At 34.2% G+C, this 287,307-nt stretch overlaps 2 protein-coding genes and 1 pseudogene across 3 annotated transcripts; 1 reads left to right on the top strand and 2 right to left on the bottom strand.

The window, feature by feature from the left end:
• Positions 1-11,410: 11,410 nt before the first annotated feature.
• On the bottom strand, positions 11,411-211,750 carry LRRIQ1 (leucine rich repeats and IQ motif containing 1). Its single transcript, XM_081131043.1, has 26 exons — positions 211,609-211,750; positions 210,343-210,454; positions 205,555-205,616; positions 204,020-204,134; positions 203,231-203,454; positions 199,020-199,094; positions 194,353-195,987; positions 188,331-188,483; positions 186,846-186,996; positions 164,131-164,324; positions 163,493-163,620; positions 158,484-158,557; positions 154,800-154,893; positions 140,047-140,226; positions 137,486-137,932; positions 130,831-131,041; positions 128,218-128,337; positions 105,572-105,661; positions 104,784-104,905; positions 104,171-104,266; positions 103,828-103,910; positions 96,089-96,190; positions 44,761-44,893; positions 42,376-42,436; positions 31,715-31,835; positions 11,411-12,443 (listed from the first exon to the last, which is right to left on the bottom strand). Exons 1-26 carry the CDS (start codon positions 211,747-211,749, stop codon positions 12,301-12,303), a joined length of 5,067 nt encoding a protein of 1,688 aa, XP_080987169.1. The 5' UTR covers position 211,750; the 3' UTR covers positions 11,411-12,300.
• Positions 39,970-41,601, bottom strand: LOC308553570 (small nuclear ribonucleoprotein Sm D2 pseudogene; annotated as a pseudogene). Its single transcript has 2 exons — positions 41,527-41,601; positions 39,970-40,292 (listed from the first exon to the last, which is right to left on the bottom strand). The product of its transcript is annotated as a small nuclear ribonucleoprotein Sm D2 pseudogene (transcript).
• Positions 211,751-220,659: 8,909 nt separating the features above from the next.
• On the top strand, positions 220,660-232,956 carry TSPAN19 (tetraspanin 19; the record flags this gene model as incomplete). Its single annotated transcript, XM_081130154.1, has 8 exons — positions 220,660-220,725; positions 220,813-220,885; positions 225,530-225,654; positions 226,787-226,861; positions 229,245-229,355; positions 230,189-230,332; positions 231,571-231,654; positions 232,888-232,956. The coding sequence occupies 8 exons, from the start codon at positions 220,660-220,662 to the stop codon at positions 232,954-232,956; spliced, it is 747 nt and encodes a 248-aa protein (XP_080986280.1).
• Between the last annotated feature and the right edge of the window lie 54,351 nt (positions 232,957-287,307).

Below are 287,307 nucleotides of genomic sequence, written 5' to 3' on the forward strand. Positions count from 1 at the left end.
AAATGAACAAAGAAAAGAAACGTTATTAATGCAATTTCATTTTTATGCAATAAAATAGATCTATGGGCAATGTCTCATTTGAGCTATATGTTTCTTTGGGTGTCTGTAACTGCTGGATCACAGCAGTTAGGCTGTTAGGTATTAACTCTAACAATTTTTAAAAGATTTCTGTGACTTGGGAGACTGGGGTCCTAATCCCAGCTCTTCTTATTAACACATCCATCTGTATAACCTAAAACAAATACAGTTCCCTATTAAGATCTCAACGTCTCTTGCTAAAATAGACTCATTGTAAGCAATGTATTGAAAAAAGACTATGTTGAGGCAAACTGCATAGGGCATAAGGGCTTCCATACAGCTTTTTTTAGCTCCAGAGATGAACACTGTGGAATCCTGTAAAACATTAAAAAATTTTTTACTTCAAGTATTATCCATTAAAGGTGGACCTCAATTCTATAATACTTAAATATGATACTGTACTTACAAAGTTTTATAAAGTATGCATTCTTAGGAGAGCTAGATAAATCTTAAAATAGAAGAAAAAGTTGAGAGGCAAATATTTTTGGAGAAAGTAGAATCATGGAATTAAACCAATGGAGACAAACATAAAGTCACAAGTTAAGGTTAAAAAAATAAATATAGGAGAGGGAAAAACAAAGCTTACAAGGGCCCATACATTAAAGATCTGAGGATATTTTGAGTCTACAGCATGACTTAGTTGCTAAAGTAGCTAAAGCAAAATTAACTTATATTACATTAACAAAAGTAAAGCAGTCACACGTCAAGAAAGAGCAGTTCCTCACTATACACTGTGTTATAGCAGAAATCAAGGGAACAGGAGTGCTCTGGAAACTACTTTCACAGAGAGGAATTAATAACTGAACTTTTCTAGTGGACAGTGGGTGAGTCAAAGAGGATTTGGAAATCATGTCATGCAAAGGATGGTTAAAAGAATTAGTGATATTTTTGGCTAAGAGAAGACATGCGGAAGAGTGATTAAACTTAGTTTAGCCCTAGTGATGAAAATAGGTTGCTTTGCTTAAGGTAGAATACCGTTGTTTTAAAGTAAAAAGCCAGCTTTCTATCCATGAAAGTTCTCTGTGACTAGAGCAGGCTGATTCTCAAAGCTGCACAGTACCAGACAAGAGATGTTACAGAGGTAAATGTGCTCTAGGAGTCTCTTCCAAACCAAAGCTTGCAAACGATGTTCATAGTGCTTACAGTGGCATTCCATCTCTGAAATTCCTTTAACACACAAAAACTGCTGTACTATTAATTTTCAAATTAGGATTAATTTTCTCCAAGTAGAAAAATAACGTTTTATCATATTTTGCCTTTATAATGATACCTGAAATTAAAGACTACACTTAGAAACCAAGTGCTTTTTATCAAGTAACCTTAGCATCATTCTGACCTGCCTATGTTTTCACTACTTAGATAACTATTTTGATTATCTATGAATGGCAAGTTTGGCTAACTGGTTACACAACTTATGAAAATGTATATGGACGCACATCTATTTAATCTATAACATCAAAAGTGTAGTAACCCGGCCGGGCGTGGCTCAGCAGTTGAGTGTCGACCTAGGATCCAGGCGATCGGGGTTCGATTCCTGGTCAGGGCACATGCCCGGGTTGCGGGCTCCATCCCTAGCGGGGGGGGTGCGGGAGGCAGCCGATCAATGACTCTCATCATTGATGTTTCTATCTCTCTCTCTCCCTCTCCCTTCCTCTCTCTGAAATCAATATTTTATTTTTTTAAAAAAAGGAAAAAAAAGTGTAGTAAAGTACAGATTAAACTCAGCCTCACAGGGTTTGAATCCAGTTTACCACCTGAAAAGTATGTGACCATTCCATGATTTAGTATCATCTTCTGTAAAATGGGGCTCTGAATAGTATCTATGTCAAAGGATGGGAGTAAATCTAAAGGGGCTTCATGTGTCTAAAGCATTCAGGGACAGTGCCTGGCCATATTATAAGCACTGTTTGTTTACTGTTATGATTTTTAAAATTCAGAATGGGAAAGGATTTCATAGAGATTATGGATATAATAAAAATAAACTAATGGTGCTATGAAATGAAAATTGACCTTAAAATAGAAAATTCAGCCCTTGCTGGTGTGGTTCAGTTGGTTGGGCACCATCCCAGGCACGGAAATTGCCAGTTCCAATTCCCGGTCAGGGCACAGGCCCGGGTTTCAAGCTCCATCCCAGGTAGGGGGGGCATGTAGGAGGCATCAGATAGATGTTCCACTCTCGCATCAATGTTTCTCTCTCTGTCCCCCTCCCTCTGTCTCTCTCTAAAAATCAATTTTAAAATAATAAAAAATAAAAAAATGAACTATTTAAGAAAGTAAAATATATCATAATTATTTAAGAGAGGAGAAAGGATCAATTGGGGAACACATCTCCATGAGGATTCTACATCCTGAGGTGTGTGTACTACTGTAAGGTAAGTGTGCCTGCCCCAAACCACTACATTGTTAGGCTGTTTGGTATTACCCCTAACAATTTTTTTTCAAATCCTCAATTGAGGATATATATATATATTTAATTATTATTGTTGTTGATTTTAGAGCAAGACAAAGGGAGAGGAAGTGAGAGAGAGAGAGAACCATCAATGTGAGAGAGAAATATTGATTGGTTGCCTCTGATATGCTCCCCAACAGGGGCAGAACCCACATCCCAGGCATGTGACCTGACTGGGAATGGAACCCATAATCTTTTGGTGTATAGGAGGATGCTCCAAACAACTGAACCACCCAGCCAGGGCTTAACCCTAACAATTTCTTAAAGATTTTTGTGACTTGGGAGACTGGGGTCCTACTCCCAGCTCCGTTATTAACACATCAATCTGTATAGCCTAAAACAAATACAGTTCCCTATTAAGGGCTCATCATCTTGTTAAAAATATTCTCATTTTAAGCAAGGTATTGATAAAAGACTATATGGAAGTTATTATTAGAAATATATATTTTATCAATTAAACAATGCAGTCTCTAGGAGGCTGCTGTGGACTGAATGTTTGGGTTCCCTCAAAATTTATATATTGATACAGTCCCAGATATGCCATTTGGAGGTGGGGTCTTTAGGAGGTAATTAGGGTGACATACCATCCGGAGGGTAGAGCCCTCATGATGATATTAATGCTCTCATAAATGGATGAAGAGACCTGATGTCTCTCTCCCTACCACCTGAGGATAAGGCAAGAAGACTGCCTTCTGTAGACCAGGAAGAGGGCCCTCACCAAGCACAGGACAGTTTGGGAAACTTGGTCTTAGAATTCAAGCTTCCAGAACTGTGAGAAATGTTTGTTGTTTAAGTCACCCAGTTTTTGGTATTTTGTTAAAGCAGCTCAAGCAGATGAAGAGAGAGCCCTTCCAATTTTTTGATTCTAATATACTCCAAGTATATTAGAAATACAATTTTTACAGCCATTGCTAGACTTAGAGTTCTCGGCAGAAAGCTCTTGAAGGCCTCATGGAACTCATTCCCGGCAAGTTGAGCAGCTAGTTCTGAAAATCACTGTAGTATCAGTATCCTTTTGAAGAAAGCACTTACAAAGAGATCTGCCAATGTGTACACTAGTAAACAGCTTCCCTCAGATTTAAGAATCATCAGCATATGTAAATCAGTTTTCAACAGACAGAGGAGCTAATGCCTCTGTCATTCAAATTTTCATCCACCTAACATTAATTTTTTAAAAAAATCAGTGTACGCATTAATCAGGGACTTTGATGTAAGTAAGTTCACTGTTATTTCATATTTGAAGTGAATCAGCATCTTCCCCTAATCATGTGTATTTTTATTTTGATATTATCCTTATAATTACTAGTAATAATGTTATCTGAGAATCCTATCACCTTTCTACTTTTAAAAACCATCATATAGCAATTTTCCACCTGGACACCACACATATAACCTAAAATCACTAGACTGGACAGGTCTCAAGGTATTATATCCAATCCTACTTCTCAATCACATTTCCCACTAATTCCTGGTCTCTTTCACCAGGCTCTCTTAGCTCTGTCCAATAATAGAGTCCCTGGATTGTTCTATTCTCTATTCCCTGGATTTGTTGCTGTTTGCCTAAAATGCTTTCCTCAATATTAACCCCTCCTTCAAGACCAGTTAAGTAGAATGTGAAAACATCCTTTCCTTGTCCATTCTCATTTTAAATTAATCCTTTCCATGCCCAAAACATTTCTTTATCCCCTTAGGACACTGTCTCTTACAGTGTTGTTTATTGGATCTAAGTTAATACCCATCCATTAAAATTAGTTTACATTTATTAAAATAATAAATTTTCATTCTCAAAAAAATAGAAAAACTTAAAAAAATCAAGTCAAGGGATGGATAGCCTTCTGTCTCCCTACAGAGAAAATAAGGCCATATATATGTATATATAATTTTTTTGAAGGGGAAGGGATGAGAAGTAGAGAATGAGAAAGAAATAAAAAACATGAGAGCCAGTCTAGCCAATTAAATGGCATCTGCTTTGGGACCTAGTAATGGAAACCTTTTGTGGGTCTATTTTGGAGTCTAAAGCATTGTCCACAGAGTTCTGGTGCTGAGATTTAGCCTGTTTTTTTAAGAAACATATCTTTTACTTGTCCATGCAAAAAAATTAACATGTTATTAGAAATATATGCCTTTGATAACGCCAAAGTGTTCTGCACACTTTCAGTGGAGGATGCTCAGTAAGCATGTATTTGGAACATGGAAGCCCACTGCCATTGCAAGGCAACTCTAGAGAATCCGTTTTAAATATCTTTTAAAAATACTTTCCATCCTTTCATGGAAATACTTCCTAAATAAGGGTTGCAGAATTGATCCAATTTTTGGTTCAATTTTGGAAGATTGGTCTGGAAGGGTTTTCTGTGTCAAGTCACCATTTATTGAGTGCTTACGCTACCCAAGGTACTGAGCCAGGGGCTTTACATATACTTTGTCACTTATCTCATAGCACCCTATGAATTATAATCTTAATTTAATGAAAAGCAAACATGCTCATAGAATTTGCTACTTGTTGAAAATGGCATATCAGTGAAGGTTAGAACACAGGACAATTAGATTACAAAATGCATGATTTTTCTCTTTCTCCCATATGCATCATATTAGAATACATACTGAGCAGAACAAAATTGCTGTGCTGATTTCTTACTTTGTTCTGTGTATTATACTGAGTTATTTAAAGCATTGGTTTTCATTTTAAAGTTAATATAAAATCCATGGTTGGACCAAATCTGAATAAGTCAGCGAGAGATGAGGGAGAGAAGCACACTTACTATGTCTTCTTATAATTTTCTGTTGATATGAACTTTGGAGAGATATCTTGATTCCAATAATGTGGGAGGAAACCTCAAATCCACATCAAAGAGCAAAACAGTAAAGTTAGTATTTATTTACTCTATTTGGAATATGCATAGTTAAATATTACTAGTAGTCACACATTTATAGGTAACAATTAGAAATCATGTTGCTTTTAGATCTTTTTCATTTTTCTCCAGGACATGTATTTTAGGGGATAGTATAACTGAAATCTTATAAGATAATGTCTTTATAATTCCACTTGATAAAAATAATGCATTGGATATAGTAGATTAAATAAAATATATTAATTTTCTCAATTTCTTTTTGCATCTGTGATGTAGCTACTAGAAAATTTAAAATTGCATATGTAGCTCATGTTATATTTGTATTGTAAAATGCTGATCTAGACCAATTCTATGAAGATCCTAAAAGAAGTCTGAAAGTGTCTGTTCACAGCCTTTGCAGGAGAAAATTATTTTTCAGAAATCCAAATGACACATTTTAAAAAAATTGCTTTATATTTACTCACCTGTTTGACACTGGTAGTTGCACTCAGGTCCACATAAGGAAAGCCCGGGCTTGAAGTGTCCTCTCACCTTTGCTCTTGCCGTGTAAAAGTGGTTACAACAACGCTCCTAAAAGCGGGGGATGCCACGGAGGCTACGTGCCGATACGGTAAAAGCAAGCCTTGAAGCAAGTGGAAAACTTTCCCTGCTGTAACGTTATCTGAATCAGTTTACTTCTCTTAAATGCTTTATAGAAAAGATCTGTCTTTTTGTAGCATTTGGCTAGTTAATTTTGAAACGCAAAGATGACAAACAAGTACCAGAGAAGCCCTCACTCTAACCTCCCAGTGCTGAGGCAAATGTTACCAATCGCTGCGCGCTCCCTGCCGCTGTATTCCTTCCTCCTTACTGAGCTCTAGAGTCCTCATGGTCCCTTTCTTTCCTGCAGGTGGCCACTCCAGCTCTACTAGAGAGGGCTCTCACCCTAAAGTGTGGGCAGGGATATAAGTTATAAGTGAAAAGCCACATAAAAAAATTTTGATTTCGCTAAAATTCTGGCTCCAAAGAACAGCAGATGATCTATGTGATATTAGAGGGAAAGGAAGAATGGGGGTCGGGCATAAAACGTGTATTGATTACATGTGTTTAGAAGTTATAAACACGTGCTTGTTACTTTCAAATGTATTGTGTTCATTTATGTAACTGTTATTGGTTTTTATGTTTTGTGCCTTAGATTAAAACTGGATTTATAATACAATAGGATGTCAAATATAATATGGCTCCCATTGGAATACCCCACTTTTGTCACAGTTCCAACCTTGCCATTTCAAAAATTAACAGGCATCCATATGTAAAACCTGATATAACATACACTACAAGGTACTATTTCTTACCACCAGTAACATATAAGATTTCAACCTGACTTTATAAGATTGCCTGTTTTTAAAACCAAATTTTAAAATATATATAAAAATTTCATTAATGCAGATTTAAATTCAATTATGCCATCTTAAAGTCTAGAACTAAACCATGATGGAGGTTATCTTTCCTTTTTATTTCATAGTATTCACTATATTTAGCAGAATAAAAGTTCTCTTTCTTATAAGAGAATTTTTGTGCCCTGTTTTCTGTGGTCATTATCTTTTATCTATTATCTTACCGGTCACTTTTGCATCAATATACCCTAAGTTACCTCATAGAATAGTGTCTAGATCAATGCTGTCCTATTGAAATGCAACATTAAATATATATGTAATTTAAATTTTTCTAGCACTCACATTTTTATTATTTTTTTAATCCTCACTTGAGGATATTTTTTTCCATTCATTTCAGAGAGAGTAGAAGGGAGGAAGGGAAGGAGAGAAGAAGGGAGGGAAACACAGAGAGAGAGGGAGAGAAACATTGATGTGAGAAACATCAATTGGCTGCATCCTGACAGGGGACTGAACTTTCAACCTTACAGTGCCTGGACCAGGAATCGAATCGGAGACCTTCTGGTCTAGCACTTACATTTAAAAAAAAAATTAATAGATGAGCCTGGCCAGGGATGGCTCAGCGGTTGAGAGTCAACCTAGGATCCAGGCGATTGGGGTTGGAGTCTCGGTCAGGGCCCATGCCCTGGTTGCGGGCTCCATCCCCAGTCGGGGGCGTGCAGGAGGCAGCTGATTAGTGACTCTCATCATTGATGTTTCTCTCTCTCCCTCTCCCTTCCTCTCTCTGAAGTCAAAAAAGATATATTTAAAATAAATAAATCAATCAATAAATGAAATTATTTTATAATACATTTTATTTAAGCCAAAACACAGGGGTTGTCAAAAGTAGGTTCGCAGCTGCGAGTATGTAAAACACAGTGTGTTCTTGTATTATTTATTTATTTATTGTATTATTTATTTGTATTATTTGTCATTATTATTATTGTTATTATTTCATATCCTTATTTATGATTTATCTTTTTGGTAATGATAGCTGGTAATTTAATTTACTTTTGCCCACCTCCAAACTATTGTTTTAACAAAATCATTATATAATTATTAGACAATTTTGCATTCTTTTGTCATACTAAATGTTTGAAATTTGCTGTTTTGTACTTCATATTTCAATTCAGACAAACTTTATTGAAAGTACCCTGTAGCTAAATGTGGCTAGAGGTCCATGTTTTGGACAGCATAGGTCAAGATTGTAGTTCTTTATCTCTGGAAAGAGACTTTTTCTGAATCTCACAGTCATCAATTACAAAAAATGCTTCATCTAGGTAAGCAAAAATACAATGGTAGATAGTGGATTTCCTTCTACACTGAAATGGACAGTAGAATTGGATCTCCTATCAGTGATTAGCTATAAACGAGCCTTAACAATCATTATTCTATAGAAAGCTTAGGGGTCTTCCTCCCCTAAGTTAAAGTACATTTACTAGATAACTCACTTTCCCCCAGGACAGGAATAAGAATCATAAACCCAGATGGTGAACGCTTTTCCAGCCTTTAAAGATACTAGAAACTGTATTTCATAGGAAATATAATAAAGAAAATATAATAATAAAAGGAGACCTTGTCCACTTATTTAATCTCTATTAAGTAAATGGCAAATGATTTTTTCTTTTAAAAAATGTTTTTTACTAAGAAACTTATTATAATTACTTTGATTATAGAATATTACCAGTTAAATATTATCAAAATAAATCCTCTATGTTTAAGTTTACTACTCTAAACTTTATATCAGTGCTACCCAGATTTTGAGAAAAATGAGAGGAAATATGAGTAAATTATGAAAGAAGAGAAAATCATGGGAATGACCAACTCAATGATTAAACAACATAATCAAGAATTATAAGAACCAAAGTTCATTATGCTGATGACGTGAGGATTTAAAATTAGACAAGATCTCTTCATTTTTCATTTACTTTTTAAAAATGTTTTTATTGATTTTTAGAGAGAGAGGAAGAGAGAGGGAGAGAGAGATAGAAACATCGATGAGAGAGAAACATAGATTGGCTGCCTCCTGCGCATCCCCTACTGGGGACCAAGCCCACCCTGGGCATGTGCCCTGACTGGGAATCAAACCTGTGACCCCTTGGCGCATGGGAGGGCACTCAAACAACTCAGCTACACTGGCCCTGCTACACAAGATCTCTTAAACACTGCTATTTATTGTTCATTTGCAAGTTTAATTTCAAAAATCTTTTACTTTCTGTCTATACCTTTTGACATAATTTTTCAGGTTAAAACGCATTCTCCTTCGTTTTCTCAAAAAACAACAAAACCCGCCTGAACACTGATTTCCAAGAATCCCAGTGTAGTCTCTCTTTTGCCTCTAAGGCAGAACAGTGTCTATAGCACTGCTTTGGTTTTTGTTATATTATTCTGCCACTTAAAAAAAAAAAAATGTGAGTGCTGTGTCTTCAACTAATTTATGAGCACAATAAGAAACTAGGGTTTGAAATAATTCCCCAGACACCTAATAAGATCTCTTATAATAAACTACGTGCGCAAAGGTCTTGTTGGCAGACTGAACCTTGGGAAGGTGATATCACCATAAATTAATATACTTAACTTGCAAATCAAGACATTCTAGAATCTCCAAACACCCAACCTGACACTTTTATCAGCCTTTTTGTGATCAGTGATTCACTTTACCATTCTTATGAGAAGTGAGTGATGATAATTGCTCGTGCTAGCGCTGGGGGAAGAGAACAGGTAGTAAGGCGACGGCTGAGTTGGGACGGGCTTGGGATTTGGACATAGGTACAGAAAACGACAAAATGTCCCCTTCAGGTTGTGTATCTAAATAGTGGCATTGCCTAAAATCCGTCACTGTCAATCTGTAATTTAGTAAACCAAGTGACGATTTAGGTTCATATTTTAAATCTTAAAGACACACATTTGCCCTAATGTCTCCCCAAGGAAACAGAAAAAAGAATATATCTTGATTTGATTTCTTTCAGGTTTTATGAAATTATTAAAATTAAAAATAAATAAATTTTGAAATTTACCTTTTCTATTTTTATAAACACAAATAAACTAGTATTAAAGTAAGTTTAAATTCTGAAAGCTTTTTTTAATGATCATTTTAAGGCTGGACACAATAAACAACATTACAAAGATTTTCCAATTTAACATAATTAGGAAATATATATATATTTCCTAATTATATATATAATTATATATATATATATGTGTGTGTGTGTATACACACACACACACACACATACCATAACCTAAAATTTAAGGAGCATCAGTGCTCATCATCTTCCTCAAATCTAATGTTCTGAGCCCTGGCCAGTGGCTCAGTTGGTTGGTCATTGTCCTGTACGACAAAAGGCTCTGGGTTCCATTTCTGGTCAGGGCACAACACTAGGTAGTGGGTTCGCTCCCTGGTTGGGGTTCTTACAAGGAGGCAACTGATCAGTGTTTCTCTTTCACATTGATGTTTCCCTCTCCCCCTTCCTCTCTTCCTCCCTCTCTAAAATCAATAAACACATCCTTGGGGGAGGAGTAAAGAATAATAATATTATGAAACAATTACATGAGTCACAGAATAAGGAAACTACAGATTAAATTATTTCGAGGCACTAAAACAGTTTAATCATGCCCTGACCAGTGTGGCTCAGTTGGAATTTGGGCACCGAAAGGTTGCTGGCTCGATCCCTGGTCAGGGCACATGCCGCGGTTGCAGGATCGATCCCAGGTAGGGGATGTGCAGGAGGCAGCTGATCTATGTTTCACTCTCACATCAATGTTTCTTCCTCCCTCTCCTTCCCTTTCTCTATAAAAATCAATTTAAAAATCTTAAAAATAAAGTTAATTATAAGCATCTCACTAGTCATACTAGCCTTTTCACTTAATTGATTTCGGTATACAAACCATAAAACCCGATCGATATCAGCTTTAATGTGGCTTTCTCCTGCACGGTTCACAATAAACTGAGATAAAATATTTTCTGTCATCACTTTATGTTGGTTTGTGGATACTATTAGTAAAAGGATGGCATAACAGCATTCTCATAAAGCAGCTACACATGAAGCTTATGTTCCAAAACTCCATTTCTAGGCCACAACATCTGAATCTAAGTTTTCTACATTGATTAACAACTCAATGCTCATTAAAATTTCTATCTCAATCAAGTTAAAAGAAATATACAGGTTTAGCCCGGCCGGGCGTGGCTCAGCGGTTGAGCGTCGACCTAGGATCCAGGCGATCAGGGTTCGATTCCCAGTCAGGGCACATGCCCGGGTTGCGGGCTAGCTGATCAACGACTCTCTCATCATTGATGTTTCTCTCCCTCTCCTCTCCTCTCTCTGAAATCAATAAAGATATATTAAAAAAAAAAAAAGAAAGAAATGTACAGGTTTGAAATACAATAGAGTTCCAAGAGTAGATGGGGGGGGCAAGAACTAAATAAATGCATCTCTAAATCTGCTTAGTCATTTTTAGTTGAAACATTTCATTAAAAAGCAGTTAAAATAAAGGGGGAAAACTAAAGTTCATTGGAACCTATTACACAGCAACACACTGGAAAGTCACTGGAGAACTTAGCTTTGTGAAAAAAACTTCAGACTCAGGAGAGTAAAAGATCCTAAGGAGCACTGAATGTAAATGAAGCATTTTGCATATTGTATTTACTATAATATCACAGAATATTAATCACACAGTAGTAAGAATTTCATAAAACTGGTCTGTCATTTTAGACAATATATTAATATTACAAAATTATAATGTTGAGCTCTGAAAATATTTTTTAAACAATAATTTAAGGCACCTTAACAAAAATTAAAATGATAAAGTACTTTTGAGTCAGTAGAACAATGTTAACGAACCAGAATTAGTACCTTACCTTTTATAAATGATAAGAGCAACATACATCTGAATAAAAAATTGCACACAAAATATCCAATTTGTTAAATTGATACATACTAAAATTTATATTTCATTTTAATTTAGACGGAAAGTTTATTTTCTTAACATAACTCTAGTCTATTTAAGATGACACAGTAAAACAAAAAATAAGGGCCATTTTTATTGCTACTATGAATTACTTTATATGTCAATTTATCTTTGAAATAGCTAATTATAATAATCTGGTAAAATAAAATTTGTTAACATTAATTATTTAGTAATTCTATAAAGTGCCAATAAAACAGAGTTTTATTCTCTTATGTGTATGGTATTACAATTTAGTATTCGTAACAAAACCATCTTTAATACATGAATCAAAAATTTTTAAACAAAAGAAGTTGAATGTGTGAATTCCATTGCGACAGTTCGAGAATTAATTTCTAGAGGCCATTCTACGTGAACATAGGAACAACAGTGCAACTGTATCTTACAAATATTAGATAACTGCACCATAAAACACAAAATTATGAAATATGGGTAACAATGCAAGTGAAATACAGTTCTCTAAAACCTTCTGTGCAATTGGGAGCGTGACCAGGCAGCCACAGAACTCTTGAGAAGGAAAGAGTAGCACATGCCGAGGCCTGAGGAATTAGTTGGACGTTTTCGCCTTCTTTTTGCCACTGCCCCATCCACCACTGAGTTGGACAGGATTGTCACGGAACGATATACGTTCTTTCTTAGAAGGTCCTGAATTCGTTATCGTTGGTGCAAGTATTCCTTTAATTGAAAAACCTAGACAGTGATAGTAAATGTATACTTTCATTTAACTTGATCCAAATAACTTATTTTAAGCAAGCAATAAATTTGTCAACAACATGCATTGTAGAAGTATGTGATCTTTGAGTTTAAAAAATGTATATTGTTTCCATTTTTGTTTGCAAAATAATATAATCAAAGTTTTGTATAAATTATACGTAGGTTAAATGAAAGGAACTGACTACAGAAGTTAACTAGCTAGAACAGTTTCCCTGTATCTACAATTCAAATATCCTGGGTATTTCAAGACTATGAGATAATATATCTTCTTAGTATTTAGATACTTGAATTTGTTTATATTTTCATAGCTTAAATTTTTATAATTGCTTGTATTTTCATAAATAATGACTGTTAAAATTCGTTTTAGAACTAGTCCAATTGAATTAAAAACTTCAGGAAAAATAATTCTTGGTGAAATGGAAAGCATATTAAATCTAGAATCTAAAAATATCCTAGTCTGGCTGCAAATGACACAGCTTTGTAATTCTGGATAGGTCATAGCCTTTCTGAGCCTTTGTTTTATAAATGAGGGGAGAAACCTGTGCATTAGAGGGTGGATGTGAGAAGTCTCTTTCTGATTGTATTGCAATGGAGGTAAGACCTGTCACAGTAGTTTTTAAACAGGTGCTATAAAATGGAAGAAATTATTATTTATATTCAACAAATCAGAATTTCCCCAGAGAAAAGTAACACAACTTGTTAGAGGTTCAAAACAAATAGTAGTTGAAATAATAGGATAGTTGATTAGAAATGCTTTACTCGGCAAGACTGCAAGACGCTGTATCAAGAATACTATTGAGGGACCGGGATCATCTGCTTTAAATCTCCTGAGGATGAAGCAAGCGCACAGGGCTGTGTCTGTGGGGAAAGGGTCTGAAAGCAGCAGCGTGGAGCATTCCACAGCTCCCCCAGGCTGGCTTCAGGCAAAGATTCAAACACCTGACACTGCATTGAGATGCTTTTGTGCTTTAAATAAATTTAGAGGAAAAACTGTCTAATTCTTTTTTTTCATTAATTCTTTTCTAACTAAAATTTTAAACATTTAAAATATATATATCCAACTAGATAGGTTAGACTGTTTGTGAAAATTGGTCTGTAATTTCAAGTTTGATGCAACATGATGTTAAATATTAATTTTAAAAGTCAATTTTATACTTAGAAGCTCTTCAAAAATAGAGTATTGCTTTTTGGTTTTTAATCTTAAAACTGATTAGGAAAACAAATACAAAGAAGTTAATGAGCCTCTATAAAGAGAATATTTTACTGTTAGTCTACCAAGAGAACATTACTGAAAGGCAGGAAAAAAATTAAAAGGTATTGCTTTAGGAATGGGTGGGGTAGGCACAGAGTGGCCAGTGCCTATGGCTACAGGCACAAGTCCGCAAAGGAGTTAGAAAAAGCCCAGCTCAGGAGTTTGGAGGCCTTCACAGCGGGCACCCCTGAAGGCAGTCTCTGCAGAGAGGAACTAGGCGTGCCAGGAGGAGTTGGCTTTCACCGAGGGCCAGATTTAGCCTGCCTTAAGCTGCTCCCTGTAAGTCAGTCAGTAGTCCTTTGTAAAGCTGTCAGACTCTTTCAGGCAACAGAAATATTACTGGAGCATAAAAGCAAGAATTTCCTAATGATAAAATAGTAACCTAAAAAACATAAGAAAGCATGCTAAAAGCTTACCCACTTTCTGTTTACTAGTTATATATTGAAAATATATTCTTTGCAAATAACAGAATGAAATGTGCACTTTGGTCTTTTCTTAAAAAAACAAAACAAAACACAGTTACAGTAAACCCTCATCTTGCCCCAGCATTAAAAATTCTTTGAGAAATAAACTATATACTGGATATCAAGTACGTATTTACAAGAACACATTATTTAGGGAGAATGCTGGGGCTGGAAGGATGGGGCAGCAGGAAGACCTGAGAAATGAAGAGCTATTGAGACACATTTAGAATTCAGATGTATTTATTTAAGAAAAAATAGAGAATAAAAAAGAATAAGTGGATTTCCACAAGTGGCTAACACAAATGTTGTGTTCCAATAGAGAAAGCTAAATCAAGTTTCATGCAAGCATTATTCAAGGTAATACATAGAAATAAGTATGTATTTTAAAATATAATTAAGATAACTTATTATTTGTTAATATTTTTGATGAAATAACCTTAATAGTATAAAGATGTATTATTTAATGCCTTTATTCTTAATATACGCCTTTTATCAAAGATGGCAATAATATATAAGAAGAGTGGTACTTTTTGGACAAAGCATTGAAATATTTATAGATAACATCATATGCTTCTAAAATAATTATTTCAAAATGAGATAAACTGAATTACATTAAAGCAGCTTTTATTTTTAGAAGAAGTCCTAATTCTTAACAGTATTTCTGCATTCTAAAGGATTTTTTATTGACTACATATTTACAGTATGGTACAAGTTTTTACTCCTAATATTGTTCTATTGTCTTTATTGTCTTTATTTTGAAGCTGTTAATGAATCTTCAAGTCTTTTTGTACTTATCCACAATGTAACCCTATATTTAAAAGGTAGCTTGTGAGTTTTTCATTGTTTAGTGTAATTCCTTCAGCAATTTAACAGTCATATTGTTGATATTAGAAAATAGCTGTATAGAAATTTTGAAGGATATTTTTAGTGGAATGAAGAAAACTAGTGTCTAAAATCACATAAACACTTATGTGAATATGTTGTGTGTGTTTTAAAAACAATATTTTAAATGTGTTAAAGGCTTTTATTTTATTGTTTGGTTATATGTAAATAAACTATTTGAGCGGCGATCAACATAGGTTATTCTCTGATTGCATTTAGTGAAATCCTTTTTTGTTAACATATAACTTCTTGAACCACCAGCTATATAGAAAATAAATTGAAGAGTAAAACAACACATCTATAAAGAAACCACATATTGGCATTCATTGCAAAGCTATTAATTCATCCTATAATTACTCTAGAAATGAAAAAAGCAATTTAATACAATCAATGTATAATCATTCTAAAATTACTTTTCCACATGAAAATACAATAGTGAGAGAATCTTGCCTCAAAAAATTGGTATTAGAGCTAGACCTATTGATGTGTTCCTGGAATAAAAAAAATATATGGCTAAAGGAACTGTGGCAGTTTTTTCTCTTTCCTGCAACATTATTGCGATAGATTTTACGTTTTTTAAATAACAGTCTGCTGTATATTTGTAGGTGATCTTGAAAATCAACCAATTGTCTCTTACATATATGCTGAAAGTACGTCTTGATAAGTACGCTTTATCTTCCTATAAGTCACTTCTTTGCCACATAATCTGTGTTCTGCTAAAGATTTGTTCTGGTCCTTTAAATTTTTTTCTGTTGTTAAGTCCTTGGTTCTTTAACAAATGTCAAGGTCTATATATGCTGTGTTTTGATAAGTAATTTAATATGTAAAATGCTTTGAATGACTCTCCTGGTATGTATAAAAAAACCTGGTTAAGCAGGTCAAAATAGAAATTTTATGATGTATAGTAATACGTCATTGGGTTTTCATTGATACACTCAACACTATGTGTCTGGATATAGAAATCATTTCAAAGTCCTTCCCATATTGTATTGCTTAACAGCAGATACAGCATAAGTAAAGCATGGAGGAAAAAAAATCAACAATTTAATGAAAGTGACCAGAACAAATTTTTAGCAGCAAAGCGTTTACATCAATTTAAGTGCTATAATTGAGTTACACTTGGCCAGTTTGAGGTTGAGGTAGGTATTGTGTTCAAATAACGGTTGTTTTTTAAGGCTATTGCTTTGTCCAACCTTGAATAATAATGATAATTTACAGTGAACTTCAGGTAGATAAAGTCTAACACTGAGGATGAAAACAGAACAGAGCAAATAACAAACAGTTTGTTTATATTATATTCAGATATCCTCAACGTAACATGGTGATTTTGCTTGTTTTAAAATTTTTTCTCAAGCTTTTTCAGTGGATAAGTTTTTTTATATAACTTATAAAAAGATTAATAAAATGTGTTTCTCAAAATCCCAATTGGACAATGACATTTACAGTTATTTTTCTTACCCAATATTTAAGAGACATATAAATAAGAAAAGTTAGGTTTGATACACTTGATAGTTAGAAAAATATCTGCAGTATTCATTGTTGCTAAAGATCACAATGCCTATTATTTCTTTTTATTTTTTATTTTATTATTTTTTAAATATATCTTTATTGATTTCAGAGAGAGGAAAGGAGAGGGAGAGAGAGAGATAGAAACATCAATGATGAGAGAGTCATTGATCGAGCCCACAACCCGGGCATGTGCCCTGACCGGGAATCGAACCCTGATCGCCTGGATCCCAGGTCGACGCTCAACCGCTGAGCCACGCCCGGCCGGGCCTATTATTTCTTTTTAAATCAACATGTGTGGCATATTAATTTGCTTTATCTAGGTGCATTTATCTTGAAAAATAATCCCTAATGATAAAAGCTAATACATATTATATATGTGGGAAATCTTATTTTGGTAGATATTATATAGATTTTTACTTTTGTATTTTACCTATTTTGTGATATTTTATAATAGCTATAATTCATCTTTGATCTACAGTCTTTGAGGCCTCCTTATAATATGCACTGTTTTACCAGGTTTTATCACTTTTAACATACTACTATGTTTATTTCTTCTTAAAGATGCCTTGTGGCTGTGTACACACAGACAAGGATGACTAGAATGTGGTGCTAAAAATACTGTCTTGTTTCTATAGATTCTGTGGTTCTTCCACTAATATGATTCAACACTGTTTTTTTCTAAGAAAAGTTTTTTTATTGATTGAGTTTCAGTTGTAAAATCTACATAGGCTCTGTGATTTTTTTTTTTTTTTTTTCAGAACTAGATTTGCCATCTGTCACATGTTACTAAAATGACCTAAAACTCTTTTCATTGGTAACTATTCAGTAAAACTCAGGTTAAGAGTTCTTTGGTTTCTCACCAAACTGGCAGATAGAGCACAGTGAGTACAGTGGCTCCTCCTTACCCAAAGGATTGCCTGAAACCAAGGACAGTGTTTAATCCTATATATACGATGTTTTTCCCGTACATCCAGGCCTTTTGACTGAAAGGAAGCACTTCATGGCTTCCCTCTGGCGTATGTGAATAGCCAGCGTCACTGCTGCTGCGCACCAGGGTCATTATTAAGTCAACTAAAGATTCCTTGAACACAAGCCCTGCGCTAACTGCAAAGGCCGAGCTGCTAACCCAGATGGCAACTAAGTTACTAAGGGGCAGGCAATATATACAACATGGATAAGCTAGAAAGAGAAGAGACAGAGTGAGATTTCATTACCACTGCTCAGAATGTGTGCAATTTAAAACTTAGGAATTGTTTATTTCTGAAATTTTCCATTTAATATTTTTGGACTGTGGTTGACCACAGTAACTGAAACCATGGAACGTGAAACCACAAATAATGGGAAACTACTGTATTTAAACTTGATTAGGGAATAAAAAGTGTAACTCAGTGAGAAGTTAGAATGAAATTTAACAATCTATAAGCTACCTAGGTATCCATTTTCTACTGAACATAGTTGGTCCTAAAAACCAGGTCCTATGTCCCTTTCCTCTTGTCAACTCAGGGAAGATCTGTTCCCAAATTCTCCAGGCATTTTTCTTAAAGTTCTCTTTTCAGTTTCATTACATTTACAAGTAAGTGTCTATAAGTATTTGTAGCTAAAGAATAATGGCATAAATGATGCTAATAATTACCTTTCATATGCATAGTTCTTTGAAACAGCCCAGTTCTTCTATAACACTATATTTTAATTGCTAATAATCTTCTTACCCCATTTTTCCCATGTTAATTTTGCCAGAGTAAAAAATGTCTAGCAAAAGCTTGTATTCTAAGTAAATCACAAAATGTTTATCACTGAGAAGTTATCTTTTGGAATTTAAACATTTAAAACCAAAATTAGATTTTCAAGATCACCTGGGGTCTCTGAAAGCCTTAATTAAAAATCTTCCTTTTATTTACACATTCATTCAACATGTATTAATTTAGTGCCTATTATATAGCAGGCACTGTTCTATTCTGCCTTTCAATAGAGCTTTCCTGTCAATTCTCTTCCATGTGCCAAAGAATAGTAGTAACTATCAGGTTGTAGTTCCTTTCCATTTGATGCTATTCTCATAATTCCATTTTTACAGCCCTCATATGGAACTTGTATAAAAAATTACTTATTTTCACATTCCCAGATAGTGAAGACTTGTGGATAGGTTTCCAAAACACTTTTCATGGAAACTTTCATTACCCCTTTTCATGCTTATTAGTTCTTAGCAGGGAGACATTTGGCAACAATAAACATGACTCGCCTGAGGAGTTATTATATTATTGCACTTCAGTTTCATTCATTTCACAAATGCATTTCACATTTGACCATACCCGTTTATTTTCACACCATGTTAGCTAGTATAAGAAATTGGTTTGAAAGCAACAATAATAACAAAAAAAGTCAGAGTAATTTATATAGAAAAGAAAATGATCATGAAGCAAGGCATAAGAACTAAAATATTACACTTAGAAACATGATGCTTTAATCTATTATCAATAGAGCATACATGGATTCTGTCCTCAAAAATGTTAAAATGTGATTTTAAAATAATAAATGTAGCTGACATATGTACAACTAGTTCTGTCACACAAATACAGTTGAAATTTGTTTTTCTCTGGATAAGGTCAAGTGCTGGTGAAACAAATTACTGTTTCAGATCCATAATATTATTCTGTGGTTACTAATAACTATTATATTTAACTGTCTGGGATTATTGTTGACTGTTTCATTAAACTGTCTCAGATTTTGGAAATAGGCAGAATCAGTCTGTTATAGGACATCAATCAACAGCTTGTGCCTACTCTGTAGTAGACTCTTAATATTTATCTATTAGATGATTCCACCATCCATGTAAATATGCTTTTGGTATAACAGCAATTAATTTTAACTAACCAGTTCTGGTTACAGGAATAATTTGAGGGCTGAAGTGTTAATGTTAATGTATTTGTTTAATTGTCAAACTTCGGAGACGAAATATCCAGACCTAACAAGCCTGTGTTTTTAAAGCGCCTGCCAAAGCACTGGAGACAAGAAAAATTGATATTATTAGAGACCAACTCTTGCTGAATTAAAATTAAAAAATAAATTCTATGTTCTTTTTTGACAGGCTACTAAACTCGACTACATCAAACAAAAAAGTTTTTGCACAGCAAGGGAAATCATCAAGAAAATGATAAGACAACCCATTATATAGGAAAACATATTTGCCAATGATATTTCTGATAATTAATATCTGAAATTTATAAAGAACTTATACAAGTCAACAACAAAAAACAAATAATCTAATTTAAAAATGGGCAAAGAACCTGAATACAGTACACACTTCTCCGAAAAAGACATACAGATAGCCAACAGACATAAAACAATGCTCAATGTCATTAATCATTCTTGAGATGCAAATTAATACCACAATGAGATATCACCTCACACCTGTCAGAATGGCTCCATCAATAAAATAAGTGGTGCTGAGGGTGTGGAAGAAAGGGAACCTTCATGCACTGTTGGTGGGAATGCAGACTGGGGCAGCCACTATGAAAAACAGTATGGAGTTTACTCAAACAATTTAAAATGGAGCTGCCTTATGACCCAGTAATTCAACTTCTGGGAATATATTGAAAAAAACCTAAAACAATGATTAGAAAGAATATATGTACCCTTATGTTCAATACAGTGTTATTTACAGTAGCCAAGATTTGGAAACAGCCCAAGTGCCCATCAGTAGATAAGTGGATATAGAAGCTGTGGCACATTTGCACCATGGAATACTCCTCGGCCACAAAAAAGAAGGAAATCTTATGCTTTGTGACAACATGGATGGACTTGGAGAACATTATGCTCAGTGAAATAAGCCAGTCAGAGAAAGACAAATACTATATGGTTTCACTTATATATGGAATCTAATGAACAAAATAAACAAACAAAATAGAAACAGACTCATAGATACAGAGAACAGCCTGACAGCTGACACAGGGGACGGGAGTTGGGGGGCGGGGTGAAGAAGGTAAAGAAATTAAGAAAAAAAACCCCAAAATTCATGGACACAGACAACATTATGGTGATTACCAGAGAGAAAGGGGGTTGGGGGGAGGTAGAAGAGGGTAAAGGGGGAATAAATAGTGATGGAAGGAGACCTGACTTGGGGTGGTGAACACACAATACAATATACAGATGATGTACCAAAGAATTGTACACCTGAAGCCTATATAAGTTTATTAACCAATATCACCCTGATAAATTCAATAAAATAAAATAATATATATAATGTAAAAAAATCAATAAAGAATAAAAGGAAAAAGAGGATAATCAAAGCCAGATTTCATTCTATATCAAGCAAAAATGTTTAACTTGGCTACAATTATTTGCAAAATCTTATCCTTACCTTATTTTAATCTGGGGAAAATCTTTAACGTCTAGAGCGAGATTGAAATTTGAATATTTTAAATGGGAAATCTGATAGTCAGTTTTTACTTCTTCTACCAGGAAATTTTGCAACAATTGGCATAGATAGTAGTATCACAGAATTATTTTCTTAGAAGATTCTGTAGGCAAAACACTTTCACTTTTAAGTATGCCAGTTAATCAAAGTATGCCAGTTTAACATCAATAAAAGTTTTCTTAAATATAATTATATTATTTTTTTTACTCTGGAATATATTAAAAGAGTATTATGTTCTATTGCCAATATTTCCTCATCACCCATTGCTCTTCAATTCTTTGTTAATGTGAATTCACTCATAACTTTCCTGAAAATTCACACTGACGCAGCAGTAAGAATTTAGAGTCCACTATGGCCCACGCCCTACCTCGGCACTTCACATTCACCATTTCTTGTTATCCTCATTACAAGTCTGCAGAATACATATCACTTTCATTTTAAAAATGGGGAAACTGAGTAAGTGCAGCTAAATCATTTTCCCAAAGCTTAAGTCATAGTAATGAAGTTGATACTTAACATTACATGACTAAGGTTTACTGTAAAAAAGACAATATCTTGTTCATATTCAAAAATAAAACATATTTCTAATATAATATTACCATAAATAAAATCAATAGGTAGCAAATGTGAGATGCATATTTCTTTGCATGTCTTGGCATGGAAAGAACTGTTCATTACCTGGAGGGAAATAAGGTCTATAAAACTAAAAATGAATAAAATGTATCATACTAGCCTCAATTCCTGCAGGGGAGGAAGCACAATGGAAAGGCATTTCTATGCCTGTATTCATTTCTATATCTACTTATATCTATGATATAGGTTGTGATTTTATAACCCCTAACACAATTTTTTAAATTTAAGAATTATTTTATCAAAAGTTTTTTTCAGACTTTCTTACCCTTACTATGCCACTGTCCATTTACCCCTCAACATCTTTGTAAACTAGGTGTTAATAAGATTTCTCAAGCTACTTGAAGAATACTCCCATATTCAAGTGATTTTGGTTGTATTACATGAACACATACTTTAATAAAATAACATTAATGAGTAGACACAATGTCCTAGAGACTACATTTTTAAAGATGGTATATGATGAAAATATATCAGAAATATATAATTATCTAGATTTTCTAAAGGCCAGCTACAAGTAAAACCAATATGCTAATTAGTAGTGGACAGTTGAAACAAAACTCAGTTTATTATTTCTATACATAATTTCAATCTATATTGAAAAATATGCAAGTAGAAACCAGATTAAACATAACTCTTAATCACCTTTGATCACTCTGTGTGACAGAAAATTAAGTTAAATGTAAACTGTTTCTAATCATTCAGTGAGGAGATCGTTGATTTGTAAACTTAATTTATGGAACATAAAGGACCAATAGGAAGTAGCAGAGTTGCCATAATGGTCAAAATGCTAGATATCTTGGAGTCTTGAAAGAGGGAAATTTCAAAGGAAATGCAGGCTAGTGGTGAAGTGGCAGAGAGTTAGAGAGCAGCAAGATGACATAAATGCAGAGGTAAATCCACCAAGAAGCATTAGTGATTAGTATTATATTTATAAATTAAAATAAAACCATGTATAACTATATTTATAACTATTATGATGTTTTACAGCTTGAAAGTCGTGTTTGTAACAATGAAAATTGTGACTTGGCAAGAATTAGGAAGTGAAATTCTGTGTGTGTGTGTGTGTGTGTGTGTGTGTGTGTGTGCGCGTGCGTGCGTGTGTATGCACCTATCTTTTCTTGGCCTGGTATTTTATGGAAAATAGTAAATTTATAATTCAAGTGAGAAACGTGGTAGTATGAAAATGCCACATAATTATGGACAATATGCAATATTTTTCACCCAATCAAGTTTCCTAACTGTAGGAGTAGAAAGAGGACAGTTGGTGACCTCAGATGCAGGTCCTTCCATCTAAAAATGAACACTGCAATTTATTAACACATCTTTGAACTGAATGGAATTTATTATTAATACTTTCAGAGAGAGAAAAATCAAACTGTTTCCCATGAGATATTGCTTATATTTTTCAAATATATTTTTTAATATTTGTAAAGAAATTTAAGCTCTACTTTAAAAAATTGGAACATACTATTTTAGGTATAATTATAAGGTACAGAGGCTAACCTGTATTTTTAAAAGTTTAGAATTTTGATGTTTAACTGAATTTGAAGTTATTTCTGCAATATAGAATAATGCCAAATATATATTAAGTGCTTAATAAATGTTCATTGAATAAAATAGCCACAGGTAACTTTATTCAGGATGGATTTAAAGTATTATTAGTCTTAGCCTCAAAAAGAGAACCCCTCTGTTTCCTTCCAGTTTGAGCCCATAAGTATAGTAGAGTTCTTTTCAAAACATACATTGCTTCAGGAGAGACTGCAGGCCTCATTCTCTAATTAATATTCTGCACGAGAATAATCAGATATAAAAATAAGGCCATCTTTCACACTGTTCTACAAATTGAAAAACTGAAATTTCTCTTAAAGAGAATAGAGTTTAACATGTTATTCCTGTGCATTTCCCATAATAGCATTTTACATTTGTACAAAACTCTATAGACTTTACTAATTACTTTTAGAATAGCCTATTTATTAAATTGCCTTGTGCCTATAGGTTTATACCTAGTTCTCCTTTTAATGTCTTTAATTGTAAACTTACAAGCAACAGTTTCTTTCTGAAAAGTAAACATCTAGCTAAAGCAGCAATTTTCAACCTTTTTCATCTCATGGCACATAAGCTAACTATTAAAATTCTGCAGCATACCAAAAAATATATATTTTTCCATCTGACAAAGAATAGGTATAATTTTTATTTATTTACACAAAGAAATAGTAATTACCTACCCTTATTGCTCCAAAGTGATTTAAAAAAAATCAGGCACCCATATTTGTATATAAGGATTTCTGGTACCAAGAATTAACCAGTAAGGTGAAAACTTATTATGCAACATGACCAATAAGATACAACTCTATTGTATGACCTATATGCTTATGGTTCAAGACAGGGCATTCACACCAGATGGCTATTGTTGTGTTGGCTGTTGTCATTTTTTTTATTAAAAATCTAAGGGGAAAGAGGTCAGTGAGCCTGATTAACTAGTCAGATATTGCATGTTTTAAGAATTCTTGCGGCACATCAGTTGAAAATCTCTGAGCTAAAGTAAGCTAAAGGTAATTTCCAAATGCTACATTATGAAATGTTACTGGGTTCTCAATAGAAAATTTATATATATACATATATATATATATACACACATATACATATAAAGATATATATGTGGAGAGAAAGAGAGAGAGAGAGACTTTAAGATATCTACTATGTATTTATAGTAGATATTCTTAAGCCAAATTATTTCAGTAGGCATGTTGGTCTTCAGAATCACTTCTAGCTTTCTAAAATTCAACTTAATTCTTTGAAATAGCTCTTATTTCTCATAGATGGTGGAATTTTCTTTACTTGGAAAACATTTAAAGGAAATATCTTTTCCTCCCATCTCAGTTGAATGAGCTTAGCTAAAGTAATTAGAGACAATTTAAATAATGCATAAAATCAGGGTTATTTAGAAGTATTCTAGTATGGAGAAAATTTTCATTTGCAAACATGAGTTTTATACTATAACACATCAGAAATAATAGCTTCTGTTGCTTTTTAATTGGGAAATCGGAACATACAAAGTTTTATTGTTCTAGTTGCAGAATATGGATATTCAAAGCTATAAGAATTCTTGGACCACCTTCATTTTTCATATTTCCTCCATTTTTCATATAAACACAAAATATATATTTATATGTTTACCTAATTTCCACCATGATATTTTCTAAATGGACAAACCAAACCTAAAATATCCCACTCCAAGCCTACAGAAACGTGTGAGAAGTGGGGTTTAAATTTAAATCTGTCCCACTCCAAATTTCTTTCCACTTTGCCATGCTGCCTTTACCTATTAAATTTACCAAGGACTTGTAAGTGACTTCACCAAGATCACAGACAAGCTGGTGAGGAGCCAAGCCAGGACTAGAAATTGATTTCCCAACCTCTTAACATGATATTCTTATCAACACCACACTGTCTTTCAGTGTGTTTTAAAATGCAATTGGCATATTAATGGTCTCTTGCCTCTGAACTTCAAAATGCCAATTTATTGAGGGCTACACTATACTTTATAAGAGTTGTTTCCTAATTGATTGTTTCCCTAGTCAATAACATTGTTTTATAGGCTAGAAGTGGCCTATAAAACAGAAGAAAGAGAAAAAGAATGCTGGAACATTTTCTTAACAATTCGAGGTCTTATGCTTCAATTTTTCTCAATTGTGAATTTTTTTTTCACTTTTTTCTCACTCAAACACATCTTCTAGCTTAAGATGCCATTACAAAAATAATACTAGGCCTTAATTTGGTTGAAGCTGTGAATCTCTTCTAAAGACAATAATAGTGAGTCCCATTTACTGCTATAAACATGTTTTTAATACATATACCTATAGTTCATCTATAGGTATGTATATATGTATATTATGTTCAGAGAGTAGTCATTTAGTGCATACTTATGTCAGTTATCAATTTATCATTACATTTTTATAGTAAAATGATTATTTTAAGCATTTCTCCCTTAAAGTGAGAAAAATGTTAAGCTTTCTTAGTATAGGGTGCTGAAGGGCTGCTGCCAGAGAAAGCGGCTTTCAGTTTCTGGCTCAGGCCGGGGAGGGGTTGGCCTTGCGGGTGTGGGGACTCCCAGATGCAGGCCCAGAACATGATCCCTCGTGCAGCCTGGACCGCATGATAACCTGTGTGCCGTCCTCTCCACGAGGAAACCAAAGCCTGCCACACCTTCGGCCCTGTCAAGGTCCGCTCTTAGTGCATGAGCGTGCTCCTGACTGCTCATCACCTGCTCCCCCTGCTGCATTTCGGAGAGTTGCCTATTGTTTGCTCCTTAACTATAAACTAGCTTTGGTCTGGCCATACCAAGGAACCTCTCTACTGTCTGGTGGCTGAATCAGACCTTCTCCAATGATGTCTGAACCTCTTCCAAGTTTGTCCTTCCTTGGGTGTTCTTATTCAGCCCTAGTGTATTATGGAGAGTTTCATTATGCATTTAAACTGCTCCTTTAGTATAAATATTTAACCTTCCCTGTGTAACCAACCTACTGTATGACATTTATCTCCTGATTGGACCCAAACTGGCAGAGCATATATTTATGTAGATTATAAATTCTCTAAAGGCTGTGTTGCTCAGCACTCTCTCCCCTGTGTATGTACTGGGCCGTCAGGGAGCACTCCACAATTATTTTTGAATGAACAAATGACAGAATTGGCTTCTTATAGGCTGGATCCATGGGAACTTACATCTCATGACTAGGTTGTTTGAAAGACTCACCAGGAAGAAAACCCTTACCATTTAGGTAAATTGTACTCTTTAATAACAATACCAGCATTTTGGATGGCCAGGTGCTTTTAGAAGCTTTGGCAGACACTATTGAATGTCTACCAGCCAATCTTCTAACTCTCTTCATCTTCTACCCTACTATGGAGCTTGAAAATGTAAGATAGTCCTTTCCTAGCTCTTATTCAGCTAAAGGGTGGCCATATTCATTCATTCATTCATTCATCCATTTATTAATTCATCAAATATATATCAAAGGGCCTACTGTATGCAAATTAGCTTTTCTAGGTACCTAGGACCAAGACATTCAACTTCAATAGTACTATAAAGGGAAATTCAAATTAAACGAAGATACCACTACACACCTATTAAAATGACCAAAATCCAGAACACTGACAACACCAAATGCAAGGGTGACGAGCAATAAGAACTCTCATTTATTGCTAGTGGAAATGAAAAATGTTACAGCTACTTTGGAAGAGAGTTTGGTGGTTTCTTACAAAACTAAAATAAGAATAAACTTTAGCCTGGCCGGACGTGCCTTAGCGGTTGAGCATCAACCTAGGATCCAGGAGATTGCAGCTCAATTCCCGGTCAGGGCACATGCCCAGGTTACGGGCTTGACCCCCAGTTGGGGGCGTGCAGGAGGCAGCTGATCAATGACTGTCTCATCATGGATGTTTCTATCTCTCTCTCCCCCTCTCCCTTTCTCTCTCCAAAATCAATAAAGATATACATTTTTTTAAAAAAAGAGTAAACTTTAATGGTCATCTTTGGAATTTACTTTTGCTTTAGTTGCCATCGTTAGTTTCTAAATCTCCATGTATTATTTAGTATTGACATCTAGTAGACTATTTCATTTTTTACTTTTGATAATCTTTTCTGGTAAGAGCTATATATAAAGTTACTTTGTAGATATATTGGAGGAATTGCGTAATGTTAGGATTAAGCCAGAATACCTTTCTTTAACTGATCTTAAGCTTTCTAAAACACTAAGGAATTTTCAGAAATCTTTGTTAGTTATGCATTATCAGTAAGAAAGTCCAATTCCTCCAGCCCTTGCTGGGTGGTTCAGTTAGTTGTAGTTTCGTCCCGTACACCAAAAAGTTTTGGGTTCGATTCCTAGTCAAAGCATATATGGGAGGCAACCGATCAATGTTTCTCTCTCTCCTTTCCTCTCTCTTTAAAAAGCAATGAAAATGTATCCTTGGGAGAGGATTAAAAACAAAAAATCCAGTTCCTCCACTTTACTTTCAAATTTACCTAAAACTAGGCTTTGTTTTTAATCCAACCTTATTTGTATTACTTCAGTTTGTGGAACCTCTGGTTCATGCAGACTGACTCTTCAATGTTCCACAAATATATACAGGGTGGGCCAAAAGTAGGTTTACAGTTACTCATATGGAAAATAATACAATAAATAATAAATAATAATACAAGAATAAAGTGTGTTTCGTGTACTCACAGCTGTAAACCTAGTTTTGCCCCATCTTATATTCACATTTTACTCTTTTCCTTTGTTTAGATGGCTTTCTTCCACTTCTTTCCTTACTTAAGTCCCAAATGTCATTGTAGGTTACAAAAAAGCTCTTCACTCACTTCAATTACATTTGCGGGTTCACTTCTTTAAGGTATCTTATTCCATATCCAGAAAAATCAATACCATATTAAAATGGCTTACATTTCATGAGAATCTAGACATGCTCAAAGAAGAAGGTGACTTGGGGCTGATTCTGCACTATGACAGAGGGACTGCAGAGCCTCATTCCTGGCTAACTTTGAACATGGAATACATCCTGGAATGTGTGGAGGTGACTAGGAGGTGACTGGAAGCCTGAATTAGGGATATAGTGAGCGGTGGCTATTCAGTAAATGGCTCTTGGATGGATGGATGGATGGATGGATGGATGGATGGATGGATGGATGGATGGATGGATGAATAAGAACTACATTTAATTATGTTCTACTCTTACTAACTAAGCTATATAATTTAGTCCATAGAGGAACAGAGGCAGTGTAGCACTGGTTTTGGAATATGAAAAGATAGCTTCAAGTTGCTCCTTTACCTTGCTAAGCTTTTTGTGCCAAAAGCACATTAAATAAACACTCTGAGTCTTATTTATATTAGCTGTCAAAGAAAAATAATCATTATAAATAAGAAAGATAATCAAAAGAAACGTATAAAGTTATAAATTGCGATAGCAATAAAATTATTATTATAATGTATCATTTATTTTAAGCATTAAATGAGAAAATTAATTGAGAACACCAAAACCGTTTTAAGGAAATCAAATATTTTTTCTAAATATTGTCTAAATGAGGAAATCTCCTGGCATATTCATTTTATAAATGGCATTTTAAAAATAAGAATGAGACCTCTTTCATCTCTTTGTAAACCACAAGGTAGATTAGAAACCCAGGTTGCAGAAGACTGCCTTGGTTTCTTGTAGGAGAGCAGTGAGCCCTAAGGGGAAAGGACAGAAAACTTGGGAAATTCACAAAGAAAAGACAACATGTATTGCTTGAGATGCTGGTTCTGCTATTATGTGACGCATAAAAAAGGAAGACAATTTTGTCTTGGAGTTGTTAAAAATGAAGCAACAGCAACATAAAACACACAACAAGAACAAACAATATAAACAACACATACTATTCTTTAAGCCCTTACTATATGCTAGGCGATACATCACATGCTTCACATATATTTTCACTCATTTCTTCTTCACTGAAACTCTATGAGATAGACATTATTATTTCCATTTTTCATGCAATAAATTCATTTTTAGAGGTTAAATAATTTACTAAAGGTTACACAACTTATATGTGATGGTGGTATTGGGATTTTAAACCTGAGTTTATCTGATTTTAAAGAATACATGTTACAAATATTATAGCAACATTAAAAGAGAAATATCTAGAAAAGTTCAAAGGCTTAAAGAGTTTTATAGCTGCAGCCCATAAACTACTCACTATATTTGGCTTGAAAAGCTAAAGAAACACTTTAGCTTTAATAAGGTGACAAGTTTTTGATACAGAAACAGGGAAGGCCAGAGGAAAAAGAGCTGTCAAAATACCAAAGCTGTAAGTGGTTGGCCCAAGGCCATGGAGGCCTAGGACCCAAAGACTTTGAAGGTTAAAAGATTTCTATAAAAAATAGGCTATGCCAAGTTTTTAATCAAACAACTATTAAGAGTAGGTTTCTTATAAGCTGAGCCCATGTGCCTAGATTCTAGAAACTTCAATATCTTACCTCAATCAATTCTTCTTTTACAGCTATATGCAGGTGCAATTATAAAGAACATTTTTATTAAGCACTTATTATGTGCCAGGTATTGTTCTAAACGCTCTACATTTTATCTTGATGACAATTTTACAAGGTAGATACTTTACATTATCATTCCCATTTTAAGGATGAGAAGATTAAGTCATGATTCAAATCCAGGCAAACTGATGTCAGAGCCTACACTCTTTACCATTATATTGTGCTGATGTTGTAATAAACTAGTAACTACAATAATTAGGTAAGTAGTATTCTGTTATCTATTAAAAACCTTTTTTTTTTCCAAAGGGGTATGTTTAAAATGACACTGAGTAAGCAGATTTAGAGATCAATAGTGTTTGCAATAATTTTACATATTGACAACTAATTGGAACTACAGTGAGAATAGCCTTATTTCAGTTTTTTGTTTGTTTGTTTGTTTGTTTTTTAGAAAATGTGTTAAGAAATGAACTCTATATAATGATCTCATATATTCTACAATCTATGGTTCTATGTCAAATAAGTGAAAGATGAAGCATATATACTTAAGGATAGTTGCTGATTTATTGAGTTATTTATGCCTTAACATTTGGATATATATAATTAAGAAAAACACTGATATTCTGTAAAGACAAGGCTTTTTTTTGTTTTTATTTTATTTGGTTTGTTTCTTTTTACCTACACTGCTCCAAAGTGATATCATATGAGTTTGCAATATATGATGCCTAAAATGGATATATTATTATTCATTATTTTGTGTGGCACAGATTGATCCCTTCTGAAATGAAATATATATTTAAAAATTGATGTTATTAATACATTATGTTGATAATGTAAAAAATTTGTATTAGGTGAATAAACCTAAAATATTTCTTTCTTAACCATCTTGACTAGAGCAACTTTTAGTGTCCATATTCTCTACTCAGGTAAGGAAGTTCAAGCACTCTAAGAACTTTAAAGCCTGATAAATATTTTTAAATTAGACATATTAATATTATTTCAAAAGCAAATTAAAATTTGTCAAAAGGAATTTGCATGTGTCAATGAATTTAAATGACTGGGATCTAATTATCAAGTACCTGTATGAAAAGTGAGAGAGAGTCATTCTGAAGTTTCATTTGCCTGAAGAGTTCCATCTGGATCATTGAATTTTTCACATTCAATCAAATATTGACTTTATATGTACACAACCATAATATCAGTGAATAATAAACCTTTTTCAAGAATAATGACACTTATAATGAAGTGTAACTTGAAGTGTTGACTTCTGAGGTTCAGTATACTTTAGGGAAATTAACAAAATATAATATCAAATAAAACATATTTTATACTAATATACCATAATATTTTAAAAGACATTTCAAAATCCTTAGGGTTTACACCGTAAGTGAAGAGTTTGAAAAAATTAGGCTCTATTATCCCAAAATACCACAAGATATAAATTTTTTTTAAGTGTTTACATTTTTTTTCAGAATTAACCATGTGCAATTCTTATGGAAACCATGATAAAGGGAATAGATGTGTGTGACAGATGAATATATGTGTGTGACAGATTTACAGATGCAAAAAGCCATCATTAATAAGTATAAACTGTCATCTGTTTAATGGAAATAATTTTTTAAAGCATGGTTTTGACAGTATAGCATTATCTAAAATCTGATATATTTTAAAAAGTTTCCTTTAAAAATTAACTTTACCTACAACATCTACTAAATCAATGACAGAAGTCCAAAATACACTACTTTGATATATAAATCCAACTTTTTACAATTAGCCTAAAAAATTCTTTTAGAACTAAATGATCAAAGAATTCAACATGATACATCAGGGGGTGGGAGAGTAGATCATTGAGTCATAGAATATAATTAAAATAGCTGTGCTGTTAATTTTAGAAATAATTTAATTTTGTTTATATCAAAAGAAGACATTTAAGGAAAGAAAAAATTCAAATACACATTTTTGGGCAGTTCTGGTTGCTGGCATTCTACCCCCTATATGTAAAAGAATGCTTGTTGGCATTAGGTTCCATCAATTCATTTGTGATTTCTAAATTAATTCTGAAGGAAACCACAACTTACTTGAAGATCCCGCTGAGTGTCTGTGTGCCTGATTTTTTTTTTCTTTCTTCACAGACAAAGCACTTCCACTGGTCATGGAAAAAAGGTCTAAATCCGTGTCTTCTCTGCTTACAAGTCTTGCCTGGGAGCAATGGGAGAGAATGTATACAATCATGAAACAAAATATGGCATTTTCTGAATGCAGCTCACATTACCCCAAATAAACAAACAGGCTCTGTCAAACAACCTTCTTCAAAATGATACCACAATCCTTTATTGCTGCCCAGGCAGAACAAATGCACTATGTCAAAGCATTTTTTGCAAATAAGAGTCGATTTTAAAATTGAGGTTTGCTATTTGCGTCTGTACAACAAAAGAAAACATTTTAGTACAGTAATTTTGATGAAAATCAATCTTAAAGGCAACTGATAATACTTTACACAGTTTAACATCGCTTATTTACCAAGAATATTATTTAATTCTTACTTGAATATTAGAACTGTCAGGTTGGATTATGTTCTGCAATATTTATATTTAACACTTATAAGTATTAGTTTTCTCAATAGAATTCCCTGAAATGTCTTTCATCCCACATTTGTATACTATAAAGTCACAAAAGATCTCTACCTTCTCATTACAACAATTATTAATATAAAAATACTATACCTTAAGTCTAATTTGGGGTAATGGTAAATATATAGAAATTTCAAAATATATTAAGAACATAAGAATTAGGTAATTTATTTCATCTAAAATTACCATTTGGACTTTTATTACTATTTTGGACTGAACCTAAGAGTTGAAAGAATCGCTTTTTGCCTATAAAATATTGTTTTACGGAATGTCTAATATCATCAAGTAAAGATTTATCAGGATTCAGGCACGAAGTGGGGGAAAATGCAGTGATGGAAAGCAAAGCAGCTTTAAAGTAGCTGGGATTTAACCCAAACCACAGGATGTTTGAAATCCTGTGAGTAAGCACTGTCTTTAGTGTTTGAAGTGAGAAAAATTTAAATAAAGCAAAATAAAGCCATAAAAGTATCACTGTGGTTAAAAAGCTGTCCCTATACAATGAGCTAGAAAAACTCATGAAACCAGCATCCAAAGATAACTCTTTCAAATTCAGACATGTGCCTTCCTCCTTTACATCCCCTTTCCCACTTCCCAGCATTACAGGCATGAACTTCTCGATGCCAGTTTGCTATTGCAGAACTCAGAATAGAAACCATTCTAGAATGTCAGTCGCTTTTTTATGTACCTGGCTAAGGAATACAGTTGTGTTGTCAAAAAACCTCAGCACAAAACTGTTCAAAATGAAATAAGGAACAATCGGCTTCCAACATACACTTGTGATTAGTATGAAAGTGTTACAAATTATTTCTGAATTTTATTAAAATTAGTACATAAGAGTATGTGTCTAATGTTACCATTAGAATAGCTTCATCAATACTAAGACTTAAAAAACTAAAACCAGTTGAGAATGGCAGGGAAATACGAAAGCAATACCACAGTTTCCATGAGACCAGTTATAAAACAGGGAGAAAAAACAACAAAAATGTTAATCACATAGGGGACCTGCCTGCTGGCTAAGGAGGCTTTAACTATAAGTCTCAGGATTTTAAAATTAGGATTTATTTGCTTCAATTGGATGACATAAGTTCACTATGCCAAAATAGAAAGTAGAAATCCACCCCACCCCCCAAATAAGACAATATCTACATGTCAAGAAAATATTTGTGACTACACGCCTTCAAAAACCTACTTATCATATGAGACATTTACATCCAAAAGAGCACTTCTTCCGAGATAGAAAACAATGTCAGTCATTAACTAAGAACATTGAAACAGGGATTCCAATTTAGAAGTGAGATTTAACAGGAATACGTGATTTCACAATGGTGCCACCCAGCAGCCTAAATGCAAACTTAGAAATGCTATCAAGGGGGCATTAGTGCATCTGACACAGCCACACATGCATTAATGTTCAGATTCTATTTTTGAAAACTTTGGTTTTCAAACTGAACATCATACTTTCCATTGCTGTTAACAAATAAACAAACCATAAATCAAATACATCTTTTCTTCTACATCATGTAAAATGGACATACATAAAAACTGAATATGACTGATCATGCTTTTTAACACTTTTTCCATGAAAATGTATATTTAATTTTAAAACACTGTAATATTAAACATTTTGTATGGTTATAACACAGTTTTAAGTTAATGTCAGATAATTTTCCATGTGCAATTCAATAGATAATTTTAAAAAGTAATTTTACAAAATTGTTTTTCGTCTTTGTTTTCTGAATAAGTCACATTTGTATCCCCATCTATAAGGTTTGTCATACTTTTTCTCCATATTTTCACAATAAAATGAGGAGTGTGAATTTTAGAACATGACTTTTAAGAATCTGGATTCTGATTCATCTCTAACCCAGGCAACTTAATTAAAAGTAGATACTCTCACTTATAAAAAACAGGGCATTCCTTTTCAATTTTTTTTCATAAACAAGATTTTATTAAATACATGTACTTTTTAATGTTGTAGTTTTAGAATGTAAGACATATTAAACAGCCCACATAAAAATAAATACCTATTTACTTATTATCCAGATACTTTTAAAAAGAGAGATAAAATATTATAAAGTTCACTTATATCTGCCTTGTAGTATGTTTACATATAATTAGTCAAAAAATTTAAAGTATTACTAGATGTGCGAATGATTTAAAACCATTTTTATCTTGGGTTGCAGAAAGCTGAGTTGTGCATACCCCTCCATCCATCATTGCACAAACCCCTGTTCTTATATAATAAGGCAGAGGCCTTGTTATATAACTTTGAGGGCATGGAAGGAACTTTAAATGTTTACAGAGCTATAATTTACATGCAATGAAATGCACAAACCTTAGACATGAATTTCAATCATGTCGAAACATTTTATTTTGAAGTAAGTGAAAACTCCCAAAGAAGTTGCAAACATTGGTGCTGAGAATTCCATACATAATCTCCAGCCAGCTTGCCCCAAAGAAATATAACCCAAGTGTGATTATTAAAACCAAGAGATTGATATAAGTGCAATACCATTACTAAACCACACATCTTATTAAGACTTAAGCAATTTTCACATGTACAATTTTTTGGTTTGTTTATACTTCTATGACATTTTATTGCACACATTAATTTATAGAACTACCACTGCAATCAGGATATAGAACTGTTCTATCTTCTCAAAAAACCTCCCTTTGGAGTTATACCCTCTCCTCAACCTAACCAATGGCAACCACTAATATGTTCTCCACCACTATAATTATGTTTTTGAGAATGTTATTTGTGTAAATGAAATCATACAGTATGTAACCTCTTGAGATTTTTTTCTTTACTCAGAATAATGCTCTTGAGATACACCAATGTCTTTGTATGTATCAAGAGCTGTTCTTGTTTGTTGCTTTTTAATGTTTTTTATTGTATTTCCATTGTATGTATGTACCACCATTTGTTTATCCTTTCACTCACTGAATGAGATTTGACTTGTTTCCAAATATTGGCTATTGCAAATAAAACTACAGACATTTATGTATAGGCTTTTGATTAAACATAAGTTCATTTTTCCAGGAAAAATGCTCAGGAGCAGAATTATTGAGTCATATGTTAACTGTATATTTACCTTTATAAGAAATGGGCAAATTTTTCTGATTGTACCACTCTCAGTAGCAATGTATGAGAGATCTAAATCCACATACTCATCAGCACTTGGTATTGTCAGTGTTTTATTTTAACCAATATAACAGCTGTATTGTAGTATCATAGAGTGGCTTTCAGGCTTTCACAATTTCCATAGTGATTAATGATGTTTAAAATCTTTTCATGTGCTATTTTCATCCAAATATTCTCTTTGGTGAAGTAACTATTCAACCTTTTTGCTCATTTTTTAGTTACATTCTTCATTTCAATTATTTGTTACAGATAACTACTGTGACAATTTTATGTGATAGCTTGGCTGGGTCACGGAGCACTTAGATATATTTAGTTGAATATTATTTCTGGTTTTGTCTGTGAGGGTGTTTCTGGATTATATTAGCATATGAATCAGCAGACTAAGTACACTAGATTGCCTTCTCTAATGGGTGGCATCATCTAATCCATTGATGGACTGCATACAACAAAAAGGTAGTAAAAGGGAGAATTCATTCTCTCTGTTTGACCAGTGGACCTGGGACATAGACTGGAACTTACACCATTGGTTCTTTTGCTTCCTAGGCCTTCTGACTCAGATCAGAACTATATCAAGAGGCTCTCTTGGTTCTCTAGCTTGCAGAGAGCAGACCATGGGACTCAGCCTCCATAATCAAATGAGCCACTTCCTTATAATAAAAAATATATAATTCCTTATAATAAATAATATATCTATAAAATACCCCCTCTATATATATACACATAGATAGATAACAACTAGATAGATATTGAAAGATAAATAGATGGATGGATAGATATAGAGAGATGATAGATATAGATGATGATAGATAGATGATAGATAGATGATAGATAGATGATAGATAGATAGATGATGATAGATAGATAGATGATAGATAGATAGATAGATAGATAGATAGATAGATAGATAGATAGATAGATAGATGATAGATAGATAGATGATAGATAGATAGATAGATAGATAGATAGATAGATAGATAGATAGATAGATAGATAGATATAGATAGATAGATGATTCTCTAGTTAGATGGATGGATAGATAAAGGGCCAACGGTGTAAGTTCCATTCTGAATCTGAGAGTCTTGAAATCTGGTACTATAAATCTTATTGTTCTTTTTCAAGATTGCTTTGGCTATCCTAGATTATGCATGTATGTATGTATGTACATATATCTATCTATCATCTATCTATCATCTCTCTATCATCTATCATCTATCAATTGGTCATCATCTATCTATCATGTATTCTATTGGATCTGTTTCTCAGGTGAATCCTAACTAAGATAATTATCAAATAATTCCTTCGTGCCTTCCAGTAATTCATCCTCAGAAGCAATTACTGAACTACTGTTTTGATTTCTTTCACCATTGGACAGCTTAGTTTTCTCTGATCTTGAACTTAATACAAATACAATCATAAAGTATGTATTTTTGTGTATCTGCTTCTTTCATTATGTTGTTTTTTATATTCACTCATGTTGCTGTGTGTATAAGGAGTTCTTTTAATTTCTGAGTAGCTAAATTATTGCAAGAATATTCCACAGTTTATCCATTCTTCTGTTGATAAATACAGGATGTCTCAAAAAATGTATACACACTTTGAATAATTATTAATTCCAATGGGTTAAGTCTGGGGGGGAAAAATCAATTGAGCTATCAGCTCAAATATGTATATACATTTTTGGGGACACCCTGTAGTTAGGTTGTTTGCATTTTTTGGCCTTTCTCAGTAGAGCTGCTATGTAATTTTCATACAGGTTTTTATGTAGACATTTGCTTCATTTCCCTTGGGTAAACATCTAGAAGTAGAATTAGTGGCTCATAGGATGGAATCATGTACAATTTTATATGAAACTGCCTATTTTTCAAAATGGTTTTTATCTTATTTCACTATATTTGTAATGTATGAGAATTCTAGTTGTTCCATATCTTTACCCACATTTGTGTTTCCTGGCTTTAAAATTTTAACCATTCTAGTGTGGTATAGTATCTCATTGCTGTTTTCATTTAAATTAATGTGCTTATTAACCATTTAAATATCTTCCTTTGTGAAGTCTCAAATATTTTTCAATTTTTTAATACATTGGGATATTTGTCTTTATATTATTGATTTTAAAAGTTTTAAAAAATATATTATGGATACAAGTCTTTTGTCAGATGTGCATATGTGGGGGAGGGATTCTTTGTACATAAAGGATTGGGGGAGAGAGGGAGAAGAAGAGGGAGAGAAATAAAGAAAAGAGGGAGAGAGAGTATATAAATTTTTCTTCCAGGATGCAGTTTGACTTTTTATTTCTTTTCATTTTCTGACTGCGTCTATCTAAATGCAAATACTTTTAAATTTGATGAAGTACAATTTTTATTTTTACTTTTTGACTTATGATTTTTATGCTCTATCTAAGAGATCTTTGTTAAACCCAGGTTTGTGAAAATATCTTACTGTTTTTTCAGAAAAGTTTGAGAATTTTAGGTTTTACATGTGGGCCCATAATTCATCTTGAATTCATTTTTAAGAATACTTTTTTCCTTTATTGATTTCAGAGAGAGGAAAGGAGAGGAAGAGATAGATAGAAACATCAATGATGATTGATGGGGATTGAGCCTGCAACCTGGGCATGTGTCCTGACTGGAAATCAAACCACGATTGCCTGGATCATAGGTTGATGTTCAACTGCTGAGCCATGCTGGCTGTGCTGTGTTTCCACATTGTTGACAGCACTTTGCATTACCCCATTTTCTAATTTTTGCCATTCTGTTGAATATAGTCATACAACTTCTTAGTTTTAATTTTTAGTCTTCTGGTCATATAACTGAACATAACTTTATATACTGTTATGCATATGGACATTATCTCTGTATATTCCTTTTTATATTGCATTTATATTTCTTTTTCATTGGGTTACCTGACTTTATATTGTTCATTAGCAGGAGTTCTTTTGTATTTAGATATTAAGCTATTGTTAGTTCTTAACACTCAAAATAGATTGTCCTGTCTACAATCTATTAATATTTCTATAAAATCTTTTAGAGGAAGAAATATTTAATTTAACACATGGTTTTTTACCACACACTTTGTATTTTTATCTTTTTAAAGAAATCTTTCTTTACTGTTAAGTTGCAAGGATATTCTTTTTATTTGATCAGTTTTACAGGTTTTTTTTTTCCATGTGAGTCTTCAAAACTTCTGAATTCCATTTGCCTATTGTAAAGGGTGTATATGCTCTCTCTATATCTCTATGCTATCTTCTTTTTTCTTAATGCTAGGTAATTGAATGCCATTTACTAAAAAATCTGACCTTTCCTACTTTTATCATATATTACATTTCAATATAGTCATAAGTCTATTCCTGAACTAACTATTCATATCCATTGGTCTATTTATCCATGCCAGTGCCAGCACCATAAAGTTTTCTTTAGCTTTATATTAACTCTTTATATCTTGTGACCAGTTGTTATTCTTTTTCAGAGTTGACCTATATAATCTTGGTTTTTTTAATTCATCAATACAAATTTAGAATGAGATTTTTCAAGTTTCTAAAACAACAGCTATAATTTTATTTGGAATTGCTCTTAATTTATAGATTTATTTGGGTAAAATGGACACATTTTACATGCTAAGTTGTTGAATGCTTAAATAGTAAATTTACTGTATAGTGTATACAATAAACAGTAAATTTACTGTATAGAGTATAGTGAATATCTTGATATCCCACTCAGATCACCTTTAACAATGGAATCAGATTCCTCCAGCTGCTAATAAAATTGAAGCCTGTGGCTCTCCACTGAATTCCTCTCTGGAAATTGTCCTTTGCTGAAAAGAGTTGGCTTGCCCAAGTAACACCTATCTTGAGGCCCTGATGCAAGAGCACAAAATCCTGGTCCACTTGTCCCAAGCTGGGACAACTCAAAAGGGCTTTCCCAATACCAGATCTCACTACCTCTGCTGTAACTCTATTGCAGTTCACCTTTTTGCTCTGCTCAATCCTGATGCTTTCATCCCTGAAAGGAGTTGTTCCTGAAAGTCTTTGCCAATAAATGTCTTGCACTCAAATATCAAAATTGCAGAATGTTTCCTGGGGAACATGAACTATAACTGTTTCTGTAGGAAATTCCTGAGGTTTTGGTGGGATAAGTTTAATCAGCAATATAACTATCTAGTATCAATAACACACCTTCTAACATATATTTTGAAACAAGCAAAATGATATATTTTCTTTGCATTTTTTTTCATTAATGTCAGTCACATAATATGCTTTGATCTTGTTTGGAAGACAGAGATTTTATCTAAACCCAGCATTTGAATGTTTTATTAGGTTTTATTTTGTGCTCACTCCTGAAAATTAGCGAAATGGATGATATTTATATTTATCCTTAATGTTAAGAAATAACTCTATTGTCTTTTGGTATGCATTGTTTCTGACATAATGTTAGCTGTCAATCTAATTATTGTTCTTTTATAGATTTTTTTTTTTTTTTTAAGAAAAACACAGGATTTTATTGTTCTCATGTCAAAGGTCAGGTCTTTGCAGAACAGGGGAGTTCTGATGTCAGGGAGAAAACCTCTACTTGCCAGCAAAGAGTGATACCCACAGGACCACAATGACCGAATCTGGTGCAGGGGCAGCTTAGAGATGTAGTGGGTCTAGTTGACTTGCTTGGATTTCTCCTTTTCTTTGACACTCTTGGGGACCTCAGTCCACATCTCCTTCACATTCTCCAGCACCATGTTGCAGTGCCTATCAAAAGCCTTCACAGGCCCAGGAGCTTATTGTTGTTGTGACAGTTGATAGGTGGTGTTCTTGACCAAATGTGTGAGCACAGAGAGTTGGCCTGTGTTAAACTCCTTCTCCTCCTGCTTCTGCAGCTCCTCTGGGGTAAGTTCACTCTTATTGAGGCAGCTCTTGGTGGTGGCTGCCTTCTTGGAACACTCTTTTCTCCTCCACTATGCTTCTGCCTCTGAAGAGAGCTGTAGATAATTTTTTAACTCACGAATTCTCTCTTTTATGGTGTCCAGTCTAGAGTTTATTTCAATAATATTTTCTTATTTCTAAAATTTATAATAGACTCATTTTCACCTGTCCTATAATTAAAATTTTATTTTGTTTTCTAATTTTCTGTCTTTTTATTATGGATGTTATTCTTATGTCTTTGAGGATCTTATAGTAAAGGCGGTTGCAGTTGTGTGTGTGTGTTTTTAATTCTGTTATAGGCTGGTCCCAGTTGTGCAATTATCTATGCCCAGTTCCTCAACACAAGTAGGGTGCTTTCATTCCCCAACACTCTGCAAGATTTCTACTCTGGACCTTCAGTTCATCCAGTATACTTTTGGCATAAGTCCTTCCTTGATTTCTTCCCTGTCTCCACTCATACACACATAAAATATGTATTTCTGTTCTACTACCATTTACCTTGCTTCTGTATTCAGTTATACCTCTTCAAGATGGAAAAAAAGCACTTTGTATACAAAAAAGTGCTATGTATTTTTCACATATATGTATGTTAATAATCTACCCAATCTGTTTCATTCATTTTTAGAAGTATAACGATTAAATGTAATATCACTTTCTTTATCCTAGCATTTCTTGGCATTTTTATATTTCCCATTCTTCCTCCAAAGTGGTCACTTAACAATATGTGAGAAAGTGCTAGTCAGTAATATGTATGGTGTTAACAGACTGAAGTACCAATTTTCCTATGATAATCTTCATGCCACTCTGCCAGAGGGGTCTCTATTAAAATGCAAGAAAATATTTGCAGAGTGATTATTCCAAATATAAATTCTATAAATATTTTAAAATACAATAATTTTAGCTATTGCCTACCCAAAATGCACTCCTCTTTCAGGAAAACTCCTTAAATGAGTTGTTCATGAGAATGATGAATATAACTGTTCTAGATAACATAATACTAGTTTCTACTAGGGACTACATTATCTTCTTGTACTAAATTCTACAATGCAGGCTAAATTATAACCAGCTTTCTTGGTGAATGTAGAATCTGAGCAAGGAGTATAGTTGATTGACATAAATGGATGGCATCATACAGTTAGGGTCAAAAGATGCATCCATTTTTACCTGCCAACGAGGCTACATGCTTTTGTCATTGGTCAGGGTACCCACTTCATTGGAAATTTCTGAAACACTGAAAATTTCTTGTTTCGTGGGCTCCATTTCTATGGACTTTACATTGGCCATTCTCTTTTTGTTTACATAGGCTTCCTTCTAATAGCATATAGTACAACTGACTTTAGCAAGGTACATACAGTTATATTACCTGGAGCCTACACTCTAGTCAGCATGTTTAGAACCTGATTGTTCCTAAAGCTCTGATAATTTACTTTATTACTTAGAGTGGGTGAATTCACAATTACTTGTTAATTTTTATCTGGTTTAATTTTCTGAGTTGTGAGGGTATTTTGCTGTTTTAAATATTCTACTTTGAATATTAAAAATTAATTTTTATTATGCAATTTCCTGTTAATTTTATTTTAAATACTATAACTTCCAATATTTTTAAATCTACCATGTACAACTGATATTTTTGAGTAATATATATATATTTTAAATATATCTTTATTGATTTCAGAGAGAGGAAAGGAAAGGAAGAGAGAGAGAGATAGAAATATCAATGATGAGTCATTGATCAGCTGCCTCCTGCATGCCCCCTACTGGGGATCGCGCCCACAACCCGGGCATGTGCCCTGACCAGGAATCGAATCTGGATCGCCTGGATCCTAAGTCAACACTCAACCGCTAAGCCACGCCCGGCTGGGCTTGAGTAATATATTTTAAAGTTATACTACAAGTGGAGATAACATTATTATTCTAGTACATGGTATTTGATATTACCCCAAACAGACACAGTTTGATATTTTCATAATTTACACTAGTATGTAGACATATTTTAAAGGGACATTTATTGAGTACTTTTGTCTACAACTTTCCTGTATCTTTATAGACATTTCTTACCACAAGCTGAACTCTTCCACCATTAAGTACATCTGGATCTAACTCAGGCAAGAAATGTTTGCTGCAGTGACAAAAACAGAAATAATATTATTACATAAATTTAGAGAAAGAATGTGAAAGAAATGCCCAATGAAAACTTTGGGAGTAATTAGCAATTAAAAAATGGGAATAATAGTTTTCTTAAATAGAGTTACATGCAAAGGTAAAAACAAATTTACATATTTCCATAGTCATTTTAAAATTCAATTTGACATAAAATTTAAATTTCTAAATAACTCTTTAATGCTATCCTTCTTTACCAAACATAAACACATACAATAAACAAAAATTTGAAACAAACAAGAATGATAGCTAATAAATTATTAAAAATATAAATACTTAATTTACATTTACCTACGTATCTCACTTGTTTTATGATTAAGGGAAAGCTTCCTATTTTTAAAATAGTTTTAGTTTATTTAATATATTATACTAATGCTCACAATCAACTCCTGTTTAAAAGCAGAACATTAACATTTGGCTTTTCAAAAACTTTCATTCTTAAAAAATAATATTTCTTAAAATGTTACTAACCATTCCTTTATATATTATATTTTAAAAGAGAAAATTCATAAACAATTGCCTATTGTATCATATATTTAAATATAAGTTATTTAGGAGTAAGGGATATTGTTAAATGTGTAAACTTATCTAAATTACATCCTGAATAATTTTTTTTTTTAATTTTTCACATTATCTTTACTAATGCTTTACAATCTCTGAACCAGACCTCTTGTATCTGGTTAATATAGTGATAAGCTGTGGGTTATATTACATTTGTTTATAGTTCTAAGGATTTCATGTTATGAATTACACTAAATTGACTAATACCAACATAAAACAAATTTAGCTTACATTAATTAAAATACTTAGTGAAATAAATAAATTCTCAAATGTTGATCTCTTTATTCCTACTTTCTCTGCTCACAATGAAATAAGACATAACAATCCAGATTTTAAAATCTTGTTTTAATTTCACGTTCACTCTTTAGTTTCTTTTCCATGTTTTAAAAGAATTACATTGATAATATTGACCACATATGAAGGTTTTAATCCATATATATTATTTAAAAATTTGATCTTTTGATATATTTTAAATTGTTGTTAAATTAAGTTTTAACTCTCACAATTGTAGGATTTTGTTTGTTTGTTACTCATTTAAATAGTTTTCACCCACAATGCCTGGAAACATTTCCAAAGTGTCTTCTACATTTAGATTCCATATTGGTTTATACATTTAATAAATCCATAAAATAGCTTATTTTTTACCTTTCTTGTGAATATATGTAGCTACAAGAAGTCTTGAAATCTTATGCCAAACATATTATCTCTGGGCTTTTATTTCCTTAAAACTTTGATTCAGTGGTTATGCACATATATGCTTTATATTACATTATTATCAGCTGAATTTTGTTCCCACAAAATTCATATGTTGAAGTCCTAACCGTCAATAACTCAGAATTTGACTGTATTTGGATGTCAGGTCTTAAAAGAGGGAATGAAGGTAAAATGAGGCCATAAGGGTGGCCCTAATCCAGTATGACTCGTGTCCTTATAAGGAGAGATGATTAGAATACAGACAACACAGATGAGGGACGATCATGTCAGGACATAATGAGAAGGTGGCCATCTGCAAGCCAGGGAGAGAGACCTCCAAAGAAACCAAATTCACTGACTCCTTGAGCTGAGATTCCTAACCTACAGAACTGTAAATAAATAAATCTTTGCTCTTTAAGCCACCCATCTGTGGTATTTTGTTATGGCAACTCTAGTAAACTAATAAAGACATTACTGTAACTAAAATTAATTGACCCTGTTTGTTGCTAAATAAAACATTTAATATCTTCAACCTTGTGAGCTCATCTCTATCCTGTGAGATAGATAAAATCCTATAATCTCACTATAAAGGAGAGGACACTGAGCATTGAGACATCACTGAAAATTAGTTACATGACTAGCAAAGTGGCAGCATCAGGGTTGAATTATAATTTGAACTGCCAAACATAAATGATAACAAAAATAATACAAAATAAAATACAACTTGCACTGAATATAATATCTATAAACAGTTAATAAATACTATTCACTTTACTTTATAAAATAGAATCATTTATGTAGTTCATCTGTTGTTATTAAGCATTATAAAAATAGAGTTCTTAAACATTTTAGAATGAAAAATAAAAAGAGTGATTAAATCTATTCTATATAAGAGGCCTTTTTATAACCTGGCATTGTGGTATATTGGCCTTAGGCTATGTCATGTTTGTTTTAGCACAGTTAACCTAGGTTTAACTTTTCAAGATGTGTTTACAATACAAAAATCTAATTTAAAGGAAATGACCTTACCCTTTTAAATTTCTGGAACTAGTTGTTTCATGAACTCCAACCTGTGTGTGAAGCCACTGATATGTATATTCTTGTCTCCTTTCTAATTTTTCACGTGCCTTGGTATCCTTGCAGATAAATTCTTCTTCCTTACCTGGGAAAGAAATATGAAAATTTTATTTGTCACTTAAAGAGATAAAATTTTGTCCAAACAGGTCAGAGTAACAATTTTATCACAATAAAGGGGGGAAAAAAGTAACACTAATTCATGAGCACTAAATCATCTGTAAGAAAAATAGTCACAAAGTACTTTTCCTCCTTGAGTTTCAAACCCACCTATTTTGAAAAACAAAGGAAATGTTTTAATGCAACTAACATTTTATAAAGGTTGTTTTGCTATTTTTATAGTTAGAAAATTCAAAGAATTATTTTTGGTGGACAGTAGAATTCTATTATAAAAAGAAGATCTATGTGTTCACTAAGATGTCTTTTCAGGCTTATTTTAAAGTCCGGCTGTTCTTGTATTAGTTTTATACATATGCAGAATTTATAAATATAATGAAGGTATTTAAAAGAGAATTTTAATTTTATATAAAACTAAACTTGGTTTTTGTAACAAAAATATAATATTTTAAGTTAGGAATACAATTTCTATTAGGATTATATGTGCTTATGCCATAATACCTATTTCAAAGAGGAAGGGGAAAACATAATAAAAATGTTTATGGAAAATATGAAGAGGAAAAATTATACTAGGTAAGAATACAAGATAACAAATATAAAAGAAAAGAAAATTGTTAAAAAAAAATAAATCAACCCTTATATATATATTTGTGTGTGTTTTTTAAATTCACAGACATTGCTGCTACATCAGTGCCATGCATTTCAGAGTTACACTGAAGACCTCATTTTGGGAAGTTTTCCTCAACTCTACAATGACACTCTATAAATCCAAAGTGGTTTGACATCAGAACTCAACCAAGATTCTAGACAACTATCCCCAAGTAAAGTTGAGAGATTTCACTGTAAGGATCCAATTCAAATGAACGATTTTAACCCTGAGGCATAGATTGGTAGATTGGCATGAGCTCAGTTAGGAACAGAACAGACATAGGATGAAGTTGGCTGAATGAACTCGAAGATACTGCAGTTCAAAGGCTGCAGGAAGTGATTCTGTTTTGGCTAAATCCTTTTAGGATCACTCCTGCTCCTGAGAAGAAAATAGTAAGATTTACTTTTTAAAGCTTTGAGTAGAAATCCTGTTTCTTACACCTGGGGTAGAAAAATAGTAGTGACCTGGATTACTTAATGAATTTCAGCCAGGCTACCCAATAAATCTTCCTTTTCAGTTTACAGGAAGCATCACTCTGCCTGCAGAAAGTGAAACCATTTACCTACTGTGCTTTCCTGCTTCTCTGGCTCTTCATTAATTTCTTATATCGTCTAGCTAAGAACAAACTTCTTCCTTTGATTCCTGCTGTCCCCTAATTACTACTGTCTAAATATGCTCCGTTACTTCAAAACACAAATTTGTGTGATTTTATTTAAATGAATTGTTAAACTTTTTAGTTATAAAAATAATATAGTCTCACTATAGACAATTTAGAAAATAAATAAAAATAAGAAATCAAAAGAAAGAGAAAAGGAAGGAAGGAAGGAAGGAAGGAAGGAAGGAAGGAAGGAAGGAAGGAAGGGAGGGAGGGAGGGAGGGAGGGAGGGAGGGAGGGAGGGAGGGAGGGAGGGAGGGAGGGAGGGAGGGAGGGAGGGAGGGAGGGAGGAAGGAAGGGTAGGAGTGAGGGAAGGAGAGAAGGAAGAAGGAAGGAAAGAAAATCCACCAAAATCCCACTATCCACAGACAACCCCTGGGTAACATTTTAAGGCATTTCCTTGTAGTTTTTTCATAGAATTGGTTTGCTTTGTTTTTTTTGCATGCATAAATCCTAGTTTTCAGTTCGTACATGTAATGTATATCTTATCCTAAACAGACTTTCAGTGGTTTTACACTATGATGTACAAATTTGTTACATGATAAATTTGTAATTATCCCATTTAATTAATTTATTTGTTCTGGTGGAATTAAAGATAACATGTTTAAAACTATGAATATTTTGAGGAACTCAATATAATCAAATAGTTTTGATTGTCAAATAGTTTTAAAAGCTTTCATCAATTTACCATATACTATATGAGGTTTCTCATTTCACTGAGCCCCTGGTCAACTTTAGGATATTACATATTTTAAAGCTGTTAATAATTTGACAAAAATATCACATAATATGATCTTAATTTACATGTCTTTCTGGCTAGTGAGACTTCACAATTTCATATGATTATTTATTAATTATAGGTCACAGAACGTAAAATGTCTTTCTGGTTTTCCCCCTACTCTGCTGAATCTTAGGATTTCTATTTTTGTTTTCAGTTTACTATTCTTGATCCTTTATCTGTTAACACTGGTGCAAATATTTACTCCTGCCCATTATTTTATTTTAGTTTCTACTCTACTTTCAAAAGGAGGATTTTTTTTTTCTTTAGGAAAACACATTTATCTATTTGCTAATTATCTCCTAAACTACAAGCCATTTCCCCTTTATAATTTATAAGTTTGTGTCTCCCAATTCAGAAAACTGTTATAAAATGAGATATAAGATTTCAGGGACAAATTCTATAATCTTCTAATACCTTGTGTTTCACACTAAAAGAAATTAGTTAACAATTTTTAAAAGAGAGAGAAAAGTCTACTCTCTGTCTCTGCTTCTTTACTTTCTACTTCCTCCTTAATTTATTGCAATCTGATTTTGTGAAATTGAAATTGTCCTTACTTAGAAGGCTTTAAATTGTCTTCTCTGACAAACACATTTATTTCTTATCTTTGTTGACCTCTTTGCTGAATTCAACTACACAGGCCATCTCCCTCGTCTGAAAGCTCTCTTCTCTGGAGAGCACTCCATGCAGGCTCCTTTGAAGATTCCTTAGGCGGTGGGGCTCCCCACGCGACGCGTATCTAAGAGCCCACAGTCCCTGCTCTATGCCTGGCGCTGTGCGGGCTTCTGAGGACAGTCGACTCCGTAGATGTAAATTATCTCCTGGGGCTGGCAGCCTGGGAGGCTAGGTATCACCAGCCTATGTGTTATTTGTGTTGGCATATCTAGCCGAACTTTAGAATCACAACTTGTTTTAACCATTATCACTCCACTAAGTCTGTTTTTCCTCCTGAATTCCCAACGCACCCAGACCAGATATTCTGGAGTCAACCTTGACTGCTCATTCCTTAAATACCAGCATCTAACTGGGAACTTGGTCAAGTTCACCTGCTGTGTGTCACACTAATATCTGGCTCCTCCTTTCGCCCCCGCTGACCGCATTTTATCCAGGCTTGCTTTTGGAGCAGGAATGAGCGGGCTTGTGTCTGATGACGTATGTGCAAAGTGCCTTTCTTCTCTATCACAATAGAAGGGGCATCCCTCCTCCTAAGGCCAATCCTCTCAGCTGTCCTCTGAATCCCAAGTATTCCATATAATTTAGGATTTATTGCCATTGGTATTTTCTTCTGTATTTCTAAACCTCTCAAAAACTGCTTTATATCTTCTCCTCCTCTCTCTTCTCATCTAATCAGATGAACTTTTGAAATAGTAGACAAAGCCCAGTCTCTGTTGACTTATTGCCATTCATGCTTCAGCCCACTCAGTGTGGCCTCCTCCCCGCACCATTCCACTGGAACTGTTCACACTGAGATCACGCATCCTGCTAAGTCTTTGGGACTGTTTGAAGTTCTTATCTTACCGGCTCCATATAATATTATATACTGTTGTCCACTCCCTTCCTAAAAGGCTTATTTCCTTTGGTTTTTTTTTCATTACACTCCCCATGTTTTTCTCTGACCTTTTGTCTAACCTCAGTCTCCTTGAAGGGCTTCTCTTTCATTGTCATCCCTTCCAATTTCAGGATTCTTCTCTGGAGTCCTTTCCCGGCTCTGTCATATTCATAGGCTATGCTCTTCCCTATATGAGGATATTCACTTAACTCCTTCAAATTGATAAGGATATGGACTTCTGAAATGTATCTATCCATAATCTCTCCACTTAGATATTCCCAGATAATTTAAACCAAGTATGTAAAAAGGCTGGAGCCATGTATTATCCCACCGTTTCCAAGTTGCTACCATGCTTCCATCATAGTCAATGCACAACTCAGAAACCAGAATGTTGTACTGAAACAGCATTCTTCCTCAGCTTCCAACTGCATATTTTACCTCCTAAATTCTTTTCAATCTGTCGGATCTCCTGTATTCCCATTGCCACTTTTAATTCAGGCTACCATCATCTCTTCCAAATTACTGTAAGTCTCTCACTGGTCTTTTTACTTCTGGTCTTGCTTCCACATATATTATCTCCATATGGCAAATGGTCTTGCTAAAGTACAAATCTAATTATGCTTCTTCATAGATTAAACTCCTGGTTCTCCACTGCATTTGGGTGTTAAAATTTTTTTCCATAGCACACAGGCCTTGCATATACCTTTAAGAAACACATGTGTTAGGTTCCTGCCTCAATCACCTAGGTCTATTATAATTACTCAAAATGATCTCATTTGCCTGTAGACCTTATGCTTGGGATTATCCACCTTACCGATGATGTTCTTGTTTCAAGTCTTCATGTCTCAGCTTAGAAGTTGCATTCTTTGGGGAAAGCCCCTGAGCTTCCAACATTGTGTTCCTTATTCAAATTGGGTAAGAGATGTCCTCCTAAGGATTCTATGGAGATCCCATGATAACATCTATTACATTATGTTTTACTTTCCTATTCAATGTGTCTGTTTCGCTTAAGAGAATATAAACTATTTAAATGGTACATAGTAGTATGATGCTCAATAAATATAAGTGAGATAAAGGAATAATTGTCATAGTTGATTAATGTTCTCTCAGTGGCCTGAGAAAGGTAGAGATGGAATTTAGAATTTTAGCATGTGTACAAACCTGTGCACTGTGAAGGATGGCATATATCTAAACATAATTAACTTATTATAATAGCAACTTCACCTCTATAAATCTGAATTACATCGGGAAAAAAATGGACAATGAAATGGGTGTTGCCTGCATGGAGGGAGGTAGGGGAACTGGGAAATTTCTGTGCAGTCTTCTGCTGTAAAAACTCCACCAACTTTCCCCCAGGGAAGGGAAGACAACTGTGTGTCCCAGCTTTCTGAGCTGAGTCTCACTCTGTAGGGGGTGGGGCAGTGGGGACCTGTCGCCTCCCTCCCCCCCCACCTTAGTTACATATGCTCCACAAACCTGTGGCCACCAGGGAGTTACGTGCTGAGAATTTGAAGAATGATGTAGATACTGGGCTATAGGGATTCTAGACTCTACTTAAAATATCCCAGATTCTCCTGCTGCAGCTTTTCTTAGTGACTTATGCTGATTCTTTTGAACCAAGAATGTCTCCTCCTACTCCGCTCTCACCTGCCAGGTTTGGGCTACAGCATGGCGATTTTGAATGGCTCTTACTGTTACATGGCGCCTCATGAAAACCTACACTAAAGCAATATTCTTGGCAAACTTTGTCATGATTGCATTGTAATAACAGGCAAGAACATCATTGCCTACTCAGAAGACCAAGAAGCATGCTGTTCGTTATGTGATTCAGATGACTGTCAGATCATCATTTTAAGGACCTTCTAAAGCATCATTCTAGAACCTAGAAATTGGGATATCTGAGTATTGCTTCAAGTAATTTCTTAAAATTGTGAGATGTTTACCTCATCTCTTTACTTTTGTGTGTACTTTTTCTAAGCTGTAGAAAGCATTTTAATGGAAATCAAACTGAAAAATTTGAATACAGGACAATGCCTACTTTTCCATATATATATTTATGTTACATGTTTCCTAAGAAATACTGATATTACTGTTTATTTGAGATAGAAACATATCTTAATTATTCATTATATCAGGAAAGCAAACAATACCCACTACTTTGACATTTCATAGAAGTTACTTTTAAGTCAGAATATTTAATTTTTTGATATTTACATAATCAGCAGAAGGTACATTTATATTTTTTAATGGTACCTAGTTTCTTGTGTGTGTGTTTTACACATTTTTCTACTACATATTAAATTTGTATGTTTCAAAAATTGTTACAGCTAGCTCGGCCGGGTGTGGCTCAGCAGTTGAGCACTGACCTAGGATCCAGGAAATGGCATTTCAATTCCCAGTCGGGGCACATGCCCGGGTTGCGGGCTTGATCCCCAGTCGGGGGCGTGCAGGAGGCAGCAGATCAATGACTCTCTCATCACTGATGTTTCTTTCTCTCCCTTCCTCTCTCTGAAATCAACAAAGATATATTAAAAATAAATGTTACATCTAGACAAATGTAAATGTTATTCTTTAGCTGGTGCAAACCTAACACCTATCATTTTTAATAAGTATTTTGTCTTTTTAAAAAGCAAAAAATGCATATTGCTTAAAATTAAGTAAATTTATTTTTAACAAAAATGTCTGAAAAAAGGAAGACATTAAAGTGCTGAGAAATTTGAAGCTGTTCACTATTTCTGTTTCTACAATTCCAAATATTTATCCTGGTATATAAATGGTTACTTCAACAAAACTGATTTTGTTTTTAATAAATATAAACCTGACATTTTTATATTTATAAATGCTTGGAATATTTGGTTTTTAATTTCAAAAAATTTAGTTACCAAAATAGAAAAAGTATTTTGATATAGTGTGTATATATGTATAATATTTTGTATACAGTTTCATAATTTTCCTATTTAAATGTTCTTCTAAAATTGTGGTGTTAGTTTTTGTTTTTATAGTAATTAAACCTTAATTGTTCTCACTTACTTTCTTAATACCCACTTAGAAAGTCATTTCATTTTTTAAAAGATAGCCTATTTAAAATGTTGTTTTCCCTAGCCATAGAAAAAACTTAGGAGAGCAATTGTTGAGTGAAATTGTTTACTCAGGCTAAATGGGAAATTAATATGTGTAGTCTGTTTCTGTTATCTGCTGAGTCTTGTTACTGAATAAATGATTTAATGGTGTTTCAAAAAACTGACAACTAAAGGTATCAAATAAAAAAATTAAAACAAAGAAAAACATCTATGCCATATAAGGCTACTTTATAAAAAGTTAACAATTTATGCAATCCTAGAAAAAAGAAGTTCAGCTTTAAAGAAGTTCACCAAAAGAAATACTTTTTAAAAGGGAAATGTTCTTTTCTTCACAAAAAGTAAAATAAGTGTTCATTAAACCCATATGCTTCAAATAAATCAGTTTTCTAAATTTTCGATATAGCATAATATCACATACAGAGGGAGATTAAGATTCAATTGTCATTTGGGGCACATAAAAAGAAGCTAATTATTTATATTTTTATACTTATGGCAACTTTCCCATGACTATTTTCTTTTCCTTTAATGGCTTTCCTTAGTAATATAATAATAAAATACTCTTAGCTTCACGGATGGAGATGAGTTCATTTCTTTACCAAAAGCTTTTGGAGGACACGGTTGTGTGCTGAGCAAAATGCTTCATGTGATGGAAATATTTTTGGTAACTTTGATAAATGGCTGATTCTATGTATCTTATGCTGGAAATACTAAAAATGTGATTTACATTATAAAGTATAAGTGGTCTGCATGTGTTTATTAAAAGAAGTTATTGCATCATACCTCACAAATAAAGCACAAATAAAATTGGAGTTTGGCATAAATGTTACACTAATAGAATTTTAAATTCATTAACATTTGTATAAATACTTGTTGATAGGCTGTTTATGGCTTCTTCCTTAACCAATCCAATGTGTTGTTGGAATGCTGACAGCACTGGCATGAAACCAATAACTCTCTAAGAGCCATTTGTGTGTGACAAGCAACATCCCTATTCTTTTAAAATATATTAAATATATATGTAATTGATCACTAAGGAAAAATGACTTCATGAATAAAGAAGAGGATTGTTTGTACAAAAGTTTAAAAACAGAAATTTTGGGAATAGAGCCAAAGCTATATGTAAGGGTGAAAGGCTTACTGCAGCACTAATCACTCCTTTACATATTTCACTGTATTTTATGGCAGAGAGAGTTAAAAAAAAAAGTACTAGAATGAAAAATACTTGCTAGTCCCTGACATTTGAATTAATTTTCAAAATTCATCTTTTGGGGGATTGGATAGTACATAGAATGTATGAATGTTTTTTTATGAAAGCAAAGAAAAATAAAAGTGAGTTACTAAATTATATCTTTTAAAATATATGGATTCTGCGACATCGTTTTCAATATTATGGAATTGCTATATTTAAGTAAATCTCTATGGAATAATAGAAATATCCTTCTACAAAGTGGATGTTAGTATACTTATTAACCAATTAAAATATGTGCCTGTATTCAACTTATGTACAATTCTACCTGATAGCATAGGTTTTGCCATTTTTATTGTTCGGCTGATCTGTATTTCCTCATTTATACCTTTATAGCCGAGTACCAAACAGCACACAAAAGGCGGTTCTTTGGTTTCTTCTGTGAGAGCTACATAACTCAAGAAAATCATAGGTTGGCAGTCATGTAGGTATCAATGGGTAATGTGTCTCCATGTTTGCTGTTAACTTGGGCTGGGACTAGGGTAAATCAAGTAGGACAAATGAAATACTTAGGTACTAAATTTAAGATGGTGAACAAAAAAAACAAAAAACAAAACACCTCAATCATCAAATAATATCTTAATGTAATATTTTAAAATAAAAGTTAAAAAATTCATGATGAAAAAATATCAAAGTTTTAAACAATGGGGTCAGAAAATGATGCACCAAAATCTATTGAAGCCTGAGATAAAAGGAAAAATCAGTAATACTGATTCTTCTCTGCTGTGGTATTAGCAGATTTACCCATTTTTAAGAAATACTAATTTAAGTGTCCATAGGATAGTGTTTTTCGAACCACCATTGTCTAAAATTACTTTCAACTGCTTCCTGTGAATCGGGCACACCACTTAATTTTCCATTAGAAGAGGCCCTGAAATTGTGATGCATGAGAAATTAATTATATAATAAATTAATTCAGTCTTTAAAGGAGAGACTTTACCTTAGTCATCCTTTTATCTGTCTAGCAAATAACTTGCACATAGTAAGTTTGCCATTTTCACTTACTCACTGTGTAATGTTTGGTAAATTATTTACCTTCTCTCTGCCTCAGTTTTTTCCTCTTAAAAAGTATATGATAATAATGTATAATGTCTAATATATATTAAAGATTTAATAACTGTAGCCATTTTACTATTTTTTATAAAATGAACTGACCTCTCTTATGCATAGTCTTATGCTATTTCACTTGCCACATACTAAGACTTCCCTGCCCCGGGGTGAAACTATCTGTAGAAGTCTCTAAATCCAGACCAAGAACAAGGTTCCAGGGAGTCACTGGCAGGAGGGGAAGGTTCCAGGATTAACCACAAAACTAAACAGTACAATATTCTGGGGTTGAGTTCAGGGAGTCCTCATTACCAGAATTCTAAATCTGTATCAGGCATTTTTAAATGTATTTTATTTCATAATATATAAGGATTTTACTGTGCCTTTAAGAAAGAAAAAATAATTTCCAAAAGATATGAGTATAAAGTCCTAATTGATTTGAAGTTATTTCAAATAATTTTTAGCAATTGCTCAGTAATAACCATGACAGAGGTTCCATTGACATGATTCTCTCTTGTTTCACTTTCTCAATTTAATTATTCTTAGAAAATATTCCTCTATCCAACTCAGACCCCCTCAGGGAGTGTTAATATAGTAGGTCATCCAAACTAGGGCCCACCTGATAGAATAATTCCTGATGATGTAAGTAGGTTGGCTTTTAAAATAATATGATCTTAGCAGCCACATAAATTCTACTGCCTCCTGTTTTTGGTTTATTTGGCTTTTGTTTTTGTTTGTATTTTCAGTTTAGAGTTAGACTTCAGGTCCCTGACCTACCTAAAACTCTTTATTCTTTGGTAAAAAAGCATCCTTAATTCTACTCATTCTTGTATTATTAACTGAAGGCCAAGTAGAGATGGATGATCTCCTTTACTAGTTTTATTTGAAAAAAAGCCAACAAGTGGTACTATATTGACACACAGTACTATAGAGGCTTGATGGAAAAATTAAACATTTTAAAAATATCATTGTAATAATTTCTTTTTATAGCTATAAAACAGAAATGCTCATGGCACATGTCAACACATTCATAATTCATTTCTCAATGCCTATAATTTTTTTGTACCTGGTAATTTCTATATTTATGAAACTTTAGAATACAGACAGAAGTACATCATATGAAATACTGAATATTAATTATTGCCTGCATTATAAAAAGCAATAAATATAAGTAAAACAAATTTTCTCTCACACTTTGAGTGACAGCATTTTAGAGAATAATAAACCTAGTACCAAAATCATTGTTTTCCTCAGGTAATAATTTAAGCAAGTATCCCCAAAGCCCGCTAAATATGTAAGAGTTTTCTAAGTGCATACTCCATTAATGCAAAATTTTAATCTTTTACTATATTATCTTTAAAAAGATAGAATTTTGTTTTATGTAGCAGAACTTCATTTGTAAATGAATCAGGGGCTCCATTAATGGATTTCATTTTTAATTGAAATGATAGGTAAAAGCATTACTGATCCATTCACACACTAGAGGAAAAAGAAGTCAAGATAAGGCATTATAGGTCTTCCTAAAAATTAAGTTAATTTTTAACTTTAAAATATTTGTATAAATATTGATTTGTAAAAGCTCTTTCATTTTTTTGTAGGAGAAATTGGGGGTGGGATTTTAAGCTTGAAGGGCCCTCAATTGGACAAGTCACCTCATTTATCAGAGACATTGTTCTGTTATCTATAAACATTAGAAAAGAAAGCAATATATAGAATGCTTCATGAATTTATGTCTCATCCTTGTACAGAGGCTATCCTATCTCCATATCCTTCTGATTTTAGAGTGGCATATGTGTTGCAAAAATGAGCACTGGAAGCTCTTTATAATTATTTTTATTTTATTGTGATATATACAATGTACACAAAATATTATATTGATCACATGATTATAGTTTCAAAATTTATAAATAAATATACTATAAATAAATAATGGCAATTACATAAAAGATAAACTATTTAAAATAATTATATAAATAAAAATATGCATAAATATTTCATGTGGACCTCTGATTATTAAAAAAATAGAGCAATGCTTACAAACCAGAAGCCTGCTCCAAAATCTCTTACTTCTCTTAGGGGTAACTGCTATGCTGAAATTTATAACCTTGACTTTTTTTTTAAAAATATGTCTTTATTGATTTCAGAGAGAGGAAGGGAGAGGAAAAGAGAGATAGAAACATCAATGATGAGAGAGTCATTGGTTGGCTGCCTCCTGCATGCTCCCGACTGGGGATCCAGCCCTCAACTGGGGCATGTGCCCTGATCAGGAATCGAACTGTGAGCTCCTGGATCCCAGGTCAATTCTCAACCACTGAGTCATGCTGGCCGGGCTATAACCTTGACATTCTTGATTACCTTTACAATTTTTACCATCTATATAGTAAACACCATAGGGTAGCTCTGTTTTCTTTTGAACTATACATAAACGGAATAATTCTGTTGGTATTCTTTTGTCTTCATTTGTTCAATATGTTTGTAAAATTCATCTATGTTCTTGTGTACAGAGCTAGTTCATTATTTTCTTTATTGCTGTACTGTATTCCACTGTATGGATGTATTAGAGTTTGTCCATTCCAATATTGTTGTGGGTTTTGGATAATCAAAACAACTCTGCCCTGATTATTCTTGTACGAGAGTTTCTATAGAGCAAATATCTAGGAGTGTAATTGAAGGATTATATGGTAGGCATATCCTCTATTCAACGGGATATCCAATTGTTTTCCAAATGGTTGTACCAAATTATATGTCAATCAGCAAAATATGAGTTCCACTGGTTATAGAGCCGCCAGCACTTACTTTTCTTAGGCTTTTACTTTTTAATTTGCAGTTTTAATTTGCATTTCTCCACTACCAAATGAGATTAAACACCTTTATATATGTTTACATGTTATGTGGATTTCTTCTTTTGTGAAATATATGTTAGTCTCTTGTTTATTTTTTCCATTAGGCTGTTTGTATTTCAATGATTTTTACAAATTATTTATATAGTTTGGATATGAGACCTTTTTGGTTATGTGTGACTACACTTCTCTATCTCCATGGGCTGGTTTATTACTCTGATAACATTTTTCATTTACAGAGATTCTTAATTTTAATGTAAATATATTTATCATCATGGTCAGTACTTTTGGCATATTTTTAAAGAAATGATTCCATATCCAAGGTTATAAATATATTCTTTCACATTATCTTCCATACATTTTATATTTTTGCCTCTTAAATTTAGGTATTTAATGTAGCCAGAATTAATTTTTTAGTATAGGTAATTTAATTGTTTAAGTAAGATTTATTAAAGTCTACCTATTCCTAACTGATTTAGAATGCAACCTCTGTTATAATATCCATTAAGCATATAGGCATGGGCCTCTATCAGTTGTCATTTTCTGTACTACTTTATCTACCCTATCATCCTACTCCATCCTTCCCCATCCCAACTCTTTTCATCCCAGCCAGTCTCATCCCATCACAGCCCATCCTACCCACGCCATACCATCCATACTACACAGTATCCACTGTCTCATTTGCTTCAGCTCTATAATAAATTGTGATGTTTGGCAAATACTCCCACTTTATTTCTCTTTGTTGAGTGTGTTTTAGCTATTTGTGGACTTTGACTTTCCAAACAAATTTTAGATTTTGCTTGTCAATGTTCATAAACAAAAACCTTTTGAGATTTAATTGAGGTTACATAGAATCCATATGTTAATTTGGGAAGAATTTAAATCTTTGATAGTCTTATGATTCATAAATTTATTTATAGCTTCCTAAAAACATTCTCAATAAACGTTTATAGTTTTCCCAATAAAGTCTTGCACATCTTTTGTCAGATGCATTCTTTGGTATATGATTAAAACAAAATACTATCACAGGCTGCAATTGCTTTTTTTCCCCCCTGGTTGCTTGCCTACACTGTTAGGTTTATGATTACAGTTATGGTCAGTTGGGTAAGTTGTGTTTTTCTAAGAATTTTTCATTTCCTCCAAATTTTCAAAGGTATGGCCATAAAGTTGTTCACAATATTCAGTTGCTACAGTTTTTAAAAAAAATTGATATAAGAGAAAGAGAGGAAATGGGGGTGGGAGTGGAGAGAGAAACATAGATTTGTTGTTCTGCTTATTTATGCATTCATTAGTTGTTTCTTGTAAGTGCCCTGACCGGGGATCAAACTGGCAACCTTGGTGTATGGGGACAATGCTCTAAACAAATGAGCTATGGGGCCAAGTCTTGCTGCAGTTAAAGTCTGTATCTTTTGTCATCTCACCATGTTATCATTTCTGATACTGAATACTTGTATTTTCTCTTTTGTTTTCATGGTCAGACTTGCCAGGCTTTCCCCCAATTTCTTTTAACAAGTCTTAGCTTTATTAACCACTGCTCTTATATTACAATATATAGTTTCTGTTATTGTTCAGTTATTTTTAAAAAAATTCATTATGATTTCTTTGACTCATGCATTTTTAGATGTTTCTTAATTTCTAATAAGATGAAGATTTTCTAGTTATCTTAGTAATATTCATTTATAGTTTATTAGCATTATATTCAGAAAGCACACTACACATGATCTGAATTCCTAAGAAATTTTTGAGAATTGATTTAAGGCTAGTATACGTTAAAGTTTTGTAAAAGTCCTGTGTGTGCTTGAGGATAATGTGCAACCTCCGGTTGTTGCGTGTTCTATATGTGTCCTTCCTGCAAATGTCATTAAATTGGTTTAGCAAACCATGTCCTCACTGACTTTTTGACTGCTTGTTCTGTAAATTACTAAGAAAGATATCTTAAAGTTCCCCCCATATAGTTTGGAATTTTAAACCTACATGGTACTTCCTTAATCTTTGTCTTATATTATTTTTTAAATTAATAGTTCATTTTTAGAGCAGCTTTAGGTTTAAAACAAAATTAGGAGAAAGGTATAGAATTTTTTTCATATACTCCCTGCCCCCACTCAACCAAGCCTCTCCTATTATCAACATATCTTCCTCCCCCCACCGAGTGGTGCATTTGTTATGGTCTGTGAACTTACATTGAGACATCGTAATCACCAAAAGTCCATGGTTTATATCAGGGTATTTTTGGTACCATACATTTTATGAGTTTGCACAAATGTGTAGTGATATGTATCCATCATTATGGTATCACACTGCATAGTTTCACTGCTCAGGAAAAATCCTCTGCCCTCTGTCTCTTCATCCCTTCCCCCTGCCCTAACCCCTAGCAATACTAATCTTTCTTGTTGTCTCCATAGGTCTACCTTTTTCACAATGTTACATACTTAGAATCATGCAGTATGTAGACTTTTCAAATTGACTTCTTTCACTTAGGAATATGCATTTATGTTTTTTCCATGTCTTTTTATGGCTCAATAGCTCATCTGTTTTTAGTGCTGAATAATATTCTATTGTCCAGATGGACTAACCTATCCATTCATCTACTGAAGGACATCTTGGTTACTTCCAAATTTTGTCAGTTATGAATAAAGCTGCTATAAACATCTGTGTGCAGGGTTTTTTGTGGACATAACTTGCCAACTTATTTAGGTAAATTACAAAGAGAGTGATTGCTGGATCATTTGGTAAGAAGAGTATGTTTAGTTTTACAAGAAACTTCAAAATTGTCTTCCAAAGTGCCTATGCCGTTTTGCATTCCCACCAGCAAGGAAGAGAGCACTGTTGCTCCACATCCTCAGCAGCATTTGGTATTGTCAGTGTTCTAGATTTAGGCCATTCTAATGGGTATATAGTGGCATCTCATCATAATTTACATTTCCTTAATAAAATAGGATGTGGAGAATCTTTTCATAGGTTTATTTGCCATCTGCGTATCTTCTTTCATAAAGTCTGTTAATGTCTTTGGCCCATTTTTAAAAATCAGTTTGTTTTTTTCTTGTTGAGGTTTAAGAGTTTATCTTGGATAGCAGTCCTTATCAGATACATGTTTTGCAGATATATTCCTCCCATTCTGTGGCTTGCCTTTTCATTCTCTTAACATCGTCTTTAACAGAACAGAAATTTTTCATTTTATTGAAGCCCAACTTATCAATTATTTATTTCATGCATTATGCCTCTGGTATTATATCTAAAAAGTCAAAGCCATACACAAAGTTATCTAAGTTTTTTCATATGCTATCTTCTAAGAGTTTTAGAGTTTTGCATTTTACGTTTAGGTCTGTGATCTAATTAGAGTTAAATTTTGTGAATGGTATAAGGTCTGTGTCTAGTTTCACTGATTTTTTTTTTTTTATGTGGATGTCCACTTGTTCTAGCACCATTTATTGAAAAGACTATCTTTGCTCAGTTGTACTGTCTTTGCTTCTTTGTCAAATATCAGGTGACCATATTTGTGAGGGTCTATTTCTGGGCTTTCAATTCTATTCAATTAATCTATTGTCTACTATTTTGCCAACATCACACTGTTTTGGTTACTGTAGCTTTACAGTAAGTGTTGAAGTTGAGTAGTGTCAGTTCTTTGTAGCATTTTAAAAATGTAAAAAAATTGTTATCTGCTAACTGGGTTATGGTTATTTAACCACTTAAATGTAGTGTAAGTACTGATAAATTTGAATATATATATATGTATATATGTATATATCACCTTGTTTTGTGCTTTCTATTTGCCTGAATAAACTATGTTCTTTTTCTTTAGTTCTTGGCTTCATTTTGGGTTGAGCACTTCTTTTCTTTCTATTGTTTTCTTTCTACTAGTGTGGAAATAATATTGTTTGCATATATTCATCTTTTTGCCCTGGAAATCAAATCATATGTAGTTAATATAATCTAAAATTAACCAATTATTCCTTTCTCCCAGGAAATAGAATATAATAATATAAAATAATAATGTATCTTTGTATTTTCATTGAGAAATATTTAATTTCACAAGACACTTATTTCTATTCATACTGTCAATTTATGTTTTATTTCATCAACATTCTTTCTTATTTTTGAATTTTTTTCATTCTTCTTTCAACCACAGATTTTCATTTAGTATTTTCGTGTGAAAAGGACTGTCCATTTAAATAAATTTCTTTAATAAGCATCTGTTAGTAGTAAACTCAGTTTTTGTTAATATAAAAATGTCTCTTCTTTTTGTTCTTATTCTGGTTAATTCCAGTTTGTCTGTAACTTGCTTTTATACAACTTTCCAATCATTGAAGGTATTCTACTCTCTTCTGCCTTCATTGTTGCTTTTAAGACATTAGCTGTCAATCTTTTCTTTTCATTATTTTCAGATTTTCTTTTTTCTCTTGTGTACAGTTTTACTCTGATGAGTCTAGCCATGGATTTCTTTTAAAATTTATATTGCTTATGATTCACTAAACTTCTGGAATTTATGGATTAATGTATTTCATTGAGTTCAGAAAATTTTTCATTCATCATCTTATTGGATATTTTCATTGCCTCATTGTATCTTGCCTATCCTCTTGGAACTCCAATTACACATAATTTAAACCTCTTCTAATTTTATATATTTTTATGTCTTAAATTTTTTCATCTCTTTGCTTTTCTGCACTGAATTTTAGATAATATTTATCCACATTTTCAAGTTCATGTTTACTTCTGCTTTGTCTAATCTTCAGTTAAAGCTACATTACAGATTTAAATTTCAATTATTTAACTTTTAGGATTTATAGTCCGTTTTCTCAAATTTGTTCTTCTCTACATAAATTTTCAAGATAGCTTTTATTCCTTAAACGTCTTATAATCAGTATCTAATAACAATATAAAGTATTTGTGTGTGTTTTTCTGATGTCTATTGTTTCTATTGGTCTGATTCATGGTGTCTTATTTTATTATAAATTAAAATGTATCTTTCTATAAATGATGTTTTCAATTCAGCCACATATGTAGAGTTGCTGCTATCAGATTAGGCATCATGTTACAAGTTTATATTTTAAAATTGCTTTTTAAATTATATTCTGAATTTATGCTGGTCTCAGGATAAGAATTTATCTATCACTCTTTATTTTCTCAAATGAAAGTTTGTATCATTTGTTAGCCCTACAATTTAAAAAATATTTTGTCAAAACTGACTCATCTATCCCAATACCACGAAAATCACTTAGCTCTTCTTTGTCCAAAAGTATTTCTGCAGTTCAAGTTTTATCAAATGTTTTCATTTTGTTTTTCTTCTACATACTCATTATAAGCACCTCTCCTAAAACCTAGGGATCATATACAACTGAAGGATTCTCAATCTATGTAGATGACATAGTAACCAAAGTTGGCTTTCAATTTATTTCACTATGTTGGAAAAATATATTATTAAAACATCACCTATCATTTTTAAAAAATATGTTTTTATTGATTTTAGAGAGAGAGGAAAGGAGAGGGAGAGAGCGAGAAACCTTGATATGCTGCTTTCTGCATGCCCCTTATTGGGGCTCCTACTGGGAATCAAACCAGTGACCTCTTGGTGAATGGGGCAATGCTCCACCAACTGAACCACACTAGCCAGGGATGCCTATCATTTTGAAAGGTACACATTAATGTAGCTTGGTTGTTGAGAGAGCACTGATATAAGAAGCAGAAAAATTGGTTACTATCACTTTAAATCTTAGTTTCATCAATTGTAAAATGGGAATACAGGTCTTGCCAATCTGGAAGACAAACTCATAAAATCATTTGAGTACTATAAATAAAAAGTACTATCACTTTCTGATTTCTGGTGAATACAAAACTTAGAAATGGCAATTTTGATTTTTGAAATCACAAGGAAAAGGTCTTTGTGATTTCAAAACTTTTTGCTATAAAATGTGATTTGATATGTTTCATGAGATAAGGTTGGCATGTGTTAATTCCCATTAATATCTGTCTTAAAATCATACCTACAGCCAGACATATCTGACCCATTATTACAGTCCTAAAGTATAAGTTAGTGTTCCTCAAAACTATTATATAGTTTATAAGCGATAATGACATACCCATGATTCCTAACAGCATTCAACAAATCAAAATGTGGGAAAAATGTACACAAGCTTAAAGAACAGTTTATAAAGCAAGATGTTTCATCATATAATACACATACTCATTATTAGTTATTCGTTTCTCTCTTAAGTTGTGAAATTAATGTTTTTCTCTGTCAAGAAGTTTGTGGGCTTGAGATATGATCCCATTTTCAGGTAGAAAGTTTGGCTGACATCCTTTACGACTCCTACATCAGTGAAAAGAGGCTTTATTATTCATACAACAGCAAGCAGCATGAACATTAGCATATTTGTATTGGTTTTCTTTGCCTCTCAGTTTCCACAAGGGTTCAGTGAAGGAGTTCAGTTAGATACTGAGCTCATGGTAGGCTTTTGTCGCAAGCTTAGGGAGGTCAAATATTTTATAATGGGCTGCAGATTAACCTGCCTTTTGTATTGATGAAAAAAGTGTTGTTATATTATACAGCAAGTAAATCTGCCCTCTGCTTCAGAAGAGACACTAGCCTTTTCTAACTTAGGCAGTTTGGTATATAAATATTTTTTAAAAGATATCTGGAATGGAAGGGTAGTTAGTGCCACCCTTCCAGGATGTTCGGAAATGCAAGAAAATTGGCTCACAACACTACTCCCAGGTCAGTTTTGAATGTGAAACCAATGACCTGCATTTCCTTTCCTTCTATTAGAATTCAGACTAAAATAGCCCGGTAGATATAGTTAATTTAACCAAAATATTATGTCCTATTTAGTGTCAGTGATTTCAAGTGTTCAATTTGTAAAAAAAATTCCCTTTATAAAGTTGTTTTTCTAATTTGAAAACCATACTAATAAAAAAATTAAGCCAAACTATTTACATTTAAGTTTAAAGTTTATAGTTATTGATTTTGTATCCAGTTACCTTGCTGAATTCATTTATCAAATCTAATAGTACTTTGATGGAGTCTTTAGGGTTTTCTGTGTCCAAGATCTGGAAACAGCCCAAGTGCCCATCAGTAGATGAGTGGATAAAAAAGCTGTGGGACATTTACCCCATGGAATACTACGCAGCTGTAAAGAAGAAGGATCTCACACCCTTTGGGACAGTATGGAAGGACCTGGAGAATATTATGCTGAGTGAAATAAGCCAGGTAGCGAAAGACAAATGTCACATGATCTCACTTATATGTGGAATCTAAAGAACTTAATAAACTGATGAACAGAATAGCTTCAATGACATGGAAGCATGGATCAGACTGACGAATGTCAGAGGGATGGAGGAGGGCGGGTGGGTGGAGGGCGAGAGAGTAACCAAAGAATTTATATGCATATAAGCACAACCCAAGGACAAGGGCAATGGTGTGGAGAAGGGTGGGGAGGGGGGTGGAGTGGGGTGAAAGGAGTCATTGAGGAGAAAAAGGGACATAAGTAATATTTCGAACAAAAATAAAAATGAAAAAAGAAAGAAAAAAAGTTTACATTTAAGTTTAAGATAACAAAAAAGAAAAAAGTCAACAAGTTCTATCTTTAGGGCAAAATATGCTGTTTTATAATTCTATTGTAGCCCAGAAACACATGAAGCTAAAAACTATTTTAGTCTTTCAGTGAGCATAGTAAGAAATATGCTTTAAATAGACACAAATATATTTATTATGCAAATGTGTGTGAAAAGCTATTCTTCTGAAAGTATTTTCTATAGGAAAAGTACAGAGTTAGAGAATACTGCATTTTTTTGCTAAGTGAAATAAGCCAGGCAGCGAAAGAAAAATATCACATGATCTTGCTTATAAGTGGAATCTAAAGAACTTAATAAACTGATGAGCAGAATAGATTCAATGACACGGAAGCATAGTTGAGACTGATGAATGTCAGAGGGAGAGAGGAGGGCGGTGGGTGGAGGGGGAGAGAGTAACCAAAGAATTTATGTGCACAACCCAAGGACATGGACAATGGTGGGGAGAGTGACTGGGGAAGGGGAAGGAAGGGGGGGGGAACGGGGCATTGGGGAGAAAAAGGGACATCTGTAATACTTTAAACAAAAATAAAAATTAAATTAAAAAAAAAAAGAGAATACTGCATTTTTTTGAGCAACTCATAGATAATTTCCTATGACTACAACATTTATTGTGCGTATTCATTCCTATAAGTTAACAAATAAACAGGTTTAGTAGAAATTTACAAATTCCTTTGAGATCAAATACAGAAAATTTTATTTCAATATTATTTCTTATTTTCCAAAACTATTCACAAGAGAAAAATAAATGCTGTCTTATTGATTAAAGCTGGTATATTAAAAACCTTTTAAAATGTCATTAATTTCCATGTTCAGAAATAGAACTTTAAGGGAAATGTTGTGGGAAAAGATGGCTCCCTGATGAAGTGGGAACACTGTGGGGTTTGGAATCAGCCAGATGTAGGTACAAATTTATACTGATCTTAAATAAGCAAAAACCTTGGTTGCATTCTTCAAAGATATGGAGATAATTATATTTTTCTTACAAGAATGTTGTGAAGATTCAATGATATATATAAAGTCTCTAAAGAGTATTCTGGTTGCTCAAAAATAGCATTTTATTTTCTTTCCTCCTGAGGCAGCCATCTCAAAATAGTAAGAATATTAGATATCAATTTTTCAGGTATAGATATTTACTAGAGCTCCCTATCATATTGGTTAATCATTAGTCTAAGGATAGGGGGTTTGTCTTTATGTATTTACTATAGCTATATTTAGAGATAAATTTAAAATGAAAATAAATTTCATAATAAAAAGAAAACTCACAATCTTTTTTTTTTTTAATGAAGAAGACTGATATTCAGGAAAGTTAAGGATTTACCCAGGATGCAACAGCTAGCTAGTGACAAATCAGAAAACTTCTCAGTCTTAAACTTGTGCCCTTTTTACTATAATGACAATACTAAACCAACCTGGGAGTTTACAGTTGTTTGAGACCACAGTTGAGTGCTTTTCTTCATGTCCATAGGGGTTAAGAGTGCCTACTCATATATTCTTTTGAGTTACAGAGGTAGAAGACAGAAACAATTTCTTAAGTCTCTACAAAAAAATGCATGGCTCAGTGGTTGAGCATCGACCTAGGATCCAGGAGACCGCAGTTCGATTCCTGGTCAGGGCACATGCCCGGGTCGTGGGTTCCATCCCCAGTCGGAGGCGTGCAGGAGGCAGCTGATCAATGACTCTGTCATCGTTGACGTTTCTCTCTCTCTCTCTGCCTCCCTCTCCCATCCTCTCTCTGAAATCAATAAAGATATATTTAAAAAAAAAAAAAGACCAGTAATTTATGTCACATGAATCCTGAGAAAATCTTGGGTTTATAACATCAGGTAACAATCTAAAATAAAGTGTGCTTTCTTTGGAATTTAATAGCTAATTGTAGAGATAATGGATACTAACAGTAGACCAGGTTCACTACTTTTTCTTCAATTAATATAATTTCATGCTTAACCCATCTATTGAGTTTGTAATATTAATTACAAATCATTTTTATGATTTTTATCAATCATATTTAATTTCTAGAATTGCTATCCAGTTTTTTCAAAGTTTTCTAATTTTGCTAGTTTCTTATATCTTACTAGTTTCATTATATTTTCAAATACATATTGATGTATGAAAATACATAATACATTATATATTTCATCAAGTTAAAGACACTTTTATTCTGCAGCTGATAAATCTACTACATTCATGATTCAACAAACTGATTTTCTAATATTTTTTTTCTATTTGTTCTCATTCTAGTGCCTTTTCCCCAAGATGTTTAGTAATTTTGTTACTGTTTTAGTTTACTTCTTTGTATATAGATATATATTAATATGCATTTTTAGAGGTGTGAATTTAACCTATCCAACTCAGGAAGAGTTTTTTACTGCTCCTGCCAGGTGCTAGAGGGCACATTCCCATTGACCCTGGAGAGATCACTCCTAAGCAATCACTTGCTACACCTCCCTGTACACAGGGTGGGACAAAAAGAGTAGGCTTACAGTTGCTTGTATGGAAAATAATACAGTAATTAATAAATAATACAAGAATTAACTATGTGTTTCGCACACTCACAACTGTTTTTTGCCTCACCCTGTATTTGTGGTTTTTAAAATAATTTTTTAACATTTATTTTTAATAAAAATTATGTTTAAGGTGTAGAACCTGATGATTTAATATACATATAAGTGGTGAAATGATCACTACAGACAAGTTAGTTGACATATAATATCCTCACATAATTATCTCGTGCGTGTGTCTGTGTGCATGTGTGTGATGAGAGCACCTGAAATCTCCTCTCAGTAAACTTCCAGCATTCAGTATCGTATTAACTACAATCATCATGCTGTACATTACACCTCTAGGCTTAGTCATCCTTATATTCATGTTTTCTTGTCATTTCTAACTTCTGAGGAATTCTCTGCCTGTGTTGCTAGGGAGGAATGAAGAGCAGAGTACTGTACTCCATAGTGATGGATACATGTCCCTACACATTTTTCCAAACCCATGAGAATAAGTGTGTACCAAAAGTGTAATGTAAACTATGACTTGGGTGATGTGTCAGTGTAAGCCACTGATTGTAACAAATGCACCACTCTGGTGAAGGATGTTTATAGCGGAGAGCCAGTGCATGTGTGAGGTATATGGGAACTCTGCTCAGTTTCGCTGTGAACCTAAATCACTTGAAAAAATAAAGTCTACTTCAAATACTTTTTTGACTCCAGTATTTTAGGTGAGCTGTATATGAATATTTATTCACTACACTGCCTGAAACTAATTAATTTCTTTAACAATGACTGTAGAAGCAGAAGCTCAACACCCCAAGGCCAACAGATAAATTTCAGTGAGAGAGTTTGTGTCTGAGATGACTGGAGGGGCTATTGGAGGTAGAGATAAGATTCTAGCAGCAGCCCTGGCCTGTGTTCTCAGCGGTTAGAGCATCAGTCTGCACACCAAATGGCCATGGGTTCAATTTCCGGTCAAGGGAACATACCTGGGTTGCAGGTTCATTCCCTGGGCATGTATGGGAGACAGCCAATCAATGTGTCCCTCTCACATCTATGTTTCTTCTCTCTCTCTCCCACTCCCCTCTCTTCCACTCTCTCTAACAACAACAAAATAAATAAATAAATAAATAAAATCAATGGAAAAAATATCCTCTAGTGAGGATTAACAACAACAAAAAAATTCTAGCTGCAATAACAGTTGCACAGTTGCCGTTTTCTAGTGAGGACTTATATGTCCAAGTGGTCCACACATTTCAGTACATTATCTCACAAGGGCTCAGAGAGGTGCGAAATAATATTGCCATTTAAAATGTAAGAATGAGGGAACCTACTGTATGGGAAAACATATTCACCATTGACACATTTGATAAGGGTTTAATTTCCAACATATTCAAATAACTCATATACCTCAACACTAGGAAGACAAACAGTCCAATTAAAAAATGGGGAAAGGACCTGAATAGACACTTCTCCAAAGAGGACATACAGATGGCCAACAGGCCACAAAAATGCTCAAAGTCACAAATTATCAGAAAGATGCAAATTAAAACCACAATGAGGTATCACTTCACACCTGTCAGAATGGCTGCCATCAACAAATCAACAAACAAGTGCTGGTGCGGGTATGGAGAAAGGGGCACCCTAAGTACACTGCTGGTGGGAATGCCGACTGGTGCAGCCACTGTGGAAAACAGCATGGAAAACCTCCTCAAAAAGTTAAAAATGGATTTTCCATTTGACTCAGCAATCCCACTTCTGCAAATATATACGAAGAAACCCGAAACACCAATTAGAAAGAATATATGCATCATTATGTTCATAGCAGAATTATTTACAATACCTAATATCTGGAAACAGCCCAAGAGCCCATCAGTAGATGAGTGAATAAAAAAGCTGTGGGACATTTACACCATGGAATAAAAAAGAAAGATCTCTTACCCTTTGGGACAGCATGGATGGATCTGGGGAGTATTATGCTAAGTGAAATAAGCCAGTCAGAGAAACACAAGTATCACATGATATCAGTCATATGTGGATTCTGAAGAACAAATTAAACTGATGAACAAAATAGATCCAGAGACATAGAAGCATGGAACAGACTGACGAATCTCAGGGGGAAGGCAGGAGTGAGGGAGTGTGTGGGGAGAGATTAATCAAAGAACTTATATGCATATATGCATAACCCATGGACACAGACCATAGTGTGGAGAAGGCCTAGGGGGAGGGGTACAGGGGGGAGGGGATCAAGGGAGTGGGGGAAGGGGGCATCTGTAATACTTTGAACAATAAAGATTTTTTTTAAAAAGAATTAATTTTGTATTTTCAATGAAAAAATTTAATTTTTTACTTAATCACTACATACATACTTTTTCTACTGTTCATGTATCTTCTTGAGGATGCTTAATAGCTTGATATCAAAACCCATGTAATTTTGTTCTTTTGCTTTTCAAGATTTCTCTTAATTCTTCAATTACTTCCTACTTTATGTTTTTGTCTTGTATATTTCCCTACCTTTATTGAAACTGTTTCTCTTCCCTTCTCCATTCTTCTCAGTACTCATATTATGGAAAGACTATGTACATCATCTCTGGCAATAGTGAAAGAAGTTTAGGTACAGTCTATATGGGCACTTCTTGGAGGGGTCATTCCATTCACAGAGTAATGCCAGGGCTGTCGGGACAGTGCTGATACTCAATGTGTACCCTCACTATTGAATCCAGCTATTTTCTTTGTCTTAGCTTCTTCTATAGGCCCCAAGCTAGCCATTCTTGGATATGACCTACTTTACTACCAGGTAGCTTACCCTGACATTCCCTGGCTAAGGGAATGTCTTTGAATTGCCTATCTTTTACTGGGATTTTTATTATTTTAACTTGATCTTTCAGTCTCACAAATTTTGTGTCTGTACTTGCTTGGATTTGAGATTCTTCGCCTTGTTCTGTCTCTATTATTTAGGGCATCAGTTTAGAAGGAGGTTTGCAGAATTGGAAGGTAATGTTGTCTTGCTGGATTTTATTTCTTCATCTATAAAATCTGGGAACCAAAGTCCTTTGCCTTACTCTTAGAGTTGAGTCATCTTCAAAGGTTGATATGTGGTAGGGGTGATACTAAAACTTTTATAGTTTTATGACATGGTACTAACCAATCAGAAAGGACCTTGACTTTGAACTGGAGCAGAGTTCTGGAGGGCCCCTACAGTGCAGGCCATTGATCCTTTAGTTACTGAATATTGTAGATATGGGAGGAGATTTCCACAGGAAGAGTAAAGCAGTCATAGTAGGTGGGGTGGTGTAGTGGGGGAGAGGCTCAGAAAGTAGCTATTTACCAACCAGAAAAGAACTGATTCCAATCATACTTGGACATGCCAGTCTTATATCAGCTCTATTTAAATGCTCTCCAAATTTTAGACCACTGTATTATTTCATACTATCTATGATGTTTTGATCTTGATGTTACTGGAAAATGACAACTGAAGGTTTTCATATAATGTGCCAACTGCCACCTGGCTGATAGCAACTTCTAAGTTTCCATCTATTATGAGATGCTGTCTGAGTGCAGAGAGGTTAACATGTAAAAAAAAAAAAAAAAAAAAGCACATCTTGAAATTAATGAAATAAGAAATAATTTAATAATATTATATTAGCACACTGTATTCTGTAATATAAATGTAATTATCCATAACAGTCGATCTTGGATCATTAAATTAGCTTACCCAAAACAAGATTTATGCTACATAATTTTTTATGGTTACTCTAATATAAATTTGATACATTTTATGTGAATTGCTTAACTTTTTTGGAGTGCTTGCTATTCTAAGAGCTGTGAACCAACAGAGTCCTGAACTTCAGCAGGGTACAAAATAAAGACATTTTAGTTGTAGCTGTTAAACATGTACATCTGCATGTAATAAGCACTAAGGACAAATCAGCCAGACCTGTGTTCAATAGGAGTGAATAGAAGGGAATTATTCTTTACTAAAGTCTAATCAGGTACACTGTTCTCACAATGTGCTTTGTGAAGCCCTAGGAGGCTTTGCAAATGCATCTCAGTGGCTGCTATGGGAAGCAGCCAGGCGATCAGATCCACTTCCTAAACCAGAGCAGATGTACTCTTAGCTGTTTTACGCATTATATTAAATTTTGGGTAATATTTCACTCAAAGAAGAAGTTTTTCTGCTAAAATATAAAGTTGGAAAATCATTCATCTGGTGGACAAAGCGTAATCTCAGCATGAAAATGTTTAAATTTAATTTCCAACCCTACCACCCATTTATAATTTGACTTCAAATAACCAAACCATGTCTAAACACATGACTGACAAACAAATGATTCCAAATGATTCTGATCCTAGCTTTCAGTTAAACTGTGAAGAAAGCTCTGCAAATTATTCTATGCGGGCTGCTGTGCATGGAACAGCCTTCATCCCCTGCTGCAATTATAAGAATTCTGGACCTATCCATGTCCATTATTTGTAGGGGTATCTATGTTCCCTCTCCTTTGGGAGGCATGTGAAAAAGGAAAATCACCATAATAATAATGATTACAATATGTCCTGGGAGTTGGGGCATGCCCTTCATATTACATTAATTTTTATTTGATTCTCATAAGTTCTGAGTGATGCTCCCTATTTTTAAGGTGAGAAAATAGAAGTTCAAAGAATTCAGTAGTTTGCCCTGTTGACAATGGTGAAGCTATGATTTGAAGCCATCGGTCTCCCTTCCCCAATCCTTTCCTCATTACACTACACCCCGCTACTTCTACAGCAACTTTCTACACCTTACACAGGGGTGCAGAGCGGGAGGGGGTGTGGAAAGCAGTGTATTCTTAGAGACAGGTAAAGGTATGCAGGTAGATAACTGCTGCATACGTAAACTTCAAAAATGCACCAGAACAACAACCCTGCTTGAAAAATAAATGAACATTTGTTTTAAAAACTAATAAATCACAGATTTCTCCTTATTTGAAAAAAGAAAATTTTTGCATATTTCCTTACTTTCAAAATGCTATTGTTAAAGTACTCAGACAGATGTATATATACAAAATAACAGTTTTATACCACTGCAGGATAGACTGCATTTTGCAGCTCAGACTAAGGGGGCTGACAAATCTGTGCAGGCAGACCAGCCCTCCTGGCTAAGAACCAGGAGTTACGCTTGTTACATAGAACTCTCAAGGGTACCCTGCAATCAGAGGTCACAATCGAGGCAACAGAAGCAATGTCACCATATCAGAGAATGGGCCAATTCAGATCTGGTCCCTGACAGTCACTGAGGTCAAGTCTTGTGGCAAATAATTGTATTAAACAGGAATATTCCCTGCACACTTTTGGAATTGTCATCTGAACAAACAAGTCCAGGTCATCTATAGGTTAAATCTGAGCTCTTCGTTCTGGATTTACAGTTTACTTTCTAGTCTTAATCCCTTATAGTTTTTAAATTTATAACTGTAATTTTCTTTTGAGCAGGTAAATGCTCAATAATTTTCTGTTTTCTGACCTTAACAACAAACCTTCATTTAAATTCATGCATTTGTCATTAATTCCATTTTATTATTTGTTCTTAAATGTAATTTTAAAGTGTTGACTATAACAATAGTGCAATTTAAACTTCTTATCTTTAATGTATAAAGTGCATTGTGCTTAAAATAACAAGAAAAAGTCTGGTATTCAAATTAAATTAATTATAAATTTTGTCAATTAATTATTATATATGTATCATTGCAAGTACCTTATATGACAACAATTAAATTCAGAACAGTAACTTTGGATATAAGATATAAAATTTACAATTAGTAATTAATATGAAACAAAAACTGTATTTATAAATAAGTAGCTTAAACATGCATTTACATCAAATAGGGAAAATAAAATATACAGGGTGTCCCCAAAAAATGTATACAAACTCATTTCTGTAGATTCTTTTAAATTTTGAAAATTAACTGTGTTAATAAACACTGACTTTATAATATTAAAATGTGTATACAATTTGGGGGGATACCCTATATATAGAGTTGCATTCAGTTTTATATGAGATACATGATATACAATAATAATTAGTTCACATTTTCCTCACAGCAATTTGGAATTTATGAATTATTACCACCACCTTTTGAGAAATCTCTGGTCACATTTGAAAATTTATTTTTAGTTTTAGTCCATGTTTTTAATATAATGGTAAATGTTTAAAACATCTTTAGTCATGGTACTGTCTTAGTATTGCTTAATTTAAATAAAAATCCTTGAGAGATTATTCTTACTATAAATTTTACTTTTTTACATACTTTCTACAAATCATGCTTGAGAACTGTACATTCTAGGGTTCTTTTTGTTCACATAAATTCTACAAAGTAAGAAAATCAAGAATTTGATGCTTGGTGTTATTTTATATTAGTTTATGTTTCACTCTTTAAAATTATTATAGTTAATATTTAAATTATAAATTCACACACAACATACACACAAGTTCATGACAGTTCTCAATGAAACAGAAAATAAACCAAATTGCAAAACTGTACGACTAAAACTTGAAATAGTTCAGCACTCAACTGAGTAAGAGTGAAACTCTCTTTTTCCATGGCTGTAAAATTAGTATACTATCAATAGAAAAGTGTGGTCCTTATGAGTAAGATGACACATCACATTCTAAAATGGAATCAAAGATAATACTTTTCTCATTATTTAATCAACCTTATAACTTTTAGTTGCTTATTTTATAATAATTCTTTAGAATATGTGAGATCGAACCTGAGAATTTATATTATTTGATAAATTATATGATCTTTGTTGAAGTGTAAATTTCAGCTTAGTTTAAACAGCTCAGACTAAGTGTCAACTTCAGAGACTTTTCTCAGTATTTACTTTTTAAAAAATCATATTTTTAAGTTTAATGCTAATATATTTTTAATTCATAAGTTATTACTTGTACAAGAAGAAAAATTAGTAAGCATATGTTAAATATTAAAACTGTTATTTTAAGGAAACATTTCTTGACCTCATTAAAATAATCAATATTTCATAACATTATATTTAATATTCAAATTATGGAAAAGAGCCAAAAACATCAAAACAGTCTATAAGTCAATTACATTTTCAGATCAGCAAGATGCACTTGTAGGAGCCTTCCTTTCCTTAATCCAATTGCCAATCGCATTTTAGGAGCTCAAGTTGGTGGTTAGAAACATCCCTGTCAGAATTTCTAAAATGTATAGGTTGTTTTGATGCTGTTATAGGTATTCCTTCATGATTTTAGCCTTTCTGTAGCTATAAATATTAATAAAGACAGAAAATTGCACTCATAGATACACACGCATATTCACATAAGCATGTACATATGTAATTAAAGTTGATTTTTAAAATTACTGTTTTCAAACTATTCTGGTGTTATTAAAACAGTATCATTTGTGATTTATTTATTTAATTATTTATTCTATGATCTGAATTACCTTAAAAGTATAGCAATGAGGAACTTTACTGCAAGTTAATCTTTTAGAGGCACCTGGTGATTATCCATCTTAATGAGCAATAAAATCAGTGATTTTGGCAGCTCTAAACATGATGAGCAAATAGAAGGTAATATATTTCATTTTGATTCTTTCATATTTAAGATACACAATTCCACTTTAAAAGAAAGAATTTTAGTCAAACTGTCATCTACTTCTTGAATCCTATGGCATTTGACTTGTTTCTAAAATTATCTGAGTTTCTCACTCGAAGACCTGGGTCATAACCTTATTTAGGGACAGGAAATAGTTATCAGGTCACTGAGTGGTCAAATGAAAAAGGATTTGAAATGCTTCAGCACTTAGGACTCTATTCATTGGAATGATTGACTGCTACGTTGTTTAAAGGTTGAACTTTCTTTACTGGTATAAGTCAGCTTATGTCTATATAAGCACAGCAATTTTAAAATATCTACAGAGTATAAACAGATTGTAATAGTGTAAGTAAACAGTCTATACATCTACAAAAAGGAAAGGTTTTTAGGATATGCAGATATTTTAATTAACAACTTATCTGAGTCCAAAGCTAATGTAACTCCCTTGGCAGTTGGTTGCAATAAAACTACGGGTAAAAGCAAAAGGAACTTAAAAGTTATTTCTCTATGCTATTTTCCTTCTAAAGTAGACTTGAAACTTGCCATGCTAACGTAGCAGCAAATTTTACTATTATACTGGATAAGTCATATAATTATTCCTGTATAATAATGATTAACCCAAGCCCATAACAGATACTTTTTCTGTTTTTATACTCACCTGATACTACTGCAGGTGAATACAACCTATCTTTGATGATAGAAATAGGAAAAACGGGGAAGTTGGGGCAGAATGAGTAAATATTTTATTTGACTTATTTAGCACTAGATCAGTTTCGCTAGAGTCCATGATCATTACTGGAAATTAAAATTATCATTTTGCACAGTTCCCAAGGCATGTAGTATCAGGAATTTTATGCAAAGAGAAGTATATGGCTGGAAAAAATATTTTAAAAACATATATAAAATGATAGAAGAGAATTAAGCAAAAATATTGTTTGAATAACACACATTCTAATGTGCTGAAGCCTAACAATAGGACGTTATGGAAACTGCACCAAATAAAGGTATTCCACATTGACATAACTTTTCTATGTGATCACTAAAACTTAAGAAGTAGATGCTTTATTCCACAAATGTTAAAGGAAGCAATCCCATTGCTGATGGACAGAAAGTTGGAAAATTAGGCACAGATTTTATTTTTAAGTTTTATTTTATAATAAGAAACTGGGCCATTAAAACTATGTAACCAAAGCTGGAGTGCATGCACTGGAAGGCCCCCGCAGTCTTTTACAACTTTTCAGAGGCCTCGGTTGTGAACTGGGTTTGCACTCTGCCAGCAGAGCAGCTCTGACCCATGGAGAGCACTCCTTCAGATCAACACTGCCTCGGGCCTTTCTGCTTTCTCCAAGCAGTCTTACATTTCAGGCATCAAGTTGAATTTCTTCTGGAGATGATTAACCCAAACCCATGACAGATTTTTTCCAAGATATCCAACCCCTTATGTTTATTTTATCCTGGCTCTTTTTTGGATGTACTGGACACAAGTAACTTACTCATTTTACATGTTAAAGAGATGGTGAAGAGCCATTAATTCCCTTAAAAAATGAGAAAATAGTTTAATGTGCCAGGCTCTGTTGTGTGAGCTCATATGAACTATATGATTTAAATTTTTAAGAAAGATGTTTCTCCTCTACTATAAAAAATTTTAAAGTATTTCATCACATTTCAAGATAGGGATCTTACCCTTTTTGGGAAATGCATTCTCGTGGTGTATTAAAAATCACAATGTTAGAAGGATCAGTTACTGTTTCCATAAGCCCAGTTTGTAGGGGGTTTCAACTAACCTAAATCTTGGCACATACAATTTTAGTTAATAGTCAAATAAAAACACATAAAAGGGTCTATTTTCCTTATATGCCAACCCCTGCCATTGTTTCTATTTCTACAACATTTTCTTCTAATCATGGGTGAGATGAGTTGTAGGAAAATAATGTAGGTGTTTTTATGTCCTTCCCTAAGTAAAATACTTTAAACTCAGAGGTAATTAGATGACATTGTTAGGGATGACTATTAGCATTTTTTGAACAAGAACATTTTTCTTTGCATTAACAGTGTAAAAGAGTATGAATTTTATAGATTATTTAGAATATATTTAAATATCTTAGGTCCTAGTTTCCAAGTGCAATGGGACTTTTATTATGAACATTCAAGTTATTTAAAAAATATTTCAAATATTGAAATACTCAAATTTACAAATTACCAACACATAGCAATAGAAAAGTTTACTTAATATATCTGAACATTTACTCTTCTAAAATTAACAAAAATACATTGAAAAATACCATAAAATTAAATTTAAAGGTTATTTCAAATATAAAGTCTGGGTTTCAATATAGTTCTGATAAAACAAGCAATTTAAGGAAAACTGTTTGAATTCCAATTTAACATTGTATGCCAAGAAGAACTCATTTCATCAGATGGAAGGTTGTATATATGCCCATGTGCAAATCCATGAGCATGGAAAGGAGCAACACATGAAACTGGAAAGCAGCTTCGAGGTACACCCACCACAAACACAATTCCATTTGAACATAAGCATGTCATTTATCAGTGGTGACTCTGAGTAATTTGCAACTTTGAGATTAGCATCAGGTGATGATAAAATGTTGACTCTAGTAAATGTTTTAACATTAATATTCAGTCTAAATATTAGTTACAATAAAATTCATTTGACTAATTTGCAAATAGTATTTAATATAATTATTTTGCTCTAAATAGGAAAATCTCATATACAACTTAAGGTCACTGGTGCAAAGAATCATAGAATTTATTTTGGAAAATTTTAAGAGATAATATTACTTTTATGTAATATTGACAAACACTAAAATTGTTAAAAATTATTAACTCTAGAATCATCTAGAATTATATAAAATCAATTCACTGCTCCAACTCAGCAATTCTGGAAGCAGTAGTTTTTTTCTATTCTTCAATAAAATTACAAAATAAATTTTATCTTCTAAAACATATCAATAGCTGAATGAAAATATTTTATCTCTAAGTGAAGGATAAAAACTAAGTTAATTTTTATAATTAGATTTATTACTGGAATGTTTAGAGATATCAGTTTCTTCTTTAATTCATGCTTCAATGGGCTACGTAGGTTCAAGACCTTATACAGAGTGAAGAAAAAAAATGACAAGAGATAGCATATACACAGGGGGTAGTGGGTTAATGCCAGAAGTGTGACTGATTGGTTGACTGACACCAATTTTAGAAACCTGGATTAAAGCTGCCTATCAAATTTTTCAAGCTAAAATCTAGAGTAGAGTGAATCATTGCCCAAAATCTGAATCTTGTCTATTCACTCAGATACATGCATTTACCTTCACCTGGAAAATCCCTTTCTGTGGGAAAATGATTGGCTGAGCAGAATAATAAATTTCCCTGAAACATATACACCATATTTCAAAATATAATGTTTCAAAATTTATCCAGTTAGTATAATCAAATTCTAGGTTGTGCAAATTTCCTTATAAATGACTATAGTTCCTGATAATAGCAACAACTAAAATGTATTGCGCTTACTATGCATTTGGTACTATTCCCAGCATTTAAAATGTATTGATTCACTTACTCAACTCTGAGACCTATATATTATTTTACCTCATTATATCAATTTTATAAATGAGGAAACAAACACAGGAAGGTTAAGTGTATGATTTAAGTCATACCCCCAGCAAGGGTGGAGTTGGGATTTAAACTTAGGTAGTCTGGCTTCATAGCTCATTATCTTAACCATTAGGTTGAGTATCTTTTTTTTTTTTTTTTTTTTTTTATAATCTTGAAAAGTTTTGTAGAAGGTAGTGAAGCCTTAGGAAAAACACAGGGGACCCCACAGTTCTATTAAATACTATAAAATCTCAGTGGAATATAGAAATCATTTAGTTTTCTGAAAAAATAAAGACCTTCTTTTGACTTTAATATATTACTCATCTCTATTTTTCCCAAAAAATGTTTTAAAAACTATGAAACCTGAAAATGAAGAAACACCGTTTATAATGATGAAGTTTTTCAAAATCCAAAACCTCACAGCTGGTTGAGCTCAAGTAGGAAATGATTAAATGAATTTCCAAGTTTGCTAAATAGATCGAAAGGTTTGAGACAGTGGGACCTAGAGCTTGAATGTGAACACTGAATGAGTTGTAAGTTTAAGTTGGGAATACGCCAATATCTGACTTTGAGTAATAGCAATTGGCAGGAAGAGTGTTTCTAAGAATCCAAAGGTATTTTTTTACAGTCAGAACTGTTTATTAATTCAACAAATACTTATTGAGTGCCTAGTATAGATGAATCTAATACTGTTGCTAGGTTCTGGGGATGGGAGGAAACAGAAATATCACTAAGATTTGATCCCTGACCTTGCAAAGATCTCCAGTCAGGGGGTGAAATAGACAAAAACATATAGTTATAGGACAGTAATAAAGAGACATGGACAAAGGTCTAGGGGAAGGTTAGTAATATTAGGAATGACTTCCAGATGAAATGAAATGTATGTGTCATGAAGGATAAGTAGAAGTCTGGAACTAGAAAGGTGAAAAAAATCACTAGAGATAAAGGAAATAGCACAAAAATATAAAGGGCAGGCCATTTTGGGTAAAGAACAAGCAGTCTGTTATGGCTGGGAACATACTGAGGTAGTTCAATGTGGTTAGGGAATATTTTGGGGTGGGGGAGAAATGGTACAATATGGCACTGGACCAGGCAGGTTGGTAACAGTTTGTAAAGGGCATTGTATGCTTAAGTCTTTGGAATTTGTACTAGAGCAAAATAAAGACATTGAGAGATTTTAAAGGGCGTTCTGTGTACAGTTACAGTTTAGAAAGACACTGCAGTACAAGTATAGATAATAGCATTTAGAAGAATGGGAGATGTATGAATATTAGAAAGAAGGCTATTACAATATTTCAAGGCAAGAGATGTTTCAGGCAATGGCTCATGTGGAAATAGTGTTTATATTCAGCGAATGAGAAAACAGAATTAAGAACAATTCTGATTTTTCTAGGTTGAGTGAATGGCTAATGATACTATTAACAGAAACATAAAAAAAAAATAACAGGTGGGCAAAGTGGAATATATATAATACACTTCATGTTAAGCTGGGTTTGAAGTGCACAGAAAAAAATAAAAGCAGGAAGGACGGAGATAGAGATTTAGTTGTCATTGCCTGTAAATATAAGTTATATAAGAGAATTAGGTGTTTTAATCTCAGTCTTTTTATCAAGCCATATGAATAGGTCTCATTTGTAATTCCATGTATTCTTTCATCTATATGCCTCTACAACTGGACTCAAGGGTCATTTTTTTAAAGACAGAGAATAGGTCTTATCCATCTTTATATCCTGAGATATAGTATAACATCTGACAAAGTAAACATCTGCTCTATGGATGATTAAGTATGTGGACTGGATAGAGAATAAGTTCAGAATGTTGATATTTAAGTAACAGCAATAGGCAGAGAAGACAACTAGAATGGAGTAGACAAGTAGAACGAGAGAGAGTGGAAATGAATATGTAAAGAGAGGCCCTGGCCAGGTAGCTCAGTTGGTTAGAGTGTTGTTTGGATACCCCAAGGTTGCAGTTCAATCTCCAGTCAGGGTACATACAAGAATTAACCAATAAATGCATAAATAAGTGAAACAGTAAACCAACCTCTCTCTCTCCCCACCCTCCATTCCTCTCTCTCTCTAAAAATTAATAAATGAAAATTTTAAAAAATATGTAAAGGGAGAAGATAAATGCTAGGGAGAGAAATCCCTGAAGAAAGGGCACATAGAATGAGGGCGGAATAAAAACCTTCTTGAGTGTAGCAATTAAGACATTAACATTGATTACTGTAATGAATGTAGCTTGAGAATGATGGAAATGCGACCAGAGTGTACACTGCATAGCTTCATAAAAGGATTGTACATGAGATTATAAATTTCAATTTATTAGTTTGTCTCTCACCAGGTTGAAGTTCTGAAGAGAGAGCTGGTTTTTGTTGTTTGTTGTTTTGTTGTTTTTTTATTGTGTCTCCAGTCTCAAGTGCAATGAAAAACCAAAGCTCGTAACGCTTTTTGAAGGGATCAAAAATGCAGAGCGAACAGAAGGTATAGAACAAAGATGCAGATTGGACTGCCCATGGAGCTTGACAAAAAAAAAGAGAGATGGATGGAGTAGTAGCTTGAAAACGGGATAGTATCATATTTTCAATGGCAGAGGTGCAGCTTGGTCATCTGTTGATATTAAGGAGTTGGTCGATATATAGTACAGTTAGAAATTTAAGAAACAAAAGACAGGGAATGACTAATCATTCAAAATATCACTAGATGAGATCCCTGGTGGTTTTAAAAACATCTCATTTCATCATTTAAAAAATTAAATTTTATTAAGGTTGTATAGGTATTGTTTCAAAACTGGAAAAGGCAATCCCCAGATTTATCCTTCCCTATACCCAATTTATACTCTTAAAGGCAACCACATTCAGCCATATTAGTCATTTTTAGTCATTTCTTCTATAATTGGCTCACATATATATTGCTGTCTTTAGTTTTGAAATGTTTAATACCTCTTGACTTCACAATATGAAAGACAAAGATTTAGCCTTTTACAACACCTCTGCCATAATCACATATACCTTCTTTTCCCATTTCCTAGACAGGCTGTAATTTTTTCATTAGATCATGACTTACCTATTTATGACTATGTAAATATTATTTACAGATGAGCCATATAGGATGCCAGAAAGGAAGGGTGAATAGCTTGATTTATGGCTTTTCTCTAGCTGCAAGGAAATAGGAGTATTTGATCCTCAGGTCAAGAAGTTGTTAGAATTTAATCTTTACTCAATCTAAGATCAAGGAGAACTGAGCTGTACCAGACCAAGCACTTATACCTTTTACCTCATTGTTGAGATTGTTTATTGAGCAATAATTAACCAATATCGATGAAGTGCAAATGAACAAGAGAATTGGAGTTTGCTACATAGCCCTAAGTGGACTGGGTTACTCTGGTCATTTACCTGAGAAGACTACATGATTAACTGATTATAGAAGCTGTTGGGATCTCCAGAGGTGATGGCTTCCTTTAACTGAGTTCATCCACACAGCCACGGCCTCATCTCTCATGCCCACATATTTCCTAAGTACAGAATGGCCAGGACACCAGATGCTGTGTCCAGGCATCACGATGTCCTCACTATACTTAGCATGCTATGCAGACTCCTCTCCTTTGCTCTTCCTTAAAGTGCAGTAAATTTAGTGCATAAGGCCTACGGTGTTTCACAAATTTAGTGTGTTGATTTGAACTCAAAACACTCAGCTGCTAATAGAAAAAATGGCACAGCAGTTACAGATTACATTTCCTTTCTTGTATAACTTTGTTTTCTCACATTTAGTTATCTTTTTACACTGTTAGTTTTCTATGTACAATCATTAGTCTCCAAATTCTATGTTAGCAAGGTACATCTACTACATGTTCATGCATTAGTATTCTATACACATATTATAGGTCACCCAAAACTCTCTTCCTAAAGAGGGTAACTCTTAACAAATACACTCCAGCACATCAAACAATCAATAAGGTTTTCTTTTCTCAGAGAGATTGCTCATGTTGTTTTCTGTCATCATGGAGTGTTTATTCTCTAAGCTTGAGTGAGCTGTCATCCTGGGATCTCCCTTCACCATCATTATAAAGATTCCATTGTCTCTTTTCCTTGCTAGAAATCATGTATTCTTTTTTCATAGTTTACCTCTTCATTTTTGTAGAGGAGGTCCTCCAATACCTTCCTGAGCAATGTTACAAAGGATATAAGTTAAGACTCAGCATGTTTTTATATTTTTAAATTTTACTAATAGTTTTCCTCTTTAAGGAATTGTAGGCTGGAAATATGTTTCCTAAGAATGTTAAGTATAGTGTCCTATTATGTTCTAGGATCTAATATTAATGTTGGAAAATTCAATAACTTTTAGATAACTGATCCATTGCAAGTGAAATGTTTTTCTTTCTGGATCACTTTTAGGCTCTTTCCATTGTCCCTGGTTTTATGACACTTTTTCAAAGATGTACCACAAAGATGGGTTATTTCCATTCATTTCACTAACATTTATTTTATTTTTTATTGATTTCAGAGAGAGGAAGGGAGAGGGAGAGAGAGAGAGAGAGAGAGAGAGAGAAACATCAATGATGAGAGTCATTGATTGCCTGCCTCCTGCACGCCTCCCACTGGGGATCAAGCCCACAACCCTTGAATGTACCCCGACTGGGAATCGAACCACGATCTCCTGTATCCTAGGTTGATGCTCAAACACTGAGCCACACCGGTCGGGCTCCCTAACATTTAATAGGCCCCCTTGATCTGGAACCTAGTATCACTTAGTTTGGGCTTTTTTTTTGAATGATTACTTTGATAATTTCCTTCAATCTATTTGTTGTTGTTCTCTTTATTTATCAAGAGTTGGACATCCTGGACTAAGTCTCTTCTCTTTGTTTCCCCTCATGTTTCCCATTTACTTTACATTTTTGCTCAAGTTTCTGGTAAATTTCTTTTGTGCTATCTTCTAACTTTATCTTCTGCCAAGTTTCATTTCTGTTATCATGTTTTTACTTTCAAAGAGATATTTTTGGTTCTCTGACCTCTCTCTCTTATTTCAGGCATGCAATCTTTTTTGATGCCTATGAGGATGTTCATGGTATTTTTGAAGACTTCTTCACCATCTGTTTCTTTCAAGTTGATTATGTTTGTTCATTTTTTCCCCTCTATCTTTCATTTTATAGGTTTCTTTTAGATGTTTAAGAATCCTCATTTGTGTGCTTACATTTTAGAGTGGCAGACAATAAAGTTAATAGGAAACTCTGCACAGGTGAGTGAGGCCTACCATCTGAGAGGTTCACCTTAAGGTGACCTACCTAAGTCCTATATTGGAAATATCTGATGTGAATATTTAGATGATGCTTCCTCTTGGGCTGACAAGAATATCCAGAAAGACACTTCTAATCTCTTTTCTGGAGATTAAAGGCATGGTGCTATGGACTGAATGTTTGTGTCTCTCTCAAATTCCCATGTTGAAACCTTAATTCCCAAAGTGATAGAATTTTGAGATGGGGGTCTTTGGGGAGTAATTAGGGATAGATTAGGTCATAAGGCTGGGCCCTCATATGGGATTAGTGGCCCTATAAGAAGAGAGTGATCTCTCTTTCTTCTTGTGCATGCACCAAGAAAAGGCCTCATGTACCCACAGCAAGAAGGTAGCCATCTCCAAGCCAGCAGTAGAGCTCTCACCAGTAACCAAATATGCTAGGATATTGAATTTGGATTTTCCAGTCTCCAGAAATGTAAAATGTATTTTCTGGGTTTTTTTAAGCCACCTAGTCTATGGTACTGTGTTATGGATGCTCAGGTTCACTACAACACATGATTATCAGCATTCTGAGAGCTGAACAGGGGAAGGGCTTGGTGCTTTAGCATTTATTGTGATTACCTATCCTTAATGTTTTTAGTTTTAGCTAGATGCCAAGATTCTCAAATAAGTCTGGTGTTCCTGAGATCAGAGACTGTTTTATCTAAAGAATTAAGTTTAAGAATTTTGCAAGGTAATCCAGACCTATTTATTTTAATAACCTCTTGACCTCACTTTCAATTCCTGAAACTTCCAGTTTGAGATAGTTTCATAATTCACCGCTGGTTTAAGCTTTTGTTTTACCGTTATTACTCATTTTTTTTTATTTTCTAGACTAAAACATTCTATTTTTGTTGCTCCTACCTAAGCCCTTAGATTATTATTTTATTTTCAAAATATCATGAGTAAAGGTCGGTGTTCCCAATTACAGCTGAGAAAACCAAGACATGGATCATACAGCTAGTATGCCTGTGTATAAAACTCAAACCTAAGTCTTCTCAATCCAAATCCATTGTTACTTTGTTATCGTATTTGGCCTTCTTTAGAACTTTATAATTTGGTCTTCAGGAACTTTATAATGTTTGGTAATAATTCTCTGAGACCTAGATAGGATTATTGGCTATCCCAGCTATATAGATAGTGTCCTACATAGCAAGTACATGGGCTCCTGATACAGGTGGGGACAGAAGTTTCTTGCAGGGGCAAGGAACAACACAGATTTAAAAAAAAAACAAACAACAAAAAACGTTCCATGCTCTTCCCCTGAACCAGTAATCTTCCCCACTTTCTCTGTGAAACTTTGACTCAGGAATCCAGGATTCCTCCTCCTTCTTTGAGTCTCTATAGAAAAGCAGTGAGTGGAGAGCTGAGTGGCAGGAGTGTCTTGCTTTAATTTTGAAGGAGAAAGTTTTGTTGGACACTTTCATGGTGGAACTGCTCTCTTAGCACTTTGAAGATATCATTACATTGTGTATTAGTCGGCTTGGGATACCATAACAAAATATTACAGAATGGGTGTTTAAACCACAGAAATGTATTTCCTCACACTTCTGAAGGTTGGAAATTCGAGATCAAGGTGCTAGCAAGTTTAATCTCTCCTGAGGACTCTTTCCTTGGCTTGTAGATGGCCAGCTTGTCCATGTGTACTCACATGGCCTTTCCTCTGAGTATGCATTTCCAGTGTGTCTTCCTCCTGTTATAAAGATAATGGTTCTATTGGATCAGGGACCCACTCATCTGACCTCATTTAACCTTAATTACCTCCTTAAAAGCCCTATCTCAAATGCAGTCATATTTAGGTTTAGGGCTTCAAGCTATTAATTTTGTAGGGGTGGGGTAGGGTTCATAATAATTGTATTTTGGCTTTCATGGTTGCCATTAAGAAGTCATGTATTATTATTGTTCCTTTGAAGATAATATGCTTTTTCCCCCTCTAGCTCTTATTAAAAATTTTCTCTTGTGTTTTGCTATGATGTGTTACAATGTCGTTTACTTGGTATATATTTTCTTTGTTATTTATAGAGTTTCTTGAATGCATAACTTGAAGTTTTACCTTACTCTTGGTAAATTCTTAAATACTAACTCTTAAAGTATTACTTCTATTCCATTCTCTTTTGTCTTTCTTTCTTGGTCTGTAATTACATATGTGTTAGACATTTTGCTATAGTTCATATGTCTCTTCTCTCATATATATATATATCTTCTCATATATATATATATATATATATATATATATATATATATATATATAATATATATATTACATTATCTTTCATTTCATGCCTCACTTTAGATATTTCTTTCAGAGCTATTTTCAACCCAGTAATTCTCTCTTCACTTTTGTAGTTCAATCCATCCATTGAGTTCTTAACTTCAGTTGTGCTTTTAAGTTATAGACTTTTCATTTGGATATTTTTATAGGTTTAATATCTTTTTGAGGCTTCCTGTGAAGATGGCAGGATAGGTGAATGAGGTACTCACATCCTTCCACAAACACTGCAAAATTACAACTAAACTAGAGAACAACCATCATTCAGAAGTAGGTGCCTGAAATCTAGCTGAACAGAAGTCCTAAAGCTAAGAATATAAACAAGAAGCCATATTGAAACTGGTAGAAGGAGTGGAGACATGGAAGGGGCTGTTCCCATGCCCACATGTGGCAGATAAAAATCGGGAGGGTTATCTCGGCTGCAGAGGCCGACCCTGAGAAGTGAGGGGTCCCAGCCCCAAACCAGGACTCCCAGCCTACGGTTCCAGTTGCCAGATGGGAGGGGCATTGTAGAGATGGAAAAAAAGGTGAAGGGATTGAGAGTTACAAATTGGTAGTTACAGAATAATCCCAGGAATGTAAAGTACAGCATAGGGAATATAGTCAATAATATTGTAATAGCTACGTATGAGTCAGATAGGCACTATAGTTATCGGGATGATCACTTCGTAAGTTATATAATGTCTAATCACTGGGTTGTACACCTGAAAACTAATATAATATTGTATGTCAACTGTAATTGAAAAATAAAAAATATATATATTTAAAGTAAAAATAATTTTAAAAGAGGTTACCAAGAATTAAAAAAAAATGTTGAAATCTTAATTTCCTCTTCTATATCCTCAAAGTTATTATGTATACTTCCTTTAAATTCTTTAATATCTGAAATCTTGTTGGATCTATTTCTATTGTCTATTGTGTTTTGTAGTGTTCAATGATGTTGTATCTCTCTTTCTAGGCCTATTTACTTTTTATTGTGTGCTAAATATTGTATAGAAAGAATTATAGAGGCAATTTGAAGATTGTATCTTTTTGAGAGACTGTTTATGTTTATTTCTTGCAAGAGGCTAATATAAAGTCTATTTCCATTTCTCTTAGATTGGTGACATTACCAAAAGCTTTCCTCAGTTTCTTCGCTCTCTGGATTTCCTTTCTGACTCAAAATTATTTGCTTACTTATTAGTTCTTCAATGTCTTCAATACTAACTCTTTTTTAAAATTTTTTAAAATTTTATTTTAAAAATAAAATAAAATTTCAGACATCTGTAGTTCTCTTCAAGAGGGCTGTTCTTAATTTCATAGGCTATATATTATGGTCCATTTCTAAAAACCCTAACAGCTTAAAAATCCATTTCCATTTTTTAACTAAACCATGTACACATTATATATTTATATCTGCATATATATATCTCCACATATACATGAAGCATATATATATAGTTATATGTCAATTATATATTATATTTATATGTAACATGAAAATCACACATACATAAGGTATATATGATATATGCATATGCACATACACTTCGAAAAAGAGTATATATAGTCTATTATGGCTGAATTTTGGGGGAAATTAGAAAATATAAATTATAAATGATGTGGATAAAGAAGAGTGTAATAGCCTACTCTCTGACTCTAGATTGTCATTCCCTGAATTCCCCTTATCCATAGATAAATATTTTTTAATTACAGTTTTATGCTTTATTAAACAAAATGCCCAAATAATATTTATTTCCTTTAAAAAATTTAAGTAACTTCAAACCTTATATTAACAAATGGTATGAGTTTGTTACAGGCCACACTTTACGATACTTAGGAAGTTTTATTTATTTTTATTTTTTTAATTTTTAAATATATCTTTATTGATTTCAGAGAGAGGAAAGGAGAGGGATAGAGAGATAAAAACATCAATGCTGAGAGTTATTGATCGAGCCCGCAACCCGGGCATGTGCCCTGACCGGGAATCGAACCCCGATAGCCTGGATGCTAAGTCAATGCTCGACTGCTGAGCCACGCCTGGCTGGGCAGGAAGTTTTAATTATAAGCATATCAGATAGACTTAGTTTCTCCCTTATTCAAATATTTAGTGAGTACCAACTACGTATTTGTCCTTATTCTAGGTGCTGAGGACATAACAATGAGTAAGAATGTAATGGTTCTCTTTTCATGAAACCTAAATTCTATTGGTGGAAACACAACCTAAAAGCATCCGTTTAAATTAGCACCTAAGACAATCACAGATAAGTGTCATGACTGTGGCAGATGCCATGACAAAGAGTGACTGGATAGAGAGAGAGGGCTATTTTAGGATTTACTGTAAGGAAAAGCCCTCTCAGGGGACTAGAAATGCAAACTAGACAGTGGGAGGAGCCCTTGTGTAAAGTGTGGAGGACAGTTTCTTGGCTGAAAGATGAAGTACCAAAGCCCCAAAGTAAGAAAGTGCTTATCATATTTAAGGAACAGAAAGGGGGTCTGGCATTTACAGTCAGGTGGGCCATGATGTGGAGTATAGTTTTGTTCTAAGTTAAGGCTATCATATTATTATTATTATTTTAATATGTTTCTATTAATTTTTAGAGAGGGTGAGATAAAAACATCTATGAGAGAGAGACATCAACATCCATTGGCTTCCTCCCACAGGCACCCGACGAGGATGGAGCCTGCAACCCAAGCATGTGCCCTGACCGGGAATTCAAGCAGTGACCTTCTCGATGCTCAGCCGCTAAGCCACACCAGCTGGGCATTTTTATTTATTGATTGATTTGAGAGAGAGTGACACACACACACACAATAAGAGAGAAACATCGATATGTTGTTCCATTTATGCATTAACTGGCTGATTTTTTTATGTTCCCTGATGGGGGATAGAACACACAACCTTGGCATATGGGGACAATTCTCTAACCAACAGAGTTATCTGGCCAGGGCCTACCAATTAAATTTAAAATAGAGAAGTTAAAATATGCCTCTTGACCTTCAGCTATCTCTAAATTGGGCTTCTAAAATACATTTCAATTTTATTTATTTATTTACTAATTTATTTTTATTTATTTATTAGTTTTTTAAACCCTCACCCTAGGGTATGTTTTTATTGATTTTTATAGAGAGAAATCTCAGTGAGAGAGAGTAACATCAGGTTGTTGCCTCCAGTATGTGCCCCAATCAGGGATTGAACCTGCATCCTAGGTATGTGCCCCGACAGGAATCGGACCCACAACCTTTTGGTGTAGGGATGACGTTCCAACCAAATAAGCCACTCAGCCAGGGTTCAGTTTTATTTATTTTTGCTACTGACTCTTTCCTCAGGTCTTTTCTCTCCATTAGTCAAGTTGACATATAAAAAAAACATAAAAATTAGACTACAAGATTTTTCTAGTTGATATTTAATTCCTAGTTCGTGCAGGCAGATTTTCACTTTCCTAAAAATAGTAAAGTTTTGGCTCCCATCTCAAAAGTTGTTGTGAGAATTTAATTTGTTATTAAAGATAAAGTACTTGGGACATGCCTAGTAGAAATGGTAAGTGACAGGGAAGAGTAAAGAGGCTAGTATGTCATATTACATTAAATTATATGGTAGATAAAAGCTTATTCAGGATACTGTGAGGACACAGTAAGTGGTGTTCCAAGGTAGAATCAGAAAAGTAGTCCTAAGGCATTAATTTCTGAAATGACAAGAATTAGCCAAGTGAAGAGATTTTCTGCAATGCGTAGGACAGCAAGTCCAATTTGTGAAAAAAGCAGCATGTTCAAAGACATCATATAAGTATGTTGCACCTCCATCTATATTTGAAGCTATTTAAGGGAAGGGTCCTTTGTGTTTTTATTTATTCATTACAAAACATTTATTAAGCATATTATACATTAGGTAGTATGCTAAGAGCCATAGACACTAAGGGGATGCACAGAGCTTAAAATTTCATAGGAAAATAGTAATTCAAAGTAGAGTGATTGTTGGAAACTGAAATACTGATGGACAGGTCACATTTTATAAATATTCATATCCATGTCTACTTTGTTTAATATTGAGGCTTGCTCAGTATAAATGACTATGAGCATCTCTTCTTAAGAGCATGCCTTCAGGTATTCTCTAGTTGTCTGCATATACCCTGTGCCATTTATTCTACCAGCTCCTAATACCTAGTCATGTTGGGACTATTAGCAAGTAACTCTACATAGCTATAAAAATATAAGACCTATTTTAAAACAATCTATATAATGTGACTGTGTTCTAAGCTGGTATCAAAAGAGAGAAAGGTGTGGAAAAAATGCTTGTAATCCTCAAGAATTTAATACAAAAATATTTGAGCATCTATGATGTATATGGACATATGACATGTGGAAGTCATAAGTTTTTTTTTCTATAAGAGGAAATATAGGAAGCATGTTACTGATGACAGCACCAGACTGATAATTTTAAAAACCTGATTTTAAAATCAAGTAAAATTGTCCCAGGGAATGGAGAAGCAAAGCTTAAACCTTCCTCTCTGAGAAGATTGTTGGGCCAGATCCAATTTTTTGCTGGCCTGTCTAGCTTCTGTCCTTGTTCAAAGTCAGAAATCTAAATTTGGCATTGGCTATAGGAATAGCAACTTTAAAAGCTTCAGCATATTAGGGCAGGAAAGTCATATAATTTATGGATAAATAAAAAGAAGAATAAATGAAGCCAAAATACAGTGTTCACTTTTGGGCTATGTGGAGAGGTTTTCATCTATCTGAAAATTAAAATAGGTGGTTGAAAATATGGTCATTCTTTGTTTACAGTCTAATAGTTAGGTACTTAATAATGTTGCGTAATCATAATAATATTAATAATAATATTAGCTTAGGTAGTAGCTATATAGGGCACAGGTCAGATCTTTATCATGTTGGCACTAACTTGTTTTTAATTTATATCAGTGCAAGTTATGAGAGAAATAAAGAACAAAATTGATTATTAGTCTCCCAAAGCTTTGCCTAATTTAACAGTCTTTATTCCTTTTTTAAATATGTTGATTATAAGTTTGAATACACTTTAGGGTTGCCTAAGAAACTTGGTTCTTCAATTCTGCATTTTGTTTGATTTGTGTTAACTTTTTTTATATATAAAGAAATTATCCCCATTTCCCTTCAGCCATTTACTCTCTGTATGACCTTGGACAAGTCACTTATCAAACTCTCGAAACCAGTTTCTTCACCTATAAAATGTTGACAGTTACATTTTTTAGAATTTCTAAGAAGATTAAATCAGAGAGTTAAGTAAAACTCTTAGTATAGTACTTAGCAAGAAATATAATAAACACTACCAAATGAATAAACACTACCAATTGCTAACAACAGAAAAAATAAAGCTATACTTTTAAAATGAGTTGCTAATGGTTAAAAGTTTTAAGCACTTACTATGTATTATACTGTGTGTTAAAAGCATTTCACAAGTAGGATCTCATGTAATTCCCCCAAAATAAATATTATTAGCCTCCAATTTTACAGATGAAAATTAATGCTAGTAGAGATTAAATAATGTCCCCAAGTTCACGCAGTCAATAAATGGTGGACTCAAGATTCAAACTGTGTTAGACTGACTTTAGAGCATACATTTACATCAGTTAAGCTATGTGTCTTCTCATATCACTGGTAGCTACAGAAGAGTATGTCAGGGCTCTAAATTGAATGTTTGAACACCCCTCTCCCCAAAAAAGGAAGTTTGGTGGGAGATCTTCAAGGTAATAAACAAGAAAGTGATAAATCAAGAATCAAATTCCAAGACAAAATCAGATATTGAAACCAAAGTAGGGATAATGGGTGAGAAAGGGTAAACTAAGACAGGACTATGACAGTAAATAAATATAAATACTGTAAATAAGCAAATAGATCATGTAAACCAATGCTGAATCTGAATCTATAAAGTCCTCAGTCTTTTAATCAAATATCACAGAAAGAAGTCATTGATATCTGATAGACTGCGCATATATGAGGTTACCCAGGGAACAGGTATTATCAAAAGTTCCTCAGCACTGATTGGGTTAAAGGTATAAATCTAGCAGCTAGACAAAAACTGTCATTTCATGAAAATGGTAAAAGATTTTGTAAAATATAGTCCATTAGAAGGGTATAATTATCTACTTGATATCATTTAAAATAATTTAGTATTTCATATTAAATATTTTATATTAAACATTTTTCAAATTTAAGCATATATTTTGCCCTAGCCCAATAAGCTATATCTACCATCTCTTCTGTCCTGCTAGTGATATACAGATAAAGTCAACAATGATAATAAAAATTTTAGTTCAATTTATAAGAGGAATCATGAAAACCCCATATTGGCAATATTAAAGTTTTAAAAAAGGATTTTAAAATACAGCTTTTAAAAGAAATCAGACAACATCATTGTAAAAGAAATGGGCATTATAGAAAGAAATAGCCAAATACTATAATTTCAGCAACACCAAAGAAATTACATGACAGTGCCAGCATGCCATTGTGCTGAGGTACTGTTCCATGTAGAATCATTCAATAGAACCCTCCAGCAAAATTTAATTCTGATCCCCCTCATTTGTGGAAGGTAAGATGCCTAACTATTAATTTTATTTGAACTTTTTAAGAAAATAAAAAGCCCTTCCAATGTTCTAAAATCCGACTCTGGTGATGGTGATGTAACTGTAAATGTATCTAAATTCACTGAATTGTGCTCCTAATGGGTACATTTTATACTGTGTAAATTTTATCTCAATAGACCTGGTTTAAAACAGTGTCCTCTACAGGGAGGCTGGTTTTAGTCAGGCTGCTAACTTGCAGGTTGACTGGCTACATATAAGAGTGTGAGTCTAGGAGCTGGGTGGGGCCAGAGCAGCAGTTAACGATAACATGGGGTTCAACCTGGCCAGCAATGATCAAATGATCTTTGCCTCACTCTTTTCCCCTTAAAAAAGTGGCAGAAATAAACATATTAATGAGGAAAAGGAAAGTTCTGCCATGTACAACTTTTTTTTTGCCAAGCCCACTCCTTAAAATAAAAACACCAAGCCTTAAAAATTATTAGTCACTAGACTATCTGGTATATACATAAAAACCATTCAGTGAAATAGTGAAATTAATGAAATGCCAAATGTACTTGAGGTAGAAAAAACACTAAACACATTTTATGTGGGAAAGAAAACAAAAATAAACATCATATCATAGAGCACATGTAGAAATGTTCCATGTTCTATATCCTTTGTCTCTTATCATTATTCGAACTATTCCTAGTATATTTTATGTCAGCACACAAATTAATAAATGTACCATATGCACACATATACTATTCTTGATAGGTACTTATCTTCACATTTCATAGGAAAAGAGAAAATGAAATAGAAATGTTATGATAGATTTCTTCTTTCTGATTCTTAAGTATATTAATTTAAAGGGCAAAAATGCCCCAATTATCCTTCTTCTTAAGCATTTCCTTCTTAGAGTAACAATGCTCCTATTTAACAGGTAATATCTGTGGAGTTGGTATTGATTTTAGCAGAATTTCCACTCTTTCATTTTATTTTTTTTTTTGTTTTGTTTTAGCATTGTTGGTTTTTTTGTTTTTATATATATAATATATATAAATTATTGTTGACAGTATTACAGATGTCCCCATTCCCCCCACCTTTGCCCTGCCCCACCCCAGGCCTTCACCACACTATTGTCTGTGTTCATGGGCTATGCATATATGCATACAGGTTCTTTGGTTAATTTCTTCCTGTTCCCCTCTGAGACCTGTCAGCCTGTTCCTTGTATCCATGCCTCTTGGACCTATTTTGTTTGTCAGTATCTAAAGGCACCTTGAAACAAATGAAAATGAACATACAACCAAAAATCTATGGGACACAGTGAATGCAATCCTCAGAGGGAAGTTCATAGCATTACAGGCCTACCTCAAGAAACAAGAAAACAAGAGAAATCTCAAATGAACTGTATAAACCTACAACTAAAAGAACTAGAACAAGAACAAGAAGAAAAGCCAGAGTTAAGTAAAAGGAAGGAAATAATAAAGATCAGAGTATAAATAAAAATTCAAGAGGAAGGAAGACTTCCAAGCTCTTTTTATGAGGCCAGCATCATCCTAATTCCAAAACCAGATAAAGACACCACTAAGAAAGAAAATTACAGGCCAATATCCCTGATGAACATAGATGCTAAAATCCTCAACAAAATATCAGTAAATTGGATGCAGCAATACATTAAAAATATATACACCATGACCAAGTGGAATTTATTCTGGAGATGCAAGGCTGGTACAATATTTGCAAATCGATAAATGTGAAAGATCACATAAATAAATTGAAAGACAAAAATCACATGATCATATCAATAGACGAAGAAAAGGCATTCAATAAAATCCAGCACCCATTTCTGATAAAAACTCTCAGCAAAGTGGGAATAGAGGGATCATACCTCAACCTAATAAAGGCCATATATGACAGACCTACAGCCAACATCATACTCAATGGGCAAAAACTAAAACCATTTCCATCAAGAACAGGAACAAGACAGGGATGTCCACTTCCACTCTTTCTATTATTTTATTTTTTAATTGTTTAAATTTGTTTTATTTTTTTTTCCTGATTATAAAAGTAAATAATATTCATTGTAGGCATTTTGGAAAAAAAGGAAAGTAGACATTATTTTTAATCTCAGCATAAATAAAATAACCATTGTTAATACCTTTTTTAATATGTTAAGCCATTTAATTTTTTTTTAATTTAAAATATTACAAATGTCCCTTTGTCCCCCCAATGACTCATTCCACCCCGTCCCACCCCCCTCCCCAGTTTCTCTCCCCACCATTGTCCGTGTCCTTGGGTTGTGCATATATGCATATAAATTCTTTGGTTACTCTCTCCCCCTCCACCCACCTGCCCTCCTCCCTCCCTCTGACATTCAACTGTCTGATTTATGCTTCCATGTCATTGAATCTATTCTGTTCATCAGTTCATTAAGTTCTTTAGATTCCACGTATAAGCGAGATCATGTGATGTTTGTCTTTCTCTGCCTGGCTTATTTCACTTAGCGTAATATTCTCCAGGTCCATCCATACTGTCCCAAAGGGTACAAGAACCTTCTTCTTTACAGCTGTGTAGTATTCCACGGTGTAAATGTCCCACAGCTTTTTTATCCACTCATCTACTGATGGGCGCTTGGGCTGTTTCCAGATCTTAGCTATTGTAAACTGCGCTGCTATGAAGATAGGGGTGCATATATTCTTTCTGATTAGTGTTTCGGGATTCTTAGGATATATTCCTAGAAGTGGGGGTGGAAAACAGTATGGAGGTTCCACTCTTTCTTTTAAAACAGTGAATGGTGAAGTTAAGATTGCAATAAGAATGAACTCTGATTAAAAGTGAAGCCTTATTTTATATTGAAAACATTTTAATTCCATTAAAATAGTAATCCATAAATATATTTTAAAATAATGTTGGTTTTGACACCTTCAATGGCCACCAAGTTTTTTAAATGTTGTACTATGGAAAGTTTTAAATATTAAATAATTAAATGGTAAAACAAATTTTATATACCATCATTTATTCATCCAACAACATCCATAACTTGCCACAGTTGCTTCACCTGTCTTTCTATGTACATATTTATTACTATACACTGTAAAGAAAATTCTAAATCCCGTGTCTTTTCCCCCTACACACTTAATATGCATATCTAGAAAAGTAGAAAATTGGTGGTTATCAATTTCTCTTTAGTGTGAGACATCACTGAACAGAAATGTAAATCAAAATGCATATATTTTTGACTATGCTATGATGATGCATGAATTTCAAGGTTTATTGAAACATATAGAAGACAAAATACTAAAAGTTCTAAATAATTCATTTTCATTCAAATATGTTTGACTCCATTTTTTCCTATTAGAAATTACAATCCAACAGTATAGGTAAAATTATGACCATTTTAATATTCAAGAGAAAGCAATGGCAATTTTTTTGTTATGTATGCTACTCTATTACATTTTATATTTCTCTTTAATAATGTAAGTCTATAACGCTTCAGAATGCTGAAATCAGAAATATAATTTGCCACTTAGATATGCAAATACTTCACGCAAAAAGTGAGTTGGACAAGCTTTAAATATAGTAAATTATTTAAAATTCCAGAATTTAATTTTGAATGTTTAGTGTACTTTGTGCATACTGGAAATAAAATACATTAGAATATCATTTCAAGATTTGATCACTTCTTTTGATATAGGCTAATATTATCTGTTATTGTAAAATTTAAATATAATTAGTTATACTAATGATATGCATTATAAGACTTTCACAAAAAAATACAGGGAATTTAAATTTATGCAAACATTGATACAAATACTAAAATACTATGCTAATTAATCAATAACAAAATTAGTATTTTAGCTCCAAGAACCACATTTTGATTTTTATTTAGTTATATTTTATACATACTTTTCATAATATGTACTTTAGTACTATTGAGGATTTAAAAAATTTGTTTTAAATACAATTTTTCATGATTATATTTTTTACCTTTCTATGTATCTGTGATTAAGCCATACCTTCAAAGTAACCATCTCTCCTGGGTTGTACCTTTGTTGGTAATTTTGTAACAGAAACTTTATTTTCATTGTTTTTGAATAATGCTAGGCGCACAGTAGCATCTAGACAAAATATCAAGACAAGACAAAAGTTCAGCTCTGGATCATTTCTTTTCTGAAATAGCTATATATATTTTATAATATTAAAACATGATACCTACTCTATAAAACTGTGAAAATGATGATGTTATTTTTTAAAGATTCATAATATGAAAAGGTAACCAGCCATTTATATTTTCTTGGTTATCTAATTAAACACATAGCCTCTACTTAATACAAAAAGCAGAAATGCTAATAATGGGAAGAGAAATTTACATTTAAAATTTCCAGTTATGGTCTCATCTTTTTATTTGGGGAGTTGCTTTGCTGTTTATTATTTTAGCTCCTTTCTTAAATCCCTAATATTTTGACTGGAATAAAGTAAAAATTTTATAAATATATAATATTATGCTATTATTACAGGAAAAAACAAATACTCTATTTTTTCTCCTCTAAACTATGAGAAGCTGGGATAGATGAGATGAAAACAAGCTAAATAATGTGATAAGGAACAGACAGAAAATGATTATTCATTAATTTTACAGATAAATTAATAGTTCATTTCTTGCCCTAATTTACTGTATTTTATGTAAGAAAGATGTAGAAATCCCATATATTTTTATAGCCAAGAGAATTCTAAATCTAGTAACTTTATAAAATAAATAGAATGATTGTAAATGTATGGCTCTATAATTTTTATTTGTAATGAATGATTCTATAGAATGTGAAATTGGAGATTTGGTCAGTTGAATTAAGACAAAAAGTTTTTGCTTGTTGATGAACTGTAAGAAAAGAAAAATATAAGTAAATAATAAAGAATAGAACAAAGAGTAGAAAATTGTGCATTAAAGTAGGTTAACTTAGTTGTATACCTGAAACTAATAAAATGTTGTATGTCAATTATACCTCAGGAAAAACAAATAATGAATTGTAGATTACCATTAAATCACAATTTAGGTCAGTGTACATTTTCTTAGTATCATCTTGCAAAAAAGAGACTTTAAGAATCTTTAATTAATACCTAGTGTAATAGAATTAAATATACTAGATGGAAAAATAAGATTTTAAATATCATAAACCCCCAAATACATATATTAATTAAATGCTAAGATAACATGTTTTTTAGAATGTAAATCAGAAAAGCAGAGTATTTGCAGAACTAATCTCAAGCATGAGCAAACTGAAGATTTCCATCAGTCCTCCAGTAATAATTGATCCTTTCTAAGCATGATTTACATGTTTCACAGAGATTATATTTCTTAATATTAGAGAAAATATTGGTCAGTATTTGGGCACATCTCATAATTATAGATGACATAAATTATTATAAGAGTTGGGTTCTTCTATATGAATTCAATATGTATTATCAAAAAGAACAATAAAGATCCTTGCATGTATACATTTATATATATTTAATAGAATAAGTATTATACAGGGTGTCTCAAAAAATATATATACACACTTTAACAGTTAATAGCTCAATTGATGTTTCTTGTTTTTGAGATTTAACCTATTGGAATTAATAATTATTCAAAGTATGTATACATTTTTGGGACACCCTATATATCATCTAAGTTACTTACAAAAAAACCCCACATATTGATATGTCAAAAGTAGCATTAGTCATTCAGGGAAGACATTACCATGTGCTTACATACTGTAATAACACCTTATAACCTGCTGATCTTTCCTCACATTCTCCTGATTTTCTTGCCTTTCTATTTGAATATGTATTTTCTGAGCAAAGACATTACAATTCCATAGACCAGGGTTAGATTCAAGCTCCAACTTACAGTAGTTATATGACTGAACAAATTACTCTTACCCTCCTCTGTCCAATAGAAAAAATACTGACTTTGAGGTACTACTGTGAGATTTAATGAGATAATGTGTGTAAAGCATCAAGACTTGTGCCTAGCCCGGCCGGGCGTGGCTCAGCGGTTGAGCGTTGGCCCGAGATCCAGGCGATCGGGGTTCCTGGTCAGGGCACATGCCTGGGTTGTGGGCTCGATCAATGACTCTCTCATCATTGATGTTTCTATCTCTCTCTCTTCCTCTCCTTTCCTCTCTCTGAAATCAATAAAGATATCTTAAAAAAAAAAAAAAAAAGACTTGTGCCTACATAAGTGTAGATGCTCCACTAACCACAGTAAGTAAACATATAATCACAACATAAATAATATTTCCAGTTTTTTTAAATTACTAAAAAATCACGATTCCTTCATACAATAAAGTGGGATATATTGAAAACAGATTGATGGATCCATAATTGATTTTATTCTATTCAACATAGCACGTAGAATAAAACCTATTAATCTTTTATACATGCTTTGGCACTCCCTTGGGCAAATAACAATCTCTCTGTGACTTGATTTCTTAATATGTAAAACATGGTTATGAAGATTACATAAGCTAACATACATAAAATATGTAACAGTTGTCTAGATTGATTTACTCAATAAAATAATTTTATTCATCAAGATCACACAGAGTGCTACATTTTCAATATCTTTTTATTTCAAAACATTCTTATTATACCATCTTAAATTGATTTAAAACTTAAATTCATTCAAATTTCAAAGGGATAATGATAAGCAAGAAACAGTAATTCTAGATGGGGAAGAAAAGTCACTGGATTTTGATAGTCCCTGGAAATACCACCGTTAACAAGACACTCTTCTTACCCTCAGAATCTACACAATCAAGTAAGAAAGCCTGGAGATGAGGACATTGTAAAGAATACAGCTTGTGACGTATTTTCCTTGCATTGTAGTCAGGTTTATACATTTAAATTGACTCCTCTGAGATCATCAATAGCAAGTCTATCCTTCTTTTATTTTTTTTTTAAGTCTTTATATCTCCCGGTATGACTTGCCCAGTGTCTGGGAAATAGGTTTAATACATCTATATATAATATTTAAAGAAACCCATAAGTAAATGAAGTTGCTGGTATGCGTGTGGCTTTGACCTTGACACTTTATGTCCATTATTTCATTTAAACAACATAATTTTACTTAGGCATTAGAATATCCTAAAATTACCTCCTCCCCTATGGGATTTTTTTTTAGTTTATGTAACTCTAATCTTAGCCCACCGGCTTATCTTATTCTTGCTAACTTTGAACTGAAAAATCGGATCATTATCCATTTTTTGTATGTGCCGAGAACAACACTGTTGTAAAATAAATTTTATGTTAAGATCTAGTGGCAAGCTATATTTCATCATCTCATAAGGAGTAATATTTACTAATTTAAATGTGTCTTCCCAAATATAAACATGCATATATACTACCCTACACACACAGTCATACACATGCAAATGTATTTAGTGACTTTTATATAATTTATTTCTGATTTGGTTAACAGTTATTTATTGAACACCTACCATATACCAGGCATGGTATTAGGTTCTGGGAATTCAGTGTGGAACAAATAGAGTCTTGGCCTCAAGGTCCTTACTATTCAAGTGGGTTTTATTATCGATTTGTTGAGAGTACAAGAAAGTAACATTTGATACAATTCTTGTACACTTTTTGGAAATCGCTGAGGTAAACAAAACGAATCATCAATAAACTTCATTTTACCATAGTTTGTCTATACTATTCCCTTTTGATCCTTCCCTCTTGGCATTCCTTAGTTGTCTTACCATTTTGCAACCTGATCTCTTTGCTACAGCCCATGAACTGAGTAATTCATATTAAAAAGTTAGCCGGTCTTGTTTCCTAGCTGGCTTAATTCTTGGTTATAAAACTAAATGTTACCAGCACAGTCTCATGCTCTTTTCTTCACTGAAATAAAGCAGTAAATATTGAACATGTACTGAACACCGTGCTAGGTGTTACAAATAGCTGCAAAATGATACTAATCTCTACCTGTGGCTCTACATTTATAACTAAATTAACTCTGCTTGCTTCAGCCTGCTCTTTCTTTTCTCTAACTATGATTATAATTCAAAAGGCATAAATATGATAAATGTGGGAAAACACTATGTCTTCAGCCTTATATTCTTAGCCCTTAAGCTTCTTACCATCTACTCTTCACCAAAATCCCTGTGCTCAGGGCACATGCTCTCTGAGGAGGGCTCCAGGTCAAAACCAGTCTCTCTTTCCCCACCTGGCTCATCTCAGTCTTGCTACCAGTTATACTCAGTGCCTTTGGGTTATGGAGCCTCATGCTTTCAATAAAGCAGCAGCTCTCACCTTGCAAATAATGTGTCTGACTGCAGTTTTAAACTCTCTAAAGCTCCCTGGGTATCTGTCAGTCTCCAATGCAGATCACCACAATGCACCGTGAAATTCCGTGCAGGAGGCAACAGCAAGAACAAAATGACAAACGCACAAAAACTCCACAAATACAAGACTAGTCATAACTGGCTCATGCTTGTGGCCATCATGAGGGAAATATCAACAATTTATGAGGAATAACAACAATCACATCCCAAACCCAATCCGAGTAAATAAATCATGGTGACTTCTCACAATTTTAGATTTTTCTCCTGCGGCTTCCAATCAATTTCTCTGCCCCTGCGCCTCCTCCTGCTGCTTCTGTTTAAAGCAGATGGGCGCATTTACCTCAATAGAAGTCATCGACACTGAGCCTCCCCCGCTGGCTGCCCACGCTGTGTGTCTCCGCACACCCTCGCTTCTTCAGTAATCAGCTTTCTCAGCGGTATTATTACTCTACCTGCAACTTTCTTTAAATAATTGACCCCATGCCTTTTGCCCTATTTTCACTCTCATCATAAATCAAATAATTGTCTCATATATCCCTTGGCTAATAAATAAATGTAAATGATACAAAAAGAAAATATTATGAAGTGTTTGCTACAGGGCAACTTGCTCTAAGGCTTTTCATGGCAGAAATTTGAATTAAACCTTCCATGCTCCCTGCATTTATACTTCATTTCCTTGAGGGTTACAGCTTTGTTGGATTTAGGATATAAATGGTTCCATTTAATTAAAAGTTTCTATTCTCTGAAGCCCACCTGCCATCCTCCCTATACCCATGAAGCTGGCTAGCCTCCACTAGTTTTAAGGAAAATGTTGCCCTCTGGTGGCTTGAAAATATCAAGTTGGTCAGTTGTCCATGTAAGAGGTATCCCCATTTATATTTGAAAATTATTAGTAAATTTTTAAGTTCCAACAGAATTTAAATATTTAAAATATTATTAGTGAGTAAAAACTTTTAATTATGGCCATTACTTTAGGCAGGTTAAAATAAATGAATAGCATATCACAAACTGATTAAATTATAAAACTGGAAAAGTACTAGAAAATGCTTTATCCTATAAGACTCTTCTTATAGTAGCATCATAACAGAAAAGAGCCCACTGATTCTTTTTCATCTTTAATCTTACTTTGAATGTTTCTGTTCTATATATCTGTTATGAAGGGGGAGTAGAGAAACGGAATGAGGAGAATTTAAGGTTATCATTGAGTTTTTTACATTTCGGAATTCATTTTTAAAAATGCCTTATATTTCATCAATCTAATAGCATTTTGATAAAACAAAAGCTTAACAGAGATACAGAACCTCACACAGTAATAAGAATGCAATTGGGTCTATTTACGGTCATGTAATTAGAGTAAAAATCCCGATAAAAATTATACAATTGCCATTTTGGATTTTTACCTAATAGGTCATGCTTAATGACCATTGACAAAATGTTAAATTTAAGATGTAGCTGTTAGCTTGGATGTCTAGTTGTACTTTTTCGTTTGTTACCCTACCATGCCCCCTTGTGACAGATAAAAAGAGGTTTAACTTCTGCCTGATAATAATTATGTCTAATTTTTGGCCTATAAAGCAATGACTTTTATGTATACACATATATTCTTTACTCAAACTTTTGTTAAAACATATTATTTGCTATGCTCATTTATTCAAAATGTACTCAACCTAAAAAACAATCACTCAATTATAAGAATTAGTAAGAAAGACCTATCTATATATATTTCCAGGGACTGATTCTAACAGAATAAATTTTCCCTTCCCTTCAGTATCAGAGGCTATGCAAACAGTATAAATATTTTTTAAAATAAAACAAATATTAAGCATAAATTAGTAATAATTATTTGTTGAACATTGGCTGAATCAGTTCTTAAGACACTTCTGATGTTTGAACTTGCCCCAGGAGTTTCAGAAACTTTAATCATTATCAAAACAGCTACTCAAACAATGTTTTGATAATACTTTTGAAGATGGGTAGAAATATACGTCAAAACAATAAAAAAGTTTATCAAATACCCAGATTTACTGTACTGGATTCTACTTCCCCAGGCCTAAGTGTCTTGCTACTGTTAAGGGTTTGGAAATACTGCTTCTCTGGGTAACCCGCACTTAATATTCAGTTCACTGAGCCCTGATGAACTTTCACAGGAGTTTACAGAATAAGAGTGTGGGAGCCACAAAGCAAGCTGACAAACAGTTATGTGCAAATAATTTTAAATGGTTTTAATTATAGATATGAAGTCACAATAACCTGCTGTTTCTTGCCCTGACACCTATAAACTACTCCACATATTAAATAATTATACTAAAATGATTAAAATTATTTACATTTTCATTAAAAATGCTTAAAAGTTAGTATTTTAAACCCAACAAACTTTTAGTACATAACAAAAAATATTAACTATCTCAAAAAGATAAAAGATAAAATTAAGATATCACTAATATAACACCAAAAAAGGAAAGTTGAACATTTGTGAATATAAAAATGAATCACCAGTACTTTATCAATGGCTAGTAAGTGTTTTGCCAGCAAATATTACTTATTCCTTGGAAATTAACAGTATTTTGGTTATTTTTATTTCTTTTTTAAAATTAAATATATATTATATGTACTTCTTAAAATTCTACTATTGCAGTAATGATCAAAAATAATAAATAGAAAAAGTAACAAAGATAAAATTAACCTTTTGAATGCTTCTTAGTATGCTTAAGTCTGTGAGTTCATGATTAAAGTTATGAGTAAATATAGTTATGTGCAAATAATTTTAAATGGTTTTAATTATAGATATAAAGTCATAATAACCTGCGATTTCTTGCCCTGACACCTATAAACTACTCCACATATTAAGTAATTATACCAAAATGATTAAAATTATCCAAAGAACAACAAATGATTTAAAGAATAGTCTGGCAAGTGGGATAGAAGAAAAGATGTCTTTGGACATTTCCCAAGTTCTGCATAATCATGAAAGATATATATCATTGTGCTCCTTTTCCAAAGTGTCAAGTTGTGAAGTGTTCATAGCTAATATTTATGGAATTGATGAATTTATATATTTTATTGACTAACCATGCAGTTTAAAAACACACAAAGGAATATCATGTGAAGTTGATGCTATTTAAAATTGACTTTACCAAAATGAATCAGATTAGTAATAGATTACAGAATAATTTTTAGTGCACAATAGATAGAAGAATCAATAGCAAAGTAAGAAACAGGGAAAAGTTAAAAATAACATTTAAGAGTATAACAAATTATTTAAGGCAAAAACACAATTTTCTTGTTTCATTTTTAGGATTACTACCTTAGAAATACTCACATCTGTGCATTTAATTTCTGTTCTTATTAAACACAATTTGGTAAAAATATTTTAAAGAAATTTCTTTCATATCAAACACATAGTTATTATTCAAAGAGCATTGATTACTCACCTAATTTTTTCTTTAATTTCTTTGATTTCATTTTCTGAGCTCTCTTCAGCATTTGCTGAGCAGTAGAAATATCCTTAAAGCCCCTAGTAAAAGATTAAATTTAATAAAGGCAAAACAAATATCCAGAACATGTTTATACATGCATATACATATAAAAATACATATCTGAATTATATTATATTAAAACAAATTTGGATTTCCACTTCAGAATCTGAAATCTAACAGACATAGTTTCTTAAAAACTAATAAAGGTATTTTGATCTTGAAAAATATCTGCCTTGGACATTTAAAAGTCTTAATTTTAAAAGTCATCTAATATTTTAGTGTAAAATAGAACACATACCATTCTTCTGAAATTTTTTCCTCTTTTTCAGATCGCAGCAAACTCTTTCTGCTGGTCTTTGATTCAGGTGTCCCGGATAAAGTTCTATTTTCTGGTCTGGCAATAGGAAAAAAACCAAGCAACTGAATCAACACAAGCATAGCAGCACTTTTTAAAACTACAAGCTATTTATGTTGTCTCAAACTTGAAAATAAAATCCATTTAAGTTATAGAAAAGCTTTATCTTGAAAAGCAATAAATGTCTGCCATTAATTTAAAATGTTTACATTTCAATTACTTGAAGCATATTTCAATCCTTTTGTAGAAAGAAATGCAGCCCTGGAATTTTTATTCTAATCCTTATCTCAACCTATATAGCAGTATTTAAAAGTCTTCTTTTTTACAACAATTACATTATTTTACTGACACAAGTTGCTTGAATGAATTTACCTTACATAGTTTTATTACATGGAAAACTCTGTAAAATAATTATATTTTAACACTAAATGTTATTCCATCTTCTAAACAAGTAAAATTGCTCCTATTTCCATTACTTTGCTAATTTTTTAAAGAATATAATATTCTTCATAAGTATGTCCACGGGTTGATCCTCTCAAAAAGTAATTCACCTTACCTGCCATTGAACTGCGTGTGTTCCGATGAAAACAAATTTTCTTTCTCATTACATAGCCATGCTTGAGCTGGATGACTTGGTAAATTAAATGAAGTATCATCATAGTTTAAGGTTCCAGAGAACTTATCAGGAAAAAAAAAAGTACATTAATAGAAAATAAATTGAAAAAGTCTAGCATTTATATTGTATTACTTTACATGCATAGAGTAAGTAGCCTCCTAAGGGAAACATAAAAATAAAAATTATAATAAAATGAAATTTATGGCATACAGATATAAATATCTTCTGTTGTAGTGATGAGGAATATCTTTTTGGTATAGTTGGCACATATGAAATGATTAATTGCAAAGTTCTTAAAAAATCTCAGGAAACAAAAACTTCAAAGATTATCAAATAAATAACAGATATTGCAGCCCATTGACCTCTGACTGAGAATCTTCAGCTGTTGCACTCTTAATGCATATTTTTATATTTTAAAAGTGCTTTCAACTAGTGATTTTAGCCTACTGCCAAATATGCAGCTGAACTGTATCATTTTTTTTTTTTTTTTTTTTTGCTACTGTGAAATAAAGTGTTGAAAGAAATCCAAAATAAAGAAAAAAAATTAGGAGCAAATGAAAGAAAAGCTACATGAATAATTACATCTGGGGATGAAGAGGAAGTCAGAGGCTTCTAAAAAGTAATTGTGTTTTTCAAGTCAATAAATTGTATTATTAATCACTGCAAAATAGCACAACCTTAAGGAATGAGCAAAGATCGAGCACTAAGAGGTTTCCATGACATGTTACCTTTGGCCAGTGCAGCTGGCTTGGTAGAAGCTGTGTTTGTGAAGGGAAGCAGGCGGAATCTAAAGCTAGCCATTCCTTCTCTAAGGCAGCCTGCACAAATAATAGCATCAATGTACACGATTTAGTTTGCATAACTGTTACAAAGAGTCTTTAAATTGTCTTATATACTACTAAAGTTAAGAAAGTATATCAGAATTTTTGTTTACTGGAAAATTTGCTACTTGTTATTGTGAGATGTTATACCTCTGCTTAATGCAATCATTCTAAAAACCGGGATAAATGTTTTTTTATCCCCAGTGGAATAAAGTGAGAACTTGAGTACTCAAGTGCTCTAAAAATAAGACGTGCAGATTGCTCAGTGTGTTTAACTGTTTGATAACTATGACTCTGAGACAACTCTACACGTAAACTGAGGGAAATAATCTATTAGTTCTTTATACTGTAAATTACAATATCTTCCATTAAACCTCACTATTGAAAATGTATAGTATTTCAACACATTACTATCAGTTTTTCTATAAACACTGTAAGATAGCTTTTACTTAATATTTTCCCAAAATTTCACAAATTTTCTGAATAGATGGAAAAATAATTTTATGGCAATATAAGAAATCCAGTTCTTGATATTGTATTATCTAATTTAAATGTTTAAATTTAAAAAAAGATACATTTAAATTTTGAAAAGATCCCATTTTACATTCCTTCACTCTTTATCTTAGAACATCCTTATTTCATTTATGTAATTTACAAATTTATTTATCTTTCTACAATGGGACTATGCTAGTTATGCTAGTTTGTATAACTTAGGACATAATTATCTAAATTTTATTTGCTTGGATGATTTAATATGATTTAGAATAAACTTCCGTGGTTCTATAATGTTTTTTGAAACTTTATGAAAAAAAGGATGATCAGAATACCAATGAACTTGTTTCTTAAAATGTTCTAAATGGATCAAACATATTTATGATTTAAAAACTAACATGATTATATTCTGGGGAGACTTAAATGCAATTTTCCATTTATACAATTACAATGTTTCTTAACTATTGCTATCCTGACTATAGGCTAGCATTGCAATGATAGACTTTTACTTATATAGCATTTAAGTCTTAGGAAACCTAATCAAATTTATATTTTTTGGTATCTATACAAATAGGACACCTCTAATTAGTTGTTAGGGACATTGTCTAACTATATATCACAGTTAGATACCAGTTATATCTGGTTTAAGAATGCTATTTGATGCAAAAGTACAAACAGGTTTCAGGATTCCGATTTTTTAATTCTTTCTTTCATATAATAAAGGGAAATCTAAATCTATCTCAGGAAAGATCAATGCCTACAGCATATCAGCTATGATCAAATTAGTATTCTTAGTCTGGTGAAAACAGAAGATGTGAAGATGTGGAAACAACATTATAAAAGGCAATGTGCCTGAGGATTCTGAGAATATGGCAGAGCCAAAAGCACCAGGAATCTGTCTCCCAACCTAGACAACAATTACAATGGAAGAATCTGTCTGATGCAACTATTTTGGAACTCTGGAGTCTAATGAAAGCTTATAAGTTCCAGGGGGGAAATTAGATGGTAAATTGAGGTTAATTTTGGTCAACTTCAGCTCTTACCACAGTAGCAGCTATCTACCTTCCACTCCCCAACCCTGAGGCAGGCAGCTGTTCATGTGTTTCTGGAGCAGCATGCACATGGCTCATAGGAGTCAGGGTAGACAATGAGGACCCTGTCCTCGAAATATTGGGGATCTGTGCTCTAATCACTGATTTTTGCTTCTGATCAGAGAGGTGCAAAGAGCGTTTGTTGTTCCACCTGCCCTATTGCTGTAAGCCCTGCCCTACTAGATAAATGATTTCCAGGGGATTTAAAGGGCTGGTGTCCTTCTCCCTGCTTCTTCATTTTTCTGATTTTCCTCTTTTGGGAGGCAGACATTAAAGACTAGGATATTCATTAAACGTTTCTAGAAGCTGAAAGCATTAATATAAAATGTTAAAGAAACGTTTGGTAATTACATAACCATAACCAAATAATGTTACCAAGACTGTAATTTATATGATTTCAAGCTAATTAATATAAAGTATATTTGGCAGTACCTAGTATGTTGAGGGGGGAAAAAAATCTCAAAATGTCAGGAGGAATTGGCCAATATTATAAATATACTACTGTTTTTAAAATGTATATTAATAGATCATGCTTAACACTGGATATTTATACAAATGCCAGTTATTGCTTAAGAAAACCTTCTGTTCAGTTTTTTTTAACTTACAACTGAGGATCTGGAAAGATTTCTGGTCACTAGAATACTGTTATCAAACATATTAAAAATGAACTTGAACTTAGATAAATTTGCAAATGTATGTTCACAATTGAGCATTTGATTAGGTATACACATACAGTGGAACCTTGGTTCTCATACTTAATTTGTCTGGAAGATTGTTAAAAGGTTGTTAGAAAATCGAATCATTTTTTCCCATTAGAAGTAATATAAATTTAATTAATCTGTTCCAGATCCCCAAATTATTCCCTCTCAGCCTTTCTCAGTTACCTGTGATCATTAGCACTTTCACATCCGTAGCAACATCAGCACTCTCGGTGGCCTCTTTATGTTTTAAAATTGTGCTAATCTTCAATTTTGCTATGCCATACTTGATAGCCAAATCAGACATGTGAATGCCTCTATCACACTTTGCAATTATTTCTTTTTCAAGCTCTATCATTCTTCTCACAACTTTCTTTTTCACTTTGCTGCTATCACTAACCTTTTTAGGACCCTTGGTGATGTACTGTACATATTTAATAATAATAAGCAGCAACAAAAGCAAAAAAAAACATGAAAATATGCACAGCACAATTTCCTGAGATTTTAATAATGTGAGGTTTAGCAGTAAACTGACCCATACTTGCAAATTCTCTCCTTTGTTTTTTGCCTGAGAGATGTGCGATTCATCATACAGGTATGTATCAGCATGAAAGGGTTGTCCGGTCAAGAACCAAAGTTTTGTCTGACAACCAAGACATTTTCCATAAATAGCTTGGTTGAGAATCAAATTATTCAAGATGGGAGATGTTTGAGAACCAAGCTTTGACTGTATTTGGCTTTTGATCAGAGAAAAAATCATTGGATTATTATTCTATAATCCAACTTTGAGAGACTAGACTATAAGGCTATCAAAAAGAGGAGGTAGCCCAGCCAGGCATGGCTCAGCAGTTGAGCATTGACCTATTATCTAGGAGATCACGGTTCAATTCCAGGTCAGGGCACATGCCCAGGTTGCGGGCTCAATCCCTGGTGGAGGACGTGCAGGGGGCAGCCAATCAATGACTCTCTCATCATTGATGTTTCTCTCTCTCTCCCTCTCCTTTCCTCTCTCTGAAATCAATAAATATCTATTTTTTTTTAAAAAAAGAGGAAGTAAACATAACACATATTTGTATATTAACATGCAAAATTTGTCATGCCATCAGTATAATCCTTTCATTTGACACATGACACTAGGATCAGACTTGTCCTAAGCAATAGGTCAGTTAGAGCTAAACAATTCCAAGAAATTATAAAAGCCATGACTTTACCTTTTTCCTACTCCCTTCATGACCCCCAACCTTGCTCCCAAAACTTCCTCTTCTTCTGCCCAAGTTGATTTTTGCTATCCCCTCCAAAATTCTAAAACTTCTGGATAACTTTTGTAGCATCTCAAAATCCTTACAGTTTGGAAACAGCTCATTCTGAATCCTAAATCTCACTTACTACACCCTCTCCTTCAGCATCAATTGAAAAGCTCATATTGTTGGAGATTACTGTTATACAGTCCATGGATGCCTTTTCACTAAAACAAATATGACACTTTCCTTTAGCCTTTTCCTTTGCCTATACTTTAGGTTTTCTTTGTTTGCTTATTTTCTCTCAATGTACTATAATATGTAGTACTCTGTAAAGTTAATCTGAGATAGAGAGCAAACATTAACTCCAGAACTGAAAGTTGCCCAGCTTATTGTATGCTGCCTCTTTCTCAAACATTATTCCTGCACACTTATTGAATTTAACTTTGGTCTGAGACAAAATATCTGAATTTGACTGTTGTGGTTTTGGGTTTTTGTATTTATGATATAGTAGCTTTCTTCATTCTCTCTGGGTTTAGGGACTCATAAGAGGTTTGGTTGTTTAAATTTAAAGACAACCTTATGGTTCTTTATATGTTGGCTCCTGAAGAATATATGTAAAAGAGAAAAATAAACTGTTAAATTAAGTTAATAACTAAAAAGATCAAATAAAACTTACTTTACAACTTAAAAGGTGCAAAATAAAAGTGCCAATGTAGATCACTACACCACATCAGACCTAACACATCTATTATTTTAGATATTATGTTCTTATATACATTTCATGACAAAGTGGCAACATTCCCCACAAAGGAGAATGAGACCTAGGCTCATTAAAATTTCTGCTAAAATAATTATTTTTAAAAGGTGATACATTGTGGACTCAAGGGCCAAGAAAATGTCTTATTCATCACTGTTTTAGAAGTTCATTATGAGTAGAAGTAATAGGTGCTTAATGTTGGGAGGAAGTTCTCCATGGGTCTCCTGCATTTCTGCATGTTTTGTGACAGCTTCCCCCCCCCCATATTACATTTTTAAGGATCTTTGTATAGCTAATAGCCTTGGAAGATAAGAGATAGTGTTTCACCCTATCTTAAAGGGCACTATCTTAGTGTTACCTGGACTCATGGGGTGTGGGACACATTGATTCAACTGATAGGATCTAGACATGGTTCACAGAGGAGGAAGGAGCTAAAGTTATCTCTTGGATGTGGTCTTTGTACTGTTGTTGTTGCTTCTATATATGAATGTAGAATAGAAATTGACCTGTTACATGTTTTACTTTTCCATCTCATAAGTGCCAGAGAGGATCATCTCAACAAGGGAAAGTTGCAGGTACAGACATGCTAGTGTGGTAAACTCTCTGTGATTTGTCACCTGTGGAACCACAGGTGGGTCAGTATTTAGTGTGAGTACCTCTATACTCTGGCATCCAAAGATCTTACTATATACATGATATCCCATTGGTTGTATGTGAATTCTATCTCAATTTAAAAAATCCTTGGTTTCGGTGGTCCTGATTATGGTCAGTATCATCATACACATCTGCATTCAGGGGCTGGCTGATACATCTGAACAAAATTCTGAGGCCTGTTTATCAAGTAATTTCTCAGGACTTGCCTCTGTGGAAAAATGTACGATGCTCAGGTGCTCCAGTAGCCAAGGAAAAACTCTTGTCTCTTCAGCCCTTTGCTACAAAAAAGGAGGCCCAACATCATACCGGACCCTTTCAGTGATGGAGATAACGCAAGTCTCTATGACTTATGATTTGGCCAATTGGAACTTTTGGCCTCCACTTGGAAACAACCTTGTGGTTTTGGATTTGTGGCCTTTCTCACATAGACACCAGGTGCATTTCTATTGAAATCAGCTATTACCCTCCTACTGGACTATTTTAGAAACTGAAAGAGTGACTTATAGAGGCCCTGTGATTGTCTTGCCTATTCACAGTTTGGGGCGAGAAACAACTCAGATTCAATCACTGATAAGATATGAAGGTTGCCCAAAGCCACACTTGTCAACCTGGCCCCAGTGGCGTCTGGACTATATGAAAAAGTGGAAGCTATACCTCTCAGCAGAACTTTACCTCCATTTCATGGCCTAATACAAAGCTGCTGGCTTGGAGGGACCTCAATTCACTCTGGTTCACCTGAATGCTTGGGCCTGAAACTCAAAGGAATCTTGTGTTGTAGCCAATGGCCTCACAGTTTGATCTGCCATGTGGAAAACTATAGATTTGTTGACCAAAGACAATATTTTGGGCCCCCACACCAGGGAAACAAATCACAGCTGCATATAGAACCATTTTGATTACTCATACGGATGTCCATGGTGAGGCCCCATTTCCTGATGAAACAACTAGAATCATATCACTAATTGGGCCTGGTTCTGTTTCTGATGTGAGGCTACCAATGCTTGTCATACTTGTGACTTCTGCAAAACTTACTTATTTGTTTTATGGTAGAGGATGTCCCATTCCATGGGTCCTTGCCTCTGCCTACTCTTGGAAAACTGACTACACACATTACAATTTCAATATCTTACCATAGTTTATATCTTTCAGGTTATCTATCAGCTGACTTTGGCCATATAACAGTGACCCTTGAAACTTGCCTGCATAATTTTTCAGTTTTCTGGGCCGTTGGAGTCTAACAGTTACATATGTTTTATCACTAAAGCTACTCAACAGTGAGCTAATAGTCTGACTCTACCACTCTCACTTCCTTCTGTCCACACAACTTAATAGTTTGATTCGTTAACTGGGGATCAGCAAGGGATCTACTGTTACAGCTACTTCCTAAGTAATGATTAGGGAAAAAATGCATGGAAGGTAATACAGACCTATTTTGACAACTCAGGATTCTATTCTGATCATTCTTGGGCATGATGCATATTTATTTTCCCCAACAGCAAATCCCAGGCCAGCATGGTTGACACATTCTCATAGTGATGCCTGGCCAAAGGGGGCTTAGGGTAAGTTTTATGGTTAAGTTTTATAAAAATGCACTTGTTCCTCTCATTCCCTAGCCTTTCAGACAAAAGGTCTAGTGTGAGTAACAATGATTAGAAAAAAGGTAAAGTTATAGCTAAGAGAAATAGAACACTCAAATTTTGAAGAGATGGATGGAGAACCACCTCTCAGTGCCTTTGAAGGGAATGTCTGAGATTCTGAGAGGAATAGGGAAGGGAGAGACATTAATGATCTTTTGTCCTTCAGGACTACCCCTGAAGCCTTCATCCACGAGAAAAATGCCCCTGTAGAGCTCTCCCAAACAGCTGCAAGCACCTTAAATTTAAATTATTGCTGGGTCTGCAATAATTCCAGGAGGTTGTGGAACACAACTTGATAGCCATTTCCCTTAAGTTTACTGGAAAGTCTACCATGTCAACAGGTGACAGACTGACAGCAGAAGTAGAGTGCAAATCCTGCACCTCCCATGTAAATCATTTCTGGATGTTTTCTCCACTCCCATTCTCAGTCATCCCATGGATTGGACAAACACCACCTGGAAGGTGTCCTACTCACAAATCACCTTCAAATGCTTAAGGAAACAACACTATGGCCCTGGAAAGTACTTAAGTCAACCCCAACTCACTGGCCAGGGTTGTTTTAGATGGCAGAACTGCATTAAAATTCAAGAGCCAAGAAGGGGTCTGTAATATCTAATACTTGCAGCTGTGCCTGGATTAAAGCCTCGAGCTTAGTGGAAAGGTAAATACAGAAACTTATAGGTAAAACCACCTGGGCTATTAATAGCAACAGTAATTAATTGCTTCGTGAGGATAACCTCATGGTTTTAGGCCTAGCCTCTGTCAGATTATTCAGAGTGGCCACTGGAGTGCATACTTATGGGAAAATTTGCCATGAAGAAAAAAGGGGTAGATATTGTTGTGAGGTAATTTTCCACTGGACTCTAACAATTATGCATGACTTATGGCAGCTGTTGTTCTGGACTATCTTTTCAAAGATGTTAATATAGCTAACAGACCTGAAAGATAGAGACAGTCTTTTGGTGGGGCAGAAGTCAAAATTTATTGTTTGATATAATAAAGATAATGACATTTTCTGGAGCATAGGATAGGCAGGTTTGCTAGCAGCCCTTTATAAAACATGAGGTTTCCTGGGTTCAGGATTCCTTATGGAGAAAGTTTTCAGATTCCTCCCTGTGGAACTTGGGGGCCTAGGGAAATGTATGTGCACATGAAACTCCTGCTGCCTGATGTGACAAGTAATAAATGTCTCGTATCTTCTGCTACCATCCATGAATGTGTGGTAGCTTAGCTTGTTTAATTGAATGCAGGATAAAAATCTCAGAGCCCTCACAGTTCTTGGCACTTAAAAAATCATGGTCAACTATGCTTAATAAAACTAAAACAAATTAACTCTTGGTTATTAGTCCCTTGGTTAACTGTTTGTTAAATGCAATCACATTTCAGAGGGGCAATGAACAAATCAATACAAAAACTTCATGGCAGACTGATATAGACTTTTTGACCCTGGCTAATTTATTAAGACAATTTTATATTTTTATAGCAATTATAATTCACTGCAAATATCCAAATATATTTCTGACATCCCCTAAATGTCAGTCCAATATTTTATCTGTTTATATACCTATCCCATCCCCAAGTATGGTGCCTGCCATATTGTAAGCAGTCAGTATTTTTGTTTGCTGGAATGGAAAAAATAAATTTGAATAGATGTTATATGACTACAGTGTGATAAGTTTAAAAGAAAAGAGAAATATGGTTTCAATCCAAAGGCAACTATTTTTATTACCTAAATAAGTGATAAAAGGGAAGTCCTGGAATGATAAGTCTTATTATACTTCTAAACAGGAAAGTTAAATCGAGAAATAAAAAGTACAGGGACACTCTGGTAATTCAATTATTACATCTAAAGTTGCAAGATAATTTCAAAATAAAAGGGGTAAAAAGTGTCAAAGGAAGGCAAAGCAATAATACCTTCCTAATTGGTACTTGGCTTTAATTCTTAGCTCCCCTAAAGTATAATTTCTGCATTGCAAATAAAGTCACCCATTTAAAACAAAAACATTTAACTCCCTTACTAAAAACCCTATAATAATTTTCTAGCACATTTGAAATAAAATTCAAAGTTCTTGATATCATATCTTAGGCATTATGTGGACTGATACTTGGTCATTTTTGTTTGTTTCTCATCTCTGTGTGCGTCTTTTTTCCCTCCAGTAGTAATCATTTCTACCTATTGTGAACTTTCTGTTACTTTAATATACCAAAGAAGTTCCTGTTTCAAGACTTCTATACTTGTCCTCTACTTAGCCCAGGGAAATATTACCTGTGGCTATTCCCTCACTTTATTTTCACAGCTCTATGAAAATATTATACTTATGCAGGCCTTTGCTGGTCTTCCAGTCAGATTCTATGCTCTTTCCCTAAAACTGTCTTATTTTCATAGTGACTTTCAACACCTTATAGCGTGCTGTATAGTTCTACATGCATTCACTGCCTGTCATCTCAAGCTAATGTAAGCTCTGTGAGGTCAGGAATTTCTCTCTGTTGTTCACCATGGTGAAAACAATGCCTGGAGCAGTTAAGATAAACAATGACATGAAATATTCATTCATAAACATTTTGTTCTGTTTTAGCTTTAATTAGAATTAAGATCCTCTTGAGAATATCTATAAATATTGGATTTAAAGAACCTAAAGGCACTCAAAAGCAATAAAGCAGCCAGAAGTTAAAGAAACAAGATCTCGGAGAGAAGAGTTGAATGCTGATGTAAACTCTATATTTCTCTACACATTCTCCTTCAGGGAAATTCCCAATTCTATTAACAGGAAAGAGAAGCCAAACAGAAACCTGAGGCTTGTTTGTACCAGATTTAATGGGATGAAGAGACAGAAGTTGAAGTGCAGGGATGCCAAGGCAGTTAGGAGAATAAAGGACCAAGATCCCCAGGAGGAGAGAGCCACCAAAATGTGAGCTCGCTCATGCATAAAATTTTCTTTCACATGTTTGCCAATTCAAAGTAGTACATACGTAGGAGAGATACCTAGGTCAAAGTGCAATAGCAACAGCTGGGGTGCTAGAAAGCTAAAAAGATATTTGTTCTGTAACTTGATGCTCTGGAGGAAAAAAATTAAAATTCAGGAACAGACAAGGTGAAGGTAACCTGGTAAATATCTCAATTAACTCAACCTTAAGACAAACCAGAAATACATCAGCTCAAACAAAGTCTGAAAATAAACCTGAAAAGGATCCCTGCCTATGTGGCATCTGCCTGCCAGAATAAAATCCAATCCTCTATAGGCAAAGAAAACCTTTTCCAGGGTTTTACACTTTTACATATATTTCAGGTACTTAACCAAAAATTAAATGCTAAGAAAGAGAATAAACTGATTAAAAATACAAGAGATAATCAATGGAAATAAACCCACAAGTGACCTAGATGTTGCAACTGACTGAAAAGCTTTGAAAGCACTATGTTAGCATTTAAAAAATATATAGAAAATGATAGAAAACTTCAACAAATAACTAGAATTTATAATAGATAACCAAGTAGAAACTCCAGAATTAATAATTAGAATAACTGAAATTAATAATTCAATTGATAGTCTAAAAATAATTTAAATAACTCAGGAGAGATCATTAGTAATCTATAGGTTAGGTCAGTAGGAAACTTCCAAATTAAAATTTAGAAGCAAAAAAAAAATTTTTTTTTCAGAGTCTAAGAAACACATGTGAAATGGTGAGCTATTCTAACATGTGTTTTTGGAGTCACTTTACCTCAAAGAAGAGAGATAATAAAAATAATTAAATATTTCAAATAACTCAGCCCAAGCAATTTCCAAAACAGATGAAAGTCATCAACCACAGATTCAAAGAGCCATATGGCTTTTCCCACTCCAAGCAGTGAAAATACATAGAAAAATCACACTCAAAAAAACACTGTGAGCAACTATATGCCAACAAACTGAACAACATGGGTGAAATGGGCAAATTCCTGGAAGCATACAATCTTCCAAAGCTAAATCAGGAAGAATAAAAAAAACCTGAATAGGCCAATAACAACTAATGAAATTGAAGCACTAATCAAAAAACTCCCAGCAAACAAAAGTCTAAGGCCAGATGGATTTACAGGCAAGTTTTACCAAACACTCAAAGAAGAATTAACACCTATTCTACTCAAACTGTTCCAGAAAATTCAAGAAGAGGGAAAACTCTCAAACTCTTTCTTTGAGGCCAGCATCATCCTAATCCCAAAATCAGATAAAGGCACTACAAAGAAAGAAAATTACAGGCCAATATCCCTGATGAAAAGAGATGCTAAAATCCTCACTAAGATACTAGCAAACCGGATCCAGTAATACATTAAAAAGATCATACACCACGACCAAGTGGGATTTATTCTGGGGATGCAAGGCTGGTACAACATCCACAAATCAATAAATGTGATACATTACATAAACAAAATAAAGGACAAAAATCATATGATCATATCAATAGATGCAGAAAAAGCATTCGACAAAATCCAGCACCCATTTCTGATAAAAACTCTCAGCAAAGTGGGAATAGAGGGATCATACCTCAACATAATAAAGGCCATATATGACAGACCTACAGCCAACATCATACTCAATGGGCAAAAACTAAAACCATTTCCATTACAAATAGGAACAAGACAGGGATGTCCACTTTCACCACTCTTATTCAATATAGTACTGGAAGTCCTCGCCATAGCCATCAGACAGGAAGAAAACATGAAAGGTATCCAAATTGGAAAGGAGGAAGTAAAACTGTCATTATTTGCAGATGACATGATATTGTACATAGAAAACCCTAAAGGCTCCATCAAAGTACTACTAGATTTGATAAATGAATTTGGCGAGGTAGCTGGATACAAAATCAACATCCGGAAATTGATGGCATTTTTACACACCAACAACAAACTCTCAGAAAGAGAAACTAAAAAAACAATACCATTTACCATTGCAACTAAAAAAATAAGACACCCAGGAATAAACTTAACCAAGCATGTAAAAGACCTGTACTCAGAAAACTACAGGTCACTGAAAAAAGAAATAGAGGAAGATATAAACAAGGGGAAGAATATACTATGTTCATGGCTTAGAAGAATTAATATCATTAAAATGTCCATACTACCCAAAGCAATTTATAAATTCAATGCAATTCTTATTAAAATACCAACAGCATATTTCACAGAGCTAGAACAAATATTCCAAAAATGTATATGGAACCAAAAAAGACCCCGAGTAGCCCCAGACATCTTGAGAAAGAATAACAGAGTGGGAGGGATCACTTTACTGAACATCAAACTATAGTGCAAAACCACTGTAATCAAAACAGCCTGGTATTGGTACAACACCAGACATACAGATCAATGGAACAGAGCAGAGACCCCAGAAATAGACCCACGCCATTATGGTCAGTTAATATTTGACAAAGGAGGCAAGAGCATACAATGGAGTAAAGACAGAATCTTCAGTAAATAGTGTTGGGAAAATTGGACAGCTACATGAAAAAATATGAAACTAGATCACTAACTTTCACCATACAAAAAAATAAACTCAAAATAGATAAAAGATTTAAATGTAAGTCACAAAACCATAAAAAACCTGGAAGGAAACATAGGCAGTAAAGTTACAGACATCTCACGTAGTGGAATTTTCACTGGTACATCTCCTAGGGCAAGAGAAACAAAAGGAAAAATGAATATATGGGACTACATCAAAATAAAAAGCTTCTGCACAGCAAAGGAAAACAGACTCAAAATACAAAGAATCCCATGGTTTGGGAGAACATACTTTCCAAGGATGTATCTGATAAGGGGCTAATTTCCAAAGTGTACAAAGAACTCATACAACTCAACAAGAGGAAGACAAACAACCCAATTAAAAAATGGGTAAAGGACCTGAATAGACACTTCTCCAAAGAGGACATACAGGTGGCCAAGAGACATGAAAAAATGCTCATCATCACTAATTATCAGAGGGATGCAAATTAAAACCACAATGAGGTATCACTTCACACCTGTCAGAATGGCTACCATCAACAAATCAACAAGTGACACGTACTGCCGAGAAAGTGGAGAAAGGGAAACCCTGGTACACTGCTGGTGGAAATGCAGACTGGTGCAGCCACTATGGAAAACAGTGTGGAGGTTCCTCAAAAAATTAAAAAAGGAGCTGCCTTTTGACCCAGTGAACATATCCTAAAAATCCTGAAACACTAATCTGAAAGAATACATGCACCCCTGTGTTCATAGCAGCACAATTTACAAGAGCTAAGATCTGGAAACAGCCCAAGTGCCCATCAATAGATGAGTGGATAAAAAAGCTATGGGACATTCACACCATGGAATACTATGCAGCTGTAAAGAAGAAGGATCTCGTACCCTTTGGGACAGTGTGGATGGACCTGGAGAATATTATGCTGAGTGAAATAAGCCAGGCAGAGAAAGACAAACATCACATAATCTCACTTATATGTGGAATCTAAAGAACTTAATAAACTGATGTACAGAAATGATTCAATGGCATGGAAGCATGGACCAGAATGAAGAATCTCAGAGGGATGGAGGGGGACAGGTGGGTGGAGGGGGAGAGATTAACCAAAGAATTTATATGTATATATGCATAACCCAAGGACACAGACAATGGTTTGGTGAGAGAATGGGGAGGGGGGTCCAGCAGGGTGGAATGGGTCAATGGGGAGATAAAGGGACATCTGTAATATTTTAAGGGGAAAAAAAATCACACTCAGATGCTGAAATACAAAAACAGAAAATGAACCTTAAAAGTAGTGTGGGTAGTGTAGGTGGGAAGGCAATATCTTTGTAGAAGAAAAAATAAGATTTATTACTGATTTAACAGAATGTATGGAAGCCAGAAGCTAATAAAATGACATCTTTGAACACAAAAAGCCTACCTAAAAGTCTATACCAGAGAAGACATCCTGCAAAATTTGAAGAAATAGAAATATCAATAGATGCAGGAAAAGCTTCTAACAAAATCTAGCACCCATTTATGATAAAAACTCTCAGCAAAGTGGATATATAAACCCATAGCTCACATCATACCCTATGAGGAAAAATTTTAAGTATTTCTGTTAAGATTAGGAACAAGACAGGGATGTCCTCTTTTACTACTCTTATTAAACATAACACTAGAAGTCCTAGCCATAGCAATCAGACAAGAAGACATAAAAGGCATCCAGGTTGGAAAGGAAGAAGTAAAACTTTCATTATTTGCAGATGACATGATACTGTACATAGAGAAACCCAAAGATTTCACCACAAAACTGCTGGAACTGATAAATTCAGTAAAGTAGCAGGATACAAAATAAGTATCTAAAATTTGGTTGCATTTTAATATTTAAACACAAATAATGAACTATCAAAAAAGAAAACTAAGAAAACAGTCCCACTTACAATTGCATCAAACAAATTACCTAAGAATAAATTTAACCAAAGCGGTAAAAGACCTGTACTCAGAAAATTATAAGACATTGAAGAAAGAAATAGAAGATACAGGGAGAAACAAGATGGCGGAACAGGTAACAACTGCACCCACCTCCTCCCGCAACCACATCAAAATCACAACTAAAATACAGAACCACCATCACTCAGAGTCTCCTGAGATCTGGCTGCACAGAAGCCCCACAACCAGGGAGCTGAAGGAGCATCGAGACCGGGAGGAGGGGCTGGATCGCAGAGACGCGGCCGCCGGCCCACACCCGGAAGCCTGGTTTAAACCCGAGTAAATCTCCACGGTGGGGATTTCCTGGAGGAATGAGGGGTCCCAGCCCCACATCGGGCCCCCAGCCCAGGGCTCTGGGGCTGGGAAGAGAAATCCCCACAACTTCAGGCTGTGAAACCAGCGGGGGCTGTCCCTGAGGGTCGCGGAGGCTGCAGGAGCCCCAGCAGCTCCTCTCAAAGGGCCCGGCACGGACTCACTCGGACGCTCCCTCTGAGCCCAGCGCCGGGCAGCAGCCTGAAAGGACCTGGGACTCTCCGGGAGGAACTAACCTGCCTGAAATTGGGTCAAGAGCTGGAGGGGCGGCTTTCTCCCAGGCAGAAGAGCTGGCAGAGGCCACTGTTCGTCTGGCGAGTCCTCCCTGTACACAGCCCGCAGGGAGGAGCCATATTTGAATCACCAGCACCTGACTCCCACCTTTGGCCCCGCCCCGTGATTCCCGGAGGCCCCGCCCCTCCCCACCTGAAGCTCATCCAGGCCATTTCCAGGGGCTTTTCTGTGCAAGTGGCCTCTCGAACCTCATGCTTAGGACTTTCCTAAAATCTCTCAACCAAGCAGCAGCGGGCCCCATATGGCTTGATAAGTGGCCCCAGGCCTGGCACTGGTGGCAGCCTGCATTGGTTCATAGCTTGGCCTCTCCTGGACACCTCCAATCCCAGCACAAGTGGCAGCCAACTAATGTCTGCTGTGTAGCTCATGCTGGGTGGCCCTGGGCAGGGCACTGGCAGAGACTGACTTTGCATCTCCCCCGGGAAGCCCCAGAGACAGTGCACCTGGTGGTCAGACTTGACCATGCTGGATTACAACCCTACCACATCCATGTGTGACACACTCAAGGGGGGCACTTGGTGAACACCAAAGCCCCACTGAAGTAAATCCTGCTCCACAAGGGTGTCTCCAGCACAGCAGCTCTTTAGCTGTAGTGGTAGCTGGTCCTCACAGCTAATTGGTGGGGGTTCAATTCCTCCCAGTGAGGCCAACAGCAACCAAGGCTCAACTACAACAGGACAGTGCACACAGCCCACACAGGGGAGCACCCAGAAGGCCCAGCTCAGATGACTGGGGAGGCTGAGCCACTGGACCCTACAGGACACTTACTACACAAAGCCACTCTACACATTCCAGGAGACATAGCAGCTCTACCTAATACATAGAAACAAACACCTGGAAGCAGCCAAAATGTGGAGGCAAAGAAACATGTCACAAGTAAAGAACAGAAGAAATCTCTAGAAGAGGAACTAAATGAAATAGATCCAAGCAAACTAACAGATACAAAGTTCAGAATTTTTTTTATAAGTGTGTTTAAGCAGACTATTAGGGAAATAACTAAGACCATCAATGACATAATAAAGTACCAATTTGAAATGAAGGCTACACGAACTGAAATGAAGAATAATTTACATGGAATCAACAGTAGACTAGAGGACACTGAGAATCAAATCAGCAACTTGGAACATGAGGAAACAAAAAACACCCAACCAGAAGAGCAAAATGAAAAAAGAATCCAGAAATATGAAGATAGGATAAGGAGCCTCTGGGACAACTTCAAGGGGCCCAACATTCGTATTATTGGGGTTATAATATGAAGGGGAAGAAAGAGAACAAGAAATTGAAAACCCATTTGAAAAAATAATTACAGAAAACTTCCACTACCTGGGCAAAGAAATATACTTACAAGTCCAGGAAGCACAGAGGGTCCCAAACAAGAGGAGCCCAAAGAGGCCCACAGCAACACACATCATAATTAAAATGCCAAAGGTTAAAGACAAAGAGAGAATCTTAAAAGCAGCATGAGAGAAGCAATTAGTTACCTACAAGGGAGCACCCATATGACTGTCAGCTGATTTCTCAACAGAAACTTCGCAAGCCAAAAGGGAGTGGAAAGAAATATTCAAAGTGATGAAAAACTTGGAACTACAACCAAGATTGCTCTATCCAGCAAAGCTATCCTTTAGAATTGAAGGTCAAATAAAGAGCTTCACAGATAAGAAAAAGCTAAAAGAGTTCATCACCACTAGACCAGCACTACAGGAAAAGTTGAAGGGTCTTCTTTAAGAAGAAGCTAATAAACAAAAGAATCTGACGAACTAAATAGATCCAGAGACATTGACACATGCAACAGACGATCATATATCAGGAAAGAGGGAAGGGGGGTGGAGGGTGGGAAGAGATTAACCAAGGAAGTTATATGCATACATGCATAACCCATGGACACAGTTAATAATGGAGTGAAGGCCTGGGGAGGGGGGAAAAAATGGAACACCTGTAATACTCTCAACAATAAAGATAAATTAAGAATTAAAAAAAAAAAAAATAGAAGATACAAATAAATGGAAGCACATACCATGCTCATGGATAGGAAAAATTAACATTAAAATGTCCATACTATCAGCAATCTATAGATTCAATACAATTTCTAACAAAATACCAATGGCGTATCTCACAGAACTAGAAGAAATAATCCAAAAATTTATACAGAACCATGAAAAAGACCCCTAATAGCCATAGCACTCTTGAGAAAGAAGAACAAAGTTGGAGGAATCACACTAACTGATGATATAACTATACCATAAGTCCATAGTAATCAAAACAACATGATATTGGTATAAAAACAGACATATAGGTCAGTGGAACAGAATAGAAAGCCCCAAAAATAAACCCACGTCGATATGGTCAATTAATATTTGACAAAGAAGGTAAAAACATACAATAGTATAAAGACAACCTATTCAATAAATGGTGTTTGGAAAATTGGACAGATACGTTCTTACACCATATACAATAAACTCAAAATGGATTAAAGACTTACATGTAAGATTGAATACCATAAAAATCCTAGAAGATAACATAGGCTGTGATATCTCAGACATTTCTCTTAGTAATATGTTTTCTTTTTCTTTTTTAAATATGTTTTTATTGATTTTTTTTTTGAGAGAGAGAAATATCAGTGTGAGAGAGATCCAGGGATCAGTTGGCTCCTGTACACAACTGACCAGCGATTGAAAAGGCAACCTGGGCATATGCCTGACCAAGAATCGAACAAGCAACATTTTCAGTGCATTGGACAATGCTCAACTAACTGAGCCACACAAGCCAGAGCATAGTTTTTTTGATATATCTCCTTGGGCAAGGGAAACAAAAGAAAAAATAAACAAATGGGACATCAAACAAAACATTTGCACAGAAAAAGAAAACATCAACAAAATGAAAGACAACCCACTGAATGGAGAAACATTCATGAAGGATACATTTGATAAAGGGCTAATATCCAAAATTAATAAAGAATTCCTACAACTCAACACCATAAAAACAAATGATCCAAATAAAAATGGGCAAAGGACCTGACTAGACACTTCTCCAAAGAGGACATACAGATAGCCAATGCACATATGAAAAGACCCTCAGCATCACTAATCATCAGGTAAATGCAAATTAAAACCACAATGAGATTTCACCTCACATCTGTCAGAATGGCTATCATCAATAAATCAACAAACAACAAATATTGATAAGGATGTGGAGAAAAGGAAACACTCATGCACTGCTGGTGGGAACACAGATTGATGCAGCCACTGTGAAAAACAGAACAGAGAATTCTCAAAAAATTAAAAATGGGACTGCCTTATGACCCAGTGATACCATTTCTGGGTATATATCCGAAGAAACCCGAAACACTAATTCAAAAGAATATATGCACCCCTATGTTCATTGCAGCATTATTTATAATAAATAGCCAAGCTATGGAAGCAACCCAAGTGTCCATCAATAGATAAGTAGGTTAAAAGCAATGGTACATATATAAATTGGAATATTACTCAACCATAAAAAAGAATAAAATCTTACCATTTGGTACGGCATGGATGGACCTATCGATATTATGTTAAGTAAAATATGTCAGTCAGAGAAAGACAAATACCATATGATTTCACTTATATGTGGAGTCTAAAGAACAATATAAATGAACAAACAAAAAATAAACAGACTCATAGGTAATGAGGACAGTCTGATGGATACCAGAGGGGAAAGGGTTTGGGAGACAGGTCAAAAAAGGAATGGATTGAGAAGTACATATTGGTAATAACTATGTATAGTGCCGGTATGGTCCTGGAAATATCAGGAGAGAACATTTAGTGAAGTATATGATTTTCTAACCACTATGCTGTACACCTAAAACTAATACACAATAATACTGAATGTAAGCTGTAATTGAAAAAAATTAAAATATTAAGAAAATAAAGTAAAATAAATTGTCAAGCAATCAAGCAATTAAAACTTGACCTAAACTAAAATAAATACTAAAGAAGTCCTTTAGGCAAAGAAAAATTATCCCAGATGGAAACCTGCTAACACAGAAAGGAATAAAGTACGTGGAAAAAGATAACGAACTAACAGGCTAATAAAGGAATAAAAGGGGAAATACAAAAATAAGCAATTAATGCAAAAGAATGCATAAGAGAACATAGGACAAACAAAAAACAAATAGAAAGATGACATATATAAGCCTAATTATCCTCTTAATTAAAATAGTCTCGATACGTCAATAAAAGCATGTCAGAATGAAATATGAAAATAAGCAAAACCTAACTATATACTTTTATGAGTCAACTTTAAATGTAAAAGCACAGAAATGTTAAATGAGAATGGTTAGAAAAATGTAAGTTATGAAATTGTCAACCAAAAATTGTAGTTTTGAAAATATCAGAGTAAGTAGTCATTAATGCAGTTAAAGAGGAAAACTAAGGTTACAGAGAAAACATTTATTATGTAAAAGAGTCAATAATACAATAATTTGCCTGGCCGGGCGTGGCTCAGCGGTTGAGCATTGACCTAGGATCCAGGTGACCCGGGTTCGATTCCCGGTCAGGGCACATGCCCGGTTGCGGGCTTGATCAATGACTCTCTCATCATTGATGTTTCTATCTCTCTCTCTCTCCCTCTCCTTTCCTCTCTCTGAAATCAATAAAGATATATTTAAAAAATAATAATAATAATACAATAATTTAACTATCCTAAATGTATATGCCCTAATAACATAGCCTCAAACTATGAGGTAAAATATTACAGAACTAACAAGTGATTTAGAGACTCCCACAATCATAGTAAGAGATTTTAGCATTCTTCTGTCAATACCTGATACAATCCCCATATCCCAACCAATTACTACTGATACAGAAGATCTAAAAACACAATAAAGTATTTAAGATTTTATGTATTCAACACCTGCAGAATGTACATTCCTTTCAAGCGTACATGGAATGGTTCCCCAAACAGATTTTGTGCTGAGACAAATTTTTAAGGAACAAATAACATCAATCTTATATCAAACTCTTCCAGAAAATAGAAACAGAGGAAACATTTTTCAACCAAGTGTATAAAGCCAAATAAACTTGATATGAAAATCTGAAGAGAGTTTTATAAAAAAAAACAATTAACAAGCCCATTTCTTCCTGCATATAAATGTAAAAATCCTATACAAAATATTGCCTAATCAAATTAGAGACATATAAAAAGAATACAGTATAGCCTAGCCAGGTGGCTCAGTTGTTTGGAGCATCATCCCTTACACCAAAAGGTTGCAGGTTCTATTCCAGGTCAGGGTGTGTGCGGGAGGCAACAATCAATGTTTCTCTCTCACATCGACATTTCTTCTCTCTCTCTCTCTCCCCCTTCCTCTCTTTAAAAAAAAAAAAAATCAATGAACATATCTTTGGGTGAGGATTAAAAAAGATAATACATTATAGATAAATTGGTTTATTCTAGAATACAAGGACTGATGTTTGAAAAAGCAATGTTATATGCATAAAAAGTATTTGATAAAATCCAAACCACATAAAAATATGATCATGATCATGATCATCATATTAACCTCTTGGAAAGGTAAGAAGATGCTAAGGAAGATTAAAGTAACTTCCTTAATCAAATACAGGAACCTGTATTAATAAACACTTTACTTAGTGGTAGTATATTGAAAGCTTTCACTTTGAGACAAGGGTCTAGAAAAATATATCTGTTCATATTCAACATTTTACTGGAAGTAGTGGAAGAAGTAGTCGGGACAATAAGGCAATAAAAATAAATATAAGGCATAAGAATTGAAAAAAAAGAAAATTGTCATTATGAGATGGCATGATTGTGTATACAGAATATTCAAAAGACTTGAGAGATAAACTACTAAATAATAAGTGATTTCAACAAAGTGGCTAAATACAAGGTTAATATATAAAAATAAATATAATATCAGAAAACATCAACTACCTAGGAAAAAATTAAACCAAAAATGTACCTGATCACTACAGAGCATTGTGGACACAAATCATAAGTGGCCTAACTACATAGTGGGATGTTCTGTGTTCATGGATTTAAAAATGTAATATTCTAAAAATATCAAGTCTCCCAAATTGATTTATAGATTCACTGCAACCTCAGACAAATCCTAATATTTATTGTGCAAATTCACAAGATGATTCCAAAATTTGAACAGAAATAAAAAGGACCAATAGAATAGTAGTAGTTCTTTCTTGAAGAGAAAGAACAAAGTTGGAGCTCTTAAAAGACTAAATATTAAAAGTTATTATAAATTATAATTAAAGTAATGATGTACAGATAAACAACATAATAAGAAAAATCAAGAGAACCCACATATAGTTACCTGAGTTTAAACAAAGCTTCAACTGATATCCATTATGAAAAATATGGTATGTATAACAAATGATTCTAAGTCAATGAGATAACCAAACGTGTATACAAGGTGAGGGGATGTTGACCCCCCTTCCTCACACTACTCACAAAAATTACTTCCAGATGCATTATAGACTTAAATTCTGAAAGTTAAGATAATAAAGTTTCTAAAATATGATCTAAGAGTAGGCTAAGATTTCTTATATGTTACAACAATTAAAAAATTTTGTTTTTAATTTAAAATTAGAAGCATTCTGTTCATGAAAATGAACCATAAAGAGAATAAAGCAGTAAGCCTTGGAATTTAGAGAAGATATTTGCAAAGAAAAAAAGAATAGTATTCAGAATATATAAAGAACTTCTACAAATCAATAAAAAAAATATACAGTCCAAATAAAAAATACTCATACACTTGATCATGTCACAAAATTGGATATCTAAATGGCCAGTAAGCATATGAAAAGGTACTGAACATTATCAGTTATGAGAAAAATTCAAATTAAAACAATATACCACAACAAACCTACTGCAATAGAAGAAAAGGCATGAAAATACAAATTGTTGGTAAGGACAGAGCTGCTCTAAAACTCTCATATTCTGCTTATAGAGCTATAAATTAATACTGTCACTTTAGAATATTGTTAGGTACTATCTACTAAACATAGGTAAGCAGTGATTCTATTCCTAAAATAAATGTGAATATATATATCAAAAGATGTGTACAAGAAAGTTCATAGCTTCTTTAGTCATAATGGGTAATACTAGAAATAATTCAACAATAAATAATCTACCAATAGTAGGATAGACTTTTAAAAAGTGGTATATTCAAATAATGGATTAAAAGTGGCATATTCAAAAGAACATCATTCATACAGCTGCACTCAACTACATAGATAAATCTCATAGACATAAAATAGTGTGAAAGAAGAGTATATACTATATGGTTTCACTTAAAGGGAGTTCAAAAACAGGCAAAGCTAATCTATGATAATGGAAGTATGAATACTATAGAGGTGTGAGGAAGTCTTTTGAGGATGTTTATATGTTCTATTTCTTAATCCAACTGCTGGTTATGTCAGTGTTAACTATCTAGAGAAGAGGGTACAGAATGAGCAAAACTAAGGATGTAAAAGGCAAGAGCTCTGTATAGTGAAAGTGTGCTCAATTTGGTCGGAGTGTATGGAAACACAGGGGAGAAGTGGTAAATATGTCTGTACAGCTTGCTACCTTTTTGTGAAATACATCAATAATAATTTTAAGGAGGTTGCTCTCATTTTTCTAGGTGACAAAGAATTATAAAGGTTACTGAACAGGGCATATATAAGGTCAGTCATATTTAATAAAGAACATGAAACAATGTGTAAATCTGGGTGAAGAGTACCCAGGAAATCTTGTAAATATTCTGACCATGTTTACACACTGTACAAGCTTGAGGGTAAATGAAGATGTTAAGAAATTAGAAGGATACTTTTTCAAGTGTCATCTGAAAAATCTATAACAGTGTTCAGAGGCTAAAAACCTTAGAAACTGGTTTAGCTCCAAAATAGTACACTAAAAATATTATAAGATCAATATTTGTATGTTATAGTTGGTACTTACTTCATCAAATGTAAAATCCTCTAAATCTATTTCTTCATATTCTTCTTCAGATTCTTCATTTTTAACAGCCTCTAGAGCTGTTGTCAGTTTCTTTCGCAAAAGAAAGCCCTTCCAAACTGCCTAAACAAAAATTTAAAGCATGTTATACAAGGTTATAGATCAAACTCCAAACCAGATTCTCTGTATTATCCCATTAGGAAGATAAAACATCTTAGACCTTAGTTTAATGGCTCAGTAATCTGTTTTTTGAACTTTATGTGACACTTAAAACTGCAAGATAAATTAAACAACTGCATCTGTCTAAAGTTTTGAATCTCAGGAGACTTTCCTTGTGGTCAGCAGAAAAGAATCTTCAAAACTCCCTCAACTGCACATGTAGGTCAACCAATCAATTATCTGATAATTCCTCCAGGACCCATTCTAAACTAAGAAGAAAGAGATACGAAGGAAAACCAATTTTGCTAATTTTCAAATGATTATATATAAAATAAACTAACACACATTTAGGAATATGTCACCATATATAAATGGCCATATTAGAGAAATAGTATCCTAATTAGTTAACTAATTTCACTTTAAAATAAACTAAGCACAAAAAATAAAAGAACTAAAAACATTTAGATTCCTCAATAACCTTGGAGTAGGGAAAGCTTTCCTAACTATAACTCTAAGAACACTGCAGCTTTTTATTTAAAAATGAATATCTTTATATACTGCTAAGAAGTAAGCTCCAGGATATATTAAGTATAAAAAACAAGGTAGAAAAAGTGGGATGTTTTTGTCTCTTCCTATTTAAATATTTTCATAGATAAATGCATATTACCAGTTATCTACGAAAGATTGCATATAAATATGTAATAAGCATATACACGATATAAACACATATATTTAAATATATATGTATATGTGGTTTCTAATATTTAAAAAGTAAAAGTATACATTATAAAATTAGTTACAAAAAATATTAACTTATAGCAGCAGAAAACAGGGTGGAAGTTACAGCAATAGGTGCCAGACTTCTGTGACTATACCTTGCTTAGATTTGACTTTAGAACTGTACACATACTTAAGATAAGCATAAAATAAATAAATATGAAAAAAATAAATCCCTAAAAGATATACTGTGGGTATAACCATACTGTGGGTATTTTAAAGTGACTTTAAAATAGATTTATTTAAGTATATCCCTAGTGATATATACCCAAAAGACACATTTAACTATCAGTGTTTTCAGTAAGGATAAGAATAATGATATATTGACATTGTTATTCTGAAAATACTTGAAAAGTAGAATATACAGACAACAGACACACCATATATGACAATAGAAGTCACACACAAAACTCTGCAGCAACCAGTTTAAGAAGCGAAACTACAAACTCTACAACAATTAGCCAAGACTTGGTCAGTGACAATATTAAGAAATAACTGGCAGTTTTTAGGTTAACAACATACTGCAGTTACATTTAAAACAATAGATCTTACAGAAATTTATACTGATATATTTACAGAAGGAATGATAAGATATCTGAGATTTCCCCCCGAATAACCTAGCAATGAGGAGGGAGAGGTGTATTCCTTATAGAAGATATCAAGATTAGGTAAGGCATAGGGAAGAGAGGGTATAAAGGAAATTGTTTAATCCAGGCCTTCAATGACAAAGATTGATTCTTCGTGGCTCACAATGGATCCAGCCCAACTCATCAGGGATAGAACTTTTACAGAGCTCGTGACTATAATATATAGCATGCATTTTTCTGGTGCAGCCTACATGTCACATTGATACCACTACAATTAGCTAGTTATTAATAATAGGAAAGGAGCAGAGAGGGGAGCCAGACATAAGCACGTCCTTCGGGCAGCTGCACCAGGAAGCTGCAATTTTGGTTTCCCCAGGGAACTACTGGCCTATTCTCAGCAAAGCACTGGAGGAAGGGATCCAACAAAGAGAAGACAGATGCATTCCCAGTAAAGTTGGGGTGATATAGGGAAGGTACTTGTCTGTCAGTCACACCTGGGAGCAAAGATCACTGGCCAGAATGGGTGTAGCCACTGCAAGCACACAAAAACTTGGGAATTCATAATCTCCTAAATAAAGGAGTTCTCTCTCTTGTGCTCTTGGCTCACTCTTGGCTCCCTTGAATTTGCCAGTGTTTCCATAATAGCCATGTGGACCTGTGGACCTCACATGCAATGGACTGATGGATGCAGGGAACACAAACCATGCAAGCCTGATGCATGTGCAGATAATGAACGCTGACTGATTTTAGCTCTACTGAAGCCCCAGCTACATTTGTTCTATGACTGGGAAAAGGGAAATGGGATTTTTGGAAACTCAGGGATGTAATTCCACAAAAATAAAACTTTCTACAATATTGCATTCTCCCTTGTGAACCTCAGAAAATTATTTTTCTCTGGATATCACAAGAAATCCACCCCCACTAGCAACCAGGGGAGACGAGGACCTCTCCTCTTCAACAATAACATGAGTAACAAGTAAATGCAGTATTTGAAAATCACTAAGATTTGAGGGTTGCCTGTTATACAAAATAACTCAGTGAAAGATGAATAATTTATCTCTTCTAATTATTTCACCAAAAGATTAAAACTAACCTGAATAACAATAGCAGCCTTTTCCCTCTGTTCTTGGATATTCACAGTGTTTTCTCGTTTTTCTTTCTTTAAAATAGTTTGATTTTTGATGCAGGAATCTGGCCAGGATCTCAGGAGTCCTGATGAAGCAGAATGCAATTTTGTAGAGACATGAATCTGTCTGCGCACAATGTAGCCACGCCAGTAGGCCTGGATTACCATAGCTGCCATACTATTAAGAAGAGAAAACATTTTTAGTTCCTAAAAATACAGTTTTAGATAAGAGGTCCTCATAAGCTGTATTTGGAAACCTGGACTACATAAAGTATTATTTCAAAACAAGACATCATCTTTTGTTTAACTATAGTCATAGAAGTAAAGATAGCACGAAACTTTCAAGTTTGAAGGACAGATATGGGGCAGTAACTTAGAGAGGGATGTGAGTATGTGGAATTTTTGCTTGTTTCTTTTAAGGAGGGAGGTATTACCGAGATTTTGCATGATACTGAGAATGATGATCCAGTAGAGAGGAGGTAAAAGTGATGATGTAGAAGAGAGAGGACAAATATAGGAGCCAATGTTGAACTGGCAAGAGAGGATGAGATACTGTTCACATTGGACAGATTAAAGAAAGAAGAGCCCCCCTTCCTATAAGAGAAAGGACCCCTCAGGCCTTTACTAGCTTCACTCTCCTCCCTGCCCATAAACAAATACATAAATCATGCTCTTATAAAGCCCAGTAGTTACTTCTAACATTTTCCAAGCCTACATATATGTCAATTTTAGGCATTAGATCAATCCATGCCCTGCTTTTTCCACATCCCACTAGTCTGTCCGGCAACATTAGCAAAATTAAATAAAAATGTACATTGATTATAAGTGAATTCTCAATGTGCTTAATTATTTAACTCTTCCTAAATGAATGTGCTTCCTTTCTTACACTGATTACTGAAGGAATGTTACCAAGATACAGAGTTTAGTCTAAGTGATGACTGTTATCTTAATTTTTCTTCATATCTCTCAGTTCAGTTTAAAAGTCATACGAAAGAAAAGTAATTTTTGCATAATCTCCTTTCCAGTTCTCCCTTGAAACAGTTTTTAATAATTTTATAATTGCCAAACCCAGTGATACTTTCATCATCACACTAAAGACAAAGAAGAATTAAGTGATAAACTCTGCCAAACATGACTATATTTTTTTTCCTCAGAGTTATATATTTGTGGAAAATTAGACAGGAATGATGTAACCATTATATCCTGTTCTTTTGCATTATTATTGTTATTGCTATTGTTATCTTCACTACTACCACCACCTTCATTATCACCATCATTTTACCTAAAGCCTGTAGAAGCCTTCAATCTATTTTGCTATAAAGAGAAAATTCAAGTTAATGGATACAAGTTCTGGCCTAAGATAAACTACTTGTACTCTTAATATTTGGAAAAAAATAATCACTGGTAAAGAGAAAACCACAGGCCCAAAATGGCATCACTTGTGCTAAAAGCCCATGATACCAAACCCAGATTTAATACCTAATCTAATTGAAGATTTGAGTCTCCCAGAAACAACCTTAATCAACCCACCTGGAATTTTCTGGTTCAGCACCCATAAACTGTCATGTGAGCTCTATCTACCCCCTCCATACAAACAAGAGGCAATCTGCATAATAAAGACCCTTCCTAGCCTCTTTCCCCAAAGAAAAGATGTTGTGCTCCCAAAATAACCCTTCTTTTCTTTTCTTAATAGCTCCCTTGTCCCACCTTTCTTCTTATAAAACCCTTCCATTTTGTACAATCCTTCAGAGGCCCCTTCCAACTGATTCATGATTCACTTAATAAAGCCAATTAGATCTTCAAATTTACTGGGTTGATTTGTTTTTTAACATCACAATCTAGTAAATCATTCCCTTCTCCCAGGGTGAACAGAACTTTGTAAAGTTGGCTATGGATTTAATTCACATTCAACCATCAATTCATTCCTTCATCTTTTGAATAAAAATGAGTTAGAGAATTTTAAAGCATTATATATAATAGATTCTTTGAATGATAAAGAAAAGAGTCTGAAAAAATACTTGCAATGTATAACTGGCACAGAATGAGATACTTTTGAGACAAGCCAGTAAACTAGGGCAAGTGGAACAAGGAAACTGAGACAGATAGCTAAACAAACTCACATTAATTTACAGCAGATACATGACACCTCCCTAGAAATAACATCTAGGCCTCAGTTGTATTTTGCTCAGAAAAGCAGCAAAACCAGGTGGGAGCCATCAGGACCAGCAGCGATGACTGACAACCCCCCCCCCCCCCCCCCCCCCCCCCCCCCCGACACTGAGCAATCAGTTAAGACCACAGGCCTGGAAGAGCACACCTAGAAAACTGATCAATATTCTGCTAAAAACCTCCCCTGAGGCTTCCCCTAAGATCCCTGCCTGCAAGACAGAAATAAAAACCTCAAGACAAAGGACCCAGAATGGTGCTCTCCCTCTGGGGAGCACCTCCTCACTGCCATTCCTTTTCCTCTCTTCTTTCCCCACTTCTTCCCCCACTTGCATGCATCTCATAGACCCTAAAAGGTTCCATGAGATTTGCAATGTGGGAGCAATGAACAATAGCAGCTCGTCACAGGTTAGTCCCCTGAACCTGACCCCAAGGCCCCCTGAACCTGGCTTCCCAGAGAGCTAGGGCAGCCCAGCCTAGGCTCTCCTGTTGCTTCTTCTATGCTAAGCCCTTTCTTGTTTTACTGTCCCCAGCTTTAATAAATGTTCCCTCATAGTCATCTGGACTATGTGAAATTTTTCTGCAGGAAGTCAAGAACCCACACACCACCAGCTGGCCCTAGGCAGATCCAGTCAGGGCCAAGTCCCCTTTCCGGTAACACTTTTAAGATAACACATTTAGCTCGGCTGGGCGTGGCTCAGCCATTGAGCATTGACCTAGGATCCAGGAGATCGGGGTTCGATTCCAGGTCAGGGTACATGCCCGGGTTGCGGGCTAAGCAGCTGATCAATGACTCTCTTATCATTGATGTTTCTTTCTCTCTCTCTCCCCTTCCTTTCCTCTCTCTGAAATCAATAAAGATATGTTTTCTTAAAAAGAAAAAGAAAGATAACACATTTAACCTGAGACAGCATCTTATATTTTGCATTTATCGCCAGATATATGCAAATTTTACTGACTGAAATTGTGAATTTCTTCTAAAGCTGACCAGTCATTGAGTGCTTGAATTTCTCAGCCCAATATCATCAAAATTTTCCAAGGGGGGGGGGACTGTAAATGAGGGATATTTTCTTCAGTGAAACTAACACAAGGACACTTTCACTGTATTGAAAGCAGGGAAGGCATGTAAAGAAGGTTACTTTAGGGCTTCCTGAACATAGGGTGCTCTCCATGTTAAGAAAAACAACTCCAATTATTACATCATCATCACCGTCTTATTTTTAGCAAAAGTCATCATAATAAAAATGTCCTTAGTGTAAGAACACATGTAAATCACTTAGGAAACACCCTCTACAACTGAGAGTGAGCCTTCCTGACTCAATGGCAAGGTTCAGCAAGAGGGTACACACTTTCTTTTCCCTTTATTCATTAGGTCTTTGGTCTCTCAATATTTTCAGTTCTTCATCCTTCCTTATTATCATCATTTGGCTATTTTATTTATTATGAATTAAGAAGTTATATATATATTATTAATGTGTGTTTGGAGTTAATAGGGTTCAGGACATGTGGGTGGCACAAAAAAATATAACCATGCAGCAACTTCATTTCTTTAACATGGCCTTTTCTCCTTTCTTTCCTTTTGATTCAAACTGGCCTCACCCAACACCCTGACTCACCTGCCTCCTTCTCCTTGCACAACCACTCCCTTCATCATTAAGCCCTCAGTACAAAGAGTTCTGGTCAGCATCAAATAATCTTAGGAGACAAAAGCTCTGGTCTACTGACTACAGAGATAGAGTTTCTATCAACCTAGAGATAACATCTAGGCCTCAGCTGTATTTCAGCTCAGGGCCCAGAAAAGCCATGGCTGACAACAGGACTGGATGCACTGATCAACTACCCCCTACCCTAGCATGAACCAATCAGTAGAGAAGATGACCCTAACTTTCTTAGTCATCATGATTAATTATGTTTCCCCTATATAACCCATTCCCTAGAGGCTAAGGGGAGCCAGGTCTTTGAGCATTAGCTCCCCTGTGTCTCCTGGCATGGGCCACTTCATAAGAGTAAACCCTTACTTTCTTTGCTGCAAACTCCTGTTCCTGTCTTATTGGGCTTTGATGCACTCAGGCAAACGGGCCACTTTATTTAGTCCAGTAACAAAAATAATTTTCCACTCAACTTTTAAGTTCTTCTAGCTGGGCTAAAAATCAAATTTAACAGAAGAAAATATCCAAGTTTATTACAATGCATATGCGATGGAGCCATAAGAAATGAGACCCAAAGAGGGATTGGGGAGCTGAGGTTTCTATTCCATTCTGGAGCTAAGGAGAAAGGGAAGAGGTGGTAGTTTCAGACTTCGAAGGGCAGAAAGGCAATTCACACAGAAATGAAAAGCAAATGTTTGGTAAATAAATGTTTGCTGGGCCATTTTTAACAGTGAGACACAGAGAAGACATTGAAAAATTAACCCTGTCAGGTTCTTCTCTATCGCACATTAGTTTATGTTAAATGATAGTTATCCGTGATGATGATATCTCCCTTTCCAGAGAAGGTTCTTTAAAATCCTTTAGGTAGGTAAAGGGAGATGGTCAAAGGTCCTTTTTGTCTTTTGTTCCCTAATAACCAGTTTAAATTTAATACACCAAAAGTCATATTTTGGGGTGGGAAAACTTTGGCCCCCTCACATGTTACTCCAAAATTTGGTGTGTTGGCATATTTAATATTTTAACTTGAAAAATTTGAGGAAACTCATGTGCAAGATGATTTTTTTGACCTTCCCTGGAAGCAGATCATAAAATACTCATGGGGGAGTTGCCTTCCTGATACCCAGAGGGGAAAAAAGCATTTGTATCCCAAGATGAAGGACAAGAGGGATATGAACGAACAGCCCTTGATACATTTCCCATTTACTTCTCTTAGCTCATACCCTGCATGATATCATATTTTACTAAGACCTTCCATTCTTCATCCAACCTAATATAAAAATGCTCAGGTTTAACTATTTCTTTGGGTCCTCATTTTTTTAATGCAAGCTCCCATGTAGCATAAAACATGTTAAATAAGTTAATATTTATGTATTTCTCTCATTAATCTGTCTTTTGTTATAGGGGTCCCAAATGAAAACTTGTGAGAATAGAAGAAATATTTTCCCCCCTATAGAGCAAAAGCAATCAATTAAGTAAATTGGTAAAATATATATCAGGAAATGTTAAAGACCTTCAGGAAAATTAAAATATATATATTAGGAAATATATGTTAGTTTCACTACATGAAACTTTTTAATATAGCTCCCAGAAAAAAAAATTACCATTCACACTGAAAAATCCTGAGAGAATGAAGATTGGGAAAAGCAAGATTAGCTACTTGATAATCTGCATTCTTCCTTGTTTAGTCCTGTTATTATAGGAGAAGCTGAATTTGACCAGTTTTAATTTTCTTGGCTTGACATTGATGCCAAAAGTAAAGAACAGAAAAAATTGACAGTTCAAAGTAAAAACCAATCTTTGATGGTTAAAAGAAATGGTGGGATTTCTTTTCTTTTAACCATTTCTTTTAAAATAAAAGATTTTAAAAATTAGAAGGGGGTTTATGTTATTAATCTCAAAGAATATTGCCCAACAAGTTGTTATGCCAAAGAAAATTATAGCACATGCATTCAAATACTTGCAGAGATACTCACCAAATGTTTACTGGGCCAAAAAGCAAATAAACAGCACATGAAAAGTATTTATTTTTTTTAAATTAAATTATCAGAATATTTAGAAAGTATTCTTTATATTATTTTTAGAATAATGTAGTATTTATTCTTCTAAATTTTTTTATCGATTACACTTTACATTTAATATTATTTTGTATTAGTTTCAGCTGTACAACACAGTGGTTAGACAATCAAATACTTTACAAATGTTCCCCTTGATATTTATGGTACCCAACTGGTACCATACATAGTTATTGGCACCATACAATATCATTCACTATATTTCCTTTGCTGTACTTTACATCCCCATAATTATTTTGTAACTACCAATCTATACTTCTCATTCCCTTGACCTTTTTCACCCTTGTCCCCAACTCCCCTTCCCTCTGGCAACTACCAGTCTGTTCTCTGCATCGAGTCTGTTTCTATTGTGTTTGTTTGTTTATATTGTTCTTTAGTGAAATCATATGATATTTGTTTTTCTCTGACTGACATAAAATAATGTATGTTATATTTCCTTAAAATTTTATTCTAATTATTTAGAGATTAGGAGGCAGAAAAATAACTTTGTATTTACTCATTTTAAATGAAAAACTAGTCAATTAAATGACAACCTGCCATAATACAATCAAATTAATCTGTACTATAATTAATAATTTGTGCATACCATAAGAAGATAATTAAAGGGATTAATATAAAATATAATAATGATTTAAATCCTTTACCAAGTTGTTATTTGGTAACATTGACTAAGATTAGCTGTAAAAAAAATTAAAAATACACAACTGTAAAAGAAAAATGATCTATAAATCTTACTTTTTTTCATAAAGTTCAATATCTCGGTGATTCCTCGGCAGGTAGCTTGTCATCACTGTTTCCATGAATGGGATTCTTTTGGTGGGGATACTGCTTGCCTTGCTGTCTTCTCTCTTCTGGTCTACTATTTTTTCCTGATTTCTTCCTTCCATAGCTTCACATAAGGAATTGGTTAATAGGGAAGGACTAGAACCATAGTCCATCCATTTTTCAGAAATATCTGGTGAGTCCAGTTTATGTTTGTTTGCACAAGAGTGAAGGGCTCTGTTTTGCAATATGCTGTCACTGTCTGCAGGAGCCAAGTGATTTTGCTGGGCTTCTGATTCACCTCTCTTGGTGGTACTTACATCTCCCTGTTCATGTGCATATCGGAATTCATTACTAAGTGTCATTAACTTCTTAAAATAATGACAGAGATTTTCTGCAGCATCCAAGGTGAATATATTCCTGAACAAATAATGAGAACAATTAATAATAAGATCAGCAAATATTAAAACTTGTATAGATTTTGAAATTTTCCCTGAGTGGCCTGACATGAACAATAAGCTTTATTATAACAATAAAAAACTTATTTCTGGTTGTTTAGATAAAAAATATCATTTCTAACAAAATTTGAAAATATTTGTATAGCTAATATAGATCTGTCAATCCAGACAAAATGTCTGGAAGTTTTAGAACCATTTTTATTCTAGGTATTTTTGGTACAAATGAATGAGAAAAATCCATGCTTTTACTACCATAGACATGAGAAGTCATGGCTGCCTAAATTTGGAGAAGTTATTTATGAAACAAAGTTAAAAGTACTTTCTACATTGACACTTGCCATGCAAAATATTTGTACTGGACTTTTAAACAAAGAATTTTTATTATGGGAAAGTTTATATTCCCATTTTTATCTGGAAAAATAATCCATTCCAAAGAAAATTCAAATACTTTAAGTCATAAATGGTTGTGATTCTCTTGAACAATTGTTGGATATCTGTTTTACTAAGGTTATAGCTTGTGTAATTAATCAAACTTTTAGTTTGCCAGATTACAGCCCTAAACAGCAAATGTAAAGGACTTTGCACTTGTGTGAGCCTTACCCTTGGTATATTTCATTCATCTTCCTTTATTACTGTTTTATTATTTTTTAATTTTACTTACTGCAAATATATATTGTCTATATATAGCCCCAAGCTGCCTTAAATTTATTCTGAAACAATATAAGATATAAATAAATATGTATAAAAATTTTACCTAAACCATACAAAATGAAAGTTATATTTCCTAAGATGTAGAGATAGACAGTCCCTATGTTCACAAAGGTATCATTAAATATTTGTATAAGCTGCTCCAATATACTTTTAATATTTTTATATTTCATTAATTTTGTTGGCTAATAACGTAGAAAGGTTAAATTCAATATCAGAATATCAAATGTTTATGGCTAGGTGTTAAGTTTACCACTATTTATGATTAAATACATAAAGTACAGCCTACTTTCCATTTTCAATGCTAATGTTAATAAATTGTATAAAGGAATCGAGAAATCTAAATTTTAGCATGAGAGATGTCAAAGCTCACCTTTACATAAAAAATTGTATATGACCCTACATATACAAGAAGATGTAAGTTTAGGTTTGTGAAAAGATAAATCTAAATAACCTTAGTATTTGTTGAAAGTAAACATTAGCTATCCATAAAAATTGGGATTATTTTTAAAGGAGTGAAGTTTATTTTTTATATAAACAGATTACATTTTAAAACATTTAAATAGAAAACCAACTCCCATATAGATGAACATGTATGAAAGTACAAATAGTAATATTTTAAGAATATAATTTAGTAATTAAGACATTTGGAGGCACATATTATTGTTCCAGTTACAATGGAATCTCATCATAAGTGAAATATGAAATCCCTTTCCTTTTTCATTTGTGTTTTCTGGAGCAATGAAAATTAGGAAACACAAAAAGATCAATTGTTACTCATTCATAATAATGCATTCAAAATTTGGGATGGGAAATGGGAAGTTCTCTTTCTCTGATATTTGATTAGGAATTTACTCTCAGTTTCTGTCCCCTGAATACATGCATGTATGGACTGTTTTTCTCCACTATGGTCCCATAATATCTTAATATATAAATAGAAAATATGTGCAATATAACATACATAAGTATTATCTATATTATAAAACTTGCCTTGCTCCATCGCAACTCTTTATTTATATAATTTTCTTTTACATTAATATGATTGTGTCTTGTCTACAATAATTGTTGAATAAAGTTAATTGATTAATTGAACGACTGACTGAATGAATGTTTGCATCTTGCCTTAAAACTATCCTCATGCTTTATTTTATTTTACCTAATATTTTAACTTTTAAATAATGTTCAAAATAGATATTAATATATTTCAAACAATAAAAAGGTGATGCCTTGTTTTTGAAGGGAGAATATCCCTAAAACACACTGTTCTAATCCCAAAAGTAGGATTGTATTAGTCAGAATATTTTTTAATCATATGTATAAAATACATTATATCTTTTAATTATGACAAGGTAAAGATAACAGCCTTACCCTTTTCCAGTAATATAATTTTCAGTTAGTAAGTTGAATTCTGCAATCTGGGACTGACAGAGCACCAGGAAACGACCTAATTCTAGTTGGCAGTGTTCTTCAGTGTGGCTTTCTGAATAGGAGTTTAGCATTTCACCATTGAGGATCCTTAGAGCGGGTAATATTTTAAGCAAAGAATGCCTGTTGAAAATATTAAAAAAGAAATCTTGAAAAGGAGAGTTTATATCTAAAATAACCATTTGCTTATTACTTAAATAAGCACAGAGTGTATCGTAGAAACTGTCACTGTTTTGTAGAGAAAATAATACTGTTAAATTTGTTTAAAAATGTTATAGTTTTCTGTCACGTACAAAATAAGTTTTTAGAGTTCTTTATATTTAACTGTTTTCTTCTAAGGTACAAATGAGAGATTCAAGCAGTTGGAAATGGGCTGGGAATAAATAAAAGATTGCATTATAAGGACAATAATAACAGATACACTCTTTTTTAAAAAAAAGATAATTAAAATAACCTTACTGAATGTTGCTGTTTAGAGGCGAATTTTGGTTGTTTTTTGTAGTAAAACATAATGAATGTAGGGCCAAAACAAGAGGGGTTAAGGATTACCCTGATTTCATGATCTAGAAAATCTAAAATTATGTTTTTTATTCTTGAAATTGCTAAGAATTATAATAATAAAAATCATCAAGATGTAAGTCTGCATCAATTTAAGAGACTAATGCTGTGAAAAACCAAGTCAGACAGCAAGAACTGTCCAGCAAGCCCAGCTATTTAGAGGTACTCCAGAGCCTTCCACAAGGAGAGTGCAGGCCTCTTTCCACAGGATCTATTGGTGGTTACGGGGGCAAAATTGACATCTTGAATAAGTAAAACTCCTTCATTAAAAACTAACAGTTCTTATGAGGAAAACTCTGAAAAAAGACTAAATAAATGGAAAACTGTCCCATGAAATTATGTTCATATATAAGAAGATTCAATATTGCCAAGAAGTTCAGTTCTTCTTAATTTGACCTTCAGATTCAATACAATCACAATCAAAATACCAGCAAGATATTTTGAGGATATCAACAAACTGATTCTAAAGTTTACATGGAGAGGCAAAAAGACCCAAAAGAGCTAACTCAATATTGATGGAAAAGAGCAAAGTTTGTAGACTAACACTACCTGACATCAAGATACAGTATCAAGAGGGTGTGGAGGTATTGGAAAAAGAATAGACAAATAGATCAGCGGAACAAAGGAGGGCACCCAGAATTAGGCCCAAGTATATGTTTATTGATTTTAGGGAGAGAGAAAGGGGCAGAAAGAGGGAGGACAGAGACAGACAGAGAAAGAGAGAGAGAGAGAGAGAGAGAGATTGACAGTTTGCCTCCCTGACTGGGGGTCAAACCCAAAACCTGGGTATGTGCCCTGACTGGGAATCAAACCCTCAACCTTTGTGATGATACTCCAATCAACTGATGAGCCACCAGGCCTGGGCTGCCATTGGTTTTATATAAATGGTATGAAAGTTTCTTAGAAAAGTATTCCTGTGAAACTAAAATTAGAGAATACATATCAAATATATATATTACAAACCAGCTTCCTATTCAGAAAAATGTGATGACAAAATAAAAAGTCATTTAAACCAAATAACCTAATATAATCCTAGAGGAAAAAATATAAGAATTTGCTTTATCAGATTAATAGATCAGTATTTTACCCAAAGCAAATTTTATTTTAACAAAATAAGCATTTATGCTCCAAACAAAATAATTAAAAATAAATAAATTCAAAAGTAATAGCAGACATTAGGTTTGCTTCTGGTTGTTTTAGCTGGGCATTTTGTGGAAGCTATTCTGATGTTAACTGACACCACATCATCAAGGGACAAAATGATCACTTTATCATCAAACACTATATTTTGAACATGGTTATTGATATAGATATTATTAAGTAAGTACACCATTTTAGCTACAGGGAATAATTCTAGAGTGTGTGGTTCAATGGAGCTTGAACTTTTACCTTTGGAATATTTTGATGTTACATTTGTCATCTTTACATTTAAAAGTCCCCAAATGGTTTATTTTAGTCAGAATACTTCAAACTTCTTTTGGATATGAAAATTTAGTTTGCTTGAGAACTTCACAAGTGTGACAGTATCTTGAAATTTGTGATTTATATAATAATTATCTAGAGTGGAGTTAGTGTTTTATTTTTAAATATTTTTTTCTTTAATTTTTTTAAAAGAACAGTTCTCAGATCTGTACATGTTAATAGTGCATGGATTGGCCTTAAGTAAGTTCAGATGCAGCCTTATAAGAGTCTGTGATGAATATATTAGAAAGTGCTGTAACACATTGATTCATGTTGGAAATGAAGCATAAGGATACAGTGTATCTCAACATTAGTTTTTCCAGCTGCGTTCCTCTTAGTCAAGGGCTGAATCAATATTTCATTTAGTGAAAACTTCCTGGTGAATATTCTGTCACTTAAAAAGCTCTATTAATCATCAATGAGTGAAACATGTTCCCAAAGGAGATTCCAAACTGAGTCTGTGGTTTAAGTTTTAAAAGATTTTTTTTAGTACATCAGTTTTGTCCATGTTATCACTGGCTAGACATGAAAGTAAAAAGCCAACCGGGGAAATCTACAACTAATCCCTTTGTTGGTATCAAGGGGTTATGTAAAGTTCATTGGAACGCACTGGTTAAAGTGTGAGTTGATCCTTTCATTAACACATCCATATTTTATAGATTACAAGATATTAAACCCTTTAGAAAAATGAATATCTTCTTAAAATTATGAACACTGTATTAGCCCAACTAATCTAAGTGAAATTTGATAGGTAGTATTTTCAAGTTGGTGTTACTCTAGTCCAGAAAAGTAAAATGTGAATATATATTTTGGGGGAGGGTTGCAGGGCCAGGTGAAAAAGGTGAAGGGATTCAAAACAAAATAAAACAAAAACTCAGAGACACAGTGATTACCAGAGGGGAAGGGAGGGGTTTGGGGAAGGTAGAAGAGTGTATAGGGGGATAAATGGCGATGAAAGGAGACTTGACTTGGGGTGGTGAACATACAATAAAATATACAGATGATATATTATCAAATTGTACACCTGAGACCTATATAATCTTATACCAATGTCACCACCAATAAATTTTAAAAATCTATATTTTAACAGATTTATATAAATGTATTTACCACAAGCTTATTCTTTTCAACAAAATAAGTGTTTATGCTCCATAAAAACAAAAATAAGTAAATTCAAAGATTATTCAGGACATAGTTTTGTTTCTATTTGCAACTGGCAACGTGACAGCTCTTTGAATGAAAACTGATACTGGATCAGCAAGAGAATTCATGTATTATTTGCTCAACAACTAACAGAAAAACCATTACCCCGAAAGAGTTGGCTCTGAATAATGGGAACAACTACCTTTTATTTCTCATCCTGGCCTTGGTCTGTATAGTTACTTTGTAAAATAAAGACAGCTATATAAAAATAGTTTACCAGTTATTTTTATTATAAATAATATCCCTTGCCAAGCAGAGTCTTTTGGAAATAATTACACTCTTCCTTTTGTATGGAAGATTTCACTCTAAAATCTTGATCCTAAAAATAAGGACCTAAAACTTAGAGATTAGTGCTTTAAATCCCAATATAAGAGAAGCACAGTCTTCTAACATTTCACATTACCTCCTTTTCTCAGATATTTCCTCCATCAGAGTGTTTTTTGTGTTTGTTGTATTTTAAACCTTACCAAACTTGAGGTTTAGTGCAGAGTTTGCCTCTTCAGGGAAGGCAGTGTTTCCTAGTTGCTCTAAATTAAGGTGGTATTTACAGATGTCTATAGCATATCTATGCCTACAATAATTATCAGTGTTAGGTACCGAAATCTAAGAGTTAAGAGCACAGACTACGGAACCACACTTCATGGGTTTGAATCCTGGCCCTTCCACTTGCTAGTTGTGTGAGGACCTTGGGCAAGTTATTTAGCCTTTTTGTGACTCCTTTTCCATAACTATAAAATGGGGATACTAGTTAATTAATTAATTAGGCATATTGAAAGGATTAAATGGGAATAGTGCTGGCACAAAGTAAATGCTATAGGAGTATTTGCTATTAGTTTTCATGGTTATCATTTTTTGCTATCCCGAACAAGATTTCAAAAATTACTTGAAATCTTAGATTACATTGGGTTTCCTTTATAAAGTCCACCATGTTAGGAGACCGGTTACATCTGGTAGGCATGCTCTTAATATGTGGAGATTGAGAACCTATAGATAGTCTGATTTCCCTAGGAATAGAAAATGGTAGATTTCTGTGTGCCTCCAGGAATTGTTCTCAAAAAAATGTGTATTATTCCATTCAATTCTCATAACTACCCCATAAGACAGATACTATTATTATTATTTTACCAATGAGGATTCAGAGACATAGGAAAGTTAAGTTACTTGCCCAGAATCACATAGTATGGGGCAAGATTAGAATGTACTTGTTTAAAAACAGTAATTTCCAAACTTTAGTGTGTATTGAACCATACAAGGGACTTTTAAAAACAGACTGGGCATCATCCCCTAGTTTCTGATTAAGTGGGTCTGGACAGTGGCCAAGATTTTACATTACTAATAGGTTTCCAGGTGATGATAAAGTTGCTGGTTTGGGGATACACCTTTGAAAATCATTGCACTGGGTTATTATACTCTTTCCTCCAGGCTACACAGCTTAAATTGTACTTGGAAGCACATTTCCAAAGTAGAAGTTGACAAGTTATGTTCTAAAACATGTGGATACATAAAATGTTTCCCTAAAAAAACAGTGTAACGTTAGCAATTTATGTGAAAACTGAGCTTAAAAAAAAAAAAAAAAAAAAAGAATTTCTGGCAAAGTCAATACCTCAACTGTTATACACAAGTTATCATGAATAGCAAATTACATAGGTATTTGACTTGGTATAAAAATGCTATTTTCTTAACCAAAGACCAGTTAACAAATCAAGGAAACCAATGCAGGGGTAGGCAAAAGTAGGTTTACATTTGTGAGTTCATGAAACAGAGTTTATCCTTGTATTGCTATTTATTAATTATTGTATTATCTACTTGTATTACAACTGTAAACCTACTTTTGCCCACCCTTGTACATCTGAAAAGAGAGTGTTAGAAGTTTGCAGAGACCTTAGACAAGGGAAGAAACAGAGACTACTCCCTAGACTCTCTTATCTTGTTCTACAGGTAAATTAAATCAGATATAGAAATTCTGAACATAACCAGATCAGTGATTCCTCTGTAAGATACCTTATATTCCTCCTGAAGTCATCAGAACCAAGATCTTCCTGACTATAACCACACAGTCACAGGGAAACCAAGTCAGGGCAAAAAGTCAACTGCTTCTGTCCTAAAATCAGATCTCCTAACAACCTTTTATTTAAATCTTTCATTCCTCCTTGTCTATATTTTGTTCGAAACTTGTATTTTCACTACCTGATCAAATTGATAAGACTTGCTGACTTGATCCAAACTCTGAGGATCCTGAAACAGATGCTTCTACCTGAATGTTAATAAATGTTTGCCTTTCCCTACACTTGCATGTTGCCAGCTCACCTGGTATTAGGTTACATGCCCAGTCTTTCAGCTTTGTTCTGCCTTGATGTAGCCATAATACAAATGTCAAATGTATAATAAATCATGTTGAAACATTTAACAAATGCATGCTTCTAGACATTAAAAGAAACAAGAGTTTAGGCCAGAATCATCACCAGAAATTCCAAAGTGGACATAGCAAGTTTTTCAAAATTCTGGGATGCAATTCACCTGGACCTGGGCAAATGAGAAGTGATCTGAGGATATGTGAGAGAAAGCCATGTAAGAACAAGGGAAAGAACCAGTGGAAAGCAAAAGGCAGGAAAATTATAGGAGTCCACATAGGTCTGAAAAGAATTCTAATAAGCCAAAGTTGAAAGAACACATATAAGAGGCATTAGGGAGAATACTCAGAAAGTCAGAACCATAGCATTGCGGCTAAATAAGCACTAGTCTAAAGATTTCCTGCAGAACTTAAAAGCAAGCTTTGAAAGTATCTCATTAATTCCAAGTAATTTAGCTACTGCACATCAGAAACAAAATAGATGTCATTTAAAATAAAAATTAATAAAATTAATAAATCACCAATGTAATATTTAAAAATGTTTATAATACCACCAAAACTGACCAGTCATGAAAGAAGCAGAACAATATGATCCAATCAGGAAAAAGAAATCAATGACAATCAAACTCAAAATGAAAAAGATGACAGAACCAGCAGACAAGAATGTTAAAACAGCATTATAAATATTCTAGTCAAGATGATTCAGGAAGACATGAGGATGATTAGAAGAGAAACTGCAAATGGTGTTAAAAAAAAGATATAAATGAAACTTTTAGAGATGAAACACAATATCTAAAACTGGAACTAAAAAATAGTCTGGATGAAATTAATTACAGAGTAGATAATTAATCTACTGATAAGAAGAAAATATCAGAAAACTTGAAGACAGAGCAATAACAAGAGGAAAATACAGGCAGAAAAAAGTATAATAAATGTAAGAACAGAGCAATTGCGACTTCTGGGATATATCAACTGGTATAATATTGATGAAATTGGAATCCTAGTACAACAGGATAGGAAGGAGGCAAAAATATTTGAAAAAATAATGGCCCAAAATTTCCAGTTTTAATGGAAACTATCAATCCATCAGTTCCAAGAGGTTTATTTAATTCCAAGCAGAGTAAATCCACATAAAATCACATCAAATACATCATTATCAACTGCTGAAAACCACTGATAAAGAGAACATTTTCAAAGTATCCACAGAGAGGCCTGACCTATGTGGCTCAGTTGGTTGAGCATCGTCCCATTGTACCAAGAGTTTGCAGGTTCAATTCCCAGTCAAGGCACATGCATGGGTAGCAGGCTTCATCCCCAGTAGGGGGAGCATGTAGGAGGCAGCTGATGGATGTTTTTCCCTCCCTTTCTCTATGTCTAAAATCAATAAAAAAAAACATATATATTTTTTAAAGTATACAGAGACAGCCCCAGAGGGTGGATTTAAAAAAAAAAAAAGTAGGGCTTCTAGTCAAAATGGCAGCATAGATGAATGCAGTACCTGCATCTCCCTACAACCACATCAAAAATACAACTAATCTTCAGAACAACCATCATTCAGAACTGCCTAAAATCTAGCTGAATGGAAATCTTACAACTAAGGAATTAAAGTAGAAGTCACATTGAGACTGGTAGAAGGAGTGAAGGTGTGGAACAGGCTGGTCCCACACCCACGTGTGGCATTTTTTAATTGGGAGGGATATCTTGGCTGAGGGATCCCAGTCCCACACCAGACCCCTCAACCTAGGGTTGCAGTGCAGGGAAGAGAAGTCCCCATAACTCCAAGCTGTAAATCCAATGGGGATTGAGGATTACTAAAATGGAGGCTGCTAGAGTGCCAGGCAGTTCCACTTAAAGGGCCCCCACATGGTCTTAACTCATACTCACTCCCTCTGAGCTCAAGTGCTGGGCAGCAGCTTGAAAGGAACCAGGGACATAGGGGGAAGATTAATTTGTCTCTCATCAGGGCAAGATCTTTGGGGGCAGATTTCTCCCAGACAAGAGTGCTGCCAGAGTCCATTGTTCCTTTGCTGAGCCCTCCCCAGCACACCACCAACAGGCAGGCACCATATATGAGCTTCTATCAACCTGTCTCACACTGTTGACCCCACCCTGGTGATTCCCTGAAATCCCGCCCCACCCAGCTTGTGGGCTCATCCAAGCTATTTTCAGTGGCTTTTCTATACAACTGGACTCTCTTGTCTCATGCTTCAGACTTTCCTAAAAGCTCCCAACAAGCAGCAGTTGGCCTCAGCATGCTCTGCACCTCTCACCAAGTTGTCCCAGGCCCAGCATTAGCAGCAGGCCACCTTGGTTCACAGCTTGGCCTCTCCTAGGCACCTCCAAGCCCAGCACAAGTAGCACCCATCTGCATATCAGTAACTTGTGCTGGGTGGCCCCAGGCAGGGCACAGGCAGTGACTGACTTTGCATGTACTGGGAGGCCCCAGAACCAGTGAGCCCAGTGAACAGCTTCAGACCATGCCAGATCCACACCCTACACACTCAAGGGGAGGAAACAGTGAACACCAAAGCTCCACTGAAGTAAATCCTCCTTTGTAGGGGTATCTCCTGCACAGCAGCTCTTCTGCTGTAGTCAGTTGCAGCTGGTCCTCACAGGCAACTGGCCTGGGGTTTGATCCTTTCCAATGAAACCAACAACAATCAAGGCTCAACTATACCAAGACAATGCACACAGCCCACACAGAGACACATTTGGAGTGCCCAGCTCAGGTGACTGGGGAGGCTGTGTCACTGGATCCTACAGGACACCTACTACACAAGGCCACTCTATGAAGTCCGGGAGACATAGCAGCTCTACCTAATATATAGAAACAAACAGAGGGAAGCAGCCAAAATGCAGAGACAAAGAAACATGATGCAAATGAAAGAATGGGAGAAACCTCCAGGAAAAGAACTAAATGTAATGGAAGCAAGCTAACTACTAGTTATAGAATTCAAAACAATGGTTATAAGGATGCTCAATGAACTTACTGAGAATTTCCAGAAACTTAATGAGAATTCCAAAGAACTTAGTGAGAATTTTGAGAAAATTAGTTAGAACGCCAATAACATAAAAAAGGACCAGTCAGAAATGAAGGCTACACTAACTGAAATGAAGAATAATTTATAGGGAATCAATAGTAGATTAGAAGATGCCGAGAATCAAATCAGCAATTTGGAATATGAGGAAGCAAGAAACATCCAATCAGAAGAGCAAAAAGAAAAAACAATCCAAAACTATGAAGATACTATAAAGAACCTCTGGGACAACTTCAATCATACCAACATTCACATCATGGGGGTACCTGGAAGGAGACAAGAAGGAACAAGAAATTGAAAATTTATTTGAGAAAATAATGACAAAACTTCCTCTACCTGGTGAAAGAAATTGACTTACAAGTCCAGGAAACAAAGAGAGTCCCAAACAGAGGAACCCAAAGAGGCCCACACACAGACACATCATAATTAAAAGGCCAAAGGTTAAAGACAAAGAGAGAATCTTAAAAGCAGCAAGAGAAAAGCAGTTAGTTACCTATAAGGGAGCTACCATATGACTGTCAGCTAATTTCTCAATGGAAACTTTGCAAGCCAGAAGGGAGTGGCAAGAAATATTCAAAGTAATGAAAAGCAAGAGCCTACAACCAAGATCTACCCTGCAAAGATATCATTTAGAATTGAAGGTCAAATAAAGAGCTTCCCAGGCAAGGAAAAGCTAAAGGAGTTCATCACCACCAAACCAGTATTGCATGAAATGTCAAAGGGCCTTTTTTAAGAAGAAGAAAAAAACCCATAAAAATGATAAGTAATAAAATAGCAATAAATACATATCAATCAATAATTGAATATAAAAATCAAACGAAAAAGCAGAACAGGAACAGACTCATATATACAGAGAACATTTTTAAGGGTGCCAGATGGGAGAGGGGGTGGGGGAATGTGTGAAAATGTGAAGGGATTTAGAAGTACAAATTAGTAGTTATAGTATAGTCATAGGGGTATAAAATAGAGCACAGGGAATATAGTCAATAATATTCTAATAACTAGGTATGCTGTCAGATGAGTATGAGATTTTTTGATCACTTAGTAAGTTTTACAATATCTAATTACTGGGGTGTACACCTGAAACTAATATAATATTATATGTCAACTCCAATTAAAAAATAAAAAAGGATTTTTAAACACCCCACTGACTTCATTGGAGAGGTCTTCCAGACAAAAACTCAACAAGGAAACAGTGACCCTAAATGACACACTACATCAGATGGATTTAATTGACATTTACAGAACATTCTACCCCAAAGCTGCAGAATATATACTCTTCTCAGGTGCACAGGGGACATTCTCAAAGATAGACCACATGTAAGGACACAAAACAAGTCTCTACAAGTTCAAGAAGATTGAAATCATATCAAGCATCTTCTCGGACCACAGTGGCATGAAATTAAAAATCAACTATAAATAAAAACACTAAAAAACATTTAAACACATAGAGTTTGAAAAGTATGTTTTTAAACAAAAAATGGGTTACCAAAGAGATCAAGGAAGAAATCAAAAACTTCCTGGAAACAAATGAAAATGCACACACAACAACTCCAAATCTATGGGACCAATGAAAGCAGTCCTGAGAGGGAAGTTCATAACACTACAAGCCTACCTCAAAAAACAAGAAAAACTTCTAATAAACTCTCTAACTCTACAACTTAAAAACTTAGAAAGGGAACAACAAGAAAAGCCCAGAGTAAGTAGAAGGAAAGAAATAATAAAGATCAGAGCAGAAATAAATGACATAGAGACTAAAAACACAATACAAAAGATCAATGAAACCAAGAGCTGGTTCTTTGAAAAGATAAACAAGATTGATGAACCTTTAGCCAGAGTCATCAAGAAACAAAGAGAGAGGACCCAAATAAACAAAATCAGAAATGAAAGCGGTGAAGTAACAACTGACCCAACATAAATACAAAGGATTGTAAGAAAATACTATGAACAACTATATGTCATCAAGCTGGACAACCTGGATGAAATGGATGAATTCCCAGAAAAATGAAACCTTTCAAAACTCAATCAGGAAGAGTCAGAAAGTCTAAAGAGGCCAATAACTCCTGATGAAGTTGAAGCAGTAATCAAAGGGCTCCCTGCACACAGAAGCCCTAGCCCAGGTGGATTCACAAGGGACTTATACCAAACATTCAAAGAAGAATTAACACCTATCCTCCTGAAACTATTTCAAAAAATCCAAGAGGAAGGAACACTTCCAAACTCTTTTTACAAGGCCAGCATTAGCCTAATTCCAAAACCAGATAAACACATTACAAAGAAAGAGAATTATAGGCCAATATCCCTGATGAACATAGGTGCTAAAATCCTCAACAAAATATTAGCAAATCAGATACAGCAATATATTAAAAAGATCATACACCATGACCAAGTGGGATTTATTCCAGGGATGCAAGGTTGGTACAATATTTGCAAATCAATAAATGTGATACATCACATAAACAAACTGAAAGACAAAAATCATATGATCATATCAATAGATGCAGAAAAAGCATTAGACAAAACCCAACACCCATTTTTGATACAAACTCTCAACAAAGTGGGAATAGAGGGATCATACCTCAACATAATAAAGGCCATATATGACAAACCTACAGCCAACATCATACTCAATGGGCAAAAATTAAAACCATTTTCACTAAGAACAGAAACAAAACAAGGTTGTCCACTTTCACCACTCTTATTCAACATAGTACTGGAAGTCCTAGCCACAGCAATTAGACAAGAAGAAAACTTATAAAAGGCATCCAAATTGGAAAGCAGAAAACAAAACTGTCATTATTTGCAGATAACATGATATTATACATAGAGAATCCTAAAGACTCCACCAAAAAACTACTAGATTTAATAAATAAATTCAGCAAGGTAGCAGGATACAAAATTAACACCCAGAAATCGATGGCATTTTTATACACCAATAATGAACTCTCAGAAACAGAAACTAAAAAAACAATCTCATTTATCATTGCAACTAAAAATGTAAGATACCTAGGAATAAACTTAACACATTGTATGCGGGAAACATATTTATACGTTTTACTTTGACTGGTAGTAGAGCGCGCAATAAAAACTACCCGCAAACAATGTGTTAACCAAAGATGTAAAAGACCTTTACTCGGAAAACTACAGGACACTGAAAAAAGAAATAGAGGAAGATATAAACAAATGGGAAAATATACCATGTTCATGAATTGGAAGAATTAACATCATTAAAATGTCCATACTACCCAAAGCAATCTATAAATTCAATGCAATCCCTATTAAAATACCAACAGCAAATTTCACAGATCTAGAACAAACACTTCAAAAATTTATATGGAAATAAAAAACACCCCAAATAGCCACAACAATCTTGAGAAAGTACAAAGTTGCAAGGATCACAATACCAGATATCAAATTATACTACAAAGCCACTGTAATCAAAACAGCCTGGTACTGGGACAAGAACAGACATATACATCAGTGGAACAGAACAGAGAACCCAGAAATTGATCCATGCCATTATGGTCAATTAATATTTGACAAAGGAGGCAAGAACATACAATGGAGTAAAGACAGTCTTTTCAATAAATGTTACAGGGAAAATTGGACAGCTACATGCAAAAAAAAGAAACTAGACCACCAACTTACACCATACACAAAAGTAAATTCAAAATGGATAAAAGACTTAAATATAAGACATAAAACCATAAAAATCCTAGAGGAAAACATAGGCAGCAAAATCTCAGACATCTCTCGTAGCAATATGTTTGCTGATACATCTCCTAGGGCAAGAGAAACTAAGGAGAAAATAAACAATTGGACTGCATAAAAATAAAAAGCTTCTGCACAGCAAAGGAAACCATCAACAAAACGAAAAGGGAACACTGTATGGGAGAACATATTTCCTAATGACACATCGGATAAAGGGTTAATATCCAAAATATATAAGGAACTCATACAACTTAACAAAAGGAAGACAAACAATCCAATTAAAAAATGGGCAAAGGACCTAAATAGACACTTCTCCAAAGAGGACATACAAATGGCTAAGAAACATATGAAAAAATGCTCAATGTTGCTAATCATCAGAGAGATGCAAATTAAAACCACAGTGAGGTATCACTTCACACCTGTCAGAATGGCTACCATCCACAAGTCAATAAACTACAAGTACTGGTGAGGGTGTGGAGAAAACGGCACCCTAGTACACTGCTGATGGGAATGCAGACTGGTACAGCCACTATGGAAAGCAGTATGGAGTTTCCTCAAAAGATTAAAAATTGACCTGCTATTTGACCCAGTGATCCCACTTCTAGGAATACAGCCTAAGGAACACAAAACACCAATTGCAAAGAACTTATGCACCTCTGTGTTCATAGAAGTGCAATTTACAATAGCTAAGATCTGGAAACAGCCCAAGTGCCCATCAGTGGATGAGTGGATAGAAAAGCTGTGGCACATTTACACCATGGAGTACTATGCAGCTGTTAAAAAGAATGATATCTTATCCTGTGGCACAGCATGGATGGAACTAGAAAGTATGCTGAGTGAAATAAGCCAGTCAGAGAAGGACAAGTACCACGTGATCTCACTTATACGCGGAATATAATAAACCCAAACTGATGAACAAGTGGATCCAGAGACATAGAAGCATGGAACAAACTGAGGGATCTCAATGGGAAGGTAGAGAGGGGGGAATGAGAGGGGAAAGATTAATCAAAGAACTTTTATGTTTATAAGCATAACCCATAGACACAGACATTGGTGTACCTGCGGGTGGGATGGATGCAGGATGGAGGGGATCAGTGGGGATAAAAAGGGGACATCTGTAATATTCTCAACAGTCAAGATAAAGAAACTTAAAAAAAAAAAAAGATTGACTTTGGAAGTCAATGAAAGTCCCTTTGAAGAACAAAAAAGAAAAGAAATTAATGTATGGCAGATATCCATTCATTGATTAATTAAAATCTAGAATGAAAGATAAAAAATATATAAAATATAAAATAATATAAAATTTAATTTAATTTAATTTAAATTAAAAACAAAGTTTTTTAATGATTTTTAAAAAATAGTTTCCTAACACAGCCCTGGCTGTGTTTGGAGCATGGTCCAGTAGGTCAGGGCACACACCTAGGTTGCGGGATTGGGGCCATATGGTAGACAACTGATCTACATTTCTCTCTCTCTTGCTCATTCTCACTCGCTGTCCCTTCTTCTCTCTAATATTCTTAGGTGAGGATTTAAAAAAAAGAAGTATCCAGCAACAGAGAAATGACAAGAATGTCAGCTAACTTTAGGTCAAAAACACAAAAGTCATAAAGACAGTTGAGAGAGAATTTTAAAGTACTGGGAGAGAGGACTAGACTGCAAAGGTGAATGAGGTAATTTTCTGGGGTGATAAAAACGTTCATTATCTTGCTTGTGGTGGATTTTATACAATATTTATATTCATCAACAAAATTGATGAAGCTTATTATATGTAAATTATCTTTTAAAAAGTTGATTATATAAAATGTTTGTTAGTTTAGGGGAAACAGTGTTAGCATAATATGAGAGTTTCAGATTAGAATAACTTTTTTGATAAGGAAAATTAATTTTAAAAATTACAAAATATTTCCCTTTATTAACACCTAGATACTGCAGTGTTTCAAAGAGAGGCATGAAATCACACATGCTTATAATACATATAACTTTCTCTTTTAAGAAGTTAAAGCAAAATCAAATTATTGACAGAAAGGAAATAATTTTAAGTAGAAAGCCATGTGATTTAGATGACTAATAAGTAGTAATTCCCAACAAATAAATGTATTTCCTATAAATAAAAACCCAAGTTAACATCATACTAAAATTGTCACATTATCAGTAATGTGGATCAGAATTATCATTAGTTCATACCATAAAAAAATTATTTTAGGTTGAAAAATATTTTTAAACTATCCTTACAAAAGTATTTTGTCTTGAATAACTTTTAAATTATTTTTATTAACCTTTCCCAAGCAAATTGTATACACAAAACAATTTTCATCAAGTTATGCTTTCTGCAACTGTAGTAAAGTATGTGCATAGGGTGCAACAATGTTTTTTACCTCCAGTCTATTTCTTGAAGAAGTGGATTTCCAGTGATAGTCAGTTCACGGAGAGAATAGCATGCACCAAACCACTTTATGGCACTCATAAGGTCTACAAAAATAAACAATGAGATTCATTATGAAACATATTGCAGATAAAAAAAAGTAATCACAGATCATGAGCATTTTATTTAATTAGCTATTAAATAAACAACAAAAATTATTTGTTCTGCTGAAAATAATATGCTTTTAAGAAGAGACTTGTATCAAGAACACAAACTCTATTGTCAGAATATATATTTCTACCATGCAGCAGCTATGTGAACTAATGCAAATCATACAACTGATTTATGATTCAGTTCCATGCCTGTCTCACAGAGTGAGAATTAAATAAACTAAGGTGTGTAAAGGGCTTAAAACAATGCATTCCAGGTTGTAAACACAAAATCGGAAAAAGTGAAATCTAAAGTAAGATAAGTGGTAAAATTGAACATATCATTAAATAGAATTACATGGACCTATTAAACTTTCAAAAGTAAAAATAGGTCAGACTCGGAATTTCTATCCCAAAAACAATCATGAAACTGGACAATATATACGAAGCACCGGTTTTTAAGCCTGACTCTGAGAAAAGAGGAACCCACATGGTGAGTCTACAATCACAGTGGTTTTCTGCCTGAAAGCATTTTACCACTTGAGAGGAAGAAAGTAGAGACCAAACAATGAAGCTGCTTTGCTGAGTGAGGAGGCAACGATTAGAACTGAAGCTGGAATTTGTGGTAAAAAGTACTGAGAAGAAGCCGTGTGTATGTTGTGGGGGGAGGGAGTTGCAGGAAGAAGTCTATGTGAAGGTTTACTGCAGGTCCTAAGACAAGAGCTAAGTGCTACATAGACAGGCAAGAGTCTGAAAAACCTAGCAGAGATCACCTTCTTGTAAGGCTGAGCTGAATGATGATACTAAAGTTCATGCATCAGTAAAAGACCCTGGAGCATCATCCCAGTCAAAATGAGACCTAATTGAGTATCTCAGAGTTTCAGCTAAAATCCAAAAGACTATGCAATTAGGAATGAAGTACCTGGAGGTAGGGGCATGCACTAAGAGTTGAAAACTAAAATGTCTTGTCCTAGGAGAGAATTAAATTAAGGCTGACAGAAACAAAATCATCCATCAATACTTTTACTGCTTGCCTAAATTAACACCCTTTAAAAGGAAGACAATGGCCAGACTCAGTAAATAAACTGTGAAATGTACAATAGTCAACATACAATTACAAACCACTAGATATAAAAAGAAATAGAAAAAGACAAGTATCACATGATCTCACTTATATGTGGAATATAATGAACAAAATAAACTGACGAACAAAACAGATCCAGAGACATGGAAGCATAGAACAGATTGAGGGATCTCAGAGGGAAGGGGAGAGAGGGGATGGGAAGAGATTAAGCAAAGAATTTATATGCATAACCCATGGACACAGACAATAGTGCAGTAGGCCTAGGGGGTAGTGTGGGGTGGAGGAGATCAATGGGGGGTGGGGAGAAGGGATATTTGAAATACTTTCAAAAATAAAGATAAATTTTTAAAAAAGAAATAGAAAAATATGACCTATCGTTAAGAGAAAGTAGTTAATAGAAACACATCCAAAGTAGCCAAATGTAAATCAGTTTTGACAAAGACACCAAAGTAATTCAATGATGAAAAACCTTGTTCAACAAATGTTGCTAGGACAACTAAATATCTATATTAAAACCTAAATTCACCCCTTACTTCATACCATTTATAAAAATTAATCTGAGATAGGTCATAGGCCCAAAGGTAAAAACTAAAAGTATCAAGCTTCTATTAGAAAGCTAGAAAACACAGAAAATCATCTCAATCTTGAGGTAGGGAACTACTACAAAGGACACAAAGAAAAATAATTATTAAAAAATGATAAATTAAATTTTATCACAATTTAAAACTTCTGCTCATCTACAGATAACATTAATAAAATTAATAAATAAAAGCATTCTGGGTGAAAATATTTACAAAACATCTCTCTGACAAAGAACTTCACCCAGAATATATGTATATTTATATAAATCAAAAAGAAAAAAGCAATAACCAAATTTTAAAAATGGTAAGACACTTGAATAGACAGAAAAACATACAGAAATTACCAATAAGTGAATGCAAAGAGGCATAATATCATTCCTCGTCAGGAAAATGCAAACTAAAACCATAATGAAATATGAAATACAGAATACCCTGCAGAATCGAGCAATTGGTACTCTCATACATTGCATGTGGGGCTGTAAAATGTTGCAGCTGCTTTGGAAAACAGTTTTTTCAATTTCTTATTAAGTTAAACATACACCTACTCTATTATCTAGCAATTACACTCTTACACATTTACCCAAGAGAAGTGAAAACATATATTCACAGAAAGATTTATACAAGAATTTCCATAGGAACTTTATAATCATAGTAGTGCCAAACCACATCAAAATATCAACCAACAGGAGACTGGACAAATTGTGATATATTAATATATCCATACAATGGACTACATCAGCAAAAAGCAAACAAACAAACAGACAAAAACTAATGGTATAAGTGACACAGTGGAATATTACATGAATGTTCAGCAAAGAGAACTGGAGACAACAGATAATGTACTGTTTGATCACATTAATATAAAAATGCATATCAGTCAAAATTAACCTATGGTGACAAACTAGAACTATAGTTGTCTTTATGAGGGGGCTGATGGGGAGTGAGGATGGGCAAACTTTGGGGCATTAGTCAACCAAATCAACTCACCATTCTTTAATTTAGTACACTTTTCATTAGTGTCTATACCTGTTAGGGGTCCACAAGTCAGACAAGTTTGTTTACTCATCTTCACTAGGCTACTTATTTCATAGATAATATATGAATTTTAAAAAACAATATAGTTATGACATATGCCCTGGTCTACCAGAAATATATGGAAGTAATATGATTTTAAAAGTGGAAAGAAAATTTTAACTGAATATTTCACCATGCCTTTGAAGGAGTTCAGAACATGCAGCTTCAATACGCCAGAATGGAATTTATAAAGCAGCAGATGCAAAGATACTCTGACCTTCCTTCTTTTTCTTTAAGCAGGAGATAAAAGTCCTACGTGAAAGATGCCCTCCCTATACCAGAAAGAAAGAGACATTCTCATCATAAGGACAGGAATAGAGGCTAAGAGAAATGTGTACAACAAACTTGTTAAACTAACCCTTATTTCCTAGTCACTTTTTCATTTAATTAAATTCCTTAACCCAAGCACCTTTGCCTTGTCACGTTTTCACAATTTACTGCTCTTGTTCAATTCTAACTGCTTCTTGGAATCTTTATTTTTCTTGGGAGAACTCCCACGTACATGTGAAAAAACACACACACCTACAATGAAAAACTTTTATTTTTTTTTTTCTGTTTTTCTTGTGTCAGTTTAATTCTTAGTCCCAGTCTAAGAAATTAAGAAGGTAGAGGAGAAATATTTCTTCCTCTATACCTTATTGTATGTGTGTGTGTGTGTGTGTGTGTGTGTGTGTGTGTGTGTGTGTGCCCGCGCACGCAGGTAATTTATAAATACCATTAACACATTGATCTAAAACAACTCCTCACCATATTTGGAACAGAAACTCAAAATTTATTTTTTTTTAAATTATATATTATTCTAAACTTACCAGAAAGACAATTGTTGCTGACATCTAGTTTTTCCAGAGAAACAAAATGGAAAAGTGGTGTGATTTTTGTCAAGCTGAAAACAAACAAACAAAAAAATAGAATTCATAAAAATTTTAAATTGGAATGTCTTTAACATAATTGAACTAACTATATAACTACACATCATATAACACAATTATACAGTGATAGGCAATTATATATAACTATATATACATATATACATATATATAACTATATGTACACTAAAATACAATTATAATAACATGTATTAACAGTACTTATTAAAATGTAATTATAAAATCTTAAGTATTTATTTTATAATGGAAAATTTATATTCATTTCTATGGAGAAATTATCATGAATTGTGAATTTCAATCACAAATGTCATAGACTTTAATGTATACAAGAAATTTAAATAAAAACAAGTGAATGCTTTGTTGCTAATTTTTTGTTTGGTCTTCATATAAGGCCAAATTTATAGAGAATTTATATTATTTATATATTTTTTCCTGGATCAAACACATAACTTAAACCATTAGAAGATAAAAATCATAAAAATATTTATTTTCACTTTTTGACAAGAGCTGATTAGAGTCATTAATTTTGCTTTTTATTAGATTGAAAGTATTATAAGTATTGTAAGTATCTAAAGTTACACTGGGTTATTTATAAATTGAAATTTATAAACAGTTCAAAAAATACAATAATAAAAATGTTTGATATCAATAGAATATTCAAGTCTGGCAAAAATACATGAATATTTAAAAACAACATTCTTATTAAATTATGCATTTTCAAATTCTAATAATAAACTTTCTTCCTACTTTTAAAAGTTCCCATCATTTTCTAAGATAAATTTGTCATTAAAAGCCATTAACACATTCAAGCAAGGAACATAAGTGATGTCCAAAATATTCACATCATTGGAAACAAAAGTCATAAAAGAAAAATTAACCTTTGTTTAATTTACATTTCTCACTAAGACAAGTCTACATTTACTCTGAACATGTCACATAACCCTAGATATTTGGAAATAAAAATTAAGCCAAATCATCTATATCTTTAAATATATATATATATTTCATAGGAAATATGTTCTCATCACAAATACAACAGTGTTCTGAACAAATTCCCACTACAAATGTTGGAACTCTATAACTTTAAAATATGCTTCAACTGAAGGAGTATGTTTGGTACAAAAAAAGTGTGCATTCATTTCCAGTTCTTTTTAAAAATATTGTCCCTTCAATACTAGATTGGAGATTTCTGTCTGCATCTTTATTTCTAACAGCTCTTGGTGATTGAAAAAAAATACTATTATCTTGAGTTCAGAAGCTTACAGAGTAATACTGTGACTGGAGGCCTCATGGATCTGACACAAAACTATCCCGTGTATTGACCTTGACTCCTCTCTTGTACTATCCTGTTCTTTATTAGCAGAGAGACAGAGGATACTACTGGTGAAAAAATAGACTAAATAACAGGCTGGAAGATCTCTCTGAATGTAACCAATCCTAAATACAATATTACTACTTATACTAAACCAATACAACACTATTTCTTAAAAACAATTTCCAGGGGGAAAAATCCAAGGTAATAAAAAGTGGAAAGAAAATATTGGCCACTTCACTTATACATTTAACTTCATTATTTTTACACACAGTCCTTAATAGTAAAATTTATGTAAATGTTACATGTACACAGAAAAACAAAGAAATAAAGAAAAAAAGAAAAGAAGAAACTTAAAACTTTGTCAATATATACTTACTGGATTTAAGGCCTAATAGTAAGATATATCCTATTCAGGCAATTTCTACATTATTATTACAAGTAAGAAATTTAAGTTATTCAAGTGAAAATATAATTCTAATAAATGTATTTATTAACAGAAAATTCTTATTTGTTTTCTGCCTTTAATGTATTGCCAATACTAAGTCTTTGCTCTTCTACTAAAAGGATTTGGACAGATTAATTGATGAGTTTTCCTCTTTTCTCAGAGTACATCATTTTTTTCCATCAGTTAGTTATATAGCAACATATAGGTAAAATATAGGTTATATAAAGACATCAAGTAAAAGTAACTAAGAAAGCTTTAGAATTAAATACAAAAATCTGCTTTGCAAATATTTATTTAAGTAAAGAAATATTTGATCAAATTTTTTAAAATATTGAAATTTTATCTTTTCAGATAGCCATGCTTTTAGAATCATGTTCTTTGTATTTCTTGGAAATTTTAATCAGGAAAACTAGCTATTCATTCACCTTTATGACTATTCATTAGGATGCTAGAAATCTAATAGTAGAATCTTAAAAAAAACACACACACATGCACAAAAAAAACTCTAGGACTTTTCCTTTTACTGACATTCTGTGTATATTTTTCCTAAGAAAATTCAAACCAGAAAGACAAAGGACATTAGTGAAAACCTAATACCATTTGACCTTGTCACATTAGCCCTGGGCATAAAAAAGATATAAATTTCAAAGACGACAAAAAGCAAAAGATTTGTACAATGAGCAGCCAATGGGTAATAGTTTCCACTTTCTGCTCCTACTTAGAGTCTCACTGGAAGTAGAAAGGCCTGTGAAGCCAGAGAGTCTCCCAGTTATAACTCCGCTGAATCAAACTTAAAACAGTCACATGTCCTAATGAAAATTTAAAACAGAAGTCGGGATGAAACAAGTATTTCAGACAATATGTGCTAAGTATCATTCTTTATATGTATTTCATTTGTTGGAAAAAGAGCATATGGACATAATTTCTTGCTTGTGATGAAAATATTTATCAAAAATTAGAAGAAAAATATATATAATTTAAAAGGCTTACCAGCCACAAATCCAAATGTCTCACTTATAAAAAACTTTTTCAGGTTTGCAAAATGTATTCATATATTTCCCTTTTGAATCATCATTAAAATCTCATAAAATAGGTAAGGTTGGTATTACTAACTTTTTTACACATGAAAAATAGTGAGGTTCCGGTAGCGAGAAAAGAGCTGTTCAATGTCAACTGACAGATAAATTGTAGATTCAGAATTCTAGCCTAAATCTGCTGATTCTGAATTTTACCAAACCTGATATGGTTCTGAAAAAGTCAATGCACATGTAAAAGCTTAATGTAAAATGGGTAATTTTTATTGACGAAGTAACCGCTTGAGCTAAAGCCGACCCAAGATGAGTAATTTTTAAAGTTTATGGTATTAGCTCACTGTAAAAATCCTAAGGTTGAAAATTACTTTTTATTATAATTTTAGAAAATAATTTTACTACTATATATGTCCATTCATATCAATCACATTTCCCCGGTTCCCTCAGACCTTCTCCCTTCATCCTCTGGGAAATGGCAGACATTTGCATGTGCAAAGAGCTTTAGAGACCCACAAAAGTGAAATTTAAATATAAGTGACAGCATTATTAAAAAGTTCAAAAAGCACATGTTATATAATAATTTCATCTTGTTTTTAATATAGTTGAGTTCAAAAATTAAGTTTTTTTATTCCTAAGAGTTTTTTGAGGGAAAGGACATATATTACTCAGTTCTGTATCCTCCAAAATAGCAAACACCACCTCAATATATAAAATGTATAAGGCTAAGCAAACAAAATTATAAATATTCGGTTAAGTATTCCAATTATCACTATCATCTCTAAAAGAAATTTTAATATAATTCCTGGTCATATCAGATTGATAGGGCAAAAGTGTATTAGCCAGTATTACTTTTAAAAGTAGAATATTTATTTGATGATTTAAATTTTTCAATAAAATTAAAGGCATTATTTCTCAGAAATGTTCATAATTTAAATATTTCTAATCTTTAAAATATCATGCTCATCACTGTGGCTTGAGAACCATTTCTATGGTATATGCTAGGAAGGTCAGTTACTGAGTGATTTATTGCATGTATATAAAGCACAGCTAAGTATTTCTATTAAAATTTTATCTCTTAACTGGAAATATTGAGAAAAGATCCAATAGGTTTTTGGATGGCCCAAATTACTTAAACATTGTTATCTGATAGAGCTGGCTCTGGAATAAATGTCCTTTTAAAGTCAAATCACCTTTCATATTTTAGATCTGATTAAAACAAGTTGAAGGTATTTTTGAATGCACATTCAGTTTTGATTTGTCAAATAGTGGAATAGTATAATAGGTATAAATTAAACCACGCCCAAAGGATGAACATTATTGTGGCAGAGACTGAGAGAACACTGTATTTTTTGTGGGAGGTAAGGGGGAATAAATACATATATTAACATTGGGTTGTCCCTATTTACTTGTTTTGCAAGAATCGTGTAACTCAAAGAAAAAAATTGTGTTAAAGGTGATTCCTTTCCCCTACTCCATGTGCCTTTCAGGAACAAATTAATCATATTAGAGTGAAAAGTTTCAATGAAATATTAAGCAGAAGGAGACATACACGTATTGTGCTCTTGTTTTGGTTTCAATAGTTAATCTCTGCAAAGATCCAGATGTTTGGTGGTTTCAAATGGATCTTCTGTGACAGGTACCCATCTCGATTTAACATTAAGGTATTTTTTTAAGTGTTACTTTATATCCTTAGGGAAATCGAATTTAAATCAATCTTAACAGTTACAAAAAGACATGCAAGTTGAGAGCAGATTAAAAATCGTTCTTCCAGGACTTAATAAGTACCATTTGAGTGAACGAGACATCCTTCTGAATTAAATTAACTACCTCCTGTATTTTCCAAGGACTATATTCTTTACAAATATAAACAAACCTGCTCTGAGACTATTCTACATTTTTAAGAAGAAACAAAATGAGTAGGATAACTGACAAACATCTATTAAAATACATAGTAGATGTATGTCAATACATGTTAATTTTTTAAATTCTATAAGGTTATATTTATAATTTATGTACCAATTTATTGTGATGCACTTTCTATGAATTACTGGGGGAAAACTAACAGCTTTTCTACTTATGAAGATCACACATTTAAGCAGTCATTTACTGCATTTATTGTTTAAGTACAATTCATCTTTACCTGTTTTGAGACATAGTCAGGTTTTGTAGTAAAGGCAGCCAACATAAAGAAAATGCTTCCACAGTTGAAATGCTGTTATCATCCAAGTACAATTCTCGTAGTAGTACATGATTCTCCAATGATGGAAGCTATATTTAAATTTGGGTCATTAGTTTATGTTAAACAAAATATTTTTGTCACTTAACCAAATTTAAAAATACGGAACTTATATCCTGCTAAACTGTGTATCATAAATGAAAATATAATGTTAGGAGAGTTTTAGTATAAATTAAATTTTTAATAATTGACTTTAGAATTAGAATTTTTTATAGAAGTTACTTCATGATGAATTTTAATTAGAACTGCATGATAGAAAATTTGATCCCACTTACATCCTGAAATATAACTTAAATGTTTTGATATATTATATTTTGGTACTATGGAAAACAAATATTAAATTTAATTCTTTAAAAAATATCCTAACTATGGTAAACATTTTTTAAATTAAGGAAAGTATACAATAGTTTAAAATAAACTGAAAATTAGATACAGCTGATAAGCAGAAAAAAGAAAAAATGCTTTTAAAATGTGTGGTTGATATTTCCATCAAAGAAAAATGTTGTATTAATCACAGACATCAATTAATTCAAAGTAATTACCTCACTTAGATAATTTCCCTGTAACTTCAGTATTTGAAGCAATCCACAGTTTTCAATACCCTCAACTTTAGTAAGATGATTATATGAGCAATCCAGGTATATAATGGTAGGAGTATCACAAAGGCCTTTTGTACTAATTAACTGATTGTGGTCCACAACTAGTCGATGAAGATTTTTCAAAGATTCTAAACCACCTGGAAAAAAAATTTCCAAGATCATTTGTATCACAATTCCTCAAGATTCTAAAGGAGAGTTTCAGAATAATTTCTATTTATATTTCCTAACATTTCTAATTACAAGTGAAGACTTAAACCAAATTCCTACTGAAAAATGTATAAATGTAAAATATATTATTATTTAAACTCGTACCAAGGAGATATATTTTTGAATGACATATTATATATCAATTGAAAATTGAACAAAATTCTAAAAGACATATATTGAGCACTGAACGTTTTCTTTTTCTTTTTTAATATATCTTTATTGATTTCAGAGAGAGGAAAGGAGAGGGAGAGAGAGATAGAAACATCAATGATGAGAGTCATTGATCTGCTGTCTCCTGCACGCTCCCAACTGGGGATCGAGCCCGCAGCCCGGGCATGTGCCCTGACCAGGAATCGAACCCTGATCGCCTGGGTCCTAGGTCGATGCTCAACCGCTGAGCCAAGTCCAGCCAGGCTGTTTTCTTTTCAAATGACAATGAAACAGTGGATAGATAGAAGGGATCCTTTAAAAAAAATTTTTTTAACTCAATTTCAAGGGACTGATTTATTTTCAATTTATTTTAAGTATTGTTGGTATATAATGTTATATAGGTTAGATTCATTTCAGATGTACAAAATAGTGATTTGACATTTTTAATTTACATTCTTACTTAAGTATGAATATATAACATTAGAATTCCATTTTATTTCCACTGAGATATCTGCCTTAAATTCCCAAATGAAGTAGGTACAACCATATTATAACCAATGGAGCAATGAAGCAACCTAAGTGTTCACTGATAGACAAATGGATAAAGAATATTCCATTGTACACATATATAATGAAATATTACTCAGCCATAAAGAAAATGAAATCTTGCCATATGTGACAACATGGATGGACCCAGAGGATAATATGCTAAGTGAAATAAGTCAGACAGAGAAAGACAAATACCATATTATTTCACTTACATGTGGAATCAAAAACTCAAAATAAACAGACAAGACAGAAACAAACGCATATATACAGAGAACAAACACAGTCACCAGGTCAGAAGGAGGATGGGTGGATGAGTGAAAGAGGTAAAAGGGATTAAGTAGAACAATTGGTGGTTATAAAAATAGTCACAGGTATGTAAAGTACAGCATAGGGTATATAGTCAATAATACTGTTACTACAATATTATTGTATGCTGTCATATGAGTATGAAACTTAACAGACTGAATACTTTGAAAGGTATATAAATGTCTAATCACTATGTTGTATACCAGAAACTAATATAAAATTATGTCAACTGTAACTGAAAAATAAATTTAAAAAATAAAACCAAAGAAATATTAGCATAGTCTTCATGTATTTCAAGATTGTCACAAGTGGCCTATTTTTTGCTCAGATAAACTTAAAATAAATACGATACTAACTAAAAAGCATTAGCGAAGGCTAAGACTATTGCTCAGTAGTTACAGGAAAGAACTGAGAAGGCTGTTTAAATAAACCATCAGGAGTTAGTGTTGGAAAGAGATGCTGAGATAGTCTGTAAGACTTTCGTGGAAGAGCTATTCTGCTATTAGGAGAAGAAGAAAAAAAGGAAAATCCTACCATTTGTGACAACATGGATGGACCTGACCTCACTTATATGTTGAACCTAAAAACAAACAAAAACCTAACAACCTTGTCGAAAAAGAGATCAGACTTGTGGTTACCAGAAGTAGCGGGTAGGGGATGGGAAATTGGAGGAAGGTGATCAAAAGGCACACATTCCCAAGATAAGTAAGTACTAGGGATACAACGTACACATGATGACTGTAGCTAACACTGCCGTATAATATATAGGAAAGTTGTTAAGAGAGTATATCTTAAGAGTTCTCATCAAAGAAGAATTTTTTTCCTTTTTCTTTATTGCATCTATATGAGAAGATACATGTTAGCTGACCCTATTGTGGTAATAATTTCACAGTATATGTAAATCAAACCATCATGCTGTACATCTTAAACTTATACAGTGCTATATGTCAATTATTTCCCAATAAAACTGGAAAAATGGAAGATATTAAAAATCTAGAAAATGTTATTTAGATTGAACCATGGACTATATATGCTCTCTATAGTAATACCTTGTTACATGAAATAAACAATTCCAGAAAACTGAAAATATCATTCAAGCTCTAGAGTAAGTACTGGTGAGCAAAATGTACATATGGAGTCACTGAGGTTAAACCTTAGAGAATCAAGCTCCATTCTGACTGTCTTGTCAAAGTCCACAAAATATTTTCAATTACATGTTGAAATAGAAACATTCTTCTACCAAAAAAGTTATTTGATAAGCTTAAAGATAATCTTGAAAGAAACATCATTAGGTATAAAAACGAATATCTGGAATTTATGTAATCAATTCACCCTGGAAAATTTTTAAACATTTAACTAAAGCCCAGCTGGTGTAGCTCAGCGGTTGAGCATCGACCTAGGATCCAGAAGATCGCGGTTCGATTCCCAGTCAGGGCACATGCCCGGGTTGCCGGCTTAATCCCCAGCAGGGGGAGTGCAGGAGGCAGCTGATTAGTGATGACTCTCATCATTGATATTTCTATCTCCCTCTCCCTTCCTCTCTCTGAAATCAATAAAATATATTTTAAAAACAAACAAACAAAAAATTTAAATATATTTCTTTGATAATATATTGTGATTTACAGAAAGGACAAACAGCCTTTCACCAAAAATGGAGAAATAAGAGTCAAGTAACATTACCAAGATCTCACAAGAAAACTTAATTCTATTTCATATTTTTAAAATTCATATAATGTTATTGTAAGGATTACGAGTGTGTTGTAAAATACTTTATAGAGATACATTTTAAGAAAAAATTATATTTCAAAAGTGCAGTATCTTTAATAGTTTGAGTCAAAGCAGCTTAACTTATGAATAGTTATTTCTTATAAAAAATAACATATTTTATGCTAAAAGTAAATTTTTATAATGAGAAATAAATTATACAATATCTAAGAGAATCAGAAAAATGAATAGAAGACCCAAAAAAGAAAAAAGAGAGTAAAATTTAAATTTAAGCAGTAACCTTACATTTTTAGATTTTTATCTAGGATCAATATACAAGTATTTTTTCTGTAATGGAAAATAGCAATTATGACTGAGAGAAAATTGTTATCTGATGTCATTCAGGGGGTAAATTGTTCTGCCCTATAAGATGTTTGAATAGTCAAAATAATAAACCAATTATGTATTACCAATTCCAAGGAATTATAGACTATTACATATAATAGTTAATATGTATTAGCCGCAACGTAATTTAAAGTCTGATGAAAAAAATCCTTTGGAGTATAGTATGCTTTATGATTGTATCTAATAAGCATCAATTTACCCACTGAAGCAGATAACTGCTTTCCAGCCACAAGGAGATACTAATTAATATAAATTTGTAGTTGTGTAACTTCAAATGTCCTTTATCAAACATTTAAATGTCTTAACAAAGCTACTTTTATAAGTTCAATATTTTTAAAAGCCATGTACATTACTCTTAAGTTTTTCAGAGCTAATCAGAAATAGAAGTTTCTATTAACTCATTAGAATGGAGAATACATTTGTGAAATTTTCAAAGGTCACCCAAAAAGAGAACCAAGCAGAAAACATTAGGTTGCACACTGAAAAAAGGTAAGAGATTTGGCATAAGAAGCTGAAAGCAAATAGCAAATAAAGCAGAAGAACAACTGGAAGAAGAACGGAGGAAGAGGCAAACTAAATACTGTGAGGATGATAGTGGTTAGTAAAAACAAAAATAAAACTATATAATTTTTCAATTATCAAAGGCATTTTTATTTACATTAATTTACATATGATCAACAGTGTGAACCAGCGTGGGCAGAACAGTATGAAGGGGCCACTGCTTTGGCAGTGATAAAACAGGTTTTGCTAGAGGCATCAATGGAGTAACCCATTTAGAAGCCACAGTGCCGTGGAAGTGGAGACAATGAGAGTAGACTATTATTTCAATACTTGATAATGGGGAGATATCGTCCAAAGTCCTTAAAATGGCCCACAAAATCCTATCTCTGAATTCACCCTCTACTATGGTCCCCTTCTTCTGGGTCAGTCTAACATGACCTCCTTGCTGTTCCTCGAACATTCCACACATGCTTCCACCTTAGTGTTGTGTGTATACATAAGAAACAGCTATCAGTGTATAACATGTCTGGCCAGGAAGAATAAAACAAAACTTACCAGATAATTTCAAATATTAAGACAACATGATTTTCAACCAAATATACAGAGAAGGTACCATTAGTCTATCATACAAAAGAGATTCCAATCTGGTGAAAGTAGTATGATTTCAAGCTTCAGATACAGAGGCATATTTGATTGAGCATTTCTACTTCTAGGAATCCATTATATAGTAATACACAAAAAATAAATAAAATAATGTATAGAGGGGTTGTTGTCATATTATTTAAAAATTAAAAAATGGAGATAAGTTAAATGTCTATCAGTAAAGAAATAGTTAAATAAGTCATGGGGTATGTATAAAATGAATATATATAATCTTCAATATGAAGCATTCTGACAAGGAAGAATGTCTATGATATATTACTGTATGTAAAACCTAAGTTGCGTACATAGACTTTTAATGCCTGAGTATACCTGGATCTAAATCTACACATCTATAACTGTATTGCATAGGACAAGGTTTTGACTGATTCATAAGCAACTGTGAACAGTGGTTACTCCTACAAATTGAAAAACAGAAGGTGTAAGGAGAGAGAGAAAATTTCACTGATTATGTTGTATACTTCCCTATTTTTAAAATTTTTAAATGAGAATGCATTTCTTGTGTAATATTTTTTTAAAAATCAGAGTAAGTATTGGATAGAACTGTTATTCTGTATTTAATCCTAACCAACAGTACCAACAACAAAAGGTGGTTGTGAACTGCAGCAAAACTTGGGAAAATCTGATTCTGTCATCCATCCAAAGGGTTTGTTATCTACCCAAAGTGGAGGAACTCTGTACGTGAATAGTAGGGCATACTTCTTAGATTTCAAGATGAAAATTTTAAAGGAAATTCAGTGAAATGATAAAATGAAAATTTGGTAGGATCTCTAAAACATTGGTCTATATGTAACAGTGAGGAGGATTTGCATTAAAAATATAGCAAATATTGATTATATAACCTAAAAAATTTAGCTTAAACAGAAAATCATCTAAAAAATATGTGGAGCTAAGGTCTGCCAACAACCATGAGAGTGAGCTTGGGAGTAGTTTTTTCAGCCTCAGTGAGCTGTGGGATGAAGGCAGTCCTGGTTAACAGCTTGACTGCAACCTCATGAGAGACCCTGAGCCAAAACCACTCAGCTAAGCCAATCCCAGATTCCTGATCCACAGAAAATATGAGGTAGTAAATGTTTGTGGCTTTAAATTCTAAGTTTCAGGGTACTTTGTTTCACAACAATATATAACCTAATACAGTAAGTATTCTAGTCTGAAGAAAACATGAGAAAGAAGAAAATATATTAAAAATGCTTTGGGTTATGGAAGATCATTTAAAGAAATTTAATGTAACAAAAACTCAAAAATATTAAAACAACAGATATAGGTAAACAAATGAGCCAAAATGGACATGACAGGCTATTAAATAATTTAGAAACATTTATAGAACAGAGAGCTGAAGACTATGTTGCCAACAAAGCAGAGATAATCACACTGGGAATAAAATGTGAAGCAGAAGATAAAAAGACATAGATTAAATTAATTCAATAGTAATAGACATGAAAAATAGACAAAGTCAACCAAAATATAGATCATCTATGACTGAAAAATGAAATTAAGCCAAAAAAGTTTTCATATATATAAAATCAAAATTTTCCAGAATTGGAAGAATAACTTAACCTGTAGTTTTGAAAAGATATTACATTCCAAGACAAAGTTGTGTAGTTTTATAGACAATAAGATGCTTCTTGGTTAAGTTACTGATCAAGGACAAAGAAAATGTTATTCAGGTATATAGACACAAATCAGTTATGGGGAGAGAGAAATCAAGTTAGCCTGTGGGTTTACCACAGAAACACACTATATCATGTGTGCAGTGGAGCAATGTCCACAAAGTACCAAGTAAAAGTGTGACCTAAAAATAGGATGCTCGAAGATATACTCATTTGAATATGAAGGCATTGACAGATATTCTCAAATGTGAAAGAATTCAGTGAATATAGCATCCATTTGCTCATTTAAAAAATATTTAAAAAGAACTAATGAACTGTGTAATCCCGACAAGTAGAACATGAAAGAAGTAAAATTGTAAAAAGAACTAGTAATGACCCATTTTCATACAAAGCTAATGCTGCTAAAAAAAAAAAAAAAAAAACTAAAAAAAATATATAAATAACCCAGCCGGGCGTGGCTCAGCAGTTGAGCACAGACCTAGGATCTGGGAGATCCCAGTTCAAATCTTGGTCAGGGCACATGCAGGGTGTGGGCCTGATCCCCAGTAGGGGGCATGCAGGAGGCAGCCCATCAATAATGACTCTCTTGGGTTGTGCATATATGCATATAAATTCTTTGGTTACTCTCTCCCCCTCCACCCGGACAATGGTGGGGAGAATGATTGGGGAGGGGAAAGGAACGGGGGGAGGGGGAACAGGTCATTGGGGAGAATAAGGGACATCTGTAATACTTTAAACAAAAATAAAAATTATTTTAAAAAAATTAAAAAATTTAAAAATAATGACTCATCATTGATGTTTCTATCTCTCTCTTTCCCTCTCCCTTCCTCTCTCTGAAATCAATAAAGACATATTTAAAAAAACAAACAAACATAAATAGCATCATAAATCCCAATGTAATAAAAATTGTGATGGGAAAATGATTGGAGAAAGTACAAATATTCTAATTTATTCTACTTCCTTAAAGAGTAGTTCATTTTGTCCAAAATAGATAAATCAAAAGCACAAGTTTTAATAAATTACTGAATAACAAAAATGATATAACTGACAAAACTGGAAGGGGATCTTAAAAAATGTTTCCAAATGATTTGTTTAGAAAGTAAACAATTCTCAGTTCAAAATCTAAATAAATATGGCAGGCAAAGAGAATAAGCAGAACAGTAAAGGCAGTCTTCAGTGTGAGAAAATTTGTTAAATCTGATAAACATGAAGACCAATTTCTATAGCCTTACAGTCTGAGGAGGCAAAATTCAAAATTCATTTATAGTAGACAAGTATAACAGACAATCCCACATGCATATATATGGAAGCCCGATCACCAAGACCCAACCAGAGGACAGGAAATTAAATTGTGTGTCTCAAATCTCAGTATTAAGCAAAAGGGGGCTGGAAATCTACCCCTTGAATTAATAAACACAAGCTGATTCGTTCATAGGTTTGCAGCTAAAATTCATTTTAGTCATGATCAGAAAACTTCCCCCTAAAATGTAGCACAAATGATTCTAGATTACTTGTGTTCCATGGCATCTGAAAAATCAATCCTCTCTAAAGAACAAACTTTCACCCCATATAAAAGAATAAATACAAAGCCTAAATTTTAAGGGAAATAAATGGGTGACAAAAAAGTCACATGAAATATACAATAAAATAAGGTGCCATAAATAAGAGTTAACGAAAGCATTTATTCCAGGAAAACTAGACCCACATGGAAATTAGAATTAATTGAAATTAAAAACTCAATAACTAGGATTAATAGCAAGTTAGAAATTGTCAACTGGAATATAGATATATAGAAATTATCTAGAGACAGCAAAAAGACAGAAAGATAGAATATAAAAAATATAAAAGCTAGCATCAGAAGATAATATATATCTAGTGTTTCAGAAGGAGAGAAAAAAATGACCAGAAAAAACATTTGAAAAGATAATGGCTGACAAATAGCCAAATAAAATTAGAGTGCAAGTCACATATTTATTAACTGCATCAAACAAGCAGGGTGAATGAAAAAGAAATCCACACCAAGACACATCAGAGTAAAAGTGCATAACAGCAATAATAAAGGAAAAAATACTTTAAAAAGGCATAGAAAATACTCTCTGAAGTTCCAGAAATGTAACTGACATCTGAATTTTAATAGCAACAGTGGAAGTTAAGAAGTAGTGGAACAATATTTGCAAATTACTGAAAGTTAATAAAATTCAATTTAGAAAAATGCAGTCAGTTAAATTATTCGAATATGAATGTTAAACAAAGATATTCACAGACAAAATCTGGTAGGATTTTCCACCAACTATTACTACAAGAAATTTTAAAGGATCTATATCAGTGAAAAGAAAAGTGATTTAAGATCTTAAATGAAAGAAGAGTACAGGGCATAAAAGCAATAAATATGGGCAAATATAATCAAACTTTGGCTTTATAAAATAACCATAATATAGTCCACGAAGAGTTAAATAAAAATGCATTTAAAATCCTGAATGAAAAAACATATACATGTTAGGAAAGTTGAGGTAGGGATATAAAATAACTTGAGATGACTTGAGCACATTTTATCACTTCCAGGGTGACCACTAAATTAATTAATATGTAGCTATCAAAGGAATTAAGAAAAAAGAAGAAATGAAAGAAAAAACACACAGCACTCAACTCAAAACAAGACAAGGTGGGGGGGGGAATAGAAAATGTAGCAAAGGCTTTCTGTTTACAGCTATAATGGATTAGGTAAGTAATTAGAACCAATTCTTTATTGATAACTAGAAAAAAATGATAAAATATAGCCATATCTGTTCAAGGCATTAAACAACTAAAATAATATAGAAGAAGAGGGTTAAGTTCCAGAAAAAGTGAAATGAGCACATTACTTAGGATATCTATTAATTCTAGGAAAAAAGAATGGCTTGCAACACTAGGGAGTCAAAATGTGGGCTCCGGGGCTCTTCTCAGAGAAGGAAGCCTCGTGAATCCCTACCTTACTTTTGGTTGGGACCTCCATGTGCTACACATTAATCCAAGTATACAATGGCTCCCAAAGTACTGAAACTCAGCTTTAAATAGTCTCAATATCAACATATGTATGAATTTAGCTGCATAGAGATTGCTAGTGCTTGTAGCTCCAAACAGTAAAGATCTCTGGAAGAAAACAACAGCATCATAGCCTCAAATGAATTATACAGTTTTATTTTCTTAGTGCTCTCTGACTACAAAATAATAAAAAATTAAAGCACGTACATAACATCGTGTGAACAAAAACCAACAAAAGCAACAGAAAACAGAAGACATCCACAGGGAATCAGATAATTAAGTTATTAAACACAGAATTAACAAAACTTTGTTATACACATAAAATAAAAGCTAAAATATAAAAATTTACATATTAGATATTATAAAATGGTAATTGAGTGCTAAATAAAAGCAAAGAAATTCTAAAACTGAAAAACTACAATAACTACAAATAAGATTCCATGGACAGATTAGAGAATATATTAGACACAGCTGAAGAGAGATTTAATAAACTAACAGTCACAATAAAACATCCAGAGTGGTGCATAGAGATGCAAAAGAAATATAAAAAATTATGAGTATAATTATAAAAGTATCAAAGGATTATAGGCTATAAGGGGATCTATATTTCTGTAGATATATGATACCATTGTAATTAACCTAATTAATAATAGGAAAGGAGCAAAGGGAAGGCCAAATATAGGGAGGTCATTCGGACAGCTTCACCGGGAAGCTAAAGCTTTATACTCCCCAGGGAGTCATCGGTCCATTCCCTGATGATCACTGGGGGAAGGGACTGCACAGGGAGGAAGACAGACATATGCCCAGGAAAGTTGGGGGGACGAGTGTAAGTTCTTACTGTCAGTCACATCTGGGATCAGAGTTCATTGGCGAGAATGGGCGTGGTCACTGCAATCAAGGGAAGATTTGAAATATTTAATTCCCTAAACAAAGGAGTTTGCTCTCTTGGTGGACTCCTGGCTTTAAGGCTCTCATGCTTCTGCTCTCCTGCATCCACCCACATGGCTCATGACCATGTGGACCCCACACACAATGGACTAATGGACTGCAACTAGCCTGATGCTGAACTGAACCAGGCTGCAACATGGAATGGAAACTCTGAACATTGGCTTTGCTTCTAGGTCTACTGAAGACCTAACTACACTTCTTCTATAACTGGACTAAGGGAAATGGGACTTGGAAAATGCAGAGATGTAATTCCTCTCAAATAAAAATCACTCATCCTCCTGTGCAAGTCACAGAAAATTCTTTTTCTTGAGATATCATAAGGACACCACCCCCAGCACTCAGTGGGGAAAGGGATACCCAACTTCCACAGATAACACACACACATATATATATACATACATATACATACATATACATATAAATACATATATATACATATAAAGAAATGACTTCGAATTTTCCAACACTGGATAAAGACACCAACCCATAGATTTAAGAGTCACAATGAATTGAAACAGAATTAATTCTAAGGTGACCACAAGTAGGAACATCAAAATAAACTGATGAAAACAACAGACCAAAAGGAAAATCTTAAAAAGGGAAAAGAATATTATCTTCCAAGGATCAATAATTAGGTTGTTACATATCAGCTTAAACAGGGAAAGACAGTATAAAATGGAATATATTCACAATGCAAAATATATGCCAAATGGTAAGTCTATTTCAAAAAATACATACATACACAAATGTGTATGTGTGTGTCTATGTTAAAAACATACTTAACCAAATAAAATCAGAAAAAAATTTCATCCCAGCAGACATGCACTAGAAGAAATATGGCAGGTGAAAAATGAAATACAGAACAATGGAAAGGTTTTAAAAAGTAGGTAAATCCAAATAATGACTTTATAAAATAATAATGTCTTAAGGCATTCCAAACACACACAAACTCATTCTCTCTCTCTCTCTCTCTCTCTCTCTCTCTCTCTCTCTCACACACACACACACACACACACACAAGTTGGAAGGGAGTTAATGAAGTTTAAGTGTTCTATGACTTTAACATTGGCTTAGAAAAAAGAAAGTACAAAATAAATTTTGATTTGGTAAATCAAGAAGGCATGATATAATACCTATAGTAAACCAAAAGAATAGTAAAATAATAGTATAAAACTGGTAATATAATAGAAAGAAAAAATTGAATAATTTAAAACCTCAACCAAACCAAAGAGAAAAAAACAAAACAGAACAAATAGAATCAAATAGCAAGAGTGTAAAATTAAACTCAAATATATCAATAAATGCACTTAATTATTGAATTACACAAATGATTATTAAGGACTAACTGCTAAAAATCAAAGTTAGAATTTGTCAGGCAGCCTTGATAAAATAATAACAAAGACAACATATTTTTACATTACATAAAAGAGACATACTATAAATAGAACTTGTAGAAATATTATAAATAAAAGAACAGAAAAAGATATATTATGTAAACACTAAATTAGTAATTCTCCAAATGTGATACAGAGGAATCCCCCTGCACCTAGAGATGCTTTTAAAGGTTCTATGGAGCCTAGCCAGGGTGGCTCAGTGATTGAGCATTGACCTATGATCCAGGAGATCGAGGTTTGATTCCCAGTCAGGGCAGATGCGCGGGGTTGTGAGCTAGATCCCCAGCAGGGGGCATGTAGGAGGCAGCTGATCAGTGACCCATTATTGATGTTTCTATCTCTCTCCCTCCTTCCGTCCTCTCTCTGAAATCCATAAACATATATTTTTTAAAAATAAAATAATAAAATTAAGGTTCTATGGACTCAAATCTATGTTCATAATAATTCTAAGACATTATTTACCTTTTTTACTCTCAGTTGTTCCAGAGCCAGTGTAAAATTTTACTCTCAGTTTTTCCAGTGGCCTGGCTGGTGTGGCTCTGTGGTTGAGCATCAACCCATGAACCAGGAGATCACGGTTCGATTTCCAGCCAGGGCACATGCCCGGGTTTGGGTTCAATCTCCAGTGGGGGGCATGTAGGAGGCAGCTGATCAATGACTCTCTCTCATCATTGATGTCTCTCTCCCACTCCTTTCCTCTAAAATCAATTAAAAAAATATTTTACAACAATTTTAAAAAGAGCATATAGTGGAGTTTTCCAAAGGCTACATGAAGTATGATATTATAGCAAACTGAATGGAGAAGAAACTATGGAAATCCAGCTGTCTTGTGTTAATCAAAACACTAAAGAGATGTGTAAATATGGGTAACAATGACCCTCTTCTCATTAGTCCTTTTTATTTAAAAAATATAGTTATAATTTATAAAACTGTTATGAATGCACAGGTGCAAATGCTTTATTATTTTAAATTCTGAATGAATTAATAAAAACAAAATTTTTCTAATCTTTTTCTAATATAGTAAATATTGATAGATATAACCAACATAAATTAAAGCCATTTGAGGGAGGTCCTCAATCATTTCTAAGATTGCTCAAGGGTCCTAAGTCCAAAATAAAGTTAGTCTGGTGATATCAGACTCAGAAGACTAAGGCAGAAAGCTTTAATACAGGTGAAAAGGGACATTTACAAATGATTGAATCAATCACTTTAACAGAAATATTTAACAGTTATATGTATGCACCAAATAGCATGGCCTCAAAAATATTTATAAGGCAAAAAACTGGCTAGCAGATTAAAGATAATCTACAATCACCATGGGAGTCACGTATATAATTTTCTCCACGGCTCTGCTAACAGGTTCAGTACCCCATTTAATCAACAGGCTGTATAGTAAAATGAAAAGTGAATAGGCTCTGAGGTAGGCAATCCTGAATTTCAATAAACATGCCTATTCCCAAACTAGCTATATTAATATAAACAACTTAGTTAATTTCCTTGAGTCTTTGTTCCTTAATTTGTGAAGTGGGGTGATTTCATGTTATTGGGAGGACTAGAAATATTTTTAAATAGAGCCTGTATAACACTTTCTCATGCTGGATACTAAAAATGATAGCTACTGTTGTTTCCTAACAATTATATTCAATGAAAACACGGAGTTTAAAAACTATAACTGGTGACCCAATAAGACTTCAAAGAGAAATGTTTGGGCTGACCCTTGAAGAAGGAATTGGGTATTAACACGCACTGAATAAACATCCATACACAACTGAATTAACAGTAATTTGACCCAGTCAATGCATTTAGATCAAAAAGGGAAAATCTACAGGGGAAGTAAGTTAGAATAAGTTGCCACTCTTCCTCTTTTAATCTTAGAAATTCTTTGCTGTTAAATGAAGGATGAGACCTGAGCAAAATAGACTTACAGCAAGCCTTACTTTAGAGTACCATTACTCCTCAACATATCTAAGAAAGTTATTTTCTCTCAGTCAAAATTTCTGATATTTCTTCCATTCCACAGCCAAGACAAAACAAAACAAAATAAACAATAGCCCAAAAATATATATTTAAAAGCCTCTTTCAAAAGACTTAAATATAATAAATTTAAAGAATAAATATAAATATTTTTGAGTTTACTGTTTCAATATACTCTTTATTAGCTCTTTAAAAGTTTCCTAGGTCCCACAAAATAAAACTGAAGCCAAATGTGTTTATCCCTCAAAGGGCCCTTGCCCATGGCAAAATTAGCATTTGGATATACTTGCTACAAATATCTATTTCAAAGAATTCCTCCCACAGAAATGAGCCAATGGTCTCAAAAACATTCCTGCCACAGTAGGGAAAAAAGAAGAAAAAACAACAACAACTCACTTGTAAGGAACAGCCAAACTAAAAATGGTAAATTAGGCTAGAGGTTTTTCCTAAATAAGTGTTTGGTAAGCATCTATCTCCTTTAGCTGCTCAATGACATGTTTGACAGTCAACTACAAACATGCTGAGTTTCATTTGAAATTTTTAATTTCAATGCAAAAATCCTCCAGGATCATACATGTTGCATGGAAACAAGAATTCTGAAACAGGAATCAGGAAACTTGGATTCTAGCCTCACCTCTGCCAGGAGTTAGATGAAAACTATGTGGGTCTGTTTTTTCATCTGTAAACTAAGTCTAAGCCAGGACTGGCAGATCTGTAAAGTCCCTTTCAGCTTTGTGTTGTATTTCAAAACTAAAGAGCATTGCTTTGGCTATTCGAGGTCTTCTGTGCTTCCATACAAATCTGATGAATTTTTTTTATTCTATTACTTTAAAAAATGTCATTAGGATTTTTTTAATTGATTTTAGAGAGAGAAAGAGAGGGGGGCAGAGAGAGAAACACTGATGTGAGAGAGAAACATCCATCAGTAGCCTCCCATTGGTGCCCTAAATGGGGATCAAACCTGCAGCCTGGGTATGTGCCCTAACCATGAATTGAACCCTTCACCTTTTGGTATACAGCAGGATGCTCCAACCAACTGAGCCACACTTCTCAGGGCAGAAAAAATGTCATAGTGATTTTGATGAAGATTGTATTAAATCTGTATATTGCTTTGGGTAACAGGGTCATTTTAACTGTTGATTCTTCCAACCCATGAACATGGAACATCTTTCCATTTCATTGTGTCTTTTTCAATCACTTAGAGTAATAAATGCTTTGTAGTTTTCAGTATGTAGATCCTCCACATCCTTTGTTAAATTTATTCCTGCCAGGCTGGGTGTGGCTCAGCGGTTGAGTGTCAACCTAGGATCCAGGAGAACGGGGTTCGATTCCTGGTCAGGGCACATGCCCGGTTGCAGGCTTGATCGGTGACTCTCTCATCATTGATGTTTCTGTCTCTCTCTCTCCCTCTCCTTTCCTCTCTCTGAAATCAATAAAGATATTTAAAAAAAAAAAAAGAATTAAAAATTTATTCCTAGGTATTTTACTCTTTTTGTTGAATTGCAAAAATAATATTTTCCATTTCTTTTTCTGAAATGTCATTGTTAGCATACAGGAATGCAGTGGATTTTTGTACATTGATTTTGTATCCTGCAACTCTACTGTATTTTTTTATTGTTTCTAGTAGTGTTCTGGTAGAGTACTTAGGGTTTTCTATGTAAAGGATCATGTCATCTGCATAAAGTTACACTTTTACTTCTTCCTTCCCAATTTGGATTAATTTTATTTCTTTCTCTTGCTTTATTGCTCTGGCTAGGACTTCTAGAACTATGTTGAATAAGAGTGATGAGTTTGGGCATCCTTATCTTGCTGCTGATTTTAGAGGAAAAGCTTTCAGTTTTTCACCACTGAGTATGATATTAGCTGAGGATTTATCATATATGACCTTTATTATGTTGAGGTACTTTCCTTCTATCAGCATTTTATTGAGTGTTTTAATCACAAGTGGGTATTGTATCTTATCAAATGCTTTCTCTTCATCTATTGATAAGATCATATGATTTTTATCCTTTCTTTTGTTAACATGGTGCATTACATTGATCAATTTGCTAATGTTGAGCCATACTTGTACCCCTGGAATGAACCCCACTTGATTGTGATGTATTATTTTTTAATGTAATGCTGTATTCGATTTGCTAGTATTTTGTTTAGGATTTTTGTATCTGTATTCAGAGATATTGGTCTGTAGTTTTCTTTTTTTGTGTTATCCTTGCCAGGTTTTGGTACCAGGGTTATTTTGGCCTCATAAAATGTGTTAGGAATTATTGCCTCTTCTTCAATTTTTTGGAAGAGTTTGAGAAGAATAGGAATCAACTCTTCTTTGAATGTTTGGTAGAATTCACTAATGAAGCCATCTGGTAATGGACAATTAATAATAAGTGTTGGAGAGGTTGTAGAGAAAAAGGAACCCTCATTCACTGCTGGTGGGACTATAAATTTGTACAGTCACTACCAAAAACAGTATGGAGGTTCCTCAAAAAATTAAGACTAGACTTACCATATAACCCAGCAATCCCTCTCCTGGGTATTTACCTGAAAAATTTGAAAACATTTATTCTCAAAGATATATGAAACCCTATGTTCACTGCAGCATTATTCATGGTGGCCAAGATGAGGAAATGGCCAAAGCGTCCTTTAATAGATGATTGGATAAAGAAGATGTGATGCATATATACAATGGAATACTATTCAGCCATGAGAAAGGATGAAATGCTGCCATTTGAGACAACATTGATGGGCTCTAGAATATCATGCTAAGCAAAATAAGTCAGAAAAAGTTAAGAACCATATGATTTCACTCATATGTGAGATATAAAACTGAAACTCATAGACACAGACAATAATATAGGGGTTACCAGAATGAAGGGGTGTGGAGGGGGGGTATGAAAGGGTAAAGGGGTCCAAATATATTGTGATAAATATATTGACTTTGGGTGGTGGGTACACAATGCAATATATAGGTCATGTATCACAGAAATGTACACTTGAAATCTGGTAACTCTAATGTACAATCATATTAACTATTGTCACCCCAATAAATTCAACTTAAAAAATTAAATAAATAAATAAATATCTAAAGAGTAAGTTAGCACCATCTAGTGGAATCCAAAGAATTCACTAAGTATATAATGAAAGACATTTCTACAAGCAAAATATCCAGATCTTCATTTTACTTTGCTATTTTTCTAAAGTTCCAAAGACAACATTTGGTAGCAAAAATTAACTCAGGCACATTCCCTTATGAGCCATGACATAGTAATGAAGCTATATAAAAGTGCTGAACTATTTCAGTACCTTTCATACTTATATACTAGTGTCACTTTTCCATAAAGCAATATGATCTAAAAATAAGGCAGCATAATAAATAAACAAACAAGTAAACTTCTTAGTAGCTCTATCAATTTACAATGATATTTCCTAGGAAGGTATTACCTGAAACTTATAAATGAACAAATTAATTGCTGACATTAAAAAAACATTTATTCCAGATTAAAGTTTTCCTAAAATAGCAGATCAGAAGCTTCATCAATGAGAAAATAAAAGTAATTATTTGCTCTTACACATTAAAATCATACTTTCTTTCATATTGACCAATATTCAATAAATGATATATAGCAATTTACCCCTAATCTCTCTCTCTATATATATTTATCACTAGTATAATCTTGGTGAAAATCAGGATATTTAATTGTATTTTTTTATTGTTGAATCCTCAGCAATATTTCAGTGCAGTGTTCTCGTGCCTGGAAAAGTACTGGTACATAATAAGTGCTTTCTAAATTTGCTCATTAGTAAATTCATTAATAAATAAACCTTAAAATCATTACTTTTTTCAGCATAAAGAATTGTACTACAGTACAACAAAAAAGAGTAAAAATCTTAAATATTAAATGCATATTTATTAGAGGCAGTAGTACTAGGAATTAAAAAATTAGGTACCAGGAGTAGACTGCTGAGTTTCAAATCCTGGATCTATGATTTACTAACTGTGTGATTTCAGAAAATTTACTGAAACTATGGGCTTCAGTTATCTTACCTAAAAAAAAAAAAAAAAAAAAAAAAAATAGCAGTACCTAACGCATAGCATTTCTAGGAAAACTAAATGAATTGATATGGATAAAAAACATAAAACAATGCCAGGTGGTAAAAAGGTTATCTCTTACTATATTATTTTAACTTGTATTTTTTCTATAAGAAAAGTCTTAAAACAATTTTGTCATTCCTCAATTTTTTTTTCAAAATTAATTTCGTTTCTAATATTTCTTCTAGATATTCAATAAAATCTGACATAAAAATGGGAGGAACAAAGTAGATTACAAAGTATACGTCACCTACTTTTCATTTGCTTTGGCTATTCATTGAAAAACTAAATCAAAAATACTAACTCAAAATACAAAAGATTTCCCACAGACCAATTTTGTAAACTTTAATAATCACTGTAGCAGCATCCATTCAAGAAATATTTTTCCACATTACTTGTACGAAGCAAAATGTTTTACCAATTTTGCCTGAAATTTACATGCGGGAAATTTTAGGGGGAAAAAAGAATGAAATATAATAAAGATAGAACACTCCTTAACACTTAAAATGTGATCCACCCAAACTAACTGAATTATAAAAGATAGTCATGTAACTCAAAGAAAAATCATAAAACATTTTAAATTAATTTTAAAAAGTATAATAAAATCTCATTTGATTAAAATAAGTCCCCCCCCAAACACACACACCCTTCCCTGTGAAATTCATCAGTCTGCTGCTTGCTTCTATGTCTCTGGATCTAAAATAACTCCATCTTTAAAATCATCAACCTAATGAACTCAATAAACTTAAAGCTATTATTTTGTGCATTGAAAATATGCTAAAATAACTCAAGATTAAATAAAAATATTCTATAATCAAAAACTTGCTACCAATATAAAACCAATCATAGAAAATTATAGGAAAAAATACACAGTATTCTTTAAATTACTACAATATTTATATGATCCTACATACCCCAATATGATAGTTTATTTTTTACTATATTTGGCCAGAGAATAATTTGTACATCAATATATATCTGAGAAATAACATTTTTAATTTATATTTTAGTTATGATTAATAATAATTAAAACCATCTCTTTCCATAGCCACAGTAGACGATATGTTTAAACATTAAAGGCAATAACAAAAATATATTAACTTTGTAATTTTCATTTATAGAACTAAATTTTAAATTACTTTTAAAAAGTAAATTTCATAGTGTGTTTCTATTTCTATAATTAAACAATTTAATTAGAATAGAAAATATTCAGCACGAATAATTTCCAACAAATTGCCTTAAATAAGTTGATAAAGTAGCTATTCTCATTCACTTAAATGTAAAGAAGGTCAAATAAAAATGTGCATCAATGTTTTCTAATAAAAAGAATAATTAGCACTAACATTACCTATTAACTATTGCAATAGCTATAGCTTAGGAAGAATTAGAAACAAATTAAACGTGAAACCACAAATATAAAATACCTGGTATTGCTTCCAATTTTATTTCACCTAATAAGAAATATAGCATGGAATGGTAACTTATTAACTTATAAACACAAATCTATCTTTGTGCCCCTTCATAAGAGTTCTCAGCATCAATTTATCATTGAAAGACAAAATCTATGCTTTTCACTTAGCTCAACTAGAATCTCTGTAAGCAATTTCTGAAGATTAAAAACAGACTCCAATTGGTTTTCAAAAAATCTACTTTCTCATGTATACTCTCCTCACACTCAATAAATACAGGGTTTCATTGTAACCAACAGACAGCAAAGATGTCTTTTACCTTGTTTGCTCTGTACTACATAGAGATACCTCAGGTACATCAATTAATACGATGGCAGTTTTCACATAAATCTTGCAGATATCCTATCCCAGGAAATCCACTGGCTACAAAAAATCCCATACAGCACTGCTGGCAATGAAAATGAAGTGAATAAGAGTTCAGGCATTTCTTCTTACAAACAGCCTTTTAATTTTTTTCAAGTTTGCTTTGCTGTGTGGCAATACAGTAACATACATTTCAATGCACTTGCCTTCATTCCAACAACAACAACAAAAGTATTTCTATATGTATATTAAATTGAAATTTTAAAGTAAAAATTTTGTATCAAAAGTATCAGTATTTCCTTATGGAGAAGCCATGAGTGGTCCGAGAGCAGGCAACACAGACACAGAGGCAAATAAACAGATTAAAATATATTATACATTATACTATTTTCAAAAGTGTGCTTCAAAATGTTTGCTAAACAAAAGCTTGCTTTGTGCTAACAACTACATTTTCCTCATATCTACAGAAATGGGAGATGATTGTGACTGCCTATGTCCAACTCTCCCCATACTTCCTCCAGAATTCCATAAAGAACAAAAAGAAATAAAAATACCCACAAGCTATCCTTCCAGTTTAAATGGGGAATAAATTACAAGCTTAATTTTTTCTAAGAGGGGCAATAAGTAAGTATCCAGGACCAACATAATCTAGGCTGAATCCACTCGTACGGAGGGAATCCTAGGGAAAGAGAATGGATAAGCAAGAAGTGAAGTTGCTTTAGTGGTGCAAGAGCCCATGTATTCTCAACCAGGCCTCCACAAGAGAGAGCATTATCCTGAGTGTGATGACAGAACTGAGGCCAATTATGTAAGCTGAATTAATAAATGCAAATGGTCACGGTCTACATGAGGGGGAAAATATTTAAGCTTGGATCAAAAAATAAAATACAAATCTATGCTATTTACGAGTACATACCTAAAACAAAGTGATTCAGAAAGATTAAAGAACATTGTTTTTTATATGAACAAAAAGAAACTATATCAAACAAGGAAGAATCTAACCTCAAAAGCGTTAAAGAGATGAAAAGGGGAATATAATTTTCTAGGCTAAAATTCACAATGAAGATAACACAGGAATATCTATGAAACAGCATGGAGCAACATTCATTAAGTGAAAACCAAATGATACACAAAAAGAAGCTGATAAAAAACAGACAAATTTAAAATACCTCAACTCCTCAGTCCAAGGTAGATCAAGTAGATATAAAATACTTAAAACAAGTGATCACTAAGGTAGATCTTAAAAATGAAAATGTAAACTCTATATTGAAATAAAAATAAATAACCTCCTTTTCAAGAACACACAAAACATTCCTGAAAATCGACCACAAATTAGAAAATCAGGGTAAGTTCCAAAAAGCAGAAATGGCACAAAATCATTCTCTGATTATAATGCAATAAAAACTAGAAAAAATAACAACAACAAAAAGTCCTTTCTATATGGAAATTTAAAATCTTAGCTAAAAGATAAAATACATGATAAAATTGTAGAATTGATGAAAATACCTATATATCAGAAGTTATGGACTAAGTAGTACTCAGAGGAAAGTTTATAGACAGATTTATGTCAACAACAGTGAAAAAGGATAAAGAAATTAAATATTTAACTGAAAAATAAAAAAAGAACATAAACAAAAGAAAGCAGAAGTGGTATTAACATGTATTAGTGATAGGAATACAAAATGATAGAACCCATATAAATGCATCTGACAATTAATATAGGTTCTGCAATAAATCAGTGGCATGGAGGAAAAGTGGGAGGATTGCTGCAGATTAGAGAGACTTCAAACAGCTATGTAAATGTAATATGTGGTAATTGCTTGTATTATGATTCAAATAAACTCAGATAACTTTGTAATAATAATAAAAATTGGATTATGTATTATCAGTTGATACAAGGTATCATCATTAATTTTTAATAGGTGTCACAGTGAGTTGTGGTTAAGAATGGACCATATTATTAAAAACCATCTCCTGAAGCATGAAAAGAAGAAATTATATAATCTTGGAGTTTGCTTTAAAAAAGAAAAAAAAGTAACAATGAAGCAAATGTTGAACATGGTTATATGGAATCTTCATGTGTTTATTTTGTTTGATATTTTCAATGTTAACAAAACGAAAGAAAAAAAAAAGCAAACAAATGAAACTAATATCAAGGAGGCCTAAGTAGAAGCAGGTCTAAGCACAGAAAGCTGGCTCACTTCTACTTCCCATCTGTTCCCACACCACTTCCCTGATATTTTGGTCCAGATCACTTTCCTAATGCTTCTAGGACAAAGGAGGTAGAAAGGATAGTACTTTTGGGGGGGATCCGAAAATTTAAGCCATTAGTATTGTACCAGAGTAAAGTTTTTATCTAGTTCCTGATTTTTTGGCAACCCTCAATTATTCATTAATCATTAAAGCCCCTATTAAGTCCCTTGAGAATTTCACAAGTTAAATAATAAAAATAAAAAAACAGGGAATTTTAAGCCAGGTAGTAAAAAAGGTAAGATTTATTTTAGAATTAACATGCTGGAAACAGTATAGAAGTCAGTTGAATTTCAGTCGGTAGAAGAGAGAAGTTGAGTAGTAACAAGTGACAGCAAGAAAAGAACACTCCAAAACTTGACAACAAAGTGTAAGAGAGATGAGGTGATTGTAGAAATGAATGACAATGGGAAGAACTTGACATAAGACAGGTGAAAAATGATGGAGTAAGGTACCAGAGGAGACTGACATGTATATTTATAGAAATAGAAGGGCTGGCCTTAAACAGTGAAGACAGTTCCCACCAGAGAGCACAGGATCCATAAAAATATGATGGCACCAAACTGAAGTATTATATTCCCCAGTAGAGCTCAGATCACTACTGGTTATAAGAAAAGGAACAGGGAGGTGAATATACTAATAGCAGGAGCTATTAACAATTACCCATTTGTCAGGGGTGGGAGTATATTCCTTTTGTATACATTAAAAATTATTTGATTTTCTTGCCCGGCCAGGAGTGGCTCAGCGGTTGAGCATTGACCTAGGAACCAGGCGATCGGGGTTCGATTCCTGGTCAGGGCACATGCCCAGGTTGTGGGCTCGATCAATAACTCTCTCATCATTGATGTTTCTATCTCTCTCTCTCTCTCTCCTTTCCTCTCTCTGAAATCAATAAAGATATATATATATATATATATATATATATATATATATATATATATATATAAATTAATAAAAAAATAAAATTTATTCTTTTCTTAATATATCAGGATAAAAGATTAAATAAGTATGGCATGAATAAAATAAACAAATAATAGATGGTGACCTATTCTTGAAAAGGAGTAAATGAAACAAAACATAACCATGAGAAATAAATGTCTACATATTAAAATTCCATTGTTCTCACCAATTCGAGTGATTTTATTATGTGAAAGTTCAAGGTCTTGGATATTAGTGCAGCCATCCAAACCATGCAGAGAAATCAGTTGATTTTTATTAAGAAGAACAACACAGAGATTTTCCAAATTTTCACAGTCGATAGTCTCAATATTATTTTCCTAAAACAAAGAATAAATATAATTAATTTTATTTCAATGGTTTATTAAAAAAGAGAAAAAAAGAGGATGAGGTATAACATCCAAATAAATATCTAAATCTCTAACTTTAAGATAAGCATGCAGAATGTTATACTATCTAGATGAAAATATTTAGTAATCTAATAAATAATTAACCGATTTTATATTTATTAATAATCTTTTAAAATATAGAAAACAGAGGATCATATAACAAGATATTTTAATCTAAATGAACAATTAACATTTGGTCATAGTTCCTATATAAAACTGTTATTTAAAAAGAACAAACACTGAAAAAGTTGAAATTTCCCCACTTCCCCTCCTCAGTTCCTTTCTCTCCCAATAACACTAATATCATTTATTAAGTACACATCTCATATATAGGTTTATAGATTTACTACACAAACACATATATATAAGTTTCAGTGTCAAGATCATGTGTCAAGGATGCAACAGCAGTTCTCTTTTTTAAAACCTCAGAAAGATAAATGGACTTTACAAATCTTAATGGCATAGTCCACAGCATCCTTTCAAAAAATATTTATGAGTATAGCCTTTGTCTAACGGAGTGAACTTAATAAGCATAGAAATCCTACAATGTTTTAAAAGAAAATCATATTAGTGAAAGCACCACCAGCTTGAACTAAAAATATAATTCAAAATGAAAAGAACCTTTAGGTGCCCCACCCCCCACTTTCTATGGGAAAGAAACTGGTTGAGAAAAATTCTCAGCTGTGAAATAGGACACTTCTTAAGGACAAGGAACTATGCATTGAGGATGGAGTCAAAAGCCCAGTGGGCAGAATCAAAAGTCATAGAAAAACATTACCATGGAGCAAAACTGAGTCCTTATTAAGGAACTGATAACCTCCCAAGGTACCAACCATAGAGAGAAGGTGTTTTAGACATTCCAGTCCCAGCTGCAAATTACATAATAAGAGAGCCAGTCAACACAATATAAAGCAGAAGAAATGCCCAGGCAATCCTGACCTCAATTTATGGTCCCCAGAACCATGAGCAAATAAAATGGTGCTGTTTTAATTTACTAAGTAATATGGTCATTTATTACATAGCAAAAAGTAACAAGAACAATCATCTGCAAATAGAGATAAATAGTTTCCAGGTCACACTGCCTAATCATTTTTCCTCTCTGGGTCTCAGAAATTTTGCCCCTTGATATCTTCACAACATGAGTTACATGTTATTTTAATAAATGTTTCTTGTTTTGTTTTTTTCAAAATATTCATTTTGGAAATGCTAAGATGAATCCTTTTATATTTTATTACAAGATAAAATAATGTGAACAGAGGACATACCTGTACATCAATGTACTTCAGTTTTTTGCAATTATTCAGGTTGTGCAAAGAAGTTAATCCACAGCGTCTAAGAGACAGAAGCTGAAGATTTGTACACTCTGCCAATGTGGAAAGGCTACAACCTGGCAAATCTTGAAATGTTACCCTTGTAACCTAGAGAATTCAAGACAAATGGAGTGCATAACATTAACAATAATGATCTCTGAGTTCAGAGAACTCTATCTGAACAGATCATCTCCACTTGGATCTGACTTAAATGAGATGATTCTGTGGTTCAAGTCTGAGTCTGATGCCATAAGTTGATGAGACGTTGGGGTGGTTGGGAACTGAACCATGGAATAAAAACACCATTCTATTACAAGTCTTCTGTATTATAAAGGTATGAATCATTCCTTACTACTAAGTAATGTAATATACCCAAGCATATAGCATCTGTGGTAAAACAAATCATAATTTTTTTCTGTATTTTTCAAACATTTGAAGACCATACATTTACAATATTTCATATTACTGAGATATTATTATAGACTCATTACTTCATTACGTTTTTTTCTTAAGGAACTTTCTATCTTTTTGGTTTAACTATTTTTAACTAAAGAAAACTCAATATCAAAGAATGTATTCAAATTTATTGTATGTATATTAAGGACTATACTTAATGTTCTACAAGAATGTGAGATAGAAATATTTTTGGATTACAAAAAATTACTCCACTTATTAAACCCAAGAATTCTCACCTAAGTTAAAGGGCAGAGGAATAACATAATAACGTGTTGGTTTTTCACTATAATTGAGTCTATGCACTGAAATAACTATATAAATCACTTTAAAGAAGAGTACTTTCATATTGCCACATCAAAACTCCCAAGGCCAGGTTTCCCATGTGCAGAATAACAATTTAAAAATTAATAGTGGTGTTGGGGGTGGTGGTAGAGGATTGAATAAAAAAGAAAAAAGAGAAAGGACTCATGGACACAGACAACAGTGTGGTGATTGTTGGAGAAAAGGAGGTTGGGAGGCAGAGGAGAGTAAGAGGGGGTAAATGGTGATGAAAAAGAAAATAAAGAAAAAAGAGTAAGAGAAAAAATAATACAAATTATCAGAAGAGTCTAGTATATATCATAAGAAGTCTAGTATATATCATAATCTAAATAGAAATTCAAATATTGTTCGGCTGAAATTGAAAGCATTATTGCTTCAGAAAAAGCCTGAAAAAGTATAAAAATTTAAGTTCCTTAACTCCTCTTCATGTCAAAATTTCCTGTGTGTGATAACAAACTATAAGTTTTGAACTAACATATTTACATGAGTGAATAGGAAGACCATATGCTCATGAAGGTATAAAGAAGTGATTGTCTACTCCTCCCTTATACAGAAAAAGCAACAATCAATATTTTAAGAACTTTGGGTGAATAAAAGTTTTTAGTTTCATAATTATTTTAGGAATTTCTCAATTACTCATAATCTAAACATCTTTTATTGGTGAAGATATTTTTCAAGAATGAGGGTAAAATACATCCATCCCCACTTAAACAAAAGTGAGAGACTATGTCAGAGACAACAGCATTATATGAGGCAGAAGGAAAGTGATATAGATGGGAGACTTACGATGAAAATAAGAAAGAAGACCAAAGTAAGTGGTAAGTCAGTCAAAGAAAAATATCATATTAATTCACTTATATGTGGAATCTAAAAATCAAAATACATTAACAAACTCATAGATACAGAGAACAAATTAGTGGTGGCCAGATGGAAAGGTGTTGGGAGATGGGTGAAAAGGATAAAAGGGATTAAGAAGTACAAATTGCCAGTTATTAAAATAGTCACAGGGATGTGACATATAACATAGGGAATACAGTCAATAGTATTGTAATGACTGTGTATGGTGTCAGGTGGGTGCTAGACTTACTTGAGGTGATCATTTTAGTAATGATCTAAGCACTATGTTGTACACAATATAAATGTCTAAGCACTACGTTGTATACCTGAAATTAATATAACATTGAATGTCAACTGTAATTGAAAAATAAATCTATAACAACTTTTGAAACAAATATTTTTATAATTTTTTAGGAAGAAAAATATTCATCTATTTGTGACAAGATAACTGCTGCGTAATGTCCATTTAATTTGTCCACAAAGAACTACTATATATTCTGTGATTGGAAAACTGATTCTACACTAAAAAATTAACACACTATTTAGAATTGAGCACTTACAAACTGAAAACTCTACAACTGCAGCTTTATAGTAACAAATGTTTACCCTATAATTTATATTATTCTGCCCGATTTAATAATATGCTACTTACAATTAAATATATAAACACAAGTAAGTTCTGGTTATTATGATGTGCAATTTGCTAGTTTAATTATAGTACAGGAGTGACGATCATTGCCGTGTCCTTGTTAATGATATCTACTTTTGAATATGAGGTAGTTCATAAATATTCCCTCTGCCCTTCTATTGAAAATTTTAAAAATTTCCTGATGATAAAACAATTTATTTACTATTCCACTCTAGATTCATCCAAACATATGAGATCAAAATAATGTTTCACATTAATCATTTATTGATACCTGCATGATAAGAATCAAATAAATAAAATGGTTTTATGCTCCAAAAACTAGTCAATATAGAATTAATTCTCATAGGTGTTCATTACTATATGGTCAACCTGAAAAAGGGAAACTGGAAGCATAGTGAATATTCACTAAATGTTTCTTAAATAAGTAAATGAACAGCCCTGGCTGGGTGGCTCAGTTGGCTGGAGTGTCATCTTATACACCAAAAAAAGCTGTGGGTTTGATTCCCGGTCAGGGCACATACCTAGGTTTGGGGTTCAATCCCAGGTGAGGGTGGTTATGGCAGGCTACCGATCAAGGTTACTCTCTCACATTAATGTTTCTCTCTCTCTCCCTTCCTCTTTCTCTTTCTATAAAATCAATAAAAACAAACAAACAATAAAAAACATATCCTCAGGTGAGAATTTAAAAAATAGTTAAAATAAAAAATAAATGAATGAACAAACTGCACTAGCCTTGTGGCAAAACTAAATATATATTTATAGCATTCACAGCTTCTTTCCCTTATAAAGGGTTACTATAAAGATATTTGAAAAATTAATATTTTTCATGACTTTAAAATGCACTGTTCACCTATAGAATCTATGGCTCATTTATTTGTATTTTACCAAAAGATCACAAATCAGTTTTCCACTTAGTCATCTCTATTTCCCCAAATCCTTGACAGCTTGTGGTACATAATGAAAGCAATGACTATGTTTTGCTTTTTGCAGAACATCTGTTCAGTGCCACATGTCAAACTACTGAACCTGAAGAAATAATATTACTTAAAAATCAGCTGCAGAGGCTGAATGGGAGGTATGATTAGTGGATTAAGTGAAAGAGAATCTAACTTCAAGTAAGTCATGTACCATCACAACACCAGTTTATTACACTTTGCCTTGTACAAGGAAAATGAGACATTGTGGTCTTAAAGTCAACCAGCTGCTAAAATGTTATAATTTGTGCCATATTATAAAGTCGTATTAAAAAATGACTGGTGTGGCTCGGTTGGTTAGAGAATCATCCAGTGCACCAAAGGGTTGCTCCCAGTCAGGGCACATATCCAGGTTGCCGGTTCAATTCCCAGTTGGGGTGCATATGGATTGATGTTTCTCCCTCTCCTTTCCTCTCTCTCTAGAATCAATGAAAAACATGTCTTCAGGTGTGGATTAACAAGAAAAAAAAAATTCCTTAAGCTTGGTACCTTTTTTTCTTGTTGTTATTTAGAGCAAGTTACCACTAGGAACAAAATACCAAAAATTTTTTAAAAAGTTAAAACAGTAAAACTAAGAAAAATTAAAATATATTAGTTGCCAATAACCAATGATCTCCAGTCATATTCTTTTGTGATATTATTGCATAGAGTGGATGGCCCAGCATTTTCAACTTACAAACTTCTTTGATGAAACAGGCTATTACGCAGCTCTCAAAAATCCATTTGCTTTTTCTTCAGATACTGGGGATCTACATTTGACAATGACTATTGCATATATTAGGAGCCCTAGACTGTATTCTTCATATATAGTATTTTAAACTCAACAATCCTATAAAGTAGGTATTGCTCTTCCCAGTTTATAAAAGACAAAACTGAGGCTCAGAAAGATCAATAACCTTGCACAAGGTAACACAGCCAGTAAATAGCAGAAATAAAATTAAACCCTGATCTTACTTGATACAGGGTTTGTTAGTATTTTATTAAATTACACTCAAATAATTTTTATATTCATTTCCTTTGTAGTCAATACACTCTGTTGAAATTGTGAAGTTAGTAATAATTGGAGGTAGAATGAACATTCAGCTAGATTTACTTATCCATCCTTCATTCATCCATCCCATAGTCAACTAATCAAAACCACTATTTGCCTGGCAATATGTAAAGAAGTATGGACAAGAAGCAGACCTGATTGTGTCCTAACGGCTCAAAGTGAGAGATTAATATAAGCAAAAAAAATTCATTACTGAGTAAAATTCCAGAAGAGTAAACTTTTCTTTTCAAAAGGTTCTCTCCAGAAGGACCTTCCAATTATTGCAAAGGGTGCTCGAGATAAGAACAAAGATAGGATACTAATAAGAGATTAGAAAATCAAAGTAATAAAGTGAGCCATGGGTCAACAGCAGCTCTGAAACACCGCAATAGCCATCTGCCAGATTTGTTACAAGATGATATTTTATGAAACTTAAATATTTATATTACACATTCACACATATTTTTCATCTCTATACTGTATATTTTGAGGTTTCAAAGAAAAATTAAATGTTTGAGATAGTTGCTTTGAGTAGCGGTCAGAGGACTACAGGATCCTTTAGAACACTGCTACTCCAGTTAATTGATGGACCAGCCCCAACAGCGGTACCCAGGGTCACTGAAAAAAGGCAGAGCATTGAATATCAGACCTAATTAATCAGAATCAACCCCAGGTGACCTGTGTACACATTACAGTTTGGAAATTCTATGCTCTAAGAAGTAAAAGGAAGGATTAATTCTCATTTTATGTAAATTGATAGGAGTTCCAGGGAAGGAACGGAATGGGTGGGAGAAGAAATACCAAGGAGTAAGTGCCATAGGGGCAAAGACTGTGTTTTGTATATGCCTCATTGTTCCAATAGTAAATACTGACCAATCATATTAGACAAATGAATATTTGCTGAGGAATAATAAAATAATGCATATATATTAATGTGCATGTTTCCTTTCCTAGGCATCTGTCTATATGAAGAAACTAAACAAATTTTATTAAATACATTTGAGTTTCAGGTCCTAGCCAAATACATGTTTTTTAAGTCATAAGTCCTTTCTGATGTTCCCACTATTTGAAATATTTTTCCCTGTTTTTCTACACATTTGTTTCTGTCTTAATTTTTATTGAAACTATGAACTCCATAAACACAGAAAATTAGTAGCATTTGGTGACAACCATTTTAAATTTCAGGCACATATCCACCATGTTTACACAGCACATCACTAAATAATTATGTTTTTATAGAAATTCTAGAGTCTTCTACTGTTATAAACTCTTCTCTTACAGCACTTTTCAAGTACAGGAAAATCCATTTCATTCCAAAAGGAGCCACAAGGTGGTGCTGTGGCTCAAGACTAAAGCAAACTCCTAACTGAATATCAGGAATTTTCTATTCTATTTCAACCCTACTTTCCCAGATGCCTCCACTCTTAGAAACTTAATAATGACTATAGGGTCCTTAAACATAGGCTTTGAGGTATAAATCAAAGTTTTTAATGGTTATTCACTGAGGGAGAAGGTGCCCTTAATAATTTAAAATTGAGATCTTTTAAATACATCCCCTCTCAAATGGAAGCAATATTTCATTAGCAACTTCATTGATTAAAGGACAGAATTATTGAATATAAAATATGCCTTCTATTAAGATTTTAAAAGTTACATTTAGAAAACCAATTGCAATTAAATAAGACAATATATTATAAAATTACAAAATACCTGTTGTAAAGTGTTCCAAGGGCCACACTGAAGAATTTCAGGCGTATTTAAAGGGGGCATTATGTTGGCTGGGCATTTCACAAGTCTCTTTCTCTTCACAATCTTCTTTTGTTGATTTTGCTTGAAAATTTCCAACCAGGGTTTAAAAGATTTTACCCAAGCTTGCCTCTTTTCTTCAATAGAAGACAGAAGTGTTGACTCTGGTTGAGAGCAGATCTCTACACTCTCACATTCAGCTCTATTTTCATGACATTCTTCTAGAATTTCTCTAATCTGAGATTTTGGAGAGTTTACATCTTTTAAAACCAAGTCGTTTTTTGTATTATAGCCACTCAAGTCTTCGCAAGGAGAATGTCTATCTAAAATACAATTTTGATTGTTTAGTTTGCTTTCTACATTTATCATAGCATCACTGGTATTAATAATTACATCACTATTCAGAGCACTGCCTTTTGGATTCTCCTCAGTTTCTTTAGATTTTAAATCAATTTCTTTTCCTTGTAGTATTACATTTTCCCCTATATATTCAGAGTGTCCTAACTTTAGTGGCAGTAGCTTTTGATTCACTGAAATCACTGAAATGTTATCCTCTTCACATGATGTTCCATTCTGTTCTTTTATGTCTTCTTTTTCTAGTTTTCGTGTCTTACTCTGTTGATTATTTTTTATTAGTTTCTGTGCTTCACTGTTTTTCACCTCATTAATTTCTTGATTATGCCCCAATATTATTTGGGTTTCTTGCATTATAGTCTCATTTATGGCAGCCTTCATGGTTTTCTCCTTTTGTATTGGACAGATTAATTCTTGCAGGTGAAACTGTTCTTTCACATGTTCTTTCAGATGTGGGTTTTCCAGTTCAGTTTTTAGGTCTAGAGTTTCACATCTGCTTTCTTGCTTGACCAACTTTTCTGAACATTGTTGTTTTGCTAGGTTTTCACTTTTTTCTTCCATTTTAAATCCTGCCAAAATAGCTTGCTTCGATGAAGATTCTTTCCATTGCACTTGTATTGAGTCTTTCGGCACAATCTGACTATCTCTATTCTCTCTCTTATCCAACTTTTCAGCTAGCCGAAGGGAAGTAGCTCCCCACTTCTTTGACCTTTCACCCCCCAGCATTTTGGCTACTTCACCCTTATTCTTTGATTTATCTTTGACAGGTAAGTGGGCGGCATCATGGTCTCCCTTTTTTAATGCTCTGCTTATTATTAGCTGTTTTCTTCCATCTTCTTCTAATCTTAATTTTTCTTTGTTTAGTAGTTGCTCTTTTTCTCGTCTCAGGATGCTCTTCTTTTCCTCGTATTCTTTTTCTCTCTGTCTTCTTTCCTCTTTCCTCTGCCTTTGTAGCTCTTCTTCTATCCTCTTTTCCTCCTCAAATCTTTTTCGTCTTTCTTCTTCCATCTGTCGTATTTTTGCTTCCTTTTCCTTCCACTCTAGTGCTTTCTTTTTCTTATTTTCTATTTGTTCTTTTATGACTGGGCCATATTTTCGGTAGGCCACAAATGCTCTATATTTAGTTTGAATTTTTACAGCTGCATTATGCTGTGTTTTTAATAAACGCATTTTTTCTTTTTCCTGTAGGTCTTTAAATCTTGTTCTTTCTTCTTCCATTTGCAAATGGAAGTTTCTAATAAACTCCTAAAATAAAGGTAAGTAGTAGTCAGCATAAATTAAATGTGTGATGCTATTAAAATATTATCTAAATATGAGATTAAAAACAAATGCTAAAACTGAAATAATAAAGTAACTATAAAATTCTCTTAAAAAACTAAATTCATTTATTTTAAAGGATATATATTTTTTCGAATTTAGGAGCTTCTATCAAGTTAATAAGTTGATTCTCTGATATGGCTACACTAAGCCACCCAGATTAAACTGAGGAATTCCTTGAGAATAGAAAGAATATGAAATTAAAATGACAGAGAAAAGGCAAGCAAAACTACAAGCCAAAATCTGTGTAGGAGAGAAGGACTTTGTTTTTCTGAGATGGGAGTTCTGCTAAAGGAATCTCCCAGAACTAGCACAGGGGCTGCAGAAGCAAGGAGTTATTTTATGAGACTGTGATATTAAGAAGGCAAGGTAAAACATCAAATAAGCAATGTGAAGAATTAGCCTAGTTACACATCTTATGCTTTTGTAACTTAAGAAAATTAATAAGTATATATATTGTATTAAATGAGACAATTTGGACTTAGGTGAGAAAATATCATTGTCACTAGAATCCTAAAACAAAAGTAAATAGATCAACAAAATTCAGCAAATATTTGAGAAAAAAACTAACAGAAATGATGTGGGGCAATGAAAATACTTTAATAAGCAGAAGAACCAATTTCTGAGAAAAGAGAATTATTAAACTAAATAAATCTAAATAAATTAAATGTAGGAAAAAAACATGTTTAAACAGAAATAAACTCACTAAAAACAAAATGTAAGTGCTCAATTTTTTAAAAATGACTCAAAAATAAAAACAGAATGGCATAACAGCTGACTGCCTAAAGAAAACTTCTAAATTAGATGTTTTCCCAAAACAACATACAAAATAATGACATAAACTATATGACAGAGCTGTTTAGGTATAAAGAGGATCAACACAGAAACTCACATGATAGTAGAAGTTCCAAAATAAAGAACTGTGAAATATTGAAGGGAATAAAATAATGTTTTCTAAACCAAGAAAAGGTCATAACACTCTTTCTCTCTCTCTCTCTCCCTCTCTCTCTCTCTCACACACACAGACACATAAACACAATACATTCATATAAATGGTAATAATAGGTTAGAACCCTAAGAAATCTAAGGTCCCTGAAGGCAGAGGTTATTTTCTATTTGATTCACTGCTGTATCTTGAGCACTTAGAGAAGTGCCTGGCAGACAACAGAATACCAGTAAATATATGTGGATAAATGTAAAAAGTAAAAAATCCTAATAGGCAAAATTAAGTAACTATGCAATGAAAATATATCTTTAAATTGTTAAAACTAAATGGTAATAAATCTAGATTGTAAACCCAAGAAAACAAATCATTTAGTTTTAAAAGCAAAAACATTTTCAAGGATGCAAAGATTGAGAAAATTTGCCATTTAAAAATATTTTTAGACATGTGCTTTAATACATATTATAGAAAATGAAAACAGATCCAGAAAGTAGGTAAGACTCAGGATTCAAAGAACACTGATGATCAAAAAGCATTAACACTTAACACTTAAATTTTTTATTCTACTGTCTTCTTCCTTCCATCATTTCATTTAAGAAGTCAGCTGTTTGTTTACTCTTGCTCCATTTTAGGACTATTCCCCACTTGTCTTTAATTTCAATAGTTACAAAATTAAATTTCCAAGTGTAATCTTCTTTGTATTGGTCCTACTTGGGGATCATTAAACATCTTTGAATGTTCAGATTGATTTTTTTTTAATAATTTAAAACCATTTCAACTATTATCTCTTCAGACCCATTGCTTCTATTCCATTCTTTCTCTCCTTTCTTTCCAAGATTACTATTATACATTTTTATCTTTACACTATATATCACATGTTTCTTGTGCTCTTTTCTGTTTTTTCCATTTTTATCCTCTCTGTGCCTTAATTTGAATATTTTCTATTGACCTTACTTCAATTTCACTAATTCTCTCTTATTGTGTCAAATCTACTGTCAAATATCCGCTGAATTTTTAATTTTATATACTGAACTTTTCAACTCTAGAATGTACATTTGATACTTCATTATAGATTCTAATTCTCTTTTCATATCACTTATCTGTTTAACTGTTTTGCTACTGCATGATAGCTTCAGCTATTTTAATGGTTCTCCTAATTCCAACATTTGGGTTACCTGTAGGTGAGATACTATGTTTTTTTGTTTGTTTGTTTATTTGTTTGTTTGGGTTTTTTTGTTCTGGTTCTTGTGATTCGTGTGAATCTGTCTCCTCAGATGTCTAACCAACATTTTTTATTAAAAGATGGACAGTAGAGACAATTATATTACAATATGCAACTATATCAAATTAACATGTTTTATAGCTTAAACTTATACAGTGTTATATGTCAAATATATTTCAATTAAAAAAATAAGGCTGGTAGAAACCTACCTTTTCTGGAATGTGTTTATATAAATAAAGAAAAGACTTGAAAGAAATAAAAAGAAAGGTAATATGTTTACTGGATAGCAAGATTATGGGAATTTTTTTTATCTACTTTGTCCTTGTAATTACTTAAAATAATTTTATATAAAAACTATGAGATAAAAGTTAAAATTTAATAAATATGTCAACAGAATCATTTTAAATTCAAATAATTATATAGTACATTCAACTAATTGTGTTTAAGAAATGCAGTCACTTTCATAACAATTTTCAAACCTAATGAAATGCTCCTAATAGTATATTTCTTCAAACTTTAAAAAGAAAAATAAATTTAGAATTATAATTAAAAGAAATGTTAGAATTATAATTTTATGTAGACATTCACTCACCAACCAGTTTTGTTGTGTGTTTTTTTCATTATCAGAACATTCTATTTCAAAAAGAGTTTCTAATGATTAATGAATGTTTAAAGCTTTAGTAAATTAAATCCTACCAGATAGGCAATATTATATTAAAATGTCCATTTTGGGTGTAGTAACTTATTCCAAATAAAGAACGATTATTGCACTGAGTAAAAACAACAAATAGATACCTCATGTTGTTTAAATTTCTCTTTCCAGATTTTCTCTTCTTTATAGAGTTCATCATTCATCTTGGCCTGTTCTTGCTGAACATGTTAATATTAAAATATTATATTCAAATGTCAAAAAATATTATGCTCATTATACATGATTCTCATAACATATATTTGTAAATAATGGTTAAAACAACTCACTCAATGGTGCTCAGTTATTAGTACTGGAATAACAACTTTAATCTCAACCTAAAGTGTCATATAGTTAATGCCCAGGGTTCCCATTTTGAACACTTAAAGATGTTTGTAACCTGGGAAAGTTGTTTTATTTATTTGAGCATGTTTACTCACATAATAAAGAGCATCAGCTAGAAATAGTGTTGGGAAATGCAAAAATTACAAATAATAATGTAAGATAGGCTTTGCATTACAATATTTTTCGTTCCATCCCATCCCATTTAATATTTTGTTTGTTTGTTTGTTTGCTTAAGGGAGAGAGAGAGAAAGAGAAACATCCATTAGTCCGAACTACAACCTAGGTATGTGCCCTGACTGGGAATCGAACCTGCAGCCTTTTTGGTATGAGAGACGACACTCCAACGAACTGAGCCACCTGGCTGGGACATGGTTTTCTTTTAATAAAGCTTTGTTAGCACATATTTTGTTAAGGATCTGAAGAATAAACAAAAATCAGCAAAACATAATCCCTTTAATCTAAAAATTGACCTTTAATATGAAAACATTCTCACAAGTTCACATATTACTCCAAATTTAGCAGAATAAGTTTACTGCAAGAGAAGACTATAATGAATCACAGTAGGAAAAGGTATTATGATTGGAGGATCGTGGTTTCATGCAGAAGATTGTATTTGGAATGACTAGGTTTTCAAAAGATTAAACAGAATTTTAGGCATTTATTAAATGTTTTTGAACTAGAAAAATTATTACAGCTCTGTTTTTAGGAAAATCATAATGTCACATTACATAGAGTTAGTGACAGGAAGCCCAGGACACACCAATAAGATCAGTAAGCGAAGTCCACATGAGAATAAATGAGGGCCTCTGTGGATAGTGTGCAGGAGCAAGACCAGATACAAAGACAATGTAATGTGAAATTGCCACAAATTGCCAACTGATTGGATATAAAGGTCATGGAAAAATTTCTTTGGACATTATCTTATATGAGCTATGGGAAATTTTGATGGGATTTAAGAAGGTAGGTAACTTTAAAAAAATTAATGTCCTTCTGGAAGCACTAGGGTGGAGGAGTCTGTGGAAGACAAAACGTAAGGAGATCAATCAGAGACAATAACAAATATCCAAAGCTAGACATTAGCGTGCCCTGAACTACGGAGTAGCCGCAGATATATGGATGAAAAGATGGATAATACAGCTATTTTTAAAAAGAAGAGAACAATAAAAGAGAGGGAAGAGTCAAAAATGGTCCTCATCTTTCTGGCTTGGACTATGATGTTGTCTGGCCCATTAAAAGAAAGGATACCAAAGGAGGAATGTGACTCAGAAAGACAATGCGCTCAGCTTTTGATACACGAAGTACTGAGTGTGCAGAATCTGTAGGAGAATTACGTAGTTAGTTCACTTTTTTGTTAGAAATACAGACTTGGTTCTGAACAGCCAAGGCTACGAATGAGATTATAGAGAGAAAAACTATATGGAATAAGAAGCGAAGGGCAAAGGATGAGAGCCCTGGTAGGATTACATTCAAGGAGAAAGAAAAAAGCAGCTCAAAATGGACATCAAGGAGGACTTCCAAACATGGAAAAAAGAGTCAAGGCAGCGTGGTCTCGCAGAAGTCATGGGAAAGAGAAATGGCCAACGATCTAAGTTTTGCTGGCTTAAAATGTTATAGAGGCCAAAATAAAACTGAAAAAGAACCTGTGAGTATGGTAACTTAGAAGTAATTGGTTACTTTTGTCAAGGACAGTTTCACTCAGTGGGGTGGTGGTAAACACCTAGCAGGTTCACGATTGAATGAGACAAGGAAATGGATATGGCAAAAATAACACTCTTCGAAGAAGCCTCAGTATGGCTGTTAGTTGAGTGTTGTCCCCTGCACTGAAAGGTCACTGGTTTGATTCCTTGGTCAGGGCACATGGCCAGGTTGCAGGTTCGGGAGGTGTGCGGGAGGCAACCTATCGATGTTTCTCTCTCACATCTATGTTTCTCTCTCTCTCCCTTCCTCCCTCCCTCTCCCTTCCTCTCTCTCTAAAAATCAAAAAAACATATTTTTTAAAAGAAGAATCCTGACTATAAGTAAAATCAAAGAGCTTGATAAAGTGAGACATATGAACAAAGGTGATCTCATGGTTTTTCGTTCGTTTTGTTTTTCGGATGGGAGAAAATTGAACGTGTTTATAAACAATAAGAAACAAGGAAGGTGATAGGGGTGTTTTCCATAGAAGAAAAATCAGGGGTAAACTGGAAAATGAAAGAGCAGAGGAGAAAAAGCTAACCATTGGTAGGAGAAAGAAACCTTTCTTACTGATATAGAAGGGAGGGGGAGTGAGTATAGAGGTTGATGCTGAATAGATATGAGATTAAAAACAAGAGGAAGCTCGTATTTGATGCAAAAATGTTATGTGATTATATGCTAATAATTAAGAGAGAGCAATTGGGTGAAACTCATAGAAAGAGATATACAATAGCAATTTTGAGGAATAGAAGAGGCCGCTAACAAGGGGGATAGCAAAGAACTATTAAAAGGAAGTAAATCACATAATTAGAACCCATCATTATAAAATTATGGACTAGCCCACCAGAAACTTTTTAAGCCCCAAGATATAGCAAAGCACAAATTTAGGAATTCACTAAACCTACTGATGTCATTTTTAAATCATAGTTTTATGATGGAAATGATCATATTGATTTGTTGAAAGAAAATATAACTAAAGGAAAGCTAAAGATTTAGAGTTTGTTAGGAATAAAAGCATGGCCAAAGTGGTTCTACAATATTACAATTATTTTTAATATGTTTACTTTCTATATAATCAGGAAATGCAATGTACTCAACATAGAAGGCTAGAATACCCTGAAATGACTATATGACCACATGCTAATTTCTCTGAATGAAACATTCAAATCTAGCAAGTTCTAGGTAATATGTAAATCTACTTTAGTGATGTAAGACAGAGGAGTTAGTCCAGGATGTTATCGAGACATTCTAAGGATCATGAGAGCCCACAAGTAGGGTACTAAAAATCCACCAGTTTCTCAATATGCCACTACAATGACCTGAGGGTATAGACTTTCTGAGGTGGGGTTGGGAGAAAAACTGAAATGATAACAACACAAAAGTCTTCCATACCAAAAATTTCTAGTCCAAGGAATTAGCTCAATTACCAGGATGAAGCACAAACCATCATCTACATCAGGGTTGGGGAACATCTGGCCTTGAGGCTGTATACCGCCCACAAAATCACTTGGTCTGGCCCTGCCAAGGCAACTGCAGGTGGAACTGGAAATTCAATAAGTCTAGGAACTTTTTTCATAGATAATTTTTAAGTTGATAAGGTTGTATGGCCTGCAAATGATGTTATAAATATCCAAATGTCCCTTGGCAGAAAAAAAGTTTCCCCAACACTGATTTACATGGTTGAACCTCTTCAACCAAATATGTTACTTAATTGCTATATATCAGACCACACAGCAAGGGCACTGCAGGATCAAGAAAATTCTGGTGTAAAAAAGCAACCGTTTATGCTATAAATGTCAGCCTTTCTAGGACTACCTTTGAAACTGCAAAGATTCTAGGGACTTCCACAATCCAAAGCAGCATATGAAATTCCAATAAATTTCAATAAAAAGTAATCAAGGAAATCATATTAAATATTGTTAATCCAGTCCATTGCTTCTATTATCAGGAGTAATTAAAAACCATACAACAGCCTGGCCGGGCATGGCTCAGTGGTTGAGCATCGACCTAGGATCCAGGCAATCGGGGTTTGATTCCCAGTCAGGGTACATGCCCGGGTTGCGGACTCGATCCCCAGTCAGGGGCGTGCAGGAGGCAGCCGATCAATGACTCTCTCATCACTGATGTTTGTATCTCTCTCTCCCTCTCCTTTCCTCTCTCTGAAATCAATAAAGATATATTTAAAAAAAAAAAACCATACAACAGAGCTCAACACATACTATAATCCAAAAGAGCAATACTCTTCATAAGTAGATACTAATTAAAAAAAAGTGTGAAAAACAAAACAAAAAAAAACCTTTTGAATGTTCTCTAATTTCTTCTTTTCAACTTCAAATTGTTTCATCCAGCATCGTCTCTTTTCTTCTTCCTCTTGAAACTGCTTTTCTTCTCTATCCCTCTGAGCTTTGAGAGTTTCTTTCTCTTGGTCTTCTAGTTCTTTCTGTTTATCTTGCCAAGCCTCAAAAGATTGCCTACATCTTTCTTCCACTTCACAGTATCCAAAACTTATTTCACCATCATCTGTAGTCAGAGGGAGAAATAGTATTATTTTTAAAATCAAACCTGTCAAAAGTGATGCTATGTAAAGTATAAAAGTAATTTTAAAAAGAAGAAATAATTTCAACATATTACCAAAGAAAAAGTGATAAAATCCAAAAAATAAAAAAATACATTCTTGAATATACATAGAAATCCCACTGCAGTCAATGAAGAAAACACATAGTTTGCCTTAAACCACTCCACAAAACTTAATCTAAAATTATACTGTGTTTGTGTGTGCTCATGTGTAGTTAAGGTACACTTAAGAAATTCAAGGCTGGGTATGTTTATTGCAGTCAGCTATATATGTAGAAAAATTATAAATATATTTGAATCAACTTAATTTAGGAGGCATAAACAAGACTACAAGAGTATATAATTAAATAAATATTGTGCAAGCATGATACATGATTGCATTTTTCTAAATGTCAAAAGAAAAAATTCTAAATTTTCTCAATTATGATCAGATAAAAATTTTAATATCAAAATGACCATTTATATTATTTGATATTTATTATCAAAAATATCATTGAATAGTTTAGTCCACCTGGCAAAACAAGTTCATCCACATGTTCATGAGGCCCAGGCTCTGGAACAGAATCAGGACTGCCACAGTGGATTTTACTTCTCAAAAATTCTTCTTTATCTATTTCAGATAATATCTAAGAGGTTAGAAGAGTACCAATGATTAAAGAAAACCAAAATAGAACATAAAACTATCATTTTAATAATATAGAAAATATTTGTATATACACAACTACAAGTTTACTTACTTCAAATCCCTTCCACATACTATTCTATAGCATAGGAATAATTACTGTCTTCATGGTGAATAATAGTGTTTTCCCCATGCAAACTGACTGCATTTCAACCTTACATTTTTTTGGAACTCTAATCACTCTATAATATCAATCCACAATAATTAATTAAACTGAATGATAATCATTTAAAAATATTTTTACTAATATTTGTTTTCTCCAAATACATTTCTATTTTTCTTATCTGTAGAGAGTTTTCACATCTGTACTGATTTTTCACATATACAAATTGTTAATATATTCACTATATCTGAAAACCGGAACTATTATCTACTTTAAACTGAATTAAACATAAGACAAAACTTTTATTAATACTTTTCCATAATTAGATTTCCACTGGACTCTATTCCAATGAAGTAGCAGGATGATGATTCAAAGTTAACATTTCAAGTTTCAGTGCTACCAAAACAGCAAGTAAGAGGCCTACATATAAGTAATTTTCATATTACTTTAGACATATTAGGGAGCAGGAATAGAGCTAGGTAAAAATAGAGTTAGGCTGCCCAGCTGGCGTGGCTCAGCAGTTGAGCATCGACCTAGGATCCAGGAGATGGCCCGTTTGATTCCTGGTCAGGGTAAGTGCCCGGGTTTCGGGCTCGATCCCCAGGAGGGGGTGTGCAGGGGCAGCTGATCAATGGTTCTCTCACCACTGATGTTTCTGTCTCTCTCTCTCCCTCTCCCTTCCTCTCTCTAAAATCAATAAGGACATATTTTTTTAAAAGTAGAGTTCAGTAAAATGAGAGTTAAAAGTGAATCCAAGATGTTGAACCTGTAGAAGAGGTTTGTGGGAGTTTTAATCAAAATGCTAACTCTCCTTTACTCTTATTTTTTAGAGATATTTAAGTATATCTTTAAAAACAACTAATGTAAGATGTTATAAGTTTAAAGTTTCTATACCATATTTAAAGTCTCTGCTTGAACACATTACATTTCTAAGCAAGATAATAAACACTATTCAATTTTTTGTCAGACTTTTAGGGGGAAAATCATGCAATAGCGTTCTACTGTTTTATCTACATGCACATTAAATTCCCAAGTATTGATGTTTCAAATTGCTAGTTCTTATATTTTAAAGATTGAAATTTCAGTGGTTTTGTTTTATATGCCAAGGAAAATATAAAAACAAAAATGATTTGCTTAAAAGTAATTAAATTTAAAATTTTTAAACCAATGAACTTTAAATCAGTGAACTATCATCCAAAGAGGGAAAGGTAAATTTCTAACTGTAATAATGAGTCATTTTAGTCAAATGTTGAACATATACCTTCATTAATTGATCTTTCCTTAAATACATATGATTATTAGAAACTGCTCCATAAGTATAGCCTAGAGAAAGAAAAAATATGATAACTTTAAATGTCAGAATAGAGAACAACATATTCAAATTCGAAATCCCTTCATCATCTTTTAATCTCAAATTCTATAAAAGCATATTTTTGATCAGTAGCTCTTAAAACAACAGAAAAACAATGAAAAGTAAAGAACAGAGGAAATCTGTAATTTTTATTCTAAGTAACACATTTTTATATCACTAATTCGGTATCACCTTTTATATTCTAGACTAAAGTTTATTCTCCACATACACAGAATAATGTTGTTTGATATTGTAATGACATCTTAATTAGAAACCAACAAAAGTTTAATTCTACCTGCTACAAACTAGCAATATAATCTTACACAAGGTATTGAAACCACTTTAATAAAAGTATTAGTTTAAAAGATTAAATTACTAACATGTAAATGAAGGATCCTTTCTTGATTTTATGAGTTTTTGTTGAATAGATATATCTTTTTATTATCTGTATAGACGTGGTTATGTTTCTTTTCCTTTTCATTTAATGTGTTATATCATGATAACATTTCCTAACAATAAACTATTTTTAAAGAGGACCATTGTGCTGGTTAACTGACCATTCACAGCTATTTTGTCAGATACAGATTTCCATCGTCAACAACTATTCACAATCTTTCTGGCATGCTATCCTGTGTGAGAGGCTATAAAGCAAAAAATAACATTCTCCAGATTCCTTTGGAGCTAAGTATCTAAGGTGATTTAGTTTCTACCAATTGATATATTTGTGTAAGTCTTTATTTTTTATAAAAACATTATGTGTGAAGAGAGGAAAAGAGCTATATTTTAATTTTTTGGCCCAGACCATGATAGATAGAGGAAACTTTGGTTTGGAGATAGGAGTGCATAGTAGAGGAGCAATGTCTCTGAATTTCTTAATTACATCCGACAGCAGCTCCTGTAACAGATTCTACAATGTATGTGTGTGTGTATTTTGTACACATTGGATGTTCAGTCTACAGTCTGTTCCTTCAGTTCTGTTAACAATCTGTTATTTATTGTAGTAGCTACTCTCCAAGATTTCTCTCCCACACTTCCTGGTATGCACACCCTGCATAGTTCCCTTCTGCACGGAACCTAGACTAATCCTATATAACCATCAGGATATGGTAGACATGATGTTGCATGATTTCTGAGAATTGGTCATAGGAAGCCTTAATCTCTTGGTATTTTGTTCATGGGATGCTCCTTCTCACTATTCAGGTGTCATGCAAGCCATAGGGAGAGACCACACGTAGGTGCCTCTAGCTGACAGCACCAAGTGAACTCCCAACCAACAATTAGCATCAACTGCCAGAAATCTGAACAAGCCATCTTGGAATTACAATCCAGTAAAGACTTCAGCTGACTGCAGTCTTAATCAACATCTGACTCCAAGAGCCTAAGATATCCAAGCAAGAACTGCTTGGTTAAGCCCAGTCAAACCATAGAACTATAAAAGATAATAACAAATTGTTATTTTAAACTCCCAAGTTTGTTTTGCAGCAATAAGTAACCAGAACATCCACCTTACCCAGAAAAACAAACACACAAACAAATATCCTCCAAAACCTACTATTTAAAGGAGCTAAAATGGCTTCTGATGTCTACAATTGGGAGTCCTAATAAATAGATTTATATTCATAAATTAAGTTAGCCTCTGGTTTCTATTTTGTGTGTTATGCCTATACAATTTTATTTTTTAAATACATAGCTTTTTATAACTGAATTATTATGTAGCCTGCAGATTTTTGCTCCTTAACAGATGGTTAAAAATTCAATTGCAAAATTTTTCCCAGTTTCTAAAGATATTTGGAAAAAAATCCTTTTCCACCTTCTTGCCAGATTATTGATTTAATAATATTTTCCATTTTTATCAATCAATTTTGATAATTAGAATTTCCTTGGAAAATTATTTTTCTCATTGAGACCATTAAACCTATTTGACTAGAAGTGTCTATTTAAGTCCTTTGCCCATTTCTTAATTGGGTTGTTTGTCTTTCTCTTGCTGAGTGCTATGAGTTCTTTGTACACTTTGGAAATTAGCCCCTTATCAGATTCATCCTTGGCAAATATGTTTTCCCAGACCGTGGGGTTCCTTTGTATTTTGAGGCTGTTTTCTTTTGCTGTGCAGAAGCTTTTTAGTTTGATATAGTCCCATATGTTTATTTTTTCCTTTGTTTCTCTTGCCCTAGGAGACGTATCAGTGAAAAGTCCACTATGTGGGATGTCTGTGACTTTACTGCCTATGTTTTCTTCCAAGATTTTTATGGTTTTGTGACTTACATTTAAGTCTTTTATCCATTTTGAGTTTATTTTTGTGTATGGTGAAAGTTGGTGGTCTAGTTTCATTCTTTTGCATGTATCTGTCCAATTTTCCCAGGACCACTTATTGAAGAGACTGTCCTTACTCCATTGGATACTCTTGCCTCCTTTGTCAAATATTAACTGACCATAGTGTCGTGGGTCTATTTCTGGGGTCTCTGTTCTTTTCCATTGATCTATAAGCCTGTTGTACCAATACCAGGCCGTTTTGATTACAGTGGCTTTGTAATATAGTTTGAAGTCTGGTAATGTGATCCCTCCCACTCCGTTCTTTTTTCTCAAGATGGCTGCAGCTATTCGGGGTCTTTTTTGGTTCCATATAATTTTCGAAATGTTTGTTCTAGGTCTGTGAAATATGCTGTTGGTATTTTCATAGAAGTGCCCATCAGTAGATGAGTGGATAAAAAAGCTGTGGGACATTTACACCATGGAACACTACGCAGCTGTAAAGAAGAATAATCTTGTACCCTTTGGGACAGTATGGATGGACCTGGAGAATATTATGCTAAGTGAAATAAGCCAGGCAGCAAAAGACAAATATCACATGATCTCGCTTATACGTGGAATCTAAAGAACTTAATAAACTGATGAACAGAATAGATTCAATGACATGGAAGCATAGATGAGACTGATGAATGTCAGAGGGATGGAGGAGGGCGGGTGGGTGGAGGGGGAGAGAGTAACCAAAGAATTTATGTGCATATATACACAACTCAAGGACATGGACAATGATGGGGAGAGGGACTGGGGAGGGGGAAGGAACAGGGTGGAACGGGTCATTGGGGAGAAAAGGGACATCTGTAATATTTTAAACAATAAAAAACTTTAAAAAAAAACACCTATTTGACTAGAGCTATACAGGGGGTCTTTTCTAAAGCACTGCCATATTGTAATTATACAACCTTTCATGTAACTAATTTTCTGTCCTTGTTACCTTTGACTTTTTTCATAATTAAGCTATATAATTGCCAATATATTTATATTTTCATTGTGTAATCCTTAGTAAAAATAAATGAACATGCCATTAAAATCCCCCATAAATCAGCTATAAATAATCAATGCCAAAATGTGAAGACCCTACATTTAGCAAGTCTTTACATACCCATTCATACAGATGGTCAAAATGAAAATCTTGGAGCCACCTTCTTCTCTTTCTTTCATGCCAATCCATCAATAAATTCTTCTACCTTAAAAATGGTTTCTGGAATATGACTGTTTTCATCATTTATACTCAAACTGCTTTCATCTCTAACCATACTATTGTAACAGCCCTATTGTATTGTAGGGCTCTTACAAACCATGGTTTGTAAGAGCCCTATATGATCTGACCCCTTGTATTCTTAGATACAACCACAAAAGCTTACTGTTCTTAAAACACATTAAGCCCATCAAGTGTACCTTGGCATTTGCAATTCCTTCTTAATGGAACACCACCTCTCTAGATATCCTCATGGCTCATCTTCTCATTCATTAAGATATTCATGTGACTTACCTTCTCAGTTATCATTCAAATATCACCTCCCCAGAGAGGCCCTCTCTGACTACCCTATCTAAAATGGAAACCTCCAAACTCTACCCCCTTATTTTGATTTTTTTTTCCTTCACAGTGGTTATTTCTATTGAAATATTACATATTTATTCATTTGTTTATCTGCCCCCCCACACTGGCACATTAGAACAGCAGAGTAGAACCTTTGCCTATTTTGTTCTCTGCTGTATTTTCAGTGGCTAGAACAGATACTTTCATGCAGTAATATTTGTTGAATGAGTACATATGAATATCCACATTATGATTTATGTTAATATTTGCATAAATGGCATTAAACTTTATAACAATTTTAATAATACATCATGAATATTTATGCCATTAAATATTTGTCTAACGGGTTTCTTGCTGAACACACTAAGGTCTTGTTGAACATTTAGATGGTAGCAATTTTTCATTATAAACCAAGCCACGATTAATTCTAGTTAAATCTTTGATTATTCTGTTTTTCTTAGAACAATTCCAAGAAGTAAATTTGCTCCCTTGAAGAAAATATTGTTAGGCTTTTTCTATAAATTATATTTTTCTCCAAAAAGATATGTAAACTGGTACTTTTAAAATAGTCCCATGATTAGTTTTCTTTTCTTTAATGTAAAGTAATAGAATGTCTGGCTTTAGTTAGGACTGGTTAAGCAAATGTTGGTGACTAGTATTTATTGGAGATATGAGGAAGGTTAGTAATAAAAAAGAATGAACTAAATTGAACAGTCCAATATACTATAGATATTATACTAGAGATAAAATATACGCATAAAATAAGAGAGAAGTACTTCAAACAGTTTAAATTTCTAAATTATAAGTTAACTATACTTACAAAAAACATCTGCCAAGCAGATAAAAACCGTACTTACTTAAAACATCAGTCTCTTCTAAGTCCTGAAGAATGAGCTCTTCAGCAGTTTTACTCCTGTTCTTTATGATGTTAATACAGTGAAGAACTGACTCAGGTAATTCAACTAAGCCCTGAAAATTTCAATAATGAAAGTAACTATAAAATTGTTTATCAAAACTATGTATCAAATATTCCCTCCTTCACTCCACACCAAAAATTTGAGCAAAATGTGTAAATGAAGTAAAAGGGCTATAAAAAGCATAGCTCAAACAAATATGTATGGTGAAAATATGCTTCTCGTTTTCAGGTATTATGAATTATATCTATGATTCTGTCGAATTTCATAATCAAATAAACAATCTCAGGATTTTTGTTTCACTTAAATTAGCGGTGGATAAAAAGACATAATAATGTAAACTTTATTTTCTTCCAAAAATTATAGGTTATTGAAATCCTAATTAGAACATAGAATATAATTACTTTTTGAAACTTGACAAATGATTATTTTTTGGAAAAAAATTAGTTGAGAAGATTTTAAAACAGCAAAACAACTAAAAAATTGGACTCATTTGAAATTTAAAAATATGAAACTACAATAGGGCAAAAATTAACAGAGTAATGGAAAAGAATAGATAGCTTTGGATAGATCATAGGTAAAACAACTAAATGTATAAAAAGATATAAATCAATTGAGAAAAGTTGGATTATTCAACAAGTGACACTGGGAACATTAGTTAAATATGTTCAAGAAAATTTCAAATTAGATCTTCATTTCACAACACAAATTTTCATTGCATTAAGAATTTTGCTGTAAAAGAATGAATCATGAATAGATTTTCTAAGCATATAAACACTGGAGGAAATACATAAATGAAAAGATAACATGTCTGATTCAAAAAAGTAACTATTTCTATAAATCTAAAGTTTTCATATAAATTTTGCTTTCATCCACATATAATTATATTAGAATGCTCATGATTCATTTTAAAAAGCAAGATACAAATACACACACATACACACACACACACACACACACACACACACACACACATAATATGGTATAATCCCAATTTTACCAAAAACGAACATATAGACACATGGACTTACAGGTGATTTCTATCTTCAACATACTTTTTATACTTAAGTATCTATCAATATACATTGTTTAAAGGTGATCCAAAAGTTAAACATGAGATAAGTATACAAAACACACTGAGAAAGTAACATATCTCCTGAAAAGCTCACTTCAGTTAAAAGGCTCAAAAGTCCAAATCTCAACACTCACTGCATCGCTATCATCACTCTGGGTTTCTGATTTTGAATCACTATCTGCATCATCTTTTTCCAAGGAAGAAATGCTGATTTTATCCAATTCAGCTTCTATTTCTTCTTTGAGCTTTGCATCATCATCATCATCTTCCATCATCCTTCACAATGAAACGCAGAAGAAACACAATGAAGCGCATGAAGAAAATTAAAGAGGCTAATATGCCAATAAAAAATACAGGTTTTTTAATGTGTCATAATAATCCAACATTTTTCCATATAGACATGTTTTGTTTAATAAACATTTATCACACCTTATTATAGTTGTACCATATATTGAAGAACACTGATTTCCCTCTCCAATTATTCGTTATATCTTCAATGTTTGACTGCAAACTGGTCAATTTTAATAATAGACTTTTAATTCTCTAAGGGAAAAGTTACATGGAATGCGTTGGCTTACCTTCCTAACCAAGACACTTCAAAGTAAAACTCATCCTCATGGAAATGTCTAATGGAAAAATACCTATGAACAGCTTGAATATCAGAGATTAAAATACTCACAAGAGAACAACTTAAGTCTATGTATGGGGAAACATAGGGCTATTTTCTACTTACTAACTCCGAGTTGTTTATTTTATCAGAGATATCCACATTTTCCAACAATAACATGTAATAATGGAAAATATATGGCATATAAAATCAATATTTTTTTCATTTAAATATTTAATGCTTGTAATAGATACGGGTTAATCAGTATATTACAGTATATCTTCACATCATCAACATCATCATCATAACTACCATCATTAGCTTCCAAGTATTGAGCAGCTGTGACAAGCTGGCACTAGAAGACATTGTATGATGTTTAATCTTCAGAGCAACTTAACAGGTTAAAGGTCACTATAGTCATTGCATAGATGAGAAAACCCAGGTTGGAAGAGGTTACTTAACCGTCCATAGCCATTTCACTAATAAGTAATAGGGGCAGGATTCAAACCAGACACCCTGAATCCAAACTCTATGCTCTTCACTACCAAATGGTCTCCCAGCTCAGTCAGGCTACTCATCTGCACAGCAATATTTCTGAATATCCACTTGCCCAATAATCTTCAAATTGCAGATCATAATGCATTAGTGGATCAAAAAATTAATTTAGTGGCTCTTGCTTTTCAAGTTTTAATGATAAAATAGGATACAGAATGTTAGAATTGGCCAGAAATCAGAAGTGCGCTATAAATACTAAAGATAACAATTGTTGAAAAAAGCACATGTATGTTTCTAAAGTATGCATGCATGCTTGAGTTACAATATAATCTATTTTTATTTGTTTGTTTGTTTTACTGCGAGTCTTGGTAAAAATAATTTTGAAAATGACTGTACTAGTCAACTATTATTTTATTTTCCAGACTATTCCAAACTTTCATTCTTTCCTCAAGTTCCTGGCCTTTCAACCTCTATCTTCTTCTTGGCTTTTTCTTCCTTCCTTCTTTCTTTCCTTCTTCCTTCCCTCTCTCCCCTCCCTTCTTTCTTTTCCTTATTTTGCTCATTCATCTAAAAATCAAATTTTTATAAGCCTACCAGGTGCATTCACAGTAGTACTAGGTGTTGCAAATACATTGATTAAATGAGACAAGTAACCTGTTTTCATTTAGTTTATAGTCGATTTAACAAAGAAAATGAATCACCCTCATTTTTATTTCTTTTCCTAAAATCACTTCTACTCATATCACTAGGAGAGGAGCCCCTCTTCCTAATAAAGGATAATTATCTACTTTTACTTGGAGTCTGGTAACTACTCACCTACTGAACTGTGCTCCATCCACAATTCCTTATGTTTACTGCCTCGTCATACATATTTATTCCACTGACCCCCTTTCACATGAACACAGGAGTTTACTCCCATACAAAAATAAAATAACTCCTGTGCCTGACTTTCCTCTAGCTAGAGATATCACATTTCTTTATTTCACACAGAAATGATTTAATTGGACTGATCTACATGTATTGCCTATACTCATTTATCCCAGGAAAAATGAAACCTTATGTTTACACAAAAACTTGTATATGAATGTTCACAACAGTTTTATTCCTTATAGTTTCAAACTAGAAACAACCAAAATGTCACTCAAAAGTGAATGGTTAAACCAACTGTAGAACAAGCATACCATGGAATAGTACTTAGCAATAAAAAGAGTGAACTATTGATACATGTCACAATACAGATGAATTTCCATGAATCTACATGGAACTATGCTGAGAAACCAAAGCATGACATACTTTATGATTTCATTTCTATAACATTTTTAAATGCCATAATTTTATCAACAGAGAACATATTAGTGATTGGCAGGAGTTGGGAGTTGATTGGGTTGGAGAAAGGTGGTCACAGAGATAAAGGGGCAACATGAGAGATCCTTATAGTGTTGGAACTGGTCAGTATTGATTGTGGTAGTAAATAAGTGAGTATATTCAGATAATAAAAACTGTATAGAACACATACACACACAAATAACTACAAGTAAAATTGAAGAAATCTGAATAAGATAAGCAGATTGTATCAATATTAATGACCTGGTCAGGAGATATTATACCATAGTTTACAAAATATTATCATTGGGAGATAATGGACAGAGTGTATGAGGGATATTTCAGTATTATTTCTTAAAACTGCATGAAATCTACAATTATACCAATAAAATTTAATTAAAGATATCTTAAGTATTCACTAAGAAAACACTTAAGTTATAATGAATCCATTGACTGGAATAATATACAAGTTCTTCAGTAAAAATAAGTACACTTACTGTACTCCTCTGGAAATGTAGCCAAGAAGAAATAACTGAAAAATGGCAAGTAGCCGAAAGATATGCAGAGTAACATCACTTTTATGTAACCACACACACCCTTCCTTTTTAGACAGAAACTTGCTGGAAGACATTGAGGAACTTTTAATTTTCATTCCATACCTTTATACTGAGTGATTTTTAAATAATAAATATGCACTACTTTCATAATTTTTTAAGCTAGTTTTAAAATGCTCAATTTCTATCAAAGGACACTTTGGTTGTTTCCATGTCTTGGCCAACATGAATAACGCTGCAATGAACATAGGGTGCATATATCTTTTCAAATACATGTTTTTGAGTTTGGGGGTATATGCCCAGGAGAGGAGAGGGCTGGATAAAGAAAATGTGGTACATGTACATGATAGAATACTACTCAGCCATAAGAAAGGATGAGATATTGCCATTTGTAACAACATGGATGGACCTTGAGATTATGCTAAGTGAAATAAGTCACTCAGAAAAAGCTAAGAACCATATGATTTCACTCATATGTGGGATATAAAACTGAAACTTGTGGACACAAACAGCAGTGTGGTGGTTGCCAGAGGAAAGGGGGTGGAGGGGTGAGGGGTGAAGGGGGTCTTACTATATGCTGAGGGGAGAAGATATGACTGGGTGGTGGGCACACAGAGCAATATACAGATTTTGTAACATGGAAACCCACACCTGAAACCTATATGTTCATATTGACCTTTGTCAGCCCAATAAATTCAATAAAGTGTTATTTTTAAAAATACTCAATTTTATCCACAACCTGTCTCATCTAGAGGAAAATAAAACAACACTACCAGTGCAAAATGTGGTTCTGTAACAAACTTAAAGTGCAATTCAAAGTCTAGATGGAACTCTTTCCCTTTCTTTCTTTCTTCCTTTCTTCCTTTCTTCTTTCTTTCTTTCTTTCTTTCTCTTTCTTTCTTTTTTTTTTAATGTTTTATAAAGCAAAATACACAGGTACACAAAACTTTTGAAAGAAAGCCAAGAGGATAGGGTAAAGGTAAGAGTCATTTCCATGATATGTCCCTCTCTGTCATCTACCGGCTCTTTAGATCAGTCCTGTCCAATTACATATTCGAGCACATGTGTAATTGTAAATTTTCCTGTAGCAACGTTTTAAAAAGTAAAGAGAAACAGGTGAGATTAATTTTAATAATATATTTTATTTAACTTATTTTATCCAAAATATTATTTCAACATGGAATCAATTAAAAAATTGTTTAGATCAGTGTAAAAAGTTTACATTCTTGTTTGCACACTAATTAGTGAAAACCTGATGCGTGCTCCACACCTACCCCACTTCCGCTCGGACTGGCTGCACTCCAAGCCCGCAGTCGCTCCCTGGCCGGCGCGGCCCCGCACTGACTCCACCGTAAACACTTCAGGCTGATAATAAATCACGTAGAACTGTGGGAAATCTGAAGTAACTCTACCTTTCAACCATAGTTCTTCAATTATAATAAAAAGGGGAGCGAAATCTACTTTTCAAAAGTAACCAAAATTATGTGTAAAGAAAGAAAAAGAAAGAGGGAAGGCGGGAGGGCGCAATCCCTTGGGGGTAGCTCGAGTGGGTGGATCTCCGAGCTGTGAGTGAGCGACAGGATCTCCAAACCTGCAGGGAGCTGGGGCGCCCGGGACTCGCAGCCGGCGCCCAGCCCGCGGGCTCTCCCGCTTCTGCCCTAAACCCGGCCTCGGCCGAGGGCCCGACCCCGCCCGCGCGCCCGCCGCGCCGCCTGTCCTCCCTCACCAGGAGCCCGCGCCGGCAGGGCCCCGCTCACCCACCGGCCGCTAAATCCCTCGGCGGACTTGGAAGACAGCGCCCGGAAGCGCCAAACAAAGTGTAACCATGGCAACAGCCAATCCCGCGGCAGAGGGACCGGCTTTTCTTACCGGTGCCCCAGTGGGACAAACTATCTCTTTCCGAAATTGGACCGAACGCTGCGCCTCAGGAGCTGGATAAGAAGCTTAGGTAGATTTTAATATTTAAATAATTTTGGAAAGTAGTTAAAAAAGTAATGACATTTTTGTTACAATTACCCAAATAGAGGTACCCTGACCTTTAAATTGTCTCTGATCTATCTATATTTATTACTTGCATCTAGTGAATGTTAAATCGCCTCTGTTCATTTCACAAAATCTTAATCCTGGATAGTGATTTGTGGGGTCTGGAAATATGAAAGAGAAGCTAATAAATTTTTTGCCTTCCATGACAACAGTTTCTTTAAAAAAAAAAAAAAAGTCCATTGTCACTCAATGCCTATCAAAAAAACCTCTAAACGAATGAGTGAGTGGGGTGAGGAATTAGAAAAATTATTTTCTGGAATGTGTTTTACTGTAAAATATTGACGGTGACTCTCACTGTTTTAATATGAAATTTGAAGTTTAAGTGTATATCATGCTCTTTAGTTTTTACTTAAAAATTGATCGAAGTTTGTGCGTGGAGCAAATATACAGTGCACAAATGTGAAATTTCATTTTAGTTAGTAAAAAAATTTCTGATTTTAATTGTTTAAAGTTTGCAAACAAATAACTAAATTCCAAGAGGAAGTAGCTATGCATAATTGTAAAAAATATCTGACAGACGGTAAGCTAAAAGCAAACATTTCATTGAGCCTTTGTAAAGAAATATACTCTGTTGCTTGGTAACAATAAACTTGTATTGCATCAACATGAGAATTAATAATATAGAGTGAGAAATCAGTAGACTTTTGATATTAATAAAACACGTTAGTGCCTCATTCAGGAAAGATAATGATTTTCAAAAATAGATTACTCCTGGTTTTAGATCTAATTAAATTTAGAATATTTTCATTATCAAAGTCCATGCCAAAATGCTCCTTTTCTTTTTAGTTTAGTTTCGCTGCTGGCTTATAGACTATTCAAACTCTTCACTTATAATGATCAGGCTTTGATATTAGGTTGAAATTCACATGTAAAAAATTTAAGCGTAGCCCAGCGGGCGTGGCTCAGCAGTTGAGCATCGACCTAGGATCCAGAAGATCATGGTTCAGTTCTGGATCAAGGCACATGCTAGGGTTGTGGGCTCCATCCCCAGTTGGGGACATGCAGGAGGCAGCTGATCAATGACGAATCTCTCATCACTGATGTTTCTATTTCTCTCTCTCCCTCTCCCTTCCTTGCTCTGAAATCAATAAAGATATATTTTTTAAAAATTAAACTTAATTTTATTTGTAATTATGAAATTTTTCAGACTTTTCCTAAAAATGTATACAATCCATTAGTAATCAATTAATTTCTAAGACTAATTTTACATAGCTAATTTAGTAATCAGCTACTTTGAAGGTGATGTCTAGATTGCTTTCCTTCTTAAAGCTTACCCTGTCAAACAAAGTGAGGACAAAAATTAAAATATTGAAAGTTCCTCTGAAGATAACTTAATCCATGGTGATTGTTACTACGTGTCTTACATTCTCATGTTATTTTTTACTTTGGAAGAAAACTGATAACCATAGCAATTACCCATACCATAGCGATCATTGGTTAATATCACTAATTAAGGAACAAAGTACAACAGTTATCTCAAATAGTTATAGATTATAGATCAATTTAACTTGAAATCATTATTTAATGATACACTGTTTAGCAGAAATCTATTTAATTGCTATCTCCCTGGAAATTAGAGCCTAACATTGTATATGTTAGTTTGCCTGTAACCTTGCTTTTTAATTAAATTGACAATAACCTTTTAACCTGAATAAGGTGTGTGTGTGTGTTTTTCATTTTATAAGTAACGTTTTTTCTTTCCATTAAATTTTGCTCTTTTTTAAAAATTATCACATGTCTGCTTGGTTTATATCCTATTTCCCTAACACACATATTTCCCTAGAGAGCATATAATATTTATGGAGGGAATGAAAAGATGAAAGAAAACTGTTTACTCCTCAGCTACCAGACAAGAATAAGATTTGCTTGAAAACATTAATTGCCGGTGGACTTTAGATTAATAGCACTCTTGAACAGATGACTCGCTCTTCATCTGGTAGTCATGTAGTTTAAGTACCGTGGATATCATCGTAGTACTCACATAGCTGCGTGGACTGTATTTGCTCGTTTGTTTTGTTTCCTTAAGGATGATTACAGAGCCATAATATTTTTAATGGGCAACCCAAAATGTTAGATTCTTAGGCCTCTGCTTCTCTTTTTCCACTTAAAGACTATCCCAAACCTTCAGGTTCCCTCTCTAACCCTGTTCGTGCTCTCTCCCAGCAGCTGCCAAGACCACCTACTTCAGAGTCCATCACTTTCCCACCGTGCCCTTCCCATTTCCCATCCTCATGCCCACCTCCCTTGTATAACCTTAGTGTTTCTATACTAAGATGTGGTATAATGAGATTAATAGCGAGCATTTAGCCAGGCATTGGGTTAAAAGCTTTACAAACATAATTTCATTTAATTTTCACCACACCTCTTTGAGGTTTGTACTTTTGTAAAGGGCATTTGCTCTTGCCACTCTGACCCATGCCCCATGCACTTCTCTGTAAAGCTTGTGAACACAGTGTTCCATCTATCTTGAAAACTTCCTCCCTCTATCCTATTTTTATCTGTCTTAATCATTTATCAAGGATCATCTCAAAGTCATCTCCTCTTTGAAACATCCCAGTTCCCTTTATTCCTACCACCCAACCCCAGTGGGTAATTCATAGTTGGCCACAGGTTTCAATACTTGACTCCTTCATGGTTTATTTTATTTATTCATTTTTATGTTCCCATTTCCTGGCATTTAGAAGGAACTTAAAAACAACAATAAAAGTGATTAGAGTATTATTTAATTAGTAAACAATTACACTATGAATAGATTAATTATTGTAAATTATCCCTCCCTATAGCATTGATGCTATTAAAAAAATACCTCTGCTGTTGGATCATTAATTAGTTAATTAGGAAATGAACAAAAGAAATACTGCCTCTATAGCAAAAGAAAATATAGCTCTTCCATGCTACAAATATTTAAATAGGACCTGCACTGACTTGTTGTGCCTCTTTGTGTTCATCCATCTACATTTTCATTGCTATTGTTTCCAGTATGTGGGGCTTGTGGCTGAAAAGAGCGGCGCATCTCTTACCATTCTGTGCAAACATTGTTGTGAGCGTCCCTGACTTGTTGCTTAGACACTCTGTTTTCTATGTTCTAACTCTTTCACTTGAACTCCTTGCTATGGTCTGAATGTTTGTATGCACCCCAATTCACGTTGGAATCCTTACACCCAAAGTGATGGTGTTAGAAGATGGGACTTTTAGGAGGTGATTAAGTCATAGGTGGATTCCTCATGAATGGAATTGGTGCTCTTATAAAAGAGATCCCACACTGCACTCTAGCCCCTTTCACTATGTGAACATACTAGAAGTTCGAGACCTGGAAGAGGGTCTCACCCAGCCATACTAGCACCCTGATCCTGACTTCTGGCCTCCAAAACTATGAGAAATAAATTTTTGTTATTTATAAGCTGTCTAGTCTGTGGTATTTAGTTTTAACAGACCAAATGGACTATAACACTGCCGTTTTGAAGTTACCATGAACTTCTTCCTTACCAAATTGGCTGACTGAGAATATTAAATTCTCACCCTTTTATCTCTGTATCATGTAACACCATTTAGAAATTTCTTTTTCTCTTCATTTCTATGAGATCCTGTTTGGATTATTTTCTCTTTTTGTAAAAGTCATCTTTAAAAAAATCCAAATTCCTAATTATATCGCACTTCTGCTTATTTTTATCTCTAGTCAATCCCTCTTCTCTTTCACTCATTCCCATGACATCACCTCTCAAGGGAAGACCTCAAGTCTGCTTAGCTTATGTTATCCATTTACCTGCAGTCCATTTCCAGTTTTTAACAACAAAGAGAACCCAGAAACGCACCCAGGAAAATTTAAAACATTGATATGCAATAATGCAATAAAAAAAATGGGATGTTGGTTTTTCCATAGAAGTTTTAGGAAAAGTGGCTCTCTGGAAAACAATATTTGATTAAAACAACCTTAAGTTCCTTTTCTCATACTGTATATCCTAAATTATAGACTAACTGAATAATTTCAATATGTCGTATTTGAGAGGGCAGAAGGGAATGTTATACTGATCACTGGTATGAGAAGAAAAATGTACAAGTAAATGTTACTAAGCAGAATCATTTAAAGTTGTTACTATGGCTAGTGTTTACAGTAAAAGTTGTGCTTATCTTTTCAGAATCATCAGTATCTGGAGAGGAAAAGAATGTTAAGGAAAAGCAAATCATTAATTTTAAAATACTTTCTTAATCTCATTAATGGAGCTTTCTTGGTAAGAATCTTAAAAATTAGTCTAGAAAAAATGCAATGTATTTTTATTGGCAATTACTAAAAATCACATTGACTCTTTTTTTTGTAGGTTCTTGGACTATTACTCATGGGATTTGGTGCATGGCTTTTATTAGATAGAAATATTTTTTTCAGTGCTCTAGGTATGTATCTATTTTTCTTTTTCTCTCTGAATGAAACAAGGCATTCCATTTTAAACAATTGTTTATATGATTTATTCAGCAGGTGGCAGTATTTCTCTAAAAGTCAAAGTTTTCATCTGAAGGTTCTTGTCATTTGGTTTTAGATACACCTTAATAAATGACAGGCTAAATCCAAGACCGTAAGGGAGAGAAAATTTTGAGAGAAAGCTAGGTATTTTGGACAAGAGGAATGAGAGAAATGGAAGATTGTGATTATTTTGCTAACTCTGGACCTTTACAGATCTGTAGATTTGAAAAGATAATGGAGATAAACATAGATTCATTGCCCAAGTTAAATAATCTCTTTTAAAACTCAGTTACCATTTATTCTCATCACATAGTTAGAAATAAAATATTGTTTCCTATGCAAACAACCTAAGTGTCCATCAATGGATAAATGGGTAAAGAAGATGGGATGTACATACATATTTATAGGAATATTATTCAACCATGAGAAAGACAGAAATTCTGCCATTTGTGACACCACAGATGGACCTTGAAAGTATTATGCTAAGTGATATAGACAGTCAGAGAACAAATACTGTATGATGTCTCTTATAAGTGGAATCTAAAAAAAGAACTTAGTAAAAACAGAGTATAATGGTGGTTAGCAGGGTTAGGGGGTGGGGGAATTAGAGATATATTGTTTAAGGGTACAAACTTATAATTAGTAGATAAATAAATTCTGGCAATTTTATGCAGAACATGGTAATCATAGTCAAAAGCACTGTACTATAAACTTCAAAGATACTAAGAGACTAAATCTGAACTACTCACAACACAAAAATAAATGACAAATATGTGAGAGGCTAAAGGCATTAGTTAATGCTACCATAGTAATCATGTTATAGTACCTAAATGTACCAAGCCAACACATTGTACACTTTAAACTTATGCAATGTTTTATGCCAATTTTATCTCAATACAAATATTTCCCATAAAATTCTAAATTTGAAGTTAAAAGACTCCAGAATTAGTCTCACCCCAGGTAGCCAAGACTGTGAAACACAGAATCTATCAATGGCCATATTTTAACCTTATGAATTGAGGCACAGCAGCAGCTGGAGGAATCAGATTCCAGAGAGAGACAGAGAGGAGGGAGGGACATCATCTACCTCTGATTTTTGCAAGGCCCAAATGCATCTCCATACCTTTCCCAGTGTGTTTGCTCAGATATGTTTTGTGTCTCCAGTATTTATTAAATATATTTTAATACAGCTCAGCCAGAGTGGCTCACTGGTTGAGCGTCAACCTATGAACCAGGAGGTCAGAGTTCGATTTTCGTTCAGGGCACACGACCAGGTTGGCGGCTGGATCCCCAGTGGGGGGCGTGTAAGAGGCAGCCAATCAATGACTCTCATCATTGATGTTTCTCTCTCCCTCCCTTCCTCTCTTTGAAATCAATAAAAATAAATTTTTTAAAAAAAGAAATCATCTCTAGCCGGTTTGGCTCAGTGGTCAGAGCGTCGGCCATTGAAGTGAAGAGTCCCAGGTTTGATTCCGACCAAGGGCACGTACCTCGGTTACAAGCTCGATTCCTGTCCCTGGGAGTGTGCAGGAGGCAACCAATCAATGTGTCTCTCTCACATCGATGTTTCTCTCTCTCTCTCTCTCTCTCTCTCTCACTCTGTCTGAAAAAGCAATAGAAAAAATATCCTTGGGTGAGGATAAAAAAAAAAAGAAATCAAAATGTCCTTGCAAATCGTATCACCATTGTGCACATCATCATATTAAAGGTCATGTCTGTTTAAAAAATATATATTTTTTAATATATAATATTTTTATTTCATATATTTATGTAAACATATGTTTAAAATGTTTTCTAATTGTGAATACAATAATTGAATACATTTAACTTTATTTAAAAAAACCTTTAGATCTTTACATTGTCCTTATTTTATCATATGCTGTGTTCACTGTGGACTGAAGTTCAATAGCCTAAGGATTATTTTCATATAAATATCCTCTGTTGGCAGGAAGGAAGCCACATTTTAAGTGCTCAGTGATTATATGTGGCTAGTGGGTATTGGCTACCTTACTGCACAGCACAGATGTGGAATTTTTCCTTTTGTTTCAGTTAGTTCTGCTGAATGGCACTGTTAATCATTAAATATATGGTGAAAGCATGTGCTATAGAGCCAACCTATTTCTTAATGGATATCAAGTAAGAAAAAACATGTTTATGGAAAAAATAAAGCTAAATAAAAAGGTTTAATATGTAATACAGTGCTACAAAGTGTTGAATAATTTAGCTAAACTTCAGCTATTCCTAAGTGCTTAATACATTTATTCTCTTTGTGTAATCCTTTGCTTATGGAAAATGAGTGCATTAGGGGCGTTCTTAGAGTAAATGGGTGTACGGACCTTTCTATCTCTCTTTTCCTTCTGCACAATAACGACAATAGTAACTCCCACTTATGTAGTGTTGGCTGTGCCAGACCCTGGGTTGAGCACTCTCATCTGATTTAATAATGTAGTAATTTGTCAGCAGCAAGTCATTTTTTTTTCCTTTTTTCCCCTCCATTTTGGACTGGACAGATAATTCTCATTAACCCTAATGTGTATATATCTATGTGTATATATGTGTGTGTATATACATATATGTGTGTGTATATATGTTTTTATTGATTTCAGAGAGAGGAAGAGAGAGAGAGAGAGAGAGAGAGACATCAATGATGAATCATTGATCAGCTGCCCCCTGCACGCCCCCGACTGGGGATGGAGCCTGCAACCTGGGCATGTGCCCTGACTGGGAACTGAATCATCATCTCCTGGATCCTGGGTCGATGCTCAACCACTGAGCCACTCCCGGGCAGGCTCCTTTAAGATATTTTTTTTCAAACAAAATGGATATTTAATATAACAAACCATAGGGAGATTGCTGCTTCATTGAGAAACCCCAGTTCTTTCTGTATTGTTGCTCTGCTAGTCCTAAAGTTGTCCTTGATTGGCTCAACACCAACTCTGTTCTCTAGTCTGTGAGATGTGGAAAAGAGAAGGCAAATAATTTTTTTAAGGGAAATCTAAAGTTGCACACTTTAGTCATGTATTTAAAACACTTAGTGAAATCTCAATCAAGGTTTCAGGACATGGAACTGAAAAGGAAACAGTTTGAGGCAAGAAACACCAGGACCTTCCCTTTTTTTATCCCATCTTTTCATTAATTTACCTCTTTTTAAAGTATTCTGCCCTCACCTCTCCATTTGTAATAACACCATGCCACCTAAAGTCCCCATCTACCCTTTGCCACTGTAATAGCCCCTAATAGCCTTGTGCTCTGACCTTCCTCAGCCATCTTCCAAATGCCACTGAATGAATTAATTTAAAAGACAAATTTAATCATGTAACATTAAAGCCTTTCTCTTGCCCAGCTGGTGTGGCTCGTTGGTTGAGTGTTGACCTAGGAACCCAGAAGTTACAGTTCAGTGCACATCCCTGGGTTTGGGGTTTGATCCCCAGTAGGCGGCATGCAGAAGGCAGCTGATCCATGATGTTTCTCTCTCACTGATGTTTCTATCTATCCCTCTCCCTTCCTTTCTCTCTAAAAATCAATAAAAACATATTTTAAAAAATAAAAACCTTTCTCTGGCTCCCTATTGCCATTATTTATTCAAATGACAAATATATTTACAGAGAATATTCTACACATAGTGTACTATCCCATGAGCTGAGGGTACAGTAGTATACAGGACAGATAAAGGTCCTGTCCTTGTGGAGTTTAATTCCAGTAAAGAAGACTAGAAAACACTATTCAAAATGCCCATAATTGGGCCCCTGCAAACTTTTCCAGTCTCACAGGATCAAACTGTAAGCACCAACAAAGCAGAGCTTCCTACACACAAGGCACTGTTCTGAGTCTCCAGGTGCTTCTACTATTCCACTGTAGATATTTCTAATTATCATTTAAAGCCTGAAGTCAGATGTTACTTTCTTCAGTAATCTGGACTGTCTATACCTTCCAGCCTCCTCACCCTGCTGGACTAGGTGCCCTTTACCCAAAGTGTGCTGGGTAGGGTTTAACAGGTTTGGGGATGCAGTTTTGATTTATGGTATTTGGTGATTTCTATGGTTTAACTATTCTATTTAATATATATATGTGTGTGTGTGTGTGTGTGTGTGTGTGTGTGTGTGTGTGTGTGTATCTATATATATAGTCCTCTAGCACAGAGAGCTCAATTTTGATATGGACAGAATAAAACAGCTTTAATAGGATCATATTAGCAATAATGTCAGGGTAACTTAACCTATACATTTTAAGTACTTAAATTTTTTCTGATGAATGAATAAATACATCAATGTTTGAAGTACATTACTTGTAGAAGAGTTCACCTTAGGGAAAAAATTGTCTTCTTTTATGGAAGACAATGAAGATAAGGTAAGGGTAAAGAGATCTTCTGAAACTGAAGAGATCTCCATCATGTCATTAAAGGAAGAAAAGTTGTTTCTACAAGGAAGTAAGAGGGTCTAGAATAAAGTTTAAAAAAGAGAAGGAAAGAATCCTAGTAGTCTGGCAAAAGCTGCTTAGAGAAAACTTGGGTTGCTGCATTTATAACTAAGTAGAAAATAAACATTACTGAATAATAAGTTATTTTATGATTTCCACAGATGAAAATAATCACTTGATAGTATATATTTTTAGAATTTTGATTGGAACTGGATCGGCTATTGTTCTTCTTTTTCTCTTGGGTTATTTGGGAATTCACAATGAAGTCAGATGCCTCCTAATTCTGGTACGTATTTCACTTCAAGAGCATGAATGTGTCCCTTCAATTTTGAGTGTCCATATCACACAAATGATCTGAATGATCTATGTTACCACAACATTACAGTACAGAGTGCCCTTGGGCAAATAAGGCAAATAAAGAGCCCCCTTCCAAGAAACTTTTCTAGGTAGAATTTAGGGGGAGAGTTTTCCATGGATCAAATCTGTACCTCAGCACTTGCACACTTAGGTATTAATTTTTAGCACAAAGTCAATAAGAACCCATCTTTTAAGGTGAACTACAACTAACCAACCTAAGAATCTGAAGACAAATATCAGAATAAAGTATATTAACATCAATGAGCATTGTACCTTAGCAAGCAAAAGGAAAAATCCTGTAGTCAGCGTGTTTTTACCTTTTGGGCATGCATGTAGAGACCTAACTTATCACTGAGATCACAGTTTATTATTTAACAAAGATAAATGTAACTGCTGAGAGGGGCAGACTCTAGACTCTGGCTAGTATTCTCTCTCTCTGAAGGCATGTAACATGAAAAGATAAATTATAATCAGGAACATAAACCTAACATGAGCCATTTACCATACATGTGGTAGCTATGTGTCACAATTCACACACTTAGATGGAATATAATTTTTAACATTTCATATAAATCTAATTAATTTTAATTCACAGGCACTTTCCTGTCAAGAAGATAAATAGAAATTTAACTGCAGACATTCTGTCTTGCCAGGAAGAATGCAGAGATACTTACCTTTTATGCAGTACTAAAAGTCTGGTGGTCACTCTAGACACTGATTTTCAGTCTACACTGGTCAAGGGAATTGACTAATTTCTGTGACAGTTTTAGATCTGAATGAAGATGGTATCAACAACATCTCCATTAAACAATATAATCTGTGAGGGTTCTCAGGAAATACTATCACTTCCTTCTAGCTTACTCATCCAAATGTCCATTAATATTTTTTTCAGTTGCTCTTTGTTTTCATAATTTCACTCTTGTGTATGAGAACAAGAAACCTCAGCAATACCCATGCATATTATAAGACTGAATATTTCATATGATGTACATTTCCCACATTGCAGCATCTAAAAAATATATTAGAAGCATAGTCATCACTCTGTTTTTCTTCTGTTTTAGTATGCAGTACTGTTAATGTGGGCTTTTGGTGTTCAAGTTGTACTTTCAGCATTCATCTTCACAAAGAAAGAGGAGGTACGGAAGGATCATGCTTTTATTTGAAATTGAAAGAAAATTGGATACCTTAGATTATTGAGACCTATAAGCTTATATTAAAACTAAAGGTAAATGTCTTTGGTGGGAAAAGAGTCAATGAAGGTACTAGAATTCTATACAGTAAGGGGCCAGATGTCAGATTGGAAGGGTGGGTTCGGGAACTTGTCTTTTACTCTGCAGAAGATTGAGAATGTTGCAAATAATTCAGAATGTGGAGGTAGAGGAGAAGATGCTGAGTGTAGGAAATCCAAAATTGGCCCCCCAGTCCCCTGGCTACCACTGCTAGCCCAATCACTTTACTATATTCTCTTCTATAAAGTAATACTTTCAACTTGTACTAATTTGAAATTTACCAATTTCATTAAGATGGACTGAATAATTCATGTATTTTGCACAGGTATGGTCATGAGTGATATAGTTAAATTAATTAGATAAGTTCAAATAACACATAATAAATTGCCTGAAGAAACTTTCCCTAACAAAACCTACCCATTATAGCCTGCAGTTACTTTTAATCCCTTAAGCAATGTCAGTGTTTCAGTGCGGTCAGGGTCTTTCTTTGTATTATGTGAGGTTGTCCTGTGGTAAAAAGAGCATGGACTTGAAGTCATACAGATTTTCATGTGATTAGATACCTTACAACCCGAAGTCCACATCTTCATCTGTATCATGTGGTTAATGCCTATCCCCGATAGTGTTATCATTAACTGACAATTTTCAAAGTTCCTGTCATACAGTAGCGACTTAAGAGCCCTCTTCCTTCCCTTTATTAATTTTAAATTAGCCCATGATTAATTCCTCTGCTTCCCAGCATTCAAATTCTCTCTATATGTAGATACCAAAGTAATGGCCACCCCCCAACAAAATCTCCTACATAATACCTCTGCCCTCCAACTTTATTTGCTCTCTTGTACTTAGCATCTGTCCTGGGTATCTAACACCCAGGGTCTATTGTTAATGGCCTGGCATTTGTAGCTAAAATTTCTTCTCTCTACATCCAAAATGTGTGTGTGTGTGTGTGTGTGTGTGTGTGTGTGTGTGTGTGTGTGTGTACAACAGGTAAGTCCTATAAAGCTGCTTTGGTGGCAGAGCACCAGGTCCCAAACCGTCATCTTCTAAATTTTGGAACTAGTGATAAGACCTGAATATAATACTTAAGAATCCTTAACACATAAATATAGTTTATCAGTGTCACCCGCATTTACTTAAGTATTATTCACAGATCCCTTTCTACTCTAAGAATAATAAGAATCATTTAATAATGACTACCTTGCGCCAGAGACTGTGATAAGCACTATCTAGGCCTTATGCTATCGATCCTCCCAGAGGTGCATAGCCCTACTTTCTAGAACAGGAAATTGAGGCTTTAAGAGGAGAAATACTTGCTTAAATATATCATGACCAAATAACAGAGCCTGGACTCAAACCCCTATTGGCTCGTCACAGAGAATAACAACTTTGTTTACATTGATTGTCTTCTACATTCAAAGTCGATTAAGTTCTTATGAGCCTCTAAATCTCATACTATCTCCAGTGCCTCGTTCAGTGTTAGAGATGCACTAGGGCTTCAACGGATGCTTGTTAGATTGAATAGGTGTGAGGGAATTTTATTTATATAGTAGTCACACAAATTATTTAGGAAATTCATTTTACTCTTATGTACTAAGGTATGATTCATAAGTGCTTTGGATCTCCCAAATAATGCTTAGAGGGTAAGTGAGGACATGAGTCTGTCCTTTCCCCACAAAAATATAAAATGGAAAAACATCATTTTCTGTTTTAAATAAAAATTAACTTAGAGAATAAGTTAGATAACTTAAAGCTCTAAATAGCACTTTATATTATTCTAATCTTCTTAAATCTGTTAAAGCATAGACATATAAGTAACTGCATGAGGGTCTAATTTGTACAGATGTCTCAATTATTATAGTATTCATACTAGTTATTTAGTGTTCATTATCCAAAGACAGCAGAACACAATGAAAAATCATTAGACTAGAATTTAAATAAACCGTATTTAGAAGTCTCAGCTCCTTTTCCTTATTCATGTAAACAAAGCAAATAATTAAATTCTCTGAGTATCTGTATCCTTGTTCATAAAACGGCGATAATATTTGTTCTTTCTAGCTTTTGGCGTTTTAGAGACCAAATTAGGAATTAGTTATGAAAGTCATGGACTTTTGAAAGTTTAAGTAAGACCAAATGCATCAGCACTCACCGAGATTGCTAAAAATAGTTGCAAGGAAGAAAGAAAGCATTTAGACATAAGCAGATAACAACGAGCTGACTTTGAATAACCTTGCCTTATGACGAGACATGAACGTTTCCATCAAAAGTTCACTTTTAATACAATTTTCAACAGGTCCACCAAGTATGGCGGGATGAAATTGATTTAGTTATTTCTCAGTACGGATCTAAAGATGTGACTGAAGATGTATCTAAGTGGATTATTCTGAATGAGCTGCAGAAAAAGGTAAGACTAAATTAGCATAAAACTAAAATTCCGATGTCAAAGGTGACCCCTGTAGGGTAGGGAGCAATACAGGGAAGGCTAGGAGATAGGGACAGAGAAATGAGATGTTTTGTATTTCTTCCAAACAAACAGGATATAATCACATTGTTTCAACTTACGGATCTGAGTTTTATCTTCCTTTTGTAACGTATAGCTCCTTTTCTGGGTTAAGTGATGTGCTTTTTAACCTGTTTTCCCTATAAAAGTGCTGGTGGTCTTCTGCCAAGGAGGGCCAGTTGTCCTCCTGTACCCATGGGAGGTAAATCTGAGCACAGTCCCTGCTGGCAGCAGAGTAGCTTGATGGTTCCCATTTGAGCTTGAATGTTGGGATTGTCACACAGTAGCTTTGTGACTTTGGACAAGTAATTTTCTTAATTTGACATATCATATTAGTAAAATGGTAAGAATAACACCTACTTCTAGTTGGCAGGAATAAATGAAGTAATATATAGAATATTTAGAAAGCCTTGGATCTGGGACATAGTTAGGTACTAATACTTATTAGTTAATTTTCCTAGGATTATTATTTAACATTTTGGATCTTTCTGGGCAGGGAAGGGAATTGATATGGTCAGCCAAATAATTTACAGGAATAGGTGTTTACATCAATAACAGCAGCAAAAAAGTAATAGATTAAACAAACAAATGTGTACTTATTTGCTTAATTTACTACATTTCAATAGAGAGTAAATTAATAAATTTATCATAAAAACACTTTAATGTGCATAGGAACTATATAATTAACTGTGTTTTGAATATTTTATGGTAAAATTCATAAAATCTTTTTTTCCTAGTTACAGTGTTGCGGCCAAAACAATTACACAGATTGGATAAAGAATAAGAATAAAGAAAATTCAGAACAGGTACCATGTTCTTGCACGAATTCTACAGTAAGACAGTGGTTTTGCGATGAGCCACTGAATGCAACTTACCAGGAGGTAAAGATAAGTCAAAGCTGCTGCAAGTATTTACAGTGCCTTTTTTTCTTTTCTTTGCAAGTGGATTTAGAATTCTGAGCAGATTTTTATATAAAAACAGTGTTATTTATGGTGATCAGGTTTTCAAGCGACTTAGCTAAATTGAACCCATATTTAGGGTTCAATATAATAATATTGAATAAATAATAAATAAATAATATATAATAAATATATTATTATAATATATAATATATAATAATAAATAAATAATAATATAATAAATAAATAAACTTTTCAGAGCATGTGATCTGAGTGCTACTAGAACTTGGGGTACCACCAGCTTCCCTCCTCATCCTTGTTCCCAAATCCTTGCAGAGGAAGGAGGCGCTATTGGCAGCTCTCACTAGTTTTTTTTTTAAATCCTCACCTGAGGATATTTTTCCCATTGCTTTTCAGAGAGAGTGGAGAGAGAGAGAGAGAGGAACACTGATATGAGAGAGACACATTGATTGATTGCCTCCCAACTGGGGCCTGGGCTTGAACCTGCAACCGAGGCACGTGCCCTTGGCTGAAATCGAACCCGGGACCCTTCAGTCCGCAGGCCAATGCTCTAGCCACTGAGCCAAACCGGCTAAGGCTGGCTGCTCTCACTATTGGTCGGAGAGCTGCCATACCAGTATTTGAGAGGTATGAAGATTGGCAAAAACAAAAGGGAGGGGACCCCAACAATGACCCAAGTGGTATTCAGGTAAGTTTGGCAGAAGCAAGAGTACAGTTTCACCTGGAACAGCTACTAGTTACAGGTATGGAATATTGATGAACTAGAGATTTCCACCCCAAGAACTTCTAATACTTTGTATGGTTTATATCCTAATGTTCTGTTTTTAAGATGTATCTTTTAATTATATAATTTATTCATAGATAAATAGATGGTTGCTTTTTTTTAAAGCTTCTCCTGTGTGGGTACTAATCATTTAGGTGGTAGTATATACCCTGCTAAGTTACAATTGTCTGCAGAAAATCAAATTGCTCTCAAAACAATAAATCTCTGATTTCAATCGCATGACACCATACCAACTTTAAAAGTAGCAACGAAGGTGTCCTGCTATCAAATGAAGATCCCTGGACTAAAAAGTTCAGTCTCCACTTAGACATTGACTTGCTCTTTAGACTTTGTTAAATTTCTAATTTCTGTCTCTTCTTCTTAGTAATAGATTCATGTCCATCTCCATGTCAATCTAAGTAACTTTTTTCCCTAGGGTTGTGAAAATAAAATCAACACATGGTATCAAGCTAATGCTTTAACATTAATTGAAATTAACTTTGGACTTTTGGTTTTAGAGGTAAGCTTTTGTTCCTATGTTTAAAGATAAAAAATATTAAGTATAAATGATAGAGAGTGAACTGCGGAACAAACTGCTGGAGACCTAGTTAGACAAGTTAATCCAATCGGAGCCAGGACCTTGAGACTCTTAGCACCAAGAGATATATAGGTCCAGCTGGAGATGATATTCCTAAATCAGCCAAGTTGGTGGAGCCTGTTAATAAGTGGTCATACTGGCAGGTATCATATCATTTCACTGCTTTGTGAAATAAAAAAGATAATACTTCCTATCACAGCAGTGAGAGTACCATGTTGCCAAGTTGGCAAACTTCTGAAATTTAGGCAGATGTTTGACATTAGTTAATCTATTCACTCATAGACTCATTCATTCATTCAGTAAATTTGTAGGGTGGAGAATATCTACTGTAGTTCAGGTATTATACTAGATGTTAGAGATACATTGGGAAGCAAAATAGACATATTTTATGACCTGTATGGTGCCTACTTCAGAGATGAGTTTCAGAAGCAAGACTTCATTTTCCAGTTTCAGTGACAATTGATGAGAGCAAGTGAAGGCCATGGATTCAAGAAAACTGCAAGTGGATAGATTATTGCCTTGCAGACTCTATCAGTGGAATAAATATATAATGCATAGTTTGGTCAAAGTAGGATACTGAATTTAATTTTATATTGATCCAATAAACCCTCTTCAACGGGTGAGAGTTTTAATCTCAGAATGATGGTAAGCCAAGACACTCTTATAAGCATTAGCATAGTTATTGTGAAACGCTATCGTGCTCATGCTGAGGAGTTGAAGACAGACTGAGGGAGGATGGTATCTGTGCTCCGTTTACTATCTACCCTTTGCACACCACTTTTCACGATCCTATACCCAAAAGAGGCAGTTTTGTAGGATTGATGATATGGTTAGAAAAATGATGAACAAAAAAACAGATGAGCAGTTCATCAAGGTATCTGGCCCAACAATAACCCATGTAATTAAAAGTGAACAGCCTATTTATTCCTTAGCACCCTCTATAAATGAACTTGGTGACAACTGGGTTACTCTAGCTGACTCTCTCTGCAGACTTCTCATTCACAACCATTTGTTCCTTACTCCAAAACTTCTCACCCTTTTTGACCCCTTTTCCCTTTACAGTATGTATTTTGGTGATTACATAGTAAGTGCTAACTTTTACAAATTATTCATATTGATTAAATTTTGATCTCCTTTTGTTTCCTTTTCTTCCAGGTTTTGCAAGTCTCATTAACTGTCATTTTCTTCAGACATATCAAGAACAGAATACATGCAAAAATGTGATCATTGGATTTTAATTTGTGCTAAAGAAACTAGTTAATTCTCAAAATAAGCACAATGTATTCTTTTATTCCAAAAAAGTTCTGATTTACATTAATGAAGTTTAGAAGTTATTGAAATCATTGGTTATATATAACATAAAATTTTTCTTTAAATATGGTTTTATTGATTTTAGAGAGAGAAGAAGGGAGAGGGATGAGAGAGAAACACTGATCAGCTGCCTCCTGCCTTCCTCTACTCAGGATGGAGCCTGAAACCCCAGAGAATTTGCCCTGACTGGGAATTGAACCCAGAACATCTTGGTTCACAGGTCGATGCTCAACCACTGAGTAACACTGGCTGAGCTGTAACATAAAAATTTTGAAATTATAATACATTACTCCATGAAACTTTTGTTAGTTTGGTTTTTCAAAATATCAAAAATTTCAAAATATCAAAATGTTCTGCAGTTTAAAACTTTACTTCGACTTATTTTTTGAATTCGGAGGATATCACACATATATTGAATTCAAAATGTGGTGATGGCCCAGCCGGGTGTGGCTCAGCGGTTGAGTGTCAACCTAGAATCCAGGAGATCTGGGTTCGATTCCCGATCGGGGCACATGCCCGGGTTGCTGGCTGCAGCCGATCAATGACTCATCATTGATGTTTCTCTCTCTCTCTCCCTCTCCTTTCCTCTCTCTGAAATCAATAAAGATATATTTTTTTAAAAAAAGAGCAACAACAAAAATGTGGTTATGTACTACCATATGTTTTGATTTTCTTTGTATATTTTCTTTGTATAAAAAATACCTATATGATGTTCAGAAAGTATTAATTAATTAAGCAATTATAGCGTGTACATTACATTTGCAAATTTTGATAAAATGATGCTGATTTATAGGAAATTTAAAAGAAATAATGAAAATATTCATGATACTTCTATACTGAATTAATAATTTATTCCGATAATGCTTACAAATAAATGACAAACTGAATATTTTAGAGATTTGGTTATACTTTGGTGGCAATAATAAAATATTAAAATAACAATGAATTTTTAACTGTGGCAAAAAAATCTATTCTAAATGATCACTGAATTCCAATACTCTACTTGTTCCTCATTTTTTTCTCTTTTTCCTTAAATTTTTCTCAATGTGTGTATGCACAATTCTCTAGAGGAAACAAAAACAATCTAGCTGTTCTGTTTTTTTAACAATGATACTATGAGAACAGAAAAAATTCCTTTCGAAAAAATTTTTAAAACTACTATACAAATGTGAAATATTATATTATTGTTGTCCTTCATAGCAAAAGACTGTGTTGACCTTGAGAAAATGAAGAAGGGATAGAGTAACTGAAGATCCTGCATTGCTCCTGCCCCTATAGAAGGCTCACTCTTATTTAATAATTCAATTATATCTCTTTTCATTTATATATTCAGTACATTGAAGCTTTTAGAGACATTTTTTCAAAAGTGACCTGTAAATAGACATGCCTTATATTCTTTAAGAAAAATTATCTTGGGATTTAAAGGTCATTTTCAAATTCCTATTTTCTCTAAAATATGACACAAGAACACTGATAGCAAAAATCTCTTTCCTACTCGGGAGTTGAAAATGGACTTATTGGTAATCAAATAAATATTATAGATTTGATTAGATATATTTGTTTTTGCATCAAGGAAACAAAAAAAGGGCTTTCTAGATACTAAATTGCCTAGTATATACAGTTAATACAGTTAATTCAGAAATTATAAGCACCACTGATTGAATCTATCACCTTTATGGTTGTAGGGAATATTGTCTTGAAGATGTTACTTTGCACTTTGAATAAAGACTTGTTTGGTAAGATAAAATAGAGTAAATCAGGATCACCTCTGTGTAACTTGTTTGTTTGTTTTTTAACTTTTGAAATAGAAAACTTAGTAAGTTCCGAAAATCAATCTGGATCAGAAGCAAACCATTCAATTTAGTTAGAATTTAGGTTAGAATCTAGGACAACTAATCTTGACTTCCCCTTCAAATTGTCATATCACTTACAAAACCACTTTTAACTCACTTCAGGCTCCTCGTCTTCATTATGTTTTCAAAATTCTAGGTGATTCTGTGCTGGTACTATGTAAGTGGAATACTTTAAAATTCTTTTATGTAAGGGTATGTGCATTCAGCCAACAAGCATTTATGGAGCACCTACTCTGTGCCAGGATCATTACTAACTATTTAGGGATATGAAGATGGGGAGACACATGTGTAGCTCCTCTAGAGGGTTGGCTTCAGGGGCATAAAACCTGTCCTCAGAAGACCTCCACACTTGGTTTAGTACTTGGCAGTTGTCATCCTGAAATTTTAATCATTATGGAACAGGGAGTGTCACATTTACACTTTGCACTGGGCTCTGAAATTAGGTTGCTGGCCCTGTCCCTACAGATAAACTCAGAGTCAGTCACAGCCTGACGTGCAAAAATAAGTTTTATATATATGTGATATTTTTTCTAGACACTCAGAAAGAGCATGCCTAAGCTTGCCATAGAGGATCAGACAGTACTTTAAAAAAGAGCCATTCATTCAACAATTAATGAGTAACTGCTATGTGTTGAACACTTTCCTAGGTGCTAGAGAAACAATAGTGAATGAAACAAACGAAAGAAAAGTTGCCCTCGTGGAGGTTACATTCAAGTCAGGGGAGCCAAACAACAAAACTAATGTATCAGATGGCGGGAAGAGCTATAGAGAAAAAATAATTCAGGAAGTACAATAAAATGTGTTGGAGAATTAAGAGAACTGTAGTTTTAAATTGGATGTGCAAAGAAGGCATCATAGAGAAAATGAAACAAAGGTAATCAGAGAATAAAGGAAAACATACAGCAAGAGGAAACAGCAAGAAGGAAGGAAGAAAGGACTTGAGACAACAGTGAACATGTTGACTTCAGGGAGGGGCGAGGAAGCCGGTGTGGCTAAAGCGGTTAGAGTGACTAGGAGGCTGAGATGAAAAGTTCAGAGGGGAAAAGGTCTGGTAGGGGCTTGTCAGCCACTCTCAAGGCTTCAGTTTTTACTGAGTGAAATGAGAAGCAATTGGCAGGTTTTGTGCAAGTCACAGCATTAGAGTTGTAGGAACAAACTTGCTGCCATGTTGAAAACAGACTTAAAAGGTACAAGCGTAAAAGCAGGGAGAACAGATCGATTTTTTATTTAATAATCTAGATAAGAATGATAGTAGGTTTAGCCAGAGGGTAGAGGTGGAGTTGGTGAGAAGTGATCAGATTCTATATGTCTTTTGGTGGAGTCATCAGAATTTGGACATAGTTTGAATGTAGAAATATAAGAGAAAAAGAGGAATCTTGAAGATTACTTGAGTAACTGGAAGGATGGAGTCACCACCTACGGATATGGAACAGAGTGTGGGAGAAGCAAGGTATTTTAAGTTAACACTTAACACTTCAAAAATCCTACTGAAGTGATCTGTTATGTGTCTGTATCCCCCACTAGTCTGCAAGAAACTCAAAGCTACAGATATTTTATTTTATCTTTATTGCTGAGAGTATTACAGATTTCCCCTCTTTTTTCTCCCTTGTACCCCACTACCCATTTCCTGCCCAGCCCCAGGCCTTCACCAGCCTATTTTCTGTGTTCCTGGGCAGTGCATAGATGCATATAAATTTTTTGGTTAATCTCTTCCCACCCCCCGGCTCCCTTCCCTCTGAGATTTGTCAGTCTGTTCCATACTGGCTTATTTCACTTAGCATAATAATCTCCAGGTTCTTCCATGCTGTTTCAAAGAGTAATAGATCTTTCTTTTTATAGCTACATTGTATTCCATTGTGCAAATGTACCACAGTCCTTTTATCCACTCATCTACCGATCTGCACTTGGGCTGTTTCCAGATCTTAGTTATTGTAAAGTGTGCCATTGTGAACATAAGGGTGCATATATTCTTTCTGATTGGTGTTTCAGAATTCTTAGGATATATTCCTAAAACTGGGATCATTGGGTCAAATGGCAGTTCCACTTTTAATCTTTTGAGGAATCTCCACAATGTTTTCTACAGTGGCTGCCCCAGTCTGCATTCCCACCAGCAGTGTACTAGTGTTCCTTTTTCTCCACATCCTGGCCAGCACTTGTTGTTCATTGATTTATTGATGGAAGCCATTCTGTAAGGTGTAAGGTGGTATCTCGTTGTTGTAAAATATCAGACATCTCACATAGCAGAATTTTCACCTAGGGAAAGAGAAACAAAGGAAAAAAATAAACAAATGGGACTACATCAAACTAAAATTCTTCTGCACAATGAAAGAAACCAGCATCAAAATGAAAAGGGAACCCACTCTATGGGAGAACATGTTTGTCAATGATACATCTGATGGGTTAATTTCCAACATATATAAAGTATTCATACAACTCAACAAAAGGAAGACAAACAATTCAATTTTTTAAAAAAGGCAGCGCCCTGGCCCATGTGGCTCAGTGAATAGGACATTAGCTTGCCCAACGAAGGGCCTCGGGTTTGATTCCCAGTCAAGGGCATGTACCTGGGTTGCAGGTTTGATCCCTCACCCAGGTTAGGGTGTGTGTGGGAGGCAACCAATTGATGTGTCTCTTTCACATTGATGTCTCCCTCTCTTTCTCTCCCTCTCCCTTCCTTCCACTCTTCCTAAAAATCAATGGGAAAAATATCCTGTGTGAGGATTAATTTTAAAAAAGGGGTGGGTGGGGCAGAGGACCTGAATAGACACTTCTCCAAAGAGGACATACAGATGGCCAAGAGACATATGAAAAAACGCTCAACATCACTAATCATCAGAAATGCAATTTAAAAGCTAGAGATATTTTGAATTGTCTTTGCAACTCCAAAGCTTTGCTCAGTACTTGACAAAGTTGGTGGCCAACAAATGCTAATGAACTTTAAGTCAGATAACTCAGTATGCCATCAGATAAAACCCATTTGCCCTCTTAGGTTGTCTGATGTTGACTGTACTCAATGGTTTTGATTTCATTAGGCTATCATAAATATAATCGGTCTAACCTGGTTTGGTAATTAGTAGCTGCTAATTCAATTAGTTACTGCCACTACACCTTCTTTCTCCAGGAACCTGAATGAAGGATGTTGGCAAAATAAAAGCTTCCTTAAAAGGATCTCAGTGAAACAATTTTTAAAAAGAAATACTACAATAAAAATACAGTCAGGCAGCCCTAAGTGTTTGTTTAATGTTTGCAGTATTTGTTGAATATTTGTATACTTTTAGTTCCTTTTTCTGATCTTAGGGAGGTACTTCTTCAGAGACGTAAGAGTTCCTGGCAAAAGGAAAAAGTAAAAATTTAATGTTTTCACTGCCATGACATAGGGTTGCAAAATAAAAAACCTTCATTTTATACTATCTCTTATGTTTCATTGTTTAGCCTCTTTTATTTATTTTTCTTTTCTATTCCTTTTTAATTTTGAAGTCACCCATTAGACGAAAAAAGATAATGGCATATTTCTGGGAAACCTATAAATATCTCTTGGATTTTAACACTATGGATTTATACAAATTATAAAACAACAATGGATTTTAACACTATATAAATGATAAAACCAGGAAGGGCAGAAGCTATTCCATGACAAATTAAATAATACAGATTTTTTTTTTAGATTTTAAAGCTTTATTTTATTTATTTTATTTTATATTGTTGATACTATTACAGATGTCCCCATTCTCCCCCACTTTGCCCCCCTCCACCTAGCCCCCAGCCCCCCTTCCCTCTGGCCAGCACCACACTTGTCTGTGTCTATGGGTTATGAATATTTGTTCTTTGGCTAATCCCTTCACTTCTTTCATCCAGTTCCCACCCCCTCCTTCCTCCCCATTAGCCTTTGCCAATATTCTGAATATTTGGAAGAAAGTAAGAGGGAATATTTTTGTACAAGAGCATTTGTAATGTGAAAATAAAGTGTATAATCACTGTTAAAGTTAGTTAAAGCTTATTACTAATTGCATTCAAGTACAGTAGACATTCTCTTTAATGTCAGAAAACATTTATGGAGTGAAACATGCAGAATTACTAATTTCCCTAATTGATAGTTTATTCCTATTGCATATTTTATTTCAGAGGAAAAATGTAAAAGGTACTGGACAATAGAATATGTCTACAAGAATTCCTACAGTTTTTTAAGAAAATACAAAAAAATTTTTTTTCAGTCTTATTTTATTTTTAAAATTTATTTTATTTCCATTGCCATTTATTCTTTCTATGCCCCCTTCCACCTCCACTGTGTAAAATGCATGTCTATAAATAACATTTAAATTATTATATGTAGAGGAGTTAGAATGAAGATATATAAAAAAGTCATTTCATGGTTAATTTTCTAAGATATAAACACAATAAGGTATGGGTAAGTCAAATTTATAACAGATATTTCAATGTGACTTGTTTACTATTTATTATTTTATTTTATTTCACTCAGGAGGAAATGCTTTTTTTTTCATTTCAAAATGTATTTTATTACTATTGAAGCTCCAGAAAACAAAGTATTGGGAAATTTTTAAACAAAAAAATCAGATTTAAAAAAATCAGAAATTTTCACATTGTATTAAGTACACTACTATTTAATGTGTCTAAATACTAGTACGTGAAAAAATGGCTAGAATGTCATGGACCACAAATTTAAACCGATTGAGATTGTATGAATTCCTTCTGTGTTAAAAAATACAAAGTGTTTTTGAAAAGTCTAGACTAATCAGAATAATTTTGCAACAAAATTTTGCAAACATTACCAACAACCTCAAAATGAATTAGAAACAAAACAGTCACAACATTGGGAAGGTTATTTTTCAAGTCTGTACAAGGTAAAGATACTGAGTTTCAGTGTTTACTTTGGTGTCTATTGATGTTTGACTTTCTGGTATAAATTTTTTTTTTTAAGTCCAACCTGCCTGGACCATTATTATGTACCTGAAACTGTGCACTTAATTAGTAATTCTTAATAAACACAAGAAAAGGATTACCCTGCATTCCATTATGCTAATTTGCTATACATTTATACTATATATTTATAGTAGCATATATTCATTCATATTCATTAAGAGTATCACTGACATCATTTTCCCATCTTCCAGTTTTAGTCTATTTCTATGCCAACCAATCCTTTTTCTATAATATCTCTGGTACTTCTGTTAAGTCTATAAACACTATTTCAGACGTGATTTTACCATCAGAAAATTCGGGTCTTGGAATATACAGCATGTGTCACTGGCTGAGATCCATGGAATGGGTGACAAAATAGGCTTTAGAGAAGAGTGCTTTGACATCTTGATAAGCCACTGACCTGGGGTAAGAATGAGGTAAGTTGTTCTGTGCCTGATTTCAAGCATGCCTTCGGGGGGCACTGTTTTAAAATATCTGGAATAATTTCATGTGAAAATCGGTCTAACATGACCAATAACTTCAAAATAAATTGTGAACAAAAAACTCACAGCATTAGGAAGTTGGCTTTTCAAGTCTGTAGGATATTGAAAATATGAGTTTTAGTGTTTACTTTGAAGTCTACAAATGTTTGACTTTGAGTTATAAATCTTTATTTTTTTCTAAATCCAACAAACTAATGCAGTTAGGCCTTTTCACCTTCTGAACTCAGGAGACTTTTTTTTAAAATCTTCATCTGAGGATATTTTTTTCATTGCTTTTCAGAGAGAATGGAAGGGAGAGAGAGAGAGGACATCGATTGGTTGCCTCCCACATGAGCCCCAAGCAGGGCTGGGATCAAGCCTGCAACCGAGGTACGTGCCCTTGGCTGGAATCGAACCCAGGACCCTTCAGTTTGAGGGCCCACGCTCTAACCACTGAGTCAAACCAGGGCAGAACTCAGAAGACTTAAAGTAAAACTAGAAAAATATGTTGGTATCTTCCCACCCTTTCGGCCACTCTGCCTATAAGTGCCCCATAAAAGTAGTTCTTTTACCTTTGTAGTCCTCTACTCTATTGACCCCTCCACATTCTCATTGTTTACACCCACCTCTTGTCTTTACCTTCTTTTTTATTTAATTTAATTCATCAGTAACTTTTTTACAATCACACTTATCCCTCTCTTAATCTCAGCAGCCAAGTCTACGCCGGCTGCAGTGTAGCTGATGTTTGTTGGAGAAAATATTCCAACTGCACAGAACTCCATAAAATCATGATCACTGACATTAAATCAGCACTCAGTGCTTCTGGCAATGTTAGTGGTTTTCTGGTAATAAGGTCCCTCTCTCATGGGGAGTACGATTGCGTGCAGGGTATTATGGAGAGGAGGAGAACTGAGGAAGTTCTCTTTCAGGAACTATAAAAGTAATCATAAATAATAAATATGCAAATGTGTTTCCTGTTAATGGGTTTAGCGAAACTCTGTCTTAATCCTTAGATCAGTGTGTGATGGCAGAATGAAGCTCAAGGGTTGGAATTAAGTAACCTGAAGTTGAGCTCTGTAGTCGTTCCATATACACTCCAGAGTCACATAATCCTTTGAGCCTCAGAAGCTCCTTCCCAACCAACTGGACTCAGCTCACTTTGACAGCAAGCAGATTATCTTGAAAGCAATCTGTTCCTATTATGGAATGAGGTGCAGAAGTGGATTGATATATTGCTGCCTTCATTTGATATTGTAATTCTATTGTTTGTCTCTCATTCCCCAACTATGAGCTGTGAATATTAGTAGCTCTAATTTAGAAGCTGTTGAAAAGAGCCCTCCTCAAAAGCTTTTTAAAATCTAATTGTCTCCTCAAAGATCCAAGCATTCTCTAAAGCTCTTCTGGAACCCCAGCTATGCCTTACTGGAGAAAAGACAAGGGAAATTTTATCTTTTCTTTAAATGCCATTGTGTTAAACAGTATTTGGTTTTGCAAAGGCCCTGAAACTTAATTGTGGTGTTATATTATTATTCTGTTTCAACCCAATTAGTCTAAAACTTACTGGGTGTGCTGAAATTTAATTCTGGCATTAGCCACCTGGAGTTAGGGAGGTCCTTACAAATTAAAGAGCACAGTCTCTCAAAAAACTGATCTTAATTCTGATGCTAGTCACACTTAAGTGTCATATTAAGAGGCCACCACACTTCTGGCTGACTGGCTATAAATATGGAAGTTTCTCAAACCCCCTCAAGTTCAGCATGACTCACAGAATTCAGAAAAGTAATGCATTTATGATTATGGATTTTTAATAAAAATTACAAATCAGGACCACCAGGCACAGAGGGTAAGGTCTGGGAAGGAACAGAGAGCTTCTGTGTCCTCGCTGGTATAATCAGGGCGCATCACCCTCCCAGCACATTAGCATATTCACCAACCAGGGAGCTTCACTGAGGTTCAGTGCCCAGAATATTTATTGCAGTATTATTACATAGCCATTATTGATTGAATCATTGGCCATATGATTGAACTCAGTCTCCAGTTTCTGGTCCCCTTGCAGGAAGTCAGGACTTCGGCTGTTATCTCATGGATCCAAGCTCTAACATTTTAGTCACATGGTTGGTGATTCTGGAGTGACTTACTCCATCCTAAAACATTTTGTTAACCTAAGATAACTAGAGGTCCACCGAGAGTCACCTCATTTGTATAAACTCTCAGGGCCCACTATGAAAAACAAAGAAATCACAAGGGAAACTCAGGGATTTAGTTTTCTTCCTAGGAACCAAAAACAAAGGCCAGTCAAATTATTTATAATAGCAGCTATGCTGTTTTATTACTAATAGATATAACATATCAATAAGTAGATGGAATATGTGGGTGTATGGATTTAATGTAGACAGCACATAATATTTGCTACTACTTCTTAGAGGACAGTCTGTATAAGTGAAAGTGCCTTGTTTCACTCACAGCTCCATCCTTCATCAGTCTGTTACCCCTTGAAGCAGTTACTTAAATTTACTGCTTCAATTTTCTCATTTGTAAGTGGTGAAAATAAAATATCTACTTCATTGCTAATTATTTGTTACTTATCATAGCCCCTTGCTCGTTTTGAGGAGTTAGAGCTGAATAGGTAGTTAAGGGACATGGGATCAGGGAAGAAGCACGAAAGGGAAATAGGCTATGTGACATCTGGCAGGCAGCTCAGGGGCTGGCACAATCGCAGAGAAAAAAGAAAAAGTTGAACAGGGAGAGCGGGAGACTTAGGCGGGGAGCAAAGGGTTAAAGTAATTGGATGTTGCCAGAGCACAATCTTTCAAAATAGCCAATAGGACATTCAGGTAGATATAACCCCTAGACAAAGAAACTCACAGGGTTACCTGTTGGGGACTCCTCTCGCTGTAGTGGGAGCTTATGTCTCTCCTCTCCAATAAACTTCTGCTTTCCCTACCTCTCGGAATTATCTGGGAATTCATTCTTTGACACCACGAGACATGAACCCGGATGACCTGTAAAATCGGTAAGTTTCTAAGCTCTTAATGCCACAGACTTTGTCTTGTTCATTTTCATATCCTTTTGAGTGCCTTTCACATAGAGGTCACAATGTATGTTCCAGAGATTTTCATGAATTCCAAGCCCAAGGATACAACCTTTATTTTGTGCTTCAGTTACTTCAGTTATCTTTATTTGACTCAAAGGAGTGAGGAGATTTGGGGACTAAGGGGAATTTTATCAGAATTCTTCTCAGAAGAAAGAAGTGGAAAACCCAATTTGAACTGGCTTAGGCAAAATCCAGAATGTAATTGCCCCTGCAGCTGAACAGTGAGTAGGGAGTTTGGCCTTCTGGTGTGATCTGGTTCAAGGGTGAAATGTTACTTGATGTATGTCTTGGTTCATCTTCCCCTGGGGTATCTCTATCTCCAGCTTTTTTTGATGGCTTATTTCTAGGTTCAAGCTTTTCCCTAGTGGTCCCCAAGGTGGCTTCAGAGAGACCTCAAATCTTCGTATGCCACTCTAGGAGACGACAGAAAGAGGTTTTGTTTTTGTTTTTTTTAGAAACCACAAAGAGCTTGTAAGTATTGGCTCAGATTGGATCATTTGCCCATCCCTGAATTAATTACGTTGTCCGGTGGAGAAAGGAATGTATTATTAACTTAAGCCAATCAGACACTGCTCTTAGAACTGGGCACCCAGTTAACCCCCATAAACTAAATTCAATAAAAATGCAAAGTGTGAATCCCCCAGATGAGAACAGATATAGTTGTTTTGGTTGTTCTCTTTCAGCCACTGTCTTGCAAATGCCATCTTCATGCTTTTTATCTGGGAGACTATAATACTTCCCAGTGTTTTCTTCCTCTCTCCCTCGCTGCCTCCCTCCCTTCTTTCCTTTCTTCTTTTGTTATTACTTTCTTTCATTATTTCTGCCTCTGGGCTATTGATTTACTTTACTCCATTCCTTCCTTATTTCTTCCTTTCTTCCTTCAGTTAAGTTGTATCTTGCTTCAACTGCATTTCAGAAATTTTGGTCATAAATCAGGGCAGAGAATTAACTAACCAACAGATATGTATTAAGCATAGAGTTGATCTCTGACCCTGGAGTAAGTCATTGTTAGATGAACTGCCTTCTGGGAGAATTCTTCAACTGAATATGTTTCTATTTCAAAGAACACAAAGGAACCAGCAGAAAAGGTTTTATCTTGACCCATTATCTTCTCTTTTTAGATAAACTGCCAATATGCATGGAAGAGAGTATTCTTGACCTTGAATGTCTCAGCACAGCTTGCTACCACCCATCATCCCAAAGATGAATCAATCTGTCCTTAATAGCCTGAAACTAGAATTCACAATTCTCCTTTGGCATATGGTGTTTACAAAAGCATTTGATTTTAATATGCAGTTCTTTTGTCAATGTAAACACTTTTTGACCTATATCCTTTCTTCTGTATTGCTTCCTCAGCTGGGGAGGAAATTCTACCATGGCAACATGTCAGCTGTTGTCACCTCTTCATGGCTTCAATTGTCTGTTATTCAAAATCAATTAAAATCTTCAAATCAACTTACAGTGAGGATCAGTGTCAGTGCAAATGACTTCAGTGTCCTGTTGCCTCATGGAATTATTAATTTATTATTAATTATTATTTATTAATTAAGTAGAAACTCCTTAATTTCTTTTAAATGTAATTATAGTCTCACATGGAAAGTTAACCATATTTTAGTTTATTTGATTCTGTTTTTAAAAATTTTTTATTGATTTTTAGAGAGATAGGAAGGGAGAGGGAGAGACAGAAACATCAATGTGAGAGTGGTATATCAATCAGCTGCCTCCTGCACACCCCCTTCTGAGGATCAAGCCTGCAACCCAGGCATGTGCCCTGAATGGGAATTGAACCAGCAACCTTTCGGTGCACAGGACAATGTCCAACCAACTGAGCCACACTGGCTAGGGCAAGTTAACCATATTTTGAATTTCACTAAAGTTTTATCTCTTGTTTGATGAACATCTTTTGCAAAGAGAGAAACCCTCTTTAAAACAGAATTTTAAAATGAGTCTTCAAAATGAATCTTCTCCAAATGGAATGGCATTTGATATGTCATTTTTATACTTATGTTTTCTGACTAAAAAAGCATCAGTTTCTAGATCTCTTAATTTTCATTTTATGTATATCAGTAAACTTAGGAATTTTCTTCTTTTCTTATTCATTTTTTTAATAAAGAAATATAGTTCTATAACTTCATACAAGTTAGAGTGCACTATGAGATTATATTTAGATGTGGTTGTTTTGCCTGCTCATAAGATAAATGATTCATTCTTACTGTACCTCATACACTTCTGTTTCTATCTTTCATGTCATTTATTTTTTAAAAAATTAACTTTAAAACATTACATTATTTTGTCTTGCTGCCTTCTGAAATAATTCTTCAATCTGACATGCCAGTCCACTAATTCCTTCTTGAGCTGCATCCATTCTATCATTTTTCACACTGATTGTATTTCTTATTTTGATTACCAGTTTTGCTCTCCCCTATGCTCACATTTTCTTCAGCCAACCAGTACCTTCTTTTTTACCATAGAAGTTGGAAGCAATGACCTGCACCACAGATTATCAAGGTGATAAATCAGGACGCACAATAGATTTGCTGCATAGATTATCAAAAGCTTGGAATAAGCAACAGTTCTACTCAGGGTATTGAGGTGAATCATGTTCTTTAATCTTATTAAACTCACCAAGGCAGACACAGATTAGAACCTGACTTCTAGCCTTTTCTCATCTTCATTACCAAAGTGAGTAACTGATGGCTTCCTTAATAACATGGCCTCACAGACAAAAATAACCAGAAATAAAAAAAGTACAATTACTATAATGGAAAGGGTGGAAGGGTGTGAGGGTGGGAAGGAGGCTGAACCATATTTACCATCTGAGGAAGTATTATCAGAACAGATAAATCAAGAATATAAAATAAGTTTGATAAATATACTTAAGGAGAGAAAATGAAGCAATTTGAAGTAAGAATAAAATATCTCTCCCCCTTCAATTCCGAGTTAAGATATATTACATTAAGTATGAAAAATAGTGTTTGAAATGAACAGAATCAAGGGAAGAAAAAGCAAGATGCATGCTGCTGAAGATTCAAAGAGTGAATTGGAAAGTTCAGGTTGAGGAATTCTCCCAGGAAGAAGAAGGGGAGGATACTATGAGAGAAAAGCTGAGAGACATGGAAGGTAAATTAGAAGTGCCAACATTAGAAAATAAAGATCCCCAGAGAAACAAAGAAAAAAACTAAAGAAAGTAAAATATTTCAAATTGTAAGTGTTCATTGGGTGCCAAACAAAAATGTGACAATTGAAAGGGTTGAAATAAACTTCCACAATTTGCAGATATGGTCATCTACTTTAAAAAAAAAAAAAAAGACCAATGCTATACTTTTAGACCTAATTTTCTAGATTCAAAATCAACAGCTTTTGCTTCACCAATAATAACAAATTAGAAAATCTGATAAAAATGAGATATCATTTATAATAGCAAAACTAACTGTGAAGTGTATTTCAAGTAAAATAATTCAGATTGCACAAAAACTCTACAAAAATGTGAAAATGGTTTTTAAAAGGGAACATAGGAGATAATATCAAAAGTGAAGAAAGGAGTTACATACTCTTGTCTAAAATAATATTAAATTATATCTTCTTCAATGTAATTTATCCATTTAATTCAATTTTAATAGAAATTCCAGATGAATATTTTAAAGAATAAAATTATTTGCTCCAACATTTACAAAAGAGAATAAAGATTTATGAATGTCTTAGTCAACTACGAGAGAGAGAGAGAGAGAGAGAGAGAGAAAGAGAGAGAGAGGGAGAGAGAGAGAAGATTCAGAAAATACCCTTCCAAATACTAAAATCCTAAAACAGCCAAAATAGTAAGAACAGATGGTTGTGGCATGATCAGAAAATATTACACTTTAAAGAAAAAATTACACTCATAAAAATATCTGTGTATAAATGGACATTAAATAAGTGATAATTTTACCACCAAATGTTAATGGTGAATATAGGAGTATTTGGTAGAGATGATGGAAAAAAGGACTTGCTATTTGAAGAAAAATAAAAGAAGATCCCTAGCTAACTCTATATACAAAGCTGAAAGTCAGAGGGAATAAAATACTAATAATGAAAGATAAATATATAAAGTTAATAGAAAACAGTATATTTGTGTTAAGAGCACAAACTATAGGGAAAAAAATTGAATACATTATAATTAAGACTTTCTGGTCAACAGAGGACTCTATAGTCAAAGTTAACAAACAGATAACCGTTGGAAGAAGTCATTTACAATGTTAAAAACCAACAGGGTTTTAGCTATATGGAAAGCCTTAAAAATTTACAATTAAAAAAAAGAAAAATTCCAGTGGAAAAAATGGGCAATGATATGTTCAGGCAATTTACAAAAAGGAACCCCTAAAGGCCATCATTCAGATGTGGAGATGTTTATACTCATAAGTAAAAACAAACTAACACAGAAATGTTCATTTAAACAGCAATACGATATTATACAATCATAGCGGCCTGGTGAAAAGTAGGCTAGATAACAGCAAAGTTGGTAACAATGCCAAGCTATAGTACTGCTTCTAAAAGTATAGACTAGGGTAGCCTTTCTGAAGAATAGTCTGGAGTACCTAATCAAACGAAGTATGCATGCACTTTATGACTTTGCAGTTCTGTGAATATCCCAGGGAAATTCACATGTCATTCTATATGTATTACTATACATATGTTTTACACATAAATATATAAATATATATACATTTATATATATAAAATCATCTATATACTTCACATACATGAACAAAATGACATTAGCAGGGTGTTCATCTCAGCATGGATTGGGTGTCTGGAGAGGGTGAGGCACAATAGTTGCCCATCACTTGAGAGATGAGAAGCCAACAGTGGATGCACACTGTAGAGTTCTGTGCTGCAGTTAGAAGTAGTGCATTAAATATATGATTCTCAATCCTATTATATTCAGTAGCTCTTTTTATAATAAATGTTTTCACACACAAAAATATACCCAGCTACACTAACAATTTAAAAATTACATATTATGCCTCAATTTTTAAATAATGGAGAAATTATAAAAAATTAATTATGATAACATAATATGTACTTCAATATGTAAATACTTGTGCATGACTGCAAGAAAAGATGTAACAAACTAGTCAGATACTTACAATTACTGTGTATATGACAGATACGAATACATACTGTTAGCAATGTTGCATTGACAACTTAAAGACACCAAAATAACTAATAGTAAATATAAACAATAAATATAGCACTGACATGAGAGTTGATTTTACAAAATGGTGACTAAGTCTTGGCAAATTCAAGCAATGCAAACTACAGGTTTTGTTTGGTTTATATGGTAGTTGCTTTCCTGAAAAAATTGAGTTTATATTCAAACTGTATAAAATATTTTATGCTTATATAAAACTTCAGTTATTTTCTAGACTCAGATAATTCAAAACACAGTACATTCAAAAGTAATGTTAGACCCACTTTTGGTGGGTTTTCTCCACATTACATGGCATCTATCATCCCTGGGCCCTGCCCACTAAAAGCCACTATGGTTCTCCAATCATTATGAAAATATTCCCACAGGTTTTTCAAGTAGTCCCTAGAAGTTAGAGCAACCCCACTGAGAATCATGGTGGAATCTAAAAAGGAAATGGTGAATGAGAAAAATTAAGAAATAGAATAAGTATATAACAAAATACCACTTATGTGAACTGCAAAAAGATGTTCACACATTATTTTTTTCCCAGGAACAAAAAATCACAAATGGCATGGGTGAAATGGGATTGGGGATAAAGAAGGAAAAGAATGAATAAATGATGAATGGGTGAACAAACAAATAAATAGATACCAACAAATTTGCCAAATAATCATATATGTAAAAATTAGTTCATAGTAAAGACAATATGATTGTAGTAAAGGTTATAAAATTTGCAACACTTCCATTTATTCAACCTAAAACAAACTGAAAAAAATAGAATGCTAAAATAAAGAAGTATAATATATATTAGTCAGTGTTATGGACTAAATTGTGCCCCCCTCTCAAAATTTGTATGTTGAAGCCCTAATCCCCAATGTGACTATAATTGGAGATAGGGCCTTTAGAGAAATAATTAAGGTTAAATGAGGTTATAAGGGTGGGGCCCATTCGTGCTGCTAAAAAAAAAAATATCATAAGCTGGGTGCCTTATAAATAAGAGACATTTATTTACCACAGTTCTGGAGGCTGGGAAATCCGGGACCAAGCTGCCAGCAGATTTGGTATCTAGTGAAAGTATCTATATTTATTACTGGTTCATAGATGATACCTTCTTGCTGTGTCCTCAAGTGTTGGAAGGGATCAGGGAGCTCTCTGGGGTCTCTTTTTTAGGGATCCTCATACCATTAATGAGATCTCTGCCCTCATGACCTTATCACTTCCCTAAAATTCCACCTCTTAATGCCATCATCTTGGGGTTAGGACTTAAACATATTAATTTTGAGGCAAACACAAGCATTCAGTCCATAACATTTACCATGACTGGTGTCCTTATATGAAGAGAGCCACCAGGGATGCAGGCACACAGAGGCAAGTCCATGTGAGGTTACAGTGAGTGTGGCCATCTGCAAGCCAAGGGGAGAGACTTCAGGCATCTTTGAGTCTCTAGAACTGAACTGTGAGAAAATAAATTTCTATTGTTTAAGCCACTCGATCTGTGGCTTGGTTTGCGGTCCTAGCAAACTAATACAGTCACCATCAGTCTGTGATTTTCATAGGGAAGCGGAAGCCCATTGCCTCCACAGCTTGAGCTGCTACTTCCTGAGGGCCCAGGAGACAAGGTGTCCCATTTTGGATCAGCTGCTCAGGTGCTGGTTCTTCAGAGAGTGGAGTCAGAGCATTTAGACTGACTGCCAAGGGCTGGTAGGCACAAAAATGTTTTTTGAATCAAAGTCTGACCAAGAAATAAAAATAAAAATCAACTATACAATTATTTTTAACACCTAAGTCCTAAAAAAACATGGGACCTCTTTCTAAAAGGGCAATAGACTTTGAAAAGTTTAACCTTATTTTGTTTTAATCTATGAAACATTAGATTAATTCAGGGTCTGGATTAATGTTAGAAACTCTTAATTAAAAGTTACATGCTTTTCAAAAGCACCATGGTCTTTTATTTTTTTTCTTGACAGTGGAGAGAAATAAGGGATTGCATTCTCCTCAGGAGAAAAAACACACAAAACTTCATGTATTAGTTATTACACTTTTTCCTGTCTGTATTCTTTTTCATCTGCATTTTATTTTTTGCTATATTTCTCTTGCATGTTGCTGTGTCATGCACAACACATTCTTTATGAATTCTTATCATTCTGAAAAGACATTGTGTATTATTTCCAATTTCCTTGTCATTAATCTTATTATAACACCTTGCTGTCCCTGCCTCGGGCCCTTCCCAGGCTGAACCCCCAAAATGAGCTTTGTTTTTGCTTTATTCCCACTTTACAATGAAAGCTCGGTATCTGGCATCAAAAGATGTGTGAAAGAATAAACTCTGAACCATTTTTTCTCAGAATAATGATTCATCATTCTGTGCACAAACGCACAGTTTTCAGGATAAGTAAAGGAGGCTGACCAACAGCTACAGACCGTCACCAGCTGTAGAATGCGTGGATTCAAATGGATTGGGCTTGGGCGCACAGTGGTAAAGGCAAACACATGTGCCTCAGTTTCTCTCCTCCGCTTCTGTGTGAGACTTAGTTGGAGTAAGGTTCACCCACCTAAGACTAAACGTCCCCATTCCTCTTGCAGCTAAAGGTGATGTAACAGAGTTCTGGTCAATGAATATGAACTGAAGTGATGTTTGCAACAACTAGGCCATGTGCTTAACAATTTAAGTTCACGAGCCCCCTGACTCCTTTTCTCCTTTCCAGGGCTGAAATGTAGTTGTGGTTGTGAACAGCCTATTGCTCTGTGGATAAGAACAATATTTCAGGGATGGAGGAGCATCAGGATGAAAAGTACCTGAGTCTCTAACAGTGGGGGTGGCACGCCAACGCTGAAAGATCAACCCGGGCTGCCAATTAAGACAGAAAGTACCTTTTTAAGCTACTATCTGTTTTAGTCTCCTGTGAAATGTTCTGTTAATGTCAGTTAAATCCATGTGATCTAGTGTGTCATTTAGTTACCCTGTTTCCTTGTTGATTATTTGTCTGGAAGACCTATCCAGTGAAGTCAGTGGGGTGTGAAAGTCCCCTTCTATGACTGTATTGCTGATCTCTCTCTTAAAGTCCCCCAGATGTTTTTTATGTATTTAGGTGCTCCTATATTGGGCACAAACCAGACCAGCACTGCAAGAAATGTTAAAGGGACTGCTTTAATAAGAAGTAGAAATAAAGAGAGAGAAACATAGGCATAAAGAATTAAAATGGCAAAATAAGTACCTATCAATAATAACCTTAAATGTAAATGGATTAAATGCTCCAATCAAAAGACATAGGGTAGCTGAATGGATAAGAAAACATGACTCACATGTATGTTGTCTATAAAAGACCCACCTTAGAATGACTGACTCACACAGGATGAGTGAAGGGATGGAAAAAAATTCCATGCAAATGGAAATGAAAAAAAAGCTGGGGTAGCAATACTCATATTGGGAAAAATAGACTTCAAAATGAGGACCAAAAGGAGAGACAATAAAGGTCACTACATAATACTGAAGGGACCAAACAAGAGGATATAACCCTGGTAAACATATATGCACCCAAGATAGGAACACCTAAATATATTTTAAAAGCTTCAATCTTGTTCTTAATTGGTAATAGGAAGGTGTTTGTGATGGTAATAGGAAGGTGTTTGTGATTCTAGAACTTCTCCTTTCCATATCAGGAAGCAGAACAGAGTTTAGTTTTATCTACAAAATATAAATTATAAAATGATGGAGACAAAGGAATAAAATAATCACATTTGTTCTACCTGCACATAATTTAGATTCAGCTTTGCAATAACTTCTGGAAAGCCTAACCCTTTATGTTACCATAGTTTCTCACTTCAGTTTCCTCTGCTCCTTACTTTTCTTTTCTTAATAATCTGCACTATGATTGCAACACACTTGAGAACTTCACTTATCCGGAGCAATATTTCTGCCTGCTTCATTTTGCTTAAATCCTTCTACACACTGTTGCAGGCCAGCAGAGTCATATAAGCACTGTCACGTGCTTTTCTGTTGCTAAGGGCAACACTACAGATGGCAAAAACTGGCTCTTGTATGTCACATGTTACACACACAAACACATGATGGTTTGAAACAGCTTAAACTATTCAAGGGTACTTTGTCTCCAAGTGTTGGGATTTCATATGCCATGTGATTACAAGACCTTTAAAATACTGTGCTGAATCTGGTTAAATAAAATGATTTTCTTTCTTGTTATTATGAAATAAATTAATTGCCTTTATGACTAGGTTAACTCTCATTTCAAAAACATTGAGAAATATAAGAAATACATAAAATAAAAGGTCCTGTATAAAAATATATGGTCAAGTTTGTATTACATTTGAATTTCTAATTTCTGTATCTTTGCATAGTCCTTTGTGCACACTGTGCTTGTTCTGATTTTATTTCAAGTAAATGTGTTTCAAACTTACTATTTAAGATCCAGAAATAGATATATAAAAACATAAATATAATTAAGTAGATGCATTTATATACAAACATATAAAAATACAAAATAATGCAAAATATATTTTTTTAGAGTTAAAAAAAATCTTTTATGGACCAGTGATTCTCAGTGCTTGGCTTTGTATTTTTTTCTTTCTGAACAGCTGTCAATCTTTTTGGTGAACAAAATTGAACACATTATACTGGAAAAATCTGAATGTGATTTTCATTCAATGAAAGTTGAGTCTCAAGTTGTGTCTATGGACAAAGAGAATTGAAAAGCTGAAGCAATTATTTAAATAAAGTAAAAGCAGTGGAGCACATTACCTAATCTAATTTGATGAGGTGTTACTCCCTTTTCACAGTGCTATGGCAGATATGAATTAATAATGGTACTAAAAATAGAATAATCTGAAACTATTAAATACTTGAGACACAAAAAGATTTTGGCTTTTGAGTGACATTTATCTATTTCCTCTGTGTTCTCCATTTTTTGGTGAAATCAAAAGAAAATGGATTTAACTCAGAAATGGGGATTTGAATTCTTTCCATCCCACTGATGGCAATATGATGTTGGACCTCACTTAGCCTCTGTAAGTCTCAGTTTCCTTGTATGTAAAACAAGAAAAACAGTAATACATGGGCTTGAAACATTTGCATGTAAATATATTTTTAAATCATACATTTTTATATAAATTGTGTTGTTATTAGGTACCAGCTTACTGTTTTAGGAATTTACCCATTCAGAAAAAAATGAGATCAGATAAAAAAATACATAAATAGCCAGAAATTAACAATAACAAAATTAGCTGAGATTTGAAATAAAAGTACTATCTGTTAGCATAATTTGAAATATTATCTAAATGTGCACATTTATTTGTTTCTATATATAATTCAAGGATCTACCTCAATGTATAACAAAAAAAAAGACATTTAAATTAAAGATAGAATACATTTTTTAATTATTTATTTTGGGGGAATAATAATGTCATTCAAAATTCTCTTAGAGATATGTTTTTATTTTACTTTGCCTACATGTATATCATTTTTTATAAGAGTACTTTATTAAAATTAAGAAAATTGAACTATTTAATGACATCAATTTTACTAATCAGTATGTGTTTGTTTTTAGCTAATTAAATTATAAATAATGGGAAAATTATATATTTAAATATTCAATTTATGCAGACAGGAAATCATATTTCTGAAAGATATAATGTTCTCAGACAGTCCATCCCTGTCACATGCTGCAAATATCAATCACATTATAAATAAGAGTCAAAACAAGGTTGTGAAATGACTTAGTTCAAGATAAAACCTTTAATGGAAAAAAATAATTACAATTTATCTTTTTATGATTTGCATAATACATCAATGAATCACTGAATTATTTTTAGGATTTTTTTCCCCTTAAAAATAATTTAGATAATTCTAACTTGCTTCTCTTATCTAGCCTCTTTGCTAGTTTAACTAATTTATCTATAATATCACTAAATTTGACTGTGTTTTCCTTAAGAAATGCTCTTGCTTCTCTCAAAGGATTTGAAACACAGATTTTAGTTGGGGATGTTAGTTTTAGTTTACCTAAATTTAGTGTAAACTGTGGACGTTCAAAGATCTGATCGCATTCTCTTCTTTGGCAATTACTTTTTAGAGATTGTTGCTTCTGCCGGTGACCCTGTCTCTTTCACCTTCCCAGCTCCATCTCAGGTTAACTTAGCTTGAACCTTAGTCCCTTAAATAGTTTGCACAAGCAGTCCACTTGGACTGCGTATTTTATGGGCTTCAGTGTGCTCAGCCGGAGATTTGGGTGAAGTCATTGCTGGGGCAGGTGGCAGCCTTCCATGCTCCCCTCCCCACCACACACACTCGTTGCCCTCTTGACGCCTAGCCTAGCCCCTATCCATTACCCCTAAAGTTTCTTTCTAGAGAGCTTAATTTTTCTTCAACCCTAAGGAGCAAGTCAGTTCCCTTTGGCCTCTAAACTCAAATACGCGTTCTGAAACCCACCAAGGAACTCAGAGACTGAGACCCGGAGTTCATGTCACTATACTCTTTCAAAAGAAGTATTTGCGCTGCATCCATATATTTATTTTTTTTTTAAACATATCTTTATTGATTTCAGAGAGAGGAAAGGAGGGGGAGAGAGAGAGAGAGAAACATCAATGATGAGAGAGTCATTGATCGGCTACCTAGCCCGCAACCCGGGCATGTGCCCTGACCAGGAATCGAACCCCGATCGCCTGGATCCTAGGTCGATGCTCAACCGCTGAGCCACGCCCGGCCGGGCAGCTGCATCCATATATTTAAACACACAAATCTAAAAACTTCTTGCTCATGAGGCAGAAGTGGATGGCAGGAAGAAAGAGCCAATTCCAATCTGAAGCACAATAGACCCTGGGAGAAAACACCCCCCCAGAGATACTGAATAATTAGTCAGTGGTTAACTGATGCTGCTTTTAGGCTTCACTCAGGTCTGAAGAGAGAAGGCTAGGCCCTGGCATTTCTGCCCTAGATGAAGAGGATGCTCTGGGCTCGGAGGGGGATTCCTCTCACTAGTCACGTCTCCACTCTGATCTAAGTGCTGGAGGGCTGGCCATCAACATTTGTTGGCGGGTGCCCAGGCTTAATTATGGCAGTAAGAAGGTACCAGATCCGGCCTGTGTCCCAAAGGAATTAAGTTGCCAGTAAATAATTTAGACTTACCTATACTTTTGTTTGTAAATTTGATTTGGGTTTTTCCTCTTTCTCTTTACCCTGTTGAACTGATCCTTAAAAGAATTAGTTGATGGGACAATAAAATAGCTAACGATACTTATCATTATTTAAAAAATAAATTTAACTTCTTGATTGAATTGCATTTAAGCAGATTCATTTTTTTGCATTAACAGATTTCCTCATGCCAGTTAAAAGCAAAATAAACCTAAAACAATTGGAAAACTAAGATCATCATCAATATTAATAAATTGATTGTAAATCAATCCCCAGTAAGGATGTTTTTATCTTCTATTTGCCATCAGCACCAAATTTTGTTTTGACCAACTGTTCCTCGATATCATTTCAAAAGGTCAGTGTTGTGGCTGTTCGACTGCACATTTATCTCAGCTGGCATATATTCAATGTCTGCTGTGTCGAAGAACTATTCTCTGCAACTAGGAATGTGAAGAACTATCATGGTCTTAGACACAAAAAAGATAAAGTATGCTTAGGAAAATAACACTAACCCACAGGAATGAGACAGAGAATAGCAGGTGGTACCGTATCCATAGGATAAGCAAGGATTAATATTTTTCAGGCCTCAAAATGTTTATTGAGTCTCTTGTTTTGGCAATGCGTTCTGCTTAATACTTGGAATACGATGCTGAAGTACAGATATGGTCTTTGCCCTCGTGAAAGGCAACACATTTTAAATTAATAACTGCAAGAGGAAAATAGTGATTAAAATTATCATAAGCCCTGCAGAGAAAAAGTATCATATGCTGTAAGCAATAAAGGAATGTTGCCTAGTCTGGAGAGTTGAGTAGTGTACTCTGAAAAAGTTACACTCAAGTGGGTACCTGCAGGAGGAATAGGTTGTGAGTGAAGACAAAAGAGTAACTCGGAGGAAGAAAGATAGAGGAAGTGCTGATTAAGAAATTTAGGGCAGCTGAGTGAGCAGGGAGGGTAGGAAAGTAGAGAGAGATCATGATAAAGAGCAGCCAGATCTTGCAGAATATGGGAGGCTAGATAAAAGATTTTGGATTCTGTCCTAATGCAATAAACATCTATTAACAAAGTTTTATGGAAAGGAGTAAGTATGGTAATCAAATTTGCCTTTCAAGAGAGAATGAATTATAGGCAGTAGAGGGGGCTATTCACAGTCTAGGTAGTGCAGGATTAAGGCGTGGTCTGGAACAGTGTCAGTGTTGGTAGAGATAACTAAGAAAATTTAATTGTATTTAGAAAGTAGAATTAAGAGTACTTGCTTATGGGCTGAATATGTAAATAAGAGAAAAGTGTTAGCAAAGTCTCCCAGATTTCTGGCAGAAGCATGTCATCAGAATCATGGAAGAGTAATCTAAAAATTCCAACCAGGAAACATTCATGTGAGATGGAGAAACCAGATAGGGTTTATATTGGCTATGAGTCACAAGGAAAAATAAGTTTCAGATGGAGAAGAAAGGGAAGAGCTGTTGAGGAAGGATATCTTTACGTACACTGGGTAAGGCTGGAGACGTCGTTGGTGTTGAGAAGGGGATACTTACTGATAGGCTTAGACAGAGAACTAGAATTCCTGAATGTTAAATTCTTGATTTTGTAGGGGAATGGAAAACCATTTATAGTTTGGACAAGTAAATGTTGTATTAGCTATATTCATCTTGAAATGAAACTCAGGATGTGTGAGAATTGGGAGAAGCTGGAGACAACAGTGACTACAAAACAACGGCTAAATGAATAAGCAAAGGGCAAAGTCTCCACTACAAAAATGGACTAAAGATATAAGTTGATAATTCACAGAAATATTATAAATGGCCAGTCAACTTATGAAAAAAATGATTAACTTCATCGATCATTAAACAGAACTGAGAATTAAAATAAGATGCTATTTTAAGCTATAATATTAATAACAATTTTTCAAATTATAATGTTGATGTCACCCTTTTGAAGGGTGACAAAACAGATACTTGTACACCACTGGAAATGGGTTTGGAGAGAAATTTGGCAAAATAATTTTTTTAATTTTTATTTTTTAATGTTTCTTTATCTTTATTGTTGAGACCATTAAGATGTCCCCCTTTTAACCCCACTGATCCCCTCCACCCCCACATCCATCTGACCCCTAGGCCCTCCCCACACCAATATCCATGTCCATGGGCCATGCCCATAAATATACAAGTTCCCTGATTAATCCCTCCCCACCCACACCCCCCCCCCTCCCCGCCTTCCCTCTGAGATCCCTCAGTTTGTTCCATGCTTCTATGTCTCTGGGTCCACTTTGTTCATCAGTTTATTTTGTTTATTATATTCCACATATAGGTGAGATCATTTGGTACCTGTCTTCTCTGACTGGCTCATTTCACTTAGCATAATACTCTCTAGTTCCCTCCATGCTGTGCCAAAGGCCAAAAGGTCCTTCCTCTTCACAGATGCATAGTATTCCATGGTGTAAATGTGCCACAGCTTTTTTATCCACTCATCTACTGATGGGCACTTGGGCTGTTTCCAACTCTTAGCTATTGTGAGTTGCACTGCTATGAACATAGGGGTGCATAAGTTCTTTGTGATTGGTGTTTGGGGTTTCTTAGGATATATTCCTAGAAGTGGGATCATGGGTCAAATGGCAGGTCAATTTTTAATCTTTTGAGGAAACTCCATACTTCTTTTCACAGTGGCTGCACCAGTCTGCATTCCCACCAGCAGTGTTCTAGGGTGCCCTTTTCTCCACCCCCTCGCCAGCACTTGTAGTTCTTTGACTTGATGATGGCAGCCATTCTGACAGGTGTAAAGTGATACCTCATTGTGGTTTTAATTTGCATCTCTCTGATGATTAGTGACATTGAGCATTTTTTCATATGTCTCTTAGCCATTTGTATGTCCTCTTTGGAGAAGTGTCTATTTAGATCCATTACCCATTTTTTAATTGGATTGTTTGTCTTCCTTTTGTTAAGTTATATGAGTTCCTTATATATTTTGGACATGAACCCTTTATCAGATGTTTCATTGGCAAATATGTTCTCCCATACAGTGGGCTCCCTTTTCATTTTGTTGATGGTTTTCTTTGCTGTGCAGAAGCTTTTCATTTTGAAGCAGTCCCATTTGTTTATTTTCTCCTTTATTTCTCTTGCCCCAGGAGATGTATCGGCAAACATATTGCTATGAGAGATGTCTGAGATTTTGCTGCCTATGTTTTCCTCTAGGATTTTTATGGTTTCATGCCCTACATTTAAGCCTTTTATCCATTTTGAGTTTACTTTTGTGTATGGTGTAAGTTGGTGGTCCAGTTTCATCTTTTTGCATGTATTTGTCCATTTTTTCCAACACCATTTATTGAAAAGACTGTCTTTACTCCATTGTATGTTCTTGCCTCCTTTGTCAAATATTAATTGACCATAATGGCATGGGTCAATTTCTGGGTTCTCTGTTCTGTTCCACTGATCAATATGTCTGTCCTTGTGCCAGTATCAGGCTGTTTTGATTACAGTGGCTTTGTAGTATAACTTGATATCTGGTTTTGTGATCCCTCTAACTTTGTTCTTCTTTCTCAAGATTGCCGTGGCTATTCGGGGTGTTTTTTGTTTCCATATAAATTTTCGAAGTGTTTTTTCTAGATCTGTGAAATATTCTGTTGGTATTTTAATAAGGATTGCATTGAAATTATAGATTTCTTTGGGTAGTATGGACATTTAATGATATTAATTCTTCCAGTCCATGGACGTGATGTATTTTTCCATTTGTTTATATCTTCCTCTATTTCTTTTTTCAGTGTCCTGTAGTTTTCTGGGTAAAGGTCTTTTACATCTTTGGTTAAGTTTATTCCTAGATCTTATTTTTTTAGTTGCAATGGTAAATGGGATTTTTTTTTTAGTTTCTGTTTCTGAGAGTTCATTATTGGTGTATAAAAATGCCATCAATTTCTGGGTGTTAATTTTATATCCTGCTACCTTGCTGAATTCATTTATTAAATCTAGTAGTTTTCTGGTGGAGTCTTTAGGATTTTCTATGTACAATATCATATCATCTGCAAATAATGACAGTTTTGTTTCCTCCTTTCCAATTTGGATGCCTTTTATGTTTTCTTCTTGTCTAATCGCTGTGGCTAGGACTTCCAGTACTATGTTGAATAAGAGTGGTGAAAGTGGACACCGCTGTCTTGTTCCTGTTCTTAGGGAAAATGGTTTTAGTTTTTGCCCATTGAGTATGATGTTGGCTGTGGGTTTGTCATATATGGCCTTTATTATGTTGAGGTATGATCCTTCTATTCCCACTTTGCTGAGAGTTTTTATCAAAAATGGGTGTTGGATTTTATCAAATGCTTTTTCTGCATCTGTTGATACGATCATGTGATTTTTGTCTTTCAATTTGTTTATGTGATGTATCACGTTTATTGATTTGTGAATATTGTACCAGCCTTGCATCCCTGGAATAAATCCCACTTGGTCATGGTGTATGATCTTTTTAATATATTGCTGGATCCGATTTGCTAATATTTTGTTGAGGATTTTAGCATCTTTGTTCATCAGGAATATTGGCCTGTAATTCTCTTTCTTTGTAGTGTGTTTATCTGGTTTTGGAATTAGGCTAATGCTGGCCTTGTAAAAAGAGTTTGGAAGTGTTCCTTCCTCTTGGATTTTTTGAAATAGTTTGAGGAGGATAGGTGTTAATTCTTCTTTGAGTGTTTGGTAAAACTCCCCAGTGAAGCCATCCTGGCCAGGCCTTTTATGTGCTGGGAGCCCTTTGATTACTGCTTCAACTTCATCAGCAGTTATCAGCCTATTTAGATTTTGTTCCTCTTCCTGATTGAGTTTTGAAAGGTGGTATTTTTCTAGGAATTCATCCATTTCATCCAGGTTGTCCAGCTTGGTGGCATATAGTTGTTCATAGTATTTTCTTACAATCCTTTGTATTTATGTTGGGTCAGTTGTTATTTCACCACTTTCATTTCTGATTTTGTTTATTGATGAGTCTGGCTAAAGGTTCATCAATCTTGTTTATCTTTTTGAAGAACCAGCTCTTGGTTTCATTGATCTTTTGTCTTGTTTTTATAGTCTCTATGTCATTTATTTCTGCTCTAATCTTTATTATTTCTTTCCTTCTACTTATTCTTGGATTTTCTTGTTGTTCCCTTTCTAAGTTTTTGAGTTGTAGGGTTAAAGAGTCTATTAGAAGTTTTTCTTGTTTTTTGAGGTAGGCTTGTAGTGCTATAAACTTCCCTCTCAGGACTGCTTCCATTGTGTCCCATAGATTTGGAGTTGTTGTGTGTTCATTTTCTTTTGTTTCCAGGAAGTTTTTTATTTCTCTTAATCTCTTTGGTAACCCATTCATTCTTTAAAAACATGCTTTTCAGTCTCCATGTGTTTAAATGTCTTTTAGTGTTTTTATTCTAGTTTATGCCATCGTGATCTGAGAAGATGCTTGATATGATTTCAATCTTCTTGAACTTCTAGAGACTTGTTCTGTGTCCTAACATGTGGTCTGTCTTTGAGAATGGCCAGTGTGCACTTGAGAAGAATGTATATTCTGCAGCTTTGGGGTAGAATGTTCTGTAAATGTCGATTAAATCCATCTGATCTCGTGTGCCATTTAGGGTCACTGTTTCCTTGCTGATTTTTTTTTTTTTTGTCTGGAAGACCTATCTAGTGAAGTCAATGGGGTGTTTAAGTCCCTGAGTATGACTGTATTGCTGTCAATCTCTCCCTTAAAGTCCTCTAGAAGTTTTTTTTTATAAACTTAGGTGCTTCTATATTGGGTGCATATATGTTTATAAGAATTATATCCTCTTGCTGGATTGATCCTTTATGTAATGACCTTTCTTGTGTCTTGTAATGACCTTTCTTGTCTCTTGCTATGGTCTTCATTTTGAAGTCTATTTTGTCTGATATGAGTATTGCTACCCCAGCTTTTTTTTCATTTCCATTTGCATGGAAAAAATTTTCCATCCCTTCACTCTCATCCTGTGTGAGTCTTTTGTTCTGAAGTGGGTCTCTTGTAGACAGCATATAGTTGGGTCATGTATTTTTATCCATTCAGCCACCCTATATCTCTTTATTGGGGCATTTAATCCATTTACATTTAAGGTTATTATTGAAAGATACTTATCTACTGACATTTTGTTTCTTTATAGCTGTTTCTCATTCTCTTTATTCTATGTCTAATTATAGCAGTCCCTTTAACATTTCCTGTAATGCTGGTTTTGTAGTGATAAAGTCCTTTAACCTTTTTTTGTCTCAGAAGCTCTTTATTTCACCATCCAGCGTGATTGATAATCTTGCTGGATAGAGTAGTCTTGGTTTCAGATCCTTCTTTTGCATTACCTTGAATACTTCATGCCATTCCCTTCTGGCCTGTAGAGTTTCCGGTGAGAAGTCATATGACAGCCTTATGGGAGCTCCTTTGTAGGTAACAGTTTGGGCAAAATAATTTTTAAAGTTCTTGTAATTCATACTATTCAACTATTTCCACCCTTGGCACTTATTTCTAGGAAATAATCAGAGATTCACACAAACATGTATATTCACAGGTATCCATATCAGTGTTATTTATAATAAAAATAAATTACTAATAAAATAAATATGCAAATGTGGTGATTAAATACACAAAATTTGGTGTATTTGTGAGAAAGTAATACATAATTAAAAATCACATTTTCAAAGGAAAATGAGAAACAACTAGAAGCATATACAACAAAATGCAAACAGTTGTTTTTTAACTAGCTCATAGAAACACCCAAAATTATTTTTTTAAATAATTTTAAATGTTTCTATTTTCTAATTTTTTAATAATTAGAGAAAGAGCAACAATAGATTCTACTTTTCAAAAACCCTCACTCCAGGGTATGTTTTACTGATTTTAGAGACAGAAGGAGAGAGAGAGAAACATCAATGTGAGACGGAAACATCGATTGCTTGCCTCCCATACGCATTCAGACCTGAGAAAGAACCCACAACCTGGATATGTGCCCTGACCACGAATCGAACCCTCAACCCTTCCGTGCATAGGATGACACTCCAACCAACTGAGTCACGCCAGCCAGGGCAATAAATTCCATTTTAAAAAATTATTGCAATAGCTCTGTACAGTATTATGGAACTAGGCTGGTAGCAATTAGAATAGAAAAAGAAAGATATGAGATGCTTTCTCAAGGGAAAAACAGTGCATTACTTCACTAGATTAGGAGAAGAATGGGTCAGATTTAGCATCTGGTTGACGAGAAAAATAGTAGAGCTATGATTAAAGCAGGAAAGTTACATGATGTCTTTGGGAGGAAGGTGAGAGGTTCAGTGTTGGAAATGTTTAAAAAAAATACTTGGTGTTCTACCATGGAATACTACACAGCTGTAAAGAGGAAGGATCTCGTACCCTTTGGGACAGTATGGATGGACCTGGAGAATATCATGCTAAGTGAAATAAGCCAGGCAGCAAAAGACAAACATCACATGATCTCGCTTATACGTGGAATCTAAAGAACTTAATAAACTGATGAACAGAATAGATTCAATGACATGGAAGCATAGATGAGACTGACGAATGTCAGAGGGATGGAAGAGGGCGGGTGGGGTGAGGGGGAGAGAGTAACCAAAGAATTTATATGCATATATGCACAACCCAAGGACACGAACGATGGTGGGGAGAGGGACTGGGGAGGGGGTGGGACGGGGTGGAATGGGTCATTGGGGAGAAAAAGGGACATCTGTAATATTTTAAACAAAAATAAATTAAAAAAAAAAAGAAAAATACTTATTCTATAGGAGAAATAGGACTAGAGTTTAGTGAAAAGGTCAGGTGGGGACATTTACAGAAGAATATAAAGACTGATGACTGGACCTCAGATCCTACTAGTTTAAAGCTTGCTTTTAGCATTTTCAATAACAGAGATAATAGGATTTGTACTTAAAGTCAGTAGCTAAAAGACTCATGTTTTTGACAGCTGCATATTCATTCGCTGGAAGAGATTAGAAATTAACTCACTTAAAGCTATTTTACCTTAGCCTGGGCACTGTGGCTTTAGTGAAGAGACATGCCAGATACAATTTGCATTATGTAGGTATTAGAGACAAATCTTGTGATATTGCTGGTTTATACTTCAAAATAAACAAGACAGCTTTAAAAAATTTCTACATTGTGCTTCTTTTGGTTACTTGTTCAACTGGTTTGATTTTGAATAATTTATTTTAGAAACTAATTTCTTATGACTATACTTTACATCAAAGATATGAAGAATATTAATTGGAGATAATTTTCTAACTACTAGTTCAATATAGGAAGGACTATAAACCTATTTTTGGAACTTCTTTTCAAAATAATTTATTATTCTTTATTGAAGTAATTTCTAATCAAGTATATGTAAAATGTCCAAGCAGTGTTGGCGATTTTAAAGGAAAATTGTTTTGTTTAAAATTATTTCCCATATACATGGCATATCATTTATTAGCAGAATAATTATAAAAGAAAGACCTTTTTTCCCTCCATTCAAACATAAGGGCAGGAGCAGTCTATAGTTTCTGTCCTTATTGGAGATTGATAATCAGTTGCTCAATAACTAATTATTGAATGAATGAATGTATCTTTATCATCTCAATAAAAGGTACATAACAAAGCTATGAGATTTTCATATTGTGTAAATTTTTACAATATGAAAAGCATGACCATAAAAGATTATATTCCCACCTCAAACTATTAGACTTTTATTCTAAAATTTTGTTTTTTTAATTATCTAGCCTAAATAAAATAATTTTATAGTAAATACATTTGTACCTACCACCCAGATTATTTTGATTTACTTCTTACTATACTTACTGATCCCATAATTATCTATTCATCCCACTCTTCACTTATGATTCCATCTTACATTTTGGTGCTTTTACAAATAACTTGCAAACATCAGTACATTCCTCCAGTGTTTAAGCATGTATAGCATCACCTAGAGTTTAATATTTTACAGAATTACTTTTTCTCTTGAGGTAAAAGTTACATACAATGAGAAGCAAAGATCATAAGTGTGTTTTCAGTAAATTTATGTACCATTCACAGTGCATATGCTGTGTGATCCCAAATTCCTTTTGAGACACAGATTACTGTAACCCCAGAAACTTACTTTATGCTCCTCTCAGTCAGTCCTTGTTCCCACCACCCTAGAGACAGCTACCATTTTTTTCATTGATTGCTTTTCCTGTTACAGAATTTCATGGAGATCATACGACATTGACTCTTTGAGTAAGGTTTCTTTCACTCAGCACTCTGTGTTTGAGATTCCGCGATGCTGCGATTCTATTTATTGCTGAGTAGTATTCCATTGCATGAATAAGCCACAGTTTATTGATCTGTTCTCCTACTGGTGGGCATCTAGGCTGTTTCTAGTTTTGAGCTATTATGAATAAGCAGGCATGAACATGCTTGTGATTTTTTGTGTTTGTGAGTGTGTGTGAACATATGTTTTCACTTCTCTTAAATAAATTCTGGGCCACAGGGTGGACAGGTGTATGTGTAATTTTATAGATATCGCCAGGCCTTTTTCAAGATGGTTGTGGCACTCTTCACTTCCACCAATAATGTATGAGAGCTCAGCTTGGTTTTCGTTGTCACCCTCATTTGATGCTGTTGATCTTTGCAATGTTAGACATTCTGACAGATGTAGATTTTTAAAATGACTCCTGAATTTCTAGTTTCTTCATTAACAGGCCACAGAAACAGTGCTACATTCTGGTTAGAAAGAATTCCAAAACACATATAATCTTATCAAACAAATGATTATTTTTTCTTTCCTTTTATGCCCCCATCTGCAGGATCCCACAGCAGTGTTAAGGATTTCTTGCTCTAAGAATCACAAAGGAGCATAGGATAAAGAGCTCTAGGTAAGGCCACCCTTCCTCAGCTTCTATACTCCATCATGAGTCAAGAGAGAGCCCAGAAGATCTGCGTGCTCCAAGTAAGACCATCTTTTGCTGGCCTTTACATCATCTGTGTCTAGTAAAAGAGAGGAAACCCAGAACTATGCAGCGTCTTGGTGAAAACTTCCTTCTTTCTTTTTCTGAACACTATTCACAGACTCCTGACCACTATCTGCCTGGAGATGATCACAACTCATTTCATTCTGCATTAAACATAGGATTATTTCTGTCTCAAGTTAGTAAGGACATCCACACCATATCTCCTCTCCCGAGCTCAAGTCCCATGTCTCAGTGGGGCATCTGTAAGACGTAACACATATTTTATTTGTTTGGTGTTTGGATCCTACCACTAGTGTCTAATCTCCATGATGGCGGAGATAATCTCTCTGTTTCTGTTTACTGCCATATCCTCAGTGCCTAGAGTCCCTACACATAGTAAATGCTTCATGCCTTGCAATGGAAAAAACTTTGAATCTTACATATAAATGAGAAAAACTAAACATACAAGTTGTATGAAACCTACCTTAGATCACACGAGTCACTCAGTAGCAGTATGGAGCCTCTGTCCAGATCTCCTGGCTAATTGAATCTTAGTTTTAAAGTTGGAGTATCTCTAGACATTTACCCTCCTACCTCATGTAAAGGTAACTTCTCTAGCATGTTTGACATTCCAGCTTTTGATTGACATTTCCAGAGATAATGAGAATGTTATCAGGATGTTAAAATAAGATCTTTCTGTGTTTGATTTCCAGTCCACTCTTTAAAGTGTCCTCTACCATTAACTTATTTAATCATCACAATAAACATAAGAAATGGGTATTATTAATACTATTCAGGTTTTTTTAGAAAAGGAAACTGAACCTAGAAATGTTAAGTAAGTTGGAATTTGAAACTGGGAAATCTAGTTCCAGAGTCTGTGCTTTTAACTATTATACTGTTCTGCTACTGGGATACCAAAGTAAGACAGCTGTGCTGAAGAATTTCAAAAGGGCCCTGGCTGGTTTTTCTCAGTGGTTAGAGTGTTGGTCTGTGGACTGAAAGGTCCCTGGTTCGATTCCAGCCAGGGGCACGTACTTCTGTTGCAGGCTCCATCCACAGCCCCAGTAGGAGGGGGCTTTGGGAGGCAACCAATCGATGTGTCTCTCTCTCCCTTCCACTCTTTTGGAAAAAAAAAATAATAATTTCAAAAGAGATATACCTAAAAACCAGTTATATGAATCTTGAACTCCTCACTCACCTGGGCACATAAATACAAGGACTGAGGGACTAGGTCATGACTAGAATCTTCCCCAGAGTGGGGTGGGATATTACCTCTTCCTCTCAAGTCAAGACAGAGAGAAAGTTCAGTGGGTAGCTCAGAAAACTTAATATCTGTCCCCTAAGACTAGGAAGTATAATAGATTTGCTCCAGACTCTCAGGCATGAGTCTAAAGGGCAGATGTGGGCCGGGCAGCTGCTCCAAAGGCAAGAGTAAAAGGATCTGCCACCCAGTAAGAATCAACATTCCCTCTCACTACCTATGGGAGCAAAGGATGTGTGAATGTTTCTTGAGGGCCACGTGTGGGCCCCATGTTAAAGAGATCATCTTAGGCCTTAGCCAGTAAGGTAGCTTTAGAGCAGGAAAAGAACCTCAGCATTAAGTGGCAGATATTACTATGATTTTAGGGGTTGCAAGTTTCATCAAGAAGCCATAAGAGAGAAGAAAAGCGTTCACTCAGATTGAGAGCCCGGCCTGTGAACCAGGGAACCACTGAAGAATGCACAAACACAGCTAAAAAGGAAATTGGTTGTCAGCTTTAAATACCTGGTGTGCACATTAAGAATGAAGACAGGATATAAGAACGCCAGCCAAGTAAGACCTGGCTTTCTCCCCTCGCTCTCCTGCCCCCCTCTGTTCCAACTCTGAGGAAACAAAGCTGTAATTATAAAGAGAGCTGGAAGCCTAAGGCAAAAGGAGATTGCCTCCAACCTTGAATAAAATCAACAGCTTTGACTAGTACATAGAACCAAACCTTCTAAACACTGAATTGATGCTTCCCTATGATTTAAATAGGCCAAGAAAATGTTAATTCCCTAAGAATGAGGTATAAAATCATGCCACTGCCCACATTTCCAGCTAAAGGCAAGAAAGAACTACCCACAGAGGAAAAAAAAAAGATTTCTGATTACATTTCATGACATCCACTTGTTCAGTTCCCTAGTTGTAGGAAGGACCTCCAATATTCAGAGACTGCCGAGGTCACGGTCCAGTCCTCTCTCCTCGTCACGTGGTGGAGCTCCGTCGTGGCACCCAGGTTTCAGAGCAGACAAAGGCTTTATCTCTCACAATAAGAATCCAAGCTTGCTATTTTCTTATTTTCTTCTATGATTCAGAGAGAGGATCACACTCAGGCATATGTGGACTGACACTTTACACCTTATTTCTAAAGTAACTTTGGGATTATGTAATCCTAGAGGTTAGGATTTTTTTTTTTTTTTTAAGTAAAGGAGCTGTCAGCCTGTGCTTCGAGAATTTTTCCCCTCTACAAATATTTGCTGTCTTTGGAAAATGAAGATAAAATTTAATACTGATGATTAGATGATGAGCATGATTTGCTTCAAAACGTGTTTTATTTTACTTTATTTTTTAAAATGTTTAAGGAAATAATCCCTTTTAAAGAAAATATGTTTTTATTGATTTCAGAGAGAGGAAGGGAAGGGGGGAGAGAGAGAAACATCAATAACAGTCATTGATCTGCTGCCTCTTACACACCCCCTGCTGGGGATCAAGCTGAAAATCCCGGGCATGTGCCCTGACTGGGAATCGAACCGCGATCATAGGTTGATGCTCAACCATTGAGCCACACTGGCAGGGTTATTTTATTTATTTTTTAAGAGTTTATTGGTTTTAGAGAGAGAGGAAGGGAGAGGGAGAAAGAGAAACATCAGTGTGAGAGGGGAACATTGATCTGCTGCCTCCTGCACTCCCCCTACTGGGGATGAAGACAGGTCATGCACCCTTGACCAGGAATCAAACCAACAACCTCCTTGGGCACAGGACAACTCCCAACAAACTGAGTCACACTGGCCAAGGCCAAAATATGTTTTAAATCAAATAATTTTGTCAAGTAAACCTCACTGGAAGATTGTTTTCATTTATTAAACTTATCTCTCCGTGTATAAAGTAACAGTTAAGAAAATACAAAGTATATTAAATATCTCCAAATTGGTCTCAGGAAGAAGTAAACCTATGAAAGACAGATAAGTGATGATAGATAGATAGATGATAGATGATAGATAGATGATAGATAGATAGATAGATAGATGATAGATAGATGATGATAGATGATAGATAGATAGATGATAGATAGATAGATAGATAGATAGATAGATAGATGATAGATAGATGATAGATAGATAGATAGATAGATAGATAGATAGATAGATAGATAGATAGATGATAGATAGATAGATGATAGATAGATGATAGATAGATGATGATAGATAGATAGATAGATAGATAGATAGATAGATAGATAGATGATAGATAGATGATAGATAGATAGATGATAGATAGATAGATGATAGATAGATAGATGATAGATATATGATAGATGATGATAGATAAATGATAGAAGATAGATATAGATAGAGATTGATAGATGATAGATAGAGATATAGAGACATTCAGTTTGTGATGGCATCACCTTGATAAGGGAAGATCGTTTAGAGTAGGCTTGATCTGATTGACAAGAATTGCCAGGAGATGGAAGAGAAACCTTAAAATTTATAACCTCCCATCACAAATTGGGGGTGCTCTAGTTGATCTGCCTTTTATCTAGGATGGATTATTTCTTAATCTCTACCCTATATTTCGAACTCTCCCTAGGGTGGAAAAGATTATGACCTGTGTAAGCATTCCTTTCACATTGCATCTCTGTCAGGCATGTGAATGCACAGAAGAAGAATGCCTGTGCCCACAAGAATCCCCCATTGCGGGATCAGACAAGATTAGCAAGGTCGCTGTTTGTTATATGGGTGGTAGGATTTTTATTCTTCACCTTCTCCATACAACCAACATATCTTATTCTCCATTTTTAAAAAAGTACATAGGTAATGCTGGAGGGTATAGTTTTACCACATCAGTGGGCCACAGAGAGTTGCAATAGCAGTTCAAAAATTACAGAAATCCATTTAGAAAGCATATCAACAACTATCCCCAAAGATCACAATCATCAAAAATCTGAATGTATCAATATTTAACTAAAAGAACAGTGGGCGTGGTAGCTAGTTAGCAAAGACAGCACAAAACACTTCCATTCGTGTCTTCCACCTGCTGGCCTTGCTTGAGGAGCTGGAGGCTCTGCCCCTCCCATTGAATCCGGGCTGGGCCTTCATGGCTTTCACCAACAGAACGTGAAAAGCTTGCCTCGCAGCTTCCCCTCCTCCTCTTAGAGCACTGATGCCAACATGAACCAGGTTTAGACAGATCCGCTGGAGAGAGGGAGGCTACGGAGAGGAGGAACAGGAAGCCAGACACCCAGTCACCGTCGTCATTTGACTGTAACTGTGTGAACACTCCGAGCAAGACCAGCAGGGAAAGGGAACACCTGGGCCTCAGCAACCCACAGAGTCTGAGCTACAGCAAAATGCTGTTTTAAGCCACTGTTTTTGGGGTGGTTTGCTACACAGCAATAGGTAACTGAGATAATAAAAATCACCTCAATTCTGTCTCCTCTTGAATGTATTGAATTTCAAGTTTTTCTTTCAATCAAACAAATAAATCAATCTACCACTGTGGAGGCCTTAAATAGCAATTGCTTTTCAAATTGGCTCCTGACTTTTTACCTTGTAAGTGACATGGCGTCCACCTAAAGCATATCGCATGAAAAACCTCATTCCCTGTACACTATGACAAAACAGTGCACAGTGCCCCCTCTCCCTCAGGGGCAAATGGCTGAGTTAAGTAACTAAATACCCACTCCAGTTACTCCTGTTGCTATCAAACAAGGCCATGTAGAAACGAGTGCAGTGAGAACGGCCAGCCTTAGCCCGTTTTGAGACTGTGTCAGAATTAAAGTGATGATACTGTGTGGTTGCACTTTGTGAAGACATAAGTCTTACAAATTTGAGCTAGTTCGATGTAAAAATACCAAGTCTCTGTGATGCAAACCCCGCAAATAACTATAACTCTTAAGAATGACATGATTTCACTGGTTATGGGCCATCATTTAAAAACTGAGTTTACATTATTGCCACAAGATAGAGCTACATTAGCTGGTAAACAAGACCTACTATCATCAGAAAAAATAATCTAGAATTATCTAGATTTTCAATTGTGCAGATTGTGAGGATTAAGGATTTCTTATATAAAATGTCACTATACTAAATATCTCAAGCTGTGCTGCCAGAGATGAAAGCGGAGATGCGTAAAGAGGACACACAGCTTTCAACAGTTTTTTGTTGTTTTTTTTGTTTGTTTGTTTGTTTGAAAATGTATGAACTCTTTGTCTATAGAAGGACAGCACAGATGTTTAAAGGCCTTTCTTGGACTTGGGAGATCTGAATGGACTCTAAACCTAGATCTGCTACCAAATGAGTGATGTCAAGTACTTTACTTAGCCTCTTTCTAAGTACCTCAATGATGGGATCCATTTATTCTATTTCCATTAATTTATTCACTCATTCACTAGTGAACTTTTTGACTGTCTACAACGAGCCAGGCATTGTGTAATAAGAGCACAAACACGAATATATCATGATTGTTGGGATTATAGGGCTGATGACACCTTATAGGGAACAGAATTGTGTAAAGTAAGTTCTAGAGTATAACTTAGGTCTAAAACTTTGTAATTTTTATTCCTTTTGATGTTCCAACACAAACTGAAATTCAAAATGAAAAGATGAGTGACAAATTCATTTCCATCATAACCTTGAAGCTACCAAGAGATCAACACAGTTTCAAAAAAGACTGCTTGCTTTGCATAATATAGTACCCTATCCCTGCATAGTTTTGTAACATTCAGTGAAATGCTCCATGAGCTACAATATAATCACTGAGCAGAGATATATTTCTCTTGCAAAACTCTGTTGACTTGTAGAATGGCCTCCACATAGGTGTCAAAAACCTGAGTGGATAAATTGGAACACTTTAATAATATCAAAATTGCTCATACTTCACCTTTATATGCCAGAAAATCAGTTTTCATTCTTTTTATGGAATCTACAGGGAAAAAAATGTCTTGGGGATTTATGAGAGGTGGAAGGAACCTCAGAGGGAATTTGCCTTATTTTTAGGGTTTCCCAGAGCCTGCAGACTATCTGCTTGAAAAATCTCAAGGGGCTTGTTTTAAAAAGCAAATTCAGAGCCATACACAATCGTGAGAAATGAGAATTTTTGAGGCAGTCTTGGGAATCTTCATTTTAACAAGCTCCCCATGTTGGGTTCTTATACACCCCGGGTCTGTGGGTCACATATTCTAATCCTGACACCATATTCTGCAGATGAGAAAACTGAGGCCATGAGGTGGTTGTTAAGTAGCCTAATAAATTTCTTCCTAAACAACAAAGAAATGGATCAAGAGAAATCATTTTGAATAGGTTCTAAAATGGAAAGAAGAAAAAGAAAACGGTATAAAAAAATAGCGGACATTTTTACAGCCTGTTTTTTCACTGTTTTGCTCTATGATGAGCGTATTCGTTCCTTCCCATCTGCTTCGGAAAATTCCTTCAGCTACTTGTTATTCAGCTGGAATTTTAAATGCTGTTGACCTAAAGTCGGCTTCAAATCATTTGACAATTAAGACAAGTAAAGTCATAACAACTGTATCCTCTTGACATGTACCCTCTTAGGCTGAATTCACAATCAAAACAGAGTAGAAGGGAGGAAAAACTGGTACACACAACTGAGTATATTTGAAGTCACCTGTCTCAGAGATCGTCTGGGTGACAAAGTGTGCACTCATTAAAGCCATACTAACACTAATAGTTTTAGTTCATAATTATCCATCTTAAGATAGACTGTATACTTTTTCAGAAGTGATTATATAATTGAGGAAGATACTTTGTCTTTAAAATATTAATGTCTGAAATCACCATCTACAACAAATAAACTCACTAGGTCCTGTTTTAGCTTGTACTATCCTTATTTTTGTTTAATAAGAAGGTAATATACACTTCACATAGTAGGTACACAACCAGTGTTTAATGACTGTCTAAGCCATAAATACGCTTTGTTCAAGGAGATTTAAAATAGGTGTTAAATTTGTGTGAATTAAAATGTTTTTAATATTGCTAATATAGTTATTCTTACATTCCTACTGTTAATTTATAAAGGGCTAGAAATATTTTGTAGCTACGTATGTATAGGTTGTGCAATCTTAAATCTGTTCCTTTCTAAGAAAATAGAATTTTAAAAGTCTGCTCCTTTTGAAAACAATCTACTGAGAATGTGGTGCCAGCTATATATGATAATGGAAAACAGAAACACATTTTAAAATCAGCTTCGGGATAGCTGTGAATTGGACAAAGAATGTAGGTGTTAGTAATATCATTCTGTCTGAATTAGGGTTCCACGTAACGTTGCTGATAGAAAGTAATTTTTATTTGATGTTGAATTCTTGATGAAGTTTTAACTTGTCAAGAGTTGGAAGCTTATAAATGTGTATATATGGTGAAATTTTATTCAACTAAGCCTCATAATGCTCTAGGCATTTTACTGTTCTGAAAAGGAGATCTCTTGAACATGTAGTTTCCTGTACCCACAGGCTAATTCTCAAAGTGTATATTCATAACTGAACAGTAGTCTACAATTTTGTAATAAATCCTATGGTATTTTCTAGTTAAACACATATTATTTGCTGTACAAAACAGCTTTTTTGTTGACATTTTTTAGAGTATAAAATGGAATTAAGGGCCTTTTATATATTTTTTCTTAATTTAAAGATATGAAGAAATCTGACATTAAGTAAGATTAGCAGTGGAAATAAAACTTGAAGTGCATGTTGATGCATATGTACCGATAAAGAGCCAATGTAATATCCATCACTATGCATTCATGTAACCTGTAAGGCAATCAATTTGAAATACAAACATGAGTTCCTTATGTTTATATGTATTTCTCTGAGGAAAGGCCCTTATTACACCAATGGGAGTTATGATGCCTGTGAAAGGAAACCATGTTTGGTCACAGCACAGCATAGCATAGCGGTGGCTAGAATGCTGTGTTAGAATACACATTCTGGACTCTGACAGTCTAAATTGAAATCCGAGACTGTTTACTAGTTGAGTGATCTTGGGCACGTTACTTGTGTCTGGGAGCCTCCATTGTGTTATCTGTGAAATGGACACATTAAGAATACCAATCCTTACACGGAGGATTAAGTGAGTTCATGTATGCCAAGCTCAGTACCTACCCATAGTAAGTGAGGTGTGCCTGCGAGTAGCTGCTCTATCTCACAGAGTATTTATGGTTCACGATCATGACATTATAGAGATGACTAGCAAGTGTCAGAGTAGGAGAAAATGTAAAATGCGAAGTTGGAAAAAGGAATGTATGTACATTTAGCTAATTAATGGGATAAACAGTCAACAATGACTCATAATAGTAATAAAGAGAGCTGATTATGATATTCATATTTAACCTTACAAAAATTAATTTATTCAATAAGCATTTACATAATAAATTTTGTATGCCAGGCACTATGTTAGATATAAGATACTTTAGAGTGAGGGTAACAGGCACTATCCCTAAAAAAGGAAGAAAATCCTGCTGTATGTGACAACATGGATGCACCTGGAGAGCATTATGCTAAGTGAAATAATCCAGTCACAGGACAGATCCTGCATGTTTTCATTTATATGAGGTATCTAGAATCATCAAACTCATAGAAACAAAAAAGAATGGTGATTTCCAGGGGCTGGGTGGAGGGGGAAGCGGGAGCTGCTGTTCACAGGGTTTAAAGTTTCAGTTATGTCAGATGAATTAGTTCTAGAGATCTTCTATACAACACTGTTGCACGTATTTCAATACTGCCTTTGTGCTTAAATGTGTTAATAGGGTAGATCTCAGGTGAGTGTTCTTAACATAATTTTTAAAAACAAAGAATTTAAAAAGAGGTATTATCCCTACCCTTTTTAGGCTTATGATCCAGATTTGTATCAATAACAAAATTAAGCTTAAGTCAAAAAACCTTTCCTAGTGCAGCTAAGAAACTGAGATTAACTGGAGTCTCCAGCATGTGTTCAGCCTATAGAGCGTCTACTGAAGTTACTTATTACTGAAGCACTATAACAAAAAATATTCCAAATATGCCTGAATCTCAATGAACAAATTTACATGAATATGTCACCCAATAGATTTAAAAGAGTTAAAGAAGAATAAAATGTTTGTGCAAAGTGTAGATTTAGTCAATTAGAAATTGATAGTAAGACCTAAAAAGTATCATAAGGGGTATGATGAAATGGTTAGAATATTACTTTATTTTCATTCTAACTCTAAAGTGATGTCTCACTTTCTATATATTCTCTTATATAGTAAAATTGGATATATACTTATGATCATTCCAATTATTTATATAGAAAAAAATCAAGCTGTATTAGTGCATATTTCTAATTTTAACAGCTAGTAACTGGGAAGAAAAAGCCAACAGAAACTAACCCCAATTGGCACAAAGGACAAAATGGAAGTTGGAACCATCACAGTAGGTGAGGAAGACAATAGAAGAATTTGTTTCTTTGTTGGCTCTTGTTTCATTTTTGGATTGTGAGAGCCTGGCAGAGACTGTCTTTCTCATCAAGTATCCAGGTGTTCCCCTGTATTTCAGAGACCACACATATCTAGCAAGTGACAGCGGTGATTTACCACCAATTTATTGAAGGGAAGAGAAGTGAAGGATCACTCTGGTTTAGAGCAGCCAAGGATGTGTGGGTCTCTTCACCCCCTTCTTCTTTTCTCCTCTGTGGAGCTGGGAACAATTTGGAGAAGGTGGACTTCCAAAACAGAAACAACCTAGGCTCTTTAGTCATCACTTAGAACAAAGTTCTTGCAGAAAAACCACCCGAGTCACACGAGGTGTGATGTGAGTGAGAAATAAAGCTTTTGCGGTGAGCCTGTATAATTGCAGGGTGGGGGCTGTTTGTTTCTAAATCTGGCATCCCTTGGTTAAAAATGAGGTTATTATCATTTATTTTAGTCCAAATCTCAGGATTTTCCTGGGGAAAGTTTTTATTCCTTACTGGCTGTAACTGCCTTCCTAGCCTTTATATTGCTACTACTGTTCTATGATTTCCTTATGGCATTTTTGTTAAACAGCAGGGATGCCCTGTCCCTCTATTCTAGATGATTGATGTAGAGTAGCTTCCTCTCCCCACAAATTTCCATGCTCTTCCTCATAAGCCCCAAGAAGAAATGGAGCTATGATGACATCATACAAGGTTTTATTTTATTCCTTAGCTACAGGGTTGAGCATCCTGTCATTTAGGATTTTTTATTTATATATGTGCTCTGAAAAATAGTATTTCCATTTATCTCAGTTCCTTCCTTCCAACCCCCAAACATCAAAAGATAAGAAATGAATTCTTGTTTGCCAATACAAGAATTCTAAAATAATACCAGTCTAACACATTGAATGCAATGACCATTATAATATATATTTTTTAATCCTCACGTGAGGATATTTTTTCCATTGCTTTTCAGAGAGAGTGGAAGAGAGAGAGAGAAACACTGATGTGAGAGAGAGGCATCGATTGGTTGCCTCCTGCACTCGCCCCACCCGGGCCAGGGATGGAGCCTGCAACCGAGGGACGTGCCCTTGGCGGGAATCAAACCCAGGACCCTTCAGTCCGCGGGCCGACGCTCTGACCACGGAGCAGACCGGCTCGGGCTCTCTGAGTAATCTTATACACAGAAATTCATAGAGTATTAATGTTTCCTAGGACACCTGATTTGGGGATGAAATAAACATTTGTGGGGTTGTCTAGGAAAATCACCACTATTTTCCCTTTCTGAAAAATATCTTTTTATAAGTAAAGTATTGGAAAAAAACGTATTTATAATTTGGGAACTGCCTATATATGTGGAATTATGTGCACTACATTAAATAATGAAATAATGCCGATGCCTACTGTAAACCACATGATTTTAATCTTAAATTTTCATAGAAAATATCTCACTTAAAAAACCTGACAAAAACTGCTTTATAGTTATGTTTAAATAGACAATGTAAACTGTACAGCGTACATTTGTTAAAATAACATCGGGCAAGTTCTATGTTACATGATAATTGCAAGGCTTTCATTTAACTGTCCTCTTCTATACCAGGTCATTTAATTTATGTGGAAACTTTTAAAAAATTTTAATAGAGGCAAAAATTATAAAATGCATGTTTAAGAGTACAATTTATAATAGAAAAAGAAGAATACTTTGGCCATAGCCCAACATTAAACTGGAAAAACTGCAAACTAAAGCACATTAAACAATTAACTTTGAATATCTTAAATCTTAATGCCAGGCTCCAGTTAATCTTTAAGAGTTATGAAATTAACATTGCTCTCTGTTTCACATTTGATTAACTGTCGGAAGTATTTTCTGGCTTTAAAATGCAGGCCATTTTACAGTTGGCGATATAAATAGAGTTCACTGTTTTGAAGACGTCTTATTTAAAAACTAGATTAGTTTCTCAGAATTATTAAAACTAATTTAAATTTAAGTTTTTATCACATTAAGGTGAGAGTGTCCTCTTAACAATGTGGGAACACTTCCAATCAGTGCGTGTTTTTTTCTGTGCGTGTAAGGTTTAAGCTTATTTATACATTATTTCCCTGTCCTTTCTTCATCAACTTATCTACTTTTTGGAAACAAAATCTCTTTCTATTTGATTTTGTACTCACAATTTCATCTGATAATTATTTATACCATATAAAAAATATCAAAAGTACAGTTTCTTAATAAAGTTCTGAAGCCATTATTTTTAAGGTGTTATCACGAAGCATAGCAGGAGAGTCAGGCTTAATATTAATTGTATCTTGAAGTTTTAAAGAAATTTACATATTTCATATAAAAGGCAACTTACTTCTATTGTTATCTAAATGATCATATTCTAAATAGACTTAGGGCAATTTATAATTTGTGGCCTCTTGACATATCTCAAGGATATAAAACCATCTTCTATAAAATGGGTTCCTCTAAAAACATATATTTTTAGATTGCTCTATTATCTAAATTCTCAGAAGGACAGAAAAAAGTTGTTTTGCATAGAACATTTTTATTTCCATTAAACAAAAATAAAGGTATTGCATTTTGACCCTACAGTTCTGAAGGGCTGGGACTATTTATTTACTTACTTATTTGTCTCAGTATCCATTATGTCTTATGGTTGTCCCCAAAGCGCTTAAGGTAGGAAGAAAGGGGGAAAGAAGGGAGGAGATGAAAAAAAGAAATGGAAAATAAAAGAGAGGGAGGGAGGGAGGGAGGGAGGGAGGGAGGAAGGAAGGAAGGAAGGAAGGAAGGAAGGAAGGAAGGAAGGAAGGAAGGAAGGAAGGAAGGAAAGAATGGAGGGAGGGAGGGAGGGAGGGAGGGAGGGAGGGAGGGAGGGAGGGAGGGAGGGAGGGAGGAAAGAAGACAATTATCTCTCCACTTGCATCTCTGCTTTCCCCCAGGCCTGAAAGATCATTCTCACTCATCTACAACTATTGGTATCTCTTTCATTGCTCAAGATCAGGTTCGAATTTGACCAGTTCTATTATTCCTTTGATCATTCTCAAGTGTATATAATTGCGTTTTGCACATCTTGTCTGAGCTTATCTCTGCAGATTTCATTCCTATGCAACTTCCGTCAGCTAACAGCAACTTTAAATTTACTACATCTACAAAGATAACATTCCTAGGAGAGGAAGAGAGAGAGAGTATCTTTTGTCAACATCTATATAAACCCTAGAAAGAACACCAGTTGTCTAGAGGAATTAAATCTTTTTCCTGTTGGCCTGGATCACATGCTCACCTCTGCCTGTGGGAGGAACAGAGTCAGGGTGGCGAGGTGAAGGGCCCCTTAAGGGTCAACTTTACCAGAATCATATGGTGTAAGAGATGGGCATTTCTGTCCGAAGATTTTGTACTGGCTAGAGGAGAAAAAAATTAGGTAACAACTATACATAGCATTGCTTAAAAACAATTCAATGAATGGGCATTGGAAGGCAATTAATAAATATGATATTAATGCATGAATAAAGGAATGAATTTCTATTCCTATAAATGATTGTTTTATAATATCAAGCATATACTAAGCTTAAAATGGAGGCATGTCTTAGAAGAAAATAAACCATACCATAAAACTGTTTAAACATTTTAATCCATTTAGAAATTTTAATTTAGTTTCACATAACTGCCTTCTAATAGGATATGGATATTAAACTCATTTTACCCAGCTCTGGCCTTCTTAATCCTTTCTAACATTTGATTGAACTTTCTGAGCTTGTATGAATTTGCCTAGAAGCATTATTTATACTTTAAAATAAATGTGCACCAGATTTGTTGGTTTGGATTATAGCTTAATTAAAATTGAAAAAAGAAAACTATTTATAAAATGAAAAATTATTAGCACAATCTGACAAAGACAGTATTGCTCCATTTTAAATCTACATTAAATCTACTGCAGTGATTTTTTTAAACCTTTTTCTTCATGTGGTCAATCACTTGAAACACAATATTATACAATATAAATTGTATAAACATGGAAAATCACTGTGTGGATAGAATGGTTTTATTTGATTTTATCTGTGTTCATTTGATCAGATTGCATTTTTTTATTATACAAAGTATTCTATAAGCACTACCTACCTTAGCAATGACTTTTAACTCAAGTTAGTAAGGAGTAGCCTTGTTTTCAAAATAAAAATTATAACTATCAATCTTTTGAGATTGTATCAAGAAGGATGCTATACTTTCACTGTTTCCAATGCCTCTGCTTGCTTCCAACATCTGTATATGGACACAACACGTTTGGCTTCTGAAAAACACTGGGTTAAGTTGGGTTTTTAAATATAAATGAAAAAAGTATGTCTACAAAAAATTGTGGTAAAAGAGTACCAGGTAGTATTGTTAATAAGTCCACCCTTTTCAGGGATATTGACTTTGCAACAAATTTGTAACAATATTTGCCCCTCACTCCCTGCCCCTTGCTAATAACCAATCACCTAATTTGTTTTCACCAAACATCATTCACAGGACTTTATTTCTAAAGGACAAAAAAGCACTCCTACCAGAGTGACATCTATGTATATGGAAAACAATGTTGAGAATCTGAGACCTGTACACTTTTCCATACTAACTCAAAGGCTGGTAACAAAGTTGGAAATTATAATAGTGTCGCAGGACCGGGCCAGGCCTCCTGCCAGAGGGTAGTCGTGTGTTCTTGACTTCCTGCAGGAAATATTTCGCAGCACTAACCCAGGTGATTTTGAGAGTGCATTTATTAAAGCTGGGGCCAGTGAAACAAAGGAAAGACGCAAGAAAGAAGCAGCAGCAGGAGAGAGCGTAGGCGGTGCTCTGCTTTGACTCCCTAGAAATGGTGCAGGAAAGCAGTGAGCAAGGCAAGGCTGCTGTTAGCTCACTGGGAAGTGAAGGTCACAGTGATAGAAGTGAGCTTGTCTGCTGTAGCTCCCTGGGAATCAGAGAAAAGGGTGCCTTGGAGACAGGTTCAGGGGGTATGCCTACGGTGGATGAGCTGCCCCTTCCCACTGCTCCCCTAGTTATAAGTCTCCTGGGGACCCTTAGAGTTTAGGAGAATGAAAGTAAAATGTTCATGCGGGAAAACTGGTGTGGGCATGCTCTAGAGATAGCCTGTTCTGGGTGTTTCTCTTTCTCTCGTGTGTGAAAGAATATTAGGGGAGGGTTTCGGCAGAATATTCATCAGCTTTCCAGGTGCGTTTTTAATATGCTGATGCATCAAAATGAGCACATAGGGGAATTTGGGATTGTTCTCTGGTCTACTTTATTGCTTTACTTTTATCTTGGGTCTCTCTGGTTCTAATCAGGTTTTTTGTTATTTGTTCCCCTGACTTCATCCACCCTTGAGTTTGGCTGGCACAAATGTCATTAATTGGGTCTCTATCTCCCTGACTAGGTGATTTAAGCTATTTGTTCTGTGGTCAGGGAGAGGAAGTATAAACCATTTGATCTCAAGTGTCCTTGGTTAGGGAAGATAAGGTCTTATCATTCACTAGCTGGCTATAAATTGTTCAAATTGTTTGGTATTGTTTAATTATTTTGCCTCAGTTATCCAATCCACTTGCCCAGGAATTTTCCTAGCTTCTTACTATACTGCTTCAATACCAATGCTGCTATCTACAAATATTTGTATATAATATCACACTCAGTGTCCAGTTTTAAGCAGCAACACTGTTGGCTATGGGATCATAAATTTACTCTAGCATCTGGGTTTAATACACAAGGTTGGAACACAGAGTATGCAGCAATTTCTTTTGAAATAGGGTGGGAGTGATGAGAATTACAGATGCAAATGCAGAAGATTTTAGATGCTGTGCTATTAACACAGTAAAGGAAATAAGTCACAGAATTCATATATCTTTAGTACTATTATTGTTGATCAGTGAAACTACCTTTTTAACACAGTCCTCTAATTTTGCTTCCAGCCACAGGCCCACAATCATAAAACATTGCTTTAAATTCCAAGAACCAAGGTAACTACTTTTAAGGGTAAAAATATGAGCTGATGCTTGCAGCTACTTTATTATAAATTTACTTATGTCCTCTGGTGAATGAGAGTAGGTGGGAAGTCATAATTGCTACCAATTTTATAAATGAGTTACCACCCTAAACCAGTATAGAATAAATCACCTCTTAAAGTTTGTTCTAGGGCTAAATCCTCTGGCTTTATGTTTTGGGCTGCTTGACATTGTTATTCAGCTATAGGTTTTGTATGTCACTTACTTGTATTCTAAACTAACTTTATTGTCTCTATTAAAATTAGTCTAAAGTTTAGGAAGATTAGGATTTTTTCCAAATTTTAAAATACGAGGAAATTAAGGAATTTTTCCTCAAAACTTATGCTCCCCACTCCTACCCAGATAAATGACTGCAATGACTGCAATGACTAGAGACACCTCTGACCCAGAAATAAACATTCAAAGTTAGTTAAGTTATTTTGCTGGTATGATTAATGAGTACAAAAATATTTCTCAGTGGGAAATAAATTACCCTGACACTAAGAAATGGTTCAAATATTGTCAGGCAACCAATATGGGACCATTTCCCAAGAGGTCAAGGTACATAAACCTGGATCAGCATGTTAATTCAGTGAAATAATAGAAATGTAACACTGTTTCAAGCCAATACACAGAGAGTATTAAGATAAACATTTACTATGATATTACTGAGCTTTCTATGTTCCTTTTCACCTGAAGTAATAAAAATCTAGGCCATTCAGGTATCAATCTCTTTCTTATAAATAGAAAGATTAAGACTTACCTTTTAGGCCCGGCCGGGCGTGGCTCAGCGGTTAAGCGTCGACCTAGGATCCAGGCGATTGGGGTCCATTCCTGGTCAGGGCACATGCCCGGGTTGCGGGCTGCAGCCGATCAATGACTCTCTCATCATTGATGTTTCTAGCTCTCTCTCTCCCTCTCCTTTCCTCTCTCTGAAATCAATAAAGATATATTTTTAAAAAAGACTTACCTTTTAGAGAAACAGATTTTCTTTGTCAGATTGAGTACTCTACCGTTTGAAAAAATTATGTGTTTCATAGAGTTCCTAGTAGCTACCTCACCCAGAAAGAAACATAGTTTTCTGTTTGGGAGTTATGAATAAAATATAAATTTTGATAGTTTTTAAAATTAGTTCCAGGTGAAGATATAATACAAGAGAGTTAGCTGTATTTAATATGTATCAAGATTGTAAGCTTAAAAAATAAGTTAACTATACTGAGATCACATTCTCTAAGGTGTACTTCGTGTGTTAAAGAGTGAGCTTAATGTAGTAATGTAATTTTTTCTGAGTCTAATAAAAAATTATGAATTAATTTAGGAGAATCTGGCGAACTGGTTCTTATTGAGAGGCAAATAAATGGTATATGCAGATATTTAAAAACACTTTTGCCCGGCTGGCATGGCTCAGTGGTTGAGCATACACTTATGAGCCAGGCGATGGCCGTGTGACTCCCAGTCAGAGCACATGGCAGTAAGTGGCGCGCAGGAGGCGGCCGATCAATGCCTCTCTCATCACTGATGTTTCTATCTCTCCCTCTGCCTTCCTCTCTCTAAAATCAATAAAGATATATTTTTTTTTAAAAAAAAACACTTACTGGCACAACAAAAACATCAACAACAATTTATAAAATGTTTTAAACTTATTTTAAATAATTAACATTTATTTAACAACTATGATATGCCAATACTGTGAGAGATAATGAAAATATAAATTAATGTTATGCCTTATTTTTGTTGTTGTTGTTGATCTGAATCATCTCTTTATTAAGAAAGTACCAACACCATATTCTTAGAAATTACTGAAATTTTATTTGCCTCAGGCTTATGACTTGCAACCAAAGACATTGTGCAAAGAAAGCAAGGATTAAGTACACTTTAGGGAGGAGACGATACACATTGGTGACAGGAGGTCAGGTTGACAAAAAAGCCATCCAATGCATAATATAGATTGCAATATTCATATTCAACATTGTTTTCAACAGAAACATTTTTTTAATCAAGAGCAAAAAAATTAAGCAGTGTTTACAGTAGGCATAAATCTTACACAATTCAAAAAGCATTATTTTTTCAGATCATAGAGCATAAAATGGAAAAATGTCTATGCAGGTGAAGTCTAACTTCTTTATATCCATTACCTATTTAAAAGTTGCTCTTATGTTCCAAAGTATTAAAAAAACAATACTGAACAAATTAAAATATTGAAAATTGTCTGATGAAAAGTAAAATAACCGGTGACTTTATCTCCTCCTGGTTATCAGTGCTACAAAAAGACAAACATCTTCTCATTTGAACAGGTGATAAAACCAGGCACGGTCAAACTGTTGGCAAATTAGACCCACCCATAGAAATATACTCTCCACTCACATATTTTTCATCAAAAGCTTCATTTTGTTTGTTGAAATGTTTGAATCTTTGAGGGTCATTTGGTCACAATATGTTACAAATATTTGTGTACGTGTGCATGTTTTTTTATGCCATGATATCATAGGTTTGTCTGGCACTATTTCAAATCTAGTTTATAGATGATGATGATGATGATGATGATATAGAAGAAACAACCCGGTGCCCAGATGACTGATGCACTCACTGGGTAGAAATGACAGAGGGAAGGGAGGAATCCAGTTCTACCAAGAGAAAATGTCTATATCCATCACTCCTCATCAGTCCCACTTGCTTCTTTTTTTTTAAATTAATTAATTAATTAATTAATTAATTTTTATTTTATTTTTTAAAATATATCTTTATTGATTTCAGAGAGCGGAAAGGAGAGGGAGAGAGAGAGACAGAAACATCAATGATGAGAGAGTCATTGATCGAGCCCACAACCCGGGCATGTGCCCTGACCAGGAATCGAGCCCGGATCGCCTGGATCCTAGGTCGATGCTCAACCGCTGAGCCACCCTGGCTGGGCCCGCTGTGTATTCTTAAACACCGACTGTAAGACGCTGGAGTCTCCATAGACCTGGGGTCCCTCCGAGGTGAACAACTGAGCATTACGACAGAGCAGCATGCCATCTTTCTCCAGGTCACCCAGGTTCTGGTACTTATGATTACAAATTCCTTCCTTTATTTATTTTTTTAAATCCACCGGCTTCCTAATTAATTCATAGTATTCTGGTAATTCTTTTCCTTGAAGGTAACTGAATGAAGACTTCACTGAGCTGTCTCCCTGAACTGTTTCCTTCTGTTTTCCACTGAGAATTACTGGGCACCTTCTCCGCATTACACCTGTCTTTGCAGGTTATCACAGTGTCCATGACAGCATCCATCTGCTTTGTCAGTTTGGGGGGGCGGTATTTGGTGATAATTTCTCCTTGGAAGGGTGGCCTCTTCTCTTATTAGTTTTTCCGATATTTTTTGCAGTATCTATATCCACATTTCTTTGTTTTTTTAACTTCTTAAGTCATAATTTCTCTTCCATTTCTTTCAAGTCTTCAGTGGCCTGAGCCCCCCAAACTTCTGCTGCTCAGCAGAGAGAATTCCACAAAGGATCCCCTGCAAGGAGTGGCAGGCTAGCAGCCTTCAGGAGTATGTCTTATATCCCATCCAAGAGGCTGTTTTGAAGACCTCTCGCAGTAAGTCCTGCCAGGGTCATCAAGAGATGCACTGATTGCTGATCTCTCTCTTATTTTCAAGGTGCTCCAGCCAGGGAGAAACAGAGGGAAATGTGCAAACATTTAAAGTGTGATGTGACGCATGCAAAAGGAAAACTTTACCATGAAATTCCAGAGATACGAATAGGACTGGATAACTTTGTGGCCTCTGGGAAGGCTTCACAAAATATAAATATAAGAAAGTTTTAAAGGATAAGCAGAGTTTACTAGGGGGAAAAGCTGCGATGGTATTTTAGGCATGGAGAACAGCATGAACAAAGATTCAGAAGCATGAAATTCAGTTTTGTTTCAAGGAAACTATAAAAGGCTCCACATTATTGAATCAAAAAGCAGTACAGTCCTTGGAAAAGTGAGATGGTTGAATTTAGGAAAGCAAGATGTGGAAGAACATGAGAGTTAGGAAAATCCTTGTAGTCACTGGCAGGGGGAGAATGCATGGGAGGGTACAGAGAAACATAATTGAATGTACATTCCAGGAATGTCAAGTTGATATCAGCATGGGAGATTTGGTCTATACATGCATATTCTTGTTTAATTTTAAGGCAAAAAAAGAATCGCACAATAAAAAATATCATAGAATGCTCAAAATCTGAAACTTATTAAGTTAAAGTTTCGTGAATATTGGCTTTTTAGTTTCAGAGGAGGGAAATGTTCACTCTGTATCTTCTATGGAATTTTTGCTTACATTTGACTGCCTAGGATAATTAGTATATTATACCCTAATTGTGTTTTTATCTTTTCCTTTCTTACAAGTAAGTGATTTATATTTTTAAACAAGGACCATGTATTATATTAAACCCTGATATACAATATACTGTCTGAATCATGGGGTTCAATAGCTTTTAAAAAAATGAATGAATGAAAAATCAATAAAAGTTCTAGTCAGCTGCCAGTATGGAGCAGTTGGGTCCACCTCCCTATGTTCTTTCAAAAAGTATGCTTGTAATTCAACCGAGCAGTAATTCTTTACTCAGTGTCAAAACTCTGCTGCTTTTCCATGTATTCTTTATCAGCACCTTGATTTACAGAAAGGCAAAGAACCATTGTTGGTGAATTTTAAATATTTTTATGGAAGCAAATGAGATAGATATAAAATTATGCACTACATTAGCATTCTGTATGTATCAGAATGCTCTCTCTATATATTTACACACATATATACATGTAACATTCTGATACATACATACATATATACATATATTTGGTAGAAGAGAAAGATGTAGAGCTTTAGTTAGCATAAGAATGAGTTTCATATAATTCAGTTTATACCCTTAGGCATATAGCCATGGTGTATATCCTGGCAGGGAAAAACAAGTGCCAGCACTAGTAGAGGGGAAATAAGAATAAACCAGGTATGCAGAGGTCTGTTTTAATTAAAAAGGGGAAGCTGTTCTTTCCATAAAGCATATATAAATTGCCCTCTCTCAAAAAGTGGCCCAAACCCCAGACTTTGATTTGCCTGCTAGAAGAGTAGACTAATAATTTACCTCATATAGCATTACAAGAGATATGTCATTTTGAATAGCAAATAGCAAAATAATTAGACTTTAACTTTGAACTTCTGTATTTGATCAAAAATAATGTAGAGTAGCTCATTGATAATTTTTCTATTATTATTTCTTGGTCTTTCTACATACATTGATGCTGCTATATTAGTCTTTTTAGCAAAAGCTTATGATTGAAAAATGAAAAAATAAAAAATAAACAAAACTCCAAACACAATATAGGTGCCTTTGTTTTAATAGAAATTGAAAATTGAGCTTATTTAAAAAAACACATCCTTGCATTTCCTTTTTTTTTTTTATAATCATTTATTTTCCCCACAAATTTTTATTTAGTTCTTACTGTGAGTCCTACATTGCTCTATGTATTTGAGATATATCATCAGGCAATACAAAGAATCTTAGCTTTATGGACTTAAAGAAAAATAAATATACATAGCAAATATCTAAAAAATTATAGTTTATTAGAATGCAATAACTGCTCTGGAACAACAATAATTAGATCAGGGTAAGAAGACTTGAAAGGGCCAGAGCTGAAAAGTAGGATGCAATTTAAAAGAGTATAGTTAAGGATACTTGAGCAGAGTTGGAGGTGTGGACATTAGACGTGCAGATATCTACAGTAAAAGTGTTCCAGGCAGGAGAAAGCCACTGTGAAGACCCTGTTAAGGGTGGAGCATGCCTGAGGTGCTTGAAAACAAAAGGAAGCCAAACTGGCAGGAGCTGAGCGAGCAGAGGGGATAAATAAGGGCCAATCGCAAACAAACTTGTGCAGTGTGCTAAGGATGGTGAGCAGTTCATGCCAAACCTTGTAAGCCATTCTATGGAATTTGATTACCTTAAATTGCAAAGACATTCCAGTTTTTTAAGCATGTGAGTAACAGGGTATGACTTCCATTTTCAAAGTATTATTTTGGCTGCTA

This window comes from Miniopterus schreibersii (assembly GCF_964146895.1).
Source record: "Miniopterus schreibersii genome assembly, chromosome: 2".
Classification (NCBI taxonomy): Eukaryota; Metazoa; Chordata; class Mammalia; order Chiroptera; family Miniopteridae; genus Miniopterus; species Miniopterus schreibersii.

Bases quoted from the DNA above. Each gene is read 5' to 3' on its own strand.
- LRRIQ1 (XM_081131043.1), bottom strand. From the start codon at position 211,749: ATGATGGAAGATGATGATGATGATGCAAAGCTCAAAGAAGAAATAGAA. The intron at 186,997-188,330 runs GTATGTCCTCTG...TCTTTGTTTTAG, and splicing joins TGAAGTACATTGATGTACAG to GAAAATAATATTGAGACTAT. The intron at 44,894-96,088 runs GTATGGCTTAAT...TTTCTTTCCCAG, and splicing joins GAGAGATGGTTACTTTGAAG to GTAAGGAAGAAGAATTTATC.